General features: G+C 40.1%; 11 protein-coding genes, 1 long non-coding RNA gene and 4 other non-coding genes across 33 annotated transcripts; 9 read left to right on the top strand and 7 right to left on the bottom strand.

The window, feature by feature from the left end:
* Positions 1–10,102: 10,102 nt before the first annotated feature.
* st3gal5 (ST3 beta-galactoside alpha-2,3-sialyltransferase 5) lies at positions 10,103–38,326 on the bottom strand. 2 transcript variants are annotated; one of them, XM_088630858.1, is made up of 7 exons: positions 38,070–38,326; positions 20,173–20,292; positions 18,415–18,541; positions 17,299–17,633; positions 16,884–17,070; positions 13,513–13,671; positions 10,103–11,382 (listed from the first exon to the last, which is right to left on the bottom strand). In XM_088630858.1, the coding sequence occupies exons 2-7, from the start codon at positions 20,274–20,276 to the stop codon at positions 11,116–11,118; spliced, it is 1,179 nt and encodes a 392-aa protein (XP_088486984.1). In that variant the 5' UTR covers positions 20,277–20,292; positions 38,070–38,326; the 3' UTR covers positions 10,103–11,115. The 2 variants fall into 2 exon arrangements, with proteins under 2 accessions (XP_088486984.1, XP_088486985.1); XM_088630859.1 differs by lacking the exon at positions 38,070–38,326 and adding an exon at positions 34,813–34,939.
* Positions 38,327–45,364: 7,038 nt separating this feature from the next.
* On the top strand, positions 45,365–52,551 carry LOC148678042 (uncharacterized). The gene is made up of 3 exons (XR_015936273.1): positions 45,365–45,804; positions 49,933–51,353; positions 51,402–52,551. It is a non-coding gene; the product is annotated as an uncharacterized LOC148678042 (long non-coding RNA).
* A 9,893-nt stretch (positions 52,552–62,444) lies between these two features.
* polr1a (RNA polymerase I subunit A) lies at positions 62,445–109,253 on the bottom strand. The gene is made up of 34 exons (XM_088630857.1): positions 109,092–109,253; positions 108,084–108,288; positions 106,499–106,648; positions 105,984–106,085; positions 105,122–105,207; positions 104,283–104,395; positions 102,963–103,049; positions 102,446–102,554; positions 100,914–101,076; positions 99,543–99,716; positions 99,136–99,258; positions 98,202–98,429; positions 95,252–95,506; positions 94,670–94,861; positions 94,024–94,173; positions 93,493–93,676; positions 92,229–92,311; positions 90,033–90,191; positions 89,094–89,192; positions 87,184–87,336; positions 85,966–86,048; positions 84,933–85,098; positions 82,538–82,759; positions 81,515–81,729; positions 80,813–80,980; positions 79,394–79,529; positions 77,176–77,333; positions 72,312–72,429; positions 70,797–70,913; positions 70,005–70,280; positions 68,732–68,932; positions 67,144–67,261; positions 66,345–66,509; positions 62,445–63,283 (listed from the first exon to the last, which is right to left on the bottom strand). Exons 1-34 carry the CDS (start codon positions 109,166–109,168, stop codon positions 63,183–63,185), a joined length of 5,136 nt encoding a protein of 1,711 aa, XP_088486983.1. The 5' UTR covers positions 109,169–109,253; the 3' UTR covers positions 62,445–63,182.
* Positions 109,254–109,488: 235 nt separating this feature from the next.
* On the top strand, positions 109,489–123,223 carry ptcd3 (pentatricopeptide repeat domain 3). Its single transcript, XM_088630856.1, has 24 exons — positions 109,489–109,588; positions 109,960–110,012; positions 110,557–110,596; positions 110,721–110,766; positions 110,951–111,019; positions 111,232–111,336; positions 112,339–112,462; positions 113,012–113,124; positions 114,884–114,960; positions 115,315–115,402; positions 115,498–115,558; positions 116,572–116,654; positions 117,363–117,507; positions 118,691–118,741; positions 119,149–119,238; positions 119,540–119,568; positions 119,661–119,767; positions 119,882–119,960; positions 120,119–120,209; positions 120,658–120,743; positions 121,019–121,167; positions 122,300–122,341; positions 122,489–122,647; positions 122,927–123,223. The coding sequence occupies exons 1-24, from the start codon at positions 109,509–109,511 to the stop codon at positions 122,985–122,987; spliced, it is 2,028 nt and encodes a 675-aa protein (XP_088486982.1). The 5' UTR covers positions 109,489–109,508; the 3' UTR covers positions 122,988–123,223.
* Positions 115,936–116,074, top strand: LOC148678040 (small nucleolar RNA SNORD94). Its single transcript, XR_015940303.1, has one exon. It is a non-coding gene; the product is annotated as a small nucleolar RNA SNORD94 (small nucleolar RNA).
* On the top strand, positions 117,779–117,917 carry LOC148678039 (small nucleolar RNA SNORD94). Its single transcript, XR_015940302.1, has one exon. It is a non-coding gene; the product is annotated as a small nucleolar RNA SNORD94 (small nucleolar RNA).
* On the top strand, positions 120,398–120,536 carry LOC148678038 (small nucleolar RNA SNORD94). The gene has a single exon (XR_015940306.1). It is a non-coding gene; the product is annotated as a small nucleolar RNA SNORD94 (small nucleolar RNA).
* On the top strand, positions 121,838–121,976 carry LOC148678037 (small nucleolar RNA SNORD94). The gene has a single exon (XR_015940305.1). It is a non-coding gene; the product is annotated as a small nucleolar RNA SNORD94 (small nucleolar RNA).
* A 2,814-nt stretch (positions 123,224–126,037) lies between the features above and the next one.
* Positions 126,038–142,796, bottom strand: immt (inner membrane protein, mitochondrial (mitofilin)). 4 transcript variants are annotated; one of them, XM_088630852.1, is made up of 16 exons: positions 142,588–142,796; positions 140,012–140,085; positions 139,319–139,508; positions 137,977–138,121; positions 136,553–136,669; positions 135,984–136,100; positions 135,402–135,538; positions 134,741–134,844; positions 133,963–134,098; positions 133,459–133,588; positions 132,413–132,427; positions 130,595–130,818; positions 129,984–130,022; positions 128,404–128,535; positions 127,382–127,511; positions 126,038–127,257 (listed from the first exon to the last, which is right to left on the bottom strand). In XM_088630852.1, the coding sequence occupies exons 1-16, from the start codon at positions 142,627–142,629 to the stop codon at positions 126,650–126,652; spliced, it is 2,340 nt and encodes a 779-aa protein (XP_088486978.1). In that variant the 5' UTR covers positions 142,630–142,796; the 3' UTR covers positions 126,038–126,649. The 4 variants fall into 4 exon arrangements, with proteins under 4 accessions (XP_088486978.1, XP_088486979.1, XP_088486980.1 ...); XM_088630853.1 differs by lacking the exon at positions 132,413–132,427; XM_088630854.1 differs by lacking the exon at positions 129,984–130,022 and having other exon boundaries at positions 142,588–142,795.
* Positions 142,797–144,841: 2,045 nt separating this feature from the next.
* mrpl35 (mitochondrial ribosomal protein L35) lies at positions 144,842–149,737 on the top strand. 3 transcript variants are annotated; one of them, XM_088630849.1, is made up of 4 exons: positions 144,842–144,945; positions 146,245–146,440; positions 148,507–148,651; positions 148,962–149,737. In XM_088630849.1, the coding sequence occupies exons 1-4, from the start codon at positions 144,918–144,920 to the stop codon at positions 149,148–149,150; spliced, it is 558 nt and encodes a 185-aa protein (XP_088486975.1). In that variant the 5' UTR covers positions 144,842–144,917; the 3' UTR covers positions 149,151–149,737. The 3 variants fall into 3 exon arrangements, with proteins under 3 accessions (XP_088486975.1, XP_088486976.1, XP_088486977.1); XM_088630850.1 differs by having other exon boundaries at positions 144,896–144,942; XM_088630851.1 differs by lacking the exon at positions 144,842–144,945 and adding an exon at positions 145,825–145,843.
* Positions 149,738–150,070: 333 nt separating this feature from the next.
* Positions 150,071–193,965, bottom strand: reep1 (receptor accessory protein 1). Of its 7 annotated transcripts, none has more exons than XM_088630829.1 (10): positions 193,801–193,965; positions 178,328–178,400; positions 176,215–176,291; positions 173,851–173,971; positions 172,022–172,135; positions 168,890–168,940; positions 163,561–163,726; positions 161,886–161,921; positions 157,236–157,411; positions 150,071–156,139 (listed from the first exon to the last, which is right to left on the bottom strand). In XM_088630829.1, the coding sequence occupies exons 1-10, from the start codon at positions 193,830–193,832 to the stop codon at positions 156,068–156,070; spliced, it is 918 nt and encodes a 305-aa protein (XP_088486955.1). In that variant the 5' UTR covers positions 193,833–193,965; the 3' UTR covers positions 150,071–156,067. The 7 variants fall into 7 exon arrangements, with proteins under 7 accessions (XP_088486955.1, XP_088486960.1, XP_088486964.1 ...); XM_088630834.1 differs by having other exon boundaries at positions 157,236–157,390; XM_088630838.1 differs by lacking the exon at positions 161,886–161,921.
* A 9,364-nt stretch (positions 193,966–203,329) lies between these two features.
* LOC148678032 (lysine-specific demethylase 3A-like) lies at positions 203,330–224,600 on the top strand. Of its 3 annotated transcripts, none has more exons than XM_088630816.1 (25): positions 203,330–203,874; positions 205,824–205,976; positions 207,507–207,614; positions 208,057–208,159; positions 209,104–209,228; positions 209,505–209,577; positions 209,957–210,222; positions 210,399–210,529; positions 211,544–211,791; positions 212,593–212,794; positions 214,114–214,328; positions 214,666–214,809; positions 215,514–215,612; positions 215,772–215,902; positions 216,245–216,443; positions 217,073–217,248; positions 217,561–217,824; positions 218,429–218,600; positions 219,594–219,684; positions 220,967–221,097; positions 221,192–221,311; positions 222,225–222,364; positions 222,814–222,990; positions 223,104–223,238; positions 223,844–224,600. In XM_088630816.1, the coding sequence occupies exons 1-25, from the start codon at positions 203,719–203,721 to the stop codon at positions 223,922–223,924; spliced, it is 3,840 nt and encodes a 1,279-aa protein (XP_088486942.1). In that variant the 5' UTR covers positions 203,330–203,718; the 3' UTR covers positions 223,925–224,600. The 3 variants fall into 3 exon arrangements, with proteins under 3 accessions (XP_088486942.1, XP_088486938.1, XP_088486934.1); XM_088630812.1 differs by having other exon boundaries at positions 211,439–211,791; positions 215,517–215,612; XM_088630808.1 differs by having other exon boundaries at positions 211,439–211,791.
* A 151-nt stretch (positions 224,601–224,751) lies between these two features.
* Positions 224,752–234,198, bottom strand: chmp3 (charged multivesicular body protein 3). Its single transcript, XM_088630821.1, has 6 exons — positions 234,050–234,198; positions 232,472–232,532; positions 231,419–231,598; positions 229,902–230,023; positions 228,734–228,848; positions 224,752–228,171 (listed from the first exon to the last, which is right to left on the bottom strand). Exons 1-6 carry the CDS (start codon positions 234,092–234,094, stop codon positions 228,032–228,034), a joined length of 663 nt encoding a protein of 220 aa, XP_088486947.1. The 5' UTR covers positions 234,095–234,198; the 3' UTR covers positions 224,752–228,031.
* A 3,142-nt stretch (positions 234,199–237,340) lies between these two features.
* rnf103 (ring finger protein 103) lies at positions 237,341–253,452 on the bottom strand. 2 transcript variants are annotated; one of them, XM_088630773.1, is made up of 5 exons: positions 252,939–253,452; positions 252,632–252,749; positions 251,216–251,358; positions 245,185–245,300; positions 237,341–241,272 (listed from the first exon to the last, which is right to left on the bottom strand). In XM_088630773.1, exons 3-5 carry the CDS (start codon positions 251,348–251,350, stop codon positions 239,730–239,732), a joined length of 1,794 nt encoding a protein of 597 aa, XP_088486899.1. In that variant the 5' UTR covers positions 251,351–251,358; positions 252,632–252,749; positions 252,939–253,452; the 3' UTR covers positions 237,341–239,729. The 2 variants fall into 2 exon arrangements, with proteins under 2 accessions (XP_088486899.1, XP_088486890.1); XM_088630764.1 differs by having other exon boundaries at positions 252,632–253,452.
* Positions 253,453–255,225: 1,773 nt separating this feature from the next.
* Positions 255,226–267,730, top strand: LOC148678029 (E3 ubiquitin-protein ligase RMND5A). 3 transcript variants are annotated; one of them, XM_088630786.1, is made up of 10 exons: positions 255,226–255,374; positions 255,670–255,828; positions 259,158–259,300; positions 260,962–261,096; positions 262,384–262,484; positions 263,308–263,474; positions 263,704–263,869; positions 265,232–265,334; positions 265,693–265,847; positions 266,970–267,730. In XM_088630786.1, the coding sequence occupies exons 1-10, from the start codon at positions 255,260–255,262 to the stop codon at positions 267,031–267,033; spliced, it is 1,308 nt and encodes a 435-aa protein (XP_088486912.1). In that variant the 5' UTR covers positions 255,226–255,259; the 3' UTR covers positions 267,034–267,730. The 3 variants fall into 3 exon arrangements, with proteins under 3 accessions (XP_088486912.1, XP_088486929.1, XP_088486920.1); XM_088630803.1 differs by lacking the exon at positions 255,226–255,374 and adding an exon at positions 255,432–255,580 and having other exon boundaries at positions 255,675–255,828; XM_088630794.1 differs by lacking the exon at positions 255,226–255,374 and adding an exon at positions 255,454–255,580.
* Positions 267,731–268,763: 1,033 nt separating this feature from the next.
* On the bottom strand, positions 268,764–273,620 carry LOC148678028 (G protein-coupled receptor 4-like). Its single transcript, XM_088630752.1, has 2 exons — positions 273,553–273,620; positions 268,764–270,847 (listed from the first exon to the last, which is right to left on the bottom strand). The coding sequence occupies exon 2, from the start codon at positions 270,735–270,737 to the stop codon at positions 269,733–269,735; it is 1,005 nt and encodes a 334-aa protein (XP_088486878.1). The 5' UTR covers positions 270,738–270,847; positions 273,553–273,620; the 3' UTR covers positions 268,764–269,732.
* Positions 273,621–288,358: the final 14,738 nt, after the last annotated feature.

Raw genomic sequence — 288,358 nt, 5'->3', positions numbered from 1 at the left:
TAGGGCAGGTGTGTAATTAGCGCGGGTGCGTTTCCGTGTGAGAATGTGGTAGGAAGAGGGTGTGACACTGATGGGGAAAGAAAACAAAATGATGAAAAATTTCTTTTTTAAAAAAAAAACTTTTCAGTTGCCCCAATGTGGCTGCTGTATCTTAACTGGAAGAATCTGGTATGGACAGCACTATTCTATCTTAAAATGTTTGGTTGTCAAAGAAATGTACGGAGTCCCACCAAAAGAAAATTGCTTAAGGAAAAAGAATGACAAAACACTGACCATTTATTTCCTTCATCCCTTCAACATGCGCCTAACGTTGCTTTGTCCAACTAGTGGAGTCACTGTGTGTTTTTAACAAACCTTAAAGATCAAATTGAAAACGTGTAGAAATACAAGACCAGCAGCTGTTGTCCAAGACATAAGCAAAATCTACCCACAACACCGGCCCAGACATTCAGAGCAAAAACATTGCACATCATTAAGGACAGATTATGTGCATCACAATCGGCAAGAGGTGTACAGGAGTGTAGCTAAAAATCTTGATGACAAACTATAACAGCATGACCCTCACAGAGTTTCATTCAGCAGAAACAGCACTAGTTTCAAAATGCCCATTCGATTTCTCCAGATAAGCCTGAATGGTTGTTGTTTAAAAAAATAAGAAAGCAAATGTGCAATGAACTTCTTTCAGCAACTGAACGTTCGCCAACCGAACTTTCTCAAACTTGAACATCCTGCTACAGCATCATTTTAGCTGACTTTGCATAGCATATTTAAATATGGAAGCACAGCAGTTATTCTCCAAAATAAAGTGAAAGTAGAATGAAAAATACAACCACTAGCAGAGAGACACCACAGGAGAATGATCATGTTTGTGAATTACAGCCCTGACCTATAGCGGTGTTGGAACAGATCAAAGTAGCTCACTGGTAACATGCGTTGTTAAAGGGTGTCTTGTACCTGATAATGTTTGCTTGTCTCTTTCAACTTAGTCTTCACTTTTACACTGGGCTAGAGACAATGCTTCCTGTGTTTCGATGCCAAGGGAAAGTCTTTGTGCGGTAGTATCTACAGCATATTTGGATTCCAATTTAATTAATAAGGTTACAATGATATACACCATCACAGCAGCAATAGTCTTATCAGGCAACAGCTGGTCATCTTAGTCTGGTACAGACACTCCTTCTAGATGTTCAACTTTTCCTCCGTTACTTTAATCACGTTTTTAAACAGCTTGACACTGACTTGAACATTTCCCAGTTTTCTTAAGGTTCTGGTCTCCATGAAAACAAAAAAGTGTTTACTTGCTTGATTTCTCTTACCCCCCTTTTAGACCACTAGGAAAGGTAGCGTGGTGAATGTCTAAATTGATGTGGAAAGGGAAGTGAACATATATTAGTGTCACCACTCAGGGGAGCGCTGCAGGTGGCTTAACTCTGCCAAAGTTTACATTGTATTTCTGCTGCTTTGTTTTTCACTGCTTTGGTTTAATCTGGACATTCCTGTATTCCTGACATCCACTTGAAGGAAGTCTGCTTTTTCCATTTAAACTTGAAACTACAATTTATATCTGTATTCCCCTTAGATGTTGTAGTTTGTATTTTGGAGCTGTAATTACACATTTATTAAAAAGATTTACAGAGTTTCAGACGACATGACATGTTGATTCTTCTGTTTGCCATGATCATAAAACCCTTACAAGTAACTTTCCATTCCCTTTCCCACTTTGGTTCCAAAAAATGTTAATCAATCAAAATGATCTACTTAAACTTTAGCACAGTGAACCCTTTTCCTCTTAGGCATGATCATATGAAGCTTTTCCTAGTTCCTCCAGTGCACTCTGACTAAGCAGTACTACAGCAACACTTTTTGGGATTGTCTAGATAAGACTACATTTTCAAGTCAGTTTGTCTTCTCTGTCAACAATTCTAAATGAGGATCTGCGTTGCTCTCAGTTGTGTGATAACTCCAGTCTTGTCCTCTCAGCTTCATGTCGATTGTATTTTGCAGGAGAAGTGATCACATATAAAATGATATTGCCTGAGTGCCAGCTCTGATAATTTGGGAAGCCAAGGGCAGATGAGGTCTACTCATTCATGAGAATGCGTTACTGTTGGACAGTAGTGTAGAAGACATGATCCCCAAGCTATAGTGTTGAAAAATGCAATATATGCAGAGGTGAAAAAAAAAAGGAAACAGTAAACGTTTATTCCATGCTGAAAAGAGAAGAAAGGAAGCAACATAACAGCTATGGAGCCTTCTTTGGGTGAAAAAAAAAATCGAATCATAAAACGTTATGTTGCTTAGACTGCCCAATCGAGGAATAAACCAACCCAGTTAAAATATCTCAATGCTATTAAAATGGTCATAGAGAAATTAAATACAGCTTTCCCTTTTCATCTTTCAGGATCAGGGTGGTCTGAAATCATTTGGGTGCTGCACTTTATCTCACTTTTATTGGAAAAGACAGGACTGTTATCAAAATGAGGAAATGCTGAAGAGAGCAAATACTTAACATTTCACTTCAAACTGAAGCAAAGCCAAACACCATAGAAGCATCTGTTCTTCATTTCACAGTAATTCCCTAACAGGAAGGGGTTTAATTCATATTAACATTAGCTTTTTTCTTGAATCAAACTCTCAAACCATTTCAAAACTAAAAAAATCTGTCTAAAAGATTGACGAGTTCTCAAAAAGTTCATGTGGCATAAACTCAAGCACCAGGAAGAGCCATGAAAAAGAAAGACCTACTGGACAGCGATTCCATCTACAGGTTCCTCTATGTATCCTTTAAGGATTGTTTTCTCTAGGTCAGTAAACAATTACAGGAGGGGGTCACCCTCAGATATTTATATTACAGATTTGCATTAAAAATTTACATTACATATATTTGCATTACAAATCTACATGACATATAACACATTTGCATTACAAATGTAAAAGAAAGAAACCACATTTGACATTCTGTGAGGCCCCAGAAATGCACATAACCACGTGCTATCAGAAAATGAGCTCTGATAGATACTGTAAGATACTTGGCACTGGAGAGTACCATAATGTTACTAACACTATTACTATTCCTTTACAGCAATACTAGTCTCTATTTTAATATTTAAAAATGAGATAATATTCATGATTACTTCTAGTTGATCATTTATTTATTTCAAATCAATTGTTACCAATTTGTTCAATTTGTTCCTAAAATCAATTTTTGTTACCGATTGGCAATTGAGCAATTTCATCTATTTACACACTTAGTCAAAAATAACCATAAATGTCAACTATGGTTAACATAAAAACATTTTTTACAAACCATTAACGTGATTAGCACCACTTGTTTAATTTACCGGCACTATACATATCAAAGTCACCATGTGAAAACTTTCACATTACACTTGATCAATCTGACAATGAGTACACACACAAGAGACAGCATGTCAACAAATCTTTGTGGTTGCCGCCATAGCGGCCTCTAGTGGCAGGCCCAATTTTATTACAGCCTTCACGTGGGGCAGCTTCTACAACACACAATTCCATGAATGCCTTTGCTGTGTGCTTCAACGAACCTGGCAAACCAGACATTCCTGATGTTATCTTTCCTCCGTTTTATTTTCTGCAGCTGGTTCAAACTTGAAATACACACATTTTCTAGAAAGATTCTTACCGCCACTGCTGCCAAGTCACATGGGCAGCTCAAGTAAACCACACCATGTCTTGTTACAGTATGTCACAGTGATCATTTGAAAACCATACGACCTCAAGCAATGCTCTTCTGCTTTGGTGTTTTAGTATTGAAAAAGTACTATATAACAACACTCAAAACAAACCGGAGTCTCTGATATTTTTACTCATTAGATAGTATATTTGCTTATAGAGTTATCAGGATACAAGGTAAGCCATCTGTAGCAGGCACTGACTTGGCTCTGTTCAAGGTGGTCAGAAAACATTGAGCACAGCTTTAGCATGTTTATGCAGACTCAGCCTGCCTTAGAAGCACTTAAGATCAGTGCTTCTATTTGGCAGCCCTTCAAGTGTTTCTGTCTGCTGTGGAACTTCAGGCTCTCTGGTATCAAATTTAGCGAAGCTCCGCTGCCTTGTTGAAGAAAGAAACTTTATCAGATGTTTCGATTAAAGTGACACCTAACACAAGTAAATAATGATGTGGTAAAAATAACACATTCAACTTGAAAACACTGGCTTGGAAAGGCTACGCAGGGACAAGACACTTTTTTTTGTTTTGTTTTGAGCAGATGTGAATGGAAAATTGTATTTGGCAACAAATGCAACCTCTGTGACACCAGGATTTCTAACTTGTCAGCTATGGCTGAAGAATATACTTTGGTACAGTATGTGATCCTACCCTAAAGTATAGACACTGATCTAAACACTGTTACATTGACATTATACATTATACAGGATGTGATAACCCTGAGTGTTAACAAAACTATCCTGTAAAAAACATGTAGTGCTAGCCATTGTCACCGTTCAGTGCTGTTCCTCATCCTTCAAATGATATTTACTTCAAATATCCTCAAAGTAGTGTATTTTGTTAAGCATTGCAGCTCTCAGTTTTTGTGTTAATTTAGTTATATTTATGCATATAGTACAATGCACTATGCATTCAGAAAAAAGGTCCAATTTTGTCATGTCTCACTACATCATCTTTTGCCACATGCTTGATTAGACTCATACCAGCCCCCATTTTGGAGTGACTGGGATATTGTTTACCCATACTGTACATACCCATACCCAACATTTTCTCCTGTCTCTGTCACTGTAACTCTTTCGAAGCTGCCAAAGTCCTCACAGTTTAAAGTTTCCTCCATGCCCAGCTGCTCAGTTTGCAGGGAAAACCTCACCTAGGAAAAGGAGCGTCCAGGTGTCTGTGACATCACTATGTTCAAAAAGATATTAAGGGTCTTTGAATTTTTTTTTATTATCCCTCAAGTGTCTTTCAGCTGCTCCTTCAATGGTTTTCATGGCTACATCTCTGATCACACTTCACTAACTGACTGAGGGATCATACAGAGATATGTGAATGCATTCTCAAATCATTTGAGCCACTATTATTGCACACGAAGGCTACTCAATTAATTGTAACTCATTAAGGTAATGTTGTGCACTTAAGTTTAGTTCTGACACAGCAAAGGGCTTGAATACTGATGCAGTCGTGAATTTTCCGTTTTCCCTTCATACCTTCTGTATTTGCTCATTACCTTTTGTTTTTTATGCTTTGAATTTGTAAAGTTATGGACAGAAAAACAGTAGTTGCTACATCAAAGTGTCATAACTACAAACTTTAAAGTTACAAAATGTGAAAACTCAGCAAGGGTGGGAATATTTTTACATTACATCTTACATTTATAGAGAGTAGTTAAGGCAACAGTTTATTTCATGCACTAATTCAGGTAACTTACATCACTGAGGTGTTACTCTATAAGTGTGCATCCAGCATAACAGGTGTTGCACTTACATGATACTCTTCCCCTCTGCACTTTTCATATGATACTCAGTATATTCAATTCTCTGGTGATCAAGTGTCAGCAATGTTCTGCAAGTTAACAGTTTGTGAGATGTTAAATATATGGAATCGTGCATTATAGGAAATATTTTGCACAGGAGGAAAAACTCACATGTTCCATATACAAATCTTACATTTTCAAAGCAAAATCAGTACATTTCAAAACTATTTCTTCTTTGTTTGCCAAATTTGTCGAATTACAAGTAATTAAATTGGGCTTCACTGTGAGAGACCATGTCAGCAACCGGCTCACTCCATACATTATAAGCATATGATAAGCATGTGACTCCCAGAACAGAAGAACAGGCAAAGAGAAGAGGAAAACCTGTATCTGCAGACAGCCATGTGACCACAGTGATGACAGAAACTTTCTTTCGGTTGACTTCCTGCTGTTCAGTGCAATGCACTAGTGCTTTTTATTATACTAATCTGTGTGTTTGTGTCTCAGACAACCAAATGACATTGTGCTAGAAAGATTATTATTTAGAATGGCACTGCATAAGACTATAATGTTATTTTTTTTTACTAATGTTATTGCGTCCAATGATAATTTTTTGTGTTTTTAATGCCTCTTAGCATATATTAATATCTAATATAAGATTAGAAAAACTAGAGGCTGGAACAGGAATATTTTTATGTCATACCACAAATTTAATAACAGATATTTACAAAAAGGTGGCGCTATTATGCAAAATTTTAAGATCCGTACAAGAATACTGTACGCACTCCACCCAAATAACACTTCTTAGAAAGATTAGAGTAAAACCGAAGAAAAAGAAACATTCACACTTACTGTAACTTGGTACTGGGTCTCACAAGTCTCAGTTCTGGGAAGTGGAGATGATATCAAACCAACACATCCAGGGCTACATTCACTGAGCCACATCCCATTTCTCATGAAGATCTCTTTTGACATGGCAGGCAAGTAACTCTACTGAAAGTGCTGCTAACATTTAGACTGTTTGGAGCTGCTCAAGTAAAAGTACTTTTTTAAAACTTTTATAACTTTCATGTCACACACGTGTCACACACTGCAAGAGCCTCATCTTCACAAGATCACCTAACAGAAGCGTGGAGTTCAGGAACGTTTTATTTGCAAAGCAATTATTTTCTACAATTTTAACTTATCACTAAAATTCACAGATGTAGCTAAGCCCAGTTATATATATGCTGTAGCAGTACAAAGTAGTTTAAACTCTTACACCTGCAACAAATTTGAATGTTTCACACATATTTTGTGGTGTAATTGTTACTATCCTAACATATAAGGATTACATCATCGTGCAAGTTTAAATAAGGGGAGGGGAAGACATTAGGTTACGAACCTCTCCTCTACCTTGAGGAGAAAGCCTGACTGAACTTAAGACTCCAACAAAGTCTTCATCTAATTAGAAATACATTTTTAAACCATCTGCCAGTACTATGTATTGTCATAGACAAATGGAACAAAAGGTAGCAAGCTTTTTATTAATAACAAAGTACTTATCTAATTCAACATTTTCTTTTTCCCAAAGCTGTACTAATATAGTTTAAATCCACAAGTTAAGAGACTCATGGTTAACACACTTTATTGTATGACTGGTGTCCAGTTGCTACCGTCAGTCACCCTATACTAGTACTTTTCAAATAGTTGAAGGTTTATCAGGCATCAAACCACCTTGAAGGCTCACTGCCAAAGTGACTGTAGGTTTGCTGTATTCTGTGATCTTCTAGAACATGTCTATGTGACTTTGTCAGTGAAATCCCTCTGTAATTGCAATTACCAATTTCACTAGTCCATTACCAGAAAGCAGCTTATTCCTGCTGAGGGTCATGACAACCTAGAGCCTATCCTGGAAGCACAGTTAAGTTGGAGAGGAAACCAGTCCATTAACTACTACAAGCCCAATTAAGGTGTTTACTAATTCCAAAAAAAATAAAGTACCTTGGACTCAGACCATGGACTTCATGGCAAAGTGCTGGGTTTATAATTTTTAGATGCGGGTCAAATTATTCCTTTAAGATGAAGCAAGGCAAAAAATTAGGTGCTATAATGTTCACAGTCTCTCCACAGCATACAATATGTTCTTAAGAGCCTTATTGCCAGAAATACTATCTCTTTTTTTTGTCAAAAAAGAACAGTGGATAGTGATGGTCTCACACTAAACTTCCTAAATAAAATATTTGACAGCTAAACCAACACTGGTTTGCAGGATGACTTATGTTTTGATTAAAACTAGAAAATTAAACATCAAGACACAAAACACTCGTAACCTACCAACTTTCAGCCGAAGTGAATGCACTCTTGTGGCCAGAACAAACAAAATCCCCTAATGACACTCATCAAATACACATTTTAAAATGTGACTGAAAGAAATATACAGGTTAATTGAAAGGAGAAGGGGTCATCACACTGAAAATTGAAAAAAATCTCAGAACATACCCATAACAAACCCATTTCCAGTTGTGACAGCTAAGTTTAAACACAAATACAATCACAATTCACTTTCAAAAACGAAACTATCAGATTAAAGAAAACTAAGGATATACAAAAATAAAGAAAATAATAATATTCCAACTCCCAGGAACTGCAACATTGCCCTGTTAACCAAAGAGCTGTGGATGACTTTTATTCCACATTTCAGGTATTTCAGCATCCAGCAAAGCAGCAGGATTTAACTCCCAAAATGACATCCTAGCTAATATACCCTGCTTGAAAGAAGTCACTCTTCGTTAAGCTGACAAAAGTTACTAATGATTCCAAATACATTGGCCCAGAGTAAATTAACCAAGTTTACTTGATCTCAGTTTCACTGAAGAAAAATATTCAGATCATGCATGACTGTAGATTGTTTCTAGCATGCGGCTCTGTTTAAATGTATTGATTTCCTAAAGCCAAAATGGTTTTCTGTTGAGCCGTCTTAAGTACACATAAGACCACATTGCTTTATAGCAATATATTGGCCAAAGACCTTTTAGCTCACATGCAAAATAAAATTAATTTCAAACATCCTAAAATACTGTGATGCATTAAACAGTAAAATTGGTGGAAGAATGCAAGTATAAAATAATGACAGAAATGCAGTCTTACATAGCTGGAACAAAGCAATCAAAAAAGACCAAAGAAAGTAATTCTCCAGTTTAATTGCACTTCCACTTGTGCTCTCCAGCTCGTGTTTAAAGCAAGTGCAAACTAAGTGGAATTTAAAACTGAGAAAAGGAGACTTCTCTTTACCCAAAGGGAGTCTAGAACAAACTACCAAGGCATGTAGTTGAAGCCGAAATCCTGGCTTCTTTCAAGAAGCAGCTAGATGAGATACTTTTATCAAGTAAGGAATAAAACAGGCTACATCGGCATCCTCACATTTGTAACCATTTTTAGGTTTTAAATTAAGAATTTAAGCAACTGCTTTTTATGGAAAAAAACAATACAAAAAAAACAAGCTGTATCACAAGTATCACAGAATTTCTTAAAAGTACTGTATGCCAATCTTATTTCCATTAAAATCAAGCTGGTTTCAGTTACTTTACAAACTTGTCAATTATTTTGATTTCTTAAAGTTGTTCAATTTGTTGTCAATAGTGTAATAAGACACATCATCAGACTCACGGAGTAAGCACCTGCCTGCCTAATGCCTTTCATCACCCTTCGTCACATTGAAACATTTCTGTGATGAAATGTCTCCTGCACACTATGTACTTATTCGCTTGTACATCACATTACATCAGTCATTACAGTGACTAGTGAGCAGGAAGGGCCACTTCACATCACAATTTGTGCAAACATTTGCCCTTGCGTGTGGCAAGACTAGGGGTTTGCAACAAAATGGCAACTATACAGTACTTTCACAAAGTTCACAGTTTTGTGCTATGTTGGAATTTGTAAAATTTTGCAATACCATCAATTTGTTACTGTGCTTTAATAACCAGTCTGAGAAATTGGAACAGAAGCTCCTCTTTAAATGGATGTTTTTCACTACAACAGATAGGTAGGGTGCCATCATGGACTTGAATTGACGCAGCTCATTGCTTCACTGCACTGTACCTTTTCAAACCTGGCAAGATAAACTATTTTTAACAGCGATGGTTCTTGTAACTTAAATGTGCCTTAGATTAATCTCTAAAGTATATTGAGGGTCTGTAATATGACGTATTAAGATTATGCACACAGTGTTACTGAAGAATACAGTTCAAAGTGGCTTAATTGTATACATATTCATGCAAGTTGGATATACAAGGTCTTGTTTTATTGCACTATGTAAATCAAAGTAATATACAGGTATCTACAAGTATTTGTTCCTTTACGATTCTCTAACAGTTGAGTATAGACTAGAGTAGGAAGCTAATGTGCCACACTGTAGGAAAAAAAAAACAAATACCCCTCTCTTTTTACTATACATACAGAAGTCAAGGTACTACTAAGATTTTACCTGAATGACTGGATGACATCCATTGTTACAGATGGATCACCACTCAGTCTGATCAGATTTGCTTTGATCAGATTTATGCAAACTTGCACGCAAAGCACACAGACGTTTCTTAGAATTATTCCGTAAACTGCAATCATGCTATAAAAAGCAACTAGAAAATTACACAATCACACAGCAGTTTTACAAAAAGAACACTGTAATGGTTTTCAGTAATATACACAAAACAAAAAAGGCTCTACATTTATTCACAGACAATAATGCAGACATTCTCTGGGAAGTCAGAAATGCTGGAGTCCATTGCACCATATTAGATCGTCAACATACAAACACCCTATTCACGTTTGAGGCGATATTAAAAGCACATATGAACAGCCAACATGAGAAAACAAACAGAATATTTTTGATCTGCAAGACTGATGACGATATGAGGTAAAAAACAAATTAGTCCCGTTCAAGCAGCCTCATCCTGTGACAGCTATGGAGCCGAGTATTCTAGTTCAGTGCCTCATATGTTTTACCTTAGTTTAATTATTACAACCGATAGCTTTTTATTGAACAATTTATCTTTGGGCAAAAGAATGACAAACACTGATATGGTATTTAACAGAAATTCGGAATCTAATAAGGTACAGAAGTCCAATACTGTATAAAATTACGGAAAAAATGATTTACAAATTAAAAGGATGAATGATTTCAACAGAGGGCGGATATTGCAAGAATTTTCAAATAAAAATCTATAAAGTACATGCTTCTTTTACATTTGCTGTCAAAAATAAAATCTGAAGACTCAATTCATTGATAATACTGAAAATACACATATGGTCCTAATGCAAAAGACTATGTGAAAAGTCAACATGAAAAACAAATAAATACAAATTGAAACAAATTAATAAAGCACCTTGAAAAAGTTCATAACTGTTCTTGAAATATGTACAAGTAAAAAGAAAAATCTTTAACAAAAAGATGGGTTTCTGAGGTGCAACTCATTTACAGGACTCCACAGTAGCATGTAACACCTCTACATAAATAAAGTTAATGTCCAAGAATGAGCAGTAAGCAGGCCTGTATTCTTTGTATTTGAATTCTCAATGAGAAATATTCTATTAATATTGAATAAATAATCATCATCACTGTCAGTTCTAAGGTTGAAAGACACTTGAAAAATCAAGTAGAGCGAGAAATCCTTCAGCGTTAGCTTTCATCGTTCCCGCAGAAGCTGCAGTGAACTCCTCCGGTAAGGTCCGACATGATGCCAGCTCGCACCAGGCTGCCGATGAGCGTCCTCTCGGTATCCACGTCGTGCATGTGCTGCACCAGCATGGCGTCCATGGAAACATCTTCATAATAGTGTAGCGGAGCCCTTGGCTGGCTGAGGTTGTACCCAAAGCCCGCTAAGCTGACCTCGTCGCACAGGTACGTGGCCAGGTTGAGAGCGCTGATTCCCAGGGTCGGCACGTTCTAGACACAAGAGTGCAGGGTCAGTCAGAATTGTGCTGTGGAGTCCTTTCTTCTAGGCCAGCCCCTTCCTAGCTTTTCACTCTCATTCAGTTAGCAGTCCCGCCATTTTGTTACAGCATCACCTTTCCATTTCGATCCCTATTTTTTGGCGCTTTTTTTTGCCATTATTTTTCCATGTGGCTCTGCCATTTTGAGTTGCCTTTGGAATTGGGATGTCTATCAAAAACACTTTCTGAAGATGACTCAAAGCCTACAGCCTGGAAGAACAGCAATAACCTGTTGCCCCACCCTTCTCCCCTATAGTAAGGCACTGTGGCATAAAAACTGTTTTCATCTTTAAACCAACCGTTAATGACCTCCTCAGAGACTGCACGTCATTGTTCTTTTGACAGCAAAATTAACTTACATTGACAATGAATACTTTTTCTGTTTTATCTGACTCACAAAAAGTCCTAAAAGTTATCTGTGTCATCAGCTCATATTTAAATGGAGTAATGCCAAATGCCCAACTAAAACTGGAAAACCATAGCTTCATTCCAGTTGTCATCATGGTTCATCCAATGGGCTAAATTCAACAAAGATAAAAATAATTCTTAATGCAAAAAATTCCATATGTTGAATATCATTTCCATGCATTTAAACTGAAGTCAAACATCAGACAATCTGTATGGGACAGACAGATCAATAGAGCGAGTAAATAATTCGAACTATTATATTCTATATATTAAGTCTAGTCCAGCCACCTTTGGCATACGCATGCATCAGACCTCAAAGATGGTCAGTTTCCACCTTTAATTTATGGTCATGTGCCAATGCACACCTGCAATTATAAAACAAGGTTGACTGCTCTCAACTTCACATCATGATCGTTTTACCTAATAACCTCGAACCTGGTATTAACACTGACTGGTGATCAGGCCTGCCAAACCTGTTTCAGTTCTTACTCTCCTGTTACTTATCACACCTTTGTTAATCCGCATTCGTTATTATTCAAAGCCACCAGCTGAAGGAAATATTCCTGGCAAATACTAATCTAACATAAAACAGCAAATTACATGTGCAATTTAAATTTGTAAGGATTTGTAGAAAGAAATATTAGTTTGAAGGGAGGTATGAAGCTGAGTAAATGTAAAAAAAGTAAATGAATATACTATAAGACTATGGAAGATTCAGTTGTATGCAGGTGAATTACAAAGATTGATTCACCTCCAAATCATAAGTATACACCTGTTTTATCAATGATTTTGGGAAAAGGGTCTCAATATTTTGTTTTTATTATTCATGAATTTAAGATTCATCCCGTATTCAAAGTTATTGCAAAGATTATTAATAATAACAATAATGTGTCTTGTACTGTATACAAAGATATTTATGTAGCTGGCATCAGACTATCATTTTAAAGTCAATTACAGTATAAAACCATATCCTGTAGCAAGTCCTAAATTTGTCAGTAAATTTAACCATAAAACAAGTCAAATCCGATCCAGATTTATTTTTTTTTCTCTGTATTAGTTGCCAATTCAGAGTCTGATTTAACTTATGAACACCACTGTCTTTTGGTGTCAATACTGGGCCTAAGGAAAATACTGGGTCTAACTTGGTGTAAATACTGGGTCTAATATGTGTACATCAGGAATACCAAGAAATACTACATACCTGTGGAAAATGTAGACGTTACAATAAAAATAATTTACACTTTTATGTATTTTACTAGCAAACGTATAATCTTTTTGTTGTGTTACATTTCTGTACAGATACACTAGGGTGCAAAACTAACGAGTAACATGTTTAAATGCAGTTAATAAAGCATGTCCATTGTAACATCTGCATTTTATTTACATATATACAGTATTATTGACATTGATATGAGCCTATGCCTTGCCCATCCAAGAGCACGGTCACATTCACAGACCTGAAATAACTTAGGCTGTTGACTTTTCACAATGTTATCTGATCGCACTGTGTTTTGAAATGACTGTAGCTCCACAATAGTAGTTCAACTAGTTCACACAGGGTGACAACTGTGTAAACTGGAAGTGTTAGAAGAAAACCAAGCCACAGTTTATAATGGGTTTATGCAATCATACCTCCTCCCTATGTACTTCTGTACTAATTAAAAGAAATAGTTACCTGGTCCCACCCCCAGATTTTCGGCTTTGGAGCAGGGAAGTGGAGCAGGTCCAGTGCCGTCTGTCGAATGATTTCAGGGTTCAAGATTCGAAACTGTGAGATCCCTATGGGGATTTCTTCAGGCACCCTCTGCCAGAAAAACAGCCAGTCCCAGAACGACTAAGAAGAAGGATTATTCATATTAACTTTGGTACTTTTTTATTTACGTATTCCTTAGACAAATACATTCAGTCACAATGCTTTTGCTTCATTCCAAGTCAAACATTTATGAATGCCTCTTAATGAGATCATTATCCCAATTTCACTTACTTTTAGAGATCTTAATCTGTTCTCACTTGTTAAATCTAAAATACTGAAAATACCTTGTGGTCAAGTGGGGCTCCAGCTGCGCTTTAGTAAATGGTAGCAACCTTGGTGCCCCTGCAACACGCTAACTACACAAATCAAACCTACCAGACAGGAGTCTCCAAAATGATGGTCACACATCATCACCTGCATTTGTACTCCGATAAGCTGTCCTGTCTCACCACCTTCATATTTCCGTCTATATTTGTGACATGAGACAGCACTGATGGACACTCACATGATAAGCATTGACACAAAACCAAGAGTTCAGCCCTGGTTTGTATCCTCCACTGTATCAGGTGGATAACCAGGACATGGAAATCGTCTTACTCATGTACAAATGCAGCTTCTCTTTCCCTTTAAGTTACAGTGACAAGCTGTTGATTTGACAGGGTTACCCTAAATTCTCGAAGTCCACACCGCGGTGTCGAAAGGAGACCATGGGGTCTGATTTGGCCAACAATGGTGTTAATCCAAATCACCCCGTTTTATTAAAGAGAACCAGGCCCGCTTTTGTGTGGGGCAGACCAGGACTGCCTGTGGTGATTTGACCTTTCTGGAAGGAATCACTTCTGGAGCCTGATTGAAGATAAAAATCAAACAGGCTTCACTCCAGGCAAATGATCTAGACTGAAAAGGGGTTATTAATTTACATAATGCTGATGCCACTGTAGTTGTACAATTTGGAATTCAGTAATGTGATCCTTCCTGATGTTTTTCTCTTTAAGTGTTCTATACTACATCATTTGTTTTCCTGTTATGGACAGTTTAATTCATTTTAAGTTCGGAACGGTTTCAGCTTCTTATTGATATATTTCACAATATACCAGGAATGTTTAACTGCTGCCATAACTGGGGCGGAGCGGTGGCTCTGTGGCTAAGAATCTGCGCCTGTGACTGGAAGGTTGCTGGTTCGAATCCTGAATAAATGGCTGACCCTGCGCTCTGACCCCAAGCTTCTCTCCCTGTCTGTGTGTCTCGTGGAGAGCAAGTTGGGGTATGCGAAACGACAAATTCCTAATACAAGAAATTGTATATGGCCAATAAAGCGATCTTATCATTTAAGCATTGACTAACAGCAGCGGTAGCTCTATTGTATTGCTATTGTTTTCCTAATGAATGGAACCTAAAACTTCTACCGCTGTCAGTTAAACAGTAACTTGATTGTTTTCTTTTGTCTAGGTCAGGGGTCGGCACCTTTTTACAAGGAGTGTGTGAAGTTAGCTCATGCACTTGGTTTTTACTGATTTGTGTGCCACTGACATTTTCCAATATAAAAAACAGCCCTACTTATATTTTAATTAATAAAAGTTATTATTTACTATTATTAATAACATCACTTTATTAACCCTTTACAATTTCTTGCATACCCCAGCTTGCTCTCCATGAGACACACAGACACAGATAGGGAGAGAGTCTGCCATTGTACGGCGCCCCTGGAGCAGTTGGGGTTAAGGGCCTTGCTCAGGAGCCCAATGGAGTAGGATTCCTCTGCCAGCTGCAGGATTTGAACCGGCAACCTTCCAGCCACAGGCGCAGATCCTTAGCCACAGAGCCACCGCTCCGCCCTAAATTTATTAGATCAATTAAGGCTTCAATTATCTGATTAAGGTGGATGGAATATAGGATGGCCCCTATATTACAATATATTATATAAAATGATTAGATTGATAAATGCCAATTAGTGTGATTCTTGTCCTTGTTTTTCCTTGCCGAGGTCTTCAAGCTCGGGTTCACAGCAGAGTTTGAAACTGCCTGTGCATCAAGGTAACAAGAAAATGTCACCAATGTAGTCCCATAGTCATCACATTAAGATTACAAAAACCCCAGCACAAAGGTGTTCCTGATGAAATAATACAATGTAAATTTACCATGGGGTGGCCAATGTACTTTGCAATGATCTTAAAAATCCCCTGTTTTCCAATGATGGCATCATCAGCCATCACAGAAAATATTTTCTTGAGGTCAATTCCTTTCCCCTCACAACAATTAATATATGCCTTAGCTACATCTTCCCCAGACCTCCATCTGAATCACAGTAACTCACAAGAATTGCTCATCACAGTACGTAATTTATATCCATGCACTCAGAGCACAAACAGCACAGTCTTTATGTTAACAAATCCATATTCATCTCTCCAAAAGGGCTGGAATGAGCAAACCTCCAATTTTGCCATCTCAGCCAACTGCCATTTTGTCCAAATTCTTTGACTTAACATTTTTCACAGTTAACTTTAATCAGCAGCACAGATTACAGGTTTTCCTGTGAAAACAATAGGTTATCCCCACTAAAAATAATGCAGTAAATAAAGCAAGTAAATATATTTTTTTCCTATGCTAAAGAGCTTTCATTGAATAGCATGTTGTAGAGAATTACAGAAGAGTCAAGCATAGTTTAACATTTTTTTTAACTTAATTTGTGGCTTATTGGACTTGTATTGCATGTGCTGCTTTCCTTGGACAAACATCGCTTTGAGTGTCAATAATCTGCAGGTGGGCCATAGGTTGCAAAACAGAGCCCTGGCGAATGTTGGTATATTGGAGACCACAATGCATGTACTCTGAGCTATTTACACACATATCATAAACTCACCTTAACTCAAACATTTTCTAATAGGACCCACAGGTGGTTCTAAGGTAAAATCAAATTTACAGAAGCTGAGTCTTGTGCAACCCATGTAGAGGAAGGACTGCATTTTAAAGGTAGCATTTGTACATTTCCACAACCTCTTGCCCTTCCTTAACTTTGAGGATAAGGGAATGAATACAGTCTCCATTACAAGAGGCACAATAAATGTTTTTATCAGATTTTCAGCAGACCACGTAGTCAGCAGCATTATTCTGCATTTTTTATTTGGCTAAATGAACAATATCACTCTTCATCAGAGCAGGGCAGGGATTAGATCAGCAGGAGGAAGGCAAAAATAAAACAAAGGGGCTCTCTGTGCCTTTTTATGAACTGTCAGCTGGTAAAGATTCCAGCTGGAGGGGGGAAAAAACAAAACTGAAAAGCAGCTGGAACTCACCACCCTCTCCTTCTTCATCATCGCCTTCACCCAGCTGAAATCCACCGATTTATAGACCACGGCCACGAACTGCACCTCAGGGTCAACGTCCTCCCACACCACCGGGCTGCCCTCAGGATAACTCATCCTGATCGTCGTTTTATTGCCAACATCTTTACTGAACTCGCGCAAAGGGCCACTGTTTAACCTGGAATCAGAGGAGGAGCAGAAATAATGCAGTAGTGCAGCAATTTCTGATTTGTGGTATTATAACTATTATAGGCATTATAAAAATGTATCCTAAAGGAGGAAATATGATTCATTACGATTATATGTTAATTTCCATCATAAATCAAAGCTACCAAAACAATCCAGTCGAGATATAAAGGTTTTTTTTTGTCCCCAACGTCTACAGCCTCATACTTGGAAAGCTTACCTGATAACCACATCAAACTGGTCGATCAGGTTTCCCAGCTCCAGGCCCCGTAGTATTCCTCCGTTTCCAATTACAACACAACGCCGGCAGGACTTGGCAGCCTCTTCCTTGGCAGGGCTAGGAAAAAGGCTCAGGACTTCCAGCAGTTTCCCGCCTAAGTCCTTAAACCCAAATGGCGGTGGGTACTGAAATATCGTCTCTGTGAACTGGGAGTTCTTGGAAAGGAAATGATCCTGAACTTGGATGGAAGTGCTGAATCTCGCTTCCATCTCCTTCCTGGCGAAAGAGGGCTTGCATTCCCGCTGCAGGACTTGTTTAACAAAGGAGTGTACCAGCTGCAGACATGAAAACATCATTAGAGCTCCATAATGATGGAACATACAGTACTACCACTAAACTGCAAAAATAATAGTGTCTAATTGTAAAATGTCATTTGACAGTTCGAGATGATCAGGAAATCACAAAACATTTTGAACACTTTCATTGGGAAGAAAAGGGAGAATGGCTAAATTACAACCTTATTGTCTTTATGGAATAGAAAAAGAAGAAAGTTGAAATAAAGGAGCTACCAAAGCAGCAGAGTGAGGCTTAGGTTTAGGTTTTACTAAAAAAAAAATTAACTCAGTTTATATGGAAACTAGATTTGTGTACATACAATACACTATTGTAGTCACAAAGTTAAGCTGTAGCCTAAACCTTTTTATTCCTAAAACTGAAAGACAATTACACAACAGGCTAAGGAGAATTCTTAAACTTTGAAAGACTTTGTGTCTTTACTGTAGCGTGTGAGAAACTGACGATCCTGAAGGTATTATATGCTGCTCAATGCCTACAATACATGTAAAGGCGTGCAACAAATTTGCTCATCTATCCTGCCATGGCTTTAACACCAGTTTAAAGGGATTACATCCAACTCAAAATCCAGGAGGTTGTTAAGAATAGTAGAATACACCGAAAGCAGAAAGAGATAAGAAATAATAAAACTATAGTCTCAGTTCAAATGAAGCACCTCAGAAATGAAAATAATACTCATTTTGTTTCTTATCTACAGCTGTGGTGTAGAAGTTGTTGGGGAAAGTACTTTTACATTTCCAAATTCGAAACAAGTGTTCCAACCTTGACATGATTGGGATCCACGGTGTACGTGTTCCAGATGGTGTGACTCCCGTTGGTCCTGGAGGTTTCCAACATGAAGGCGACTAGAGACGCTAAGGTGATCACCACCAGAATCCCCACCCCACACCTCACATGAAGAGAGAGCAGAACAGTACATAAGGCCATTTCATATTGTCACAAGCCAATAGTGCACTTCAGTACAGTGCGATTTGATGAACAATTCCCTTCCATTTAATCCAATTCCATTAGGCACCGTTGCATCAAACCACTGGACTCTCCTAGCAAGTGTGAAAGAAAATCACATCTTTGCATAATATGATTTTCATAAATATGAAATCCACCTCGGTAACAAGAGAGATTTTGAAATAAAGCAGAGCCAGTCCTTTCCTAAGAAGTGCATATCTTGGCTTTAACGATTGTTTTGTTAAAATATAACAAAACTTATAAAATTATTACTTTTTGTATGAACTATATTTTCATAAAATGCCTGCAGCTGTGCAGTTCAAATGAAAATCCACAACACAATGCAAACTGAATTCAAGATAGGCTGAGAATGTTTTATACTTTGAAAATATCAGGATACGGTTCACTTTCAACAGCAGCATCTTGGTAACTTCCTTAACATCTTAGTTCTGTCCAGAAAAGAATCACAAAATGAAGAACAACTAAATACAAAACTCAAGAGATTCACAAAACCATCCAACTATTTAACTGCCCCCTGTCCTAAACACAGTTTAAATTTCTTTGCATTTATCAGTCATCTCTAGCTCCACTTATCACAGACATTTATTCTGGATGTGTTAAACTAAAGAGAAAAATTGTGGACAATGAGACAAATTATATCATGAATGTTGAACATAAGGCTGGTGTACTACATTTTTGGAATTGTGTACCCATTATAGAATACCCAGCTCTGAAACATTGTGTCTATACATACTGTAAAATGCTGTCATTGTCTGTCACTATACATATGAATCTGTTATTTTCTGTTCATTTTAACAATGACCAGGAAACAACAAACATTTGGACTGCCTTACTAGGATTTTATGACGAAAGTCAAGGGGAAATAGGCACACATCTGCTTTCTTATGTTTTGCATTTTTCTGATCTTAAAACATTAATTCCATTTTTTTTCCTTCAAAATGGGTATGATTTTATTATATAAGAATACTTCATTTTAAGTACACAATTCACTTTGAACAACTGTATCACTAAGGTACGGTACACAAAGTGTTAATTTAGTTGTTAGGGTAGCTCTCCATTAAAGGTTTGCTTCTGCTCAAGTGCCTCTTGTTAGTGAAGAATCAAAAGCCTAAAAAGGTACAAAAGGTTTCTAAATACACTAGGGAGCACACCATCAAGGGTCACAACCCTGACAACATGGTTCACCTTTGCTAGGGGCTCATCAAGTGAAAACTAGCAAACTTCAACTGGAGACACAGGTTAACTGATTTACTTTTGATAGAGACCTTACTTCACTGTAAAGGTATTCTGAACATAAAGGGAAAAGTGTAGAGAAAAACATGCAGGTCTTTTATTAGATTGAAAACCAGTTCAACATGTGTTCTTTTTGGAACTTAATCATTATTTTGGAAGCAGATTTCCACATTATAAAAAATGACAAAATAATATCACCCTCCTAATTGATCACATTCTGTCATCCCACAACTAAAGAAAATTCAGGCACATAAGACGCACTTAACAGTTCCTTCGTCCTATTCAGTTTTAGTCATTTCCTATACGATTATAAACACAAACCTAAGAGAACCACTGCAGACACCCTTGGTTCTCCTCATAGTGCTGAGTGGTGAGTGGGGTTTCTCCATGAGTGGAGACGAACTGGACGGCTCTCTGTGTCTCATACATCAGACTCCTTCCCTGCATGCAAACAAAATACATAAATTATGACATTGTACAACAACACAAGGCTTGTTCTTGTTTTTAAAGATGCAAGAATATGACGAAAGGGAGAGTGAACACAAAAAGTCATTTTCTGTTTTCCTCTTTAATTTTACTATTGTATTAGGTTTTCCATAGTTAACTATTTACATTATTCCAGCTTAGATGGGAGGTTACATATGCAAATAATTCACACAAAAGACTGCTTCCCCTTCTTTTTTCCCAGACTTGCCAGTATTTGCTAAAGCTCTCCACCTGTAACCTAAGAGAATTTAATATTTTCCATTTATATAAATCTTCACAACATTGATCTGTTGTTGGGGGTTCTTTAGTAAACCATTTTCTTGTGATTGTTTTCTTACTGGCAGCTAGAAGAAGTATCTATACTTTACTTCCAAATAATCAAAAGGAAAGTAATCCAGATACATAATGGAGAATTCAAATGGTATTTCTAGGTAAACATGCCTTAATCTTAAGTGAAGAATACCCCGCAGTTTAATGGGTATTGCAGAGTATAACATGATATATTAGTTCTTTGCAACTTTCTTCAGCAGTTCTTTTAACTTCTTAATGTTAGAAGAAGAAACATTTTTACCTCTTGGTTAAATAAATCATTCCGACTGTGAAATACAAATCATAAATCCACAATTTAAATTTAGGCAAATAAATGTTCTGACAATCTGGCCTTGAGGTAGAGCTTTACAGTACTTTTCAGTACAAACAGATGTCAACATACTACACACAAACTATTAATCACAATCTTAAAAATGTGTTGCACCAGGAGAATTCGCATAAGAATGATATACTTCAAAATGACAGGACTGTATTTTCTGAATAAAAAATAGTGTTTATAGCAATAACATCATTCTTCCATCTCAGAAATATCACCCGACTACATTCTATGTTGTCTCTGTAGCAGGAAAGCCGGTCAACACATTCATCTTTTTAAGAATTTATTAGAGCAATGCCCTTTTCGCTGGTGTATCTAAATCCACAATGACAATCTTCAGTATATCCAATATTCGATATACTGAGTCCTTGCACTGGTTTCCTATGGGATCATGTCAACTTCAAAATCCTCATGGAAGCATATTTCCTATAAGGCCTCCTATAAGCACCTATAAGGCTTTACATGGCTTGGCACCTCAGTACCTGTCTGACTTATTATCTTCCTACTCCCAACCCAGCATCCTTCATGTATCCGATTCTGGTCTCCTTTTGTCCCCCAAGCTCATTTACAAACTATAGCTGACAAGGCCTTCTCTTGTTATGCCCCAAAGCTGTGGAATTCTATCCCCAAGAATATCAAAACTTTCAAATATAGACTTCCAACCTTATTCAGAAGGCTTTTAAATTTTTGTCCATTTGCTTATTTCATAGGCTAGTCGAGAGGTGTGGCAGGGTCTCCAGATTTATACATATTCGTATTCATTTATTATAGCTATTTTAATTCAAAGCACATACCAAACACTACCCACACATTGTATAGTTTTTCGAAAATCACATGAGCAGAGCTCACATCCCTCGGGAGGAGGATCAGAATACCTCCTGGGTATCCCTGCCTGTCGTAAGAGGCGACTAAAAGGGTTGTGGCAGGAAGGGCATCCGACGTAAAACCATCTTGCCAAAACCATGGTTGCAAAGAACACAAAGCACATACCGGATCGGTTGGGGCCCGGGTTAACAACGGCCGCCATTAGTGCTGTGTCCCAACAGGGTACTAATAGAAATTATGCTACTGTGGGGAAAACTGTAGAGTGGGGGCTACAGAAAAGAAACAAGGTGAAGGGGCCTGGAAGGAATGTTAAGTCAATGAGAGTGGGGAGTTGGAATGTTGGTACCATGACAGGGAGAGGGAGAGAATTGGTTGAAACTATGGCAAGGAGAAAAGTGGAGATCTTGTGTGTGCAAGGAACCAAGTGGAAAGGAAACGGCTCAAGACACCTAGGAGAGGGATACAAGATTCTATACGCTGGAAAGAGTACAAAAATGAATGGAGTGGGTGTGATAGTGTGCAAAGACCTAACAGACAAGATAGTGAGTGTGGTTAAACACTCAGACAGGAGTATCAATGTACAGGTGGCTTTTAAGAGCGGGTTGTGGAATATCATCTCTGTATATGCACCACAGGTAGGAAGACCACAGGAGGAAAAGGATAGCTTCTTGGAAGATCTCGAAAAAGTGGTTAGCAGAATCCCAGGAAATGAAATGGTGGTAATTGGAGGAGACTTCAGTAAACATTTAGGAGAGAAATGCCCAGATTATCCAGATGAACATGGTCAGAGAGGGCTAGGAGAGAGAAATTAAGAAGGAGCAAGGCTACTAGAAACACTCCAAGCTCCTGAATTGTTTGCAGTGAACACAGGGTTCACGAAGAATTATGAGCAAAAGGTGACATACAGGAGTGGAGGCCATGATACCCAAATAGACTACATATTAGTGAGAAGAATAGATAGAGCGAAAGTCCAAGATGCTAAAGTCCTGCCCTATGAGGATGTTACCAGACAACACAAGCTACTGGTGATGGACATCACAATATTGAAGGAGCGAAGAATAAAGCAGAGAAAACACCCAGCACGAACAAAAGTGTGGAAACTGAGAGAAAACAAAGTAGATTTCAACAGGCTGGTGAGAGAAATGAAAAACAACACAGAGGAAACAGAGGAGCCTTCAGTTGAAGAAGAGTGGACTGAGATGAGCCACATCCTAGAAGAGGCTGCTACCAGGGTTTGTGGAAAGACAAGAGGAGGCAGACCGAGGGAAAATGAAGAGTGGTGGTGGGATATGGAAGTTCAGGAAACACTGAAGGAAAAGAAAAAAGCATACAAGGCACTGAAAGATGGCACTGGAGAATTACAAGAATATAAGAGACTAAAGAAGGTAGCAAAAAGAAGTGCAGCAAGAGCAAAGGAAATAGCCTGGAAAGAATGGTATGAGAAACTTGAAACAAAGGAAGGAGAGGACCAAATCTACAAGATTGCTAAACAAAGAGCGAGACAGAAAAAAGATATTATCCGGGTGGCAGTACTCAAGGATGGAGAAGGCAGAGGCTTGATTAAAGAAGAACAGATCAAGCAAAGATGGCTGGAGTACTTAAAAAATCTGTTAAATGTAGAAAATGAGAGGGAGAACCTAGTGGAGGCAGTAGTAGTGTGTGGACCAATCCAATAAATTTCAGTAAAGGAAGTGACAGAAGCTACCAAAGAGATGAAAGTGGGCAAAGCAACTGGACCATCAGGAATAGCAGCAGAACACTTTAAGAACCTCGATGAAGAGGGGATTCATTGGCTGACGAGATTGCTAAACAATATTGCAAAGGAAGAGAGAATTCCAGAAGAATGGACAAAAAGCAGTATGGTTACCATCTACAAGGAGAAAGGAGACCCAATGGAGTGTAAAAACTATAGAGGAATAAAACTTCTGGAACATGGATTGAAAATCCTGGAAAACATTCTGGACAAGAGACTCAGGAAGATAGTCAGGATCCACAACTCACAATGTGGATTCTCAGTGGGGAAAAGCACAACATATGCCATTTTTCTGATGAGACAGTTACAGGAGAAGACACTAGAGAAAGGGAAAAAGCTGTATGTGGCCTTTCTGGACTTGGAGAGGGCATATGACCGTGTGCCAGAGAGGTGGTGTATTGGTGCTTGAGGAAGAAAGGAGTACCAGAAAGCATGGTGAAGTTAGTTCAAGCAACCTATAGAGATGCAACTACGAAGGTGGTCACACAACGGGGAGAGACAAAAGAGTTTGAAATTTTGGGTATCGGCTGCGACAACACAGCTGGGTAGCTTGTTCCAGATTTCTTTGGGTTAAGAAATGCCTCTTTTTTCAGTTTTCAATGCACTTCCACACATTTTCTACACGTGCTTATCAGAGACTGTGCAACGCAAGGCAATTTCCTGTCAAGGTTTATCTGCAGGCTGTAGGCTGGAAAAACATACAGCACTTGGGTTTTCTATACAATAGAAAATGGCAACCAGCAAAAGGCCTAAAAGGCTTCAAATATTCTGACCCAAAACTCGGGACACATCTCTACCTTTGCTGCAGAATCTGCAGCGACAGCATTTTTTTTAAAAACACGACGCCACTGTACTGCGAAGTATACTAACTAAGCACATGCAGTTTTAAAAACAAAAATAAAAGCAATATTTGAGTGAAACACATGCAGGAAGAAATATCAAATGCTGCTTTGTTAACTAGCCAATAGTTTAGAGGATATACGGTCAGAGGAGTCTGTCTCAGAAGTTAAAAGACGTTTTTATTTCATGAGCATGGGAGCGAAAAATAGACGCTCAGTGAACTTCTCAAATTAACTTAGAACAGTTCTTAAATATTTTTCTGTTATCTATCACGCTTTCCTGTGCTCACAAGATTACCAGCGTTCGTAGCACGCATTTCTATCACACCCATTCTCCTGCCTCCCAATTTGCTGGAGATAACTTTTTTTTAAATACAATTGGTCACTTACATTCATAGCAAATATTCCTATAGAGTGGTGTAGAATTACATAGTATCTCTTGTGTCCACTCAAGTATTAGCGCGCGCAGTATCGTAGTACGTAGGCTGCGTATTCGACATGTATTAAAATAGAAAATATGAAAATCCGTCCCGATTTTTCAGCGCACACAACAAAGTTCCAGGGTCATATGGCGTACCAGCTGGTGGCGTTCTGCGTACCACAGTTTGAGAATAATACCACTGTATTAGAATAACCTCACACTCTACATTTTAAATTTGATGTACACTTATTTTTAGAACCAAGCTGTGTAACCAAAACTAAATGATGTTCAAATTACTTTTTTTAATATACATAATTTGTTGACCTAGTTGATACTACCCTAGTTTTGTTCGCACAAAAACATTTTAATGGTAACTGAAAACATTTGTTTATTGGACAGAACTCAGCAATAAATCTTTGTAGTTATAGGAATGCGAACCCTGTTCAATTTTTATTTGAAATAAAACAAGTATTTTATGAAAGAATGGAAAAGGATAACAGAATTAGATAGACCAACTTTCTTGAAATATGTAACGACAATTAGTCAAATCTCTAAAGAATCTCAAAGCTTAGGATTACGAAACAAAAACCCATTTTTGCTTTTGACACACTGTTATCGACACGTGACAGTCTGCAGTCAGTAGAGCACAGGTAAAAGCTCTTGCGCAATCAGACAGCCTTTACTAGGCCTAAATAACACTCATATTCCAACACTGGATACAAAACCCACAGAAATCAAAGGTTTTCACCATCGCTTAAAATAGAGATAAGCAGGATTTTCTTAAATCCCAACTCTCACCACTATGAACATGGGTGTCTCATTTTTGATTTTTACTTCACTTCTTTGATGAAAACAGCTTTCTAAATTTACATCCATGTAGCACTGCTACAGCTGGAAGTTCAGATGGCAGGATTAATGCAAGGGACCTTAAAGCACACCCTGTGACTTCTCACCATCATTACACTCCCCTAAATATGCATTAGCTGCTAAAAATAACCTCAATGGGATCCAGTTCTAAAGAATGTTGCAGCTACAGTATATTGCTTACTCATGTCACTCAGAACATACAGTAGTTGTGAAAGAACAATTGTGTAATTGTTCTTTCACAACTATCAGATACTTTTTAAAATGTTAGCAACTTGAAAGTCCTATAGGCCTTTCTGATGTTACATTGCTCAGTCTGTTGCCAATCAACCTTTAATATCTAAAAGTGCAGCTTTGCATGTTGCTCAAAAGCATGACTTCACCTGCTATGCTCGCTGCCTGAACATTTCACTCACAATTAGCGCCCAGTTTTTGCAGAAACAACAGGTCTTCTATCTTCTAAGTAGTGCTGGGCAATAATTCGATAACGATAATTATCGTGATATAATTTTCCTCGATATAATTTTAACAAAAGTTCGATAAATGTTCGATATATATGTTTATGCTCTGCGCATGCACACAAAATACTGTGCAACTGCGCGTGCATGTTGCAGACCGGGCAGCTAACGTGGTGTTGTTTACCCACACGGTGGTGGCTGACAGGATTGTAGTTAGAGTGGAGAAATGAGCGACACTGAAGCAAACGTAGTGCTGCCAACAACCAGCTCGAAGGACGATGACATCGTCGACAGAAAAGGTCATTCAACTTCGGTAATTTTGAGATATTTTGGCTTTTTACGATCAGACATAAAACACTTTAAACTTTGCAGTCTGTCTGCACCATCTTCTACGTGTTTTATCACACTGCAGTATTTAATTTCTCTATTAAGATATTAATTTTGTAAATTTTACCCATGCATATTTTGACATAAAAAAGACTTGAATACTCTCTACCTCAGATTTGTTTAATGTTTCTGCTGTTTGGCAAGTGTTTATTGTGTTCTTAAAATAAAGAGTTGTTTAATTTACCAATTAACTGTCTGGTTTCTTTAACTTTCACTCAGGAGAAAAAATCTGCCTTTAAACTTGAAAGAAATAATGATTTGACATTTATCGTGATAATTATCAATATCGACTGATATGAAAATTTTATCGTGATAATGTTTTTGGCCATATCGCCCAGCCCTACTTCTAAGCTCAATAAGCTAACCTTGGGTTTACCAGCTTCAATTCAAGTCCTCACCCAGGCCTCTACCTCCTGTATTTTCCAAGATAATTCAAGATGTTTGAGGACACATTTTTCCAGGTAGAAATAGCCTCTGGAGGGCTGGGTTAAAGCGTATTATTTTTCCCAGCGAGTTTAATACTGTACAGTGCATTTTGATTGCCTCAGCACAAACCAAATCACACAATTAAGAATGGCGCCACATTGTGTAAATCTACTGAATTTACTAATAAAAGCATTATAGCTTTAGTGTGAAAAACGTTTTAACTTTCCATTTAACACTTAATGTTAAAGACTTCAGCAATAATTCAGTTTGAAAATCACTAATGAATTTCTACATTCCTAATGTATTTCTACATTCATCACCAATTTTGAAGACTTATGAATCACAGAATTGAAACTATACAGATATTTGCAACAGAATAATTTGACCATTTTCACCATAAGTTAAGGATAGTACGAGTCCTGTTCCATTTTGTCATGGTGGCTGAAGTCTTATATTTCCTTAATGAAAAAAAATAGCCTGGGAATTCAAATTATAATTTTATCTACAATGACAAAATCATGAAGAAACTATTTAACAACTAGTCGAAAAGCATCTACAGTATTACAGTCTTTTACACCTGCATATTGTGTGGTGGCTCTGCGGCTAAGGATCTGTGCCTGTGGCTGAAAGGTTGCCAGTTCCTAACGCCCCAGTATAGTGACGGGGACACTATACTGTAAACAGGCACCGTCCTTTGGATGAGATGTAAAACCGAGTTCCTGACTCTCTGTGGTCATTAAAAATCCCAGGGCATTTCTCAAAAAGAGTAGGGGTGTAACCCCGGCGTCCTGGCCAAATTTCCCATTTCCCAAATTTCTCATGGCCTCCTAAAAATCCCCATCTATGAATTGGCTTCATTACTCTGCTCTCCCCCCCACCGATAGCTGGTGTGTGGTGAGCGTTCTGGCGCACTATGGCTGCCGTCACATCATCCAGGTGGATGCTACACATTGATGGTGGTGGAGGGGAGTCCCCATTACCTGTAAAGCGCTTTGAGTGGAGTGTCCAGAAAAGCGCTATATAAGTGCAAGCAATTATTATTACAGTTCATATCCTGTGGCCGGCAGAGGAATCCTACTCGGTTGGGCCCCTGAGCAAGGCCCTTAACCCCACCTGCTCCAGGGGCACCGTATAAATGGCTGACCCTGCGCTCTGACCCCAAGCTTCTCTCCCTGTCTGTGTCTCATGGAGAGCAAGTTAGGGTATGCGAAATGACAAATTCCAAATACAAAAAAATTGTATTTAAATAAAGTGATCTTATCTTATCTATTACTTGACTGGCCCAAGCAATTTAAAAGGTGTTATTTTTTTTACACCTAGGGGTGACAGCAAAAACAATGGTGCATGTCTGACTTCAGCCACAAGAGGGCATCAAACTTGTTTTTCACCTAAAGGTAAAAGGTACATTTTTCACCTTCAGTAGTTCCAGGTGAGAGAGACGCAATAGGAGAAATTTAAACAAAGCTGTCAGATGTCTTTCAGGTATAAAAGCTGCTTAATGACAGCGCCAGCCTAGAAAAAGAAAATCAGAGTAAGGCTAACTATTTTAAGATCTAAAAAAAGTGGAGGAAAATGACATAAAAGCAAAGGGTTTTCCAAATTAGGGAAGGTACTACAAAAGAGAATTAATTGTCTTAAATTCTTCCTGTACTAGAGCAGTACTAACGTTTCCAACAGCCATCCTTTGATTATAAGTCTAGACACAGACAGTTGAGCCAAGATATAGAGACCTAAAACACAGCCCTGACAGCCAGTTAATACACAGGGATACACCTGGTTACACATAATGAAGACACAGGAACTTGTCCTTGACAGCAGCGGAATTTGAGAAGATTTCCCAAAGGATTGTGGAGCAGCACTGGCAATATGAGCAACACAATATGAGCCCGAATAAGTTATAATCCATGAACAATGTGTATGATTTTCAGCAGTGCTGAAAATATACAAGAGAAAACGCTTTTTGCCCTCGGCTGCCCCTAACAGATAAAATAAAAACAGAAAAAAGTACCTTGCAAAATGTATAACAAAGAAATGGAGACCTAATGTAGTTCCAGATGAGTTTATTTTTCATCTCGGTTCACCTAACAGGATGAAGTCAGTGCAAAACAGAGCAAAAACTATTCATCCAATTTTTAAGTGGTTATACCCAAATGTAGCACAAGTGAGCACACTTCCAGGCTGCCTGTTCTGAAATGGATGCCATGCAAAGATAAACAGTTTCACGGGCTTTGAAAATATTTGCAGAAACCAAATTTCCTTGTAATATTACAGTCAAGTAATGTGAAATGCAAACTCAATCTACCAAAAGAATAACTTGTCCCACCCTGAACTTTGATAGGAGTTCATTTTCTGTATTATTTAGATTTGGTTTCAAGGAAATAAAGATTGACACCAGTTTTCAGTTACTAGATCTGAAGTTAAAGTACAAAGCATACTTTTTTTTAAGCCGCTTGAGAAGTTAATACACATGATTTAATGAGTCACACCTACAATTAACACTTAAGGTACCAGTCATCAGCTAGAAAGATCTAATACAAAACTGCTGAAGTGGAGAAAACTACTCTTCCTACTCGTATTATATTCTCTACCAAAGTGCCCACAGCAACAGCAAAATAATAGAATACCTGAAAAGCAGAAGCAAAGTAATGAGAACTAAATTACTATCAAATAGCACCTCATCAGCCTGACGTCAATTAAATGAAATTTCAAATTTAATACCCTAATAAACTACATGTGACAATTCAACAATTGACAGAATACATACCTTTACATACTAGAACATGAAAATTATTATGTTTAAATTCTAATATCCCCCCCCAGTGTTTTATCCATTCCTGTTTAACAGGCTATCATTCCTCAGTTTAATTTCTAAAAGTTTAATTTCCAGGTGCTGAGACATTTCCTTTAACTAAAGGCCCATCTGCAAGAGTGATGAGACAAATACTTTTGTGCCAAGACAAAAAATGTCTTGCATGGTGGGGGACACATTAATCGGGTAGTGACAAATCACCTGTCTACATCAATAGACAAGATTTGAAGCAGACAAAACCTAAATGAGAAACTGCATGTTTAAAAGGCACAAGATGAACACAAGCACTTCCTAACAGCATGAAAACATGTGAATGTTCAAAACATTCAGCTCCTCATCTTCCAAAAGAAAAACACCAATAAACTAATGCTTTCTTTGCAAACATAAACCATTTTTAAATTGGAGCTCCTTTCGCAAGACCCGATGTGTAAATAAGACATTCATCCACCTATCACCAGAAAGTCTGTTTATTATTCAGAATCACAGAAGCACAAGGCAAGACAGGGCAACTACAAGTTAAAAATGAACAATCAAAGAGTTTAAAATAATAGCAGTGGTAACAGCCTGACTGACCTTGTGAAAGATATTGAGCATTTACCGGGACACATCTTCCATTTTTACTGGAATACTGCAGCTGCAGTAGATTTAACACAGTTTGGGATAACAATATTTTACATCCCAGCAGGAAAATGCAAACGCCTGTGTATTTGCAATTTCTGAAAATTGCCTGTGCAGAATAAAACCTGAATAATGTGACCTCGACGAGCCCAAACCAAGATCTAAATCCAATACATTTGCTACTGATCTTTAATTAAATGTTGTTAATCCTACAATAACTCTTTGGTGCTAATTGGGTTGTTCTTTCCAATCCAGAGGAGATGACTGGTAAGGAGACTGTTGCAGGGAGGTTACAGGATATTTAGTAGGGGTCTTGTAAAAGAACATGTGCCATGGAATTTACACTTCCTTACAAGGGTGGTTTAGAGATACTTGCCATTGCTTGTTTGTGCAGACAGAATGTTGAGCGTGGCACATTTCTAAGTTATAAAGGAAGGAAGCAGCTATGGTACACAGATTAAGGCATGGACAGAAATCCTCAAAACAACACTTTCTTTTTTTTGTGGGAGGGTCTTGTTAAGGGTGATTGAAATCTGTTGACTTCCCTAAAGTCAACAACAGTAATGATCAGTTATGTTCAAGGCAAAGCAAACAGCTTTCCAGTTACGTGAGGATTAGTTAAGAAAGGCAGAAACCTGTCAGTTTGAAAGCTGCTTAGCGAGACTAAACGCGGTCTTCCGCCAGGGCTACAACTCTACAGCCCTTAAAGAGCTGTTTTTACTCAATATCCTGCAATTAAAACTCAGCTGACACCTTATTGCATCTTCCATTTGCGCAGCCACATTTTTTTACTAGAGCCCAGAAGAAATCAGAGCAAACTGTTAGTAAACTAACGCACGATACAGGGATTTTTTTTTCCACAGAATGGCTGAGAAGCCAAAGAAAATCTCAAAGAAGCAGAGACAAAAAATAACCCAAGGGAAAAACATCACACCTAACCTCGGGACGTTAGAAATAATGAAATGAGTGGACTTTCTGTTCTACAGCTAAGCACTAGGTTCAAAACTATGTACATCAAAAGAGGTTTGCCACAATGGCCAGGAAAGGTTCAATCACCTGCAACACTTTTGCAAAACTGCTGTGTGTAGTTTATAATTACCTGCAGAAACACAATTGTCACAAGTGACGCACAGAGGATTCTTTCAAGAGACAAAACAAACATTCAGATTGCACGGGGGGGGATACACAGAGCAAGTTTCTCCTGTAAGGCAAGATTCAGAACTCAAGAGTGAAATCAAAGATCTGAAACTCACAGAATAATCATCAACTGATCTGATCTAAAAAACTGTACCTATCAAGATTGAGCTTTGAGGTTAACAGGTCAGCAAAAGGAAAAAGAGTTTAAATCTAAACACGGTGAAGCAAAAAGATGTTTTAGAGATGCTTAAAATAGTTTTGGAAATGATGTGAATCTGTTGCAAAGGATCTACTGTTTATGATGCACTAATAGGCACTTAGTTTAGAAATCTGTCAGTTCCATACAACTGGTTTTGGGGTGAGCAGAAAAAACTTAGTATTATAGTATATAATGAAAAACATAGTATTATGGGTTATGGAAATACTTTAGAGGGGAGTGAAATTATGGAATCACCCTCCCTCCCACTCCTTTAGCTGAAAAAGGGAGAGGAATCCCCCCTCCCCCATCCCCCAAAAATTGAAACTCAAGCCCTAAGTATTTAAATCAGAATCAGGGTTTTAGAGTTCATCATTGTAAATGGGTGTGTCCCCAATTGCCTTATCTGGGTAAATAAACCACTATAAAAAAAAAAGTCTAGGTGAAAGTAAGAAAAAAAATAGTTCCATGAATTCAACACTCCATGGATTAAATGTTACAGTCATTTCAGTTATTACTTTTTACAACTGCCGTGTTTTTCAGCATTAATATAAAGCATGTTATCGAAACACAAACAGAAAAGCAAGGTTTCTGGTCCAATTCAGACAGATCTCGGCCTCCCCCACAAAAAGCTCTGTTCCTTCCAACAACCTGCAGACAGACCACTGAAGACTCATTTGTTCTGACAGCCCTTGGCCTCATCTCACTACAGGTGCACTTTATTTGTCATGTACAATAACCCCTCTGGTCTTGCACTGTAATTACAGCACCGTGGATGCTGGCTCCCGGTGAAGCAGACATGGACGCCCACTAGCAGTCGTCCAGACGTCACCTCAGAGAGACCCAGTACAGAGTGCGAGTCGAGCACAACCTGCCTGATCAAGTATTTGTTCATAACTGTTCTCTCATGCGCTGGCGGGGGTGGGGGAATTCCACCAAGAAACGCACATGGGATGACACGAGGCCACAGCACGAGCGGCACCGGAACACTTCACTCTTACAAACACCCCACACCGATCGCCAGCTCCCTCCAGCAAACGGGTGAGCCACCAGATGTCAAGACACAATCGTTTCTAAATGTAAAAATACCTGGCCGGAAATATTTATTCTAAAAATTTTTAATTCGACAGAAAAACACTGACAGAACGCGACAGTGGCATCAAGCCCTGCTTTCACCTTTACCACTTCTACTAATAGTTACAGTACCTGGTTTGGCCTACCTCAGAGTTTTTCACTACACAGCCTGTGAAGCAGAAACCCTACAGAACAAACCTGTTGAAAAATCTGTTTAGAGATAATCATATCTAGGTATAATATGGTCAAAAGTATCATATTGTGGTTAAAGGATTTCATTACACCATGATGTTGATAACTCAGCACTTCTAGACAAACCTGACTGGAAATCAACAGCTAATGAGCTACACTGAAATAGTTAATCAGTAACTCAAGACTAGAGAGGGCAGTAGACGTTTAAGGACATTTTAAGCACTAATATTTCCATAGAAATATTTTCATAATGGTTTCCATAAATTACAAATTGTAGTCTTTATACATACTAAACCTTCAGAGAGACAACATTAAAGTACACAATTGCAGCTCCAGCTACACTTTCACAACGCTAATTAAACCAGAAATCTCACAGGCTAATCATTTTCCTACCAAAACCTATAAAAGAAAATGTGAACTTCAAACTCAAAGACCACTTTAAAACCAACACAAACTGCTTTAAACTGCTTTAAAGGGGAACTGCAATCCCAATTTCTCAGACCGGTTATTAAATCTTAGTAACAAAATTAATTAATTGACCGTATCACAACATTACAAATACAAATTAAGCATAAAATTGTGAACTTTGTGAAAGTACTCTATGGCCTCCATTGTTGTCTAAACCATTGGTCTCACCATGGACTAGAACAATAGTTTTCACAAATTGTGATGTGGAGCGGCCCTTCCTGCTCACTAGTCACTGTAGTGTAATGTAATTATATTTACGAGTAAATAAAAACAGGTTGTGCAGCAAACATTTGACTGCAGAAATGTTCCAACGTGATCTGCATGCAAAGTTAACAAGTATGTTGTATTGATCAGCAAAACCATCTCGCAGTCGAGAGCAATATTTCAATTGGATTAAGAGATGTATTCACAAGTCTGTTTGTTTACAATGTTATAGGGATGCTTCACCTCCCCAGAAGTGTGGATACCTCGTTTTGAATTACAGAATATATTGCCGCACATACATGGAAATTCTGTCTATTTTGTGATGCAAATTGGAGGTTTTACACGTTACTGTGTACATTTAACTTTCACTGCGGTTTGAAATGCACTCAACAATGCCGATTTTCTCTAACCCTGAAATGTAAAAATACATTTCCCCTTTAAATGAACAAATAAAGAAGTGAAAATATACTGTGGACTAAAAATATACAACTTGTTTTATCAAAATGTAAAATTCTCAATTTAAATCCAATTTACTTGGCTTACTTCAACAATCTCATCAACATGCAGTATGAGGTGTGTAAGATTTCTAATAATCTTCATATGCATACAAAGATAAATGCATTAATGAAATAGAACTAAGCAGTTTTATACTGTTTAAAATATACACTTTAAAAACAGGACTTATGACTTTTTATGTGGGAAGGAAGCACAGCAACTGATACAGATATTGTCACTGTCTAGCTCCAACACTGGAATATACTTTCTCATCGTGAGTAGATGTCTCACTCCAGAAGGTAAAATGGAGCATTTGCTAAATTAAAGGAGATATGCAACTAAGGCATAGGAGCAAACACTACTGCGCTTATTAGCGGACAGTGGGACACCCGTGTTCAATTGTCATTAATTATATGGCCACTGCAAAAATGCAGTGCAGGACAATGCCCACAGCATTACAGATTATGACCGACATTTTCCAGGACTGGCAGGAAAACTATTAATCAGCTGCCTACAGCCCAGAATCTACAAACATACAAAACGTTCCCAAAATCCCACTGGTAAACTTCAGGTCTGTGGCCTGTAAACTCCACAACACATAAAAACAACAACTCAAAGGCATAAAATGAGGAGCTGTCTTAGCATTTCCGAGTACTTACATACCCTGGTGGCTTAAATGGAGTCCATCCAACTTCATTCTACATTACGAAAGAAGGTAGTCCATACCCTGGACACAACGAACACATTCTCACCTCAGACTTACAGAAGAGCACAAGGGGAAATGGCACAGTCACATGCTTTCGGTGGGAATACAGCATGGTATGAGTAACCCTGAACTTTCTATAGCTGTGCACTCTTAACTTTCCTGCTAAAATGTTCTTGAAGGGGGATTACGATGTTATGCAATGTGTTTCAAAACACAGATGTTTCAAAATTGTTCACCTCTGTAGACAAGACTAAGAAGGCCAGTTCCTCACGTAGAGCAATTCCACTGCAGACTGTTAAAAGATACAAACCACAGGAGACATGACACCACTCTTTTACCTGTCATGTCTGAAATAAATTTGGCAGCTATGTAGTGATACAACTGATAATTTCACACCACCTGTATATTTAATGCCTGTTCAGGTGAACTGCTTTCAGATCAAAGCTTTTAATCAGATAGCCTTGACTGCTGCTACTACTGCTGCTATTAACGTGTCCGATAATCACTTATGAACCCAACACATGGACACAGTGAAATGTTCTAATAAAGTTTTGCTTTATTCTATATACTCCATACATACAGTTATAGACAGTCGAGGCATCTGTCCTTAATAAAAAAAAATCATCACAATCATTAAATATTTCTAAATAAGTTACTGTGGTTTCTGACACCGTCATAAATTTGAAAGTTGTGAATGTATTAAAGTTTGCTCACCACTTTGAACACTGTTTCTGGAGTGGTTTTAAAACAAATGGTTGACTATATTGTTTAAAACAGGTGTGTGAACCCTTGACCATAGCTCAACAGCGTCTTTCATTTGTGGCTAATGCAGGAATCTAGGTCTACTGGTAGATCTCAGGTAAATATACACAGGGACTATCATATATAGCAGTTTACATATACATCTGATCGGATTCAAAGATGCCCACTTTAGGACTAAGACATGTAAACAGTTATTTCCCCACAAGACAGGGCAGACATATACTATGCTTCGAAGAGGCAGGTCATTATGCTCTCATTTGCATTGAGGTAAACAAAGAACTGTACGACATGACTCTTCCAATGTGGTAGTATTAATGGATTACTTTGTGGTACAAGTTTCAAGAGGCAGCGAGAGCCGTCTTTCCTATCCACAGCTTCGCAGTATAAATAGTCTGAGAGTTTCACAGAAAGTAAAGCTGGGGCCAAACCTCAAAAGCAATGAAAGAAATCAAGCAATCGAATTGAGATGGTTACTGCACAATAGATCACGGGATTGGGATTTGTTTGTAATATAGCATTTCGGCTAAAAGGATCACAAATAAGCATGTCAACCTGGCTAAAGGACTTGGGTTTACAGTAATGAGGTTCCCCGTTTCCTTTACATACTGTACTGTATATTGAAATATCTGAATTGTACATTTAAATTATTTTAGGCTATATTGTTTGCACAGACAGGAAAGCATCTTCTAACTGTCTGAAGGCATCATCTCTCCATGTAATTTGGGCTAATTACTCTGATGATCAGGACTTGTAACTTGTGGTAACATTAAGAAAATATCAAATAGCATTAATATTTTCCTATATTTAGATGTCAATTGTGGTTTCACTTAATATAAGTGTGCATTCATAATACTATAAAATTCTGGGAAGTAAACCCGTCTTTAGAAATGTTTGCTACTGTCATTACACCGTGTTAATTGTAGTAAAGCCGAGTTATTATTGGTAAAAAAAAGGATCAGAGGCCAAGATCTTGCGGAGCCGGCCGTAACAGTTGCGTTTGAATTAAATGAGATTTGGACTAAATTATCTCCTTTACATTTGTAAAAGCCTTTGCTTAAAATTCTCAAATAACTTTTTTATACGCTTGGAGATGGACAATATAATTATTTTTTCCCCGTGAACCGTGGAACATCTCTAAGTAGAATATAACCAAAGAAAATACATTCTTTGGCCAAGTTTTAAACGAGTTTAGCTTAATGAGAAATACTACATGCTACACGAGCTAAACAAGAATAAAATAATAACATATCTTCCCAGTTTTCAAGTTTCCTCATTAGCGAGTTGGAAAGCAAATACAATAAAATAGCACTATTAAAACAAGTCGTGAGTGTAGATGTTATCTTTGCAAGTTAAGACATTTATACAGCACCATTAAATGCCACCGCAATCCATGTGAATGTTTTTTTACAAGACGTTTAAAAACACGCCTTTTAGTAACAAAGACAGCGAGCTATACAGTATGTATAATTTATTCTCAATTTGTAATTACAATTTAAATGCCACAGCAAGCATAAAAAGGCATGTAACCATTCAAAAAGAAAAGCTTCTCTTGGATAGTTTTGTAGTTTTATCACTTTGCTACAGTCTGAATATCCAAATCCCAGCGGAATTACTCAAGGGTACATAAATTCAAGTGGTATTACAGAGCGCTACCAAAACATCTTAACCCGCTGTGCTTCATGACTAATTATGTTCCTCGCTGTGTTTATTAATACCAGCCAATAAATAAGCACTAGCATCTTAACTGATCTGTCGGTTTAGAAGTTCACCGACTTATCATTCGACTTTATTTGCTTTTCACAAAACCAAAAGAAAATCCTTTGAAAAGCGGTCTATGGCCTAAGTGCTCGCACCAGGGGGAAATAAAACGAAGTAATTTTTCGCCGATTTCAGCTGTGTAACAGCCTCCGCTGCCATAAAAAGGCAAAAGAAAACAGCTTTTTACGGTCCATAATACCAATACACTAATCGGAGTTTGTGAGGTGTTTTTTTATTTTTTTCTGTGTGGGGGGAGTACAACGTGAAGTCCCAAAAAACCTTTAGTAAGCTGGTAAATTCAAAACGTCAATGTAGACGTTGCTATAGGAGACAGGGGATTCCGCAATTAAAAAATAATCCTCGTTTTAAAATAAAACAGGACGAACATTCTTCTGTGACGCCTCTTGCGTCTAGAAGACTGCACTGAGTAAAATTCCAAAGACCTCAATCTTAATCCAAAACGTAAACAGCAGTACTGTACGTCCCTTAAAACCGAGATGTTTTCCATTTTGCCTTTAATATATGCCGGTTTTCTTTTGCGATAAAATGCATAGCTAAGTGCTGTTTCTTTGTGAACCACAGAACCAATATTCAATTTTCTACGTGTTTTTTACGCAACCTTCATGTTCAAAACATTTAAATATGTGCTTTTGAGGTAGCGTTTTGTAAAAATGCATGAAAACGGAGGACATACCTTCCCGTCCTTGCAGAAAATGATCTTCTAGTATAATCCGGAAAATAAATCCATCTCAAAATGAAGAGTTACATAATTTTCTCAACGTTATGACATCGAGAAATGCGAATTTTTTCAACAGCACAAGGGAGACGCCAGATACAATTGTTTCACTCAGCAAAACGCTGTTGCTGATAATCGGCCGGCGCTGCTCCTTAACCTCCCCAGAACTGAGCGCAGCGGCGTTTTTCTGATTGGCAGATCTGCGAGCCAAAGAAGGGACTGGTGGAGCTCCTTAGCGGCGATTCCAGGACAAGCTGGATCGCTGTTCTGCGTCGCGCTGGGAAGGTGGAGCTAAATGTATCAAAAAAATCCATCTTTACGTTATTACCCCTAGGGAAAGGTAGCTCGCTAAAATCTGAATTGCGTTTAGAAATGAAGAATTCGAAATGTTACATATTGATTACTCACAAGAGATCATTGTGCGTATTTCTGAGGGCTAGCCGTTTTTAAACGTCATTCCTATAAGTAACAACCTTAAGGTTTCTGTAAAAATATCCAAATTCTTTGTAAATAACTGAGGCGTTTCTACAGAACCTAAATAGACTTTTATTTACGTAATGGAGGACAGACTTTAAATAGGAATTTTAAAGAAGAAGGAATTCTCTAGTACAGCAGTTCCCAACCGTGGTCTTGAAGACCCACATACTTAAAAGCGATCATTTCAGCCAAACCTTTTACCTACTGAATCTTTAATTCAGGCAACAATTCGCTTGACTAAAAACTTTGCAAGTTCTACTCAAAAGTTGGAGATTTTAAAGGTTCGTGAGAAAAAGAATATTTAAAAGGCAAATAACAACATAGTAAGAAACAGAAAATTCAAATTACACGTGACCTTAACATTACACGGCCAATTAATCTTTGTTCTGAGCTCAACTGCTCATTTGTGAGTGACAGTTGTATGATAGTGTGCAAGCTTTTATGCGAAAGTAAAAAAATCTAAATGTCTCATTGCAGTGCTGAGTCCTAGAAGTGTTTCAGGTAATTTATCAAATTGCGAGGAAGGTTTCTAATACTACTGCATGGGTGGTCAGTGAGTGTATCTAACAAGAAGCAGGGAACTGGTGTTTCTGCAATCGTCTGCAATAGTAATAATAAAAATAATAATAAGTGCGCTTATATATAATATATAAAATAATACATATATATAATAAATATATAAAATAATATAGTATTATCTCACTGTCACTAGTGTTGAGACAAAAAGATATTTGCCACCCCTTAATTTTTTGTCATGTCATGAAAGACAAAATGCGAGAGTTGCTTTCTTGTAAGAGCCAAATTCTTGGAGGAGATTAATGCCAGACTGCCTCGGCTAGGGACACAGCCTTTATTTCCTAAAAAAAGGGGCCCCTGTGGTGAACTTGTCCAGATCACACTCCTTAAAATTTCCACAGGCTCTGAGTGTTCCCTGGTTTCTGGCCTGGGCACATGGCTCAATTCGATGGAGACTTTTGTGGGTAATTGTTTTCATCTAACTTTTTAACTTTATTGACTGTGAAACTTATTTCTTGAGGTGACTCAAGCGATGGGGGATGCCAATACATGTGTTGGTGAACTACCGCTGCACTATCGAGAGTGTCCTCACCAATGGGATCACCGTGTGGTATGGCAACACCTCTTCGCGAGAAAGAAAGGCACTGCAGAGAATGGTCAATATGGCCCAGAAGATCATCGGCTGCGGTCTCACCGAGATTAAACAGCTCTATGAGGACCGCTGCCGTGGTAGAATTCTGGCCATCACAGAGGACAGTCACCACCCAGGGCATGAGCTCTTCACCCCACTGCCCTCAGGCAAGAGATATAAGAGCATACGGACACTTACCACTAGATTCTTCAATAGCTTCTACCCACAAGCAGTGAGACTGGCGAACACATTTAGCCATCCCCCTCGGACCACACCTACACCATCACCATCTACCTCATTGTAATTTATTTATTGTACGTCTCCAGTCATTGTTTACACGTCTGTATTGTTTACATTCAAACTGTCTGCATGTTTACTTGCACATTGTCTATTGTTTGTTTGTACATTGTCTTGATGCACTGTTTGCACTTTGTTTTGTTTTTTACACTTGTTTTACAATCGAGAGACTTTCTGTAAGTAAGAATTCCATTGTACCAGGACCGGTTACATATGGCAATAAAGTTCAAGTTCAAGTTCAACTGAAAACTGTGAGGGGAAATCCCATGTGCACACAGGAAACATATGCACCCTCTAATTAGAGAGCACCCGAGGTCCCCAGGGCCCAAGGTCAATTTGATAAAGAAATAATACCCGTTATCTTTCAATATGCCCTGCCTTATTTCACATTCGTAACAAAGGAGATGGATAATCAAGTTTAATTAGATTAAAGTTTATACAGTACATTTCTTCTGCCTTATGGAACTGAAATAAATGTAGTTCAGGTGGGTAGCTGGGTCAGCATGCATAGACTGCAAAGGAACAAGTAATAGGTTTATTCCATGCTGAAAAAAAGAAGAAAGAAAACACAACATTTCGGCCGTGGAGCCTTCCTCACACCTGATATGACATACTTTGTCTTCAAAGAGAAGATGGCAAAAAAACATAAACATCCTTAAATGTTTCATTCTTTATTAATTTAATAACAATTTTATCTAATGTATAAAGTAATTGACAATGAAATGCCAACTGCAATAGACAGCCTAGATACTACTAATACTGATACTAAATAACAGTATTTTAACCTGGAACAGAACGGAACTGGAATGCAAGAATTTTTGTGTCAGAGTAGGGATCTTGAGCTCCATTTCCATTTCCATTTCAGTTCAGTATGCAGTGAAGCTTGAATGTTCAGTTTTGTGGATTCAGTCTTTCAGTAGACCTTTGACGTCCAGCTTCAAAGTGAGTCATGTGTGATCAGCTGAAAGAAGCCTTTTGATTTGCATTTGGGAGTGTTTCATGTGTGAAGGACAATGAGCCACACTCCTACAGCTAAAGGATCTACACAGTGTATTACTGTTCAAAGGAATTGATCATCTTGTGGTGCAGTGGTTAGCATTGCTGCCTTGAAGTGCTGGGGCCCTGTGTTAAATTCTGAACATAGAGTGCTGTTTGTGTGCTCATATGAGTTTCCTCCCAGAGTCCTATAATGTACTGAGAGGTTAATTAGCTTCTTGGAAATTTTGGCCCTGGTGTGAGTGTATGTGTCTGCTCTGCAGTGGACTGGCGTCCTGTTCAGGATGGTATCCTGTCTTCCAGCTCTTGCTTGCCAGAAGAGGATCATGTGATTATTAGAAAATGGATGGATGCTTAATTTATCGGCAGTATTTCTAAGCAAAGATTTATTTTTATTTTTGTTGCTCGTTTTGCATTACAAAGTACAATGCTATACTGTCCTTTCTGGCACACAGACTGATTAACTACCATATGCACATGGGGTATTTTGGAATGTAGAACTTGCCTTGTATTTCACCTTGACTTAGTATTTCAGTAAAGACTGGCACACACTTCTGAATGTACAATATACAGTACATAATTTAGTGTCCCCAGGTAAATTAACAACATCTGTAAGAATTTTGAGAAAATGTATTTTCTAGACAGGATCAAAGATTTCTGAAACTTACTGTAAATACTAGGAGTATGTTATAAATTATATTTTATATTGTGGATAACATTGTAAAAATATGTTTTTATCTTTTAGGTAGCTGCTATGCTCATTACTCCACTACATCAAAGTGCCAGGTAACTAAGAAAACACATGGCAGGGTTACTCTTTGGTATTTCCTGACAAAGAGGGGTGTGTAATTATTAACTTTTGTCATTTTCTTGCAAGGCAGGATGGCACCAGATTCTGACCATATTTTTATAACATTAAGCTCCTTTATTTAATTTGTTTACACCCCACCCCCTATCTTTAGAGAATATCAATAACTAAATCAATATGTTTAAATTATAAAAATATTATTCCGTGTATTATTGATTAAAAAGAAAAAGAGAGGGCAGTGAAAGAGACGAGGAAGCAGACCTGCTACAGAATTCTGAACTACGCAGTCAGACTTTCTCCAGAATTTACTGTCCATGATTTATTTTCCAAAATGAGAATGTAGATGTTCACCTGTGTTTTCTGAACATGCCTCCCAGGATTCTCTTACTCTCCAAATTAAAATCTGTCTAAAGAAAAAAAAACAGAAACAAAAAAAAAACCTTCGCTAAGTCCAGTTTTTGCCAGTAGAATTATCTGTGGTCTGAAATGAGAATTAACAGTGTGATCCAAATTCATTCCACGTATATTCCATGATTTAGGCAACAAACCACTTCTATTCTCTCTGTACATTTACTGTATGCCTACAAAAAGACCATAAAGTTACCTATAGGTCATGTTACCTATCTCTGTCTCTTCTTTCTTTCTCATATGTAAACTAATTGCTGTATAACACTGTGATATAGGAAGGCATTGTCCTTTGTAAGAGACTTTAAGACAAGGTTCTGTCCACTTGGTAACTGAAGATCACATTACACTTTTTCACAGCATAGGGGTGGTAACCTTAGTGTCCTGGCTAAATGTCTCTCTGGCCCTGTATGATCTGGCCTTCTTAATGTTCATCCTTAAATCAGAAATACAGAAGTAATGGGTGTGCAGCAGAGTAATGATTGCTTTGTGTCTGCCGCTTCTCAGGTAGGTGGAAGACGTTCTTCCCCTCTTATAAGCAAATAATAATAATTGCTTACACTTATATAGCGCTTTTCTGGACACTCCACTCAAAGCACTTTACAGGTAATGGGGACTCCCCACCCCACCACTGTGCAGCATCCACCTGGATGATGCAATGGCAGCCATAGTGCACCAGAACGCTCACCACACACCAGCTATCAGTGGGGAGGAGAGCAGAGTAATGTAGCCAATTCATAGAGGGGGATTATTAGGAGGCCATGATTGGTAAGGGCCAATTGGAAATTTGGCCAGGACACCGGGGTTACACCCCCTACTCTTTTCAAGAGGTACTCTTTTCTCTGTGGTCATTTTTAATGACCACAGAGAGTCAGGACCTCGGTTTTACATCTCATCCGAAGGACGGCACCTGTTTACAGTATAGTGTCCCCATCACTATACTGGGGCATTAGGACCCACATGGAGCGCAGGGTGAGCCCCCCCTGCTGGCCCCACTAACACCTCTTCCAGCTGCAACCTTAGTTTTTCCCAGGAGGTCTCCCATCCAGACCTCCCTTCCTCCCTTCCAGCTGCAACCTTAGTTTTTCCCAGGAGGTCTCCCATCCAGGTACTGACCAGGCTCACACCTGCTGAGCTTCAGTGGGTTGCCAGTTGTGAGTTGCAGGGTGATATGGCTGCTGGCCGATAGAGTTTAGTTCCATTGGGATGAAATATAAATGCAAGGAATTGTTATAATTACTTTTTCTACAGGTAAAACAACAGTACTTTGACTAAATACAGCAAAGTAGTAAGAGAAAAAGGTACAGATGCTGAAGGTTTATTCCATGCTGAAAGGAAAGAAAAGAGACACAACATTTCGGCTGTGGAGGCCTCTTCTTCTCCTGTTCCTTTGCAGCCTGGGCATGCTGATGCAGATACCTATTTGAAGATAAAATGTCTAAACAACATATAAAAGGTTAAAAATCAAAGGAGGCCAAAACATAGGACTGTTCTCATAATGTTGATTCAATTAAAAAGGAATGCAGTTATTAACTCATGGGACAAACACCTAGAAGTTATTCTTCTGCAGGGTACATACTGTACAGTATATCAGAATCCTAGTTTATTAAGACCCTATCACCCAGACTAGTTTTCCTTTCCTAATCTTTCAGCCGAACCAGCTGAAACAGGACTGATAACTCACAGTGCAAAAAACATTTAGCCATATTTACTACAGCTGCTCTCCAGGGGAAACTGAACCGGCTTTCAACCAGCAAGCTTAACCTGGAGTGATAACTAACCAGCAAAAAAACACCAAACCTGAAAGCATTCCACCATGTTTGAGTACTGCAGCTTGACATCTATAGAACACTGTGCAGCTTCCTGCAGCTACATTCTGCAGCTTATATTTCTTGTTTTCCTGTATTCCTGGACTGTATTTCTTAAGTTGGATAAGGATTTAGAGGCCCATATCTGGCAATCTTTCACCACCTCTGGCCAGCGTTCCGACACTCCAGAAAAACTTGATTCTGTTACCTGTACATGTACATCATTCTCAGTACGTCATTCTTTCTCTTTTTGGCAATTCATAAATATTTGGCACATAGTTGAATTTAACCCTATATCTTCTCTACAACCTGACTAGCATCCCTGCAAGACCAACAGTGAGTGACTGCATTCCTTTGGGAGAACCAAGGTTCCCTTTCAAGCTTACTCACAGCCTAATGGGTTAGATCAGTCAGATGGCCTCCATGTGTTTGAAAACCTTCTTGGGTGGAATGCAGTCATTACCTCACGGGGAAACAGTGGATGAAAGCCATCACAAACTGCACACCCCACAGTAAGCCCTAGGGAGATTTGCATTGTATTATGGTTGAGAGTGAAAGTCGATGTTGCCATCAAGCAAGTCCTCCACTGATTCGCTGTTATAGAGGTTCAGGAAGCGAGCATAGTCATGGCTAAATATGCCCCTAGGCCAAGAGGCAGGTGTAGGCTGGAGGCTGCCAGCTGGCTGATCTCAACAGTTCTGCAAGTCAGTTACTGTTTACACAGCAACGGCACTAGAATACTTCCCTATCACTGTAAAATAATTTGCCATCACACACAGTATAAGCATTTATATTAGTATAAATATATAAAAAACCTAAATCTGACTCATACAAGATAAGTATAATAAGATAAAATACAGCAGCTCATAGACGTCTTTGCTGATTTGTGTATGTATTTGCATTTTAACTATCGAAAACAAATAAAACAGCATATGGTCAGAGATTACTGGCTCAAAAACTTGAGGAACAGAGAACATGTTTTCTTGTGTTGACTGACACTTAGCAAAGAATATTTAATGTATTTCTATTCTTTCTTAGATATTCCAGGCCAAATTAAGCTTAATAATCGCATATAAAGCACCTTAAATACACTTAAATGTGCATAAGTATTTACTCCGGCTAATCATTCGACGAACACTACTTCTACAGGCATTGCATGCTGAAAAAGTGGACTTTTCCAAATATTTTTTAAAAGTGAGCTAATTGTTTGTTGATTTACAATTATTTGTACATTTTCATGAGTTCACTAATATGTTAAAAAATCTATAGAAATTTATAGAACCTAAAGGGTTGTGCTGGTGTGAACAATATACTGTATTGCAGATCCCACCCTTCAGACAGATTCTGTGAGCACAGAAGCTTGATTCAGTATGACAAGCAGGTTATATAAAAGTGGGCAGACAGTGTATGTTTAAAGTGGGAGGTACATCCCTTCACATTCTGTCACTTTAATAATCCTGTTCTTCTATTCCTGTGTGCACTACAAAAACATTCTAGACAAAAATAATCTGTGCTTTCTATTGAACTACACTGCCACACCCCTTAGATTTGTACTTCTGCTAATTTGGAGCCATCAAGTGAAAATTATACCCAAATCACCAAATCAGCTTTTCTTGAGAGCTAACAGGAGAGGAATACAACCACACATTTTTTTAAAAAATTAACAGCTTCTTAAATAGCCTGACACAACACTTGATTCCTCCAAGAATTCTGAACTTATTTTTCTTCAGTGAGTAACCAAAAGACTCCTCTGAGGTAAGATTGCAAGTTCTGTTAGGAATGACAAATGATTAGTATGATTAGTATGTGAACCCAAAGTTAAATAGCTACAGTATTTCCACCGTATTGCTTTTAAATTGAGAACGTGACTTGGACCTAAATATTTGTGGGTAAAATGCAGAGTCCCTAAAATAAGACATTTCCTAATCCAGTCTCATTATATAAAGTTAAGAGAAGAGCCAGCAAGAGCTTTATGCAGCATACTGAAACTAAAAGACTTATCAATCTTTTTACGTATGTTTTTACAAAAAATAAACTATACAGAACTTGGATATTAAGTAAATGTTTCTGGGTGGGATTCATTGTTCATTAATTCCATTTCAGTGACTTTTGCATGAGCATTTAACCACCTCGTTAGTAAAAAAATGTTGAATGGGCCAAGGCGATTAACCTGTTGAATGACAGCGTGCAGTCAGGTGCCCTTTAGTAATGAATTAAGGTTTTGCGTAGAAGTAATCAGATTTATAGAATGATACACTAATAGTTACATACTGTACAGCAGACCAGTGGATGTGATGGACTGGGAAAGTGTGTCTTGTCACTACAAACCTCAAGTCCTAGCATTTCACTTGCAGCTCTTCCTGCAATCTCATCCTGGTATAGCAACACTCCTTGTGTAATAATGGCTTTCTTGCAAGATGAGAAGGTGACAGGTACAGTATGTCGTTCGATGCCTTACGAGCCAGACGTGAGGCCCACTGAATGTTTGTGGGATGAGCTGGGACAACATGTGGGAACTAGGGCTCCAAGAGTAGTGAATAGGTACATGCATCCCTAGAGGGATGGGACAATATCCCACAGCACAGCATCTGCAAACTGGAGCGACTCATGCATTGAGGTGTACAGCTTATACTGCTTCCACAGCTGAGGTGCCCACAGTGGACAACTGTTGTTCGACCCTGTTGATGACACATTGTACCAGTATAATGCATTTATGTAGGCCTTGCCTTTGCATAATTTTCCTAATAATAAAGGTATAAGTATCTTTTGCTGAATGTACAGTATATGTATTGTGATGCCTGAGTATATACTGTACAAGCCAAACTGGTTTTCCTCACGCAAGAGTCTCCATCTGTTCTTAGATACCTGCCCATACAAAACCTGAGCAATTTCATTACTTTGATGAGAGGGGAAAAAGAACAATAGGATTTTAAAGCTAGATCATATTAATTAACAGTACAAGGGCTGTTGGAAAAGCTGCGTAGGTGTGGGTGAGACAGAGAGAGAGTCTGGTGTAAATGACAAGAGCAGGGTCAGTCATATCTGATTTACCTAATTCATGCCGTTATTGAATTACAGAAGCTCATTGTATTTAATCCTTTACAGCCTGGAGCCCACAAGTCTTGGCTTTACAGAAAGATAATGATTGTGTTTGTGACTCAGCAGTGCATGTCTCTCTGTTTCTTATCCTTTAAACACTTCATGCTTAAGCCTGGCAGCTGTGGAAGGTTGTCTTTTCTCTGCCAGGCTCCACATAGAAATGATTGTCAGCTTTCAAACCTCAGAAAGACTATATCACCAGCTCCAGGTGTAGGTATGGTTTCAGACTGGATGTTTAACAGTGAATTATTGTATTTTTGAAATGTAAATAAATTTGGAAATCCCAGCAACCTCCCTTAACAATAGTAGTTTTCAAAGCATGCCTGTTTACAGTATAGTGTCCCCGTCATTAGGCATTAGGTCCCACACAGACTGCAGGGTGAGCACCCCCTACTGGGCCCACTAACATCTCTTCCAGCAGCAACCTTAGTTTTTCCCAGGAGGTCTCCCATCCAGGTACTGACCAGGCTCACAACTGTTTAGCTTCAGTGGGCTGCCAATTGTGAGTTGCAGGGTGATATGGCTGCTGGCGATATTTCTTCTGCAAGGAAGAAATATGGGTCTTGCTTGAGGTTAGAAGCTCAGCTAAAGTCTAATAAAAGTTCAGGTTTTATGTTGCTCAGGTGTTTAGTTTAGGTTTTGCACAGGTTGAGAGTAGCATCTTCAGTTTCTCCACCATAAAAGAACTTCAGAAGATCTAGATTTTCGGCAACATATAATTATGTAATCAATGTAAAATTATTAACAAGAATTCTCTCCATGCATTTTGTGAAAACAATGGTGAAGGCCACAAGTCTAAAATCATTCAACCTTTCACTTACCAATTTGAAATACATTCCCTTTAAATCACAGCAGAATGCAGAACAACAGAGCATCAACTTAGGGCAAAATTCAGATTTTCTTAAAACATTTGTGTGTTTTGTAAAAAAGCATTGCCATTCAGTAGCATAAAATACATTAGTTAGAAATCAGAATACATTTGTGACCTTTGCAACTTTGTTATCTGGCTTATTTCCATAAAGATAATAACACTGTGGTAATAAAATCATGTTGTGACCTCTTATAATATATTGTTTACTTCACCAGAGTTACATGAAGTTCAGAGGGTACAGAAACTTAATCATGAGCGTTTAAAAACGAGATAACATGGAAAGGTCTTAGAGATTTTCTGGGAAATTCTTGCAAGACTTTAACCCCTCCAATTCTAATGTAACCATATAAACATGAGATTAATAGATTACATAAACATATACAGTAAAATGTAAGTTAACCTGCTGTTTACCTACATTTTCATTTGTCTATAAACAGCACAGCACGTCTGTTATAGACTCGGTAGCAGTTTTGGAGAAAAATGGGCTGCACTCCCACAAAATTAGACTTTTTTTTGCTTTGAAGTTACTGTTTGTGGTAGTATTTTATAATTTTTCCACTTTTTGGTTAATCTCTTGCATAAACCATTATGAGGGTAATTTGTATATCTGTGAAATGTGAGAAACCACTGTATTAAAATTGGCTGGCATGTCGTTAAGAAATGGTTTATAATTTCTTGCCAGTCATCTGCTGTATCCAGGCGTCCATAAGCAAAGTTGAAATAAAGGAGAGACTCGGAAAAATAGAACAAAAACATAAATACATACAGGAACATGTCATCATACTGTATAACAAACTAAATGACACACAGTACTTCTTTCTGGTATATTATAGAATACATTTTGTTTTTAACCCAGTTTCTACTTAAAAGAGGATACAGTAAAACATTAATCAATCATTAATTGTATCCCTGTCTGAGATGGCTGTTAAAAACGTTTCTTACAAAAAATATGTTTTTAAAAAACTACTTGATCCCTGATGGGAGAACCCAAGTCTTCACAAGTTCTCGGTTTGCACACAGGAAACATAAAAGGCAGTTACATCCCACTCAATGTTTTTCATTGGAAGTGATGAAAACATCCATCATTTTCCTTACTAATATCACCTCTTTCTGAGAAACATTCACTGTTCCAGATATCAGCTACAGTTGTTTTCAGTTTTGAATATTATTTCTGTTTTAAATATTACGTGCCCTCTTTGTTTTTTTAATTCAAATGATAACATCCTTAAATAACCTGTGGTTCAGCAGAGAGATAATAAAACAGGAATGGGTCATAAAAAGGTAGAATACAGTCCAGGTCTGTTAGGATTGAACATTAATTTATCATTTTCTTTTTACTAAAAATAGCAATGTGGGGGGGGGGGGGGGTATTTAAAGGGTATTTAAAGTTGTCACATTACTCTAAGCTTTTGGCATCAAAATGTTGTGTTTATTCTACAACCAGCTAATCAAAATCATTATCACACTTGGTATGCATGCCAAAACAATCATACTATTTCAACATCTGTTGGCTTCAATTATTAGGTGACTTATTTTGTTTTTTGTTTTACAGTGTGTCATGTTATCAGAGCTTTCCAAGTCCTTAAAGACATTTGGTCATTAAAAAAGCTACCGATTCCCTCAAGAACATGTTATTAATTATATTTTGCTTGGCTTTCTTGGAAAGACACTGTTATGCCTGTCCCTTTCATAGTGTGAGTCCTACTTTTCAGTGGGCCCTTGACAACAAGCAATCCACAGAATTAGAAGGTGAAGAAAGAGTCAGGTAACAGCTGCTCATCTAGTGTTATACTAACCAAACTCCAGCTGCATTTAAGGTATGAAATATTGCTCAATCACACAACTAGTCATTTCTAAAAAAAGGTGTATTTATATAATAATTAATCCATACATTTTCTAACTGCTTTATCCAGTACAGGGCTGCAGAAGAGCCAGAACCTATCCTGGCAAGCAATGCGCCCAAGGCAGGAACACCCTGAATGGGATGCCAGTCTATTGTAGGGCACACAGAGACACGTACACACTCACACCAGGGCCAATTTTCCCAATTTTCCCAGAAGCCAATTAACCAGTTAACACTCTCATCCAGCACAACTCAGAGTGCGAAACAAGGGAGCTGGAGGAGAGGGTCCTTCCGAATCTCAGAGTAAGGATGAAGGGTGACGTCTCCAGATGGGGCTTCTCCACAGAGAAGGAGCACTGGAAGGGACTTTGGGCCCTCTACTGGGACTAAAGCAGAAATCCCTGTTTCCTGAGCTCCTGCAGAGGACTGGATGACCGCAGTTTCAGAGCCGGGACAGGGAAATGGTATGGACAACAGCAAGGGGTAGGGCTTGGAGGGACTTTTTCATTGTGCAAATCCAGTCAGCTTTTTTTTGTTTTTGTGAAATAAAGTTTATTTTGATAGAACAAAAATGTCAGAACTGTGGCTAAGGAGAGCAGGAAAGGACTGTGGGCCCTGCACAGGGACTAAGGAGAAAAACCCAGTTCCTTTGAGCCTGGACATGGAAAAAGGCATGGACAACAGCAAGCAGTAGGGCTTGGAGGAACCTTTTTATTGTGCAAATCAAGCCCCAGCATCCACTAGACATTGCAGGACTAGATTGTATACTCACTGTAAGATGTCTATTGTGAAATAAAGTTTATTTTGTTAGAGAAAAAAAAATTTCTGGACTGTGGGAGGAAATAGGGGCACCTGGAAGAAACCCACATGAACAGCCACTAAAATCCAATGAGATGCCCAGTGAAATATGAGAAAGGATTGAATCTAAAGAGCTGGACAAAAAAGAGGAAAGACCGCCACTCGTGGAAAGTTCTTTCATGAACTGAACATTTTATTAATGTAGTCTATGTTTTTCATAGGCTGATACAGCATATTTTATATCTGTTGAGCTGTTTAATCTGTTCTTAAAAAGTTATTTCAGTTTTACATTTGGTCACTGATATTTAAATATGGTTTATAATGATTTTGGTAATTTAATGTCTGCTCCACTGACTCAACCTCTCTTTAAAACCAATTAAAATCCCAGCAGATTGGAAATCCGCCCTTATTTAAACTTTTGTTAGTGTCTAGTCCTAATGGCTATAGACCTAAGTAAAAAAAAAGTTAAACTCTTAGTATACACCAATAATCTGATCTGTGGTCTGGTTTTCATTTTGGTGTGGATATAATGTATTACAGCAGCCATAAAAGTGCACAATAATATTGTGATAGCTACTGACAAAGATCACACACATGCATACATTCTGCTAAATGTTTCTAAATTTATGCTATTCAAACAAAGCATTTTAGACTGCCCCCTTTCAAACACTGGTCTATGCTATCCTAGTGTAAGTAACATCCTTTTTTGAGAAAGCAAAATACACAGTCCTCTCTAGAAAGGTGATATGATTTGCGCAGTCCTGAATAGTATATTGTAGCGCTCTTGGGTTCACGTGGGTATCCGTCACTCAACAGAGACCCAGCCAGCTGAGCTAAAGGGAAATCTCCCGTCAGCCTGACGGCTGCAGTCCCTGCTATTCACAGGGAAGGGTGGTGACATCACTGCGCTGGTAAGCCGGCTCCCACAACCTGCAATGGTGGCCGTATGCATTACAGTATAATTTTCTTTTGCTTCCTTTGCTCTTTCTGCAGTGTTCAGTAAACCTTCTATTTTGAAATGAAGTGTTAATGCAAGAAAAGCATAGTAACTATAATAGAATCTAGATTACCCATGCTAGCATGCAGGTCGTCAGCTCTAACATGAGAACATTAACAGCCACAGCTTCTTCAAAAGGAAACATTAAGAGAATGAAAGTAAAGACTATAATTGTAGTCCACCATATTATTTTATGCATGCATGTATGATTTTATAAAATAGAGAATGAAGGATTTTGGAAATGAATTACACATTTTGTTGTTATTTTAATATGATTAAAATGAGGAGTTAAAGTGATATAACCTGATGAATGTTACGCATGATGGAAATCAAGAAAGTCAAACACTTCTAGAGAAATGTCATCAGAATGTTGGAGGCCGTACTAAGCCAGGGCACTTTTGTGGACCATTCGGAAAGTTTACAGCCAGTATATTTTTAACCTGGCAGGATGTTACAACCAAACAGTCTGTCAATGACTGGCAATGATCTGGAAGATTACAAGTCAGTGCATTTCTCAGCATTGATACATCATCATCCAAGTGTGATGGTCTGAGCAGTTCCCCATTTGTAGTATCGGATGGCTACGCTGATCTGGTCCTTCCTGCTGGCTCATCCAGAGGTTCCAGCTGGACAATGCACACCCTCATGATGCTCCTGCGACAATGACTCTCTTTATTGCAAGAAGAGAATAGGACAGTTGTATGAGAGCAGTGGGACATAATACTAGACCTCTGCTATCTGGTGCAGATCATGTGTCACAGATGTACAACATGTACTACACAGGCCACCAGCCTACAACAATAGAGCTCTTGTGACCAAATCTGTTGATGACAACTCTTAATCAGTATTAGGAATTTATCTGTTTTTATGTATGTTTAACAAATTGTCAGAGCACCTGGAACAAAAAGTATTAACATTTGTCTGATAATATTGCTGTACAATAAAGTTGTGTTGTGCAAAAAATTCATATTTTGCTGGATTTTTCAAAAACTAGCATATGGTGCTTACATTTGTTAATGTTAAACATTGGCACTTAAATTTCTTATCTCTCTTTTATTGCTTTTAGAGCTAACCCAGCTGAACATGGTAAACTCATCCTATGTGGTCTGTCTGGCACTCTGTTCAATATTTACGCTAGGGTGAAGAAGCTAAAGAAGCTATTTCACCACCCCAGTGCTGAATTACATTGCCTCACCCTATCGTTTTCTGCTCCAAACCCTCAAGCCATAAATACCTCTTACATAAAAAGTTTCATGTTTAATCATCCCAGAAGCCGTGATCTTTCTTCTGTCATGTGCTTTGATTATTTTGTTATTTTTGCTTTCTAAACAGATGCTCTATGACCTTTTCACAGCAGTGTTTAATGCAAACCTAAACAAAATTCTAAATGGTCTTCTTCTCTTTCCCTGAATTTGTTGATAGTGGACTGAAAATGGCTTTAGAATCAGATTCTAGTAGGTCACCATTGTCAGACTGCAGAATGTTGTAAAAAAAGGTACTTAAATACAGCTCACAGAAAATCCAAGGGCACTCAGCCATTTCCCATCTGTGTACAAACTCAAACGTTCTGTATAATGTTGACTGTGACACGAGTGCTGAAACCAAGCATTGGTCGGGTGTTTTCCTCATAAAAGGCCCTTTCAGCCTCCACAAGCACAGGAAACGTTATCTTGTGTGTTCTGCTAGGACACAGGAAGAATTATACAATGGAATGGACTGAAGAAATGAGTCAACACTTTCTGGAGCAACCTAAAACTCACTGGCAGCTGATAAGGGATAACAGGAAGTAGTGTAAAAGGATCTCTAAATATTAGCCCTCCCTAACTGGAACGCCCACCCTGCAGTCTGTGTGGGTCCTAATACCCTGGTATAGTGGCGGGGACACCATACTGTTGTGGGTGCCGTCTTTCGAATGAGACGTTAAACCGAGGTCCTGACTCTCAGTCATCATTAAAGGTCCCCGGGCACGTCTCGATAAGAGTAGGGAGTTATATGGTGTCAGGGCCAAATTTTCGCCCTCTGCCTTTACCGTGGCCTCCAAATAGTGCCCATGTATGATTGGCTTGCACTAGCCCTGCGATGGACTGGCACCCCGTCCAGGGTGTATCCTACCTTGCGCTCGTTGCTTGCCGGCTAGGCTCCGGCTTCCCGCGACACTGTATGGTATAAAGTGGTTTGGCAAATGACATGACATGACTCCCCCGTATTAAATATATTGTAGATACAAGACATTTTGATTTTTGGGGGGAGGAACTTGTTGAAAAATGTTAGCTGCAGGAATCCCTGTTTTCAGGAATATGTCAGGTAAAAGGAAAAGCCTATTCTGACAATATGAAACTTAGAACTTCTTTGGTGCTTGTTTGAGCCATTTAACTACAGATGCCATTAATCAAGCTACTGTCCTGTGTATGATCAATTAAATACCAGTATTACTGCCTCACCTAAATGCATTAGTCTTGAAGTGTTTTGAAAAGTGTAATGTTTCACATAAATGCAGTACGTTATCATCTACAAATTCCTGCAGTGGAGTTTACATCAGATGAACAATAATAACCCAATTTTATAAGACCCAAAAACCTACAGCATTCAGTATTTCTCACTATAATTATATAAGGTGTCGTAATGTGTTCCGCTTTTATATGCTATTAGCTTTGTAAATTGTTAGTATACTTTAATCACATACTGCCGATAAATGGTATGAGGAAGTGAAGCATCAATTACATAACTTAACAATGGAGATTAAATTAACCACACAGCTTGATTCTTATAATCGGTGGAGGGATTTTTCCATTTCAATATTAAAGCAAGGGTTAGATTTAAAATGAATGTAAAAGTGGGGATGCTTACCCTGTAATTAACAGAGTTCTAATAAAGTACCACTCGATTTTAAGGCACATTGACAATTTGGAGAACTTTTAAGGAGTTTAACAAGGGAACATTCAGAAATCTTTCCCTTATCACTCTTTGCTACTAAATGTGAATTATTGAATTCAAATTCAAGATCTAAACATATAAAATAATACGAATACATTTTTATACAGTTATAGCGATCACTGATTTATCACCCTTCATCTAATTATATTTACAAAATTATATTGCCTTGTACCACACAAAGGAGCTATTGATATAAAGAAATGTTATCCTTAGTTGCAGTAATACTACCTGCTTTTAGAGGAAATCAGAGGGTATTTAAACTGTAGGTGTATTCATGTCACTTAACACTGAGACCACTAATCACACATGCACTCAGTAGAAAATAAGATGTAGTGAGAAAAGGAGAAATGTGCAATAATCTGTGAAAGAAAACACAGCAGTTAAGCAATATCACACCATACCTTAAGAAAATTCAATAAATAAATTGGATTTGTAAATATACAGAGACCTGAGGGCACGCAGCAGCAGCCTCAGCACCCCATATTCCCACAGCACCTCCCGAAAAAATAGCCCAGGGAACATGACTGTAAGCCATCTCCAAGCCCACAAAACGAGTATAGAAAGGACCTGCAAACTCCCTAATACATTCCACAGCCAGGACAGAATACACATTGTTCATCCTGTATCTCGGGCTTGACTATCGGGTGGAGTCTCCTTTCCAGCACTTTCTGTCACGGGGACCACTATCCCAGCCTGCCACTCCAGAGGTACAGAAGTAGAGTGGTAGGGATGCAGGGGTGGATGAGATCTGGCCAGAAATTCTGAAGATGCTGGACATTTTTAGGGTGTTATGGTTAATGTGCCTCTTTGATGAGGCACGGAAGGCATATCTACCACAACACCCCAAGATCACTATTTCCAATGGATCTCATGTACCCCACAGGATCCTCAACCACAGTAATGGACACTGTCCCATTAAAAAGGGATCCTGTGCTGGCTCCTGAAGGGAGAGTGTGTCCAGATTCAGGAGTTTCTCAATGTGCTCCTTCACATCTCAATGACATCCCCTGTCCAGGTCATGATTTCCCTACACTTGCTGAGAACAGCCTGTGTGATGTCCCTCCTTCCCCTCCTGACTTGTCAAATGGTTTGCCAGAATATCTTTGAGGCTGCTCCAGAGTCATTCTCATGTGACTCTTCGAACTACTCCTGTACGACGGCTTGTGCAGCGGGGACTGCCACATCTGCTGCCTTCTTGGCCTGCCAGAAGTAATAATACTTCATGTATAAATTAGATGTAGAAATTATCAAAAAAGAAATGTAATAAGATAAGATCACTTTATTGGCCATATACAATTTCTTGCATTAGGAATTTGTCTTTTCACATACCCCAACACACAGACAGGGAGAGAAGCTCAGGGTCAGCCATATATATGGCACCCCTGGAGCTGTTGGGGTTAAGGGTCTTGCTCAGGGGCCCAACAGAGTAGGGTTCCTTTGCCGGCCATGGGATACAAACCAGCAACCCTCCAGCCACAGGCACAGAGCCTTAGCCACAGAGCCTTAGCCACAGAGCTACCGCACTACCCATTTTTTTAAAGTATAATAATAATTAATTATAAAAGTAGTCAGGGTCTATGAAGGTAATTAAAGTAAGGAAAGAAGACAAGTCTTTTTCAGTTGTACAGAAACCTCAGCGATTGCTTGATTATTCAGGAGATTGTCTCATTTTCCATTCCATTTCCATTATTTATTCCTAAAAATAAAACCAACAAAAAGTGGGAACTGTATTTATTGTGACTCATCCTGGAGAGCTACTCTGCCTGCTGTATGCTCAGAACTGTTATCCAGTGGGGGGTAATCTTTCGCAATGATTACACAGCTGAGTTTATCTGGTCAGCAGCCCTTGGAGATCAGATAACTCAATAGCTTGTGAAGCTGGAATTTCCATTCAGCAGTTTGTGTGATCATGTGTTATACTTTAAAAGTGGAGATTAAAAGTTAAAAAGATAGCAGAAGAGACAGATGAATAAAGACGCCTGAGAGTTTTTCAGCAGCATGGACATCTTCACCACCAGATTCCTCCTTGACAAACTTTAACCTATCAGATACTTAAGGGACTTGGGCTAAATTTAGGGAAATGAGCTGCACTTCTGAAACAAAGTTGGTTGCATCTATATTCGGACACATTTCTTGACAAGGCCCAATGCTTGTCTTATTTTAGCATCAGTTTAGAGGACAGGCTCGCTGATGAAGGATTTTTTATTTTGTGAGTGCAATCTTATTTCCCCTTATAAGATGCATGTCTATTTTTAAGAGCAGTAGAGATGTGCTAGGAATGCAATGCATAAAGGTTAAATGTGATGATTTGGGTTCTGGTACTTAGTCCGACTAAATAAGACTTATAAATATTAGTTTGAGTCCTGTTAGTTTATCTAATAAATAGTTCCTTCTCCACCATGGAACTGTTCACAGATTCAGCTATGTTATGACCAGTGGACAGGACAGTATGATAATATACAATAGTGTTACTAAACTTCTGTTATCTGCTAAATACCACTTAAGTTAACATAGCCCAATAATAAATGTGTCAGTTATTATTAAAAGCAACAATACCTTGAGTCAATATTTGTCTTTTGTGTCCCAGTTCATATACCGGCTATCCTACAGCAAGAGCTAAAATAATTTGGACTTTGTTGTGTCCCGGTTTCCTCCAAGAAAGGCAAACAGGGTGATTGCACAGTTTGGGAACCTGATCCCAAATTGATCCTAAACTACCTCATATTTTAAAACTGTTGTGCAGAAAGCAGGTCTAAGGTTTGTCTTCAAGTTTTAGTTCTATTTATAAAATTAAATGTGTTCTTTTTCTTTAAGGATTGTTGCTTAAACTGAAAGCCAGTAACCCAAGGGAGGAGAAAATTTAACATAAAAGCAATCTTGATTGACCACATGATGCTTATTGCAGCTGATATAGAAGGCTTCCTATAAGTCTTGCTGCAGTGAAGATTTGTGTTGATATGCCCAAACATGTCTTGATGTTTCAAGCATTTACTGTCTCTGATAATGCTGAAAATATTACTTTAATTAATTTGCTCAACTGTCTCTGTTAACTAGGGTGGGAAACAACATTGCTGTTCAAAGTTTAAGTAAATCACTTTGTCTCTCTCAATGGGTACAGGTCTGAAATTGGTCTTGTCAAGTCTGGTGTCCCTCAGGCCTCAATACTGGGCCCCTTGCTCTTCAGCATTTACATGTTCCCACTTGGTCAGCTTTTAAGATCACATGGCCTCAGCTTTCATTTTTACGCTGACGATACTCAAATATACATCCATACCAAACCCGACACTGATGTGGCTGTCTCTATTCTATCTAATTGCATCTCTGACATAAAAATTTGGATGACTCAAAACTTCCTTCATCTTAACTGTGACAAGACTGAAGTCATGCTTATTGGTACCCCCCATCAACTTCGTAAAGCCAGTCCTGTAACCCTGTCTGTAGATGGCTCTGTACTTGAGCTCCAATCAAAATTGAAAAACCTTGGGGTTATATTCGATTCTGGCTTAACATTCGACCCACATGTACAGCATACTGTCAAAACATCTTTTTTTCACCTTAGAAATATCGCAAGACTACGCCCTATGCTATCATTAACTGTGGCTGAAAAGCTGATCAACATATTTGTATTCTCTCGAATTGACTACTGCAATGCTCTGCTCCCTGGGGTATCTAAATCTACTCTGAACAAGCTGCAGTATGTCCAAAATTCAGCAGCCAGAATCCTGACCATGTCTAGTGCAAGTGTTCACATTACTCCTATCCTGGAGTCCTTGCACTGGCTTCCGGTCAAATTCCGCGTAGACTTTAAAATCCTCATGCTCACCTACAAGGCTTTACATGGCTTGGCACCTCAATACCTGTCTGAACTTTTATCGCCCTACTCCCCACCTCGCAACCTCCGCTCTTCAAATTCTGCCCTCCTTACTGTCCCCCAAGCTCGTCTACATTGTATGGGCGACAGGGCCTTCTCCTGCTATGCCCCCAAGCTCTGGAACTCTTTGCCCAAGGATATTAGAGAGTCGCCTTCTCTAAACTCCTTCAAATCCAGACTCAAAACCCTCCTTTTCAGAAAAGCCTTTACTTAACTGGTTCCATTCTTCACCCCTCTGCTCTTCTTAATAACATCTTCCACGGTCTCCTCTATTGTTATTGTTGTATTGTTGTAATTATAATTGTGTCCTGTCTTGTGAAATTTTCTTATTTATTGTTGTAGTCTTCTTATTTATTGTTATTGTCATCCTGTAAAGCGCTTTGAGAAGCCACCTTTAAAGGCGCTATATAAAATAAAGTTTATTATTATTATTATTATTATTATTATTATTATTATTATTATTAAATCAAATGTTCAACTCAATGCACTACATGTTGACAACATCTGTATACAATGAACAGTAAAATCTTCTCCATTTCTCCACCTTCTCCAATTAATAAGATAATTATATGTGAAAACATCAATAGGAATAAATATCTGATAAATGTGACATGTGGTCATACACAGTCCATCAAAAGTGCTATCCATGGTAACATGGACTCTAAAATCTTTGATTAATATCTACATCTACATTTGGGGTGGTGCTCTGTGGCTAAGGCTCTGCGCCTGTGGCTAGAAGATTGCCAGTTCGAATCCTGCGGCTGGTAGAGGAATCCTACTCTGTTGGGCCCCTGAACAAGGCCCTTAACCCCAACTGCTCCAGGGGTGCTGTATAGTGACCCTGTGCTCTGACCCCAAGCTTCTCTCCCTGTCTGTGTGTCTCATGGAGAGCAAATTGAGGATATGCGAAAAGACAAATTCCTAATACAAGAAATCGTATACGGCCAATAAAGTGATCTTATTGTTACATCACTCCTGCACCACCACATAGCCTGCTCTCTCAGTCTTTCATGTGCTGTTACTGCAGAAAGCTCAGTAAAGTTGTGATTGTTCTTTATTGATGTTTGTACTAGTAACCAAACTGATATGCCACATAATTTAAATCAAACTACTACACATCTAAATGGATTGCAGCCACACTGTCATCAAGTTGTAAAAAAATATATATAAGCTCAACAATTAAATAAAGAATCCTTCATGGGAACAAGTTAGAGACAAGTACTTTGGCTCATATTGGAGGACTGAGTGTATAACTAACTGAGACTGTGTATAACTGTATTAGGAGCCAGGGTGCTGTAAAATCTAATAACATTTGCAGTTTACATCTCAGTTGCACTACTCAAGGCCTTTTACAGAAAGCCTAAAACAAATGGGTATGAACACAGATTACCAAAACTTGTTTTTGATGACTGATTCTGGTAAATTAATCTCATGGTAAATTATTAGAATGGCAATAAAGGATAAACGCTCTTCATCCACAGAACACAGAATACAGATGCAAAAAGCGGAAGGAAGACAGGGAGGGAGAAACAGGAACAGACCAAGAGAGGCAAGAGAGAGCTAAAATAAACAACATGAATCCCTCCTCTGCTAAGGCCTGTGCTTCCTCTCTTTGCCTGTCTGATTAGCACACCCCACTGTAATTAAATAGGCAATAAAACCGTCAGTGAGCCTGTAAAGTCACCTCCAGTCTGTCATTTGCCACGTTGTCACAAGGAGTCCTTGTTACAGTACAAAACCATGTCGAGATGCGGATGCTGGGTAGTGTTTGTTTAGGGGACAGGGAGAGTCTCACTCCCTAGATAGGTTTAATCTCACATCCTAGGCTTCTGCGCAGCGAATTTGAAAGCTAACAACCTTTGACCGGTTTCATCTCACTTTGCTCCTCTTTCAACCAAAACCCCTTCAGCCAGTCAGAATCGTGAACTTGCAAATGTTAAATTCACAGATGTCAAGACTCCACTGTGTTAATTGGCATTTCATAAACATTTCAGTAAAGGCAGGGACATTCACATGTGTGTAAAAAAATACATGTGAAGTACACAGTCATTAATGCACATGGCTGCATTTATGTGTCACTACGTATTACAAAAGTTAAATTTTTCTCCAATGCAGACTTGCCAAAAAAGCAGCTTTAGAGGAATGTAACCCCTGGGATTAACACGGGTCAGCCGTACTCCTTATCGCGCACAGTATGTTAGGGTCAACAAAACCCTTTCCGAGTCACGATCCATTAGCCTCTGTTCACATTTTATACAAATGATTGTACAAGCAGTAGTCAAAGCAACTTCATTTTCAAATTCCCAGATTATACAGGTGTTCTCGGCTTAATGCAGAGGTAGCAGCTCATCTGTAGACATGTCAGAAATCCAAAGGTTTGTGTAATGGTGTGACAACAATAGCCTAATTTTGAATGCTAAAAAAAAAACAAAAGAAAGTTAGTGATCACTCACAGGTAGTAATCCACAGTGAACTCATCACTGTTCACTGTGCAGTAGATTCACACAAGTACTTAGGTGTACACAAGACAGTAACCTGTGCTGGTCTACTCATGTTGAGAGTGTTTGCTCAGCATGTTGAGGGTTCAGCAGTGCTTATATTTCCTGCGAAGTTGCGGGTTCGACGGGAAGTAATGCTACTCTTTTACCGTGCTATAATCGAGAGCATTATCAGATATGGTATTTCAGTGTGGTTTGGTAATCTATCAGTTCATTTTAAATCGCAAATTACCCACCTCATCCAGATAGATTTGAAGGTCATAGGAGTAAAATGGCACCCCTCCCTGCAGACAATCTTTAAAAAATCCATAATCAAACAGACAGTAAAAATTATATCAGATCCTTCCCAAATCGTCAACTATGAATATCAACTTCTTCCTTCTGGCAAACGTTTTAGGGTTCTCGAATGAAAGTCAAACAGATACAAACATTCCTTTGTTCCATTATCCATTAAAGCTGTCAATGCAAATCTCAAGGATAAACACAATTCTGACTCTTACAACCCACTTGAGTGCAATATGTTTTGTGATGTGTTATAAATGTTACATGTTGTTATGTGTTATACTTTACATGTGCAATAGAATGATGTGCAATGTTTTTATTATTTTTTGTAACAGTATAATGTGCAATGTTTTTTTCTTCCTTTTTTTGCATTTTATTTAAATGTACAGGAGTGCCGGGGATCCATAAAAAATTCCCTAAGGGGACAATGAAAATTTTATCTTATCTTATGCCTCACATGGAAGCGACAAAATTTAAAATCTTTCTGTTATAGATCTCACATTTATTTGAAAATTCAGAATTTTCCATTACATTCTTTGGATGTTCAAATAGAAAACAGCATAAATATGAAGTCAAACATTTAATGATGATAACAACAACCATAAAAATTCCTTACCTTATAGAGCGCTTTTCTGGACACTCTCATAGAGCTTTACAGGTAATGGGGACTCTCCTCTACCACCACCAATCTGCAGCCCCACCTGGATGATGCGACAGCAGCCATAGTGTGCTCTTCAGCTCATCACACATCAGCTATCAGTGGTGATGAGAACAGAGCGATAAAGCCAATTCATAGATGGGGATTATTAGGAGGCTGTGATTGGTAAGGGCCACTGAGAAATTCAGCCAGGGTTACACCCCTACTCTTTTCTTTTTAATGACCACAGACAGTCAGGACCTTGGTTTTACATCTCATCCTAAGGACAGTATAGCGTCCCTGTCACTATACTGGGGCATTAGGACCCACATAGACCACATGATGAGTGCCCCCTGTTGGCCCCACTAACACCTCTTCCAGCAGCAACCATAGTTTTTCCTAGGAGGTCTCCCATCCAGGTACTGACCTGCTGAGCTTCAGTTGGCTGCAAGTTGTGAGTAGCAAGGTGATATGGCTGCTGGCTATTTAGTAAGTAGAAGGTTCACTATGAGCACTCATAAAGCAAAAAGGAGTATAAGGGTTAACAGCACTGAGGTGAGGACACTTCTTGAGATTCAAAATAAAAATATTTTAATCTGAAATTAGAAAGAGTGAAAGAAGGAGAGCTCTAATATTGAAAAGTCTACGTGTGAGGAAGTTTGCAGTCTGTGATGTGAATGGTAAATTACAACTACCAGTAAATACTGTTTTAGCCATACAGTATGTCATATACTGTACCAGAACAGAAACATGAGAAAAGAGAAGTACAACAAAAAGGAAACACAGCAAAAATGTCCGTGCCACTTAATAAATCTCATTACAACTAAATACAGTGAACAACACAAGCAAGATATCTTGTGTCTCATCAAATGGATGTGAACCCTATATCACCGGCCAAATATTTTCATATTATTTTGGATTTCCCCTTGCTTAACAACTGCAATAAGATTACCAAACAAAAATAAAGAGAAATGTGTTATTCCTTCTTTTTCTTTTTTGGACTTCAAGTTTACTTAAACACAGAAAAAAACAAATTAAACACAATAGCTTTTTTGGGCCTTCTGGGTCAGGCAGCTCTGGAGAACAGCAAAGTGAGAAACAGTCGGATCCTGATGGAACAAATTCCTTCAGTCTTGTGCTGAAATCAAGTTTCGTTTCGCCATCTGCCGTGCGACCTGGGGAGCATTTGGAGACTTCCAGCTCAGCTCAGCATTCCTTTCCCCCGCAGCCAACACCAGTCTGCGTATTCAAATTATAAAGGCTTCCCTCTCCCTCCACAGAGCACTGTTGCTTCCACAAAGACCTACTGGAGTGGCTGCTTCAGGTCAAAGAGTCCTGTTCCTCCTTTAACTACCTTACCAACCACTAGACATGCTGATGGTGACTTCAGCTCATCATAGGCACCTGACACAAGAGATGAAAGAAACATCAGAATCAGTGTGAAATTCGACAATTACGTGAATGTAATTGCATTAATACTGTATAGACGTTTTACTACATTTTATACTAATGTGCCTATGTTCTAGGATGGGTGTACAGACTCTAACTGAAAAGGTGCTGTATAGAAATGATGGCAATTAAAAAAAAAAAACAACATCCAACAATGAGTTGCTCCTCTACTATTTTGCAGTTAAATTCTTCATTTACAGCACGTACTGTTCTCAAGACTACAGAGCCTTTTGGTTTCAATTCCACCTGAGCTTATAATTATGTCTCTGAACTGATGATTAATTTAAATGAACCAATTTAACCCTTCTCCCGGGTTTAAAGCAGGTAATCACTTAGGATCTGCAAACCCTAATGAATTATGGTCCTCAAGGAGGAGAGCTGATGAGCTGTAATTTACATCACAAGAGCTGAGTGATATCCCTAGAAACAAAGGCTTTTATCAGTAAAATACAGCATTACACTGAGGCATACGTGTTTGCATCACACTTAAATAAAGTCTGTCTTTTTTAAAGTAGCAGCAACATAAGCATAGACAAAGAACCTAAATGTACTGTACATGGACACACTTATCTGTACAGCAACCAACACCAACTACGTCTTAGTTACTATATGTCTTCTGAAAGGATGTGAAGCAAATTGATTTAAAATACAGGAAATCTGTTTTTAAGAACCAAGGCTAGATGTTTGAAGTTCTTTTTCACAGTACTGAAAGCTTCATACTGAGAGCTTAGAAGTAATTAGGAAGTGATGTGGCATGTCTAAAAAAAACAAATTATCAGCAACAAGCAAAAATTCAAAAGAACCACAGACAAAACAGCATTTTTCCTAAGCAAGTGTCTCAAAAGGTATTCATTTTCTTAATAAAATAATATAATAAAATGATGAATACTTGTACACCAGTTATTAATATAACCACACTTAAAACATAGTTGACTGTGCAAATTAAATAAATATATAACATCTGAATTCGATTAACATCTGAGGATTAAAACAATCGATTATATGTTGAAACTCACATACAGTGCCTTGCAAAAGTATTCACTCTCTTCCAATGATGTCCTATATTACTGAATAAAATGATGTGCACACTTTCAAAGGACATATTTTTAATTAATCCATGAATGCTGCAGAAAGGCACAGACCAAAAAAAATCAACGACACTGAAGGCTGAAGATCTTTGAGGGGCATCTTAATATATAGTCATGTGAAAAAGAAAGTACACTCTCTTTCAATTCTATGGTTTAGATATCAGGACATAAAAAATCATCTGGTCATTACCAGGTCCTAAAATTAGGTAATTCTAACCTTGGGTGACAAACAACACTACAGATTCCACTATGTCATTATTTAACAAAAAATAACCCAACATGCAGAAGCCATGTGTGAAAAAGTATGTACACCTCATGATTCAGTAGCTTGTAGAACCACCTTTAGCAGCAATGACTTGAAGTGATCGTTTTCTGTATGAGTTTATCAGTCTCTCACATCGTTTTGGATGAATTTTGGCCCACTCTTCTTTACAACATTGCTTCAGTTCATTGATGTTTGAGGACATTCGTTTATGCACAGCTCGGCTGCCACAGCATCTCAATGGGGTTGAGGTCTGGACTTTGACTTGGCCATTCCAAGACCTTGATTTTTTTTTTCTCTTTCAGCCATTCAGTTGTAGATTTCCTGGTGTGTTTGGGCTCATTGTCCTGTCGCATGACCCAGTTTTGGCCCAGCTTTAGCTGTCGGACACATGGCCTCACATTTGTCTCTAGAATACTTTGGTATAAAGAGGAGTTCATGTTCGACTCGATGACTGCAAGGTGCCCAGGTCCTGTAGCTACAAAACAAGCCCAAATCATCACCCCTCCACCATCGTGCTTGACGGTTGGTATGAGGTGTTTGTGGTGATACGCAGTGCTTGGTTTTTGCCAAACATGGCGTTGTGCATAATGACCAAACATCTCCACTTTTGTTCCAGAAATCTTGTGGTTTGCAAACCTAAGCTGTGCAGCCATGTTCTTTTTGGAGAGAAGGGGCTTTCTCCTGGCTACCCTTCCATGAAAGCCATACTTGTTCAGTCTTTTTCTGATCAAACTGTCATGAACTTGAACATTTAACATGTTAACCGAGGCCTGGAGATCCCTAGATGAAGCTCTTGGGTTCTTGGCAATTTCTCTGAGCATTATATGGTCTGACCTTGGGAAGAATTTGCTGGGATGCCCACTCCTGGGAAGATTGGCAACTGTCTTGAATGTTCTCCATTTGTAAATAATCCTTCTCACTGTAGAATGATGGATTTCAAATTGTTTGGAAATGCCCTTATAACCCTTCCCAGATTGATGAGCAGCAACAATTGCTTCTCTGATGTCACTACTGATGTCTTTTCTGAACACACACCTGAATGCTCCAGCCCACCAAACTGCCTAAAGTTCTGCTTTTATAGAGGTGGTCACACTTCCTGATGATCAACTACTCAAGTGCATTTGATTAGCAGCACCTGTCTGCTAATTACCTTCTTAATTCCTATGGAAGCAGTAAGGGTGTACTTAATTTTTCCTACATGGTTTCTGCATTTTGGCTTACATTTTGTTGAATAAATGATGACATAGTGAAATCTGTTATGTGTTTTTTGTTATGTGTAATCTGAGACTATATTTGTCTAATTATAGAAGTTGGAGAGGACCAGACAATTGTTATTTATGCCCTGATATGTAAAACCATTGAATTGAAAGTCTTTTTCACATTACTGTATGTGTGTTTGTATTGTCCCACAGCTTTCTGAACTATCACCTACCCACAATTGTTTTTACATGGCAGCAACCTGAAAAGTGACCAAATTCTGAGGATTTTCTTTTAGAATTCACTGAGGAGACACCTACATCCCCTACTTACCATGAACAACATAGATGGGTCCAAGATGGAAGTTTATGTTTTTTAATCCCTGACCTTATGTCTTGTATATAACTCCATCTACTGGCAAACCAGTAGAATCGTTGGATCCGCCAGATTTATTTAATTTTCTTACCCAACATAGTCGCATCTTTAAGAAATTTGAAGCTGGTCTCGAAGGTCATCTGCTGCAGTGGGGAAGAGTTCGACTTTATTCCAAAACGATTGAGAGGCTTGTAAACACCTTCGAAACACATGTAGTCAGCAACCAGTGACAAATGACGAGGGTCCACCTCAATGCCTGCGGAGAACACAAGGCCAGGTCAGAGTGTCATGGCAACAGCGACATGACAGGTACCTTTGTGTTAAGAAAATAAAATATTTAATGCAAAAACATTAGACTTAGTAGGTGTGAGATTCAGAAAAAATCTGAGGATTTGCTCATTCTATTCTGACAGAGGAATTAATTTAAAATGCTTAGAACACAGAAACGGATGTTTATTGCTAAATTTTAATAAAGAAATTTGATGGAGTTATCGACACTGTGAAAACAGTCATACACCAAGTGGCTCAGGTAAAGAAAAGGAAGAACAGACATACAGTACTTGCCAGACGCAGCTGAAGAACTCATCAGTAAAAGACAGTAACTGAATGACTTCAGGCGTCACAAAGGGCTGGATTAACAACTCTTCTGAAGACAGACGCTCATAATGACACTCATGACCACAATTAGAAAGGACGCCTACTTTTTATAGATTTAATAGTACGGTGCTGCTCAAATCTCTTGCAAATTGTTAGTCATTGTTAAGTTGCTGAGCTGACGAACTCTTGAATGAAACAAGGTAAAACTGAAAATGTAGTGAGGAAACTGCTCTGTTTACCCACGTTTGAGAGACTTGAAATGTTACAACATCTGAGAATACAAACATACACACCATAGACGGCAAACACGTCTTTGATCTCCTTCTCAATGACCCGCAGAGCCACCTCGATACCGTACGTGTTGGCCATGGCGTGCACATCGTTACAATACAGCCTCTTCAAATCCAGGATCTTCAGAAAGAGAAGGAAAAGTCAGCCTGTTAGTTCGGCATCTGACCCGCAAAAAGAAACAGCACAGGCTTGGTTGTGTCAAATAAATAATTTGTTAAATTATATATCTAGGTATTCAAATAAGTAGTCCACGATGAACATGTATGCCAAAATGGAAAAACAGACTTTTAACTAGAAATGTTCATGGGGTTTCCAATGGTTCAACCAGTAAAGGTACTGGCCTGAGCCCAGGCTGAGTTCTATGATCATGGGTTCAAGCCTGGGTTGTGTCACTAGATGACTGTGATTGGGATTCCCTAAGCGGGAGAGCACAGCTTAGCCAGCAGAGGGTATGGAAGGATTTGTAATTCAAGATAGAAATCGCAGATCGATGGAAGCTAACGGTCATGAAGACAAGGCAAATAACGGAGGAGAAAGAGTGTATCTGAAGACCGGTCAGTGAAAGAACTGCACAGCATGAGGCAGTGTCTACAGCCATGTGTATAATGTGAAAGAAGAGGAGAATGGTATCAGATTCTTTCTCTGGAAGAAAGTTTATACTATGATACTTTGAAGGCTGCAATCCTACATGCATATGAACTGGTTCCTGAAGCTTATAGACAACGCTTCCGAAATCATCGTAAAGTGTCAGGCCAAACATTTGTTGAATTCGCCAGAGAAAAGGGAATTCTCTTTGATAAATGGTGTGTAGCCAGTAAAGTGAGTGAGTTTAACTCATTGTGTGAGTAAATGCTATTAGAGGAATTTAAGTACTGTTTGCCTGAACGCGTTGCTGTGTATTTAAATTAACAAAAAGTAACTTCCTTATCGCAAGCAGCTGTTTTGGCAGATGAGTTTGAAACTGTATCTACTCCCAGTTCCCAGTCTCAGTCTAACCCAGTAAAAACTAGTCCCCCACCTCCTAAAGAGGAGCGTAAATGTTTTTACTGTCACAAGAAGAGTCATATAATTGCTAAATGTATGACGCTAAAACGTAAGCAGCAGCAAGCTAAGAGTGTAGGGTTTAGGAATGCTGTATCCCATGTTCCCATTCCTTTGACTATTGAAATACTCCTGACCCTAGTTATGAACCTTTCATAATGAAAGGGTCAGTTTCGTTAACGGGTGAACCAGGGGATCAGAAGCCGATTCAGATATTGAGGGGTCGTAACACATACCAAGCACAAAATAGATTGAAGTACAGTACTTAAACGTACCTAAAGGCACAGAGGCACTCCAACAGCTCCACTGTGAAGAGGTGGCAGCACTCGTTTTATTTAGGTACAGCTCTGTATTACAGTAAATAAGTAGAAATCTAATGTGAAGGGGTGATTTGGCCAAAAATTACTTTTGCTGCTGCTCTTTAAAATTCTAAATCTGATAAACTGTCCTTTTGTCATTCCAGTATTGACTAAACTGTTACAACCTTGTGAAAGTGAAGCCCTGTGTCCTAGAAATAAGGCGGTGTGTTTGGACCAGGTTTGGACTCACATCGCTGTACTTGCAGACCTCGGTCAGGTTAATTCCCTCCGTGTTGAGCACAAGCTCCTTCTCTCCCCTGCTGTTGGTGGACTCGTTCAGCAGGCAGCGGGTGATGCCTTTGGTCTCGTGCACCACTGCACTTTGCGCCTGAGATGCTATCAGAGAAGTGAGGTCAAAGTACACCTTGGTAACGGGGAGGTTCAGAGTAACCTGAAACATCAAAGAACACAAGAATGCATCCAAGTCACATCTGCATCGCGTAACGGAGACATAAGGAAACCAGAATTAAAACAGAGCTTCACAGTATGATGAAGAACATTTGATTCTGTAGTTTTTCCAATATGGTGCTCCTCAATCTAGGAGTTGGTACTGTGCAATAACTAGGCATGAAATATGATAAGAAGGAAAATAAAAAAACAGATTGATAAAATTAGTACAGGTAAAAGAAGTCCAGCCATCCACCCATTTTCTAAACCGCTTCACCCAGTACAGGGTTGGCAGGGCACACCAGTCCACTGCACAGCACACAAGCACACACAGACACAAACATCTGCACACTCACACCAGGGCCAATTTTCCCAGAAGCCAAATAAGCCACCAGTATGTCTCTCCAAGTGAACATGGGGAAAACATACAAACTCCATACAGATTTTACTCTGTAAATCGAACCCAGGGCCCCAGCACTGTAATGCAGCAATGCTAAGCACTGCACTACCATGCCATACTGAATAAAAGTCACTAATATTAATTTAATAAAAGTGCATCTATACCAGATGTTGAAATGTAAAGATACTAAAAAAATAAGAATGAACAGAAACTGTATACATCCTAGACTACATACATGTGTTACATCCACATAAACTCAAAACTGATTAATTTCTCAGTATACCTTTAAGAAGTGATTATGTTTGTCAAGAATTGCCGAACACTTTTCGGCAAGCCTTTAAATATCAACAACAGTATCCTGTTGGGGAGGGGCACATTTTGTTCCTAATGACCAATGTGAGGCTCTTCACACAGGTCTTCAGATCAGTAACTAATAGCAACAGAATATAAGTAAATAAGTAAGAAACAGGAGGAACTTCAAAGTTCTGATAATATGCATTGGTAAAGATTGCCAACAAACTCCAGGTGTCACTGTGAAAGACCTCAAGAGTACAATCCAGCGATTTTAATTAAAAAAAGCAAAATCACTCCTATAATTCATTTTACCCTACTTAAATGCACTAACACATGCACCAAGTGACAGACTATAAGGCCAAAACAAGCACACTGTACTGACCTCACACCACAGTCCCTGCTCTGTGTCATATCTATAGCTCTCAATGGAGGAGCTGGTTCCCAGAACGGTGTTGATCCGGACCTCATCCAGCTCTGTGTCTGCAAAGGGCTTCACTGCCTTCCTCCTCGCAGCAGGAAGAGCAGCAGTGCTTTGAGGAGGCACCTGACCAGTTTCCATTTCCTCCTCGTTCTCCTGCCGGCCCTCAGGTCCTTCCTCCTCCTCTTGCAGCTCATTGGCTTCGTCATTGTCTCCCTCTTCCTCACTGTCATAATCAACCTTCAAAACAACACACGCGGGCTGAGCAGAGAGGCCGCCAAGTGAAGGTCTAACACAGAATGCATGTGGCACCTGCAGCCCAGGGAGCAAATACACAAAACTTTTTTTTCCCCTCAGAGAGAAGCAGGAACTTTAATAATAGCCAAACACTAGCAGAAAGTCGGCTTACTCCTGGTATAAGACACAGCAACCCAGAGCCAGTCTCAGATGCCAAGGATATACAGTGTGATTACACCTTGGACAGGACACTTTTTCTTCTGAGGACTAACACACAGGGGAGATAAAAGCGTAACACAGCTTCCGGGTTCCTGTATTATCTCAGCTTGAAAGACTTCCTTTTTGGCATCATAACGTACTGTACATCATCAATGGCAGTTGTCCACTTGCGGATTCTTGAATCATTCTTTGAGTCATAATGTTGGCATTTACTTACTATTTATTTCTAAAGGTTTTCAGTTGGGGAAAAACTACAAGCCCTCTAATCCAACAGTCCCCTGTGTCCTGTTTCCTCTGTACCTCCTCCTCCTGTTTTTGTCTCCTCCTGGTGTCTGTGGCGTCTGCGTCTCCCTCGTCTGCCTCTGCATCCACAATCCTGGCGTCCTCCTCACCCTCACCCTCACGATCATCCTCTGCCTGAAGAGAAGATCAAGATCAAGACAGTCAGAGGTGACAGGACATCAGAGACCATATCACATACTGGACGCACCACCACTGTACTTTCTACCCTTATTTACACTGTACTAGACAATATGCTAGCAGTGTGTGGGTTCTCAATGTTACAAGGCATTTGGAACAGGTCTCCTACTGTTGGAGAGCCGTCACACTCCCTGAACCAGAGGATTCCTCTTTCCACAAACTGTGGAGCCAAAATTTTTCTGGACAGTGTCATATGTGTAAACAAGAAAGCGCTTTTTGTAACTTGAAATATTGGTAAAAGTGGGGAAAATAGAATTTAACTGAACATTACAAGTTTGTCAGGAAAGACCAGTTAACCTTCTATCAACCAACACCTATCACATCTGTATTACATGTCAATAACAATAAAAATATTTACAACAACATATCTATAACTGTCTTGATGTTACCTTTTACTGACTTTACTTTTTTTAGGATGCAGATTTCTCTATATTTCTCTATATTTTTGAGGAGTAAAAATTCCTCCATATATATCTCAAAATAGTGACATCACATGACCAGCCTACATGACTATTAATACACAAAGGAGAATATAAACAATAGAAACTACAGAAATCTGACTCTGGCCTGGGGTCATTATACTTACCTGTCTTAAATGCATTCTAAAAAGTAAAAATAACTGCTGTGCGTGACACCCAGGAGTAACTGAAAGGCTGAATTAACATTATGAGGTATAGCCACTGTGCCGTAAGTGGTATTTTCTATGTTTCCAATACAATTGGTACTGTATTGGTATAAACACCCATCCACAGTAATAACAAAGGGTGCCCATGGCTAAACTCGAACTATAAACCCTCTGTAACACTGCTGGATTTCAGGACACAGTGGTGGATACACTTTTTGTATCTTTTCCCAGTGATCTCTGGAAAAAGCCATTTTTACCACAAATTAAACTGATCTCAATCCATCAATGAACTGTGCTGTGACTCCTGGCATTTCTACACAGCTGACAGTGACGCATCCACCACATACAAAAATTAATTTGTATTCACCTGAACTATAATCTAATAACTTCGCAAAAATAACTGCTAATCCCAAGAAATTGGAATCAGATGTTCCTGCAAAGTCCAGAACATGGCTAAATGCAGACAAAATGGGAGCTGTCTAGATTAGTATTACTCTATCATCTCCAAATCTTCAACAAATGGTCATCAATGTATCCCACGATACATATTCTTTTACTCATCTAGTTAAAATGCTCCAACAACTCGTTAAACTCCAGTTACCAATGAACTGTCTTTTCACTTACAGGAAAAGAAATAAGTACTTAATCTAAAAAGCTAAATAGATTAAAAAGGGCTAAAGAAGGAAGGGGTTTTCTGTCTTAGCCCTTACTTGTGGTTCTTCTGAGTCATGGAGATCCCTTTGTGTTGCTTTGGATGTATTTACAGAGTTCAGAGATGCCAGCTTCAAGCTCCGTTTTCTTATAGCTTCCAAGAGAATCCTGAAGAATCTGCCATTTGTGAAGAAGAACAAATGAAAGCCCATCACAGGATATCAAAACATGCATGCACAACTAGATCCCAAAATTCCCCAGAATTATGTTCTGTCTCAGGGTACAGAACAGATGACACAAGCAGAGCATGTGCTTTTAATTCTGAAAGGCGGGATCCTAAACAAAAGACCTGATGTCAATTACTGTAGCTGCTGAGGTTGGTCTTATCCCACTCAAAAGGGCACCTGCCTCAAAGTGGTAAACAACAGTGACTTCTCTCATGACTAGCACACACAGTGAGTCATCACCACTGCACACGTGTAAGACACTCCATTCCACATTCTTCACCGACGAAGGCGACCTATTCTTTTAAGACTTCAGCCTTAGAAATATTTTGTGGGCGTGTCTAGGATTTAATTACAGGCTAGATGGTAATTAACAGTCATAATTAATTTTTCTTTACTCTGATTTGCTTATATTGACATCACTTTTTCTGAAAGGAAGACCTATAAAGAAAATTGAGCTTTGCACTTGTTGCTTGTCACTTGCCCTGATAGACTCCAGCTCCTACGTGAACCTATATTAAATAAAGTGGTTAGAAAGTGGATGGATTTCTTATTATTTTATATATAATTATATTTTTAATTGTGTCAGTACAGAAACCCAGAGAGAGAGATTTGCCTAGTGTTCACAGCTGACCAACTGCCTTATACATCATACATTAAACAAGTACTACACTCCATAGATAAACTATGAGGTTACAGAACAGTAGTCCTTATGGCAGCCAAACACTATAGGAAAAAGAGAAGGTGTTGTAATTAATCTGTGAAGATTTACAGTTGACGTAACTGGTTGTTTCTATTCTTTACACAAAATTACAATTACACAGTACCTGTCTACAAAATCCTTTAGCATTATGTTCTCTAAGTTCAACAGCTTGAACAAAACTATGAAGGTACACTAATGGCAACAAAGTCAGATTTAACAGAACTCCTGGACTGGAATATGGTCTAGTAGTATAATAAACCCAGTTTATTACATTTTAGTTCATACAATATCTATTAATTAAGCAATAACCAATACCATTGTCAGTGACTGTATTTCCATACAGTATATAATTAAGGACATAAAGGTTACAAATCTGAAACTATTTTTTGAAGGGAAACAACTTTAACAAAATGGTTTGGCAATTTGTTCCAGACACCCACCACCTATTTGTAAAAGAAAGCTTCTTATTCTCAATCCTTGATGCACATTCTCTGAGTTTCCCCATTGCCCTTGGGTTCTTTCAGGACAAGGGAAAGGCAGCAAGTGATTGCACATAGTGGAAAAAAAATCAATTTCTAAAACAAGTTACAAAGGGTAAATGATATTGGAATAATGAGACAATTGTTCACAGGATTATAACTGGGTGTTTTTCTAAGAAAGTTAGAAGAAACAGCTGCAAAGTATCTGTTCCCAAAAATGAGATCATGTTTGTAAAAACATTTCTCTTTTACTAAATCCTTTGTTGATGGGAACATCTCAAATTCTAAAACAGGGCATGATATGGCATGATAGCTGGAGAATGGAATTCTGAACAAACACGAAGCATTCAATTCTAATCTCTGCTCTTTCCCCACAATACTATTGCAATATACATCTGTGGATTAAGCCCACAGGTTTGATACAGTCCACCTAGAACATGAAAAAAAAACAGCATTTTAAGCAAGTTCTTTAAAAATGGTCTTCGCTTTCATACTTGTGACAAATGACAATTTAAATGGACCATTTTATAAGAAATCACATTCTTAGATAATTACATAATTGAATGTTTTTTTCAAATCGAAAATCACTGTGAATGTGTTGCATTTAAATTTTGTAAACTTTTTTTACAAACTAATTTTACATATGCATTTTATTTTTTAATTAAACAAATGTCTGTTATTTAAAAAAATGTTTTATATCTTTATGGCATCAAAAAATAAATAAAAAGGAATCACACAAAGTGAGGTTGGACTGTAATCTTTGATAAAATGTAACCTTTAACTCTAAAAACCTTCTAAAAATCTAAACATACAACATCATATTATATACCCTGTGTGCATCCACATTTTGCAAGTTTAAAGAACTTGTAACAAGTTAGTTAAGCAAGATAAACCCTTTTCTAAATCCATGTTAACCAACCCCTAAAATCCAACAGCCGCACAGATGATCCTATACTTTATCTATAATTAATGCTTCTACAACCTTACATACAATAGAAGACCGTAATTACTTGTTCAGTACCCTAAGATCAGCACTACCATAGCAATTTTCCAGTCAATAAGCATTACTCCTGTCTCAAGAGGTGGAGTTCTGTTAATGGCCTATGAAGAACATCTCTTGTTTCCTTAAGTACAACTGACAGAATACCAACAGACCCTGGAGACTGGTTTATCTCAAGCACTGCTTAGTATCAGTAACAGCTTCTACCTCTAATATTCTAATTTTATTTAAAATAAAACTGTATCCTTCTTCAATCTTGGGGTACACTGTTTTATTTTTTGTCAAACATCTCAGTGAAGTACTCATTTATACATGAGCCGTTTCTCTTGGATTACCTAAACATTTCCCATCATTATCTCTGAGACACTTCATCCTTTGCTGTTCTTTTGGTGTTGCTAATAGCTTATTTGAGTTTTTATTGCTTTTCTTTGCTCTGCCTCTTGGCTGTTCCAATATCCTTCTTTATGCTCTAGCAATTCATCATACTGCTTTCCTGTAATGGGATTGTGTGTGTTTTTTTGTCATTTTCGTTTATATGAGGAGAAATAATTGTCTTAAAAGGTATTTGATGTATTTAAACCACTTGGCCTTTATCTTCTTAGATTTTTCTATCGTTTCCATAGAGACCAATCTCACATCAACTCATTCCAGTTAGTTTTTGCCACTACACTGTCTAAACTGGCATTAAGTACTCTTTGTCCGCTACCACTGTGTGATCAAATTCTTTAAAAAGAAATCACTTTCGAGACTAAAAAATCACTGAATCTATCCAGACAAAAAAGACAATCATCACTCTTATTACAACAGAATACAAAATTCTCAAAAGAAAGATAGTCACTATTTCTAGAGGCACTGCTCTTGGAAATAATTTGAAATCTGCTGACAACAGGTTCTTTGATGCAGATTGTGGCTGAAATCTGGTTTGAAGGAGTTCACGCTAAAGAATGAAAGGTACTTCTCCTCCTAAAACACTGTTCAAACATTACATACTTAAAGGGGAATCAAGCATGCTTTCACTTTTCTTGTTTACTTCGTTAAGTGTCACGAGTGAATGGGAACAACTGAACAACTGAAATTTTGTATTTTGAATACATGTGGAATGCAAATTTAACAGGCAGCTTTTATTTTTTAGATTTTAAATCTCATTTTTAGAATAGGGTGGCATGGCGGCACAGTGGTTATCATTCCTGCCTCGCAGTGCTGGGACCCTGGCTTTACTTCCAGACCTGGGGTGTTATCTGCGTGGCGTACATTATGTGTATTCTTCCTGTGTTTGAGAGGGTTTCCTCTGTGTGCGCTGTTTTCTCCCACAGTCCACAGACTGTAGATTAACTGGCTTCTGTGTGAGTGTGTGCGTGTAATAGTCTGTGTCTGTCCTATAATGGACTAGCAACCCGTTCAGGGAGCATCCTGCCTTAAGCCTGGTGCCCCTGCTCCTCCGCAACTCTGAATTAGAAGAAGCACTTAGAAATGGATGGATGGATCTTTACAATATTTTTTTTCATTGTATACATTTTGTGAAAAAGGCTCCACAGCCAAAATGTTGTGTCTCTTCTCTGTTTCTTTCACCACGGAATAAACCTTCACCCGTTCCATATGGGAATCTACTTTTCTAATTTAAAAAATTGTTACAAATCTAAGCAAGGTTCCATGCATGTCATATTAGATGAAAAACTTTACAATTTTGAAGATGGCTGATCCTGTTTTGGGTTTTTTCAGAAAGGCAAAATTGTTGACTAGTGGCAGGAACTTTACTTCAATCTGTGCCTCTTTGTTCCCCTCAAAATATGTTCTCACACCCCTTTTTAAAAATTATTGAAGTATTTTGTGTTTTCGATGAATCACCTTCTAAAAATTCTGGCATGTCTCAAACCCCCAAAAAGGGCATGTTTGGTAAAGAACCAGTGCTGTAAGATAACAGACTAAAGATAAACGTGGATTCACAACATATACTGTATAATAAGGTTTTAGTCCTATACTTATCGTTAATGTCTCTGGTGCAAGATGTTTTTAAAAAGTGCAAAGTGTATCTAGCAAAGCTATTCTTTTTTGTCTAATTATAATGTATATACAGTATATCCCAATTCTAAGTGTAGTATTTAAGGGTAGTTACATTATCCTTAATTACAAGAATCCAAACAAGATAGGTGAACTGACTGGCCTCTTCCCAATGTATAACTAAGCATTTATAGCTAAAATCATTAAAATAAAATGTAAATGACACGCTCTGTGCATTATTTGCGTTGCTTTTGTTTTTTCTTAAATTACAGTACTTGTTCCATTTTCCAAACACTCGTCAAAGAACCTAATGATACACATGGCTTCAGGCTCATATTTTCGTAACAGCAGTGACCTTTACAGACATAAGGCATGTGTAAAAAATAAACACGCACTGAGAAATAGCTAATGTAGCTCTGCACATGGTGTGCAGTGCAAGTTGCAGACTGCTGAAGCCAGGGTTTGTCTTCTCCAGTGAAGACTCGCACTGTGCGGTGTGGTGGCAGCAGCTATGTGTACCTGGTCTCCATGAAGTGCAGGATCTGATTCGGGGACAGAGGCTTGTCATGCTGGTAGCGCTCAGGAGGCAGGAAGTGGAAGGTGACCTGATAGACACGGCTTTTCTTCAGCTTCCCCTGCACACTTAGAGACTCCTTCACATCCACTCTTTGCAGGACCTTCACAACAAAGAGGAGACATCAACTTAAAATACACCTGAGTGCTCCATTTTTACAAGACCTATGGCTATGCACCACACCGATATGTCCATTTAGTGATTTTATATATGTATGTCCCACACTATTCTTTAATTAATGTTATTAAATATTACACTATGTTTAATTACTTATTAAATATATATTTTCAATAGAAATAGTAGAGCCCAAATAGTAAATCGTAGAGACTAGGGGTGACTATAATTGTGTGAGTGTAGATATTATACATATCATATGTACGCATTACAAACTAATATTTAACAGGGCATTACAAATTAATCAGATACATGTTTTTGCAGCTTCTCGAACCTTAACCCTATACATTTATTAAACAGATCTTGCAAAAACTATTTTTGTACAATCACTAGCAAGCCACTTACAATTTGGGCAACGTTTTACTTCAAATGATCTCAGAGCTCTAGCTAAAAGGTATTAAACACATCCTGAGGGCTAAACTATGCTTGTAGTAAAACATAATTAAATTGTGTTTAAATAAAGGATGAGGCAAAATAGGCATCATCAAACTAATCTGCAGAAGAAAGCATTGTGCTTCTTCCCCTGCTCCAGAATTCACCGCAACAACTATTACTTATTATTGGCCAATAGTGCCGGAAATTTAAAAATTCGAAAACAAAGATTCACACAAGTTAATTTATTCAAAATATACTTACCTTGAATAAAAACTAAGCTCAGTTCATGAGTGCATTTCTCAAATTAAAAATGACCAAAAGCATCTTTAAACTAAACTCATTAACACTAACATGTTTAGACATGTCCGTTCAAATTAACTCTCTTTTCATCTCTTTACCATAAGGCAGACTACAGTCAGGCACACTGCCAGAAGTTATTGTCACAGCTTCCTGTCTTTGCTGTCATAATATGCTAATGGCATTATCTGAAGACTTATTTCTAGCACTGGGTGAAACAGGAACAACTGAGCAAGTGTCTGCTGCGCTCAGTATACTTGATTCATTCTTGATCTGAGTGAGGACAACCAACAGTAGAAAAACAATGGAAGTAAATCCCAACCTGAGTGAGGAGCTGCAGTCTTTGAGTTAGCGTTGTGTGCTATCTCTTTACAGGGATAACAAGAATATTTCCGTAATTCTTTAACAAAACTTGTTAAAGAAATACGAAAGCCTTTTGTAACAAAATTAAACTTTAAAAAGACATTAAGAAAAAAGCTAGGTTTTCTGCATAAGTTGACAATATATTTCTGTAAGCTTCAAAATTCATTCTGTTGCAGCCAGCATTGATAAAGATAAGTGAGCCAGGCCCAGAAATGGCCATATGCTCCCAGGTCATGACAAGAGTTCCACCATAGTTCAGAACTTACTCTGAAGTACAAAGGTGAACAGAATTTTATGAAGAGATAAGCCCAAGATAAACCTTTACTAAAGAAACGGAAAGGTCAAAGTGTGAAGAAAGAAACAACAGTTCCAAAACACGACCTTCAGAGTTCTGAATGAATTCTGATGATACATTTTGTCAGCTTATGTAGAATGTGTCCATACTTATTGGATGGAACTTCACTGTGCAGTATGACAATCGTCAAAGACACAAGCTAACACAACCACAAAGTTCATTAGCAAAAAAAATCGGAAAGTCTATCTCCCCTTTTAAATCCAACTGAGCATGAATATATATAAGATATAAGATACAAAAAATCAAAGTCAGAACTCCCCGAGGACAGGCAAGAACTTACACTGACTATAACAAAACATCAAAAGTTACAACACAGAGTTTAGAGAGTTTAGAGAGGGTGATATTTATAATATGGAGAAAAGTGAATGTGTCCCAGTACTCATAGTAGATTGAAATCACTGGGTTGAACATATTTACAAATTTCCCCAAAATGAAACATATGTTATATTTATCATTCATTTGTTTAGCTCAGTTATGTTGTCTCATGTTAAGACTGAGACATTTTTAAACTTTGCTAAATCAGCCTGCCCATCGTTTGTTTGGCACTAAGCAGGTAATGCCACTGGGATGCCCAACAGGAGACACATGCTGATACACACCTCTGACAGACACACACGAGTCAGCTTCTTTCTGAGCTTCTTCACTTTCTTCAAGGCCTTCTTTGTGTTGAGCACAGGGATGCTCATCATTGGGGTTTTGATGGAAGAACTGGCAACCATGAGGATTTCACGCAACCTTGAACACAGAGAGAGCCAGAGCTCAAAAGTCTGCTCAGAAATGAGTGGAACTTCCTATTTAACAAACTTGGAAAATTAAATGAAGTCTCTTAAGAAAAAACAGTTAAGAACATGAAAAACATCAGCTTCATGCTTTCCTCTGCAGCTTTTCTCCACTTTCAACATTATTATCTGTCTCACACAGCAGCCAGTGGCATCTACTTCAAGCTCCAGGTGACTGCAATTGGTATGTTTATCAATAAATTATTTCTAACAAAGCTTTATCTTCTTACATGTTTAACTAATTATTTTTGTAATTTGTAAGATTTATAGAAACACAAGAACTCCAAAAGAAACTCGATACTGAATTTATAAAGAAAGCCCTCTTTTCCATTGCAGCCCATTTCTTTTCTATTATTTGTATGGATTACAAAGTAATATGCTTATGTTCAGTCCTCAAAGACTGCAGCTCTAATGGTTTTTAATGCAGTCAAAAGCTACTTAAGCCCTAAAACGCTATAATGGACAATTATAGCAAATAATTTAGAAACACCCTTCTTTTCCATAATGGCAGTAATGATTAATGGTGATTACTCCTCTGGACTGGAATGTGGTAGGTTCAAATCCTAGTACTTAAGCAGAGTTCTTTATCTAGAACATTGCAGCAAACATTAATTGTACAACTCAGTCCTCAAGGTGCAAACAATTGAGATAAGAACACCTGAGCACAGAAAAAGCATAAAAGCTGATTCCCAAAAGACATCATACGAGGACACGATAAAGAAACAACAAATTTCATGCTGCTCGTTCACTAGAACCATGGCTCAGTGCTCCTGGGTATAGTGACGCTCTCATTCAGTGCCAATTTATGTTTAAATCCCAACTTTCTCTCTCTGGTTTTGTGGTTATTTAGAATGTTAATAGTTCTTATTAATGGCTCAGAAAAAGAAAAGTGACAAAGATGCATCAAGTCCTAGAAAAAAGAGAATAATATTTTTAATGAAATTGGACAAAATACATTTATGGCATGGCATGAAATTGATTTGACTTAAGACTTACTCAGGTTGAGTGGGGCTTTGGAACATAACCTGTTTTTAATCTTAAGACAAAGTGTATATTAAAAAAAATTAGTAAACGTAGCCTTTCTTAGTGACCTTCAGAAAAGCATAAGCCAGATAAGATGATAAATAGTGCTTCTGTCCGATTAAAAAAGAATGATTTGGTTTGTACCTCAGCATATCAAAACAGCCCTAACCCGAAGTCTGGAGAACGATACTCCAAGAGAGCAGGCTGAGTCAGTACCTGGGGATCCCAAGGGTGACGTTCATCTCTCCTCTGCCAGCAAAGTGAAAGGTGTTGAGTGTCATCTGAGTGGACGGCTCGCCGATACTCTGGGCCGCCAGGAGCCCCACAGCCTCCCCAGGGTCACAAAGCGCCCGCTGCCACTTCAAGTGCAGCAAGGACTTCAGGCTGATGACAGAAGGGGGTAATAGACACCTTCTAAATCAGTACCTTCCTTCTGCTTTTCAGTTATGTATGCTGGCAAACAACAATCAGGCTCTGTATAATGAAAACCTACTTGCTACTACCAACATAAAGTGGGACTCTAGCATGAAAATAGTGGACGAGATCAAAACACTGCAGGTCCAGTGCCTGAGAACAGGTACAACGTGCCCTCTGTTCAGGGGACATCAAAGACAACAGAAGGACATGGTGACTTAAATAAGAGCCAGGAAAGCAATCCAGTCTGCTGCTGATAGCGTGGGAAGAGAGACAACTGCAAAAACCAACTTTCAACCGAAAATTTGCTCTTCTTGGGTTCCTCATTTCTACATTAGTGCCCTCTTGAATTGCAGAAGTATCACTATAAATTTTGTCCTTAAAAGCTTTTGGTTTTGAGTGCAATGCCCACATTACAAACTTTAACAATGAGTATGACCAGAAGAAAGCAATGTGGCGAGTGTGGTAAACTGCGGTGGTTAGTGTGTTGGGGGGAGTGCTCACCTCTCCACAGACAGAGACTTCTCGCAGTCAGCACTGCTCTGCTGGGCCTGGTAGTCAGACAGGTAGGAGTCCACGATGCTCTCGAAGGTTTCAGACACAGAGCCGAAGGAAATGTCCGGCCGGTGCACGGCCAGGCAAGGATCTGGACAGCGTTCCGTCTTCCTGGCATACTTCCTGTGGCCCTCCTTGTCCAGGGAATACCACCTCTCCATCAGCTGTAGGGTAACAGGGAGAAGGACACAAATGAACTTTCTTTCTGGAGTGGCAGCTTGATTCATTAGTATTTGGATTCTGTACTGTTTACTGGAGTTAGCACAAGCATGCTGACAAAGGAATTTCACTTTAATGCAATGAAAAAAAGTGTACTTATGATGATATGCTTATTAGAGCTTTACTGCAGTCCAGAGAGGCCTCCATAAACAGTGTTATGTGAAGAAAACAGGACTTCGTGTCAGCTTGAGCAGAAATCATTGCTAAAGATTACTGCTAAATCAAACCTTCTGTCGTGCAGTTAGTGTACTGCTAAATGAACCTGGAAATGGTACTTCGCTTCTTGTCTTTTACAATTTTTCAACAACCAAGAAAAAAGAAAAATCCGCACCCACAATGTGGTTATAAAATTAAACTTTTCCTGCAACATTATGTTACATGTTTTGGAACTTGTATTTCTTAATTCCCTTTTAAATTCTTTATGCCCTGAATTTGTGCTTTTGTGTGAAAAAAGAAACAAGTGCTCCTATATTGTAGGCCACTGTTCACATCTATCTCTTTAGGAGATGAACTCTAGTCACCTCCATTTTGTAGTCTAATATCAATGCTCACTGAAAATGAGCATTCTCCTTCCTTTCCTCCTCTTTGAAGGCCAGATTTTGAGTTCACAGTCTTTTACTGAGGGCACTTTCCAGTCTCGACAGGCCATAAAGGGTTAATATAGAGGAAAGCTGTTTTTGTTTTGCACAGGAGAAAGAATTTAGATGGTCGCGTCACCTGCAGGGCAATGTGCCCCAGTGCTGGTGGCCGTACCTGCTGTGTGGCGAGAGTCCTGCTGTTAACCAGTGACCCCTGCTCGCAGTGGGCCTGCAGCTTGGCCAGCTTCTTCTGAGAGAAGAGCAGAAAGGCTCCCTGGCGGGGAGAGCTGTTCTCGTGCTTGGTTTTCCACTTCTGGATGGCTCTGAAATGCTTGGATGAAGCCTCGGAGTCCATCTTGGATAAAGCCTCATCTAAGCACTTGGACTTTTTGACAACCTTCAAAAACAAAAACACATGATCCACTGGAACAGCAACCTTGACAAAGAGTTCTCAAGCTCTGTCTGCTAACACCACCAACAGCTCACACCTGAATGAAACGATATGGAGATTCTAAAAAGCAAAGCCATCGACATTCAAAATTCTCAATACCGTTTACACAGCTGGTCTACAAGCTTGTACTATAGAGTACTATTTAGTACCTTCAGCGACCAAACCTTAGTATAAACTCATGACTTTCTCTGCCTAATTTCTATTGCCTCTAAACTTCTTAGGAGTATTTCAGTGAGGAAAAATGTACTTTAAATACAGTGCCTTGCGAAAGTATTCGGCCCCCTTGAACTTTTCAACCTTTTGCCACATTTCAGGCTTCAAACATAAAGATATAAATTTTTTATTTTATGTGAAGAATCACCAACAAGTGGGACACAATTGTGAAGTGGAACGAAATCTATTGGATTTTTGAAACTTTTTTAACTAATAAAAAAATGAAAAGTGGGGCGTGCAAAATTATTCGGCCCCTGTACTTTCAGTGCAGCAAACTCACTCCAGAAGTTCAGCGAGGATCTGTGAATGATCCAATGTTGTCCTAAATGACTGATGGTGATAAATAGAATCCACCTGTGTGTAATCAAGTCTCTGTATAAATGCACCTGCTCTGTGATAGTCTCAAGGTTCTGTTGAAAGCGCAGAGAGCATCATGAAGACCAAGGAACACACCAGGCAGGTCCGTAATACTGTTGTGGAGAAGTTTAAAGCCGGATTTGGATACAAAAAGATTTCCCAAGCTTCAAACATCCCAAGGAGCACTGTGCAAGCGATCATCTTGAAATGGAAGGAGTATCAGACCACTGCAAATCTACCAAGACCTGGCCGTCCCTCTAAACTTTCAGCTCAGACAAGGAGAAGACTGATCAGAGATGCAGCCAAGAGGCCCATGATCACTCTGGATGAACTGCAGAGAACTACAGCTGAGGTGGGAGAGTCTGTCCATAGGACAACAATCAGTCTTACACTGCACAAATCTGGCCTTTATGGAAGAGTGGCAAGAAGAAAGCCATTTCTCAAAGATATCCATAAAAAGTCTCGTCTAAAGTTTGCCACAAGCCACCTGGGAGACACCCCAAACATGTGGAAGAAGGTGCTCTGGTCAGATGAAACCAAAATCGAACTTTTTGGCCACAATGCAAAACGATATGTTTGGCGTAAAAGCAACACAGCTCATCACCCTCAACACACCATCCCCACTGTCAAACATGGTGGGGGCAGCATCATGGTTTGGGCCTGCTTTTCTTCAGCAGGGACAGGGAAGATGGTTAAAATTGAGGGGAAGATGGATGCAGCCAAATACAGGACCATTCTGGATGAAAACCTGTTGGAGTCTGCAAAAGACCTGAAACTGGGACGGAGATTTATCTTCCAACAAGACAATGATCCCAAACATACAGCAAAATCTACAAAGGAATGGTTCACAAATAAACGTATCCAGGTGTTTGAATGGCCAAGTCAAAGTCCAGACCTGAATCCAATCGAGAATCTGTGGAAAGAGCTGAAAACTGCTGTTCACAAGCGCTCTCCATCCAACCTCACTGAGCTCGAGCTGTTTTGCAAGGAAGAATGGGCAAGAATTTCAGTCTCTCGATGTGCAACACTGATAGAGACATACCCCAAGCGACTTGCAGCTGTAATCGCAGCAAAAGGTGGCTCTACAAAGTATTAACGCAAGGGGGCCGAATAATTTTGCACGCCCCACTTTTCATTTTTTTATTAGTTAAAAAAGTTTCAAAAATCCAATAGATTTCGTTCCACTTCACAATTGTGTCCCACTTGTTGGTGATTCTTCACATAAAATAAAAAAATTATATCTTTATGTTTGAAGCCTGAAATGTGGCAAAAGGTTGAAAAGTTCAAGGGGGCCGAATACTTTCGCAAGGCACTGTATGTTGAGATTATGATATGAGATTTTATTCATGTCATTGATGCCAAATACTATTTCTTTGCAGTAATGGACATGTATTCCTAGGCTCTTGATCAATAAACAATAAGCACAATTCATTCACAAAATGACCTTGGTTTTTCAGTAATCGAGCTTCTGCTTAATTATTTAATAAAAAATAAGAACTGCTATACAAAGCAGCCAAAGATGTGAATACGTTCCAAAGACACGTCGTACCTCATAGTTGTCCCTGATGAAGGGGAACTGCCGAGGCTGTAAGAACTGTGTTTTGGGGATGTCCAGGCCGTCCTCTCCGTACAGAAACTGAACTACACTCCCATCGCTGTCCCGCACAGTCAGGTCATACTGCACCACCAGTCCCTCCAGGTGCTTGATGATGCACCTGCAATGACACATGGGAAAGCGGATGTAAAAAACACATCGAACACTGCAAGCTCATTTTTACTGACTGAAAAAAAAAACACATTTGGCTTAAAAAGCCAAAAAATAACAAAATAAAGACTAATTCAAGGTCAGCTCAGGTATCATAAGATAAGGTTTGTGGATTTAACAAATAATGGAAAAAAACTCTAAAGCTCCAGACAGAAACTGTTATGGGGGTTTTTATTTTTCTTAAACTGATCAAACTCTGTCTCTGACAGCATATTTTGAATAATGTGAAGATACTATTATTTTAACAAAGTGACTTTCAAAATACTTAAGTGACACTTAGACAAAAGGGCAGTCACTTTAGTTTATGAACAAGAGAACAATAAATCTAAGCAAAAGAATACAACAGTGGTAAACAGGCTGGTGACCATGGGAAAAAACAACTGCAGAAACACAATGGGGTGACCAGCACAAAGTCTGCAATTATGTGAAAGACAAAGGTTTTGTTGAAGAAATAAAGCAAAATCTGGACCCTTCTAGAAATGCAGCAGTCACAATTTCTGCTGTTTGCAGAAACCTTGGACAATAAGCTCATAATTTTTATAATTTTTTATTATAAAATTAAATAAGTATCATACTTCATTTCTAAGCAGTGATTTATTTATAAGCAAAGACTGGGGGGTCATCCCTCCGATGGGCTTGTGTCCCAGGGGGGAAGGTGTCATGTTCACTCGTCCACTTGACATCATGGAAACCAGGATAAGTTCTGGCCCCATGGGCCGCTGTGGTTCTGTGGTTCAGTCTGGGAAATTACCCGTCAAGCCAGAGTACTCAGTTTAAATTTGTTTAACACGCTTTAAGTAAGATGCAGTCTCCTCACCTCTGAAGGTAACCAGACCGACTGGTTTTTACAGCTGTGTCTACCAGACCTTCACGACCAGCCATACAATGGAAGAAGAACTCCTGAAAGGAAAAAGAAAGAACAGAAACACAAACATAAACAAATCTAAAACCCTCTAGAAGACTGTGTGAAGGTCATAAGCGACCCCCTTTTCTAGTCACGCTAAAACAAAACCTTACTGGTGTGCACCATGTAGCCCAGGACACTGAAACTGATCTACAAATAATAAACAAATAATTCTCAATTATAATTTTAGAATTTGCCATCTAGAGTATAAGCACAATGATAAAAGAGTAACTTCACATACAACGCTAATGCAACATCTTTATGAAGAAGGAAGAGTTACAACCTCCTTTAAAAAGAGTAATCATGAAAACTATGGAGAAGAGTTTTAGATTATGTTCTGTCTTCTATAAAACAGGCACATGTGAATTGAAAAAACTTCACAAAGGAACTCCAAATCGCTTTCAACAGTACAGTATTTGTAATGAAGCGGTGCGTTACAGTGGCGGTAATTAATTCTTGTACGGACAATATTTGAATATAAATACCTTCTAAATACAATTCTTCCTAAAATGTTCCAGGGGATAGTAGAATTCCAGGTGCTTCTTTTAAAAGAACAGACTACTTTACATGTCTATTTTGACCTTCATTGGACTGGCACGATACTTCATCCTCTTATTTAAGCCCTCTATGCATTGTACGATTTATGTGAAGATTCCCATCTTGCAACCTTCCAACGTGCTTTACATACAGCAAGAGACCCTCTTTCTCCTCCCAGCTCAGTGGTGCAGCAGTTGTGTGGCAGCAGGGAGTTAAGAGAGAACTGCTTCATCAGTTGAATTATGGGAGAACATGTGGAAGATCCAGTGAGGGATTTGGTCACAACACATGGAATAATAACCATACTCTTATAAACAGTGCCAGGCGATCTTTAATGACCAGGCAATCATGACCCTGGTTTAACATCTCATCTCAAAGATAGCACTTCATATAGCAGAGTGTGCCTGGTCAGCACATTGGTCTACCAATAACAACCTGGTTTTCTTGAGATGTCTCCCATCCTACTACTTATAAAAACAGGCTACAAGCCGCTGTTGAGAATTACAGCTCTCCTCGTCAGACATCAAGATCCAAAAAACAATCTGAAGCAACATGCTTCCAGAGAACATGAAGGAGGAAAACGGAGTTGCTTACAGGGGGTTTAATCCCAGTGAGAAATCTGCCGGACACAAAGCCCCCCGCTCGAGGGGACACGTCGTAAGGCTGAAAACAGGGCAGAGATTTCCCAGAAGGCATCAGTGGGGGGCGGCGTCCTTCCAGCTCGATCTGTCCCAGCAAGCAGGAAATCTGCACAACATCAACCGTTGACACATCAGTCTGAGTCTGAGGAACTGGGCCCAGACATTGCACGTTTCAGTTCATATGTGTCGCTATGTGTCACTATTCGATCCTCACTTTAACAAAGAAAAGCTAGCAAATAGCATTTCAAAAGCATGCCTAAAAACCCTTACATAATTATGCAAAGCCCTTTTTTTCCCAAACTTTAAACTCTTTTTCAATCTTTAAAAATCTTGACCAGATTTAACATGGACCTATTCACCATGTAGCCATTTCTTGGGTATGTGTGAAACGTGTTTACATTTTATTGCAACATACAGTGATGCTTGAAAGTTTGTGAACCCTTCAAGGTGGTCATTATTTTAGATATTATAGAGATATATGAACCTGAACTCTCAATGAATATATAGAATGAATATCCTAAAAAATGACTTCCCACACATAAAAAGGGATTTGAAGTCAGATTATTAGACTGTGATATTTAACAAATCACCAGATATACTTGTGTGCAAAAGTAAATGAACCCTTTTCAGTCAATAATTTGTGGCACCTCCTTTAGCAGCAATAACTTCACAGTTGCCTTCTATAACCAATTTATCAGTTTCTGACATCTTGCTGGAGGGATTTTTTCCCATTCCTCTTTACAAACCTCCTCCAGCTCTGTGAGGTTTGAAGGATGTCTTGCATGAACAGCCCTCTTCAGTTTCTGCCACAGCATTTCAATGGGATTCAGGTCAGGACTTGTTGAAGCATCCACTTTTGAGCCCAGTTTGAGTTTTCGAACTGATGGCCTGACATTCTTCTCAAGAATTCCTTGATATTTCTCAGAATTCGTGATTCCCTCAATGATGTCAAGTTGCCCAGGGCCAGAGTAAGAAAAACAGCCCCATACAAGGACACTCCCACCACCATGCTTGACAGTAGGGATAAGGTTTTGTTGGTGGTAGGCTGTGTAGGCTCTTTGCCAAACATGGGCCCTCTTGTTGTGCCCAAATAGTTCAATTTTGGACTCATCTGTCCAGAGAACAGACTTTCAGAACTCTTCAGGCTTGCCCAGGTGGTCTCTGGCAAACTTCGGGTGGGCAGCTTTGTTCTTTTTTGACAGAAAAGGCTTCTTCCTGGGGACCCTTGCATAGATGGCATTTCTGTTCAGGATTCTTCTTATTGTTGTTCTATGCACCACTACTCCAGAGGTAGCTAGGGAGGCTTGTAGATCTCTGGATGTTATTATAGGATTACCTTTTACCTCTTTTATCATTCTCCTTGTGACCCTGGGATAAACTTCAGGAAGACGACCACTTCTTGGCAGTGCTGCCACTGTTTTAAATGCCCTCCCCTTGTATACTATTTGCCTAACAGTTGATTTATGGAGTCCATTTTGAAATGGCTTGTCCAGATTGATGAGCATCCACTATGTTTTTCCTCAGTTCTGCTAGACTCGCAGGAAGAGTAACTAACCTGCTTTCTTGCAATCATTAATGTTAGCTCCTCCTTAAAACATCATTTCAGATCTTTGGTTGCCTCGGTTAATTGGTTGACCCACCTGATCCTGCTTTACCTTGATTCTGATTAAATATACATTTTGTGGTTAAAAAAACAAGAAATCTCAAATTATGCAATGGGTTCACAAACTTTCAAGCATGACTGTATTGTAATAGCGCAGTAATCATTTGGTTTTGTAGTCTGGATCACTATAGGAATCTCACATTATTACACAGACCTCAGCAGGGCCTTGCTGATGTCTGCACTCAGCACTGTGGCTTTACCTGCATAGTGTTGACAGTGGAGCCCTTGGCCCCAGACTGCACCATCAGCTGGAGGTTGTTCTCTGGGAAACGTCTGTGAAGACCCAGGGGCATGCACACCTGAGAAGACACAGATTGCAGCATGAGCCAACAGAACACACTGGGGACATGGACAGAAAACTGGCTAATACATGAACATACAAATAACCTTTAAGGTTCTTATAAAATTATCATCACAAAATCTCTGCAAACGTTAATATTGGAGAATCGCCACTGAGAAGAAATATTCAGTGCACTTACATAACTAAAACAAGCATTGCAAAATTCTCCCTAAAACCACAAGAAAAATCAAATTATCTATAGATAGATACTTTATTGATCCCGTGAGGGAAACTGCAGTGCAATTGCTACTCATGATAAAATTACAGATAAAGGGCTTCCTAAAATCTGACTATTCTGAGGTTAACTCTAATTAATTTTTGCTGATTCAATTATCAACAGAAATCATTGTCAAAAGAAAGAAATGGAAATACAATCATTAGAGCTCATACAATATACCTGAAGGGTATTTCTCTCTCATAAAAAACAAAAAGTGTTTTGAGGTAAGCAACTGCATATTGTGACTCTGGTTAAGCAGAGGACACGATTTATAGAACACACAAATACTTTGGGGAGATACGTGCACTTCTGGGACCAATTACTCAATGATTAATAATGGGATGCACTTGAGATGGTACAGGAGTTAAACTGAATTAAGTGGAACAAACCTATGACTTGCCAGAGCGAGCGCCTAGGAGCTCTGTACAGAGCTGGGTGTTGCAGGAGCATTAGCAGGCCTCGCATTGCCACATTTAACAATCGCAGCAGAAAGAGCACCCGAAGAGAAAGTGTATCAAGAACTGAAAGAAGATATAAAGTCAAGAGACAGAAACTGCTCATAAAGTGGTGAGACGCACCAACCTTATTGATGCCATTGCTGACAAGGTTGGCCTGCTCCTTGAACTTGAGGTCCACCATGTTGAAGTCTCGCTGGTCGGGGCTGAGGTGGGCATCATGCCACTTGTCCCTGGCCTCACTTTCCGGAACAGTCTCGGGGAGGTTGAAAGCAGCTCGCACAGCCTGCAGCAGGACAGGGGTAACTTCACTTACACAGCCAACACACAGCACAAAGGGGGTGTATTATATACAGATAACGACAACTGTTTTCTATATACTATCATATCATCTGGATCGGTGGACAACTTGAAAAACTGTTGCTTAGACAAGTGTTTCGGACCAGTTGCACACCTTTTAGAATATCTAGGTACTCTACTAACATAGGACAAATTTTAAACAGTTGTTAATTCTCTTTGGTAAAGGCAAAGAAAAAAAATCTTGATAAAACCCAATACAGACAATGTCTGAACACATAGGGTACATTCTATAATAACATAATAGTGCAACTGACAAACGTAAAGATATTCTAACTTTAATCAAACTTTACCTTAACTTGTGCGAAGGAAAGGCAGAAATCAATATAGACTATTTAGACTTGGTATAAAGTGCAGTGATGTTTTTTTTTTCTAGCAGTTCAAGTTTGACCTTGTATAATTTTTAAAATAAAGCATTATCATTTAAACGAAACTGAAAAATGAAGAAATTATGTCTGCTGTATATATTTAACAGGATGAATCCTAAGTCATAACCTGGTATTTCTGCTATGTACTAGAAATAGAGGTATTTTGTGACATTTCTGGCTTCAGTCTTACTGTAAAAACAGAAAATGTGAAAACACAGCTGCACTGGCTAAATCAAGGACAACCCACAGCTGTGAGGGCTCTTTACAGGCACACTCCTGTACTTTGGCATCTATTTGAAGAAAGTCTAATCTTGTCATAAAGACTTCAAAATCTGATTCACACTGAGGTGTCTCTAGCATATTTCAGTCTGTGTTTTGGGCCCATGAGACCACAATTAAGACTTGGAGGTTAGTAGACTCACAAAATCACAAAAGACACTTGAGCACAAACCACAATTTTACATCTTAATAAATTTCTTAAGTTAACTTTTCTGTATCTTTTCCCCTTTTGAGCAACAAAGGAATTCACATTCTCAGATATTTTCAATGATGGCTTTTGCACGTTACAGAACTTGCAATTAACTCACAAACAGGCTAGATGGGCCCAAAGACCTCCGCTCGCTTGCAGCTTTTCTTAAGTTCTAATCATAATGAGGGCTTCTAGGCTCTTCTTTGCTTCTATGCTGAATGGAGATGCAAGTAAAGTGAGCCTGTGGCATAACCTGGGGGTTGAGGGTTTCTATTCACCCAATGCTATCTTGGCATGGCAATCTGCTTCATATCAGGGGTAAAACAGCACGCATGGCTTTCTCTCTTTATGTATTTTTATAACAGGCTTCATATACAGTAGTACAGTACAGTATCTGCTGAGCAGTACTTATTTGGTGCAGGAACTTGACCGTTGCAGATGAGGCCATTTCGTGGGACAATATTTGGGATAATACAGCCTCCAAAAATCCTAAATATTGAATGATACACTTAAATTCCCTTCACTCAGAGGATCTGAGCCCTGACACTAGGAGACACTGTCTCCTGAAGATTGTTTAGAACACTCTGTCCATGGAGCATGTGGACACATTTTTACAAGTTCTAGGAGTGTCAAGATGTTGCATTCTGGGAATGTTTTGTCCATTATTATTAAACAGGGATATTACTCTTGCTGGATGATGACTGCAATCAGAGCAGCAGAAAGTGAACTGGCTGACTGTAGCTACAAAGTTGTCTGCGCTGAACTGAGAGTCTCTGCATCCCCCCTCCTGGCCTCAGAGGGTCCGAGCCTGTCCTGACAGTATCTCAGTGGAGCTCTCTGTGCCACTAGGGAGAAAGTGGAGGCTTGATGTCGTGCTGTCGCCAACACAGTCAAGGCCTTATCCCACAGGAGTTCCTTTGAGGTCGTATTTATGAGGTACATAGGTAGAAAGGTGGAGGGGGGAATACTATTGAGTGCTGAATTATTATTTTAGTTTTTGGATTGTATTTAGGAAATTTGCTAAAATAATTTGTTCACAAAATAATTAAAAACCTCACAGGCAAGGAGGCTGCCACTGACTGATTGTTGAAAAACATAATCTTGCACAGACAGAGCAACAATACTCTACCTTTGCCCCACATTCGGTAGACTCTACAATGATCTTCTTTCTCTTTTTATTAGCTCCAGGCTTCACCAATATATCTTCCACACCTGCAGCAAAAAAGATTTTACTGTTAGAGCCTGTATTCATTACAAGAATGGAAATTGCTATTATTCCCTCACAGGTTTGTTTGTAATTTGATCCCTTCAGTAGTAGACAACCAGAAATATTAAAGTTCTTAACCTTATTTGTTTGTTCAGTATGTGTATAGTTTTTTAACAGTGGTCCAATGCATTTTTCAGTGAATTAAAAATTATCTTCTCAAGGTCAAATAAGCATTTCTTAAAGAAGAACTGCAGTCCCAATACCTCAGACTTGTTATTAAGTCTCAAATACAAATACAAATACAAATTAATTGACAATATCTCAAAATCTTACAAATTTCAAATTAAGCACATAGTTTTGAACTCTGTGAAAGTACTGTGTGGTCTCCATTTTGTGGCAAAACACCAGTCTTACCACACACGAGAGCGAGAGTTTGTATGAATTGTGAAGCTTCCCACTGTAATGACTAATGTAATCTTATGGACAAGCGAATAAGTATAGGTTCTAACGTGATCTGCATGCAGAGTTAACAAGTAATTTGTATTTGTTGGCAAAAACATGTAAAAGTCGAGAGCAGTATTTCTATTGGATTAAAAGAGATGTATCAACTAGCCTGCTCTTTTACAATGTCACAGGGCTGCTTCATGTCACCGCAAGTTTGTTGCCCTGCTCCGAATAATAGAATATGCTGCATATCCTGTAAATGTCTGTTTTTTATGTCAAGTGGAGGATTTATGCATTACTGTGTAGATTTTTTACTTTCATTGTGGTTTGAAATGCACTCATCGATGATGATTCTTTTTTTAACCCCGAAATATAAAATTGGTGTTGCAGCTCCCCTTTTAAAGATAACGTACAACATACATACAATGGTAGTAAAATGAATTGCAGTCCACACCAAGTATTTAGTTGGCCTTATTCAAGTCATAATCACTATGAAAGTTAAAGGGGGACCAGCAAACCTGATGAATTGGGTTTTACAGATGTCCCCACAGCGGAATACAATTTCTGTCTGAAGAAATAAAAACTGGTTCAATTATACCTAGAGAGCTGAAAAGAAAACCATATAGCTCCACGAGACCCCTGCTCTGAAGGAAATGACGGGGACACATGGGTCACACGCACACAGCCCTGCTGAAGAATGCAGCAGGCTCCCACTCTGTTCTGCACAGCCTGAGCTCCTTACCCATGGTGAAGCCCCTGTACAACTGGAGGTAGGCTGTGAAGAGCCGGGCCAGGCAGCTCAGCAGTTTGCCACTGGTCTCCCCTCCGTACAGCTCGTAGCAACAGTGAACCAGCCCGTAGGCCGAGCTGCCATAGTGGGCCTTGTCCAGAACTCCACACAGCAGCTCTCCATCCTGGATTATGACCTGCAAGAAAAGGGCACCACTGGAGTGGATACTGGGGAACTGATCTTTTATGGGTATGGAATTTCTTCACATGTTAAAGGAAGCATCACATATGTTTTTCCATCATTAGTGCCCACAGAGAAATGTTACAATAAAAGGTCTGACAAATACAATGCTTAAGAAACCTTAAGACAAAGACTATTAGTAAATAATGGCACAAAGAAAATAAGATGGCACACACAGTGCATATCCCACAGTTATAGTGAGTTCCATTTCTCCTTGAAGAGATGAGACAGCTGAAGCTCTAGCATGTTTATTACAAAATGTCTCACTCTGCGAGTGCTTCACGAGACAAAGGGATGCCCTACCTGGGACTCACACATGGAGTCTGGGTTGTAGCCTGGGACAGGTCGCGGTGGCTCTTTGATCCAGGCCTTACTGGGAATCTTGGCTTTCCCTATGAGGTTCAAGGGTAGGTGTTTTTCTGGAATTACGTTGATCAGCAAGGTAGAAACAACCTAGACAACCAGACAAACAAGCAAGTTAAACGAGATTAAATTAATTCTTTCAGAATTCAACTAGCAGTTACGGTGAAAATAAAATATTAAAGAACTATCAATTTCTAAAAAAAGTTCAATTTCTTATTTGCCATTTAATGAGTTTGAAGTTATCAAAGTGCTTCACTAAGCAAATTTTGCATCATCATACATAATAATCTTATTATTAGGGAATAAACACTGAAGGCTAATGAGATCCTTAATGTACTGAAAATGGTTCTGAAGTGTTTACAAGTATTACCTGAGACATGCTAGCAATCATCCCACCCATAAACGAGTGTAAAGAAAATTTTTACACTAAGAATAACAGTTTGGGTTATATTTAGTTTTTTTAAGAAAAATGGTAGAGGTTTTAACACGTCAGCTGACACAAGGTGTGCAATTCTTACAACAGCTTTACATTTCAACCATTTTCAGTGAGCCCTGTGAGTACGGACAAGCTTTAGACTAGAGAGACCTGTTTCCCTGTCCACAGGGCACATGGCTTCAGCACTGCGGGGGGCAGCACGCGGACCCTGCCCCTCTTGTCCGTCAGGCCTCGGTAAACCAGCTCCATGTACTGGTCTCGTGTGAAGAAGCAGCCGCGTATTGTCATGCTGGTGCCCGACACCATGTGATCCTGAATCAGTCCTGCCAAGGGCTTCCCGTCCTGAAACACAGGAAGCAAGTGAACCAGGCAGACCTGTCACTGCAGGCGCGATATAACGGCAGTTATAGTTTAAAAATAAATATAGTTTAAATATGTGTTAGTCTTTGTGCCTGCATTTCAAAAGGACCACTGAAGGATAAAGTTTTATTCATTTCTGCAAACGAAGATGGCATGTTATCAAATTACAGAATCCAAACACTTCATTCAAAAGTATTTTTGTGTTCATTGTGTCCTTTTTTTGTGGAATAATGAACAGGAAAAAATAACTTCTCTTAAAATTTAATCTCAGTCTTATAAGTGGTGTAAACTATTCAATCCTATTAAAAACTGTTTTAGAGATACATTATCTTAAGTAATTTGATATGATACTGCCACTATGTTTCTTGTTACCTTGGGAACCAGATACTGTTGGTCAGTGCTGACAAGATTATAGGCCTCAGCCCTGCCCAGCTCACTCTGGGGGAAGTGTGCGTTCATCTCATCGCCGTCAAAGTCAGCGTTATAGGCTTTGCAGTTGGCATAATGCAACCGCAGAACCTTCTCTCCAGGCAGGATGCGGGCGCAGTGAGCCTGGATGGAGGGCCTGTGCAGTGTGGGCTGTCGGTTTAGCAGCAGGACATCACCGTTCTTAATGTGCCGGTTGACCTACCAGAGAGAAACACTTTTTTTCACTTTCATTTCAATGTACAAGCTGCATTAAGGGCCATGTTAGAGTAATTATTACCCACCAAACAATTGCAAATGACAGATTCAGTGGGATTTACTAACTTCGTAGTGAACTTTTTTTATAAGCGATTTTATCAAAATCGACAAATCCCATCAGTGAAGGACAGGTGCTTGTGGAACTCCAAAACCATATCAGATTATCTTATTTTGATATTTTAAATGTTTTTAAAGTAAGGATATGTGGCAGGTCCTCCAACTGGTAGCATGGCAATGAGGGACTAATACACATTAACACCAGTTATAGGGTCCCTGCACCTTATTTTCTGTAACCTAAATAAAGCTGTCTCCAAGGAGGAGAAAACTGTCCAGACCAGACCAGCCTTGGTGAAAATACCCACTCCACCCTGACTTCGTCCAAAGCCTGTTTTTCCCCATCAGATTCCCCTGTAAACCAAACTGTAATGGAACTCAAAATTTTTTTCACTTTCAAGCCTTAACCATAAGGGAAAGGATGCCTGCTTTTCCCTTATAACCTACAGGGGTGCCTGCTTCTAACCTTTTCCCCTTACTGCAATACTGACACTAGCCTTACGCCATGTCTAGCTGAATAGACAACTTCTACAGTGCTCATAACCTTTCAACATAGAAGTCTCAATTAAATGGACCTCAGGAGATCTTTCTCTCACTGCAAAATGCCTGGACTTATTTCTGTCTGGTCTCTAAGCTGCGCAACATTGGCTCAAAGCAACAGATGGCTGAAAGACACAGCTGCTCCATTACAGGATATCATTAAACTGCGTATACCTAGAGCATCAGCAATTCTACTGTGACACCAAAAATACTGTCTTACAAGAGAAAACATCCATAAATTATTTTGCACTACAGCTGTAATCAAGGAAGGAGCTAAGATTCATAGTTAATAAAGGATACAGACAACAAAAGGGTAGATACACTATAAAGATGCACATATTAGGAAAAGGTACTTAAAATCACTTTAATGCATTAAATTCTGCATTTATTTCAATTAAATATCTTCAAGTACCACAACGATATCGCACAGCCAGCAATCCCAGGTAGAGCGTCATTTTTTTTCCAGTGTGTAATTTGCACTAAAATACCACACCCTAAACAAACAGATGCAATATGGAAAGGTTTCATTAATGTGTCCTGAAATATAGTACAAAATAAATACTAGCCTTGGGTCTCAGAATCTTCAATAAAGAGAATAGACCAATGATAAATAATTAAAATTGCTTGGAATGTTGACTTAGATAGTATTGACCACTACCATCAGATTTAGTTCAGTCAAGTACACTTGTGGGTTAACTAGGGAAGCCCCAAGTAATAACTCACGTTATACGCTTAATAACCCCGCCATAGCAGAAAATGAATACATTTGGGCTATTCTGTGCTTTTAATGTTCTTTGTGAAGAATGTTTCAAACACTAATGAAAGATGCTTTTAGTGTGACAACATTTTAATAACAAATGTGAATTACAATACCTGACCTGTCCATTCATATTCAATTTAGAATTATGCTAAACTTCCTTCATAAACATTGTCGTTCACTAATCCCTGATAACAACTGAAGCCAGGATCGACAGACTCAGACACTCAGACAGCCATTTCTTCCAACCTCACTTCTCTGGCCAATCTGGTGGACCTAAACACATTCAGAAACAAGGTTTGATGCCAACTATCCTACTAGCCCAACAGTTTACCACTCTGCTATCTCATACGGTAAAAGCTGTTAGCCCCTTGATGAAGTTTCTTTCAATTGAAAGAGGTTGAAGATAATCCTTAGCCAAATAGTTAAGGAAATCCCAAGAGACTAGAGGTTCCAAACAGACTCTCTCATTTATAAAGTTTCTTAAATTATTATGATCAATGCAGCACTGCCTTTAATCAGTGCAAGAGCAATTTTGAAATGACTACACACTCCTGGCCAGGCCATCACACTTTGATATCTCCATCAATCCTTTTTTGTTCATGATCTTCCAGACTATGACCTATTAATTGGATGGTGTTTAGCTGTAATATCTTGCAAGATTACAAATTGCTGCCTGTGAAAACCCCAGGCAGTGAAGGTTCCGTGTGCTGGCTCAGTCCAGCCTCCAAAATACAAATGTGTCACAGAGATGTTGTGTTGTGTTGGGGCACACTGGTTCCCTTTAATGTATTTCTCTATTTTGACCAGGATTCACATTCAGCAGGTTAATGTGAACCCAATCAACTCTAAATTCATAAATGGACTTGATCAGTAAATGATCAATTAATTTGAAGTGAAATTAAAGATATTCAACATCCAAAATCCATATAATTCTTTAAGAACTGTTTAAAATATCAGTTTGTGCACAAGATCACTGAAATATGCCAAACCAAAGGTACACACAGCGTGTGCTGCACACAGATCTGTGGGTGCCTTTGACTCACGAGGAATAACTAGGTCAGGACGAGTCTGCACTCAGGTATTCACCTCTGTCCGTTTTTTCAAGTTCCATAAAAACAGCAAACAACGTTTCAACTAATTTTTGTTAAAGCAAGTCTGAAAGGACCCCTCTAACTGAGCACAGACCTTTCTGGAACTAGCGATCACTCGTAATGCTAGAAAAAAGTCCAAATAAACCCTCGGTCCCTCCTGGTCTCCTGAAGAGAGCGACAGGGCAGGACTTACAATTTTCATAGACATCCTCTGCGGGCCGGTGCAGGGCGTGAGCAGCTGCTTGGCGATGGCCTCTCTCTGCGTGCGGTTGGTGGAGCTGAGGACCGTGCGGGAGCCGTCCTCGCTGATCACCATGGAGGCGCCAGGGTGCACGTCGGGCCCGTTGATGACCGCCTGCCGCAGCTCCTTCACGTTCCAGGGCGTGACCGGCTGCGGGTACGTCAGTTTGGTGGCAAACACCTGGTGGTACATTTGACACCATTTCTGGCCCCGGCACTTTTAACACGGCTTTGGCGTTTCAAAAAGGGGGAAAAACACTTGAAATTTAAAAGCTAAACAAACGTTTTACCACTGAATACATGGTATATGGTTTAAAACAAAAATCACCCCCTGCCAAGTTATACAGCTGTGTAAAGGACAACTGTAACTACTATAACAAACTGTTTTGTTTTAAAAAAACTGTTAAGGTCCTTTTTGAATTCAGAAACATTTTGCATAATGTACGTGTAGTGTAACCATATTCATGTTCACACTTATCTGATACTTTTCATTTGTAATGTAATTATAACTAGAATTACTGCAGCATTCCTTCAACTGACTTTGTGATTTGAGTCTTATGTTTTTGCGTTCATATCTTTAAAGAATAATGTCACAGCGTTGTGTTTTAACTGCGCAGGTTTTCTCAGGGGTTCTCTGGTTTTCTCCCATCCCAAAGACATACTGGTAGGCTAACTGGCTTCTAAGAAAACTGGCCCTGGTGTATGTGCGTGCATGTTTGTGTTTTGTTTTCCAAGTGTGTTTTGCTTGCCAGGATAGCCTCCGGCTCCTCCATGACTCTTTACTGGATAAAGCAGGTTAGAAAACGGGTGGATGGATGATGGATTAACTGGCACCTGGTGGGCTTGATGGGACTCACACAGGCACATGGATGGCTGAACATGCTTACCATGGGTATTCCAATTTCATTTGTGCCAATGTACATGTCTGGACAAATGACAGAACGAGCTGCGTAGTCCACACGCTTCCCCATCATGTGTTTCCGGAAGAGACCCTCTTTCTTCTCCAGCATCTGAGGAAGAAAACCGGCATGTCTGCTGGGCACCTTTCTCATCGAAGCTTATCACAATCAATGCAAAATGTTTTAAACAGCAAAACGTTTCATGTAAGATGGGGAAAAGAAGACCCAGGAGGTTGATGTGTGTCTTATAAAAACACAGTCATACCACTCTCTTCCCCGCCTGACATTTTGTAGGCAGAAAACAATGCAACCCGAGGTTCTAGGCAAGTTGTGTTAACAGGACAGTTTCTTTCACAATCACTGAAAAGGCAACAGGTCATGAAACCAACACCCACCTGCCGAATTCCTGGGAATTTATCACCCATGAGCTTGTCCATATCACTGTCAAACACAATGTTGACATGGCTCTGCAGATGGATCCAGACATTGTACAGCTTATCTGTGAGCGTCTGTCCTGGGATAGTGCTTAGGAAGGCCCTATCAGTTTGACTGGATTCCACCTCCAGCGCCTACAGTGACAGAAAACCAGAATATGTGAGTGTAGGTATGGAGACAGCCGGACAAAACATGACAGAGAAAGTGCAGAAATAAAAATTCAATATACAAAAAATATTTCTATATATTACCCCCCCTACGGAAGACACTAAGAATACATAAAAACCTCAGAAAGGTTACAAACAAGAGGCAATACTAGCTCATCTGATTCTAGTGACTAATTCATCTGGGGATTCTATCCATTCTTTTTATCCTGTGCATCAAGCACTATTTCTGAGCATTTGCATTATTATTTTCTCACAGTAGTTTTTTTTTCATTTGTACATGGTTATTAAATTATACCACTATCTTCTATGATGCCACTCCAAATATTAGAAGCTTAAGAAAAAACTGATTCTTTACATTGTTCATTTGCATTTGAACCAGGCTACTTAAGATATTTTAGTATTTTAATGCGGCAGTGTATGGTAGTGGGTAAGTCTCTGATCTCATGACTGCAGGGTTGTGAGTTCATTTTCCTGATGCCAACACTGCTGTTATACCTTGGGGTACAGCTGTTCTAGTCAAGTCTAGTTTATGGCTGTATAAACAGGGACCAGCATTGCTGGGAAGTAAATCCTGCAATGGGCCAACATCCTGTTCAGGGGTGAGGGGTCTTGATGCTGTCCTGTTTGCCTAACACTACGGATACTAGGATAAGCTCAGGTCCAATGAGCTGCCATGGGTTGGCCATGGATATTACCCACCAATGGAGGACCATTACATTCAGGGTTCTTCAGGACACGCAACTGTCTTTTCACATCTATATAGCCCAGCATTTTAAGACAAAGATAAGCTTTTGCTGCACTGGCTAGAGGGCTTGCCTTGTACTTACACTGGCAAAATCAAATTTAATATTACGAATCATTCAACTACTTTTACATGTCAATTGTCATTCCAAAGGTTCCCAAAGTGCTTGGGACCAGGTTCAGCTCAGGTCCAGCACCAGCTATCTGTGTGATGAATGGCAGCCATTTTGTACCAGCAGCCCCACTTCATCCGGGTCAGGTAGAAATGTGGAAAAGTCCCCAGTCACCATACTGGAGAGTCTGCTCCAAAGAGAAGAGTGCCACCTACTTGTTCACCAACACCATTTAAAGCAACTTATCTTTTCTTGGAAGCTTCCCAGCCCTGTACTGGCCAGGCCCCACGCAGACTGGTACTACGCTCACCTCTGCTGTCTCAGTCTCTGTGTGCTCAAGTGCCTTCTCCTTCTCCTGTGCCATCAGGGCCAGCAGCTTCCGGATCACCGTGTTGTCCTTCATCACTGCCTGCAGGTTCACCGTCTGCCCATTTGTGAACATCTGATCCCCCAGACGGTTGATGGGGCGATACCTGGGGGAACAGCGACATGTAGCTGCAAGATAGCTTAACAGCTGAAGGACCCATCACAAAGCTCCTGCACTGATGACTGACAGGCAAATCTCCGGTTAACTCTTTTGGGCCATCTACACAAAAATTCAATTTAAGACAAACTAAAATAAAAGGCCTTTACTGATAATTCAGTCCTTGCAAACTGATTAATAAAAATGTAATGTATGCTATACAGCCTATTTTTAATTTAAAGTAGAACTACATTATCAACTTTTCTTGGATAATGATTTCAATCCATCCATCCATCCATCTTCTAACAGCTTTATCCAATACAGGGTCTAGGGGGAACCCAGAGCCTGTCCCAGCAAGTAACGGGCACAAGGCAAAAGGTCCAATTTTCCCCGAAAAAAAACAATGAACCTGCCAGTACGTTGCTGGGCTAAAAGATAAAACACATAATTAACCCAGAACAGAACTGGGAGGCACTGTGACAAAAGTCATCCTTCAATACACAAAGATACATTTTTAAAACCCTTTGTGATTCTGAATTTCTATCTTATGTTATGACCCCAAATCTTCAAGTCAACACCACGTCACTATTCATCAGTGGATCATCACAGGCAGCCTGCATGACACATCTGGCCCACACTGATTGGTCAATAAAGGCACACCATCGTCTCGCTGTCAGGATTTTTGTGTGTTTTTTCCTTATTGGAAAAATAAAATGTAAAAAGATTTCGACTCTCACCAGGAATACTTATGTTGACTTACTGCAGATAAACAGAAGTAAAGAGATTGAGGTTGAACAAGACGAGTACAATGCTTGGACAGAAGAGCAGACATTTAGCCAGACCACGACAAGAAATACACAAACATACAATTTCCCACTAAACCTGACACTACTGCAGTTGGGTACGGCATACAAGTACACCATATTGACAGAACAGCTAATTAAGTCACTAGTCTCCAAGTCCTAGATGCCAAACATCATCCCGGGTCATCCCAAAGACGATCAGTAGGGCTTAGGCCTGGAGAGTATGGTAGCCACATCATGAATGTGGCATTCATGTGTTGTGAGGAAGCTTTTATTACACAAGAGATTATAATATTTCACATAGATTTATTTTACCAAACAGACACTTCTGTGTCTGTTTCTGTGTTGAACAGGAGGCATTCAAAGTAGGGTAAAGTAGACCTGTCACATCATTAGTTGAAGTGTTGTGATTGGTCAGAAGAAAAAGAGAGAAGAGATCATAACTACAAAGGTAATTTTTTTTGAAGACCCCAACCATATCCATCCTGGCACTTAACTTCACACTGACTGTCTGAAGAGGCCAACTGTGTAAAATAAAAGACAATTTAGAATATAGAACAATATAGAAAGTCTAACCTGGACGGAGGGACAACCAGAATTTCCAGAAAGAACACATCTGGGTTGAAACAGCTCTTGGAGTTCTCATAGACCTCCAAACCTGAAAACAGGTACTTCAGGAAAAACCCTGAAAAACAAAGAGATTCAGTACTGAACTGTCCTTGAAATATTTAGATGTTAGCCGACCATCTAACCAGACATGTGAGAAGATCTAGGAAACTACCAATGGTGCGAAGCTACCATCTGTGCAATTATGAATAAATGCCTTTAAGTCAGAATCCCCCCTAAACCACTTATTGCCATAAAACACAGATCTTGAAAGTTTTTTTTTTAAATAGCCACACTACCTTGACAGAAACTCTCCTAAAAACAAAACACAAAGTCTAGTTTCTAGCTTCTAAATTTGACAATAGAACATTGAAATAGGAATATTGTCTCCTACCATTTTATTCTTAAGCCCAACGCTACAGAAAAACTACTACCGCTTAAAACTGTCTTATTACTTCTGTGTCTGTTTCTAAGAATTCAGTCTTACCTTCATTTTCCCAAAGTCGCAGGACATGTTCTTTGGTGGTGCTGGGCGTCAGATATCCACGCTTCCCCAGTTGGGCTTCATTAATTACTACAAGCAGCAGAGATACATATTTTAGAAGCTTATACAGTACTAACAAAATGTTGTTTTCAAAATCACCTGTAAGAACATTTTAAACATAGGTGTTAGTAAAATGAACTCCAAAACACTAATATTTGAAGAAGGAATAACTGATAATAATTGCTTAGACTTATATAGCACTTTTCTGGACACTACACTCAAAGCACTTTACAGGTAATGTAAACCACCACCACCACCACCAATGTGCAGCATCCACCTGGATGATATGACAGCAGCCATAGTATGCCAGAACGCTCACCACACACCAGCTATCATTGGAGAGGAGAACAGAGTAATGAAGTCAATTCGTAGATGGGGATTATTAGGAGGCTATGATTGTAAGGGCCAATGGGAAATTTGTCCAGGATGCCAGGATTACAACCCTATTCTTTTCGAGAAACACCCTGGGATTTTTAATGACCACAGAGAGTCAGGACCTCAATTTTACGTCCCATCCGAAGGACGGCGCCTTTTTACAGTATAGTATCCCCGTCACTATACTGGGGCATTATGACACACGTAGACCACAGGGTGAGCGTCCCCTGCTGGCCCCATGAACATCTCTTCGAGCAGCAACCTCAGTTTTTCCCAGGAGGTCTCCTATCCAGGTTCTGACCAGGCTCACACCTGCTTAGCTTCAGTGGGTTCCCAGTTGTGAGTTGCAGAGTGATATGGCTGTTGGCCATATCATAAGAAGGTTCTGAACTTGGCGATGTACACATGTGTACACAATTTACCTTGTGGGAAACTGTAAGCTAAACAAAATTAGAGGACTTGAGAGGACTGGGTTGCACCTGCTAATTTAAATACTGCAGTACTTTTCTTCAAGTTACTAAGAACATACAAAAGCTTACAAATGCCATTTCTTGAAATAAGTCAGGGTATCAGTTTCTACAACATGGCTCAGTAGCTTGTTTGTGTAAACAGTGCCTCCTATTTTCATTTTTAAATGCATTTTCCCATGTTAAACATGAAATTGAGAACTTTGTCAAAAATACAGCTCAATGACCCTCAATCATGTGAAAAAGTATCCCCTTTCATTGGACACTACAGATGTTGTCCATCACCCCCTAGTAGGCAAACAATTACTTCATCTATCTGATCAATACATGTATATGGGGCCAAAGCAAAACTGCTATGTGATGCCTACAGAATAATTTAGGGAACTAGAAAAAATGTCAACTTTCCAAATGTCAACTTTACCTTCAGTTTCTTTCTGATTTGCTTCACCTGTCTTGCTTGCCTTATGCACAGATGAGGGCAAGGTCACTATAAGCTTGCTGTTGTGCTCCTTCCGGACAACTGATCGACCAGTTCTGTGGAAGAAGTTTAAAGAAAAATCAGCTCTTAAGAAAAGTGCATTAAACCATTTGCTGCACATTACCAGAAATAGACCACAGGTTTCCTCAGCCTGTTGCACAATGGCCACCCTGGTGATTTGCTAGAACCCATGACCTTGTGGCGATATTGGTGAAACCTGCTTTTGGCCTTTCTAAAACGGCTTAGCTGTAAATTTTAAAGAGGTGTGAAGTAGAAGGAGCTTTATAACTCCCCTTTTCTCAAAAACATGGGGCAAAACAATTAATCTCGATGTAAGACAAAGCTCAGGTTACGCAAAACTTCTTTAACACAACAGCATCACCTAACTGTGACCATGAAGGCTCGACCCTGTTTAATATGAACACACCCAGCTGCTCATGACTGTGCAGGTAGTTATTGACAAAGACAAGCGAGGACAGAGACACTGTCAGCATACTGTTTAGTCAGGTTTCACTGGAAAGCCAATGGAGCTGCCACAATGTAAAGCAAGCTGCAACACACATAAGTCTAATGCCTCTTCAATTTATCCAGTTCTGAAAGACAATGATACAACTACAGTGTATCTACAGTGTCAAGGAAAACAATGAAAGTGACAATGGATGTAACACTTGTGTGGATTTAATTTATTCCAGTGTGAAGTGACCTTTAAAATGGACTTACTTGCACCAAAAAGAACAAAGTTATATGAGTTGGCCTCTAGCCAGGGCTTTCATAGCACTTACTTGCAGTTTGGACATTTTCTAGATTTCACGTGAAGTTTCCAGAAATTGCTGATAAGGTTGTTCTTAATTTCACAAACGTTCTTTACCTGGAAAAGGAACAGCATAACTCTTTTGTCTAAATGTAAATACAGATCGGTTTATTTATGTAGGAGTTCTAACTGAATTAAAGTTTGTGAAATCTAAGATTAAGTTGTAATGATTGTTTTAAAACCTTTACAAGGCAAAGAAAAAGTTCCCATTCTGCAGCTTTTGTCATTTGGTTTTCTGACTGTAAAAACTAAAACTTTAGATTTCTCACAAGAAGAATTCTCAACAGTTTTAAAAAAGCTTCACTAAGTTCCATCTCAAATGCACCATACCCCTGTGATAAAATAGGACCAGTACATTAAATTTCCCATCTAAACATTACCTACTGAATGGACATCATTATTTACAGAAATCTGTTGTTTTTAATATCAATATTTTTACAATGAACAGAAAAAAATTAAATCATAATTCCAAAGTATGTCAATTATTGTGTGTGCTTATGAGAGTAAAACCCAGATGTTACAAATTCTCCTTCCTTAGTCCCAGTCAGACCTCCATCCCTAATGGCACAGACCTTAGGGCTTCTTAACTAAGCCTCCCTGGTTGGTACAGGCAAGCTGGTGTTGTGTGTTGCACAACCACACAACCACACTGTGTCCTGTCACTCCAGGCACTTGCTCCTTTTCCCCTTGAACATATCTTCCCACAGCTTCAGAAACCATTAGTTTACATCCTTATAATTTCCATAAAAAACTGGGACTACAGTAGGAATCTTCTGGCTCGGTATTTCCCTGTGAGGCTGTGCTGGTGAGCAGGAAGGGCCAGTGTGACTCACCGGGGAACTGCAGCCTATGGCGGTCCTCAGGATTTTCTTAGTATAGTCCTCCAACACCTCCTGTATCTCCACACCGCTGGCCGACACATTGCCCTCCAGGTACTGCAACAAACGTCACGTCAAGCTCAAGTTCATGGTTTTATCCCCCCTCCAGAGGATGGATGTGATTCCTATACATTTATAAATGTCAATTAACCACTTCCAATTGGAGTGTCTGGCTAATACAACTCTTCAGTTCAGAAATATTGTAATAAGAGAATTGTGGACGAGACAAAAAATGAAAACGGTAAAGAATTGAGCCAAACCGGTTTGTTAACGTGACGTAGATTATTTTTAACTCTGTTTGTGGATTTCAAGTGGTTTGATAAAAATAGCTTTATACAAATAGCCATATTAACCTGGTTCAATATTTGTATGCTAAATGGTATGGTACATTTCTTCCTTCCTGTTCCAATTCCAGCTGGTAGCACTGAGAACTGACTAAGTCTGTGAATGGAAGTCTGGAAAGCACGTACCCTGTTCAGCTCAGCCTCCAGGTCGTACACTGCATTAAGGGCTCCTGCCTCTAGCACCCTCAGCTGGTTGAGGAGCAGGTGGACAGCAGCACGAGAACACGTCAGCATGTGACAGCTCAGGCAGGAGCCTCGGACCAGCAGGTACAGTTTCTGAGAAGAACACAGAGTGGAACTCAGTCCACAGCACTTTCTTGTCCAGTAATGCTCTCTGATCCTGCAGGGCCATTGTCCAACAAGTTGAAAAGGCAACTTAAAATGACCTATAGCTTAAGATGCATAAAACACTAATAATAACACAACTGAATCAATAATTCACTTCAGTCATCCACAGATCAGAGGTAATTAAAATAATTATATGACAAGATTCTCTGGGACCAGGAGTGACTATCACTACTCTAACGCAAACATGCTATACAAGACCTGGAACTGGTCGAGACACAGCTCCTCACAAGATGTCAAACCACAACAGTCTCCAGCACTTTCCACTTACAAACGCAAGGTTAAATTATTTCACTAAAAAAAAGGACAAAACAGTATGGTCCCCAGGCGTCTGTTTAAACTTATTATCCTTACCTCATTACACATTTACAGAATTCTTTATGGAGTTTCCTTCATGTTTCTTCTTGGAGCTGAGAAATACTGATTCATGATCGCAATAATCTAAACATTTTTTATAAAGCAGATCCAGTCTTAAACCTCTCTGGTACAGATAAAGCAACTGTGCTGACAAAACCTGCTTTGCTTTACTGAAGGAGGAACCTAAACAAAGCTACAACTAAAATAGGAACAAGTAAAGACTGATTTCATGCTGACAAGAAAAGCCACACATCTTGGCTGTGGAGCCTTCTTCAGGTGTGAGGGAGAGGAAAAAAGGCAGTAATTTCCTGTTGTGTCGCTTTTCAGCATGGAATAAACCTTTACTTATTCCTTTGAGCCTATGCATGCTGACGCTGCTACCTAATTGATCTTCTACCACTAAAATAACCGTACCAAAGTGCTTTTCAAGAAAAATACCCTGTGTTGCTTTTATTTCAGAACTTATTGATTTAATTGTCTAAATTGTGTCACACAAGGAACTTTGGTATTTACAGACTACAACTGGTCAGCCAAAAAGCACACGGCACTCACTCATTCCTAACAACTAGCGAGTTTTGTCACTAAACATTAACATTCATCCCTTCATTTTCCAACTGCTTCATCCAATTCAAGGTCACAAGGGAGCCGAAGCCTATCCCAGCAAGAAAGAGGTGCAAGTCAGGGTACACCCTGGATGGGATGCCAGTCCATCACAGGGCACACACAGACACAAACACACACACTCACACCAGGGCCAATTTTCCCAGAAGCTTACCTACCAGTATATCTGTGGACAGAGGGAAGAAACCAGAGTACCCAAAGAAAACCAAAGCAAACGTGATCAGAACACACAAGCTCCATGCAGACAGAATCCCAGCTGCAGGTTTGAGCCCAGGGCCCCAGTGCTGCGAGGCAACAATGCTAACCCCTGCACCACCACGCCACCCTAAACACTGACATTTGGAACCTTATTATTTTCAAGGGTAATGTAAGCTCAGTGAGCACTTACATCGAAGAACATTGGGTTGTACACAGGCAAAGGCAGTTCTATGTGACCCATGTGGCCGGGACATTTGTTGAAGTCTTGCATGCAGGTGGTGCAGACTTCCTTAGAGTCGGCAGGGCCCAATGCCAAGTCATACAAACCATTGGTCGCTGGGTTCCCCACATTATCCAGAAAACGGGGATTAGTGATTGTCTTTACACTAAGCTTCCTAGGAAAGAAGAGAAGAATACCTTTTATTCAGGATTCCAAGTGTATTTGTTAGCTGACAGGACATCCCAGCTGGACAGCCGAGTTCATCTGATTTGTTAGCAGGAGAATATTACAAAATAACTTTATAATAAGAGTATACAAATTTGTCACACGCTAAGCTGTTCCCATACTACACTGTGCTGCAAATTCCATTAATTCCTTCAGTTCCTGAAAAGTAAAAAGACTTTTGGGAAGTTGCATGTCTGATATTTCAAATAAATGTAAGTCCATACCTAAACAACAATACTGCATACACATCTGAAAGTTGGAGTCTTTAAATATTTAGTTAATACATGATTTAGTTCAACTGCTAGTAAACTACTTGTGTCATGAACAAAACATTACCCTTTACTGAAAAAAGAAATGTTCTCGGGCTCATCTGGAGTTAGGGTACAAAGTTTCTTTAAAATTGTTCAAACTAATATTACAAATACAAAGGTATAAGGAAATAAGGAAAGGTTCGGGAGCTGGAGCTCAAATCTTCCCCCTTCAATTAAGGTAATGGCAAAATGTAAATCAATCAATTAATAAAAACCTAAATATTGTAAGATACAGTAAATGTCCCTAAATTACAAGCAGAAAAGTTTTTAAACTTTTTTATATGATAGACTAGGTGTAAAGCAATATACTGCACAGTTAACTTTGGCTAAATGTGATTCTGGGAGAAGGATTTTGTATTCCAAGAGCGCAGAATATTTTTTTAATTGAAGTTACTGTACTTGTCATATCCTGAGTAGTTAAAACCGCTGTTAAACTGCTTACCTGATTTCATCTGTGGAGTACATTCCAAAGGACATGCCTTCGAGGCGCCGCCATGGTGCATCTTTAGCAAACAGCATTTTTATATGTACAGTATTTAACGTCAATACATCTATTTATTTTCAGACGAACAACACACATGGAAAAGGCACCACGAACTCCCAACACGTGGTACTGAGTATGGACAGTTCCATTATTACAAAACGTTAGGGGGGATACTAATAATCTTTTTTAAAGTAATGATTTAATTAAATAAATGTGTAGTTTTTAATAAAATATAACATATATTATTTAGTTTTCACTTAAAGTCAAACAGAAAAAATAACAGAAGATAAATGTTTGAACTATAAAACATTTTGATTCCACCCTTCCTTAGAGATAGTACAACCGTTTCCCAGCAGGCTGTTGGTGTCCTTAAAAATGGCGGCGCCCTCTACGCAAGCGGGTTTAAATGTTTGCAGGACCACAAAAAGAATATTTGGTAAATATTGGCGTATGAGGTGAGACTTCTAAAGGATTAAGTATTATAAAAAAAAATATTTTATTTAAATTTTAACTTTTTAGCATGAAATGATTATGCAACCCTACTCTAGAGTTTGACCTGTAATTGAGCGGTAGGTCTGATTTAGACCATGTTCAATAAAGGGTATCTTTGTAGTTTTCAAATGATCCAGGGTTTGTGCAACAATTTAAATTATTTTTGAAAATTTACTTAGTCAAGACCCGATCCAGAAAAAGGTTTCGCGATGGACGTGAGCACGGTTATGATTGCTTTTGTAGATAAACGATATGCCTACTGCTTTCACCAACTTTGAATCTGTATGATTCGTATGAATTTAAAATGCGTGCTTCACGAAATTTTTTTTTCAAGGGATTTCTCTGGACGTTCTGCGTTGTGTCTACAGGCATCGGCTCAAAAAACAGGTATGTTTTAGTATATGATTTAAGAATATTTAGGGGCTCTTTTATTCTGGGGAGCTCGATCTGTTAAAAAGGGGTCCATGATGTCCTGAAAAGGAAATGCGAATACATCGACGGTAACTGTATAACGAGCATGTGACGGAGGTGTATTGTAGAATTCTTTTTACTGACGGACAGTGAAGGGTGGTGATACTGAGGTACAATTACATTAACGGTGGCTCTGTGGCTGGAACGTTGCCGGTTGGCAGAGGAATCCTACTCCGTTGGGCCCCTGAGCAAGGCCCTTAATCCCAGCTGCTCCAGGGCCGCCGTATAAATGGCTGACCCTGCGCTCCAACCCCAAGCTTCTCTCCCTGTCTGTGTGTCTCATGGAGAGCAAGCTGGGGTATGCAAAAAGACAAATTCCTAATGCAAGAAATTGTAAAGCGTTAATAGTGATGTTGTTGTTATTAAGTTACAGTACAACAGAGTGGTTGTTTTTGAGGATTCGTGTCAAGGGTGTGTTTTTGTGCAAAATGATCAATGTGATTATGGGAATTTTCCACAGGGGATCCTCAAGAGATTTTAATTCCGAAAAAGAAAACATGGTAAGTCATCTGTATTTGTTATTAATGTAGGAATATCTCAGTTAATTTTAAGTTCTGAGAAATATTTTTTCAGTGAAGCATATTATTGTGTTTTCTTCAATTCAATTCAAAATTTATTTTTTAGGGATAAACTGGCAGTACTACAGGCACTTTCCTCCACAGTTAACAGGGTAAGTTTTTCATTTTATTTGGGGGAAAAAAGTTTTTAAAAGCTCATATAACATCAAGGCCCTCTTTTACCCTTTAACCACATGGATTGTAAATTTTTTATATATACCACATATAACTATTTGTAATTTAACTATATAAATTCAGTTTTAACACAATAAGCAAACAAATGCAATCTCCCCACAGGACCCCACAGCAGCACATTATGCATTTCAAGATGACCCCTATCTTACCCCCCGGACATCATCCGAGTTTGTGAGTAATGGGGTTTGTGAGGGAAGGGTGTCTCCTTTCTTTGGATGAAAGGAGTAACATTATGATTTCAAATTAAAATAATTGGAATAAAATGGCTTTTGTTGTAACATTTGGATTGTGGGTTCTTTGTAAGTTTCTTTTAGCACTATTACTATCTTAAGTTTGAGTCCCGTTATCCATTAACCAACTAGCTTGTGTCTTTGTTCCTTCAGAAGCTATATTCCCTGTCCCAGGAGTCTGGAAGAAATGCAGCCAAATATATTATCAATACGTTTCCAAGGTTTTTCAAGAAAGACTTTGCTGAACCACATATTCCAGTAAGTTTGTACCTGAAGTATACTTGTTTTGAAAATGTGTTAAATGACTGAGGAAAGACCTGTACTTTTACAACTGTTATTAATTTTTCTTTATACATCTTGCTATTGTATCAATGATGATACCATCATACTAAACAAAACTAATCCCTGGCTGATTGCTTGAAAGTTGTGGTGGTTTGCCAGACTAGTTTAAATTTCCTGTGGCCCGGAGAATATAGAAAAGCAGAGTGTGGGTGTAAGGTAATGTTTGTGTAATAGGTAAAGTTAACTGCCTAACGTTTAGTTGTCAGCCCTATCACATGTCAGTATGTGGTAAATGTACATTGAAAACAAAGAAGGTGAATCAGACAGTGAATGTCGATACAACAACACCTGGAGATTGAATGTGAAAATTGTAAGACTTAAAGAAATGAGAAAGATGGCTTGTCTATTGCTGGTGCTAACTTTCTACTTAAAAACTTGAAGCAGATGTGGGGTTTGAACACTTAACTTTCCAAGTACAGCAAAAGCAGTGAACAGACCAATTTAAATCAAGGAACAAGTAAAGGTTTATTCCATGCTGAGAAGAGAAGAAAAGAAACGCAACATATCGGTTGTGGAGCCTTCTTCGAGTGTGAAAAGAATTTTTTCTTTTACATTTTTCGGAGTAGACCTCCTAAATACCTCAGTTCACTGTCTCCCCTTAAAATAAGACAAGCCTTCCACGTCTGTTGGATATGTTCAGTCCCGGTCCAGGATGGTCTCTTTAAAGTACAAGCACTCGACGAGATAGGACATGCTGTTAAATTGGTCCATTTAAGTCAATAACAGGCTTAAGAGCTGAGGTGGAAAGAGAATCTGCAGCCACACCAGGGTTAGATACCTCTGTTTTAAATATTTCTTTAAAGCAAGAGGATTGTAGTTTTCAGCTGGCCATAATTTTAAGGTTAATTTGTTTCTACCCTGTGTTTTAGTGAAGCTGTTTTCAGCCACCATGGTACATTTTCTCTTCCCCATCTGCAGTGTCTGATGCCCGAGACGTTTGAGCCTCAGATCACAGAGGTGAGTGAAGCTGCCCTCCAGGAGCGCATCAGCTTGCGGAAGGTGAAGGCGGCGGTGCAGGTCTACGACCAGCTCCTGCAGACAGGTAAGTGGAGGTTCAGCCCTCTACGCCTCCACGCTGCCCTCTGGGCCTCTGTGAGAGGACAGCAGCTGCAGCTGGTCTTATTTTGTTGGAGAGGTTTAAATCCAGCTTTGGAAGTAAAAGAAATGTAATTTTGTGTGAACTGTTTGAATCTGTAGGGGAACAAAAATGAAAGCCTCGGTTATATAGTGATCTCTGATTATTCCATAAATGATTGATTGTGCATCCCTTGTCTTAAAATGGAAATCCTATTAGTATTTGCTATTTTAAAATTCAGATATCAGAGAAGCCTTGTATTTATTTTCTTATTGTTTCATCTAGGAGTATCTCGGCGTTAACAGTCACTTACATCTTCTGTTTCTTAGAGATTTATAGGTGTCTTTGACTGTAGTCACTTAAAAAAAATTCTCATTCCTTAAAAATCAGCTCCTCCTTTATGGGCCATGTCCCGGCTCTGACCTTTAGGTTCAGGTTTTACCGGGGTAACGGCTGTTTTAAGGATAATCATTTTTTGGGTTTCTCTAGTGATGTCTTTTTGGATCCTTGATGCAGGAACTGCAGTCTCTCTCGAAGCCACGAACGACCTTCTGGATCTGATCTCTTTTTATGGAGACAGGGACCCTGTTCGAGAAGACATGCCTGAGCAAAGGGAATCTGAAGAAGTGGTACAGTATCTTCATTGACATCAGGGCTGATGTAACATTAAACTTGACTGGCTTGCAAAGTGCTGATTGGATAAACCCAAGACCTGTGTTTCTAGTGAAACAACTTTCCATTGGCTGATTTAAATAAGATGCAGCCTTAGTACCGTTGAAGACAGACGGATGGGAACCCTTCATAAGAAACAGTTGGCGAATAACTTTAAGATTTTTACTTAAATAATATACTGACCACCAAAATAAACGTGTTACTCCCAAAATTTCACAAAGCTGGCCACTGACAGTTTTTCGTGTAGCAGGTGCCATGCCAATCTATTTGTGTGATAGTGACGTAAATAAATTTACTATGCTGATTAACATATGCCCACAGGAAGGGCAGAGAGTGAGCTTCAAACCCTTGACCAGTGTTAATCGGTGTGCTCAGATTGCCCTGTCACTGTGAGTGTCACCATAGTGACTTTCCACCCTTTCACAAGTCCTCATAGCTGGATCTCCCCATGAACTGGTCTTTTGTACACAGTGCAGTTAGCATATCGTTGTGAACCTTCATTAATCAGTAGTGTACCTGGCTCCACTGCTGGATGTCTGCCTGAATGTAATGTTCCGCCATGTCGATGGTAGACCTTTTGACAGAGGAAAATATTTCTGCCTTTCCGTGTCACTTGTGCCCAAAGAGCCCTCCCTCGCGTGGTGATTTTAGGATTTCTGCAACGTTGTCATCCAAGTATATTATGAAGTAGTTCAAGTAGGGAGCTGCGTCAGCATGCGTAGGCTGCAAGGGAACAAGTAAAGGTTTATTCTATGCTGAAAAGAGAAGAAAGAAAACGCAATGTTTCGGCTGTGGAGCCTTCTTCAGGTGTCCAAGGCAGAAGCGTTGTTTTATTTCTTGTGTTTTCAGCATGGAATAAACCTTTTACAAGTATATTATAGTTGGTCAGGATTGATCAAATTACATTGATTGCTGCAAACGTTATACCCACATCCATTTCAAAATGCAGACATGCACAAAATTCTGAATTCTTTTTATGCTCTTTACACCTTGTGTATTTATAAGGGTTACTGAATATTGAGTTACTAAAGAGTACCGATAAACATTTCAGTTAAATTTAATCAGACTTGTGACCAATACATCTGTCTTATGTTATAGAGAGTCTATCATGCACTATAAATTATTACGGATATTGTTCATTTTTTTTATTTAGCCATTGCACATATTTCCTTGTTGACTTCTTGACTCTAGGGCTTCCCTGCTTAATTCTGTTACACCCTTCCATCAATTTATAAATAAATCTTTCCTTGAAAACTTCTTGTAAGATGGAACTTCATGTACCGGATTCCTGTTGTTTCACGTGTAAAACCTGATGGTTTATTCTTGGGGTGTAGCAAATCATCTCATTTATTCAAGGAGGTCTGAATCATCGATGTAAGAACACTCTTGCTTGTTTAAGATAATTACAAGATCCTGCAGAGCTACATTGCGGGAGGAAGTAGTTAGGGGTCATACTGTGATTTGACTTTTGTTGTAACAAAATCGCTTTGTTACAATACAAAAATGTACACTTTATTATAGAGATAATACCATGTTGAGGTGGGAGAATGGTATTAATATATAGAGTCATATGACACTCTTTACCTACCTACACTAAATACAATCCATTGTCTAACAGATTGTGCTGTAGATTTAGGAGTTTATTATAGAGTTTTATAAACCTTATTTCTCAGTCAAGATCTCAGATTGTTCACAAAGTATTGTATTCCCCTCCAGGAAGAAATCCAAGAAGTTATGGCAAGTAATAAAGGAAGACTGCGCAGAGCTTCGGATTTGCTTGGCATTGTTTGGAGGCAAGTCCATCTTCTGCCTCTGCTGTCGAAATCGCTAGCTTTTCCGTTGTTCGGAAAAGAGAAACATTGGAAAAAACAGATTAGAACCAGAGTTTGTGGTGTGGCTTAAAAGAAATGTCTCTTGCATGAGTGTTCAGAGCTTTTATATAACATTGACTTGCATATAGCTATGACATGTACATCTTATGCTGTATGTATGCAGGTCTGTTTAACTGTAATCTTCTGCATTATTGACCTGTTGAAAGGTATTAAGACAAAGGATTTATTTTTTGTGCATAGAGGATTCTGCAGGGATTTTTCTTTTTGTAGTTTGCGTAGTTCTCCGTGAAAAGAGTCATTTTCTTTTCTGTTCAGAGAAAACAATAATGCTGAAAGAATATTTAACTTGATGCCAGAGAGAAATGAACGATCTTACTGTGCATTGATCAGAGGAATGGTAAAGGTACAGTATTCTTTTTGTAGACTTTTTCTTTTACAAATGTGAGGTCATTGGATTCTAGAGTGTCTACTCATGTATACCATTTTCTTAATTCACAGTGTGGTGCTTATACAAAGGCATTCAACACGTATACTGATTTGCTGAACAACCGCCTGACTGGTAAGTAACTTGAGCAGAGCTGCTTTTCGAATGTAAATCGGCTTTATGGTCACGGTAGGTCACACATTTTCTTTTTCTGCCTGTTAAGGCAATTTTCTAGTAACAATTAAAATCTAAAAAGTAGTTTTAGTTGGGTTTAATGTGGCAAATGAGTCCATATTCACAAGTAAATGCAGTTGTGCGATTCACGTATAGACTTTGCTGTCTGCAACTTGGATTCACCTGTCTGCCCAAGGAGGTTTTGTGACTGACACAGCTCCAAGTCTTTTTATTTAATTGTACAAAATAAATCCTACTTTTAGAAACCTTTTGAGCCCAAACTCGGATTCTTTACACAATGCTCTTAGATGTTACCTGTAATTACCACGTGCAGGCTGCTGGCGGTGATGATTGGCGCAGGGGTACGGACCTCAGCTGATGATGGGAGCTGAGTGGAAGTGTTGCTCTCTGTCAGCAGGCGAGTGGCCGGCTGTCAGAGAGGCACTGACACGACACAACCGCCTAAATCTGAGCCGGCTCATTGTAGTTCCTGGTTCCAGGTAGAACCGGGCACTGCTGGACCTGTCCAGTTCTAATTTCTCGATCTGCTTGGCTCATATGATCGGGGGCTGATATGTTTTTGCTAATTAAAATGACTAGTACCCCGCTCTGTAATTGCCAGAGACATGTTTCTCTAAATTGGCTTTAGATCATTCAGTATTAATAGTGATTTGGGTCTGTGAAAGTATTTGAGTTAATTCTAACAGGGACAGTTTATTAGTGTTTAATTTAAAAATAAAAAGTTGTGGCTATGTCTTGGATAAAGTGTAGAATATAAGTGTTTTACTAAGTCAATAATTGGATCAGTTATGTATCCAGGAGCTAGAATTGGTACAAATTGGAAGACCCCGACCCTCAGCTCACACACGTTAATTGTACAGCACACTTATAGAAAATTTTAGATGTATTTAATCCCTTCAGTGTCCCGCTATGTGTGTGTGTGTGTTAAAAGTTGTGGCTTTTCTTTCTTGCAGCTGATGTCCACACTTTCAATGCCCTGCTTGCAACAGCACCTGAAATCAAGGAGAAATACAATGAAAAACTGGAACTTGTTTTCGTAAGGCTTTTCTAAAACCAAATTTACAGCAGTTGTTTTGTGCGTTTTTATATTTAATAGCAGTTTTTTTAAATATATCCACTAGTCTTAACTCCAGCTGTGAGCAAATCATTTTCCATCTCAAGTGGAAAACTGAGTAACTGGTTTTATCGACAGCCTAGAGAACGATGGTTGTTGTTAAAGGTGGAGAAGGTTTAATTTCCATTTCCTCCCCTTTGGTTAATTTCTAGGTACAGGAATTTTTTGATTTTGTAGCAGCCCATTGACCGCTGCTGGAACCTCCAGTTATTATATGCCCAGCAACCGTCGGGGGGGGGGGCATAAAATAAGCCTTATGTATTAACCGGACTGGGTACCATGGTGCCAGCAGCTCCTGGGTCCTGGGTTTGATGCCAGATAGGTTGTGGAGTTTGCCTGTTCTGCACATGTCCGGATGGGTTTTCTGGCAGCTTTGATTTCCTCCCACAGTTCAAAGTCGTGCTCCCCAGGTAATTTTTGTCTCTCTAAATCCCCCTCCTCCCTCAGGGACACGTGTGAGTGTCCAGTGACAGACTGTCCAAGTGTAGTCTCTTCTTGCACCTTCTGCCTGCTGATTTAAAAAAAAAAAGAAACCCTAAGATCAAAACAATGACTGAAAAGGCAAGGATGTTACTTTTTTTTTGTCTTTGTACAAAGGATTTAACTTCTATTCTGAACTGTCTCCTGCAGGACCTTTTAAACCAGATGGGTGAGCAGAAGGTGCAGCCCAACCTGCTGACTTTCAATGCTGTGCTGAAGAGCCTGCGCAAGTGTGGGCCCCTGGCCAGAGTCCAGGCCTTTCACACCCTCAACGAGATGAAGGCCCTGGGCATTGGTGAGTAACGGCGAAGGACGCGCAAGCAGGCGACACCCAGACATATCTGCCGCTTGTATAAAGCTTCACCTGAGATAGAACAGGAAGAAATGACCATGAGGTGTGGAACTTGCACGCTTTCAGTACCAAGCGTTTCATGTTTTTTGGACGTTTGATAGCAGAAAGCCCCTACATGCCACCATTTGTCTGTGCAGGTAGTTAACACCTTTGGGTGAACAAGACATGAGTGGCTGCAAGATTGGTGCAAGGTACCTGTAATTACCATAGGCTGCCGGCGATGATGATTGGCGCAGGGGTACGGACCTCAGCTGATGATGGGAGCTGAGTGGAAGTGTTGCTCTCTGTCAGCAGGCGAGTGGCCGGCTGTTGGAGAGGCACTGACACGACACAACCGCCTAAATCTGAGCCGGCTTGAAAATTTACGCACGTTAGAGCCATTCTTTGGCAAGTACAGAAATGTATTGCATTAAAAATATAAGGACAAAAATGTCCTTTTCATTTTTTTTTTTACCAGCCCTTTGCACAAAATCCTATGTGGGTCTACTGCTTGAGTAATGATTTCAGGATGTTTATATCGCAAGATTGTGCTATTTTAATTCCTGCAAAGGTTTTTTTATGTATTAGTCATCTGTTAAGCATTATTTTAATTGTTGATTGTTGTCCTTTGAAAAGGATAGTGAAATATACATGTATCAAGGAATGGTTCTGTGTAGTGAGTTCATTTTTTTTTTTGTATTGATGAAAAAGAAAAGAGAAAAATCCCTTACCTTTTTAAAATGTACTTTATTTTCTTCAATACTTTTTTTAATGCATTGGTTTCGAAAAGCCTAGGCCTGATTACCTGCCTTTTTGTAATTCATACCGACTCATTTGCTGTGATCAAATTGCACTTCCTATCATTTCTATGGTAACCTGCCAGAGGGGTGCAAAAAGATGTCATCAAAAGTCTTGTTTCAGGCAGGCAGGATGCAGATCTCCAAAGGAGTATTACAGAAGTTTAAGTAGTTCTGAAAATAGGTATATAGTGTTGTCTCAATTTGTGTTACTGATATTAAGGTTCACAAGCTCCATCCAAGTAGTCTTTAGGGAATAGTATTCTTGCAAGAGAAATTGAAAACCCAGTACAAACCCTTAAGCATTTTTGTTTTTATCTCAACAAACGTTATTTCATTTTGCTTCACAGAGCCAAGTTTGGCTACATTTCACCATCTCCTTGGTCTTTTCTACAAAACTGGTAAAGTATACTTTTAAAATCTATCTCTAGTTTTGGGGATCCTTGGGGTTATTTACTTTTTCCAACTTTTCTTGTTCCCTAAGTTTGGACCTTTGTTGTAATCAGTTCTTGGCATTTTTTTTTTCAGAATAGCAGTGCCGGATGAAATAAGATCTAAATGACAGTTCATGAATCCTTTGTTTGTTTCTATATAAGTGCAGTAAACAATCTGTAGTCCCTGCCCCCTTCTTAGAAGCAGGAACCACCAAAGCCTTATGAAGTTATCAGGTGCGACCAGCTGTGATTACTTGCTTACTGTCTCTTCAGCAGCTGACTGCTGTACATAGAGCAACAAGAGCTTTGGCCATTGGGGCACACTTGTGGATATACTTGGGTCTTATGGTTTTTGAACACTCTTTCCTGTGCAGCCTCTTCTGGCAGAGGCCCTACTGAAATCCTCCATGAAGTGATGGATGAAGTTGAAGGAAAGAGCTTCGTTGCTCAGGATCCTGATGATGGTACGAGTGCTCTTATGACATAGGCAAACTCTTTACCCACTCTAATTTAGCGCTTTGATTTGCAGGGTTTTTGAGTTTAGAGTGAAAAAGGAAACTTGAATTCATGTAATAAAACTCCACATTCTCTCCCTCTTTTCCCAAGTCTGAAGGTTTTCAAACATTAGTAAGGATTTAAAAATAAGTTTTTAAATGCTGCTCAGGTCAAGATCTACTTGGATGTCTTGAGTTTGTTAAAATGTAATACTTGGATGGTCTCGCCCTCTTTTTAGTTTTATTTCATTGTTATTTTCTTCCTTTGCAGTGTATTTCTTTTCTGGTGCCATGAAAATTGTAAGTACCCTTTTAGTTCTCTTGGATTCACCATGGTGGCTTTTTGTTTGAACTATCTGATGGCTTCAGTCTTATTTCTCTTTTTTTTGTAGTGTTTGGATCTTAAAGACATCGAGCTAGCCTACAGACTGCACAGATTCCTTGGGGAGGGAGACAACTGGCAGTTGTTGGGTGACTCTTACCTGCGAAGTGTTTATTAGTAAGTGTCCTTTCTAAGATCAAATATGCCGAAACATGTGTTTAATGAATTGGTTTAGAGGAACCTAAGACCCCCATCAGTGAAGTCAGAAACTATTGCAATTTGTTTTTCAAGTGGAAGATTCTTCAGCTTGCTGTGTATGATGGAGAACATCGATGAGATTTTGAAGTGGTACAGAGACCTGATACCTTCTGTGAGTGATTATAAGAAAAGCTTTTTTTCCTCAATTTGTATGTAACTGCTTTATTGATTTCCAGTTCTGTACATTTTACGGGACTCTAAAATTACGATTTAGTAATGTTTGTAGACTAGAGTGGATTTTTACCTGAAATGTGCTTTTTTTTGTCCTAGTTGTACTATCCCAATTCTCAAGGCTTAAAGGATTTGCTCCAAGCACTGGACACTGATAATAGACTGGACCTCATCCCAATGATATGGAAAGGTTAGTTTTTGTTTGTTGATAACATTTTAATTTAAATAAAACATTAAGGGGTTTATTTAAGTAAGGAAAGATTAAACGTATAAGTACATTGAGGTTAACCTGGTTAATTAAAAAAAAGCCTGACTTCTTTCAATCCCTAAAGAGTTATTTTGTTTTAATTTTAAACATGAGGAGATAATGCATGGTGAGTGGCAGTGATGATTGGCGCAGGGGTACGGACCTCAGCTGATGATGGGAGCTGAGTGGAAGTGTTGCTCTCTGTCAGCAGGCGAGTGGCCGGCTGTCGGAGACGCACTGACACGATACAACCGCCTAAATCTGAGCTGACTTGCACGACTGGGTTTTAATTTTGATGAGCTGTTTTTGGTTCATTTGAGTTGGAGCAATCTGCATGCTGTCAGATTTAGTAATGTTCCTGATGTCTTGCACTGTTTGTGAATACCCACAGATATTAAGCAAATGGGTCATGCAAACAAGGCTGATCTGGTAGAGGAGGTATTGGCATTGATGGCTCGAGACCAGCACAGCTCAGAGGTAAGTGCTTCTAAAACCTCTGCAACTGCAGGTACCATATATTAACATGGAATTTGTTTGCATTTCTGTCTATAGAAAAGGCAGTCTTCTGTTTCCCGTTAATACAATATCCATAAAAATAGCTTGGCGCGGGGTATATTGCAAACGGCAATTATTTTCCTTAGTGTGTATCCTTTGGGACAGCGATCTCTCATGGTTTCGAAAATCGGTGAAATTCTAGCCTGGTTCAGGAGTGTATCGCAGTGGGGTTCTTCAGCGCTATGTCGTGCCTGCAGGTCCAGCAGGCTTTCGCAGAGTGTGCCCTGGCAGTAAAAGCTGAATATGAGCACGGGGATCGGGGCCGCAGATCTCTGGAGTGGACAGCCAGCGCCCTGGGGAACGTCACCACCCTCCTGCTGAGAGCTGGCAGGACACAGGAGGCCTGGTGAGTGCCCAAGCAGAACCCGAGCCTCGAGAACCGCTCCCAGAGCCTTGTAGATTGTATAGTTACAATGCATGAGTCCATTTTAGCCTTGGATTTAAGCTGTGTTTTTTTTTTTTAAAGTCACCGACTGCTAATCATACATCGGGAAAGTGTCACTTGCTAGTTGTTAAATTGGACACCCTGCCTCCTGCAACTGTAGCTGTATCATTTCAGTTAGTGTAGAGTAAAACCTGTCAGGGGAAAAGCAGACATGGCTGAGTGTGAGCTTTGTTGTTCATAAGCCGCCTTTTAATGTTTGTGACCATCAGTTAAAGATGGGTTCGTGACATGGAGGTGAATACGATTTCTGAAGAAGAGCTGTAAATGCCTGGCATCACCCTGATGTTGGGCTCATCTGTACGATCGAGTGGGGGGGAAAATAGCAACACTCCTGTAAAGCTGCCCCCTTGTGATTTTTAAAATGCATAGACAACCATTCTACTAAAAAGTGATTTGTGCAATTTGGTCACCGGTTTGAAGAGATGTCACATGATTACAGATAAATGCCCAAAACTGGAACCTTAGTGCTAGTTACTTCAAGAAGTTGAATGAATACCTGATTACTTTGAAATGTTCATGGCTTTTAAAATTCTAAGCTTAGAGATACGTCTATGGAGGAAAATTAATGTACCTGGCAGTGATGATTGGCGCAGGGGTACGGACCTCAGCTGATGATGGGGGCTGAGTGGAAGTGTTGCTCTCTGTCAGCAGGCGAGTGGCCGGCTGTCGGAGAGGCACTGACACGATACAACCGCCTAAATCTGAGCCATTTACATAACATGATCCTTTTCTAAATGATCCCTATAAATGAATTCAGACATTATGGATTTGACCTTGGGCTCTGTCCGTTCATCACGCTGGGTATTCGACGAGAAAAGATGCTGTTTGGGGGTTAAACCATGGTGTCATTAGCGGAGTTGCTGTAAAGAGGACACTTTTTACTCAGCCAGGCAGTGTAGCTTGTAGTACACGAGATTCTCCATGCAGAGACAATGCTTGGACTGATTTAGCTCAATTTAACTTTTGTATCTCCAACTGAGAATAAATTAAGTTCTCCAACAGTATTTTTCTTTTCTTTTTGTTTCTCAAAAAGGGGAATGCTCCAGTTGTTCAAGTCAAGCAACAGAGTGCCAGAGTAAGTGTTTTTGTTTTTAAGTATGATCTGCACTTGTGACTTATCACTGCTACTCTGTATACTTTGTGAAATAGACTTTTATCCTGCACCTTGATGTCTTTTAATGTTCCCCGGGAAGCTGATCAGAGTATTCCTTAATCTTTCCAGCGTGGCGCTGTTTGCCGAGTTTGTGAATTTTGCAAAAGCAAACAACAACAGCAACCAAGCTGTGGAGCTGGTCAGGCTGTCGGCTGGATTCAGCTTGCCCATCACTGCAGAGCTCGCCAGCAGAGTGAAGGAAGAGTTCGAGCTGACTGACCAACAGAAGTAAGACCTAATCTCTTGACACTATTCTAGAGCTAAAGCAAAGCCATTCATTGACGAGTTGCGTCGCTTATACAAGAGTAGAAATGTTATTAAAAATACTGAAGCAGAAGAGGGTTAAGGTCCATACTTAAAGGAGCTGTTTTAGTCAGTTCAGTCAAACCACAATTTTGTCTACTATATGACGTGAAATGTCAGGAATTTGATTTTATTTCTAGCATAGTTAGGCTCTTTGAGTGACAGATCTTTGTTTAAATATTAATTTGGACTTTTTCATATTAGGGATTCCTTGGGTGAACTGGAGACCTTGACGAGTGACAGCAGTGACAGTGATGAAGAATGAGCAGTCTATTCGAGCTGAAAGGATCCCCTTTAAGTCAGTAAGAACTGCACTTGTATCACATGACTAAAAACCTTGTGATGACTTTCTACAGCGAACTTTCCAACAACTGCTATACTGTACATGCTCTCTGTACTAAAGTAAATCAAGATCCTTGTTCTAATAAAGCTTGGATCACACCCAAGTGTTTTGATTTGTCCTGGATCATGATGTAATATAATAAAGGTGAGTGTCTTGTCCTTTGTATTTTTTTTTCAAGGGCTGAAGACCATCTTACTGAAATAGACAAAACTTACACTGTAAGTTAAGCTGCCATATTGATTACTGAAATACAAGTTATTGGTAAACACTGCATGTGATTGCCAATTTACAGTATTTTGTTTAAAACCTGATACAGTACCATTAAGAAACCAAATACCAAGCACTTTGTTATACTGCTCCCTGGGTTTTTTGCCCAGTTAGCTTCTTCAGAGAAGGTCTCAAAATTCTCATTTTAGTGATGGGATCTGATGAAAATTCTGATTTTTACTTACCCGCATAGTTTGTCATGACATGTCAAAAGGTAGTTGTGGGTATTTAAGAGTTAGTGTTAAGTGAGATGAATTTAGCTCCGAAACAATCTGCTGTAGTTCTGAAGAACAAATATGAAGCTAATGTCTCTTAACACTACTCCATTAAAAAAAAATATACTCTTCCTCTTCAGTATTACTTTGATGCTTACTAATCTTAGCCTGATTAGTATAAAAAATGAATCGGGACAAAGTATTCCAGTAATATTTGACAGAACAGCTTGAACCAACAGCAAGCTCTGGTTATAAGTCAGCAGTAACATGGATGGGTGTTTTGCCTGTGAGGACAAATTGCAAATCCTTGTGTTCATAATGAAATAATCAGTTCATTAGATCCTAATAAATGTGAGTGAGACAAGATAGTCTGGGTTAGGGAATGGCTGCTTCCCAACCTTGGAGTAAGGGTGCCCAGGCCATACTACCCCTGATAAATTCAGTGTCTGGATACAAATCATTGAACAGGTGATAGTACTCGCGGTTAGTAGCAGTAGCAGGACTGTAGCTTGGATTAGATCTGTGAAGGGCACAGCTGAAGACCCAGCAGAATAGCCTGGTGCGAAAGAGCACAAAAAAAATGAACGCTTGCTGAATTTACCCAAGTTTTGAAGTGAATTCTTGAAAAGATGGAGCTAGAAGCATCCACCACTGAGCAGTTGGATGACAGCTGAAAATGGGGGGCAGGAGGTAAAAAGATGAGGAATCCATTACTGCAAGTTGCCTAGCCCTGAGTGCTAGGGACTGAGGATGAATGCGGAAGCCCACGTATCCCCCATGGTGCAGTGGGAGCCGGAGACCAGAGTATCCTGCAGTGGACAGCAAAAAAAGAGAGGGGAGAGACAAAACAATTTCCTCTATATAGAACATGGATGTGGGTGCAGTGAGTTGGATGTTCAACCAGAAATGGAGGAGAATATGGCAGTTGAGAGTAGAAGGGGAAGACAAATGCTGCAGAAGCTCGGATGTACTGGTAGACTTTCTGACATTAGGAGAGCAGGCAGAAAAATGCAGATGGTATGGTGGGTGCCTAGATGCTTGTTTTGAGAGGAGTGTTGATGCTGAAGAGGTGAGAGCAACTCCGGTCATGGATGAACAAGATGAAGGTAAGGTACCGGCGCCACTAAATACAAGACATGTCAGTCTGTGAAGAAGCGAGATGAGAGAGGTGTGCAACAGGAGGTCCTGGGTGGGAGACTTGCTATTTATCATAGAAGTGTGGATCTCACCTTCCTACTGAATTTCTATTAGAATTCGATTTTGCAGTTAGAATTAAAACAAATTCAGAGAAGACCTGGTCATATACAGTATCTTGATCTTGCGCAATATTCTGCCAAAGATGGTGGTTTTCACATCTCTTAAGGTCCCTTCCCATATTTATTCTTAACCTTCTTTGGTGTCTAAACCATACCAAAGGCCTTTGTAAACACCAATTGACATCATACTGGGATCTAGGGCTCTTCCGAGTTAATAGAAAGTAATAGAAAGGAGCCACATACACCCCAGATCTGGACTCCATCCACCCATTTTCTGACCACGTCTTCCACATCAGCGTTGTGGGGTAGCCAGAGTCTATCCCAGCAAGAAATAGGTGCAAGGCAGAGTACACTCTGAATGGGATGTCAATCCATTGTAGGCCACACTCGGACACACCAGGGAGAAGTTTCCCAGAAATTAATTTACCAGTATGTCTTTGAGCTGTTTAAGTTCTCCCTGCGTTTACATAGGCTTCCTCCCAGTCGTCATGTGGGTAGCCCAGACCCGAACCCAAGGCAGGCATGTTAACCACTGTGCCACCGTGCTAGCCAGATCTGGATATATTTTCATCAAAAGTAACTGCAGGGGTGAGTGATGCTGAAAGCCAAGAGTCCTTGCCAAATAATCCCACCCTTCTCAATACAGTGCTTGGCCAATTTTGATCAGTTAGCTAGAACCACCCAAGGCCCCAGAGCGATCAGTCAATTTTAAATGCAAAGTTTTGAATATGATCAGTGAATGGTGAGAGAGATGCCAAGAAGATGTACAACAATGATTCCATCAAAAATAGATTGCAAAACTTATGTGCAGTGAGAACTGAAGCACTTTCTAAAGGACTTAGCCGGAATGTGACCAAGGTATTTTAAAAAGAAAGATAACTTATAGACAAAATCTAGAAATAATTGTTGATTCTGCTCTACTATAAAATGGCTAATTCACAAAAGAATAAAATACAGATAAGGGCACCAGTCTGACATTTTTCAAGTTTCTTAATACTTGTAAAACAGAGGACCTAGAAATAAAACATGAGTTTAAAATAGATTTGCACAGCACTAAATTTGACCAATGTTTACTGACATTCTCACACTACTTTTATTATTGGTTTTAGTTTTTTGAACTGGCTTTAACATTGCTTGAGATCATTAAACCTTCATTAAAAAAACCGAGCCGACAATAGGAACTTTTTATATTCTTCACCCTGGTCGTCAAAGAAAGCACATTACAAATGAAAACCATGTTTTCCTGTGTTTTATTGATATGCACCAGAATTGGGGAAAATAAATCAACAGCATAATGCCAAAATGAGTAATTAAATCACAAAGCCTGATCAGGGAATACCAGGAACTGAGCACACCGATTTCAACAAAGCATTCCTGTAATATTTGTGAGAACAGCATGAGCCAACAACAGACACTGCGAACAGAGTCAGGCAGTGAGGGCACTGACAAGAGTGCCCTACGTGCGGGAGATAATTCCTGACAAATCCCGAGCCCCCATGTTCACAAAAACCGCAGGCTCTGTCCGACAGCACAGCACGGTTGCAAGCAACTCCTAAACATGCGATTCCCTGCAATCTGTTACAAAGAACGTCGCAGAGAGACTCACACGGAAACACAAGCAACAGACATGTTTTTGCATCTACAACAGCACAACCACAAAGGGCCTGTTTTTCCCCCCCGTTTTGACAGTATGTTAATAGTGATAGTTTACAATGCGCCTTCTGAATGATATTTTAAGGGACATAATCCAAGCAACCAGTTCTCTGTACAGTGCTTTATGCATCATTTAAATTCAGGCTGAATCTGCTACTTATGAACATGAGGGCTCTCCGGTCGGGTATTTAAATTATTCTAGCTGGGTGGTGCCAAGACCCACCGCATTGGCGTACGCAGACAGGAGGCTGACTATCTGCTTGGTCTCCAAGGTGAGCCGAGCCTCTTTCAGCCAGTCCTGAGCCACTCTCCGGGGCTCCCCCTTCAGCTGGTTGAGAAACTTGGCAGCCAGCTCCAGGTCCCCGTGTTCGATGCAGAAGGAGGCGTAGGAGAGCAGTTTGAAAGTATCCAGGTCTTCGGCAGAGAGCTGGGCGGGGGGTTTGAGCTGCTCCTGTTCGAAAAGGAGCAGGGACTGCAGGTAGGAGAGAAAGTACTGGTACAGGCTGTTCCTGGTCTCGTCGATCATGGCCACGCGCCGGGCCAGCTTCCTGATGTGGCTGAAGCGAGCACGCAGGGAGGCCTCGCTGTACACGCCCCGGCTCAGGGCCTCCTGGGGCAGGGCCGTGGTCAGGGTCTGGGTGAACTCGTTGTCCCCGCAGCTGGCCCTGATGGTCTGCACTGCGCTCTCCAGGGGCTCCGTCGGGCTGTCCCCTTCCACAGCCTTCAGGGCGTAGCTCAGCGCCTCCACCGACAGCCACAGCTGGTGGGCCTTCCTGGCCTCCTCCTCGGCGACGGTGTGGCCTGAAACAGCGGGCATGCGGTTATTCTCGACGTCGGTGGGATTCTTGCGGATCTTTTCCGATTTTGGAACATAATGAAAAGAGGGGAAACTGCACCAGAGCACAGCTCGCCCAGTGGCACTCACTCTCGATGGCCTGTTCCAGGCCCTTCAGCCTGGCGTAGGCTGCATTCATATCCAGAGTGAAGTTATCCAGCTGCTCCTGCGTCATGCGCCGGTAGTGGGTGTCGTGCTCAGACATCTTACGAGCCAGTTCCTTCGCACAAAAAAAAAAAAGATAATTCATCATAAGTGAGCTCTGCCTTACTTTTTAAAAACCCAATTCCCACTATCAATGGAGAGGATCATAATGGTTAAGTTGGTTCCTTTGGTTCACTCAAATCTAACACAATGTGTAAATAAAACTGAGCTCATGAGAACAAATTCCAAGAGGCAGTCCGAGCCAACCACAGTTTAAACGATTAGCTGCGATTGAGCTTGCAATCAGAGAAACAATGTCCTGCACTGACAATTGGTACCCAATTCCTTTAAGCATTAAAGCTCTTATTGGCATTCTTAGATAATTAATGGAAGTATAACAGAACGCTGCACAACCACATCAGGACTGATCTTAGTGGGATTACGGGAACACGTATTTGATCAGTAACCCTACAAATAATGTCAATGCAATTGTCATCTCCTTTATATTATCGGTTTACAATATTTCAACAAAGTAGACCTGAACCGCATTGACATTTTAACAAATTCTCTTACTCTGCAGCTGTAGTCAATAATCTATGTGTTCCACAACAAGAAATGAGAAAAACAGATGCAGAAATTAAGGTTCACTCCTCTACACAGAAGTCCTGATCTTTGCTTGTTTCGGCTTTCTGTAGGCCATTTATTGATTCAGGCCTTTTAAATTGTGATATCCACAATCCCAGAGAGTCACAGGGTCTTCTGATACTCAATGCTCTTTAACTCGTAATTTAATCAATTCTTGATTTTGTTTAGATTACCACTGTTCTGGTTCAGGGTTCTTTAGGGTTTTAGGTTACAATTCTTAGAAGAACAGAGCATCTCTGGCAGCATGACAGCGCATAGTTTCAATCAAAAACAGTCAATTCCTGCTCTGCTGGGGTTGGGTTTATTGAAGTTGCTCTACTTGCCTCCTGTGCCTCGGCCTTGAGCTCCTGCTCCTGCACCTTGAGCACGTCTCGCAGGTGATCCGTGTGAGCCGCCGCCTGCCTGCGCAGCTGTGTCCTCATCTCGCCTTCCATGGCCTCCCGCACCTCCTCCACCTGCCAGCAGGGTGACAACACAACACACTCGCCATCTCCTTCTCACACCACAGCGCGCTGGCTGCAGGGCGACAACATAGCGCGCTCGCCATCATCTCCTCACACCGCAGCGCGCTCGCCATCATCTCCTCACACCGCAGCCCGCTCGCCATCTGCTCCTCACACCGCAGCCCGCTCGCCATCTGCTCCTCACACCGCAGCCCGCTCGCCATCTGCTCCTCACACCGCAGCGCGCTCGCCATCATCTCCTCACACCGCAGCGCGCTCGCCATCATCTCCTCACACCGCAGCGCGCTCGCCATCATCTCCTCACACCGCAGCGCGCTCGCCATCATCTCCTCACACCGCAGCGCGCTCGCCATCTGCTCCTCACACCGCAGCGCGCTCGCCATCTGCTCCTCACACCGCAGCGCGCTCGCCATCATCTCCTCACACCGCAGCGCGCTCGCCATCTCTTTCTCACACCACAGCCCACTCGCCATCTGCTCCTCACACCGCAGCGCACTGGCCATGTCCTCCTCACACCGCAGCGCACTGGCCATCTCCTCCAAAACGCAGCGCGCTCGCCATCATCTCCTCACACCACAGCCCACTCGCCATGTCCTCCTCACACCGCAGCGCACTGGCCATCTCCTCCACACCGCAGCGCGCTCGCCATCATCTCCTCACACCACAGCCCACTCGCCATCTCCTCCTCACACCACAGCCCACTCGCCATCTCCTCCTCACACCACAGCCCACTCGCCATCTCCTCCTCACTCCTCACACTGCGCTGGCTGCAGGGCAACAACACAACACACTTGCCATCCTCTTCTCACACTGTTCCACACTGACAGCAGGGGGTTTAAGGTAAAACTAAAGAATGTAATTAGCTCTTCAACTAAAACTGCCTAATAGGGGAACAAACCACCATCATCTTCAGATCTCATCCTGCCTATGCACTTACGAGACTTTGAAAAACATCCAGCAGATTAAGGAAAGTAATTTTAGACATTGTTAGCCAATGTTACATTAGTAGCAAAGTTACTTAAAACACTGTAACATAACCAATGTGTAATACACCAGTAGCAGCACACTCACAAAACCTAATATTATTTTATAGGTTAATGATTAGAACTGAATATGAACTAGATTCCAGGTAGCATGCCTGAGTAGCTTTTTTCCTAAGTGTACTGTATAAGTATTAAAGGAAGGCATTTTTGAAATGCAGCAAACTTCAGAGCAAGAAAGAAAGGGCTGGATGAGATCCTTGGAACAATGAACTATTAACTACTTAGATAGCTCCTAGATGGGCCATATAGTCTCCCCTTGTTCGTAACCTTTCTCATGTTCTTACACACACATTCTTCACCTACAGTCTAAAAAAACACATCGGGAAGGAAAGAAAATTAAAATCTTATAATTAAGGGTGGTAATGTCACGATGCTATATTACCGTAGATTACTCACAGACAGAAGGAGATTTAACCGATGAGGTAAGACTATGGACTTCGATGTTATGGGCAAAAAAAGGAAATAAAATGTCAAATAAAGACACATTTGCAGTCTTCCCTGTAGCAAAACGTCACAAATAAATGTTACTTCTAACATGTACGTACACAGATCTATATAGGGCATAAAATAAAGTAGCAAAAGGAAAAATTTCTGTCACCTACAGTTACAAATTTTACGATAATGATACGACATTAGATCTTAGAAATATATTTCACATGTAGGGGCACATAATACTACTGAAGTAAATGCTGCAATGAAGTAAGTTTGAGGAATCACTACTCTTGTGATTGTGGAAAAGTGCAGAAAGGTTTTTGAATTCATTCGTCCTCTGCATACAACAGTACACAATCTGACCAGCAGACACTGCAGCGTGCCGAGATCTCACTCCCAGCCGAGCTCCAGGATGCAAGTAAGCGCACGCTCTCTTTCCCGAGAGACTGAGCAAAGGAAGAGGCTGAACATGGCTTTGTTTTTCTATGAGCTATAAGGTAGCGAAAAGTCCGTGTCACGCGCCAGCCCGCACACCTCCCTGTGCTTCTCCCACAGGCAGCAGAGCGGGGCCTCACCTTCCTCTGCTGGTCCAGTTTGATCTCGGTGCGGTAGTGCTCCAGCGCTTTGGCCACAGCCGCCTCGAGCGCCTTCTTATCCTCCAGCTTCTGCTGCTCCAGGGCGGCCTCGATGTGCAGCTGCTCCCTCACCCGCTGCTCCGCCAGCTCCCTGTTGAGCTGGTCTATGCGCCGGTGGGCGTGAGCGATCAGAGAGTTCAGGTCGTCCGGGGTCAGCTGGCCAGCTGGAAAGCACAAGCGTGGTTGAAGAACCCAGGGAAGGGGCGCAGATCAAAGCCAGCACGACGGCGCCGCTTGTATGCGCAGACGTGCGCCTACGTGGACTGCTGTCTGCGTTGCGCACGCTTCAAAAGGCACTGAGAAAAAGACGTTCTGGTGTTTTTCAGAACACAATACGCGCATTAGCACCCCAAATGCCATCCAAGAAGTGAAAAAGTATCCAAAATGATCAAGGTGCTTGATTAAAACACATTTCGTTTTAGCAACGGATTTTAGATTTCTCCAAAGCCATTTTGGGGGGGGAGGGAGTGTTACCCATCTTTCATTTGTAAAGATGCCCCCTCGTCTGGTTATGTTCATCAACACTTTTCTTTCTTAACCACCATTGTCCGCAGTTCTTTACCGGACATTGGAGGCTTCCCAAAGAAAGTTTTCCATGGGGTACTAACACAGACGTTCTTTTAGATCAGAAGATATCTTGGTAGCATAAATACAAAATCACGTAGTATGAGCTAGTAACAAAGCCCTGGTGACTCAGGGTTAGGAACAGAAAACAGGTTAAAAAAATTACATGAACGTAAGCAACGTACTTTACAATCACTACAATGAAAATCACAGAAGACTATATATAAAGTCAAATAAAAGTGCACAGGCAAAAAAGGCATGTTCAATATTGCGTCTGAGTGCTCCTTAAAAGGAATATTCCTAAGGAAATGGAATAATCCTCCTAGGAAGAAAAAGGATGAATTAGGGGGAAAAAGGTCTTGTTTTACAGGGAAGCATGATGAAGTAAACAGTTATGATCTCTTCTCAGAGGCCTGTTAGTGCCATGAAAAAATCTGTGAGGAGAAACAAAGGCCAAAGAACTCTAAAATGCGACAGAATGCTATGAAAGAAGTCTGTCAGGGCCAGTACAGTAACAGGTACAGTAAAAGGTGTCAGAAAATGATAAGGGGGCTTTACTTTCTTTTATCATTGCAGTGTTACAAAGCTACATTTTGTTAGCACCTACAAACAAGCGTCTACAAATTGATCAAATAAGTAGGAAATGTGTGCTAGCAATCCATCATAGGATCATAGGTGTTAATCTGCTCTTTATGTGTAAGATGCAAACTTTCTGACAATATGTGGCTCAAAAGGAAGATGGGGCAGCTTATGTTAAACACATTACTTATTAAACAATTCTGCTGCTTTAATACCGATAACCTGCAATTACACTGTATAATCTGTATAAAGTCAAGCCCTTAGCTTTTGCAAAGCAGCTAATATCATAAAAGGTACTCATTTTACATCTTTGTTCAGATTATTTAAAATGTTTCATCGTTTTTAAAAACCTAGTTCACCTTTTATGAATTAGACACCATTTTTAGATTGTGGTACATTTTTAAACACTTCCAACAGAATCGTTCAATCCAAGAGATCTATTGAAATTCATAAAAGAGCCTTCTGTCGTAGGGCAATGCATATTAGCCACTTGAAAACAAAGCTCTTTGGGTTGACAATCAAAGCAATGGATTTTGTCTATGAAAGTGAACTACAAACAAAATAGCTAGTGAATCAAGACAGTAATGAAACGCATCAAAACCACAAAGCACTCACCTAAGTCAGACACCTCTGTAACAGAAAAGGAAGGCGTAGAAAGGTTAATTCACATCCACCACAGCACAACTACAATTAGTCACAAACCCAAAGCCATGCAGTAAAAGATTAAAAGTAAATGAACACTGCAAAGTAAATGAACAAAGCTTTGCCTTTTTGAATGTCACATAAAACAGCAAAAAGTTCCCATTCATCCATATGCAGGATTTCAATGCCTGCATCCTGTTCGTAACAACTTTTTTCATTAATGAACATGAAAAAATTCACCATCTGCAACTTTTTTTCCCTCAACAGCCAAGAAATAAATACTATACGCATTTTTCTGCGTTGTGTTTGCCAGTTAATTACATCTTGTACTTTGAAGTACTAGACTTTTAAGTTTCATAGTAACATTATACTGTCATGTCCCATCACTGTACACACTGATGTTGGGGTGTTAATACATTTAAAACTGAATTTGACTACAAGCATGAACACCAAGAGCAAGCCATAAGTTGCTTCAGATAAAAACAACTTAGAATCCATGCCAGACGTAAGGCTACACCAAAATAAAACAAAATTCTGACCTTTGTTTTATTATGGTAACAAAACACTAGGAAAAGGCATTCTTGTGACAAAGCCAGAAGAGACATGCATGTGCTATAATTAATGTTGGGAATAGCGCAGCTATTGTCCTTGTGATGTCGATCTCCATCAGAAATGAAAAGATCAAACATTCCTGTCACACCCTCAAGTCCCTCTTCCTCCATGTTTAATTTTCATTTACAATTTCCCGAAGTAGGATTTCCACCTACTGCACCGGTTTTTAATATTGTCTGAATCCAGCTAATTGGCCTTCCATGATGTAAACTAAAAATCTGAAAACCAAATTTATTTGCTACTCAATTTACGGTACAGTTCTTTGCTTTGAAAATGATAAAAAATAGTTAATGGAAAACTTCCAATGTAACCATGTTAATATGCAAGAATAGGAAAACACTCCGATATTAACAATTCTGTAAAAACCAGTATAATACAATCCGTCAACTGTGTTGGTATGGACTTACTGAGTCCCTTCCAGCCAGGATGGATCTCAGGAGTGATGCTGTCCAGCTCTTTAAGAAACTGCTCTCTGGCCTGAGTCACCAGTTCGCTGTACTGAGCTTCAATCTTTGCTTCTGTCTGGGCTGCCTGGACCTGCAACACAGAATATCCAGTAACAGGGAATCAGGCCTCTCAAAACAGCATGTTAATGGCAGGGGCACAAAGGCTCTTCCCAGTTTCAAGTTCATTGTCATTATACTCATACACAGCTATATGGTATAATGAAATGCTATGTACTGTAGCTAGCTCTCAGGTGGTGAGTAGTACAAAAACCAACAATACAATTGTGTAAGAAACGAAAGACAGGGACAACAGGCAATGTGCAAAACAGCAACAGTTGTGCAAAATCATACATCAACAGAATGAAACAAAGGATACAAAATTATGGGGAGTGAACGTCTTGACGTGAGGTAGAGGTAGATTGAATGTGCTTTTGAGTTTTGATAAAGTTTTCGCACACTTCTTACCTTTTTAACAACATTATCTAGGTCGACTAGCATGTTGTGCAAGTTCTTCTCTGCCGCCAGGATCTGCGGCTTCGCTCCGGTGACCTTGGTCTGCTTGGCCTCCTCAATCACCCCTCGCAGCTTCTCCAGCTCATTCCTACAGGGGAGTCATGGGACAACTCGCTCTGTGTGCTCTAGTTCGATTTCAGGTTTTCAATTACCTGTACAACATACATTATATCCTAATGGAAAGACCATTAAAAAAAAAAAAACTTTGTGTCCCAGCAAGCAACAGGCACAAGGCGGGGTACACCATCACAGGACACACATTCAAACCAGGTCAGGGCCTGAAGCCAAATAACCCACCTATTTCTGTATGTTTTTTGGATTGTGGGAGGAAACCCATGCCAACATGGGGAGAACATACAAACTCCACACAGACAGCAGCCTGGAATTTAACCCAGTACCCCAGAGTTGCGAGGCAGCCACTGTCACCTCTTTTAAATATTTAACAATCTAATTTTCCTGATGGTGGAAGAAACAACAATCCTTGTATTTAAAGAAGAGAGGCATCCTGACAGAGTTCTATTTGATTAAGAAAACTACTCTACCTTAAAACACGACTCATTTAAACATGAGCTGCTGTTTTAATCCCAAAAACAGATATCACAGTAAAGCAGGTGATTTGAAAAGTAAAACTGAGTGAGAAAATGACGGAAAACCTGCAGTATGCAATGTGAAAGATTTCCAACACTGTAGTTCTCTAGTCAAAAGATGTCAGCGAACTTGACATTCTTACTTGGCTTTTGAGAGAGCATCTGTGGCTTCATCCACAGTCCTGCTGCGCTCCTTTAACGCATCCTCCAGGAAACGCCACTGAGCACTCTTCTGTTCTGATGAAGTCTTTCGAGATTGAAAACAAAATAAACTCTTCATAGAAAACAGCCTGGATCACATACATGCTGTACTACACCAGTTAACCTAATCCCTCATTAAGAATCTGCCACTGAGTGCATTTTGTTTTCAGTCAAACAATAAATCTTCAGGACGCTGGTAAAGCAAACTCTAAGAACTTCAGGCCTGGAACACAGACTAGGTAATGAACACATTCCTTGACTTGTCTTTACATGAACGTCGTATTTAGTACTAAAGACAGGAGGCACTTCTTCACACTGGAACTAAATTAGATACTGCAACATACTAAATTATATAGTGCTAAATTATCAAATTATGTTCTCTAAGGTATGGTTGAGACTTTGATAAAAAGGCTTGTAAACCTAGCTGTCTGGACCTATCAATTATCGTGAACACCTGAACTGTGGTTTTAAGCACCTAAATAGGACTAATTAAATATGATGTCTTTATTAAAAAAAGGGCAGGCTCTCTCCTCCATCTTCACTTCATTAATTAAGTAAAGGTCCTTCTTGATTTTGCTGTGGGCAGCAGATGACTCTGTGTACCTCGGAGTTCTCCATGGCCTCTTTCAGTCTCTGGGTATGGCTATTAATGGCGTGGACAGCAGCATCCTGGGCACCGATAGCCTGAAGGGTCACTTGGGCTGTTCTGCTCAGGGCTTCCTCCAGCATCGTGGACACCGCTACAGACAACAAACAACCACCCTCAGAAAATGTCAATGTGCCATCGCTGTTTTCCACAGACACGCCTGACCTACAGTTCCTCCTGCATCACCATCACGAGCAGCCAGAAATACCTCAGTCTCACATTCTCGTACCGGCTTACCGGCTACTTTTGTGTGGTCACATTTTTCCACAGGCTCTGTACAAATTATAACACACTCCCCTATCTGCATTGTTATTTTCCTTTTATACAACTTTAAGCTTATACAGAAACACTGTCTGACTTCAATCTGACAAGACGAAGAAAAGCAAAGAAAGTCTAACAATCTAAAAAAAAAAAACTAGCAATACCCAAAAGCACTGAGGACCTCTGAAGAATATCTAAATAAATGACTCCTACTTCCGTTAATATTAATCCCTGAAAGTGTGTAATTAATACAGCACACGCTGATACAGGCCCCTTACAGGCGATCTTCTCCTGCTCCTCTTTGTCCTGCTGTGCCAGGTGGGCAGCCACTTCTTCTGGCGGGCGTTCTTTCCCTGCAGGGGGGTCTTCATGGGCACACTCCTTACAGTGCCCTCCTGCAGAGAGGCAAGGATACAGGGATCACAGCTCCGAGGCGCCAAAGCGCGCAGCTAGCGAGAGCATGATGGATCAGCACTCTCCTGTCACCACACAGAACTTAGTTTCAGAACGGATGCAACACTTGAAACAAAGAATAAATACAAGTAAGTGTAACAGGGCCCATGCACTGAGCCAGTTACAGAAGCGATGTCACCCTCTCTGAAATCTAGACAGTGTAGACCCAGTCTTTTGGCTCGGTGAAGTGATCTTCCCCATGAGCGACTGAGATCCAATCCCGGGAGGGAAGACTGCAGACGTCACTCAAGCACACGGTGATGTGTGTAGAACAGCAGCCTGATCCAGATGACAAGCACGAGCGGGCTTCACGCACCCACACACGCCCGGGAAATGGATGGAGCTGGAAGAGAGGCCCCCCACCTCACACACACAGCACCTGCGTCCCACTGACCTGACTCCCCCTGGGGTTTGTCCTCGCCCGGCCGCGGCCCCTCGTGGGTGCCAGGGGCTGGCATAGACGGCACCTCGCTGATCGCAGAAATGATGTGGGCTGCCTCCGTGGAGGCCTCTGCAAGACAGTCATCACACATCAGGGCTCTCAATGTGCGCCTGAGACGCAAACTCATATCCAATTCCTCCTATTTAAACCTGACAGGTATCATTTCGTCTAACGCTATCGTTATTCTTAATGTTATAATGGGCTCTGATTTTACAAAGCCCTAAATATACTACACCTGGAGCAGCCATCAACATACCCTCTACAAACTATCCACTTATTCCAGTACTATTTATTACATTATTTAGCATGAGAAACTTTACTTAAAACTTTATTGCAATTACAGTACAACTCTTTAAGGATAATGGAGATTTTGCCATGCCCAGAGAAAATGCTTGTGCACAACAGTTCCAGGTTATGCATTTTGACACATTTTTGTCACAAATTGTTTAATTTTGTCAGGGTTCTTGTGCAGATTTTTCAAAACCCCCTGGAACTACTCTCAGAGACTCGACATCATATCTCCCACATGGCACTACAGTCCAATACAACTGAAACACAAGAGTAAACACAAAAAAGTTTTATTTTTTTGCAAGAAATGGACAATTCTAAAAGAGAAAACAAGTTTCCTTCAGCTATTCCAGAATGACAGAATCTGAAAACCCTGGAGTGACGATCTTTATTGGCGATTCCATGTCGTGGCTATATCTAACATAACGTGCTGCACAGGGAGAGTCTGGTAAGGAAGAAAACCCCTCGAAATGAAAGCCGGTGAACCATACTTACAGATTAATAATAATTCCTTACACTTCTATAGCACTTTTCCTCACACTCAACTCAAAGCGCTTTACAGGTAATGTAATGGGGACTCCCTTCCACCACAAATGTGCAGCCCCCACCCGGATGATGCAACAGCAGCCATAGTGCGCCAATATCACTCACCACACACCAGCTATCAGTGGGGAGGAGAACAGAGTGATGAAGCCAGTTCATAGATGGGGATTATTAAGAGGCTGTGGTTGGGAACTATTGCGGTTGGGAACTATTGCCAGGACCGGGGTTGGGTTACACTCCTACTCTTTTCGAGAAACGCCCTGGGATTTTTAATAACCACAGAGAGTCAGGACTTCGGTTTTACGTCTCAACCTTTTTACAGTATTGTGTCCCCCTCACTATACCGGGGTATTAGGACCCACACAGACTGCAGGGTGAGCGCCCCCTTCTGGCTTGCATTACATCAACACCTCAGTCACCAATCGTTTTCAGATTACAGATCTACCACTTGAGCACAGCAAAAAGTGTCATGCTCCACAAACCTTCCCCATGGAGCAGACCGTCACTAGATTTCTATGAAAGCCCACCTGTCGGCCACCACTCACCTTCCAGGCTCTGGTCCTTTGGAGATGTCTCCGGAGTCGGGGGCTTTTCAGCAGGGGTCACCTTGTCTTTTCCCTTTGGTTTGGGCTGCTTCGATTCCTTCATAGCCTCGGACACCGAAGAGATCTGGAGCGGACCTGGCTTTGTCTTCCAAAGGCAAGAAACCAGAAATGGGCTCATTATAACACATTTATATCCCCCCTGATCCCCTCCCTCAACACACCGACTTTTTATATAACTTCTTAACACTGGACTCTCCAAATGAATTCTGTGTTGATAACTCTTCGTATCAACAGCTAAAAGGTGTCACACCCAACATTTGTCAAGAGGATTTAATTCAGAACCCATCTAAGCACAAAACTGTTACCATCTCTTACTATGAACAATAATACAATTTATTATTTGACATTATACTATATAAATGTACGTTATTAGTATTCTATGATTATAAGAGCTCCAGAGATATTTATGCATTAAAAAATATGAAGAACTGAATTTTTTGTGGTCACCAACTCTAGGAAAACACACATGAATGGTCTTTTTCCAGTGCAGTTTCAGCCCTGTTCCAATACAGAGCCTATTGCTCCAATACGGAGATTTATAGTTTAATTGTGGGTGACGTCAAAATCTCTGACCAGGATTCCATCAACCTATCTAATGTATCTCACACACTAATGATTCAGTTTGTTTCCTACATTGTGAAGACACTTAAGCTGCTCAATTGTTTTCCCCTCTTATGCATGTCTGTTTCTTCTTTGGTAATGGGTTCAATTGTGTTAAATGTATTGTGTTACGTCTAATTTCCCATCTGGGGGAATAAAGGAAGTAAATAAAAGCACTGCTCTGGTCAGACAAGGCTAGGTGACAGGGGCCATTATGTCTTGTCAGGTATTATACAGTAAAACACATCACTTCTCCACTCTACACTAAGTCTGCTGTAGGTGTAGCCTGACAAAAGGATAACTCTGACAAGAGCACATTTCACATTTCAAATGCACAGTCTGCACCCTCTTTCAAGATTATAGTACTGGCCCAAGTGGATTAACCATATCTGAATCGGAGATAATTGGTACAAAAACAAGTCACAGGAAAGAGAAAAATAAAATCACAGCAACAAAGTTCACAAAAGACGAATTCTTAAAAAGACCAGAAACAACGGTTATCTTTAATATGAAATTCTCTCATTTCAGCGATAACCTAACAATTGTCAACTGAGGTCATTAATAAGTATTTTCACCACAAAGATGAAAAAAGGCACCTATCTGTTTAATTTTAGCTTGACAAACAAAAACAAACTAAAAGAGCATTTATATCTGAGCAGAAAACAGCGTTCAAGCCACTTACCGGTTTCTTTGGCAACGGCAGTGCATAAGGGGCAGGACCAAGGGTCATTTCAAACACCGTTTCAGAGTAGGGGACGGACTTTTCTACATTCTCTCTGAATTTAGGGTCCCATTTCGCATACAGAATCGTGCCTCCCAGTCCTCCCCCCACAAAGAGGAGACCTGCTCCAACTATTTTGCCTGCAGAAGCCCTGTGTAGTGAAACAACAAATTTACCACAAAAGTACGATAAATTACACACACCCTTACAAGCAAGTAAAGACGCTGTTAGTGTTCCTAATTTAGCGACAATGGGAGTGTTTAGCACATCATTCAATCTTAGTAAAAAAAAACATCAGCAAGACTAGGATGTGTAAATGGTATTGGGGAGAATGAAAATGTAAATATTACAGAACAGTGCCTGTAACTTAAAATTTAATTCTCCTTTTCTTTCTTACGCTATGTTAGTTAAAGGTCCAAAGAGAAGTACTCATGCAAACATTAATTACACTGTATCTCAAGGCTAGACAGGGCCTGAGAGAAACCTAACTACTGTACTATACCAACAACGTGTGTGCTGTCTGAAAAACTGCACATCACAGATCAGTCCGTCTCAAAGGCCCAACCAGCTATTTTTCTGTACACGAGATCGAGGAGGTGCAGGAAACTGAACTCCCATTCTTCCTCCATGACACCCGGGAGTGAGAGTACGTACCCAGACCTTCCTGATGTCGTGTAGCGCCGGCAAGGCAGCAGCGGACGGACCGACACTTTACCGCACAGGCAGGTCTGCAGAGAGCAAAGGAAAATACCGGCGCGGTCACGTCATCTGCTCACTTAACTTCCTCGGCTCCTTCCGTACATTTGAGGTTCAAATACTTCACAAGTGCATTTTATAAAACAATCTTCCTGATTCAGCATACAGTCTAAGCTATTTAGGGGGAAAAAAGTAAAGTGTGATGGATAGAACAGAATGAGCACCGGTGACCTACTGTATATACAGTAATTGTACAAAGAGGCACTAACACCACAACAAATGAGCACTGTAATCAACAGCATTTGTTGCCATTCTAATGCCTCGTGGCTCTGTGGCTAAGGATCTGCGCCTGTGGCTGGAAGGTTGCCGGTTCGTATCCCGCGGCCGGCAGAGGAATCCTACTCTGTTGAGCCCCTGAGCAAAGCCCTTAACCCAACCTGCTCCAGGGGCGCCGTATAAATGGCTGACCCTGCGCTCCAACCCCAAGCTTCTCACCCTGTCTGTGTGTCTCATGGAAAGCAAGTTGGGGTATGCGAAAAGACAAATTCCTAATACAAGAAATTGTATATGGCCAATAAAGTGATCTTATCTTATATACAGTGCCTTATAAAAAATTAACTAAACTACAGATGTTTTTTTAAAGCCAATACAAACTTGAATGCTCAACCTGACACTTTTATGGGCGAAAGACATACAGAAGACATCATATTCCTGTAACAGTTCAAGTAGGGAGCTGCGTCAGCATGCGCAGGCTGCAAAGGAACAAGTTAAAGGTTTATTCCATGCTGAAAAGAGAAGAAATGAAACACAACGTTTCTGCTGTGAAGCCCTCTTCAGGTGTGTCAAAGGAAAGTGTCAAATTTCAGAGGAAATCCTTTAGGAATTATATTATAATGATGACATCTGTAAAGGAATAAGAGGTGGTTAGAAAGCTTGGTCTTGGAACAGATTGCTGTGAAGAGACGGAATGCTAGTTTAGTGAGAAAAGGGGGCAGGCAGCCCAGGGAGGAGGAGAAGGAATGACGAAGATACAGTATCTAGAAAAAGATATTCCTGTAATTAACATTTTCGTTTTTGAATTTCTTTGCCGTTTTTGCTCACATGTACATGTAACTTATTCACTCATAAATGTTTTCACTTACAATCAAGAATTGATTAGCAGTGTTAAAAAAAATCTTCATACACAATTCATTCTCAGCAAAATTAGGCATTACTGGAAGGGATGTGAATACTTCTGCAAGGCACCGTATATGGGGCACCTAGACTGCTGAGCTCACTAAATCTATCAGCTATCGAGTTTCATAATACACTACATATTTAGTGAGCAAGGTGTATATTAAAATATGCCAGAGGGATAGAGTGGGCAATGACAACATGACCACTGGTCACACAATACTTGGCAATTTATGATGGCAGCACTTGTGTTTATCTCTTTTATACGAAATAAAGGGAAAATCAGATGCAACACTCTCATAAAACATTTTAAAGTGGGTAAAGCAGAATAAAGCTGAATCACAACTAGTTTATCGTCCTATCCCAGTTTATTTTACTTTTAGGGAATATGTTTGATGTGTTATGCAAACCTAATTTTACACCGATCGAGGTCGACAGCTTTCATGAGCATCAACCTTGTCTGAAAAGCAAAACAGAGTATTTCAAAATCTCCAATAACAAAAAGACATTTGGAGTTGCAATTTAAAATCATTTAGTTTTACAAAACAGTATTAAGAGACCTACTCACTAGGGGTAAAACAATGCATTATAGGAGTAGCACGATCATTTCAAGTTACGCTATGAAATCCTGTCTCCCTAAATCAGAACTTGGTAATGTAAATACATTTCCCCTGTCTCTTACACCCAGGTATAGCCAATGTCGAAACCCCGATTCATATACATGTTCCGCTGGCTAATGAAAAAAAGTTTTAACAAGGTCATGTCCTTCTGTCATCCAAAACGTTCAGAGCCTTTCATGCAACTGCGGTTCTTATTACGATTAACTGTGCACTTAATTAACGCCAAACATCATTACGCTGTTTGTACTACATACTAGCAGCATTTTCTTAAAACAAAAATCGTATCAGCACGAAGAAATTACAGTTTGACATTGATGAAGCCACTCCTCGCAAATTTAATTCCCACTTTACTTTCCAAACTACTTCTAAGCCGGGCGCCTGATCCCACCTTATTCATTTTTGAAGACACTTATTGGATAACGTCTGTGTCGATCCTGGAATATTCTGCGCTAATTCGCTCATCGCTGCCGTCAATCATGTAAAAATGACACCGTGCCCAGCCTAATAACGTGCTGTGCGTCATTTTACATGCACCATAGAAATTAAACCACTTTCGAAAATGCAAAAGAACGGTAGCTCGGAAAGCATTTTTACTTCAATCTTACAGTTTTTAGAATTTCTGTCACACATTGAGGCAAAAAAACTCCCCTATTGTATCAATAAATGCACGTCTAACAGGCCTCTTAAGAGTCGGATCAGTGAATGACAGGACCGACTTTCGTTTGTAAGAAACGCACTTACTTGAGCTGCAGCACTGGCTGCTTTTCCACAGACGCGCAGCATTGTTGTTGATATACTTTTAGAGTCGTTGTGAGCTGTAACGGATTACGATCCCTCTTTAGTTAAACATGATAGGGACGTTCAGCCTCGAAAGCGCTTTTCCCGGACAACGCACACCGCCTCTCCAGCCCCCTTTGCCCTTTGACAGAGAACGATGGCACATGCGCAGTTCTCCTGAACCGAGGGGCCCGCAAAGAGCAACTCCTTGGGGGCGGGTCTACGACGGCCGAGTGACTTGTGGGAAAGCCAATGAGAGAGCCGAGATCTGGGACCGGGCCCTTTCCCGAGCACATGGTGAGTCAGAGCTGTGTGCATGGGGCCAGTCGCCACAAGGTTGTTACTGAGACAAAATTTAATTGAAGCAGTTTTTTCCGCCCAAGGTTATACATCTGTTTTACATATTGTAAAAGGAAAATCCGTGTTAAGAATACAAAAATAATTCCATTTACAGTGTTCATTGGCGTTATTTAGTGTTTTCAAAATCCAGGTCTTTTGTGCAGGGTGATTAAATTTACATTAGAATAGTCAACTTTTTTTAGACATTTAGCAGCATGTTCCAGCACAAGAACACCAGAGTGATGGTGTTCAATTTTGTCAAGGCTAGCATAACACCTTGTACAATATGTTACTGTGTGCCAGTCTGTTATGTGTTAACAATTACTTTAGACTAAGGTGTCTTAGTTCTGTGCTGTTGGGTTATTTAAGATTAGCCTGTAGGGTTTAGAAATAACTGAGTTTAAGTTTACTTAATATTGTTAAACTAGCGATGACACATTTGATTGAGTTGATGTTTCCTTACACCGCCTTATAGAGCACGTTTTCATGCAGATCACGGTCTCAAGAGAGAGACTTTTCAGCAGGTCACAAAAAAGTAAAAATAACACTACAGAGAGAAAGTTATAAACTATTCAGAAATGGCCAGCAATCAATGTGTTTCAAAAATACTTTATGCATGGTAACAACCATAGATAAAAAATCTCAATACAAAGCATTTTAAAGTTCAAGCATTTACAGAATTTTTAAACACAAATATAAAAATATGTGCAGTATATAGAATATATAAGAATTTGTAAGCAATCCTTATATTTGCAAAGGTGCAATACATAAAGGAAGCCACTCTGAATTAAGACATAACACTGAGCTAAAAGAGGCTGCTACATGAGAACAAATAATAATAGCATTTTATTCAAAAGTGCTTTTAAAAAACTCAAAGTGGTATGCAAAAGTACCATGGTTATAATAGAAAATAGCTGGCATATGATAGGAAAGAACAAGACTAGGCTTCTGGTTTTAGACCTGACCTCAAGACAGACACTTCTGAACAGTGAGCGGCCTGGACATAACTTTGAAAACAAGTGGAGAAAGAAAAGGAATAGAAACTCTGGGCAGAAGACAACACACTCATGTGGGAATGTTTGTAACTTCTGTGGAGACCAGAGGATACATGAGGGACTATAGGATCCACTTTAGGAATCACATTCATAAGAATGCCTCTTGATGTCTTTTTTTTCTGTTTTTATTTCTGTTTCTTCTGACTCCACCTCCCTCTCCCTCTCCCTCTCCCTCTCCTCCTCGTCTGCCAAGAAGCTCTGTGTCATTCTTGCCTCTTCTACCTACTGTTTAAAGCACATTTCTCCTCTCTGGTGCCTTCATCTTGAGCAACATTCCCAGAATTCATCCTTTCCTTACCAGCTATTCCACACAACCTCCACTCCAAGCCCTGGTACTGTCCCATAGACTACTGTCATTCCCTCTTGGATGTCCTCCAAGCTAAAACTGCAGCTCAACCAGAATTCCTCCCTTTTCTCATGCTCTTTCCTTACTCCAGTCCCAACACAAATCAAAACCATAGTCCACATTGTCCACTACTGTTTCAACCATGCTGGGATTTTCAATCTTCTTTCTCTCCCTAAACTCCCACCCCCTGTCTCTACTCCTTATTAGCCATGTGAATATTATTGTGAAAAGTAAAATTAAAATTCACCAGTATATCTTCAAAGATCCAGTCACTTATTCTTGAGTTACAATTACCGAAACAGCCCATTCCTTATTAATTCCTCGCAGACTATTGCATTTCTCTGCTTGCCTCAGTGCCAATACTATACACTGCCTCTCATCCGGAATAGTCTGTTTTTCTCATGCTTTAAACTTTAAAACCATATGAATTCGCCCATTATTGATAATAGCACCAAAATAATGATATTTTTTTCCACATCACGGCCCTCTTGCCTACCCGCACTATTTGTTCTAACTGATGTGCCGTAGTTTGGAGGTCGTGGTGGGGATTAAAGATGGCGGCCACCTTGAGAAGATGTTGTGGTGTGTAAATTTTCGATTTATATTTCCTAAAACTTTATTTGTTGATGATTGTAACTGTGGTTATCATCAAATCAAATATTTTTCTAATTTATACTGACGTATAACATTCTTCGGGGGGACAGAGCTATGAATTCATTTGTGATTGTAATTTACTGTAGGCTTTAGATTCTTATATGTTTTGCATTTCCTGATTAAGATCACTAGAATACTGCACTTGCAGACTCATCTGGAGTATGTTATTTTGTATGTGTTTGTATGTGCATGTTACTACTGTTTTGACACGGAAGCTGGTCCAAGAAATTAAAGCGGCTTACTATAATTAAGTTTATAAGTGAATATTGCGTTATTTAGGGTGAAACGTGTACAACCTACACAACAAAATTATGTCAATAGCTATGACTTAGGACCCGTTTAGTTATAAATGCGTTTTGATAGCTGGAAGGTTGCTGCTGGAAGAGGTGTTAGTGGGGCCAGCAGGGGGCGCTCACCCTGTGGTCTATGTGGGTCCTAATGCCCCAGTATAGTGACGGGGACACTATACTGTAAAAAAAACAGGTTCCGTCCTTCGGATGAGACGTAAAACCGAGGTCCTGACTCTCTGTGGTCATTAAAGATCCCAGGGTGTTTCTCGAAAAGAGTAGGGGTGTAACCCTGGCGTCCTGGCAAAATTTCCCATTGGCCCTTACCAATCATGGCCTCCTAATAATCCCCATTTATGAATTGGCTACATTACTCTGCTCTCCTCCCCACTGATAGCTGGTGTGTGGTGAGCGTTCTGGCGCACTATGGCTGCCGTCGCATCATCCAGGTGGATGCTGCACATTGGTGGTGGTGGAGGGGAGTCCCCATTACCTGTAAAGCGCTTTGAGTGGAGTGTCCAGAAAAGCGCTATATAAATGTAAGCAATTATTATTATTAATTATAGCTGAGATTGGGCAATCCATTGAATATTAGAATAGGTGCCACCTCTTTTTACTGCACTAGTTTCTGAAAAAATATACATGATTTAAAAACCAGTGGAGTAATGGCTGTATTTAGAAGAATGTAATAGATGCAGGGTTATGAAGTCCTCCAATTATTGTGAACATTAGCTTTGCAAGAAAAATGAGTGCAACGAGACTTGTTTGACAAGATTTTCCTTATATGCAACTTTTTTTAATTTATTTTGAAGCAAAGATTAAGACTTGTCTGGGTTAATTATAAATTTAGTAAGTTTTTTTCTTATGCTGCTATCATCTAAGTTAATAGCATTCCTTGGTCACTGGATGCAGTGTTTCTAATATATGTCCTTGTACACAGGTTTGCTGAGGCCCCTGGTTCCACTTGTAGCTCAGGGCTACGCTCGGGGGGCACCTGGCCTTGCTGCACAGATGTCCAGCAAGTTCTCAACTCTCCACCTGAGTCGCCCCCTCCCAAGACCCACACTCAGCTCCTCTGGCTGGGTCTCAGGAGTTGGCCAGAATCATATCCTGCCTTCACATGGCATTATCCAGAGGTAAGTAGGGATGTGTGTGGGGGGTATCTCAGCTCAGTTATCTGTTTCTCTCGGACAAACATGTATTGACACGAGTTGCAGTTCTGATCACTGCTTCAATGCTGTTGTTTGATGAAGAGTGCCAGAAGCTAGATCTATATACCATATTTCTTCAATTTCATTAGCTATAGAAGATAGGACTAACAGTCTTTTCCCATTCGCCTCTGTCCTGTCCCAAAGGGAGTAGATATTTGAGCAAAAAGGAAGTATTTCATTTTTTGAAAGCATGTTAGTGCCTGTTTTTTACAGCAAATGTATTTTAAGTGCTGATGAGACTTCTGGTAAATACTTGAGCATACACGCAAGAAATGTCTATGCCAGGACATAAATCAGCAAGGAAAGGATCTCAGCATTACTGTGCACAAATGCTGATGGCTCACAGATTTACATCTATAGGTGTCGGCAAGTCATGGTGATCAAGGGTCCTCAAAGATCAATTGAATGTGCTTTCAGTAGTCTATTACCATTCCAAAAAAGCCTGGTTTATTTCTGATATATGTATTTCTACAAGTGTTTTTTTTAAGCTTGAAATATTTCATTGGTAATTTAATGGAGAGCTGGCAACACCAGACACCCCCTTTCCCCAGAAATAGTCTGGAAAAGCAAGAGTGTGCTGTACTGTGATACGATGCCATGTATATAAGCAATACAGTGCACTAATATATTAAAGCACAGTGCAGTTATGTATTTACATATTCAGAAAGCATATATACTGTTGGAAAGAAGAAACACAACATTTTCTGGTATGAGAATACTATAGTTATAGCTTATGTAGCTCTGCTCTCCTCCCCACTGATAGCTGATGTGTGGTGAGCATTCTGGGACACTATGGCTGCAGTCCTATCATCCAGGTGGGTGCTGCACATTGGTGGTGGTGGAGGAGAGTCCCCATTACCTGTAAAGCGCTTTGATTGGAGTGTCCAGAAAACGCAATATGAGTGTAAAGATTATTATTATTATTTTTATTGTTGTTGTTGTACTTGTTGTTGTTAACACACGAGTAACTCAAACAGATGAAACAAGTAAACCAGAGTTTTTTTTTGTCTGGGAATAGGATTTTATGAGTTATTATTAATTATTATTATTATTATTATTATTATTATGTACTTTCACAAAAAGTTGTCAATTTGTTTTATAGCCCTCTGACCAGCAATACAGCTTGTGCAGTGAGGCATTCCCAATCACACGAAAGCTCGTTAGGTGCACTTTTACTCGAGGTCCAGATGGAACAATGTCTGATTAGGACACCTTTAAAAAGGCCTTAATTGAAAGCTTAGGTCACTGCAAGAAAAAAGCCACACTTAAGTCAGTTTTCTGTGCATTCAATAATGCCTCAAATGTCACCAGAAGCAAGGGAGAGGGCCATTGGCATGCTGCAGGCAGGCATGTCACGTGCCAGCGTTGCCAGACACTATGGAGTAAGCCGCTCCACTGTGCCCCGACTGCAGAGAAAGTTTCAACAGACTGAAAGGACAGGTGACCATCCAAACTCCGGTCGCCCTCCAGTGACCACACCAGAGCTGGACCGACACATCAGACTGGTCCATCTGAGAGATTGTTTCAGATCTGCCACCCATACTGCTGCTGAAACTGCCAGCAGACACAATGCCCACATCAGTGACAGGACAGTGAGGCTGCATGCTGTTGGCCTTAGAGCAAGGTGACCCGTCAGAGGCCCCCTGCTCACACCTCCTAGACGTCACACCCAACTGGCTTGGGCCAGACAGAGGTTGCGATGGGCTCATCAACAGTGGCATCAGGTCCTCTTCACGGAGGGGTCACTCTTCAGCCTGTTCCATGCGGACGGGAGGGCCAGAGTGTGGAGGAGGAGGTGTTGTGTTTCTTTTTTCCATCAGTATATATTTTTCTCATATGGTAGTCTGTTCTAGAGCCAAAACAATCTCATTTGTGCGTTAACAGATGTTCGGCAATAATGGACACCCCCTTCTTGTCCATTAAACTGATGGTTTGTTGTACTTTGGGAGAAATGCGTGTGAGCCAGTGTTTTTGTTTTTTTTGTGTGACAGAATCACACCCCTGCTACCTGGTCTCACCCACCAGCCAGCTAGGAGCCTGACATATGTTAGCCTGAGGAAGGGGAAGAGGAAGTCGGTGAAGGCTGTGGTCAAGAGGTTCCTGCGGCTTCACTGCGGACTGTGGTTAAGACGGAAGGTAATGGCAGCCTTGTGTTTGTTTATTCAGTGCTCACTTGCAAGTGAATGAAGTCTGGTAGCTTTCAGAGCACAACACTGAGTAAAACTCAAATCAAGTGAAACATTTACCAGAAGCAAACTGTGGAAAATGCAGCTGCAAACATGCCTTCCCAAATGCAGAGCAACAGCATATGTAGTGCTACAGTCATTCCGGAACCATCCGGGAGAGAACGTGGGGATCCCTGAGGTGTGTTCTGTCTGTACTTGTTAAAGTGATCCAGGCTCTTTGCTGTCGAATGGCGGCTGACTCTGTATTCTCTTGTGTCCAGGCCGGATACAAGAAGAAGCTGTGGAAGAAAAAGCCGGCCAGAAAGCGCAGGTTAAGGCAGCATGTGTTTTGTAACCGCACCCAGTCCAAGCTCCTGGACAAAATGACCACGTCTTTCTGGAAAAGAAGAAACTGGTACGCCAATGACCCCTACCAGAAATATCATGATCGCACCAACCTCAAAGTGTAGGAAACTGCAGCTGCTGCTGTGTATGTAACAATGAAAGACTGTCCAGTATTGTTGTCAAGTCAAATCAAACTTACGGGAGAGTTGAAAAGCCAAAGTAAAAGTCATTTTGTTTCATTTCAAACTCTCTACCTGAAAAAACTCAACTACTCACCTTTACCTTTGAAGGTCAGTGATCAGCATTATGCTGCCTCCCTGCCTGTATCATCATTTAAAAGCCGGAGGATTTTGTGGCTGTCTACTGAAATTGTGTCAGATTAAAATTCAGGTTCTCTGAGGTGTGGAATTCCATTTTCAGTGTGGAAGTTACTCAATTAAATTTAATGTCTGGTTGCATATATTCTAAATTGCCCCGGTAGAAAATTAAACAACATAAGTAAAAAAGTGCAGTATAATTGCTTACGGAAAATGGCAGACTGAAGATATTCTATTACGGTTTCATTTGGAAAGCCCGTTCATTAATTTATATCATAAAAGGAATGGCAATGCTGTGATTTTATTGTTGCATGTGTCTGGTATTCTCTATTATTCGTATTCTTAAAATGTTTATCGATTTCATATTCATATTAAAAGAAAGCACCCAATTCCAACAGATGAGTTTTGTTTGCATAGCTGGAGTTTCTCATCACCTTATATTCATTTTTATTTTAATTTCATGGTCACTCTATATATTAATCTTGAATTCACTCAGTAATGTAAGTTATCATTATCTGATCAAAATAATTTCTGAAAAAGAAAATCTTCAAAAATCAGACAAAGAGCCTGAGATATTCATGTCTTATTCCTATAAATTTCAGTCTTATCAGTCTAAATTTCAGGGCTATTATTTCAAAAGGTTACCAATACCATGATATGCTACATTTTAGTATTTATCTCAAGTCAGTCTTTGCACCAGTTGAGTATGAAAACCACTAACACTTGCATCAGTTGTTACGTTCAGTTTTTAATTCAATGGCTGTGGTTGATTCAGACAGTATACAGATGGAAACGTGTGAAACACATAAAAGCACTTTGTGAAATCCATACCAGAACAGTTCATCCATCCTTTTCAGTTTACAGATGCTGTATTTCTTATTTTATTTTAGTGAAACTGGAGAAAAGTCAAGATACAGTACATGTAAAGTTCAGGTATAATTCTGGCCTGCCAGACAAAGGAGAAATCTGGTGCAAAACAGAAATAGATCAAAGCCAGAAAGAAAAGAAAAACAAAATACAATCAGAAATCAATACTTTCACCGCTTCAAAAAGAAGGTTAAATCTTCGGTCTCAACTTACCTATCAGATTTAAAAATAGAAACCTTAAGACAATTGTCAAGATGTACTTTTAAAGAATACAATGTTCCTAACTACAATCCATGATAATACAGTTTTTAAAATCAAAGATCTGCCTAAGAAGAAAATCATGCTTTCTATGCAAAAATCAACAGAATTTACAAATAACTGATACACATATATTAGAAAACACTAGCTAAATTCATACAACATTGCCATGCTATTGAATGCACTAGTGGGTGAGGCTTCATTGTGTTTACTGACATTGTATGGCTTCGTGAATTCAGTTCTACCGAAATACATCTACTGTTTCTTTTGTTTTAAAGATAGCTTTTAATGTTTGATGACTTTTTTGCCGGGTGTTTAGATGGTTCTATTTAAAGTACAACAACATAACCTACTGGTCTGTAGCAACGGTGCAGCTTTCCAAATGCAGCAACAACACAAAACCTGAAAAAAATTACAAAACCATTTTACGCAGTACACGGTTTAATTTCAATATGTACATCATATCACAAGCAGTGAACACGAAAATGTGTGTTTCGCTTGTCTATAAAAATTCACTAAATTGCTCAACTTAAAAGCATTCTTCAGGGAGACAGTGAGCAACTAACACAGTGTTCATATTTTCACTTGACCTTTATTTCTACGTTCAAGAGAGAAGGCAATTCAATCCCACTTTTACTCCAAACAGTGAAACGATACTACATCTACGCCAACTAAGCTTCACGAGAGCGCTACTTAACCTATGTTTTAAATCTATAATTACAGATCAAAATGACAGGTAGGCCAACTTTCATTTTCCTCAGTCGGCCTTGGTGAGGTTTCTAAAGTGAAGCACAAGCCTGAGCGTTAACCATTCTGATGAGCTTTGCTCCCACGTGGACTCACTTCCCTTAAACAGCTTGTGTGTGTCCCTGTGTGTGAATTCACAGCTTTTGACATGGGTCCGGGGCCTGTAAACTAGAGTCTGAGCTAAAATGTACTGTAACTTGCTGTGACTTGTGAGACGTAACCTGTTTAGGATGGTTATTTACATGGTGGAATTTTTGGTAGAGGGGCTTATTATCTGCAGGTGTCACCTGGAGAGCAGTAAAGTTTTCCTATCTCTGCAGCTCTGCCAGCACTACTTAACCAGGATTGTGAAGTCCACAACAACCAAAATAGTTATTCTTTACAGCTGTTGCTCTGTATTCACATCAAGTAGCTGGGATCCCAATATACTTTTGCTGCATTTTGGCTCTGCCTCTGCAAACATTTAGGATGCTGCACAAATGACAATATTCTCAAGAAAAACAACTGCTCAAGAAGAAGGGAACTCATTATGGGCCCACACTAGTCTATTCCAGAGGCATAATGCATAGAACTCCACAAGAATTTGCTGTGATGACTTCCCCTTATTTACGATACTGAGTATCACTTAAACACTTAAGAGGAAATATAACTTAAGCTGTTTCATGCAAGTGATAAGATAAGATCACTTCTTTAGTCATATACAATTTCTTAGGAATTAGAAATTAGAATTAGGAATTTGTTTTTTCACATACCCCAGCATGCTCTCCATGAGACACAGACAGGGAGAGAAGCTTGGGGTCAGAGCGCAGGGTCAGCCATTTATACAGCGCCCCTGGAGCAGTTGGGGTTAAGGGCCTTGCTCAGGGATTCCACTGCCAGCCATGGGATTTTAACCAGCAACCTTCCAGCCACAGGCGCAGATCCTTAGCCACAGAGCCAAAACTCTGCCCCAGGGACCACAGGGCTTAGCTACTGTCACCTTCCTATTTTGAAGTCACAGAGTTACAGTCCACTAAATAAGGAGCAGTTTACATTAATGTCCTCCTACAGCATTTGTTAGGAATTTTAAGGAAGGTTACAGACAAGAGGGGGCTATTTGGCCTATGAGGCCCATCTGGTAGATTGTAGTTACATGATTAAAGGATCTCATCTACCCATTTCTTGAAGGAAGTTAGAGTATCAGCTTCAACAACATGGCTGGGCAACGTGTTCCATATCCCTACGTTTTGTGGATCAGTATAACTTTTATGCATTAAAAATTATTGTTTATATGAGTTAGTTCATAGAGACCATGATCAGCAGTAATCTTGGCTAACCAACGTGCGTGTTAATTTAATGAGTCCATGACTAGTGCTGATCACAAAGACCAGTGACCTTGACCAGTTCATAAAATTTGCCATTTTTTTTACATTTTTTGCCAATCAATAAAACAATGAGCTATGGATTTACCTATTAATCGCATAAGGTATCAAATAAAATAGTCACTACAACTGATTTTGCAAACGGGACTCTAACCTTTTTACAACACAGACTGTTTTGCTTTGAGATGTAAAGTGTGCAGCAGGACCTAACATAGATCTTTTCTTTAAAAACAAAGTGCAGAACACAGAAGAGATGTGAAGCATGGCAGATACATAGTCAGGGCCCAGGATTCTACAAATCGTAGAAAAATCTTACTGTTTAAGGGAGATTCAGCTCTGTTTCCCCTTATCCTCTGTGCAGTACATGTTGCGCTAGTGTACGTGCACTCGAAGGACACCTCAACTCCACATAGGTGATTACTAGGAAGCACAATGGACACACAATGGACACACATTAGCATTGCACAGACCTGGCTCTCCAGCTGTCCCAGCAGTAGCAGCCTCAACAATGTAATGCTAATGTATCTACCTGTATAATGAAGGTGGAATTTTTGCTGGAACAGTCGTAGTTTTCAAAACAAGTACAACAATACATAGAATGCTACAATACTTTTCAGAAACAATGAAAAACAATGTCAAATCCAGACACGTTAACAAACCTTAAGACGAGGAAACAATATAAAAGTTAAGATCTTACCGCCTCCTAATAAACCAAACAATTTCTATCTCTGTTCCTTTTTTTATGTTAACAAACTAGGAGTCACCTTCACTCTTCTACATGATTTGGAGCTCTATTTTAAAAGTTTGATGCAATGGACAATGCAAATGTGTCTCTACAGGCACACTGAGTAGATGGAAGTCAATAAGACAGCTCACATGTGAAGCATCACTACATCTTGTGGATGATGTTTCACTTCTTCATAGTTCGGAAATGGATTTGAGACCCAGACAGACCTAAGGAGCTTTGTTAGCTGGACAGAAGCCTTACATACTGTCTACATTTAGTTGTCATTGAGACCTATAGGAAAGAATCAGAGGATCAGCAGGGGGGTTTAGAACACTCTTGAGATGGATAGCTGAACATGGCCTGTACTTCAGTGTGCAGCACAGTTTTTGCTGCCCGGTGAGCTCAGCCAGCTCAGCTCAATTAAAAAAAAACAACTATCTGCCACAGCAAATCAAAATCTGTAAAATATAAACAGATAAATAAAGCTCAAAAGCTCACATCAAGAGACTCAGACATTTACAATCAAAAAGGTAGATACATAGGCTTTCCTTTCGCTCTTAGCACATGTAATATACTAGCCAAGCCTGCACAGTGAAGCCTGGATAACATTTCGGATAAAATGCTGCGTTGCTCGGTTTCTTACTATTTTTACATTTGTTTTTCTGCTGAACTATATCTTTCCATTCACATATTCTTTCAGCTTTGCATGAACAATGTACATTTAACTCTGCTGTCAATATAAGGCTCACATTCTACATTATGTTCTTTCTATCTGACCAAACCTTGAGCTTTTCTGAAGCAAGACAGTATGAAACTGCAGATGCATTTCATATCCTAACACAGGTATACTGCTAGTCTAAATCGTCCTAGTCCAAGTCATGCTTGACAGCAGTATACTGTATATACAATTACCTCACCACAAGCACAGCACACACAGCACAAGCAAAGGTAGATGCATTTATCTTTAAAAGGACAGTAAACCTTTACTGCTGTAGAATTTTCTAATCACTTGAAGGAAGACTTGATAAAATAGCATTTCTAGACTCATTTCTATCTTATTCAGGTCTTTCACATTGCTATTGAATGCTACATTGCACATATTTCCTTATTAGTGAAATGCTTCCTTTCAATTAAAAAAATTCCAATTATGTTATGCATAACTACTAAATATTGATTGAGGGCATATTCATTTCAGGTAAGACAGAACTAGTACTTACATTTCTTTCATATTGCCTATAAATATTTTGTAGTTGTGCACTTTTGTCACAATATTTTAAAATGCAGCCTGTTTTTTAAAGGACGGATTGTTTCCTACAGTTCCCATGGGAAAGTGACTTAAAATACGTTACATTCCCAGGGGTTTCTGTGAGTAGAAGCTAGAGGCCACTGAAAAACAAGAGTTTTTGAAGAGCCAAGGTTGCGATTTATTTCAAGCATAGGGTTTGCTGTGCTCTACATGTCCAGTGGTAACCAAACTTCACCGTCTCACTATACCTGAAATCCATTTAAAGTCACTGACAGCATTCTGTAATGGGAGACGCAGCTGTAAGAAAGGTGTGCTCTATCATTATCATCTTTTCATGCTCCATTTATTTGATGATCTATGGTGCTTTAGTGATTTTCTGTATAGCTAGAAATGATTTAAATGATTCAGTGAAGGTGTAATTATTGTCTTTTCCCACACCTAGCAGTTCAATTTCACTACTGTCACTCAATAGTCCTTCAATGATCACACTAGTTTCCTGATTACACATTTAATCTATTTAAAATGCTTTTTAAAAACAATCAGATTCCTGCTGAAGGACCCATTAAAGCAAGTGACATTTCATACAGAATGTGGTGCTGATTCTGATTGTTTTTTTTAATTAAGCTTTTTTTTTATTAACAGCTTGCAATTACTAACCACTGTAGCAAGATTTTGGCGTAGTCAGATAGGTTTTCACAGGCATTTTACCTTTTAACAGTTCCAACAGATGCTCCAAAACCCAGCTCTATAATAAAGTCTTAGTTTATGTGGATTACTAAAGTGTAGCATTACTAGGAAAACGGAGCTAAAAGGAAATGGAAATGTACCCAATATAACATTTTACTCTAAAACCTATACATCATTCTGTCTGACCTACATCAGCTCTTAATGTCAGCTGCTGTAGTCCTGCACCACTGCCCATCCAGCTCCCACTTCATCCTCCGGGGGTGCTTTAAATGCAGGCCACCCAGAACTCCCTTTCAACGGTTCGGCTGCAGGAAAGACTGAGGCCCCAGGAGGCCCTGTCTCCCCCGTCACCTCTCTCAGCGTTGCCTAAGATACAATTACGCAACCAAAAAGCAGGCATCAAGCAAGTATGTCAAGTGTATACAGTATGTGTGTGTGTGGAAGATTGTTTCCAGGAAACGAGGCCTGACGAACGTGGAGAGGGACGTGCACAATGGCGCAGGACATCGGTTTTTCGAAAACAAATTCGAAGACCGGCACCCTCAGAACCCTCTGACAAGAAAAACACACAAAAAAACAGAAAATAACTTGAACGCACAGACACAGAAACCCGATAAAGGGAGAGATGCCTTGTCAACTCTGCTGCACGCTGTCCTTGATATCCCAGCTGCCTGGTCTTCAGTGGCTCTGCTCCTTCTTGAGTGTGGCTGCTTTGTGTGTGGGTGGGTGTTTTAGCATGGCTTCCCCTTCTTTCTTCGTCTGTTCTCTCCAGTTAAGGCAGCTAAGCGAACTGAGGATGTCTTAATCGGCAGCATCCCATGGCCTCGTGCTGTCACATGGTATCACTGTGTGAAGACGAGGTACTCTTTGTTCTGGGATGGGGCCTCGGAGCTCTAGGAGGAGGCTGAGGGAAAGGCAGGCAGAGAAGGACACTGTTAAACTCTGAAGAGGCTACGTTCTACACCCAGAAACTCCCACATACTGTACGTCAAGGAAGGGGGAGTTACTTCTTCCCAATGATCCAGCAGAAAAAGTCTTACAAATACACATTTTTCCTATGTTGTGCAGGGCCTGGGAAGTAACAATGATCACCACATCTAAATTGCTCCAACACAAGACAGTTAACTGGAAATGTATTTGTAGAGCATGGTGTTGTTTCGCAGTGATGTGGCACCTCAGTAACAGTGAGAGGAGCACAGGCTCTCCAAACCAGTAAGCATCCCGGAAAAGCATTCGTGCACTTTCACACTTTGGTCAGCAGAGAGAAACGAGGCTCTTTCTGCGCATTCGACAAAGCATATCCCATTCCATTTTTTCACGTTCCATTTTTTTTACCATTCCAGTTCATTTTAGAACTTCACATATATTTTTTAATAGACAGGTGTTTAAGATAATTTCATTTAAACACATGGAGAATTTAATGTCAGAGGCACAGGAAATCAGATGTGATCAGAAAACCCTCAACTGCACATTCAACACAGCTCTCAAATGAATGAGTAAGCATCGCCATGCTGGTCACCAAATAAACCCACACACAGATATGGGATTACAGAAAGCAGATTCAGTTGCTACCATTTCTTGTACTGTTTTTCTGCTTTCCAGGTATGTGGCATAAAAAATGTCAACCCAGGCATTTCACATTTTTATCTTATAATCCCCCTCAAAATGCCATTATTTCAAATGGGTGAATGCAGTACAACTAACTGGTGTTTTCCCTCCTGTACATTAATTTGTGGAGCAGAAATACAGGTATAATTTTCAGTATTTTTTAAATGTAAGATTATTTACAAGTATCTCTGCTCTGGAGTTTGATGGGTAACAAACTCCTTTATTTCTCAAATGCGGTACATTGTTATGTTAAATTCACTGAGGTGACCAACGAACCAAAGCTGAGTGTCAGTGCCAGGCTTGATTAAGAGAGACTGAGCAGACCGAAGCAGTCGATTAGTCAGTACAATCAGGCTTCCGTTAAGGAACCATCAAGCTGCCAACAGAAGTACCTCGGGAGCCCTCCTCTTTACTGTCCTGGGCTTAGCTCTGATTTCCAATACATCCTCACTCTCCTGCTCCACCTCAGAGGGCGCGAGCTGCTGTTCCTTTGAGTCGCACTGCTCCGAGCTCAAGACCTCATACTCAGTAATGTCAATCTCATCACCTGAGTCCCCAGTGTCACATGCTACACATTGAAGAAAGGAAGAGCAAAAATCATACAGCGCCAGTTTCACAAAGTCTTTCGGCTGGAACCTGTCTCAGCCTAGCGCATGTTAGGTTAATGACGAATGTTAATTCAGGACTGGGAAAGCAGTATTTGGTGTGTTGGGTACAAAACAACACAGGGCTGAGCAGCTATTTCGTTATACGGCCAGCAGGTGTCACTCCTGCCCTCAAACAAAGCACTGCCCTCATTGTTCCCCAGAGCGGAGAAGGTGCTGATCAAGACCAGAGCTATTCGCATCTTAAATCCCATTGCAAACACAGGCCGGACACTCAAAGACTGCATACTTACAATACATTCACAAGGTGAAAAACTACACACTTAATTGTGCTAATTTTGAGTGTCAATTATTTTATTATTTAAAAACTGTATTTTCAATAACAGTTTGATTTGGCAGGGATATATACTTCTGGATAGGTAAGGTTACAATGGTCTTACAAGTTGTCCATGTACGTGTTGTTTCAAAAATACAAAAATATCTATAGAGTACCTTTGTAGAGACTGTACTTGATCTTAGCCAAAAGGCCAAGGCATACAGACTATTTAAGTGGGTTATTTACTTCAATTTACCACTAGTGTTTTTGACTATTATAACAACTTTGACGGTTTGGGTGGGACTAAATCAAGTTTGTAATTTAGAGACATTTCACTTATATTGATGAAAAAAGTTTTAGAAATTGATGTAATTGACTCATTGTCAGGTATTTCTTGTCATTCATGTCACTAGCACCTGTCTACACCCCAGCCAAGCCCAAACGCTACTTTTCTTACTACAAAAATGATTTATTCTGATTAATTATTAAACAGTTCACAAAATGGTTAAAGTAAAAGATTGTCAGAGAATGGTATCTACATAAAAAATGAAAAACAAGAAATGAAAGGAGTATAAATGATGTAGTTACTCTAAATATTTTCCACAGCAGTTACTGCTAACCCCTGACTGGGATTAGTCGGTTCTCACCAGTGAGGTTTGTAGGCTAGCAGTGAGCGAGTCTGCAAGCGGGGAGCTCTGCTCCTTGCGTTAAACAAGGAATCGCTCTCCCTTGTGGGCATAGTGGCTCATTGCATGTTCTCTAGCAGTCCTACTCAACCCACAACAGCACTCACTAGATCATCCTTAGGCCTTGTTTACTTACAAAATATCTGATAAATTATAAGTAACACTCTTTAAAATGAATGATGTCAATAATTCTACAAATTTAAATTTCTAATTAAGGATAGTTTGAACACTAATTCAGTAACTTTGGGCATAAACTTTGGCCTTTTTGTTCACAAAGAACAATATCGTAGTTTCTTTTGACTTTCTGTTGTCTGGTGTCTCATTTATTCTTTAAATGTAAGTAAATTAGCTCGATGTGTTTACCTGTGTTTCAGCCCACTCCACATTGTTCCAGCCAAACAACAGCACTCTTTATAAACAAGATCCTGAGACACTGGTCAATAACATGCAGAAACGCAAACAAAACACAAGCATAAAGTCACTCAACTATCATCACCAAGAAAGAACAGGATTCTTAGGGGACAGATGGCCATTGGACATTTACTTACAAATGACACTTTTTTAACTTAAAAGTAAAACAGAATATTTAAAGGCAAGCACGTAACGACACACACTGAATTTCAACTCATGTAAATCGGAATCAAATTCCCTGCCACAAAACTTTAAATGAGCAATTGTGCATCCATATCATTTGGAAAATACAAGAAAAAAATAGATGAGAGATAATAAATAAATTAACGAGAAGAAAATGGGACTGGATTCCATGAGGAGCAAGTAAACTACTGCCCACACATCCTGTCCCAGAATCCCCAGAAAGGGAAGTGAAGAGCTGTGTTTATTTATTGTGTGCTCAGATCTTGCACTCGTTGAGATTCTGAGGTGTGTAATCAGGAATGGTGTTTGATTTTTTTAAAGTATTCAGTCTGAAAACTAACGTTATTTATAAATTATATTCCTAATACTGAAAAGCCTCTTAGAAGCTGAGGTGTCACTGTAGAAGTCCAAGAAATAAAGAAACAGAATCCCTGATTTCTCCCCAAAACAGTACATACAGTATGGTGGCGGAAAACACGGCATACTCCAGCAGTTAGTCAGGGCTTACCATGGGCATTATCACCAGGGGTGATAATTCTATATTTCACAGCACTCCTAGCGATACAGTGTTATTAGTAATGACTGGTAATGTTAAACAGATCTGTATTTGTTTGCCACAGTGAGTTTTGAAATGAGGTTGCAGGGAAGACGTCTGCTATATTAACTGCAAGATGTCACAACATTCACACACTCTTGTAACACTTACGCAGTTGGCCCAGGTGATTTCCACAGAGCATGGGAAGGAAATACAAGCAATTAGGAAAATGTCACACAGTGATTTATCTTTGCATATTTAGACTGCACAGCCCATTTTTTTAAATCACAAGAGCTTTATGTCATTTCTTTTGTTTCAATTTCTCAACTCCATTAAAGAAGCGTTACTGCAGATTTGTAACCAAAACGTAAAGGGCTTTTTCACTGAAAATCTCCAGAAATAAAAACCAGCTTTTAAAGTCCACTGGGCAGGACACAGCTGAGAGTAGAAAACACTGCAAACAGGAAAAGTGATGGTCGGGAGGTGAGGCCTCAGGAAAACAATGAGATGGAACATTTAATAAGAGAACAATACCCGTGACCAGAACAGGATGACACTTACATTTTACTATAAAGCAAGGGCGACAAATCTATTCCCCTGCATGTGCATCACTGTTGGGGGCTGAGAAAGCATCCTGAAACAACCACGCTTATCTTATCTCACACAGCTGTGGTGCAGCAGCTATAATAAGCACAGCTATTATAGCTCCAAACTAGTCAAACAAGTCCAAGCCAGACAAAAACAAACCACACAGCACCTTCAACACTGTCTTTTGGGAAATTAACACTCCCATAGCAAATAATGTGAGAGATATTTTGAAATCCTTTTTTATTTACGTGACGATTAATTAAATTCAATCCAGTGTTGGGGTACCTTCTATGTCTTTAATGGACCGCTCTCTTTTGACCATTATGACGCAGTTTTTCACCTTTAAAAAAACACACGCACACAAAAACTTCATGCCTGCACCTCAAGTGCCAGTTTTGGGATTCGACTGAGAGAAGATCCTGACAATTGCCATTTTCCAAATTTGCTTTTATCGAAGGATCTCTATATTTTGAATGTTTCCAATCCAAGCAGTTGCGCATCTCAGGAAATATTTTCAAGGAAACGCCAACTGCATGCATCTGGAATTTTAGACTCTTGCTGAGAATCCAGAGCTATCTCCTTAACCCGACTACATCCGTCCTCTCCTGGAGGAAACGTGACCAGAAACATCTCCAGTCACTCATGCTGAATTGATGTCACCCTTCCCCTCTCCTTACACAGGGAAAACCCAGTCACCCTGCAGGTGGTCTCCTGCTGTAATGGTGTTCAGGAGCCAATCAAAGCCAACATGATTCTGCAGAGGGCTGATGGGCCAAAGAGAAATCAGTTTTCTAATTCACACCAGTGCAGGCGGTCTGGATCCATGCAGGCAGTAAGGTCCCGTGTTATAGGACGGTTTGACCCACCAAAGAAAACACTCGTCATGAAAACTGTACCAGCCAGCCGGGTGAAACCTGACAGATGATGCAGTGTACAAATGCTCTGTTCACATACCAAGTCAGACAACTGGAACTAATACAGTGATGATCAGTGAAACAATTTGTGAAAGTAATCCTGTAGACAAGCCTGGCGTGGTCCTGTTTTTCAATAATTTACAACATCCTCCTGATTCATCTTTTCGCCCCTTTCCCATAGTATACAGTATATATAAACCACCTGTGGCACGCCAGCCGTAATTAGGTTAGTAGTTTCAGCTGACCTGCCATGAGTCGTAGCTTAGGCCTCTACTGTGTGTCAATGGTGAATTAGTTAAATAATGAGAGAACTGGAGGAGGGCTGAGAGTCACATCCTCGCATGGTTTTAATCTAGAAGAGTTTGGTATTTAAAGGGATTCACGTGTGAGCTGGTTGGATTATTTGAACAGGTGTACCTTTTGTATGTAAATAAAAAAACTTCAAGTAGGGAGCTGCGTCAGCGTGCGTAGGCCGCAAAGGGACAGTAAAGGTTTATTCCGTGCTGAAAAGAGAAGAGACACCTGATGAAGGCTCCACAGCCGAAACATTGTGTCTATTCAGCATGGAATAAACCTTTTCCTGTGCCTATCAAAAACCTGTACTAAAATAAATGCTCCTTGCTGAGTTTTCTCCTTTCCATTCTGGTTTGTCCATGTGCTCGGGCCTCACAAGCCCCCTGAGGAGAGGCAGGCCTGTCACACCAGCACCGGGCCTCCTGCCCACACTGCCCGTTCCACTCAGGTTTCACCCCCTGCTCAGTCTCCATGCAGCGTTCAGCCAGCTCTGCTGTGTGGTTCACTCACCGGACACAGCACTGCAGTGCGCACAGTGAACACAAGCTGGAAGAAGGGAGTTAGAAGGAAACGGTCACTCTGACACAAACGGCTCTGTTTCTGTTCAGCCTTGGCTCCTTGTTTGAAAAGGTCAGTTCAGTTTAGGATCTACTGACTCACAGAGCAGCCTTGTTCCTAGCTGTCTTAAATCCAGAGCCCTGATAAAACACCATCAACAACTGATAACAATACATTTGAACTATTACACACTAATGCGTTGCTATTAAAATAGCCTAAGCAGCCTGTACAGTAACTCAAGTTGCCATAGATGTTATAGTATTAAATACATAGAGATGTAGATGCATAATGAAATAATAAATTAAATAATATAATGGAATATACAGTATACTACTATTTGCATTGTGAATTAATGCAGATTAGATTAATGAATCTAAATGCATATCTATTGACTTAAGTTGCATGGTACAGAATTTTAGTTTTAAGAGTTATGAAAATCCTTTCTTGCATCATACAAAATAAAACACTGGAGACATTTTATACAGACAAACTAAGCCCTAGAGTTTCTACCATATATGTGCTTATTACACCTCTCATAACCACTGTTAAGAGTCTATCCTCTGTTGAATATTATAATTCATCATACCCCTTGTAAAACATAAGGGTCACAACTTAACAAATAACACCATGAGCCTGGCAGCCAAGAACACTTCACTTTGATTTGTAAATATAAAAATACTTCTGAAAACACTAGACATAAATACAGATGGCAGATAAACTCTAAGCAATGGGCTTTTTGTTTTACAACATTGCAACATCCACCCATGACTCCAGTGCCTTTTATGGACGAGATGATTAACAGTCACTTATGTCTGGAGAATACCGAGATGTCAAGCTGGAACTGCAGTCTCAAATGTTTTTCCACTGCCTGCCAGCTGTGAGTTTCCAACAGATAAAGAATTTAAAGGCACTGCATTGTGAAGAGAATGGATTATTTTTAAAACCCCATATTTACTGCACATTGAACAGCTCAGCCCTTAGAATTAATTTACCCAAGACAAATACTAGATACCAAAAGACAATACTTTGTTGCTAAGCAGGCTTCATGTCAAACATAACTACTATAAATAACAATTTGTTTTCCCAATCTCCTTTACTTTCAACTGGTTTGTGAAATAATGAGCAAAATTCTGTTTTGTCAAATTAAAACCTAAAGGTCTGCCTTTTTTATAATACTCTATTCCACTTAAGCAATTTATATAATCAGAATCCTATTAAGACTGGTGAGCACTGGTGATCTTTTTTTCTCTTTTCAAAAGGAACGTTGTTTAACACCAGTTTTCAAAAGTTTTACACTAGAAAACAACATCCGAAAGTGAGACAAAAAAGCAAAAAGAGAGGAGGGATTGACTTAACCAAGCAGGCTTTAACAAAATATTTCAGTATTCCTATAGAAACAACCTTATTTATGTATTCTGCAATATTTATTCTGTGTGTTTTTATGTCAGGCCCGGTAAATTTCTTACTTTCTCTAGAACCACTCTTGGAGATAGCTGTGTTTGCTTAGGATTCATCCTCTTTTGCACCTCTGACTTGTATAGACTTGAGATGAGAGTAGCTGCAGCCCCTCTGACAGTGAGGCCCCCCCGTCTGTGCCAGCCGTACAGTATGTGCCGTGGGAACTCACCCTTGCTGGAGGCAGATTCGGAGTTGCTGCGTGTGGTGGTCCTGGCCCTGGGGTTTGTGCTTGAGGACCGAGAGGGCATGGGGCCGGACACGGGCCCTTCTCTCTGGATGCTGGACAGGTCCTGCATGCTGAAGCTCCGCAGTCTCTCAGAGAGCGCCCCTTGCCCCTGCCAACGGAAACAACAATTCATCGTTAACTCCCCCTCAGGACATTCACTTCTGGCCACAAATAGCCCATCTTTGCGATGCCTTTCACAGACGTCTACCTTCACGTTACTTCTAAATGAACTTTCCTGTGATGAACAACCTTGTACAGGCTAGAGAAGAAGGCTAGTCACCTGAACTCGAAATCTCGCTTTAGGCAGCTGGTGTAGATCAGTATCTAAACAAATCTTATCATTTGCACTTTACCTAGTTTGTACTTACTCAGAAGCTAATCAATATTCTGAAATTCTGCAACACAAATCTGAAATATATTTTCCTGAGCCTGTGCACCTTGGAATTATAATGGCAGCTGCACACCCACACCAGAAAACCTTCAGAATTAACGTTGTCCCCTCCTTTTTTTTTACCATCATATGCTGTAAGAGTAACTGCTTGCAACGCAACCACACTTTACTGTCCAGCAGAAGGGCTCATTCTTATGGCATGCAACTCAGTGCTGTCAAAGGTATCACGGCATAGTCCGTCAGTACCTTTCTCCTTAGGGAACTTGCATTACAAACCTGTTTTATAACACAAGAGGCTTCCGTACTTTAGATTTTAAAAGAATCATGCTTTTTCAACACAACTCAGAAAGGATTCATAAGACACCCACCATGCTCTGCAGTGGCTACAGTGTCTTAGCTGGCAGTTGATTGAAAGGAAGCTGCAGAAGTTGTGGACAACTTGTGAAAGACATGAGGCTTTTTTTGACTCACTGTAATTTTACATGACAAAACATTACACATTACGTATCAGCTTGCAGAGTGAGCGCTACAGAGACTGCCTATGACTTTGTACGCAACTGTAGGAGGACTGAATCTTTTTGAATAGATACACTGTCAGCTTTATTCACTGAAAAATGCTACACTGTGTTTTCTTTTGTTGCTGGTTGGACAATGTACTTTATCGACTTACAAAGAAACCTTTTTTCAGATACTTTGCATGAGAAACTTTATTGACCGTCAATACCTTTCAAGCTTATTCAACATCGGTTTCCAAAGTTAAATGTAATATCCTATTGTTTTACTTCATAGTAGTATTTAGTAGTTTAACATCCTGTTGTGTATCACAATCATCATGTCTTTCATTAAATTAACAATAATACAGGCTCCTTCATACAGTAGGTGGTGCTGGCTATGATCTAAAAGAGAAATCATCTGCATCAGTGGACAAAACAGTGCCCGTCGATAGGAGTTATCCCACCTCTTCATACCAAAGTCAGCTCAGGTGAAGCAACATCTAATGCAAATAAGGCTTCACTTGAAGGACTCTTCACTGACAAACACGGTTGAATTTGTGTAGTCTTTTCTGAGACTGTCAAATCATGCATCCCATCTTCTACACTTCTCCTCCACTGTGCATTGGAAACCTTAGCTGTCTGAGAACCATAAATGATAAACAAAAACCTAGACAGAGACTATAAAAGTAGAGAGAAAGAGCTGCTTTTGTGGGTTTTTAGAATTGAAAAAGAACAATGTCTGAAAATGTGAAAAGCATTCTGGCACTTTCCTTTACATGAAGCCACATTACAAAACATAGATTTAAAAGATCTCACCTTCCCGATGAGGCTTGGTAATTGGATTCAAATTTGGATTAATTAATTCAATGTGTTTCAAAAGTATCGTAGTCCTATCTATGGTCTCTGAGCTTCACGCAGCACCTTTTTGTAAACTGGACAGTATATTTGACTACATTAGTGTATTGTTACACAGCGCATTGCAAAGCACTATGACCTACAGTACTATGATGTATGTGTGGTGAAAAGCTCATGCTGTACAATAAATCTGAAAGGACGCATTGACTCAGCTGTTATGATCATCTTGAAACAGTCCCTCTTCTCCCTGTGCACATTTAGAGGCTGTTTTCAGTTTGAATGATCGTTGCTATGGTTCTTTGTTTCTTCCTTTTGCTAATATGGTGCACGTATATTTGTTTTTTTACGGTGCTTTTCAAGGCATGGGTATCAGTCTTTGTGTTCAGCATAACAACAAGTGTTAGGTGGCATCCATAAAACAGTGCCAGCACATTGCACAACAAAACACCAATTCACACTAACTGTGAAACATGAGAGTCTCACATAGTAGCCAGCTAGTGTATTCTCAAACTGAATAGAAAAACTTTCTCAAATTCCTAACCCAATTCCACATTTTCAATGAATCCACAAAGCATTTTACCACACTAAACAAGCTTCTGCAAACAATACTTAAGAAGAAAAGTTATATTACACAAGACTGGTGAATTTCCAGAAACAGAGAATATTTTTGCCTGAACACAAACTATATAGGTGTCAACTTCATCCTCCTAACAATTGACTTGCTTTATGGGATGATTGCTTAAAAAACAAAGAGATTTACACAGATATTGAGTGTTTCTTTATCTTCAACCTTTAGAAGCACCCATGTGTTACGTACGGATACATTATAATTGGCATCCTGAGATCTCAGTCTTCATGTGCACAACTATTTACTTTCTGCTTTCTGCTGGGGAAAACACTATTGTGGCATTCCTGTCCTCTGCCTTCCCATGAGCTTAACGTTCGGCTTCAGGTTGTCAGAAATAGGCTGATTAACAGAAATTAAAGGGCCATGACTCAGGGTTTAGAAGCCTTTTCTTGCTTTACCTTCTCAATAACAGTAGAGCAATACTGTCTAGATCTTTTGATTACCTGTACATTTTGTCTTATGACATATATCATCACTATATCGTATCAATTATATCATCGCTATAATTTACTGAGCCTATATCGAGAGGTATATTTCTTGTGGCCTGTAGCATCCTTTCCTGGATAAGACCAGTTGTAACTTCCTGAGTATCTTATGATGTTAGATAAAGGATGTGTTTGAGCCTGGTAGTCTTAATAGTTATCCTGTTCCACGTGGTAGAATAATGCAATAGCTATGAAGTTAAATCAAATAACCACAAGCGTCTAGCAAGGAACAGCAGCTTTCCTTAAAATCATGGGAAGTTAATGGTAATCTCTGCCACATAATGAAAAACACGCTAAAATGATCGCCTTTGCTATATTCAAGGCTGAATTCTAGAGATTCTATCAGGCAAACAGATAGAGCCGAATTTAGACAAACAATGCAGGACAGTGTGGTCTGAGAGAACATTGGGGTGCAGTGACCCCTGTTGCTCGTCCACTAACCCAGCCTTCATTCTCTGCCTTTGTCCATCTTTGGAAATCACATAAATCAGGACTATCCAGCCCCTGACCAACGTCCAGTTCCTGTGCTCCTTATTCTGCTTATTGAAAAGGCTAGGAATAAATCTAATGTTTCCTTTGTACAGTACTTCTGCGTAATGAGAACTTTGTGTATGCTGTAAGTTAGTATTACTCCTACTTTATTCAGATGACACTTTTATCCAAAGCGACTGACATTTGCCCTCACATATACAGCTGGACATTTTACTGGAACAATTCAGGTGACTTGTTCAAGAATTCGACAGAGGTTCTCACCTAGGATGTGAACCTACAGCCTTCTATTCATGAGTCCAGAACCCTAACCACTTCTCCACACAGTCCAAGTTGTGCTGGATACATGTGTCTGCTAAGCAGGCTAATAATTTATGCATTTCCCTTACATATTTCCTTCCAATCAGCTTGTAGATGTGTCATTATCACTCGCATAGCAAGCAGTGTCTCGCCCCGTCTGAAGATCAGGGATAACAGCACAGTGAGGTAGCTCCTCCCCTGCAGACAGGGCAGTGCTACAGCTGACTGATTAAGATGCTTTCTTTTTTGAGGTTTTGGGATTCTAGGTTTGCATTTTTTTTCATCAATTTTATTACCTCAGGAGTGGGGTGAATATGGCCCCAGAGATCTTGCTTGGACTGTTTTCTCATTCCCAGACAATTCCCTTCTTGAGTACCATAGCTAAATTTTATGTGTCCCACAAGCACAACATTTAAGAAGTCAGGTAGCTGACAGTTCCTTCACTTCAGTCCAGGCCGTTAGACTAGGTACAATTGCTAATGTGACTGCTGTTCTATTTAATTAAACAATGTTTCAATACATTCTTTTTAAATATACCTGAACGAGAATTTTAATAATTTTTACAACTTAAAGTGATGCATTCTTATACTTAGACCATTACTGTTTTTGCAAAAAATATGTTTTTTGCAAAAAAATCTGACTTGTTAAGGAATTTTGTACCATGAAACACAGAATGTGAAGCATAAAGAGATGGAGACATGGAAAGATAGAGTTCATGTACTCAAACTCTGGAAATAATAAATGTATCATATTATATTATATAAAATATATAATTTATAATATGGAAAGGAACACGTAATAGGTTTATTCCATGCTGAAAAGAGAAGAGAGAATGCACAATATTACAGCTGTGAAGCATTCTTCAGGTGTAACGTTGTGTTTTCTTTCTTCTCTTTTCAGCATGGAATAAACCTTTACTTGTTCCTTTGCAGACTATGCATGCTGACGCAGCTACTCACCTGAACTAATTTATCATATATTTGGGAAGTGCAAAGTGAAATTGATTCATGCTACGAGCGTGTTACAAAACACTTCTTCTAAGAAAATGACTCCTAACATTTTCAACCCTATCATTTGTTTTGTGAAGCCAACATAATTTTATTGATTTGCTAAACCTTGGCACAATACAACGGATAAATGTAGCATGTCAAGAGAAAATATCCTATTCTTACAGATATGATTTTTTACAATCCAACTGTAATTGTTTCTTTAAGTTAGCATGTAAAATTCCTTTTCAAAATTAATGGCACTAAAAAGGACAGATATTAAAATGGATTTATTGTTTTCATTGAGCACCATTCATTCATGGGGTCAGAAGTAATATGAGGCTGGTTTACAATGAATCCTCATTGTGTCAAATGTAGCTCAGCAGCAGCAGCCAATGACCAACCAATCTGATCCCATATCAAACAGCCCAATTTTTGTTGGTCGCCTTGTCGGCCATTATAAATTACGCCATTCTTTTAGTCCTTCCTGTCACAGCATAACCCTTCTGTGACGAACGTTTGAATTTCACTGGGGGGAAATCATTCTGTGCTTCATGTTCAACAACTGACAGTCTACAAAACAAGTCTTGTTAAAAAACCACAAGGTCATTAGTGTGCAGTTAGTCGTTCATGCTAATGGTTACCTTCCCATCTGTAAACTCCCAATATGTGATTATTTTGAGCAGGTGAGAAACCTGGTGGAGAAGAGATGGTTGTTATGGTAACAGAACATTTGGAGCAGAAGACTAGTTAATGGGGCACTTCACCTTTCTCCCTAATTGGTTCGGAGAATTGGAAATCTGAACACATCAGGGCCTTTTGAAAGGATCATAACCATTTACCCTAAACACTGTAAAACCACTCTAAGCAACCACAATGTGCCAATGGATACATATGTTACAATAGTTATCTTTTCAAAGTCCCCTAATTAGATTGTATATTTCTTTGTGGCTAGAATGAAACTCAGGAAGGTAATAATCAGCAAGAAAACCTTGAAGAATGGAGCTCAATTTAGGCTGTCTGTTCCTGGCCCTTTACAAAGATATAGGTGCTGTTTCAATGTCATTTTGCTCCTACCACTTAATCATGTCTGAATCTAAAAGTGTGTTTCCAAATCAATGCAACCAATACCTCACCTTCCTACTGGCTGTGTACAGGCTGTTTTTTTCTTTTCCGAGGTCTCACTCTGTTTTCCAGGAAATTTTGTAATGGACACTTAAACCTGCTTGATCAATGAGGTCCTCTTTTCCTGTGAAACACGAGGTCAAGCTCAGTGTGTCGAATTTCAGGAGTGAGGCTTTCATTAAACAAAAAAAAACTTCTGTCTCTCCTGTTCCCTTTACATGTTTACCACACCTTTTTTAACTTCACTAAAATAACTTTCTCAATTTTTGCCTTGAGATGCCACTTGTTGTCTCACTGTCCTAAGTTTTTTTTGTTCTCTAAATGCATCAGAGATTTTTGTTTAATGTAAAACCACATAAAAAGTAAAACAAATTGGGTCAAGATGATTTTGACCTTACTGGAACATAGTAATCTGTATTTCCCAATTTGTAAGCAGTCCAGCTTATGCATTTTGAGATCTTCACATATAAATGTCACAATAAATGTCACTGACCAGACCTTGGGTAGTGGAAACCATGACAACATCAAGTTATATAACCATTTTTTCTGCACATATGTAACCTTAAGATATCTTCAAATGTTTTAATAAAATTACAATGCCGCACTCCACTGTTAACAAGATAAAACAGGCACCACACTGTCCACCGCTCAGCTCACCATTAGAAAGTAAAAATTTACTGCATCAGATTCAGACATGTTCAGAAATGTTTCTTTTGAACACTAAAAAGGCCACAGATTAGTGGAGTCCAAACAGCCCCTCAAGCTCGGTTTCTCTGTAGTCCCACAGGCAGTGCTGGTGGTGCTAGAACACCCCCCCCCCTCCACCGCCAAGTATGAATTATCTGGAAGTAAATGGGAAAACATGCAGACTCCACACAGACAGAACTCTGCCAGAAATCCAAACCAGGACCCTGAAGCTGTGAAGCAGTAGTGCTAACTGCCACACCATCATCTATGGACAAATCTATGTCAAAAGCAGAAACAAAACACACACTGACTCGTAACGGAAAATAGTGTCTTTGTTCTGGATTTTAGACATGTCAGAATGTAATAAATAGGCCCTAGTCTACTGGCCTTCCCTCAGGTCTGAAAGCCCTTTGCAACACAAAGGGGCTCCACCTACATGCATAAAAAGCCTCAAAAAGACAAAAACAGAATCACAAAAGAGCTCCTCCACAGTCATTTGAACCCTGCGTACAGCGGTATAGCAGCAACACACCAGAGTCAGCAGGACATTAATCACACACACCAAAGTTTTCCCCAGCATAAAATACAAGTTGGCTCATAAAGATTCTTTTCATTGCAACCAGCCTCAGTGGCTACAAGAGAGGAGTCAAGGGTTTGTGTACGCACTTGCTGCCTGCAGTGTGCTGTAGGTGTCCCTAGCTCGCAAAAAAACAACAACTGAGTTCAGTTCACAGCTTAACTTGCAGCCTGGTTTGATCCCATGAGCAACCACACCTTGTTTGAATGAATACACTCAGAATGTAACCTGGAGGCTTCTTATACAGTGGACTTGAAGGACATTTCTCCATTAATTTCAAAGGTTTTCATTCGTTTTATCCTCTGCAGATGCAATAAGCTAGGGATGCATACTATAAGCTTTATACATAAGCAATAAGCTCTGTGAATTCAGATGTCCCAGGCAGGGCTTTAGCCACTGTACCTTGCTGCTTGAACCTACAACTAAATCTAGTATCTGCAGTGTGTCTCTGTTTTAAAGTGCTGAGAGTGAGGTGTCTGAGAGTGTGCATGCGTTAACTGTGCACGTGACTAGGGGCTGCAGAAATTCATTGTTAAAAAGGAGCATATAGAGAAATCATACTTTATCCTAAACCCTCAGAACATAGAATTCTTAGATAATCTACAGTTCATGGGGGGAAAAGGAAATTCTGATATGTATATCATGCCAGCCCTTCCACAAAATGCATAAGAAACTAAATTCCAGCATATGTGATTAATAATAACGTATCCAGGGATGGTGCTGAGGTTCTGTTTGCATTAGTGATTTCATTGTCTTCCAGACTGCACCCCAAAGATGCAGTAGCTATGAGAGAGTCAGTAATTGTACACGGCACACACAAGTTTGTTCCGCCAATATCTAAATCAGTTAGCAGGATCTGAATAATTAAAATAGGAAGAATTTCATGTCTCAGGGAAATTCTTATTGATAAAATCTCTGAATGTGAGATTTTGAGAGTTCAAAAAGACAGTAATTAATTTTATTTATAAGTGCATAAAGGAGACTTGAAATTGACTCTAGATGGAAACATGATTCTGATTTCCAGGAGCCAACTGTCACATTTTAAAAGCACAAGTCTTATTCTGTTGAGTGAATAAGAGGCCAATATTGTTTGAATTCAACATATCTTAAGAGTGGTGATAAACTGCTGTTATTTACACTGTTTTTAACAGATAAACATAGAAAATGAACCTGTCAGACTGAGTTCAAATAACCAAATAATTAAAATAATAAATTGCTCCTGCGTGAATCATATTTATGCTGCTGTAAGTATGAGACAGCAGTTTTTAAAGGTCCCCCTTAAAAGAATCAACCCGGTCTATCACCAGAACGCACAGCACATTAACGATTTCCCTCCCCTGCAGGATGAGTCGGCAGAATGGCTGACGAGCCAGAGTGTCGGCGTTACCTTGGCAGCAGCCGTTACCGCAGCTGTGGCTGCCACGTTCAGCCCTTTCCTCCCAAAATGCACCAGGGCATCGTAGCTCTTGTCCTTTGCCTGGCAGAGATAATCATCAATTTCCTGGAAGAAGAGACAATTAAGATGCAGAGGCATTAGGACCACTGATTATACTTTATTTTTCTGTTTTTCAGAGCTTTGACCTTTGTGGGAAAGGCAGAACATGAATGCATCCTCACAGCTTGCAGCCAGTGTCCAGTAATACTTGCACAGTATATACTGTAGAACATCTCTAAAATTTTGTGATCTAGCTTGGTCCACATTACTGATTTAGCTGGTTTATTGTCAATGGTATACAGCACTTTATTCTGTCACAGTCATTATATGAATAACATTCCAAGGTATAGCACAGTGTTTACAGTTTTCCATTATTCATTCACGACTCGGATAACCAGGAGCTGGAAGAACCTCAAGACTGAATTTATTTTACCCAGAGCTCAAAGGAATGTTCTACACTGATGCACTGAAGAAAATGAACATTTTTTTTTGCCTTAAACAAAGACTGTGAATGGATATTCCATGAACTGTGCTATGAAGTACTAAACAGTCTAGATGAGTCAAGTGGCCTCCTCCCATCTGTCAATTATCTTAAGTTCTTATAAAAAAGTTAAATGAAACACAGTACACAGCCAGTCTGGCTTTTCTCGGGGGCTGAGTCCTGACAAAGAGATCTTTACTTTGTTTTTAAATCAGACACAAGCTGAGCACAGGAGGGCCACAGCCTACAAACATCTCTTCCAGACCTGAGGAATTGTGTAAAACGACTCTATTATTATTTACAGTTTGCTGACACCTTCTTCCAGGGCAGCTCAGAGGGGTTGCCATTCTTCCATTAGCTCAAGAGTTTTAGATGGCAGCTGAAAATTTGGCCGCAGGATATCACTGGCCTGAGGAGTGATAGCCGGTCTTCCCTTTCTGCTTTACCTCAATCCCTCAATGAGAAAGCAAGTGCCATGCTGCACTAGCTCGTTAACTGCTCTGTAATGGGTCCAATATTACTAATTAATTACATCTCCGGCACTTATTTCCTCCTGATTCCTTTCATCTGCCATTTTCCTCACTCCTTAAGAATTTTCATTGAATCTGTTGAATTCAGAACAACACAAACAAAAAAAGAAGAGCTGGAATAACATTGGATCTTTTTCTCCATGATTAACAATTACACTGCCTGCGACCTGCATCACGTGAATGAATTAATAATGTGAATTAAAATTTCAAAGGCAGGCGGACTTGAGAAAACACCAAAGCCTGCTAACCAAAGCCCCAGATGCTGTGAACGAAATTCAAGGAGGCATAACTGGTTTCTACTTTATCTTCCACAAACTGGCCACTGTGGCCAAAAGTGATTACACGAGTTTTTTGTATGCCATTCTGCACCCTCAATGTATTTTCACGGGATATTTTCATAATAACTCAACTATAATAACTATATTATTTCAATTTCCATCTATTCACAAAGCCTACTGAGTGAAGCTCACACGTACCTCCCCAGTATGTGTAAAGAGACACAGACAAAGAGAGGAGGAGAGAAGAGAAAAGAAGTCATCTAGTGCCTTGCACAGAGAGCAATTCCAAGATGCTTTAAAGTCTCCAGTTGTAACCATTTTCAATGCCTTCTGAAGAGGTTCTTAGGAAGGAAAGTCAGAACAGAAAAAAGGCCTGCTTTCACTCATTCAGGTGTGTGTTGCCACTTGAATACACTCTCAAGGTGTGCTGCACAACAGTGGCTCCTCACAACTAAACCTGAAATGCTAATAGGCCAGTCAGACTGCTCTTACCTTTTCTTTAGAAGACAGGGTAGGGTGGACAAACTTCCTGTAGAGCACACTGGAGCCCTTTGTGTACGGAGACAGCAGCCACACTACGAAGGCAATCTTCAGCTCATAGTAAAAGGGGAGCCTGCAGAGGAGAAGCAGAAGTTATACGAAGTCCACTCGCTTGATAAAAAGAGCCGTGATGTACAGCAGTCCCAGCAGACATTTACACTCCTATATAAGGAACTCAAGAATGAGAACATGTATTTCTAAAGATTTAATAGGCAAATAGAAAAAACAGCTCTGTAAATAGAATTTGTACATGTGTAGTACCTCGCCAGGAGTTCAGTGAAAGCCCTCTAATACAGTAGTATTAAAACACGTTCTCATCATTTACATATTTCAATCATATGTTTAAAACACCTATTATGCTTTCCAGTTCATTCATTTTAAATATATAATTTATATTCCATATCCCTGAATCAAAGTCATTAATATTATGGAACAGTATAATTTGTTTTGAACTGAGGATGCTTATTACAGATTGTAAAGGTCTTTTTTTAGCCACAAAAAACAGAAATACAGGTGACATTTTCTGTGTCATTTTCTCTAGAAATATCCGCATGGACGAGTATTTCTATTGTCTTAAATTAGGTTAAGTTCTCTTAGAAATCAGATTACGGAGATGTGTGTCACAAAGACCCAAAACTGAGTCACATGTCTTCCATTAAACTGTCTGTTATCTGAATAGGCCCAGGCAACAAAGACAAGTTATGAAAGAATTGTTGCCAGATTTTTTCACTCTGTGAGAAAACTGCAGACAAATATATCATCCTGTCGTAACAAAAATGCAAAAAGATGATGCAGTTGGAGACATCGAAACTAAAGCCCTAAAGAGGAGGGAGGGCAAAACTCTAAAATAAAATAGTGAATTTACATAAGGATCAAAGAAACCAACGTACATTGTAATACAGTCTGTGTATCTCTATTCAAATGAGTTCAGAAGAAAAGAAAGAATAAAGCACACACCAGCAAAATCAGTGTACTACTCTATTATTACCACAAATAGTATACAGTATGTATCAGGGTACAATATCATGCATATAACTAGAGACTTCAAATGCTGTACAACATAAGAAACAACATAGTGTTTTTATAATGGCAATAAAGGCTTGTGCAGCACTGGTTCTGCAGACAAGCCTGTAGTCCAGAACTGTACTGTACAGTAAATCCACAGCAGAATAGGGTCTCCAGATCTGTGTTTCTTGAAGTCACCACTGCAGACAGACTGCACAGTTTCAGCCAGAGGCAACCTGCTCCTTAAGAGTAAACATAGCACAGATAGCTTTCACAGGCTGCTGGGACTGAGATTCTGACAATCCTATTTACACACACAGAAAGGCATTTACATTTACCTCAGAGCACGGCGATGAGACAGAGCAGTGACCAGCCCCATGGATACATTAGGTATGAAATTGTATACATTATCTGGTCTTTTACTAGAGCATGTATCTAAAATTAGGCATGGCTATGTTCTTTGCGTGGAGCAATTTATTTGTGTAAGCGTGTTTTCCTGCAAAAAAAAATATATAATTTGATGGCTGGTCAGTGCAACTATTTCCACCGTCAGAGACAAAATGTTTTCTAGCCACATCAACCTGCTTCCCATAGTTTGGGATTTGCTAAGACAACCTTCTGATTTCCTATTATATTCCTATTATATTATCCTGAAGCAAAATGTGTACTCTAATGCTGAACAACACTAAATTTAATGTTCTGCACTGTCCAAACAAGACAATAAAATTGGATTGTCGTCAACTATCAGCACACGTACTATATATACGCAAAGAGACATTATTCTTGTCTGATTACTTTATTCCCCTCTGCACAGCCTCATTTCAGGCTAAACTCATATAAAACTTCACTGCTGTCACTGTGCAGCATAACAGATTACCTGCTGCTGTTGGGATTCTAAAGATGTCATGAAGAGCTGAAGTCAAACGGCAGTTTTTCCCTCTCTTGTCATACAGTACATTCACTTTATTTGTCAAATACTATCAGCTAAAATCAGTTAAATATAATATAACACAACATTTAGACACAATGTGAAAAAAGTCCAACATGTTTGTTATCTTGTTCATTATTTATTTCACAAGGTTTTCAAGTGCTTTAACCCAAGTATGTGCACATTCATAGTTCATGATTTTCTAATTGCTCAAATTTAAATGCCAAAGTACACTAAGGCACTTTTCTCCTTCAGCACTCTACTACTGAAAACAGCATCAAGAGGTGCATTTCCACACAATTTCGCTCCGTAAGTTCTGAAAGTAAAAGCAAAAATCAAGCTCAATTATCGATGCAAAAAAGATGTGTATTGTCTTCACTCACCAGCAAAGAAATATATCCGTCATAGTTTCTGCTGTGGTGAAAAGTGCAAATATTATCCAGTACATCATCCATTTTACCTGTCAAAAACATAAAAAATTAAAACTGCATCTAGGAAAGAAGACAAGCAATAGCTCTCATTGTCCACAAATAACAACATTTAACAGTCACATTGCACAAGGTAGGATCTCATTCCACTTGGCAATCTTTGGACAGGTAATCCTAAGGTGGAAGATTCGGTAGAAACCCACTCCTTCTCCTTGATTACAATGTAGTGTAATTTATATGTTAGATAAATGTTTTTCTTTACAAATTTAGAAGCTGAAGACTATTTTCCCTCCAATTCTTCTTTCTCTTCTGTTCGTATACTTGCTTATTAGCTGCCCTTATGAAGGGCAATTTAGAATGTACTGTATATACACATTTAAAACTATCAGAGAAAATGAATAAAATGAGACAAGCACAATAAAGATTAAATTAAACAGGCACTATTTTGTTTTTAAGTGTTTGGTTTCCATTAAACGAAGAAGCACAAAGAGCAAGAGAGATCTCATGAGATTGTTGAAATCTGTATACAGTATATGCCTGAACTCACAGATGGACGAATTGAGACCTCGCACTAATAAAGAGTATTAAATGCTTGAGCCCCTGTAACACAGAGCTGTCAGGACAGCACAGAACCATCTCCTAGGCTGGAGAGTGTGCTGTGTGACTTGCCTATATTGGTACAGTGTTTTTTCATGGCACTGTAGCTACCTCACAAGGTGGTTTAGGCCTCTTACAGAGCTGCCTGTGTCATAGGCAGTGCTGGTTGTTTAGTGGTACAGAAGGGTATGGTTAGACGAGCACCAGGATGGTGGATGACATCACACAAGCTAAACATAAGTAAGAACAGTAGAATGGTGACAGTATGCTGCAGTAAGCATGAATTGAGTTAGTTTGTGGGCTGGAAGAGAAATCAATTTGTACTGTACATGATTATGTGTTTCATGAGAAGATTGATCACAAGATTGCTTACGTGTAGTTATTGTTATGAAAAAAGATCATTCACAACTTGATGCTTAAAATGGCGTTTTGTAAAGTAAAAGATCAAAATTCTTGATGTGTGAAAGCTCTGGAATCAATATGAAAGCAATGTGGATACCTCTCTGTGTGTGAAAGGTATACGACCGCTCATATACACTGCACGAGCTGTATACCATACAGAACAACTGCAACACACTATATGACTAGAGAATTTGCAAGTCACCTCTGAAACGGTTCACTACCGGCAAAGCCATGTGAAAAGGGCTCTGTAGCCTCAAATCAAGACTGTTAGTATAATTAGACTGCTAGTGTGAAAATATGTGCTTCCCTGCAAGCAGACTTAGAAGAGGGAGTCAAAATAAGCCAAGCAGTCTTTTTACAGAGAACTAATTAATCCAAGAAGCTCCAGGATTCTCTCAATTTTGTGCTGGCACACCATGTTCTCATGTTAATCTGGCAGTTCTCCAAGACAATGATCTTTGAAGGCGGTTGGATGATGCTGCATTCACTGACTGCTGCTCTGAGCAGTCTGTTGGGTGTGCAAAGGGCTCTCTGAGCTCGTCTGAAAGCTACTGCAACAGTTTTTATTGATTCCTGGTGTCTTTCAACAGTCTGACCAAACTGGCAGGCATCTCGAAACACCAGAGAGAGTTTACAGTTTGGGTGTGTGATCATAGTTTTCAATTCATGGAAAGAGGTCATTAATCTCTACCTTCTGTTTTATTGTCTAGTTTTATCCCATACATTCTCCCTGTTTCTCAGTATTTACTTCAGTTGAATATGTTCTTCTGGCTATCCTTCACAAAAAACGCTTTTCACAAATTCTGTGGGCCAGATGTGTGGAAAACATGTTTTCCTGATATCTTATCCCAGGAGAAACAGCTGCATGGACACTATTAGACGAATGGGGATTCGTTGGGTGAACGTCATGATTCTCAGACTATCAACACGAACTCCCTATTTTGGGATCTGTGGCAATTTTGCTACATTTTGAACTGCAATATAAAAAGATATTCTGTATTTGTATGCAATGTTAAAGCCCATCTCATATTCACTTCATTCACAAAATAAAAGATGACACCATACTTACGTATTCTTTAACGTCTTTGGATTTCACAGCTTTGTATGAAGAGTATGCAGGGTAAAGTGTGCCAAAAATAAGCCTGAAAAAGCACATAGTTACACACATTAGTTTTTTGATTAACAATAATTTGCAGAGCTGAAAACATTGTGGTGGTGAAACTTTCAGCTCATAGGCAGCTAGTCCCAGATTTTGGAATAGACAGTATGGTTTCTAGTAATAATATGTATTGCTTTCCACTGGCAGGAAAATGGCACAGGTTTGATCAAAAATACTTATTTGTGTAATTCAACAAAAAAGGACATCTTTGGAAGGCCAGGAATCCTTTATCAGGAATCCTTTTTCAAAGTACTATACCTTTTCACAATCTTGTCTTGCCTGCTTTTGCAATTGTGCACTAATATCTGACAACGTTGATATTAATGCTGTAATATCCAAAGTGTGTCAAGCCAAGACTACTAGACAAAGTGAGTAAAAAAATGCCCACTGTAGACTAGTCTTCAACACCTCCTGCTGGCAGTGGTGAAAATCTGAGTAGCTTCAAGAGTAACCTAAATCATCCAAATTCCTGAACAGCCAGGACAGTGGGAGAAAGAAAAGTCTCACAGTAGGCAGAATACACAGTGAAAATGAGGAATCAAAAGCTCTAAATAGCAGATGGAAATGAGATTTGACAATATAATACCATTAGAGAGAATTGCATTAATCTGTCAAGCAAAAAAAGCAAAGCTGTAAAGCCATTAAGCTGGGCGACATAGGTTTCTTTACATTTAAAGATGGAGAAAATGATGTTGCCCGCGTGCGATCTAAGTGATGAATTCGGCTCTGAAAACATATTAAGCTTTCATGTTAAAATTAATACTGACAGGTAGGCAAGTAAATGTATTATTGTCATATGAGCCATAAGGAGTCCCAGATTTTAAAACTGTCATTTTTATTTGGGAATGATGGTCAGATAAATCATGCAATCCTGATCGATTGCTGTTATTAGCACAGTCATACCATTGAAGCCAGTTGTTTTTTTTAAAAAGATTAGCAAATGTATTTTATAATTGGAACAGAGAGAATATGAGAACACAGGAACCAGTGTAAATGAGAGGATTCAGCCCATGTAGTAGTTAGCAATCCAAGGATTGCATCCCGGCTTTTCCACAGTGTATAACCCAGGGTATACATTTCCATGGTATGACTGTACAGCTTATTCTATTTTCCCCACAAAGCTTTATATAATCGTCTCCTTTTTTCAGTTTTAAAAAGCACTTCCCCTTAATATCAATTTTTGTCCTCTGGTTCAGATTTCACTGTTGATTCCAAAGAAGTCCCTTGGGTTGGCTTTGGCAAAGCCTTTGAGAATTTCGCACTTACTTTAAATATTTTAAATCTGGTCCCTGCACTTCTATATAAGATAATCTCAATGGATTTGCTGTAGCTGTCTTACAACTTATAAAACTTACAAACAAAACGTACTAATAGATAGTGGGGCCATGACTATCAACATTTAGTTTTCTCAAGTCTTTGATCTGTCCTTCTAACCACAAAAGCAGTTCGGTGGCACAACACAGGTCACAGACAGACAAGCATGTTTTCTATTATATGAAGCAATGCATTGCTGGATAGCCCTTTTTTAAAGGTGTATCCAGTAACAGTTCAAAAACTGCTACATGAGCAGAGTTTCACACTGTAGGCTTTCTTATGCTCCTTATGTACTTTATAAAAGCAATTTAGCAAACACATTTTATAGAAAGTCCTCTTTTATTATTCATATTCTAAAACTAAACATTTGTATACTGTTCCCAAGTCAACAACAGATTACTAGCATTACATATTTTTGTAATTTGTCATAGATATACAAAATAGAATATATATATAGATCTACCAGAAACAAACCAGTACAAATATGTTTTATTCAAGCAAGGCTTAATTAATATGTAACTTGAGAAAGAAATACAGGTAAAAATATAAGGTTAAAGAATAATCGAACTTAATTGCAGTTCTGTTTGTAAGAGGAATAACTGTCAGATGTACGTTTTGGCACTCAAAGAGTGCTCTGATTTAGGAATAGAAGTCACTTAACCTGGAGTTCAGCTTTTCGGTTTAAAATTTTCTTGTAAGCTCCTTCATGCATAAGTAAATTATACAGAAGGAAACAAATGTTAAAAATCAAACTGTCTGGACATACATCCCTAAAGTGTTTCGGGGCAGGGGAAAGGCAGCCGAATACAACAGAAGGGGAGGCTAAAAGATTTATCAGGGATTGATGGCAAGCCCAGCTGCTGTCACATTATACAAAGCTAACCGGAGACGTACAGATACAGCCTCCACCTGCATCCACGAAGAAAGGTGCTGTGCCAAGGATCCCACACTGAGCTCTCCGTCAACGTGTTGTACAAGCTATTAGATATTTTCTGCTTGTAAGGAATCAAACTATTAATTTAAAAGAACAAAATAATTTACCAAATGTAGCATTTGAAATATGTGTATCACTGATAAAAATAAATATATAATATGCAAAATAATACAATTTATAAGGTTACAAGAAGCGGCAAAATACTTAAAATGGCACAAAAAATGCAGCTTCCAATATGATCATTATTGATGCAGCATTAACACAACAGTATTAACTACATTTTAAGCACACAAAGTAAATAAATACTGTAATATACTGTATTGTATGTATACAAACAAATACAACTTGCAGACCTTTTAATACTCTATATACAACTCCAACTGTCAATGATCAGAAAGTGTATGCTTTTTCTTTCCTTCTGAACCCTTTATTAATATACCTAATTGATTACATTATTCGCTTAATATATTAAGGTGAAGCTGTGGCCTTTCCTTGTTTTTAAGAAGCTGGGGGTTCCTGTGAAACCCACTGGACAGTGGCCGTTGATGACCAGAATTGGGCTCCTCTATTGCTCCAAAGGTACAATAATAGTACATTTCAACATAATGTAACTGAATGGGATTAGATTCGTCCAAGACCAGGATATCTCTTGAGATAGTGTCAGCTGAGAGGGAGATGAGGACCAGAGGCAGGGTACACGATGGGGTAGACAGAGGGTAGAGAACCTGAATGAGTGCCTATGACACAGTGTGGGAATGGCAGGAAGGGAGCTGTTAAAAGACTATGAACGTAGAGGCCTGAAAATGTATTTACTAGATTATTGGCCGCAGGGCCACAACTAGTTCCCCTAAAAACATATTTTTGGCTTCAGCTCCTGTGGGGTCCATTGCTGGCTCAGCCCTGCCACTCATTTCCAAAGGTCTGGGATGACAAAAGCATCTTCAGGCCCAGTACCGTTCTTCAGATTTACACAAGGGAGTGGGCAGAGTCTCCCCATTTTATGTGGGTCAGGACAAGAAAAGGATTGAAAGAGAAAAACATACTGACTCATACATAATTCACTCATTATGTATCCCTGCTAATTGCAGGAATACATGTACATAGAAAAGAATTATTCATCCTCCACAATTAATTCCTCTTACCGCCAAAGTCCTATATATTTTAAAATAGCATTATCTTTAAAAAAGCATACTCAATCTTCACCTCATATCCCATCAATCTAATGCACTTGATCAGCTTCCTAATTAATTATACATGCCACTTGTTTGAATTTTTCCTCACAGTTATTTTTAGAAAATCACCCAATGAATGAATCATTGTCTGTTCAAAACTAACTTGCATGTGAAAAATTATTTTTGTGTACTTTAGACAGGAGCAAGCGTCTCTCGAAACACCTCCCGTGTTTTCAAACAAAGGGTGGTATTTCTTTATGGAAATTTAACTGGGCACAGAAAAGGACTGAGATGGATTAGGGTCAAGTGGAAGACATTTCAGGGGGAAAAAAAGAGAACACCGCATCACTTCTACAGAATTTGTCAAATTATTTTGTGTTTCCTTTGGTATGCACTCACTTACTGTCACTTTTGTTATGACCAGTGAGGGCAGCAATAGAGAACAGAAGCAGTTTGTGCTTGAAAAAAGAAGGATAACAAGGGGCTCAATATAACTTTTCTAAATCTTAAGTAGGGTAAATAAAGCACATGCCTATCATTATAAGACACTGGTTTTAGATAGCAGGGCATAAAGTTTATGGATGGCATAGGAAGAGTAAGAACAAGGACTGTTGGCACATTAAGAGCATAAAATAAAATCCTGGAGAATAAGCAGACATAGACATGCCAGACAACAGACTGGAGTTGCCTTCTGTCACTAGGATCTTTTGCTTTACTTACCTTCTCATCAAGTGAGCTACTCAAGACCTCCAACTAACAGGTTTTTAGTATTTGGTACACAAAACTGCTGATCTCACAGCTCTAGTTATAGTTTCTCAGCTTCCTACCCTGCAGTTAGCTTTCCGATCTTATCACCAGAGCTAGAGCTTGGAAAGTCTCCAACAGGACTTGTTTTTGTACAATCAAATTTTGTGAACTGTCTGGGGACAGACAGTCCCCAGACAGGAGCTGAAGAACTAGGTGACAGCAGCATCATCACCTTGTAGCCTGATCTTAGGTTCTCAGAAGCTAAACAAAGCTGGGCCAGGTCTGTACTGGGATAGGAGTCCTCTAAGGAAAAAGCAGCTTGTTGCAGGAGGTGGTGCTGAGGGACCAGTAGAGTCAAAAAACACAATGCATCATGGGATGACACAATGGTGCAGTGGTTAGCATTGCTGCCTCACAGCACTGGGGTCCTGGGTTCAATTCTGCATGGAGTTTGTGTGGGTTCGTGTGGGTTTCCTCCCACAGTCCAAAGACATACTGGTAGGTTAATTGGCTTCTGAGGAAATTGGGCCTGGTGTGAGTGTGTGCGTGTCTGTGGGTGCCCTGCAATGGACTGGGATCCTCTCCATAATGCCTTGCACCCGTTACTTGCAGGGATAGGCTCCAGCTTCTCTGAGATTCTTTATTGGATAAGGCAATTAGAAAATGGATGGATGAACAAGGCCCCATTATGGTGACCGGGAACACTGCTCTATAGTCAGCACAATCCTTCAGATGAGGTGTTAAACCAAGGTCTTGACAATGTAGCCATGAAAGATCCCATATTACATTGTGAAAGCGAAGATATGTTAAATCTGATGTCAGTTCTTGTAACCTACTTCAACTGTTGGAGCAATTTCTCCCTTCTCTACTTGAAATGCTGCTGCCCGTGGGCGAATAATGGCCGCCCTGACCCCCTAGCGGAGGCTATACTTCCGTTGTTGAAAATGGGAATCCCCTCCTATATGTAAAGTGCTTTTAAACCCTCAGGGATGAAAAGCACTATATAAATGTAAGAAATTATTAATTACTTTGTTATTTGCTTTGTCCTTTCTAATGCACAGTTAATTAATAATTTGTTGCATTTATATACACACTTCAATGCTCCCCTATTATTGAACTCAGTATCTGTAAACTGAAATCAGTTTTGAGGACAACCTAGCAGAGCTTTATTTTATGAGCACAGCTAACACAATAACATTAGGGACAATCTGTCTGCCACAGGTGGCAAGACAAAGACCTATCGCCATTAGCAGAGATAAATCAGGGACTTACATTTGCAATGGTGGTCAAGAAAGCATGCTGCTTCAAGACAACAGAGCAAAACGAAAAAACTGCAAGTTTGGAATTACTTTGCACAAAGCACTGGTTGTTAATCCCACTGCTTACGTTTTTCTCTCAACCAGCATAGGAAACGTTAATGTCTGAACACACTGTAGAACACAGGATATTTATGTGAAGAGCACTATACAACAATTGCATTGTATTCCAGCAACTGACTGTCTTCATGGAGGTCATTTAACAGGGCTGGGGATCAATAGAGTTGTACCACATACAGCAGAATAGGCAATTTTGTTTCCAACAGGAAAAACACTGGTATATATTAGAACTTTAACCTCATTTAAAAGAACCTCTTTGCATCTCATGTTACTGCTGGTGACGAAGACAAACAACATTAAGGTATTTTTTTTCCTTAAGTGTTGACATCATCTAGTCTACTTAGTGCTCATCATTCATAACTCTTACAGGAAGCACTTGGTCACAAACTATTTCTGTTTAGTATAAGGTAATGTTCATGTTTATACACAGACACATTAATATAACCAAGAGCGTATGTGTCAATGTACTGACAATTGAAGACATGCTGCCTGTCTCACCAATAACAGGTTCCTAAATACTTTCAAATTCTATTGCTCAACCCCTTTGTGAGCCTAAACTAGCTTAACATTTGTATTTTGCACTAAGTTGTGTTTAAATGAAACACAACGGGCATAAACAGAAGACTGACATTACCCATCTGAAAAACCTCTATGCTGCTTCATGTGCATGAAAAACAAACCGTTACTTTGTTTACCAAACAAAGCAGACTATGTAACATGACTAGCTAGAATTACTAACACGCAGGAAATCTTTCAGTTTCATTTTATTTAGATGCTGCATTCATATCATTGGTTAAAGCCAAGATCTTGCATCTATTTTTATTAATAGGTATATTACATTTGCAAAGGGTTTTGTCTTTGATCTTATTTACTGTGCATTTTGTAAAGAGCTATGTCCGAAATGTATAAAAAATTAAATTCACTGTTCTACACATCCTGTAATAGGACCAAGATTACAATCAGTTTCTCCCTATTCTCCCTATCTTAATTCCTAGACACCCACTATCAGACTCGAAATCAAAAGCTAGGTACAGCATACGGCTGTCTTCTCCACCTATGAACAGCAATTATGGGTTTTTCACAAAGTTTTGTAAAACTTGTGGTATTATTTGAGAATATGTAATAAAACTCCATGAGTAATTCATGCTCTCAGTACTGCAGGTGTACACCAAACAATAATTATAACTTTTCTAAATATGTTTACAAGCAAATTAACATTTATACTGTATCTGAAGGTACTATGCTTTCATTTGTTTTTAGGGAAACTATTTCCAAAGTAATGAAGAGATAATTTGATAGATTAGCAGGGACTAGTCAAATGCCTCAATTCTGTTCTATCACTTCTGTTTTACCAGCAAAAACAGAAAAAACCTTCATCCTGAAACAAAGTGATAAAATGACAGGAGGCCTTCCTCTCCCTGGAGATGCCAGCTGTCTATCACATGACCACTCACAAAGCATCATGGTCTCAAAACGGCAGGTCAGCAACCCTGCTAGAGCTGTGATTAGTCTGAAACCCTGGCCATCTACAAAACTAGAGATGAAACTCTTCTGACGTCTTTACAAACTCAGCAGAAGACAAAATAATTTTGCTGGCATTCAACAGATGTAAACGGCTATTCTGTGCCACTTTGCTTCTCTGGAAGAGGATTAATGGATGATGTGAACAGAAGTAGATTCACACAAACATCTGCTCTCACGTTCGCCTGCTTCAGAAACATCAGAAAAGCTACGAAGGACAGGAGGCTAGATGGCCCATTGTGTTTGATGTGCTTTGATTTCTCTATAGCCACATACTGTAGTTACTGCTGGCTGTGCTGGGACAAAAACTCCTTAAGTGAGAAATGCTCATGAAGCCCCCCTTGAAAGGGAAAATTTAGAGTCACCCTTGACCTGTGAGGCAGTTGTGCTAAACAGCTTGTCACCCTGTACATGTGTAAGGTTCTTCTCTGTGCCCTTACGTACCGTATAAAACACAGAATATAGTCAGAGAAAGGATTCACATATAAATGAATATAGCACCTCACCCTGTGTCTTCAGACATACATGAAACCTAACTCCTATGATGAACATAGTATCATTCTGCTGTGTTTTATTGATTATGTATTTTGTTTGGGGAAAAAAAAAGTAATAAAAACGTAGGCCAAATTTCAAACCCACAATTTTTAAGTGGCATTAGGAAACTAGTCTAGTGACAGAGCAAATTTAAGGAGATGAATCCTCAAATCTTAGTACTCACTTAGTACTTTAATGCAAAGCACACACACTGTATGGTCAGGATTGACTGTGGATGTGAAAATGACACAATGAGAAATGACTGTTCAAAAGACAATACAATTTTAACATTCATTAGCTTTCATTTCGGTAAATGTGAATACCTTCCTAACACCAGAAAAGCAAGCTGTCTATTTGAAATTAAATTCCCTTCTCCTTTAGACTAATCTAATTTTCTGAACTCCTTGTTATTAGATTTGACACTGCCTTGACAGAAATATACTTGCTTATTTGTATTCCTTGCAAAAAATACTTAAAGAAATCTGTGTTTAATGGTGATATAAGGCATGGGACAACAGTCAAGCAGGAATAGTTTAACTCTGACGGAGGAAAAAGTTCATTTGTATGCCTTCAATTATTCTAAAGAAAATTGCATTAACGGGAAACATCAGAGGTAAGAAAATGTGATTTAAATCTAAGACACGGGGAAAACCAGTCTGGAATTAGAAATTCCTTGAGGCCACGTTAACTAGCAGCATGTTGTGAACTTAGATTGCCCTTTCCTATTAGTTTAATCAACATTTAAAGCTACCAAAGAAGCTACCATCCTCTGTGGTTTCCACATGCCCCTGGCAAGAAACACAAGCTCTGAGCTCATCACGGTTTATACACTTCATTCAGGGTTTCTAACTTTCTGGCTTTTAGAAACAAATCCCTCTCACCAGGTATCCCTCAAGTTATACAGAAACTCAAGAAGTCTTCTCAAGAATGCTAAGATTAATTTATATTATATGAGGAAATAAACAACCTCCATCAGCACTATCAAAGCAGTTCCAGTGTGTGAGGGTGTGGCTGTTACCCCCCAAACCCATGAAAATTTCTCCTTGAAGTGACTCCTGCACAAGCTGCCATTGTATGGGAGATGCTAATAGTAAATCTATTTGGGTGACTACTGCCTGCATTTGATTAATGGCAGAGAAAGGCAGAAATGGTTCACAGCTGCCTGCCAGGTTTTACACATATTTCTGGGAATGTAACATATTTTTGTGCCTTAACACTGTTGTTAAACAGTGGGCTAAATACCCCTAGTTATTATGGTGACACTGAACAACCGTTGCTTGACAGGGTCGGCCTAAAGTCACTGAGTTAATTAATCTCTTAATACAACTCTTGAGAATATTCTGGATAGTGGTTCAACAGTTGCTGTCTGTAGCCCATTCCTAAGGTTGCCCTCATTTTACAGTAGATCTTCAGCCTGGTGCTAGAGAGCCCCAATCTGTCAGGTTGAATACATATCCAATAAATCTTCAGGATCTAGTGATTGCGAACAAGTTAGCTGTGATCTATCAGATTGCATAACCAAAAAAATCTTACATTTCTAGAGATCTGGAACAAGTTAACTGTGATCTTAAATAGGTGATTTGTAAGATTATGTCATTTAATACTAATTAGGAATAATCTCAGAATTCTTTCAGCCCAGAAGGACTGAATTGTTCCCTTAACTGAACAAATTGCTAGTTAAATGAGTATTGATATGATTGATATGCCATTACATTCTTGTTAACACTTTGGGTGAAGAAGTATAAATAATATACTGTAATATATTATTATGTAATATATAATATATATAATGTTATGTAATATATTAACAGGCCTGCAGCCTGTTCAGTGCAAAACAAAACTTGTGGTAAATCTAGGTTTTCATTTTAACGTCCAATTGCTTCTTGTTAGGTTTGAGCAGTCTGTTGAAATGACAGTCGCTGACCAGATGAAGTGTTTAAGGACACGTACAGTACAACCCAGTGAAATTTAGTGTGCGCCCTAAAACCCATCAGCTGATTTGCCACATTTGCCACATTGAACAACAAATGTAACCTATTGCTTGGTCAGGAAAATACACTGCATTCCTGTCACCCACCACCACCGATAACCCACCACGAACACAAAGATCTCACTTATGCGTCAGAGCATGACAGGACAGTCCTGTGTGACCTAAACTGTTAGCATCAAATCAAAATCATTAAATGGACATCACTCTTACTTGACAGTATTTATTGAGCAGGAGGAAATGTGCGTTGTGGTGACACATCTTCCAGGAAACCAAGCTATATATGAAGCTTGTTGACAAAGAACAAAATAAACAAAACAGCTCTGGCCCTACCATATAGTGCAACATGTTGTCACCCAGCCAATAACACTGCATCAAGTTTTCTAAGATTGCACCACTGAAGGCAAGGTGCCAGGGAGTTTAATTTAAGTCAATGCACTAATCCCACAACTGTTCCTCCACAGGGACGCATGACCCCCTGTTATAAATCAGATCTGTCTCCTGCTCCACCTGTGATATTTTAAAAGACTCTGTGCCATGTAGAAAAAAAAAAGAAACTTGTACAAAACATTCAGTTTGTACAGTAGGTAAAGGAAAAAGAAAGAACGAAACAAGAGAGGGAGGCACAGAAGTTAAACGTTGAAGAGTCATTCTGGGTGACTCATGTAAATAAGCCCCAAGTTTTTAGAAACATAAAATAAGGTCAAAATTTATACTACAGCAACTGTGCAATTGTCTGTATGTTTACAATTGGAGTAAATGAAACACCTGAATTAAAGCATCTGTCAAGCATTTAACTGTCTCTTAAGGAAACAAAATTGACAGACAAAAATGTCTACTGACACCTCAATTTTCTATGCAAAATAACTCAAAGAAAATGTCTCAACTGCCTGGTTGACCACACACATAAAGTTTAAAATGCAATTAAACGTGATTGTCAGGACAATATTAACATTTCATATATTGGAACACATATGAAAAGAACTTCAATTGTATGTGACAGGGGAGAATTTGGCCTAACTTGTACATCTGGTTGCTTGTTGGGGTTTATCATCTTTGTAAAGTATATAAGAACAAAGCTACTGCATTTTCTGAGACCTATAACAAATACAGTTTGTCCTTGAGATAAGGGGTCTTTTAGGTTATGATCTGAGAACCTTTAATTCTTAAATTCCCTTCAATTTATTAACCAACCACTGCAATCCAATTACCTAAAGAATCATGGCACTCCAAGCATCATGTTATTTTCCCAAATCCTTTGATGCACACTCTTCTGTTTTCTCACTTTTGTGTTCTTTTTTAAGAAGGTTCCCAAAGCTAAGATAACTATTAACATCACCTGTCCCCTTGCCAACTGAAGCCAAGCACTGACAAGTGCTTTAATAACTGCATGAGCAGGCGAGTGAAGTTAGTGATTCTGAACAATGGTTGTTAAGCAGTGATAACACCCAGAAGCTGATAGTAAGGCATTTATTGGAGGAAACAAAACATACAGTTTTAAACTATTTACAAAGGGAAGTGTGTTGTTCAAAGGGGGCGTTTTTGTTTTCTGTAATTCACCTAAGGACTCATCTTTTGAATATTTGCCAATTCTGTTTAAGAATAATGGGATACTAACATTATGAAATCTAAAAAGGGAAACAATGTGACAGTTCTAGGAATCACTATTAAAAGTAGGTAACAGATCTGTGTTTTTTAACTGTAAATACTTCACATGACAACTCAATAATAAACTGCTTTGAACAGCTGTTAAACCTGACCTAATCAAATACCAGCGATCGGCCAACATTTTAGTGTTGTGGAATGAAAACTCATCCCAACACAGTGTAGTCTGTGGAGCTCATAATACTAAAACTACATGGAACTCTGGGCTCTTTCTACTAACAACATTGCAACCTATGGTGGAAACAGAATATGTGTACATATTCCTTCTTCTTGGAAACATCTGAAGAAAAACATAAGTACATACAATTCATCATTCCAGTGATTTTTGTTGCTTTTCAGACATGTGTAACTTTTTTGTAGTATTCCAGTTTACCCAGAATTGATCACTGCAGAAATACAGCACATTCCCAGAGAAATCTCAGAAAGGGTCCTGAAGAATCCGCACTGGACCTGAAGAAGGCTCAACAGTTGAAATGCTGTGTTTTTTTCGTCCTATTTTTCAGCAAGGGATTAACTTTTCCTTGTTCCTTTGCAGCCAACACACGCTGACTCAGCTCCCCACTTAAACAACTTGTGTAAGCTACTTGTCAAAGCCTATAGCAGGAAAATGTGAAAGTTCTTTATTACTGTGCTATGATGTCAGGGACGTTGGCTACAAAACACACAAAGGGATAACAAGAATCAGTAGCCACACAGGTTAACAGTTGTATCCTCTGATACATATACATATATTCTTACCCTGAGCTGTGACCATTTCTCTTTGCAAAAATAATTTAAAGGTGGAATACTATTATTTTGCAAGTACTGAATTCAAAATGACACCACAGAAAGCAGTGAGAAGCAGGTGGGGTTCCTTACCATTAAAATTAAATACACCTGCTCCCCACTGTAAGTTTCCCTGCCATGGTTCATTTCAGATGAATGTCTATAAAATGGCAACAGCCCACCGAGACTTAGAGGACACTATGGGGACACTTGCCTTCTTCCCCTTCAGCACAGGCTAGAGTTCCAGCTCCAGCAACCAGCCCGTCTGTCACATCAGCATTTGTGCGTGATCCACTGAAGTTGATTGGACAGCACTACATCTTCAACTGAAAGCAAGCTGAACAGGAACAGGTGGTGGACTTGAGCAGATTGCATCTGGTCAACAAAGCCACTCAGCTCCTAAAAACGCTGCAGCATCCAGCTCAGCAGATCTTTCTGGACTTAATCAGAGATTCAATTCCCACTTTAGAGAGGCCTTGCTCAGTGGCGCCCTGCTTGGACAACACCAGACATCCAATTCACTGCCAGCAAAGAGTGGCTGGGAGAAAGCGGCTCACCAGTGAAATGGGTCATTCCAAAGAATGTGCAAGTGCATAACCCAGCACAGCCATCCCAACAGGTCAGGACAAGCAAGGCAAGAGTGCACTTCTCAGGGCCCTCACACAGTTGTACTTGAGGCACCTGTCAACCTGGACCAAGCAGTGGAACTGCAGAGGGTATTGTCCCTGGGGTTCTGACCCCGGCGTCTGCTCACAGGAGCAGAGAAACACTCCCCAGTAGAAGGTGATGATTGTAACACTGCGCGTTGTAGAAAGAGTGAAGAACCCTTTGAGGAGTTGTAGAGCTGAGTGAGGAGAGGTCTAGAGTTATCCAAAACGTAAGGCGAAGACGTAGTCAAGGGCGAGTTCCGGGTTCGATACCAGGGAGAATCCAGAAGGAGAAGGCAGACAAATCCAAAACGCTAGACGAGGTCGACGTCAAAAGGTAAGATCCGGGTTCGAGTATCCAAAAAGGCAAGAGGAAGTTAATAATGTGAGGCAAGGAGTTCTGAAGAAGCTAACAGTACCGAGCAGTGTTCAGTGAAACGGAGAAGGCTTAAGTACGTCTGGAAGTGGAGGGTGTGTTAACAAGTGAGGTGCTCTGATTGGATGAAGGGATAGATTGGCGGCGTTTGCGGAGATTGCCTCCAGCTGGTGCTTGATCGGGACGAGACCATTTTTAGAGGAGGATTCCGATTAGCAGCGGACGTGACAATGATAAGATCACAAAATGGGGCACACGATCAATTAAACCCCAGGCCCACCCACACTCACTGGACTAACCAAGACCAGGGTGGGGTGGCTGTCATTGGAATATGAGGATATTGTGTTGTACTGAAAGGCCCCTCTGCAACACTGCACCAGAAGGGGGCATGAACGAAGTACAAAAGGGTGGGTGTTGCTCTTCCAGACTGAGATGGGCAAAAAAGAACTTCGTCATCCTCGTGCCCGTGGACTGTTTCCCTAAATGGCCCGAAACGTACTGGGTCGCTGATAGGGGAGGATGTGTGCTGATATTTCCCAGGAGCTTTGCGCTCAAGAAACCTGCCATTCGAAAGGCGACCCAGATCAAACCAGCAGATAAGATCCAGTATAGAGTTCTTGGTCAATCTGAAGGTGTAACTGGACCACGCTCATCAGTGAGCTAGCGAGCAGGCGATGTAAGTGGGGTGCTGGAACAACTGTCAGAAGTAATTTGCAGGGTCCAAATGACGGCCTGTCCATAACATGTGGTGTTAATAAATCAACCACATCGATTAATGTGGTTCGCTCACCAGCAATGGAGAGCCAAATGGACAGCATGAATGGACTGAGGGCTTCAGTTCTGCACTCATAGGAATTGTTCTGTTTGCACATATGCAGCTTGGGTATGGGCAGGGCCAAGGACTTAAGACTCTGGATGTCAGAGAGAGGCAAAGATTGTGTGGGACTTTTTGTTGTGGGAGAAGCTGGGCAGAATCTCAGGCTGATGGGGGTTCCCATGACTACCCCAGCGGGGAATGGAGCACCACTTTTTTGTTGGCTTTACAGCCCCAGAACGGAAAAATAGGGAGCATTCTTCCCGTACTAGCGAGTCCGGTCTTAGCAGGTGTAAGGCACATGTTGTTGTGTACTACCATGATACGGTTACACTGTAAAAATAGTGCACGCAATGTGTTTTTAGTATTCGAGGTTAGGGTCTTCAAAACGTCAGCTTTTGTGAGATTAGCGTTGTAATATAAGCGCAACCGCCAATTGAAGTATTCAGCACCGGTATTCAGTGATTAAACAGTGAAAAGCTAAGTGAATGTAACAGCAGGCTTACAGTAAAATTACTAAAGAGAGTCTAACCAGTCTCATCAATTTTTTTACCAGGTTTAAATGGAAAGCTTGTGATTACCTACTCTGAGGTGACTGTATTTAGTGTAAAAAGCATATTATAATGCTTTTTATATTTTATGCAAAATACTTGACGTTTCTGTGAGGTGATACAATCATCTCGCAGATATTTCATTTTGAAAATTATAATAGCGATTTTATTACGATTTTCCGAGGAAGATTGCCAAAGATGAAAAGGCAAAGAGAATAAAAGCCCATGGTTAATACATTCAGGCTGCTAGCAGGACAGCGCCTAGTTACGTCAGTCTAAAATGCAATGTAATCGATATATACAAAAATGACTTTCAGTTTCTACACCAGCGACAATCCTGCGCTTTTATATTATTAAACCCATCGGCTGTACATCTCCATGCGAATTTATACATCCATGGATTCACAAATCCCTTCCCTCTCTCACCCGTATTCAAAAGAATTTCTGAATCAAAGGCACTATACAGATAACAAAAGCATTAACATACAGTAGACAACGGTATCACGTGTAACATGTTTATATATGCAACTAATTATATTATAGACAGATGAATGTGAAAGAATAATTTTCACACAGAAAATATGTCAATCTTAAAATAAATTACACAAAAATAAAAGATTAATGTGTGCTGTATAGTGTTTTTTTTATTTAAAGCGAGGGCTACAGTTTTCTCAAAATCACACAAAATCATATTTACATCAATACGTATATAAACGAATGCCTTTATTCGCGCATATAAAAACTGCATTTCAGTCTCAAGTCTATTCCCAAAATTAAACTGTGTCCCAGGCAGCTTACACGAATAACATCTGCTGCTGCCTAAATTTAGGTGACAAGTCCGGACCGCGGCGTCTGAGAGCTCTTTTGACATGCACCTTGAGCGTGCGCTACATGGCTATTTTGTAGTTGCACAAGCAAAAAAACTAAACAAAACCTAAAACCACCCTTTTCAGTGGAAATGAATAATACAAATAACTTACACAACCAATCTAGAGATGATCCATGAGACCATGGCGCTGTGAAGGCTCTGTGTGATATCGGCAGGGAGGAGTTTCCTATGCCTCAGCACTAACAACGGAACAAGCGGCCCCTCGCCTCAGCCATTTGTTAGTCCGTTCGGCGCAGGCGTCAGGACCAGCACGCAGCCAAAGAGCGCAAGAGTGTGACAGGCAAATGCTTACTGGACAGAATATATTCTTGGGTATTGGGGAAAATCGAGTGGTGTGACGACCAAAAAGAAAAGACTTAATCACGTAAATGGTCAGATTAACAAGCCCCTCTCATTATACAGTATGTTGCTGTTTGTGTTATATCTTAGAAATTCACACTCATATTATAATTAGCCTGAACATTATGTTGAGACGATCATAATATGGCCTGTCGAGGAGAGACCATTCTCATAAGACAGCGCAAGGAAGGTCAGCATTCATCTCCCTCTGTCCTTGCTGTCTCTCACGCATACCTCTACAATTTTCCTTTGTGCCCAATAATGAATGAGCTGCTGCAGACAGACCGAGGTCTGCTGGCATCAAACCACAGAATGTCTTCTTGTATGACCTGCTTCTGAAACCAGAGGAGAGGATTTAAAGGGGTTCCTCAGCTTTTAAAAAATGTTTGAGTTCCTCTGCTTGTACGCACATGCAATGTCTTTACTATGCTAGGTATGCAACTGTGGTAAAGAGTCAGTGGGATAAGAGACTCGCCCAGCAGAGGATTTCTGGTTCAGGATTCCTAAGAGGAACAGATGTTCTCCTAACACTCTTTTGTGGTGTGACAGATCAGCTCCAATGCCCAGTGCCAGACTTCCCATTAGTCACTGTCACGCCCTCTGCAGCCAGAGGGCGCTCTTACTCTGTCCTGTCCCTAGTTTCCTGTGGTTTGCTCTCCTTCCGGTGTCTGTCTCTCTCTGGGGCTATATATTTCTGGGTCACTTATTCTCCTGCGCTCAGCATTGACATTCGGATGTCCTGAGACCCGCCTAGTACCAGGTCGCCCCACGTCCACTGCCTGAGGGCATTGGTTTCTATACGACTCCTTAACTGCTGAGCCCAGGCTAATCCCCCGTTCCACTGCTACGCATATGGGTCTTTTTCCACTCTCCTGCCTCTCCACGGTTTGCCCTTCCAACATCCGTGACAGTCACTGTAGGCACAGTGCCTAGGCGGGCCTACAAAATTTTTAGGGCCTACGAAGGAGGTAAACACTAGTGACTTACGAAAAACAAGCTGAAACAACATGTTTGCGATCGACTCTAGGTGCCTCAATTTAATAATCAAACGCTATCTAGCAGTTGTTCTAGAAACTAGAAGTATCAAAGTGATGGTCGCTCGACTCTCTCCATCAAGCACGTGGTTTACCATTAGAATAGTTTAAAGTGCCTCATGTCAATCGATGTAATTCAATTGACGTTTACCCCTCTTTTTGCACATTTCGGCAAGTGAAAGTGCCTAGGGCCTACGAACACCAAAACCTGGCCCTGCCGGTGCCTGCTGCATCACTTTGAGGCCACTAGTCTGCATTAATGGAAACATGCAAATATGAATTAAAAAAGAAGTGAAACTTCTGGAATGGCATTCAACAAGTCTGGATGTGAATAAAACTCATATATAAACTAGTCATGAACTGAACACATTAGCAGACGCACGAGTATTGTGCATTTGTTTGATGCAGACGAAAATGATTGCTGTTTTTGAAGGAGACCTGAAGTTTTTATCATGACCTTGATATCTTGATATCATTTATCAAGACCATCAATTATCATGATGAATGCTGTTTTTCATTTTGACGAAGAATGTAATGGCTCACACAAGATCCTTCGGAGATCCGACCTCATCACAAACAAACCCTGCCTAACTGCAGTGTAGGGGTGGGGTTGGAAGACTGTTGTGAATAACAGACTTAAAAAAACATTTCTGCTCCATTGTTTTTGATGCAGAGGCTGAAGGATTCACCCGGACAATTATTGTCCCAGCACTAAATTGGCTCCAGTCACTCAATTAATTCTGTTTGCTCTGTTTCTGAAAGCCTTGTGGGTCAGATTATGTCATTTTGGCTCAGGAAGTTGTGTTGAGAATCATACTGCAAAACCTTCAGAGCCCTCTCTGCTTTTCAAGGTAAGTTTAATTCACAGAGCCATATTTTACAATAACATTTTGTGTCACATGGTTAGCAGTGCTGCCTCTCATCACGGTAGCCTGTGTTTAATTGTGGACCACTGTGAAGTCTCTATGTTCTTCCATGTGTTAGCATGGGTTTCCTCTGGGTGCTCCAGTCTCCTTCCACAGTCCGAAGACATACTGGTAGGGTAATTGGCTGTGATGTAAGTGTGCATGTCTGCGTTGTTGTCTGTGTCTGCCCTCCTGTTATGTATGGACTTGCGTCCCTCCCAGAGTATACCTTGCCTTGCACTCCTTGTTTGCCAGGATAGACCCTGGCTCCCATCAAACCCTAAAGTGGTTATAGAGGCTAACAAATGGGATGGATGGATTTTCGGTCCCTTTGAAGTAAGGTTAGTGACCAAAGCCAAGGGTCAGAACAAAGAGGAAATGTTTGCCTAGCTGGTGAGATGATGAAGACGTGTAGGCTGTAGCCGATGACAGGATGGACCTTTCTCTGCAAGGTGCTTTCTCTAACCTTGCTCCTGCTGTCATACTGTGAGCCACTTGCTTCTGGGACAACAGCTGAGAAAACACTATCTGTGTTTGTGTCTCTAGAGTAGAATGATAAATTGCAAGTAGGATGGAACGAGAATCATCTAGTTCAAAGTAACAAGATTTTTTACACCGACTGTAAAGGGCTTTGAGATGTCACTTTTAAAGATAAAAATATATTATTATTATTATTATTATTATTATTATTATTATTATTACTAAGAATATTAACAGATTGTTGTGCACTTTTGTGGAAAGTCAAATTACAAAAAATAATCTGTTATATTTACAGCCCACTATATTAGCTATTAAATTAATATGAAATTGGGAGAAATTGCTTTTACTAAACCCTAAATAGTAATTAAACACATGCTACACAAATCATCGTAATTTTGTAATTTTTTATATTACTTTTTTACATAACTCTTCCCAGCACAGATTATCTGTATACTTAAAAAACAGACCCTGCAAAGTAAAACACAAATATCTGTGTGATTGACTGTTAGATTAAAAATAATCATCATCATAAAGTAAAGACAATAATAATGACATTTTATCAATGAGCACTTGGCTACGAGCTCAAACCACCGCTTATATCAAGGAAGATGTTTTAGTGCTTTTTGTCATTTACAGTAATTTATAAGTAATGTATATAATGTAATGTGTAGTAGTTCAGGTGGGTAGCTGCATCAGCATGCATAGACTGCAAAGGAACAAGTAATAGGTTTATTCCATGCTGAAAAGAGAAGAAAGAAAACACAACGTTTCGCCCATGGAGCCTTCTTCAGGTGTGAGCATGTAATGTGTATCTGTAAGTTATGTTGTTTCCTAAATAACTGTCTGGAGTTAAAACAGTACAGAACTTGTGGTGTTCTTAATTATTAGAAAATTGGGCCCAATTTCCCAGAGGAAAAGGTTTTGTTCACAGGGCTTACTGTGTTGGTCAGTATGAAACTAGAGTCCACCTAGCTGACCCAGACAGCTGACACTCCTTCAAATGGTGGCATATCTCAAGTTACTTCCTTTATACTTAGAGATTGGCATGGAAAACACACTCTGCCTTCATCAACTTTAACACAGCCTTTGGGCTGTGTACCTTACACTTGCTGCTGAAGGCTCTAAACCCGCCATTTTAACTTCACAACAGCTCTCCAGATCGTTAGTTCAGTGTTGTCTGAACAAGCCCGTCGTCAACTGCCCTAACGAAACAAGTCATTTCGGTCTGTGGGGTGAAACTGGGTCATTGACATTAATTTAAGTTTGTCAAGGGTGCATCGCTCAGTGTCACCTCTGTGACAGAGCATCTGAGGCCACTCTTGACCTCTGACTGCTCTCAAGGGAGTGAGGTACAGCAGGTATAAGAGCTTCATCATATACCATGAGCCCTTTTGCATAAGAAATAGAAAAACTAAAGTATTCCGGCATTGTATTAAATAAGTACTTAATGTTAAGACTGGATGACTCCAAATCACATTAAAAGAGATTACCAGATCAAACATAAATATCTGTTTTATTATTTACATAATACTACAGACATGTTTCAGTATCACAAGCTTAGAATGACCAAACATGCTACTGTGCTACTGTATATATCAAGGTCTTTGAAATATTTTCATGAGCATCTGAAAACAAAATACTGATACAGCTCCGACGCTATTCATTGTACTTTTCTTTTCAAATGTGACGGAATAACATTCCCCCGGATGCTACACGGCAGCTGGCTTACTGATGCTTTAAACTTTCAACTGCAGGTTCGAAGACAATGAAACCTGAAACAAATAAGATGAAAACTGCACTGACAGCGAAGAACATGCTTGTTTAGTGTAACCATGGGAACAGACTCGCCAGAGGTCAGTTACAACATCCACAGGGAGTGCTGATGTAAAGTAGGTCACCCCCGGCAGCGGAAGAACCTGCCGACAATAACAGGGTGGGCTGTCGTGGAGGGTAACAGCGAGTGGTTTAACACAGGGGAACAAAAAAAAAAACAGGAAAAAGAGCAGCCAGGCACTACGTCAGTTACCCCAGAGGTTACGATTGTGCTATTTTCCAATAATATGTTCTTATTCGTAAAATCACATTTTGTGAAGATGCTTAGCATATCTTTTTATTGTTTTTTTTTAATTGTATGGTATGGATGATTTCAAACTAGCAGCATGGTTTATTTTAACTCTGGATCTCACCACTAGTGTTCCTGAAATGCAAGGGAAAAATATATATAATTTTAACAGATATTATTATTATTATTATCTGTAATATATTATTATATTAACTCACAACTGGCAACCCACTGAAGCTAAGCAGGTGTGAGCCTGGTCAGTACCTGGATGGGAGACCTCCTGGGAAAAACTAAGGTTGCTGCTGGAAGAGGTGTTAGTGGGGCCAGCAGGGGGCGCTCACCCTGTGGTCCATGTGGGTCCTAATGCCCCAGTATAGTGATGGGGACACTATACTGTAAACAGGTGCCGTCCTTCGGATGAGACGTAAAACCGAGGTCCTGACTCTCTGTGGTCATTAAAAATCCCAGGGCGCTTCTCGAAAAGAGTAGGGGTGTAACCCCGGTGTCCTGGCCAAATTTCCAATTGGCCCTTACCAATCATGGCCTCCTAATACTTCCCCTCTATGAATTGGCTACATTACTCTGCTCTCCTCCCCACTGATAGCTGATGTGTGGTGAGCGTTCTGGCGCACTATGGCTGCCGTCGCATCATCCAGGTGGATGCTACACATTGGTGGTGGTGGAGGGGAGTCCCCATTACCTGTAAAGCGCTTTGAGTGGAGTGTCCAGAAAAGCGCTATATAAGTGTAAGCAATTATTATTATTATTATTATTATTATTATTATTATTATTATTATTATTTGAGGATTTCAAAATAAGAGCAGAAGAAAACACCTGGCGTACATTTTCCAAAACAAAGAAACACAATCAGCCATATTAGGATATGTGAACGGTATTCGTCGACTAATTTAAAACAGGTACAACTCAGATTATCCCGTACTCCCAAATGAAGTAATTAACGTTTCCTCACCAAGGTCTGTCTTCCTCTAGTGGTGGAGAGGGAGAATTGCTCAGTAAAAATTCGGCTTTAAATCTTTTGTATTATTTTTTAAATAATATATACGTGTCCTTCTTCGTATACATTCTTAAGATGTAGTTGCTGATTTGATCAGAGATTTCTGTAAAACTGTAATGTTAACATACTACTATTTATATTTATATCCTTATATTCAGCTACCCACCTGAACTACTATTTATATTTACCCAATACGGGGACATAACTTGGAATTATGGATTATCTTCAAGAAATAACTAAACGGTATGAAACAGGTTTAGAAAATACTGAATTGTTAACTTATAATTATTGTTGAACTGTGGAGCCATTACATTCTTTGGTGTATGATTTTCCACTAGCAATATGAGCGGCGAAATAACTAAGAGAGCAGATAATTGATTAATAGTCTTTCTGCTTCTAGAAATCATTTTTGTTAAGACTGTGTTTACATAAGAACATAAGGAGATAAGGAAAGGTACCTCTACCGTTTACACCTTGACTGGGATAGTTTGTTTCAGTCACACACAATACTATGTGTAGAAAAAGATCTTCCTTTTCTCAGTATATTAATCTCTGGAGTCCCTCTTACACTTCTGAAGAAATTCAGTGGATTGGTTTGTCAGTGCCTTTGTGGATTTGGAATACAAGGTCTTGAAGAATTCTTTTTTCAGGATTAAACAGATTTCGTTTTTTGGGGGGTCTGTCAGGTTAGGACATTCCTTTAAGTCCAGGAATGGATAGGAATGAACAACCAAGTATCTGGTTTTTCATTTGCTGCATCGGTACCAGTATAGCAATCATTGTTGCAACACTGTAACCAAAACAGGTGGAATGGTGGCACACTAGTTAACATTGTTGCCTTGTAGCACTGACACCCTGGGTTCAGTTCCTGGGGTGCCATCTGTGTGGGGTTTATATGACTCCCTGTGTTCACACCTCCCAGTGATCCAGATTCCTCCCACAGGAAGTCCACAGGAAGGATACTTGCAGTTTAAATGCCTTCTAGGATAATTGGCTCTGATGTCTGTGTTTGTCTGTGTGTACCCTGTGATGGACAGGCATCCTACTCAGGGTGTATCTTGCCTTGCACTCATTGCTCGCTGTGAAAGACTCCAGTTTTCCCACAACCCTATACTGAACCCTGTACTGGTTGGAAAATAGATGCATGTAACCAAAATTGTACATAACATTGTAACAGAGCTCTTACTAGTGCATTGTAAATTTTAATATATCACTTGGTTTTCAATCCAGAAAAGTCTTTGGTTTTTTTATACACAAAAGTGGTGTGTCAGCAGAGATATCTTCGTGTTTTTCATTGACAGCTTCTTGAAGCTCAGTGCCTCTGATTTTTATATCTGTACTTTATTGTTTTTTACTGCCTGCGGCTGCCAGGTGTTTGCTCTGTTTTGAGTTTTCCCCAATCCTTTTGAATTTTCTATGCAGTGTCTACAGTGCTTGTTAATCCTCTTCCTCCTATATAATCTACAGGTGGAACAGCTGTACTATTCCAGAGGTCATTGACAGAAATTAAGAAAAGCCATGATCCTACTAATAATAATAATAATTGCTTTTCTGGACACTCCACTCAAAGCGCTTTACAGGTAATGGGGACTCCCCTCCACCACCACCAATGTGCAGCCCCACCTGGATGATGCAACGGAAGCCATAGTGCGCCAGAACGCTCACCACACATCAGGAGAGCAGAGTAATGAAGCCAATTCATAGATGGGGATTATTAGGAGGCCATGATTGGTAAGGGTAAGGAGTAAGGACACCAGAGTTACACCCCTACTCTTTTCAGGAAACGCCCTGGGATTTTTAATGACAACAGAGAGTCAGGACCTCAGTTTTACGTCTCATCCAAAGGACGGCACCTTTTTACAGTATAGTGTCCCCGTCACTATACTGGGGCATTAGTACCCACATGGACCAGAGGGTGAGCCTCTGGTCCATGTGCTAGCCACACTAACACCACACTAGCCACACTAACACCTCTTCCAGCAGCAACCTTAATTTTTCCCAGGAGGTCTCCCATCCAGGTACTGACCAGGCTCACACCTACTTCAGTGGGTTGCCACTTGTGAGTTTCAGAGTGATATAGCTGGTGGCATACTATGGTACTCTACTAATGATGTCAACATTACTTAGGGACAAGTGCATTTACTCCTCTTTGTTTTCTATTTAATGGTTTAGTTTTCTATTCTAATAATGAGGTGATTTAATTGTCCTGATGATCACAACCTTTAAATCTAGACTTAATATCTCTTGCTTTAGTCTCTGTTTTCCTTAGTCTATAATCTGTAATCAGATCCTTTAAGGCTAGACTCTAAATGACAGTGCCAGTAAACTTCAGTTATTTCACACGTATAATCCTGACGACGGACTCGGGAGAGCATAATACCAAGCCTGGAATTTGTAGAAACTTCATTTCATGATTTATTCTCTTTAGTATACCACAAACACCGCCAGGGGTCAGTATTCCACGACGGGGAATTGCTATTTTCCACTCCTCCGTGCCCACACGGGAAGCTGCTGTGAGATTAACTGCTGTTCTAGTCCGTCAATCGCAACATAACAAAATAACCTAAAACAGCGTTATAGCTAGCATCACCTAAAGATTTTGACTGTAACAAAGATTTAACCCTCTTAACAAATAAACGGTAATAATTGCTTATTCCCAACAAAAGAAGCGTTCTAACATTTTGTAACACAATTACATTGTGTTACATATTATATTTTACAATACTTACATTTCAAAAGTTAAATATTCTCAAAAACCGAAACCTACCAACACCTTCATGCCATTTTTGCAATACAAGCATTCTAAATATTTTATATTTGATATGTCCTCTTAAGAAAGGCATTTTAATGCTTTAATACATAAAGAGCACCTTGCATTTTGAACTGTTAAATAATCCTAAATAGAGGGTTTATTTATGGTCACTGGTCATGCAGGGTTTCTACTACGTTGTTTGAATGGCTTTGGAGATGCTCCTGATTCCAAAGAGCACGTTTGATGGGATTTAAGGCAGAAATTATCCTTTTTGATATGAGTCTTAACAGTTCTCCCTCTTTGTTTCTCCTTTTTATTTAAAATCTTTAGAATGATCAGGTTCAATAAACAGCTTTCACTGGAAATGTACAATGTCCTTTTAACAACTTCACCTGTTGTTTAAATCACATTTTCTGAAATACAGTTAGTTTTCTAACTGCTAGTTTCAAACATTTTAAACATCCTTCAGCAAATTGCAAGAGCTCGGCGCGTAACCCTGGAAATGCTGCCTTCTTTCATTGATGACCGGCGATCAAAAACGGGAGGGTGAGCAGTCCCAGCCCAATGCTTCTGCAGCGTGCCCTCCCGCCTCGCCACTCCCCGCGCCCTTCCTCCCTCGCCTTATCTGGAGTACGCTGCAAAACGCACGTATCTTCACCGGCTCACCGCTCACACCACAACAATGGATTCTTCCGCTTGCTGGGGGGTCTAAACAGTTTGGCGCAACACAGATGTGTCTGTAGTGGAATGACGGAAATTAAAAGCAGTGATATTGTAGATAACACGGTTTTCTTTTATCTTTCAGCTACAGATTTTGCGACAGGCACGTCTTTCCACTTTTTGCCCTATATGGTCTGTCACGACATCGCGCATTGATTTAGCCGCTTGTGATAATGGTCTACGGCTCCTCGGGGAGCCCTGAGTGGGCGTGGAAGGTCTTTTTTCTTCTGCCAATACAGTAGCCAATAATCTTCCAGATCAGGCATAAGGGACCCGCCCCCATACGGAAAAGATAACCAATAAGGACACGTTTAATTGATGTGTGGGTGGTGCCTGTAAAGAGCAGACAGCTGGCGAGAAGTGCTTGCATGAAAATTGAAGTCAAATAGCTACGATAATCAGAATCTGTTTAGATTGTTTTTGTGTGGGAAAAAATATTACATTCTTATCATATATTTGAGTTTATCCTAATATTAAGAAATTGGTTAATTTGAGAGGAGCGGGGAGAAAGTACTTATGAATTTGCAAGCCGTTTGATTCAAGTGAGACCTATCCATTGTGTACTTCTTTCGTCGAATGCTACCCGTTTAATTTCAGTCACCAGCTTAAGAACTCAAGTGGAAATGCGATTTTTATAAAGCGCTTTTCGCGTTCGGCGGACAGAGTGGGATTTCTTGAGCTGGGGGGTCGGAACCGGTACAAATGTGCAACAAAGCCCGGCAGATCCTCGTAGGAAGGGGGTTTCTCTGTGTGACCGGAGAGCTCCCCCTGAAAGTCGAGGAGATCGCGAAATGGGATTGGAAATCCGGGAAAATCAGAGCCGTGTCGCACAGGGATGTTTCAGACCAGAACCTGAAGGTATGTCGGACCCAGTTCTTTGAAACACAGTTCCTATTCTCCGTCTGAATGGCGATAGCTACAGTTTCAGAGATGTGGGTGCAGGCTGTCATGTTAGGAAGACAGAAGCGCACGTACAACTTCGTCCGAACAAGGAGCGTGTCGGCGTAACTAATTCGTGAGTCTGTTAACGTGGGATTTACACGTTTTGTTTTGCACAGAAAACCAGTGATGAAGTAACTTCAATTCACACCTCTTTTGTGCGACGTTTTTCAGGTCGCGCGGTGATAATCTCCGTATCCTCACAAGAATTTGAACATTAAAATATATTCCTTCCACCCGACAAATAATTATCAATTAGTAACAGTAATTGTTAGCAGTTTCGTTTTGTGTTTCGGTATTCCAAAATAGTACTGTTTATGAACCCGTGGTCATACGCGTTATCGATAGTAACCGTTAGAAAGGCTAGTTTGTGTTCTGTGTCATTTTTACTGTATGTTCTCACAAGGACAAATCTAGACCTACCGTGCCTATAGGTGAAGTCTAGTTGACGTTTGTTACAAATTCTTTGGGAACTTATTTACCAAAGCTGCTTTTATCTCGTTTCCTCTGATGAAATCGTATCTTTCACCTGTGAAGTAGTAACTGGGAGAGTCGGGGATAACTCGATGTTTGTACACTTCAACCATAACATTGCCATTTCTTCCTATAAAAAAAACACGCGATCCATACCTCTCTGCCAGGTCGTGGTTCAGGGATACAGCATCGGAAATGTCCATCATATGGAGAACTGAATGCTTCTTCTGGACAAACGTTACTGAACTGACCGAATTTACTGAATTTTAACGTCTCTGGGAACTTGAGTTTTAATGGAAAACTGGTATTGAATTTCCATTGGGGTGCTTAACGCCTTGGTATATTATCTTCTGTACTCACAGTTTGGAATTAATTACCGATAAATTTTCTTTTCTCTTAGAGTGTCTTGGAAACTTGAATTGTTTGTCCAGATTTCTTCCATTCTTATATAATACCTCCGTAGTCGCCTTCATTGTAATTTAGGACTAACCCCAGTTAAAGAATCTGGTTTTGAATCGCAAACATTTTTTTTGTAAGTCAAAATGTTTATTGATTAAATGTATCTTTTATTCGTTTCCATGTTACTGAACAATACCCAATTTATCTTGAAGAACGGTAAAGTAAGAACTGATTTCAGTGTGAGGAGGGGAGGGGGCTGTTTGCATCTTGATACTGCCTAATGGGATCTGAGGGTAACATTGTTTCCGATGAAGGGTGCAGCGTTTTACAGTATGTACTGCTGCAAATAAAAACAAAAATGCACACTTAAGTGCCAGCATTTTGCAAGCTCTTTTGATCATTTTTGATCAAGCCCACAAAGTCCAAAGTATTGAGCCCATAAAGATGCGGCACCTCAGTTCTAATTTGTTGCAATCAGGTAGTTTTGTTTGCAGTCATGCTCTTCTGTTCTAAGACAGGCCTCTTAACTTGCCTGTAGCTTCTCAACTGCTGTTCATGTGGGAGACGAGGAAAGCCAACCAAGAATCCTAACTCGGTTTCTCCCAAACTATCCCTTTTGCGTACCTTATTGGAAAACAATACATTGAACAAAGCACTTCATAGGTTTTTCTCCATTTGCATTGGTTAGGGAATTTACTTGACCCTTCCCATCCATTCAATCAATATCTTTTTGAAATGTCTTCTGATCACAAGCACCCCCCACCAAACCATAACACTCTGGACGGCAGAATTTGAAAGGTAGGTTGGTGTGAGCTCAGGAAACTCGCATACTCTCCTCTTCGCCCCGAAGCACGAGACGATGAGCTGCGCCAAGCTCCTGTGAAGCAGACAGCACCTAGGCTGGACAGAAAGGTGCTGAGACGCGGGCAGGGGGAGGAGACGAGGTGACAAGGCCAGGGGGAGGTGTCCTGATCTCTCGCGGATTCTCGCTGCAGGTGTTTGTGGAGTTCGACGAGCAGCAGCCGGAGAACCGGAGGTGGATCAAGGTGTACGAGCCCCTGATGAAGGTCTTCCTGGTGGAGCACACCCTGGGGCTGCATCGCCGGCAGCTTCCTGGCGAGACCACCAGTGTCCAGTGGCCGGCTGTGGTACGTTCACCGTTCACCGCTGCCTGGGGCTCGCGACCTGCGGTTCGCAAGAAAAAGGGTCTTGTAGCGACTCTCTTCTGTGGGTACAGTCCCAGCGGAGGCAAGTGAATTCGTGCAGTTTCAGACGATTTGTAGCTTGGCTAAATTTTGGAGGCTGAGTGGAGTATGGAGCTCTCCCTGTCTTCTTGTGGGGTTACCTCCAGGTGCTCTGGTTTCCTTCCACTATCCGGAGACACGCCTGTAAGTTCGTTAGGGAAAATTGGCCCTGGTAATGGTTTGTGCGTGTGTTTGTGTCTGAGCGATGCAGTTTCAGACGATTTGTAGCTTGGCTAAATTGTGGAGGCTGAGTGGAGTATGGAGCTCTCCCTGTCTTCTTGTGGGGTTACCTCCAGGTGCTCTGGTTTCCTTCCACTATCCGGAGACACGCCTGTAAGTTCGTTAGGGAAAATTGGCCCTGGTAACGGTTTGTGCGTGTGTTTGTGTCTGAGTGATGCAGTTTCAGACGATTTGTAGCTTGGCTAAATTGTGGAGGCTGAGTGGAGTATGGAGCTCTCCCTGTCTTCTTGTGGGGTTACCTCCAGGTGCTCTGGTTTCCTTCCACTATCCGGAGACACACCTGTAAGTTCGTTAGGGAAAATTGGCCCTGGTAACGGTTTGTGCGTGTGTTTGTGTCTGAGCGATGGACTGGCGTCCCGTCCAAGATATATCCTGCTTTGCACCTGTTGCTGGCTGGGATGGGCTTGGCTTCCCTGCAACCCTGAGTTAGTTAAAGTGGTTAGAAAGTAGATGAATGGATATGTTGTGTAGAGTTCCGACGTACTGTAATAGAAGCTTGGAAAGCTCTGTCAGCTGCTTCAGGCTTCCTTTCTGCTTCCCTCTCTTAATCCCTCTCTTAATCAGTCAGTCTTGAAATGAAGGAGCCACTTTTTCATAGAGATCCGTTTTAGAAAATATTGTTCTTCTTCATCTAAAATTGTGTGTATGTGTTTTGATCATTCTGTTACCCGTTTAGTCGTTGAATGTTTTAACTTCTGTCAACTAGGCCATTGGGTGAGTTATTTTTTCAAAAGGGGATTCCTAGTTCCTGCCCTGCGATGGACTGGCGTCCTGTCTAGGATGTACCATGCCTTGTGCTGGTTGCTTTCTGCGGTGGGCTCTGGCTCCCCTGCGAATTAGATAAAGCAGCCAGAAAATGGATGGATATTTTGCACAAATAAATTTGAACTGTGTTGCTTGGTAGGTGACAGTGGTTAGTTGCTGTGTGCTACATTCCTGAAAGTGAATACTACATTAGTAGGAAGAAGAGTAAACTATTCTGTTATACTTAATGTTTGTTTTCAGCCATTCAATGTAGTTAAAGTTAATATTACTTAAAATCTGACAGATTTTAAACCTGGTAATTTAAGTTAATTTAAAAATTGATCTTGTAAGAGATTTCTCACTCAAATATCTCCTTACAAAGACAAATACTGTATATTAAGAGGAGGGAGTGTTTATCTGCTAATATCGGATGTGTTTTATTTTTTGCAGGTTTTTAAGCCTCTAGTGGACATGATTGGACTAGTGCTTATTCCTGTGGAGTATCTCCTGATAAACAAGAGAACTTTCATTCCTGTAGGAACTGTCCAGCCTCTTGAGGTATGCTTACAGCTATAGCTGGGGCAGAAACTGCACATTACTAACTCTGCCAGTGTTGTACCGTTCCCATATTGAGCATCAGAAACTGTTGTTCCAGTGAAGGAAGGAGATCAAGAATTCAATTTTTATATACGAATATATCAATATTTTTTGCACAGAGAGCATGACCAAAAAGTCAAAATTGGTAATTAAGTAGGGCTATATTATCTGTAGATTAGGCATCATAACCTTTTGTACAACCAGTAGTGGATAAACTGGCATCATGGATGTTCACAAAATTACGTCAAACATGATGGTCCAAATGCTGTCTGCTTCTTTGCTAGCCTTATTAACTGTTTTTCAGCTTTTCTTGAGTTTATGATTAAGAATGCTTAATAATAAGTTCAATTGTTAAAGTGTTCAATGACAGATGAAATGCAGCAGTTATTTTTTCCCTTCCCAGAGATTAAGCTGCTTAGGGTTTTCTCTGAGGGACTTCCAAGAACTTCAGAAGGGGGTGAAAGCCTGGATTAAAAAGCACGCAGCCGTACAGCTCCTGATACGAGGTACTGTACATCCTCTTTGTTTCTTACCTGGAAGCACTGTGGTCATGCATAGTTTTCTGGTTTTGCATTGCGAAACTTCTGAAATGCATCTCCTGTGTTTGGAGCGTACTTCCAAATCTCATATCGCAGTTTATTTTTGCATTTTGAAGTGTGTGGGGATTTATTTATTCTTTCAAATGTAGTACCAATGTTACCATGTTTAAGGGCTGTGCTATTATAATCACTAGAAGGCCATTAGATACCTCACTTCAGTAAAACGTATTTCTATTCTGTTATCAGGCTGTCAGGCTGTCACGTTTTTATTTCAAAATCCCATTACAATCCTGTGTTACAGTAGAATTAATAAGCATATGCAACCAAATAATGACTTTTACACTCTCAAATTTACTCGAGTTTCCCAATACTTCTGGTCCCTTGAAATCACTGGGTCCAACGTTAACTATGTTTTGTTTAATATGATCAAATCTGGAATGGAATTTAACCCAAAATTAACATGTATTTTATTTTACACTTGGTATTCATATTAATGTGGTCCCGGCTAGCTCTGTTGGTAGAGCACGAGACTCATAATCTCAGGGTAGTGGGTTCATGTCCCTCGTCGGGCGCCAGGTCCTCCATGTTGGAGGTTGGGCACAAGGCAAGCAACCCTGTCCTGCAAAAAACAAAATGTTACAGAAACAGCTACAGGATGTTGCTGCCCCTACATGCCGGAAGGCATAACAGGCAAACATTTGTCCATCCATCCATATTAATGCCATGGTCAAATATACAAAATTGCTTGAATGTAAAGTTTTGACTTTGCGGTCTCAATAGTTTCGGAGGGCGCTGTAGCAGTTGGAACTACAGCAGGAGTAATCGAAGGGTTTTCACATGGGAATAAACTGGGGCGCATGTTGTGAAACTGTTGTCTTTTTTTAATTTGCCACATTTTTCCATGTTTGCAGGCAACAGAAGCCTGATTGGTTCCAAGATGAAACTGTATTGCGTGGACTCAGCCTGCCTGTGGTCTGTTGCTACTGTTGTCCAGCAAAATCAGGAGACGCAGACCCTGCAGGTTCAACACGAGCAGGTGACCCTGAAACTGAACTCCCAGTCAAATGTTTTACCATTCCCCCCCATCTGCAAGAAAGAAGTCCCTGCCTTAAAGAATATAATGTCATAATATTTGCATATTGCAGAGCACTATCATAAGTCAAGTGAACATTTTTCAGGTGTGAAAAAATCTTAACGATTTCTTCATTTTAGCTCTTTTGGTCAGATTAATAGTTTCGCATGTTTTCTTTTCGTTTTAACCGGGTTTTTTTTGTCCATAAATTAATGTCATGCCTGTCTTTTCTGTTTTCAGTCAGGAAGTATAGAGTGTGTAGACCCAGCTTTACTGGAAATGGAGCTCCTGGTTCATGTGTTGGACAGCTCAGGTACGAGTTTTCATGATCTTAAAATCTGTATGTTGGAAAGGGTTGAAATAAGAGGCTTTTTACGTTAGAAAAATATAATCCCGTGGACACAATTGCCCTCTTTCTGGAAACCTTTGAGAACAATAATAACGTAAGAGTCTGAGGCCTGTTCTGGGTTCTACCATGATAGACAAGCAGTGGAAAAGGAATGAATTGCAACTAAATTTGTAACTTCTAGAAGTGTCTTGTGCTTCATTTGTTTTTGGCAAAGAACACATTTTGAGTTCTTTATAACTGTTTTGGAGAATTGGGTGGTTTGCGGGGGGTTTTGCAAACTAGTAGTGCTAAGGAGGTTTGCGCCTCTGCCCTCGCAGTAACGATGGGATTATTTTGCACGCAGGAACCACAAACCTGAAGAGGAAACCCGACGAGGAGGCAGAAGGCCTTGATGCTAAAAAGAGGAAATCGAGCTGCGATTCTTCTCCGGGCAGCGAAATGCCAGGACCTCGCAAAGAGCCCCCCGCGCCTCCGAATCCTGACCCGGCAGATGCACGGGGAGAAGCCGCGGCTGACCCGGACTCGGCGTGCGAAGAGCGCCGGCCCGTTGCCAGGGAGCCCTGCGCTGCTGGCCCTGCCAAGACGGATGCAGAGCCCTGCAGCCTCAAGGTGTGTTGCGGTGCCGTGTGTGCCAGTGTGAGCACCGTCTCCAGGGAGCAGACTGAAGCGATTGGTGGGCTGGTGAGAACGGACCGCGTTTCATTGCTGTTCGGTGCGGAGGTGTCTTATTCCCTGGCTCGCCCTGTCGCAGCGGCTGGCTCACTGCGCGTGTGCTCTTGCTGCAGACGGTGCAGTCCATCCCCTCGCTGTCCTCGGAGGTGCTGGTGGGCAGCACGGCCTCCTCCCCCGCGAGCAGACAGCCTGGACCGAGCTTTGCCGATTCCCCGCCCAGTTTCCAGGCCCAGACACCGTGGGGGTAAGACTGCTTGTCCATCCTTTCTGTTTTTAATCCATCCTGCTTTATCCAGTACAGGGCCTCATAGGGTCTGAATAGGGAGTCCTATCCCAGCAAGCAGTGGCCGTGGCGGGTTACATCCTGGCCAAGATGCCAGTCCATCGCAGAGCAGGCACAAACACACACACGCTAACATCAGGGCCGATTTTCCATGAAGCCAGTTCACTTTAGAGCATGTCTCTGGACTGTGGGAGGAAAACCAAGCTCCCCAAGGAGACCCATATGAGCACAGGTGGAACATACAAACTCTACGCAGATAGCCTCCCAGGTCTGGAATTGAACCCAGGGCCCCAGTGTGGCGAGGCAGCAGTGCTAAGTGCTGTACCACTGTGCTATTGTGCTGCCCCCTTTTGTAATCCATTGTTCTTCAAAACATTTCAAACCACACGTTGCAATACACATTTCATTTATACAGGGACAAGTGTTACCTGAAGCTACTCTTGCAAATAAGAACATGAAACCTCAAAAATATTATGTGATAGAATTACATGTCATGCTTGACACTTTTGGACATAGTATTGATATACTGAGTTTGTCTTCTAGATGTTTTCAGGATATACATGGCTTCTTCTGTGGTAGCAATCATTTGTGAAATTGCTACCATGTCATTTTTAAATTGCAATTGTAGCTGCCTTTGAGGCTTTTTAAATTCACCTATTGAATGTATTCGCTACATATAAAGATATTAAGATTCTGTATTTATCTCTTCTGGATGTGACACCGTAGAGCTATTTAGTAAAAGTAGTTAAGTTGTTTGTTCCAGAGTTAAAGTAAAAATATAAAAAGGAAGTTGATTTTTTTTCCACCCTCAATTTTTTTATAAAATTTACAGCCCCTTCCTGTTCTTTCTCTTATAATTTGACATTCCAGGAATGAAACTACCGATGGAAACCTGCTACAGAGCAGAATGACGCAGAGTGTTGCCCATAATCCATTTGAAGAAGCCTTCAGCTCCTTTTTTGCCCCCAAATCCAGCTCTGCCTCTGCCGTGAAGGGCAGCCCTCCCTTTCAGGAGCTCCGAAACCTGCTCACGGCCGATTGTCCTAAAACAGCTGGACACCCCGCGGTCCTCCAGAGCCTGTCCTCTCCCACCGCTCAGCCCTGCCTTCCCAAAGCAGAACCGGGAAGGACGAGCCCGGACAGGGTTGATGCGGACCAGGGACCGAGCCCGAGGGACGACCTGAAGTCCTTGCACGCCAGCGGCAGTCCGGTTAATACGAATGGTATGTTCTGTATGCCCACCCTTTCCCTAATATGAGCTTTTTGTTGTTAGTCCATTTCAAACATTGTGTGTGCAGCAGGACTGCTGTGTTTTCTAGGTATTGTATACCTGTAGTGTAGTATAATACTTCCCACTTCCTCTTACACGCCCGTCGCCAACCCAAGAACTTTACTACTAATATCTCACGCAAGCTTATTTTGATTTTTAATTTGAATTTGCCTCAAAAGTGCAGTTGCCTTTTCCTGGCAGGAATTGATGATCGTGAAACATGGAGCTCTTTCTTCTCTGCTTTTAGTTTTGTGTCTGAAACGCTCATGAGGACAGTCTAAATGTGTGACTTCCATCTCTTGTGTACACGCAACATGCAACACGACACTTCGGTTGCACCACAGAACCAATATGTAAACTTGTATTTTTCTTGTGCAGCATTTCTAAACCTGTGCATCCTGCCCATTTCAAATCTGATGGCATGCTGGTGTAGTGCATGCTTGAACACCGGTTCAGTTTGTTTGTCATATGCACAAGTGCGATGAAATGCTTATTTGCATGTATTGTATGCTCCAATACAAAGACATTAAGGAATCACCAAAACCTAAACACAGAACGGCAGCAGCACCAGCAGCAAGTTAAATAACATACAGCTTTAGAAAAGCAAGAGTAGGAGAGAGACGCAAAAGACAAGCAGTGTGAGAAGAGAAAAAACACATGAGTGTGAGTGTGAGCAGGACCGTGGTATTACTGGGCTGTAGACAGTGCAGCGTGGCCGCTCCTAATCGAACGGGCGATCTGTCTTTCCCGGCAGCGCTGCCACCGAATTCCATTCTGAACGATGCCGCCGCGGTGGAGAGGCTGCAGCACACGGGCGAGTCCTTCCTCCAGGACGGCTCCTGCAACAGCATCGCGCCGCACCTCCACAAGTGTCGGGAGTGCCGGCTGGCCAGCTACCGCCGCAGGAGCAGCCAGTCGGACACCACCGTCTTCTGCCGCTTCTTCCTCTTCAGGAGGTGAGCGCTCCCCTTCCCTCTTCCCGGACCCGCCGGGGACGCAGGCGCTGGTCGGGAGTGGATCCCGAAAAGAGAGGCTTTGATTTCTTCTGTGAGGCGAGATGTTCTGGCACAGGGTTCAGGAGTTGAATGGGACTTGTTGTCAGGGGTGAGCAGTAGAGTTGAGGTGTTTTTTGTTATAGATTGCTGCCAGTGCGGAATCTATTGACCCTCTGATGTGGACAGGGTGCATCTCTACAGCACAGTGTCCCTGGCCAGCATACTGTGGTATAGGTTTGGGAATTTTGGTCCAAGGGGAGGAGTGTGCCATACTGGGGCACCATCACCATGTACAACAGCAATATGGTTTTCCTTAGAGGTCTCAAATCTCAGCACGGCTGAGATGCATTGCTAAGGTTTTGAGATATAATAAGATCATGCTACAAGGTGGTTATACTACCATCAGGAAATCTGTCACAATGTTTTGAGGGCAAGAAGTGTAATCTTCTTGGTATTTTGATAAATCAGTTGATTTACAGGTGTAGTGACAGACGTTTGGTTTTGTATTACCAAGGCAGTGTTTTTCTTTGTCTTTTTGGGATTGTGGTTCAGATGTACTAGAATTTATAATGGAGTATTACTTTCTTGAGGCAAACTACTTTCATAAACTGAGTACTTCGGGGTTTCTGGGCTTTGAAAGGTTATTGGATATTATGGTTTTGTTATTAGATAGTAAACCTGTGATACACGGGCCGGGGTTATGATCATGTAGGATATAATTAGGCTGTTACTATACATCTACTGTAAGTAGCAGTAGCAAATGTATTAATGTTTAGATATCATGAACTCCAGTGTATATGCATCAACACATTAGCCAAATAATAACATCTCCAGTGTGAATCTAGAAGTCACGCGAAACACCAGATATTGAGATTGTTTTAAAACCCAACTTTATCAGGCTTTCATTGTAGTCCAGTTTTAGAAGTATTGCATTTGAGCCTGAAGTTGTAATGTCAGTATATAGTATTCTTTTTAAGGGATCTTTGTATAAAAATGCTTTGGCACGAACACGTCTTTGATAACAACTTCTTTATATAAACTCATACAAAGCATTTTCCTTGAATTCACAGACTTTTCTTGCATTAAAGACGTAATTGATACAAACCGAATTTCAGTGTCAATTTTCACTTGACAAAATATAATTTTCCTATTTAGTCTGTGTTTAAGGCCACAGAAATCAAGAGTATAATTTAGAGTATTCCTAAGAAAGGAGAAGTGGTCTTGAGTTCACGCTGTGTGCTGGGTACTGATGACGTTCACAATCTCCCCTGTGTCTGCAGGCTTCAGTTCACAAAACATGGTCTTCTGCGAGAGGGAGGTTTCCTGACCCCCAGTAACTATGGCCCCGACGCCCTCAGCCTCTGGATGCCAGCCAGGAGCCGCGTGAAGGGCCTGGACCTGGACACTGCCAAATACATCCTGGCCAACATTGGGGATCAGTTCTGCCAGCTGGTCATGCAGGAGAAGGAGGTCATCTCTTCCATACAGCCGGATGGTAAGTGTAAAGTGACATAGTGTGAGCAGATGCAGCTCCGTAGACGCACAGGGCAATTGTCAGCTGCAGTGTGGGAGTAAAGGAGATGTTGAAAGTGAACCACAGTTAAACAGGACTATAAGACTTATGATTTCATGATGTGTTAGACTTCTACCTTGTAGCAGCTTGAATAAGGCATAACTGTAACATTGCTTACATAGTGGAAAAGCTTAGTGCGTGACAGATGTTAAAAATGAAACTGATGTTATTAGTTCCAGTACTCGCTCAACTGAGCCTTCATTTCACTGATCGTTTATCTGTTTTCCTTATGTGTGATTTGATGTGTTTGTTTTCCCAGTGGCGATAGTATGGAAGCGCGCGGTCTGTGGAGTGCGGGACATGTGCGATGTGTGTGACACCACTCTGTTTAACATCCACTGGGTCTGTCCTAAGTGTGGCTTTGGGGTCTGTCTGGACTGCTTCAGGAACAAGAGCAACAGTGGTAAAATTCCACTTCTATACATCTTCACACACAAAGGAGTTTACGGATTTGAGCACAGGACATAGATCAGGATAAGTCTTTCTCCGGCAAAACAGTACTTGAGTGCCATAGAATCTGCTCAGCAAGGTTTCAGAAAAAAAGTAATTATTCTAGATCCAATTCTGACGTCCATGAAGTGTCCGTTTCAATGTATTTTTAAAATGTAGCAGATTGAATAGCAGATTATTTATAGGCAACAATTTGAACTTTAAATTTTAAAATGTGCTATATAAATCCTGAGAATTATTAGGGAAGCAGAAAAACCTAGCAGGAACTGTTGTGAACCATGGATTTCTTGCATAAGCAGGACACGCTGTCTGAAGGTGGATGGTGTATAAACAGATGTGTGGAGGGTTTACTTTGTCTTCAATCAGTAATTGTGGGGGAGATCCTAAAAACATTTTACTGATATTTTTGGATAATTGTTGCTTGAATTTGTAAAATAATAGTTTTCAATGTCATGGTTCACAAAACTGACCTTCCCCCAGTGCTTTCCAAAATGTATTAAATAATTTCTTAAAGTTAGCTTTTTTTAAATTGCTATTCTTCATCCCATGCACATTATCTACATTACATGGGAGATAAAAATGTTTTTTGTGCATTCTCACGAGTGGAACAATACATCCTTTGCTTTCTAAATCATGTGTGACTTTGGTTCCTCCTAGCAGAGGGAAGAAGTTCTCTGTTCTCCTGGATGAAGTGTGTGAGAGGACAGCCACACGAACTGGACCACTTGATGCCAACACAGATCATTCCTGGAACAAGTAAGAAAAAAATATTGTTAATTTTTTTTTTTTTGACAATCCTTACCATGAATCAGAAATGTGTCTTGTAATTGCTGTAAAGACACATTTCTTATGCAACTGGGTGTAACGTAAGCCTGCATCTGTCAGGCCAACTCATTTGGATTTTTTTTTTTGCAGCTCTCTATGATTTTTGTGACATAGTTCATTCTGTGAGAGGGAAATGGGGGATTAAGGCAAACTGTCCGTGTTCCAGCCGCCACACGAGAGCGACTTCGAAGCCACTGCTGAAAGAGGAAAGGAAGCCCCAGGTACTGGATATACTGGAAAATTAAGGAAAGGAGCACAATGTGAAGTATTTAGAAGTGGTCTTAAGAATGGACTGTGTAGGGGATGCCAAGTGGCTAAGGTGGTAAAGGCAGTCACCAGTACCCTGTGATTCGGCATGGGCCATGCCACCAGCTGTCTGTCTGGGACAGCTGAGTGAGGCCAGGAACACCCCAATCGGCAAGATCGGGTGGGATTTAAAATAAGTTATAATTATTGTGGACAAATAGCATAACGCAAGTAGATGAGACTTGACAGGTGCTTAACAGATTTATGTAACTAATTCACAAAAATATTATATTAAAGTTGTATTATTTTCTCCTTAGAATATAGCCCTATTAGCAAATCCCTTGCTGGACTCCTCACTGCGTAACAAGTCCACAGATGCAGTTCCTTCCACTTCAACCAGTGCTGCTGTTGTGACAACTTCTGATCCGGTGGGCAGACCCCCAGCATCCCTCAACCACACGCCCCTCAGCTGGTTATCTGCACTGAGCAGCCACAGTGTGAATAAGGAGAACAAGGGTAAGGTTTCGGAAAGGTCACACGATGAGCAGACTCAACTCGGAACAAGCCACAAACACACAAGTTTTTGTCTGTGTTCTCTGGAGCACTGTATTTCAGTCCTGGACTTGAAGTACTCCTGCGCCTGCAGGTTTTTGCTCCAGCCAAGTTCTTAATTACATACTAATTTCTTTCAGTTTTCCTTTTGAGACATTAGGTGCATTTGCTTTCAGTTCTTGAAAAGCAGAATCTGCAGGACTTCAGTAGAAGGGCAAACACTGATTCACTGCAGTAAGTAGTTGTCTGACACAACATCATTCCCACTTGTGTTGATATCATCATCCTCAGTTGATCGCCTTTTAAGAACTGCTTAGTCCAAAATAAGTGAGTAAATTCTTAATTATTGAGGATGGACTAGGCAAAGTACTGTAGACCGAAGTTGTCGGAAACACTACAGGATGTTTTTGAAATCAAGAACAGAGTACAGAAAAAAATCTACAGATCCGTTACAGGAACTAATTAACACAAGTGATTAAGCGGCTCAGATGGAACAAAAACCAGCAGGCACTAGGGTGTTCCAGGAAAAGGACTAAATATCCGATATTTAGAGGAAGCCAGTTCTACACTTATTTGCATTGATTCTCTCACAGGGAGTAATCTCATCACTCCTTCAACTAATGAGCCCAAACGCCACAACTCCTCATCACCGCTCAGCTCGCTGTTCATCAAACCTTCCCACAGCCTGCAGACATTCAACGGTTCGGTTTTAACATCGGTGACCAACAAGAACACGGGGAGCCTCCGCAGCCTGCTCAACGGAGAACAGGTACCTGCCCGGAGCCAAGCGCAGGGAAGAGAAGAATGGCACTGACAAATGTCCAGTTCGAATCCTAAAATTTCAAGGAGACACTCTTGGCACGATTACGCACCAAACAGAATCAAAGATGGTTTGAGTTTTTTTTCAAAACATAGGAAGCAGTCTTCTATATTTCAACGTTTCATTAATGGATCAAATGACTTGTTAGAACAATAAATCCATTTTAAAGTTGAGGCGGAAGCCCCGCACGGAGAACTTTGTTTTAACAGTTTTGGTATTGTTTGTTATATGTCCTACTAACGGGTTTCAATTTTTTTCCAGAACGAGACAGGAACGAAAAGCACACCAAAAATCCTTGACGACATCTTTGCCTCAATCGTGCAAAGCAAAGTCCCAGGCGAGTCTCCGTCCAGACGGACCGATCCCAGAGACGCGGTGTGTAAGCCGAGGTCCGTGCTGAACCCCAGTGTGGTGAGCACAGACGTGCCTCACTGCTGGCTCTGTGATGGCCGCCTGCTCTGCCTGCAGGACCCCACGCACAGGAACAACTGGAACATTTTCAGGGAGTGCTGGAAACAGGGACAGGTGGGCTGATGTTTTCTTTTTTGGGGATTTTGTTTGGGGTGGTTTCTATTTTGAATATCCCAGTTAGTTTTCATTGCAAAACTTTCGACCCTGTTTTTTGTTACACAACTCACAAAATGTGAAGAGAATCAACGTACAAATCCATTTTTGGTGCTCAAATTCTTTGGTTAATTCAACATGTACCACGCAACAAAGGTTGAGCTGAAAGACTTATCATCCCACTTTTGCAAAGTGAGGATGTTATTAAAGGAGTCATGGCAGGGCAGTGGTCAGCATTGCTGCCTCATACCGCTGTGGCCCAGGGTTCAGTTCTGGACGAGGGGTGCTATCTGTGTATGGAGTTTGTATGTTCTTCTTGTGTTCACATGCTTTTCCTCCCACAATCCAAAGACATGCTGGTAGGGAATTTGCCTTCTGAGAAAACTGTCCCTGTTGTGAGTGTGTGTGTTTTTGTGTCTGCTCTACAGTTGACAGGCGTCCTGTCCAGGGTGTACCCTGCCTTGTGCTCTTTGCTTGTTGGGATAGGCTCCGGCCCCCCTGTGACCTTAAATTGGAAGAAACCGTTGTCTTACCCATTCTGGTCTTTGTCTCTCTTGCGGCTCAGCCTGTGATAGTGTCAGGGATGCACTCAGTGCTGAACTCAGAGCTGTGGAGGCCCGAGACGTTCAGTGAGGAGTTTGGGGATCAGGAAGCAGACTTGGTCAACTGCCGCACGAACGCCATCCTGTCTTCCACCACGGTGGGCGACTTCTGGGACGGCTTTGAGAACATATCACGTACGTTCCTGGCATTCAGCTTTTAAAATCGTTATTGGCAGCCATTCTTTATATGTAGAACCTTCACTTTCAGTGATTCAGAAAATACAGATTGTCTTGAGCTATGAGATGTTGCAATACAAAAAATAGAACTTGACCTACAGCTCAACTGTTGATCTGTCAGTACATATTTTAAGTTTGGAATACCCCATTGGTTTTTGTTTTTACTAACCTACTTTGGGATTTCCAAAATTCAATCAGTTTGGCTTGCTGGTGCAACCCGCATTCCAGCACAGGACGAGTGGGCATCATGCTTGCTCTCTTTGGAAGTGTTTCTTGCAGTCTGAGCCCCTCAGAACCTGCAGCAGAGTAAGCATCAGCTGGAGCAATGAAGTCACAGGGGATACTATAGTGCGGAGCAGTAGCGCTGTGGCTAAAGATCTGCGCTTGTGGCTGGAAGATTGTCAGTTCAAATCCCGTGGCCAGCAGAGGAATCCTACTCCGTTGAGCCCCTGAGCAAGGCCCTTAACCCAAACTGCTCCAGGGGCACCGTATAAATGGCAGACCCTGCACTCTGACCCCAAGCTTCTCTCCCTGTCTGTGTGTCATAGAGAGGAAGTTGGGGTATGCGAAAAGACTGATTCCTAATGCAGGAAATTGTATATGGCTCATAAAGTGATCTTATCTTACACTGTTGTGTGGCTATATAGCCAGACTACAGGGCTCATCCTGCACACAAAAGCTATACAGGAGACCTTGTTTCTTCACCCCCCGCCCCCCACCCCCGAGAGAATTTTATTCTATGAAAATGTGCTGTTTTATTGGTGGTATTGTTAGATCAGCATCAGAAAATAACATTGAAGGTGTTTGTAAGTGTAGCGCCTCATCTCCGGACTGAAAACCGTCTACACTCCTCCTTTCCCAATGAGCCCCTGCTCTGCAGGCGTAATGTGCAATGCTTTGCTGTGGGTGGCTCGTGTGGGTGACCGGTGTGGGGTTTCGGGGGTCTTGCAGGGCGCCTGAAGAATGAGGAAGGGGAGCCCATGGTGCTGAAACTGAAGGACTGGCCCCCCGGGGAGGACTTCAGGGACATGATGCCGTCTCGGTGAGCAGGCTTTTCTTTACGCTTCATTCAGCACAGAGCGCAGAACGATCTGCAGACTGCATGTGCTAATACTGCCGTCGCAACAGAAATCAAGACATGCAATAGATCACTTATATTATTTTCGTCAACTTTTCCTGTAGGAATTTCTATCTCATATTGGTTTTTGTGCCCCATTGTAAGCAGGAGACTGGGGAATTCAGGGCTATTTTTCATTTCATTTTACACCCTTTTAAAAATGGTAAAGCCTCAGTGTTTGTTTTTGAACAAAGTGAAGATGGATGGCTGTTAATCATAAACTAGGTCTAGGTTTCTGGTATAATGTTACATTTTTATTACACATTGTTCCTGAATTAAACATGTCAGGTGACATTAGCAGGACTAGATTTATCAATTAGAAAGGTTGTGAAGGAGAGGTAGACATTCAGTCCATCCATGCTGTTTTACGTTACAAGAATTTATTTAATGTCATACATTACTATACAGTATAGCACTCATTTTACTGTTGTGTAAGGCAGGACCTGTCAGTACAGGTTTAAGGCAAATTATTAGTTCACCTGAAAACTAGCCAAGTGGCTGGGACAAGGGTCTCAAAAGTGTTTATCTAGGGTTATTTAAGGTATTTGTATTTTATCATTTTTAATACTTTTAATTAACCTAAGGAAAGTGTAACCCAGCTGCCAGATCTGGAGTGTCAAAATTGGGTTAGGCCACCAGAGGGTGGTGTAGAGACCCTCTTGAAGTGGAGAGAAAAGAAATTGTCCCCGAAAAAGCATACTGGCTTCACTGTTTGGAAGGCAGTTCATCTATATAACTTGAAACTTTCCTTATATGGTTCATTCAGATTTAAGAAAGATCTCAAGGGTAGACAAGCACTGAGTAAAAGTTTAGCAAGAACAGGAGAAGGGTCTTTACGAGTAGGAGCCTTGGTCATTGCTGTGTCTGCCATCCAGTGAGGCAAGGAAGTTGGTAGAGCAAGTCCATCCAATTGGGATTGACTGAGTCGAGTTACTTCTATTCACTAAAGACCGCGAAGGGGGCAGGCGTGTAAGAGGCAGACCAGATTCAGGTGGGAAGATCGTATTTACATCAGTGTTGGTCCATCCTCTGCTTAATTCCCCTAGAAGGTTTTTTTATGTGCAGATCCTCCACTCTGTGCTATCAAACAAGGGAGTGTTTTTCTCACAGTCCGCTAACACTGAAAGCTCTCGTTTCTGAGATACTTTTGTTTTTAAAGTTTTTGTTTTGCACTCTCGAGTGAAGCCAAGCTCTCTTTGTCCTTCAGGTTTGACGACCTCATGAACAACATTCCTCTCCCAGAATACACCAGGCGAGATGGCAAGTTGAACCTGGCGTCCAGGCTCCCAGAGTTCTTCGTCCGGCCTGATCTGGGTCCGAAGATGTACAACGCCTATGGTGAGTTCTGAAGCTTTAAAATATCCCCTTCCTTCTGAACTGGATAGAATTTCACAACATAACTTACAGAAAAAATGACGTTCTTGCTTTTCAGGTCTTATAACGGATGAAGACCGCAAGTATGGCACCACCAACCTCCATCTGGACGTGTCTGATGCTGCCAATGTCATGGTGTATGTGGGGATCCCTGAGGGAGAAAAAGAGCACGAACAAGGTAGAAGCACTGACAGCGACACTGAGTCTTTTCTAGAATTTTCCGAGTGAAGAGCCTTTTTTGATTGTTTGGTGATTTCATCCACTTGGCATAAAGATGTTTCCTGTTCAACATCTTAAATTTCATTTTAGCTTCAATGTATCCTTGTTTCCGTACTGAGCCAGAAGCTGTCCCAAACTATACCACTTGTATCGCATTTCCTTTCCTTCTCCTCAGTTCTGGTTTTAGTAGATTTATTTCCCTTACCCTGTCTTTGAAAGGCAATCCCCTGAAAATCAGGAACCATTCTTGAAGCTCTTATTTGAACTCTTTCCAAGGCTACAATATCATTTTAGTGGAATGGTGACAAAAGGGTGAGCATGATATTCCTGACCTAAACAACCTAGAACAATCTGTATAAACCCCCAGATACTTCTCATTCATAGCCTTCAGCAGTGCAGAATTACCCACGTGATGTGTGTAGTATGTTTGGGTCACTTTGTACTTGTCTACTCAATCCATGATCTTTCCAAGTCTGCTGGAGCCTCTTCTGTCACCCACTCACCTGTTTTTGTACCTTCAAAATGAACTGGCTTGCTATGTGTATCAGAGCCTGAATAGTTGATGTTGGTCGAAGCTGGAAGAAGAATGTTTTATAGCAGTCCAAAGGGCTACATGCACCCGGAAATGTGCCCTTTAGCTTCCTGTTCCATCCTGCAGCTATTCACTTGTTTTCCTCAGCCATTGAATAGCAGGAACTAGTTTTCGTAAAGCGGCACAAACGTAATGGAGAATCTATTATATGAATTTAAATCCAGACTTGTAAATTAAGTTTTATTTATATTCATTCCTACATTACATTGTGAATTTAAGTAAATAGCCGCATTTTAGCGATTTTTTTTTAAATAGCATTTCAATGATCTTCCCCACCCAGCTGTGCTGCAGACGATAGAGGATGGAGACGTAGATGCACTGACCATAAAACGGATGGTTGAACTGGGGGAAAAGCCCGGAGCTCTGTGGCACATTTATGCAGCCAAGGATACGGATAAGATTCGGCAGCTGCTTTTAAAGGTAAAAGGCTGGTTTATCATGGGATTTGATTTTGGTTGGCGTGAAAAACTTTCATGATTGAAGTCTGGCATGACTGTATGTTCACAGATCGAGTTGTATTGCATGCAGTTGGTTCAATTTTCATGGCTGAGTAACTAAACACCAGCGATAGAAACATGTAACTGCAGATTATTGCGGGTGTCATGAAATGTCCAGTAGTAAAGTATATCGTCATCTGCGAAGTGTTTTTGCTGTAGCTCAGTGATGAAACTTCGGTGGTGACTTCTGAGCCCTGAAACCATGTTTTTCCCAGCCTGGTCCCAGGCCTCGTTTCACCAGAAAAGTAAAGATAGGGTTTAGCTGTGAAGGGGCCAAACCACCAAACCGTTTCAGGGATAACCAGCGAGGTCACTGGATCTTTCAAGTCCAAGATGTCCAGAGGTTTGAAGTGGCGGGTGGTGTGTCTCCAGGTGGCCGAGGAGCAGGGAGAGGAGAACCCGCCAGACCACGACCCCATCCACGACCAGAGCTGGTACCTGGACCGGGTGCTGCGCCGCCGCCTGCTGCAGGAGTATGGGGTGCAGGGCTGGGCCATTGTCCAATTCCTGGGGGATGTCGTCTTCATTCCTGCCGGGGCGCCGCACCAAGTAAGAGCCGGGCTGGCACTACCTCTAGACGAGTGAGCGCATCGCTGCACTGCACTCTGGATTTTAATGGCAGGCACACTTGTTTTTAATAACTTTCTGCTTCTTCCCCCAAGGTGCACAACCTCTACAGCTGCATCAAAGTTGCAGAAGACTTTGTTTCGCCAGAACACGTGAAGCACTGCTTCCGCCTTACTCAGGAATTCAGATACCTCTCGAGCACTCACACCAACCACGAAGACAAACTGCAGGTAATTCTGCGCTCGCCACAGCCTTACCCACTGCTCTTTACTGTTTTACCTGCTGGTTATTATAGCCACTTGTGTATTGACATGTTATTTTCCATAAACGTTATTTTGTAAAGAATCTTTTTTGAGGGTGGCCCAGTGGTTAGTATCACTGCCTCACAGTTCTGGGGCCCTGGGTTAGATTCCAGACCTGGGTGCATGACAAGAAGAAAATAAAAGCTAAGTGAAGTGTTAGTATAAATAGAAACACTACAGGTTATATAAGTTGCTATTAATTCTGTCCACTTTGTATACTTCAATATGTATATTATGCACATATAATACAGTATGTACAGCAGAGGATGCAGCACAGTCATTCCACATTCCAGACCTTGGCTGCCATCTGTAAAACCCCATTAACTACTGTATTCCAGAGGCAACGAAAAGCTTCAGAAGGTCTATGTAAAAAGCTTAACACCAAGTTTGTGAGTTTGTTCAGTTGTGCTTCATGTGATTTTTAATTTCTTTAGAGAATTATGTTGCTTGCTTGAAAATAAAGGAAAACTCAAATGAGAAAAAAACTGAAATCAGTCATAACCATCTCCAATCGACTATTTTTTCCCTTGCAGGTGAAGAACGTGATCTACCATGCAGTGAAAGATGCAGTCTCCATGCTTAAAGCCCATGATGTTATTAAGCCTTCTGATTAAACCTCCAGTATGGACTGTTGCACTGTGCTTATGGCAGCTATGGTTGAGAAATTCCTAAAGCATCATTAAATTGGAAGAGTGGTTGTTTCTGCATGGTTGTAATATACTTTATTTAAATTGCTGATATACATTCAGAGTACAGATCTGTGTGTCCTACGTTAAATATAAACTGAATATTTCAGAAGTGATGTTCGAGTACAGTTGCTTTTTATTCTGCTTAAACGTGGCGATGCAATATGCAGTGATTCAGAATATGCTTACATGTAAATGGATGGACTTGTATCATAACTATACACTCTTCTAGCAAAAACTACAGTATTTAAATGTAAGGGGATTTTCCGCTTTAAGTCTTGGTATATATATATAAATCTTTTGGAGGAAAATAATTTATTTTTAAAAGGAAATGTCTGGGTTCTTAAACTGATGTAGTGAAACAAAGTGGCTTAATAGTCCCAGAAATCTGCTACAGTATTTGAATTTAAAAAAAAAACACTGAAACATGGCAGTTCAAAGTCCTAGCACTTTATAAGTTTAAATAAATTTTCATTGTGATGACTTTTCAATGAGGTTATTGTGCCAATGTGTGTTTTTTTAACTGTTCAGTATTAAATACACATATTTTGAGAGCAGTACAGAAAGTATTCTGAATGTTCTGAATAAATGTTTTTAATCTGTTCTTTTTGTTTTTCAAAAAGACATTTACAGCTACAGTGCCTTCAGAAAGTATTCACCCCCTTGAATTTATTTTCATTTTGTTCCTGTTACATCTCCAAATTTTAACACATTGAAATACATTTTTCTCAGTTCAATAACACAAATTCAACACATTAATGAAAGTTTTTTTTATTATTCAAAAGCATTCATTTCTCTAGAATGAAAGACTTACATTACTCATTTACAAAAGTATTCCCCCTTCCACCAAGTCAATACGTTGTACATAGTCCTTTATCAGCAATTATAGCTGTGAGTCTTCTTGGGTATGTCTGTATGAGCTTTGCACATTTAGATTGTGGAATTTTTGCCCATTCTTCAATGCAAATTTGCTCCAACTCTTGCCAAACTACATGGAGAGCGTTGGTGGACAGCAGTTGTCAGGTCATACCACAGATTTTCAATTGGATTCAAGTCTGGGCTCTGGCTGGGGCATTCCAGAAAACTCTCCTTTTTTCAAGCCATTCCTTGATAGTTTTTGCCATGTGCTTTGGGTCATTGTCTTGCTGGAAAATGAATCTTCGCCCTAAATGCAGATCTCTGGCTAACTGAAACAGGTTCTCAAGGATTTGACTGTATTTGGCTCCATCCATGTTGGATCCAGTTCCTCCTGCTGAAAAGCAACCCCAGAGCATGATGCTGCAACCACCATGTTTGACAGTAGGGATGGTGTTACCTGGGTGTTGGGCTGTATTTGGTTTGTGCCAAACATGGCACATTGCTTTCAGGCCAAAGAGCTCAACTTTAGTCTCATCAGACCACAGAATTTTCTTCCAAAAGATTTCGGGTTTTATCACATGGCTTCTAGCAAACTCCAGGCGTGACTTAATGTTGGCCTTTCTCAGAAGTGGCTTCCTTCAATCCACTCTCCCAAAGATGCCGATTCTGTGAAGTGCTGAAGTGATAGTTGATGTCTGGACAGTTTCTCCCATTTCAACCAAAGAGCTCTGCAACTCTGTCAGTGTTGTATCTGGCCTCTTGGTCACTTCTCCGGCAATTGCCCTTCTTGCCCAGTACTCAATTTGGTAGGACAGCCTGATCTTAGTAGTGTCTGGGAAAAATGTTTTTTCCATTTGTTTTTACAATGGACTTCACGGTGCTCCTAGGAAGGTTTAAAGCTTTGCCAATCTTTTAATAACCTTGTCCGGCTTTTATCCTATCCTTTATCCTTCATCTCGAAGTTCCACGGGCAGCTCCGTGGTCTTCATGACAACAGAACTGATCTGATCTGCTGTTTGTTGTGAGACCTCACTAAGTTGATATTTATTGTGCAATCAAGCAATTGAACACAGGTGTACCTTGTTAATGTATTTAGTGTGATCTCTCAAGACAATTGAATACTTCACCCAATTTAGGTTGTTAAAACAAAGGGGGTGAATACTTATCAATTAAGTCATTTTCAGATTTTTATTTTTAATATAATTCTGAAGACATCAAAATACTTTTTCATTTTAACATTATAGAGAATTACTTCTACAGGAGTGAAAAAAAAAGATTTTTTTGCCCTCGTTATGATTCCAAAAATGCAAAATAAACTGAATACAAAATAAAGCAGTTTTGTTAGTTGTACAGGAGTGAACAATTTGTATGTTTGAAAGAAAATGAGCAGACTAATGCTAAATGTTTCATATACCACCACCATAGTACCTGACCCCCTGTATCTCAAATGAATTGAGACAGAGAACATGTTGGTTATCATTGAGGAATAAGCATAACCGTATCGGTGTATAATCTTGTTTCATAGATGGTTTTCAAAGCCCAAATCTGCAACTGGTGCAGTTTAATGCAGTAACAAAATGCTGCCATTCTAATTATTTTGAATGTAGAAATCTTGTTAAATGTGGAAAATTGAATTTTCCAAGGTAACTTTGTACAATATTACCTGTTACAAAATGTGTAGTCTATTTTTTTTTAAAGTTAAAACTGAACCAACAAAGTGTAACAAATTAACAGCAGCTTTGGATCCTGAATGCCTTTAAGGTTCTTACCCTATCATTGATATAGAGCAAGGAAACCTTTGTCGGAAAAGGGAAATTTCTTGTGAGATGATGAGATTATAATTGTCTCCTAAAATTCAGGCAAAGCATTTCATTCTTTAACAAATTTAATTTAAAACTATTTGGTTCTTCTGTTGGAATTTCGAATCATACGTTCACATACAAATCTGAGAGGACACAAAGAAAACTTCTGGAGTGCAGTAATCTTGGTATACAGAGCGTAAGGGTGCAGTGTAACTCATCACTGATGACTTTTCAGCAAGAACATGAGAACAATATGGAGTATCCAGTTCTTAACTTTTGAACTCTTGTTGTATTAGTTCCTTTCTCCAACACCTAAAGTCAACCATAAAAATGTGAAAGCATTCTACCACCATGTCCCTCACTGAATACTCAAACTTAGAATACTTAGTACTTTGTGTAGATTGAGTTCTAACTGCATTTGATTCAAAGTTAGCTTTTAATGTGTTTGTGAAACCGTTTCATGAAAGGCTGGCAACTCAATGGAAACGATCCTGGTTTGAGGCAAACTAGAAGGAAAACTAGAGGCAGCAACCTCCTTTTTCTCAAAGTCACCTATAGCTTGACACTTCTTCTTGTGTAAAGAGTGTAATCTTGTAGAATGACCATCTGCTGAAAATTACTTTAAAAACTGCAAAAATGCACAATAAATGTATACAAGAGATGTGCATACTATTGTTGAAGCAGTTACATCTTTTTGTATTTTATCATTTTTACAAGGAAGACGCAATGTTTTGCAAACATTCCATTTGTCAAAAGAATGATATGTGGATGAACAATTATTAATAAACAAAAGTCTTTTCCCTTGAACCTGAAAATTAAATAACTTTAGAAGGTGGCCGTTTCAAATCAAGATTACTGTATTTCAAAACGCGAACTTGCAGGAGCATTTCTTCATCCCAAACCTCACTTTTTTTTTAAATGGAAATTCAAACCAATGGAAAATCAAAATAAAATCTCTGCAGTTACACTTACAACTTTCAAGATGAAGATGCCCAATAATATTGAAACTTTAGAAATGTATAAGAATGTATAAATTTGTGAATTAGAGTTCAAAACATCCATCAGTCTTCCGATTCAATTTGTGGAAAAAATACTACCAAGAACTCTGCATGCATCCTTTTCCACAACACCTTTCACAAGAAAGGATATAATATATATATATAGTGCCACAATGGCAAGTATTTTTTTACATTTAAATTCTAGTGTTTTTAGAACCAAATCGTCTACCATAAAACTCAGACAAGAACGATATTCATCGAGCAGAAACGGGTAAAGTGCAGGATCTGAGAAAGGAGAGGACGAGGCAGAAAGGCTGAGACGCTAGCAGGAGCTCCCTCACACTGAAAAGGTCTCCGCACATGGAGCCGCCAGGCTCTCAGCTGCGCAGGGCTGCCAGCCGGGACTGCATCTCCTCGATGTCCTCCTCCGGTTCGTCCTCCGAGACGGGGGCAGGCCCCGCAGGCTCCATCTCGGGCAGCTCGTCTGTCACTTTACTGGGAGCCTTACCCAGAGCGCCTGGAACGCAACAACGCATGCAAATGTCACAGTTTGCTCCCTCTTTTATCTCAGGTTCTGTCATTCTTCTCTTACTCTCCTGGATTGTTTCCCTACAAAAGCCCCTCACAATAAGAACGGGAATAACTGAATGTCTAGGAATATGTACTCCGTGGATTTATCGGACGTGGAAGTCAGACTGTCATTCTAGATCCCACAGTCCACTTTGTGCTCTATACATCCTTCCTATTGCACCACCCTCCCCCACAAAGACTCTGCTCACTGACTGCAGAAGCCCTGAAGCCCTAATGACAAGACAGGAAATCATTTGGGATCTAACCTTTATGGAAATGATAATCAAGGATTTTGAAAAGGATCACAAGTGTGCTGAACAAGGTTCTCTGAGCCAGTGTATTTAATATGTAAAAGAAGTATTAGATCTTGATGTTACTTCCCAACTTTTTCAAAGCTACATAGATGTAGACAACTCTAAATTCCTTTCCATCTCTGAAAACGAAGGCTGGTACTATCTTAAAAGGCTGTACAACTCTCTCAAAAAATCTATGGACAAGAAGATGGTTACCTGCTGTGATCTCAAAGAGGATCCTGTCCACCTCCGCCTCTGCTGCCTCCTCCATCTCTTCCTCATCCTCCATGCCTTCAAAAGTGTCCTCCAGCATCTCTTCGATGATCCCAGCCTGGGGGCAGGAGCATTCACAGCATCACACACATGGACTGCGCCATACACGATCAACAGCTCTCCAATACTGGAAGTGCATGCAGAGAGCCCCTTCATTACTTCATTGGAACATTTCACACTGTCTGTCATTAAAGCTGTTTAAATGTAGAAAGGGATTCACATTTCCTTTTTTTCTCTTGTAGCTTCATGGTGTTTTTCAATGTTTTAATTTAACATTTTAAAATAATTTCTTCACAGAGAAATACCACTGGTAATGTTTCAGGAGTGATGGCAATACTGTATATAAAAACCTTACACATAAACAAGAGTGTGAGAGTGTTCATTCGCAAAATCACTCAGAGGGCAGAACAGCAGACTTTGGCAAACATTAAGGCTGTAAACAAGAGGCCACAAGGTCCACCTAGCTTTTGTGTGAATACCTAATTCATCCAAGGATCTTATCCAGCCATTTCTTCAAAGAAACCAGAGAATCAACAAGGTGTCTCATTCCAAAAAAAGATTGCAAGCCTTCGTCAAAGTCAGAACTGCATTCTGATTATTAAATATGTAAGTATAAAGAGTCCATAATGCACTGCACACAAGAACAAACACAGTGTAAACTGAAATTATCACAATATGGTGGGTTGCCCACTCCTGGTGATAAGAACTAATGGGAGAGAAGAAAGTGTAAAAATCTAAACAAGGCAAGGCGAACATTTTCAAGGAAAACAAACACGCCTGGGAAGCCTCTCTTTCGTTTGTGAAAACGTAATTGACCAAAAAACAAATACTAAAGATGTCCACACGTCTGAAAACAAGGGAGAATCTTCCTTTTGTAGGGCGGAAAGGTCCTGACTCATGTCTTCAGCAAACAAACTCATATCTGTGGTGGCAAACAATGATTAGAACTGACCCTACCTGAGTAAATAAATTAAACAGCCAGCTTTCCCTCAGCCTCGCCCTCTCTAATCTTCTCTCCTTACTAAACTCGCCATTCAGCTCATGTACTGGGGGGTGGGTCTCGCTTTCTCTGTGGAGGATTTGCAGGGTTGAGTGTCTGACCTGCCCTCACCTTCATCATTTCCTTGGAGAGCTCCCTCATGGTGGCCTGGATCTCGGGGACCTTCACCAGGCTCTGCATGGCCTTCATCACGTCCGTGCTCTTCTGCAGGGCCCCCGCCACGCGCAGCACCGCTGGCAGACATGACACAGCCATACGTCAAGACTCGGCCAGCACTCGCAGCTCCAGCCTCCCACACACCTCCATTTTCTGTCAGGACTTTCTCCTTTATCATCTCCAGATCCGTCTCCCACCTCTGTTTTTTGAACTACAGGTCTTCAACTTTTTAAAGCTTTTTAATACTTGTTAGCTGTATTCCTGTACCATGTAAAACTCAGATGGTCCTTCTGCTAATGGACCTCTCCCATTGATCTGTCAGTTTCCTGTCCCCAGTCTATGGGTAACTCAATATACTGTAACACAACAGAGAAGGATGTAAGTTGAACTTGTAAAAGATTTAAATACTTAATATCAGCTATATTATTAAAATCTTACTCAAATACTTTGTAAAGAAACATTCTACATAACCTTTACATCTTTGTACAATATTTACTAAATTCTATGACTGCTTGATGTAATATTGCAATGTCCCCGCAGACAGAAATGACTATTCAACTAAACTTGTCACTCACAACTACTCCACTTTCAAACAGTAATGAAAGAAACCTAACTAGGATTGATCTCCATCCTGTTTTGTAAACATTCAGCATTCAAGGTAAAGGACAGGGTAAGCCAGCACAAACATGGCTTTCCTGATTTTCCAGTTATTTGTTCTTTTATGTTTTCAATCACTACTGCACACTCTAAACACCATCTACAAAAAGGTTTTGAGGCAAGGCCACAAATAATCACAGCACATCAAAACCTGCATTATATCGGTCTTTATAATACCTTTCATTTAACCCCTTAAATAACCAGAACAGTCAATATATAATCAACTGAGGAGCTGCAGAACAGCCATTAGACAGCAGGGCATTTACTAGAGTAATATTAATGAAATACCCTGTCCCACATGGGACCTGAACTTGTGACTCTGGTACAGAGTACTGACTATTGCTCCACACTGCTGCCAAATATACAAATTTCCCCCAAGTGGAACTCTAAAAGTCTCCACCAAATGACACTGGTGTAGTGTGATAAGACAAGCACTACAAACATATCAATTGGAAAAGGTATTCATGGATTTCCAGGATTTCTCATATGAGACATCCCTCAGTGCCCTGTAGAAAATATGCCCATGGTCGTGATGCTGAACCAGTTTCCTAGTGGAGGTGCAGAACTATATTCAGTAACTCAGGCGGACTTAAGACTTTTTTAATAAGGGAAATACTCCCATCTTTAAAAAAAGAGGAGGATCCGTGAAGCGAATAAAGAACGTTGGTGAGCAAATTACCAAGCATTTATTGAAATGACTTCTTCAACACAGGGACAAATAACCAATATGTTCACAATTGTTTTATAATTTTATCTCGTAAGAGTCATTATCGAGGTGCAGAAGTACAGTGGTGTGATGTGTGTGGCGTACTCACAGAGCTGGTTCTTCATGCTGAGCAGCACAGAGTTCATCTGGGCTTTGGAGGAGTACAGTTTGTTAACGGCTCTCTTGGACTGGATCATCTCCTTGGCCAGGATCACACACACATCCTTCTGGCCCTTCTTGGCAGCGTCTTTAACGGAGCGTTTTACTTTTTCCTGTTCCCTCTGGATGTCTAACACAAAGCGAGGTGTCTGAGTATTGTTGACAGAATGAATAAAAGTCACTAACTTCTTGTGCGACATGAATGATATTCTTTCTCATAAGAAATTAGTACAGACTCCACATAGATAGCACACCAGGTTCAGAATTGAACCCAGGGACCTAGTGCTGCAAAGCAGCAATTCTAGCCATTGAGCCACAATGCGCCCATATCACACATGATTAAACCATTAACTATATAATAATACCAAGATTATTATTGTCAGGATCCTCATTTGTAATGACATACAGTCATTCTGTAACAAATCAAGGATTTTACAACCAACTTATTTAGATTTCAATTAAAACTGTTATCTTTAATTATGTTAGTTCCAAATTTCAAGAGCGCTGGACTAGAAACTAAGAAGTTGTAGCTGTCAGTGGATTTGCAGCTTTTCTAGGCTACGTCTCAGGGTCCACTAGAGCTACAGACAAGCTTGTAACATTCTGCTGGAAGTGACGTGGTCAGTTCAGTTATGAATCACCTTGGTTTTAATGGAGTATTCATTTTTTTTCAAGGTAAATGTGACATTTTCAATGAAGTTGTTCTCATTAATAATTTTACAATATGTATCAGTGCACAAGGACAAAGCAATGATTACCTAACGAGGGACCCATAAAGCAAGTGTGTTTTCCTTAAGAGCTCTACAGTCACTACATGAGTTATTAAAATAGCTCGCTTTTGTCAAACACTTTCATAGTGGGGAATTCATAAAGAAGGTGAGATCTCACCATAAAAAGCTGTAAATTCCTAATCAGCAATACAGAGAGATAATGTTTTAATTCACGTCTGTTTAGCGAATTCCACTGTGAGTACCAAGTGCAGTGTTTGTAAACCAACACTTACCTCTGATCTGCCTATCAATGACACGCATCTCTTTTCGGATTTTGAGAGACCATTCATTCACCTAAAGAAAACAGACAAATACAGTTAATTGGTTAATTATAAATCCAATCCTTACCAATAACTGCAGCCACAAGGTCCCTATGTGTGCTGTGGGGAGGAAGGACATAAACGAGCAAGTGCAGACCCAGGCAATTCAGATGATAGTCACTTGACACTACATAGAGGTAATGGATACAAAAAGAGAACACTACTACAAAGTCACTTAATAGGGAGCTGGGCCATCACTTGCCACCAGCTAGTGGCACAGAGTCTACCAGTGTGTGGAATTCTGCAGGAGGGGTGTGGCACCATTCTCCCATGAGAAAGTCAATCAACTCAGGCCTGGCTGAAGAAGTTGGATGGAGGCATTGTTGCAGAATAACTTGTAAATGCTCGACTGGGTTCAGATCTGGTGACTGAGAAGTCTGTGATGTGTGGACATGTTCATCAAACCCCCGAATGACCACACATGTTTGCTATTGTCATCCTGGAAGATCTTTCTTCCCAGCTTCTCAGCACTATTCAGTAACGATTAGCGTCAACCTTGCTGTCTAAGGGAATGAGTATACCCAATCCATGCCAGGAGAATGTGTCCCACAACATTACAGAAGCACCAGAACTCTTCCCTGTTGGAACCAAGCTCTCGGAGCTGTGGAGATCTTGAGGTCGGTTCCACATGTTGAGAACGTGGTGAAGGATGAAATGCAGGCTGTCAGGGCTGTTCAATACATCTCCTTCACTAGGATGTTTGTTGCTTGTCAATCCAAAATCCCTCTCTACTCATTTCTAGAGGAGCATCACTGACCTTATTCCAGGTGTAAGCTTGGTTTGCTCCATAAACCCAAATGCTTCCAATAAAGAAGTATTTCTTCTATCCTATTCCTCCTATTCTTAGCCCTAAAACCACCTGTTATCAAAATCCATTTATAGCCTCTGTTCCAAGTTTGTGTTGGGGTTAGGGTAGAAGCCTGGGATGGTGTTGCTCGACATCATTTAGAAAGTAACATGAAAAACACAAAGTCTGTGTCTTTGCTAAAGGGCCTTGCATCTTAACTTAGGCAGAAACAGCTGTTCTCTTTGCCAAATTCAAGATGCACTGTACCAAACCTGTAGGTGTGTTATTGATACCAAAATGCAGCAGTGATTTTTAACGTGCAATAGTTACGTTTTGCATGTTTAATTAACGCGCGATGCAAAAATGCTTCTAAACTCGACAGACAACGCTCGTGGTTTAAATGGTAAACAAAATGGCCTCAAACAAGTACTCGGTCAAAGCGTAAATAGCAAAAATGGTATTAAAACACGGTTACACAGGTGTACTACAATGTTACTGGATTATTAGAAAGAAAACACAAATGTGACAGTGCCACACACACACGGCTTGGCTGCCGAGCGATTCCCCCTACTGACAGAGAAGCCACTGCTTACACCGGAATACGCACAGCAGGGGAAAGATGTTTCTGCCTGAAAGGGAGACACGGCCATCTATTGGGAACCGAAAGCAATGCCACAAAAACTCACAGAATGCCCCTCACTTACCAAGTCCTTTGGCGGTCTCTCTTGTGTTTTACCGAACAGCCCCATTTTCTAAAGGTAACCCAGACCAAACCCGTGAAGTTAGTAAACGCACAATACGCTCCCACTTCCTACTTCCTGCGTGACGTCACCGAAAGGGGAGTCGGGTGGGGGAGCTGTTTCCAAAGGCGCAGTGGGTGTGTGTCGGAAAACGTGCTTTACAGCACTTGGCGTTTATTTTTTTCACTGTCCCGACATTTTTTTTTTTATTTAAAGCCCCTGGGTTTGCTGCGTGGTAAACATACTTAGCAGTACATGTGATACATTATGTTTTTATTTTTACTACAACAATAACAAATGTCATGCATTATAAATAATAAATAAACAATCCTTACACTTATATAGCGCTTTTCTGGACACTCCACTCAACGTGCTATACTGGTAATGCGGACTACCCTCCACCACCACCAATGTGTAGCCCCTTCCTGGATGATGCGATGGCTGACAAAGTGCCTCAGTCCGCTCACCACATATTTCCACACCTATCAGTGGAGAGGACTACAGAGTGATGAAACCAGTTCATAGATGGAGACTCTTAGGAAGCCATGATTGGTAAAGCCCAGGGGGAAATTAGGGCACTGGGGTAACAACCATACTCCTTTCAAGAAACACCCTGGAATTGTTAATGACAACAGAGAGTTAGGACCTCGGTTTTATGTCTCTTACAAAGGACAGCACCTTTTTTACAGTATAGTGTCCCTATTGCTATACCTACTGGCCCCACTAACACCTCTTCCAGTACCTTAATAAATACCTTAATTTTGTCTCATGAGGTCTCCCATCCTCCCATCCAGATACTGTCCAGGCTCACACCTGCTGAGCTTCAGTGGGCTGCCGGTTGTGAGTTTTAGGGTGATATGGTTGCTGAACTTAATATTTTTTCTAGATTTTTCCAAATAGACTTTTATATTAAAAAGGGCACAGATTATGACAAACTGGAACAACTAATACAAATTTCAGAGTCGAAGTTTAGTCCACTTATCCTTTCAAAGGTGTAGAGGAGAACATTATTTAAATAGATACATTCCTTGAAGGGTGTTGAGTGCTCCTGAGAAAAAGTTCAGCTTTATCGGTTTCTGTTTTCTAGACTACACACTTGAACTTTTATTAAATAAGGCATCCCACCAGAAATTCTCAAAGTATTGTTCTGATAGCAGCAACATTTTCAAAGAAAAGATTCAGAGTTAATAGGAAGCCACAAGTAAGAATAGCATGTTAATCTAAAACTTCTATATTTTACAAACATTCTGAATGATAGCAATCATGTTTTAAGGTAAGCGTATAATCATTATTTTTTTATATATTTTTTTTATATGTTGGCCTCGAAATGCGTTTATCTGTCCACTGGGTTCAGGCTGTATTTACTCCACTCCTCCCCATGAATTCACTGCTCCTGTCAAGTCATGCCAGAGGAGTAATTAGCTGGCCAGAGACCTAACTCAGTGGGTAAGATTTAATATCTGTCGCTACTTAAATCCTTCTTTTCATCATTCAGTCTCATGTCTCTTTAAAATACTGGAGCTCAGTTACAAACCAGCCTACAGAAATGTACTAGCTGAAGACCAAATGTATAGCAAGCTTGGTCATTTCTTCAAGAAAACATTAAACCAGAAGACTAGAATGAGAGTGGGTATGTTGTCAGTCAGGGATCTTACTTCAGGCTCCAGTAGAAAACCACCATCCTTCAGAGTTTTTAAGATGTTTTCTATAGGTGTGAATTCCTGTCTCCTAAACAGCACGTTTTGATTTCACATCCTAAAACCAAAATATAGTTATGCGTGAATACAATAAGAGCTCACTATGTGGAGTTAAAAATGTATGAAATATGATGCTTAGACAGTCTAAGTAACAGCTGTACTGCAGTTTTGATTATGAAAACATCAGCTCTTGATTGATGACCTGTTTCCAAGCAGTATTTTCTCTTTAGAAAAGCTGTACAACCAGGCTAAAGAAAATGGAAACTTTAAATTTAGTGTCATACAGCCATGTGTGAATCTTCTGAGAGAAAATAAGGTGTTAAAAAAAGAAACTAGGGTAGGTGATAAAATCAGAGAATGCCCAAAGCATCTCACATATACATGTGTCATCTGAGGATCTGAAGAATATTTGATCTGGATGTTCTCTCTGAAAATAAACCATGTATTGAAAAGGAAACCTTGTAACCAAGAAAACAAAAAGGTGTAAGATGTGGATGACTCATGTAATATGCTTAGGACATGTAATTGAACAGTCAAACAGGATAGTGTATAATCAGATCTTTGACTTGGATACAAATCATGGAAACACCCTATTAATTTGTGATGTATCACAAAAAATATTCATAGTGTTCAGTGATAAGATTTGTCTTGGGAGAGAGCATAGTACTGTTCTTTTAATTAATAATTCCTACACTTACATAGCGCTTTTCTGGACACGCCACTCAAACTGTTTTACAGGTAATGGGGACTCTCCTCCACCACCACCAATGTGCAGCCCCACCTGGATGATGTGACAGCAGCCAAAGTGTACCAGTACACATCAGATATCAGTGGGGAGGAGAAATGTTACTGTTATTTACAACTTTAACACTTCTCCCTTGACCACAGGGATCTACCCTTTAAATACATTTTAAGAATATCTTGTTTATTGTGATCAACTGTTTTTCAGTAGTTGCTATAATATTAGGTTTTAAAAAGTGGTTCAGGTAAAACATACATGAAGAGAATAAGTAACAATAGAAAACAAGTGGCTTCACTTACTTCTACACTAACCTCTGCAGCAGGTAAGTGTGAAACATAGCTTAGCAAAGTCTTCACCACTGAACCACCATGTTAACTGCAACTTCTGTGTGTTAGCAAAACTCCATCAAATCAAGAGAAAATGTGATACCCAAACGGACAAAAAAGAAAAAGTTTAAAATGGGAGGCACTTCAAAAGATACAAAATCAGATAAAATGGTGAGCAGTACAATTACTTTTCAAAACCTTTAGGATAGAACTGTGCCATAATAGAATTATATTATAAAAAAAACAGCAAAATACTCAGAAGATTCCCTGAGGTCTGTGTTAGGTCGTACTACAGAATTCTTCCACAGCTCAGTGTGTTCTAAAGCACAGACATAAAAACAATAAGTTGGCACGGAGAACCAGACAAAGAGAAAAGTATATTAAGCACTCCTCCCACAGCTTTTTGTATGAAATGATTGTATTGGTACTCGATTTGGAGAGAAAACAATCTGTTCACATTCTAATCACTTGGACACAAACACAAGCAATATGCTATACACATAGTTTTATTGAACATTCATGAGTAGCTTTTCACGTTTCACTCCATGAAGCTTTAACAAAAAAAAGGATTTTACAGTTTGTGAACTGCACTTTAGCACTTTTATACTAATTATTTGGCTGGCTCTTAATACAGCCCCCCACATACACACACACTTCCCCTCAGCAAACACGTCTAAACACAACTGTTTGACATTGACTTCTTCTTGGGTAAACCTGTAAACTAGGACCACAGCGGAATAAACAATCACCTTCATTTTCAAAACGTCTGCCTGCAAAAACCCTGTGAACAAAGAATCTCTGACATTAACCAACACCTTAAATTTAGGCGAATCAGCTATACAAATGAAAGGAACTGCAGTGGGCCAGCAAACAGTTTGCTTTAGATTTTCAAGCACCAACAGTCACATGACGTCTTCAGAAAGCTGGTATAAATCAGATTCTGATGACAAATAATAAAGCATGGGGTGAAAAAAGATGTAATATTAGATGTAAAACAGTAGAATGGAACATTCTGTCCAGCTATGTTTGTTGTTGAAGCCAACACCCAGGATTTTTAAAGAGAGATCTGGATGAGATACTTAGATCAATTAGCTACTAACTACTAAAGGGGCTATACAGGTCAAACTACCTCCTCCTGTTTGTGTTCTTATGTTCTTTGTAAAATACTAAGCAAATGAAAAGGTTACAAGTCCAATAGCGTTTGGATGCTTTAAGAAAAGGCTAGTGAAAAATGTAGTGTTTTAGATCACCAAAAACGTGCAAAATACTCTCACTCAATGTATTCCCCTTCAGTACAGTGGTTCATTCATTGGCTTTTCTACATATTTAGCAGGTATTTTCTACAATGGACACTACAGCACAAATAAGGAAAGTTTTAGGCTCCCACTAATTGATTCTCCATTCTTCTACATAATTACAGCCATTAAAATCCACCTTATTCATAGTTCAGTAAGAAATGTATTGTACACGTGGTATAAGATACCATGATGTTATACATTTTCTGACCTGACACACTCTTACTGGTAGTTTTCCAAAAGTTCTCAGCATTTTAATTCTTCCAGTCTAGACAAAAAATTGTGCCAGGAAATATCTCAAAAGTCTTTAGAAATTTCTATAGCTATGACTCTTATACTCATTTTATTAGGAGCTCACGTTATAATCCGATTCAAAATGTGCTTCAAGCTCGAATGTTTTCCAGCTGTACAATGATCCCCTAGAAAACTGTTGTTGATACTCGTGATCACTTTTGCATTTTATGAGTTAAAAATGTAGATGCATTTTAAAGAAAATTAAAGATCACAGCAGTCGGAAAACATATTAAAGAGGTTTTAAATATCTCTTCCAGGATGGTGCTTTATCTAATAAAATGTGTATTGAGAGCATAGCTGGGGCCATTTGGGTTAATTTGTAAAAAGGCATTGAACTTCTGACCCCTGATGTCTATTTTAAACAGGCAGCTGAAGTTCAAGGACATATTCACCTGCACTAGCAGACTATTTCAAGGAGTTTTATCGTTCAGAGCAGAACTGTAGATCTGGAAGACTCTGAGTTAAAGAATCTGAAAGGCAAATTTCAGTGGCTTATCCCATCTATACAACCAGGACAAACCCACTCTGCTTCAGCTAGGCAACCCCATACACTCTTTCACAATATTTTGTTAACAGCTGTGACGCACCTGTGTCATCCTTTCTAGATAAAACAACCTTTGTGCCTTATTTACTGTAGGTAGTAGTTTGAATGGAGTACTGTACTGTACTGAGCGTGCACACATGTTCTCTCCTGCGATCTCAGCCATCTACCCAGCCCCCCCGAAAAGAGTTTGAGAGGATTAGAATAGCACTTCATGTGTTGTACTGCGAGTCAAGATGTTTACCTATTGGAAACTCCCCCAAAGAAAGAACCTTTTGAAACAGCATAGGATCCTATCACCCATCAGGGTACAAGATAATTACCCACATGAAGGGAAACAAAACAGGACAAACTGGCTAAAATAGAGACTACTGTCCATTTCACTGCTTTTATAAACAAAGAAGTTTTGAGTGTCTCGGATTACCTTTGTGACAATTTTACCCTTTTCATACACTGCATTTTTTACTACAGTCGAAATGCATCCATTTAATTTATTTGTTATTTTTTTAAAGTACAAGGCAACCAAAATAAAAACAAATTAAATTAGTGCTACAATACAACAGATCAGCTTGATTTATTTTTCATTACTCTGCCCTACACTTTTAAACTAAAGTTCAAACCACAAAAAAACAACATAGTTCTAATGACTAACATTAACACATCAAGTATTAAGATATTAAGTGCAGGAGGCAGATTCCCAGCCAGTGTTAAGAAGCAGTTTCACTTAATGACCAAGAGTGCGGAATCTGCTACTGCTGTTGCGGTTGTGCTTCCTGGTCCTGTCTGCGGTGTTTCTTTTTGTAGGATGGCCACCTGCACACTGGACAGCAGTGCCGCCCGCCTGCCAGCCAGACCACAATGCACTGCTGGTGGAAAACATGGCCACATGGGAGTCCCATTACAAGACAACCATTCTCAAAATTCTCCAAACAAACGACACATTCTGTGCAATGCAGCATGTGATTGGGCCATTTCGACCAGTCAGGTTCCAGATCTTCTTTAGCGTTAAGATTTCCAGGGCAGTCGCTTTCATTTTTACAAGAGCCATTTTCCACGTTTTTGCAAACACACGCACGTGGGGGAGTACGTTCTTTTTCAGGCCCACACCACTCGTCGTCCGATGGCTCCAGCTCGCTCCTGAGTTCACTTTCCAATTCACAGTCACTCTCCCTCCAGGAGCCCGCGTTCGGCTCCCGATCGCAGCTCTGAGCTCGGGTGCACTTGAAATTCCAGGTGGGCAGGCTCTTAATGTAGTCAGTGGGGATCAGTGGATGAAGCCACAGATCTGGAAATGCCAGCCTCTCCAGCAGCAGGTTGGGGTCGTCGTCCCAGTCTGATTCATTGGGGAAGTTTTGGAAGGAGGCAATGGGGTGGAAGAGGTAGCTGGTGTACCAGTCCCACAGGCTGGAGAGCCACTCCAAGTTGTTGGCGTTGATCTCGTCGTCGTTGTTGTTGCGTCTCCTCTTCTTCTCAAAGTAGTCGATCAGGAGGCCGTGGCCCAAGTAAGTGCTGAGGAAGAGCGCAGGATGGGAGGAGTAGAACGACCAGTCTGCTCTCACCCAGGAGGCGATGGTGGTTGTGTCAGCATACCTCAGTAATTTTAGGCTGTATTCATAAAAACTATCTAGGTATGGCAACTGCAGAAATCCCAGTATAGGGAGCCAGGAAATTATTAACAAAGAGTTGTAGGTCCCCAGTGTGCTAATGAGAACGACAAAGCGTTTTATAGTGGCCCCTTGCGTTATGAACAAATCCATCCAAGCCATGAGGTTGACCATGACGAGACTTAAGACAAACAGGTCGTTGACCTCTGGCTGCACCGAGCGCAGGAAAGTGTCCATCGCGCTGAGGGAAATGAACTCGCCTGTGCTGTTTCCATACCTGTAGGTGCCCTCGGGCATTTTGAGGATGTAGGACGGTATCTGCTGTACGCCAATTTCCTTCATGTAGCTCTCGTTGCTCCAGTTCTGTACGTCGACAAAGATGAATTCGATCCGGCCGGTAAATTTGACACTCAGGGCGGAGAAGAAGGCCGGCGGCTGGTCCAGCTTGGCGAACAGGTACATCTTCACTTGGTCCCGGTCGCTCCTGTTCCACTCGGCCACCAGCTGCTCGGCCAAGCGCACGGTCTTGATCCGTGAGGCCACGTGCGCCGTCATCCACTTGAAGATGTGCTCCGTCTCGATCCGGTTGCCATTGTACTCCTTCAACATCACCTTCCCCTTGGAGGTGTTGGTCTGGGGGACCGACATAATGAGCGTGGACTTCAGCCATCCCCGTTTTCGACAATACCTGAAAACGAAGAGAGGGAAGAGAGACAACTGCTTAGGTCTGAAGATCGAAATATTTTAGTCAGGTTATCGTGCCATAGAGCTTAAAGGTCCAGAATTCTGTACTTTACGGTGATTGTTGAAAACAGGTTGCATGACAGATTCTCTGTAAAAATGTTAATATATGTATCTCAAAGTTAAAGGGGTACTGCAGTCCCAGTTTCTCAGACTGGTTACTAAATCTCAGTAGCAACATAAATTAATTGACGTTACAGAAATAAAAGGCAAATATCAAATTAAGCACAAAATCGGGAACTTTATAAAAGTACTCTAAGCCGCCATGTTGTCACAAAAAAAAAGTTCCCACAAATTGCAACCTGAAGTGGCCCTTCCTGCTCACTCGTCACTGTAAAGACTGATGTAATGTGATGTACAAGCAAATTACAGGTTGTGCAGCAGACATTTCCCCTCAGAAATGTTCCAACTTGATCTGTATGTAGAGTTAACAAGTAGTATTTGTTGGCAAAACCATCTCAAAATCAAAAACAATAGTTCTGTTGGATGAAAACAGATGTATTCATAAGTCTGCTCGTGTACAATGTAATAAGACTGCTTCATGTAGAACATGGTGCTACATATATGTGTGCTATTTACAATTTACTGTGTACATTTTACTTTCATTGTGGTTTGTAAGGCACTCATCAATGATGGTTCTTTCTTGAAATACTCAAATCAGCTACCCAAATAATAATTACTTACACTTACAGTATATAGCACTTTTCTGGACACTCCACTCAAAATGCTTTACAGGTAATGGGGACTCCCCTCCACCACCACCAATGCGCAGCATCCACCAAGCCAGAACGCTTACCACACATCAGCTATCAGTGGGGAGACCAGAGTAATGAAGCCAATTTATATATGGGGATTATTAGGAGGCCATGATTGGTAAGGGCCGATGGGAAATTTGGCCTACTCCTTTTAAGAAACGCCCCAAGATTTTTAATGACCACAGAGAGTCAGGACCTCGGTTTTACATCCTCGTCACTATACTGGGGCATTAGGACCCACATGGACCGCAGGGTGAGCGCCCCCTGCTGGCCCCACTAACACCTCTACCAGCAGCAACCTTAGTTTTTCCCAGGAAGTCTCCCATCCAGGTACTGACCAGGCTCACACCTGCTGAGCTTCAGTGGGTTGCCAGTTGTGAGTTACAGAGTGATATGGCTGCTGACCGTGAAATAAACATTTCAGCTCCCGTACTGGCTCAGGAAATTTTCTCTCTCTCCACTACTAACCTCTTCTCTAACCACCTAATTCAGGCACAAACATAGAAATCAAGCTTAAAGCAGTCACCGCAGTGATGGTCTCTAGGGGAACGACAGGGAGGCATTGCTTCCAAGGAATTCCAAAATACTGCCCATCAGTCATTCAAGCCATAAGTCTTCTTGTTACAAATCAGGCTTTGCCTTATATCAGAGGTGTAAACCACAAAAACAGAGAGGACTCCCCCTGCACAGCGTTTTCATTAATGTCATGTTTTATGAATTGCACTCTTACAAAAGGCAACACCAGATGCTCAATATTTCAAGCCTATTACCTTATTTTGAGTACATTTTCATATTCAAAGGTGGTGTGTTCCAGTAAAATTGTAATATTTTATACTGAAACTTTGTATAAAAGTATTATAGCTCATAAAACCAGAAGTGTGTCCCAAAAAATGGTATTAAAAACGGCTTTTATTGAAAAAATGTATTAATCCTCAGACAGCAATTGAAAAGGAAGAAAGGGGGAAAATGTCTAGTTCATGTCCAAATACTGTTATGTAAGTGTATTAAAAATGGCATTTAATTTAATTAAAGGGCTTGGGAGGACAGATTAAGCTACCTACCCATGTTCTTGAAAGCGATACCCTGGCACCTTTCAAAAAACGGATGGATGAGCTCTTTAGATCAATTAGCTATTAACAACTAAACAAGCTAGAAAGGCTTAATTGCCTCCTTTCATTTGTAACTTTCTTATGTTCTTGTGTCATTACTCAAACTATTTCAGAGCAAAAATCCAGTCCTGTACAAAACGGAAAAAATGGAATTGCTAGATGCTAGATCAAAACAATGGCAATGAACTTTTTTTTCCACATCCGCCGCTGGATGAATAACAGATGATGGAAAACTCGCCCTACAATTACTTCTAGCACAAAACGTCACCTACAAGCCAAACAACACAGGAGAAGTTTGTTTATTTCCCTAGTCTACTGTGGCTACACAGAGAAGTTAACAGTCATGCCAATGTCAGTGGTCATGCACTGAAGTGATTTCCGTATAACCGCTTAGACATGGGAATGTTTATGGAACTGTCTTACTCCCTCAGACCAACATGAGCAATTGCCAAGAATTATAAAGATATAACATACTGTTTTTTTATTAAATTACAATTACTTTTCATTATACACCCACTCAGTTTGGATCTGTCAAATGGCTTTTTCTGCCACAGCAACTACCCCTGTACCCACACAGGGACAACAAGAAAGCATCGAAAAGGCTCCTCAAACCCACCCACTCTCCAAGCTGTCCATCTCCTGACAACCGACAGGAGTTTCACAGCTGAATGGAGGAGTGGAACATCCTGCACTGTCCTTCCTAAGGAGCCTAGAAAGTTGCATGCTACTGTTTTGTTGAGGATCGACGTGTTGGGATCATGACCCAGGCTTGCTACGGTGCATTTAGACAGCAGCTTTTACCAATTGAACCACTTATGGGCCCATAATCTGGTATTTTGACAAATGCTTAGCCAAATGAAGCATCCAGAGTCCCACTTTTACACAGACCCATTTTAAAGCAGTTTGTGCAAGGGGTAAATATAACACTCTCCTGCTGTCTGCACACTTTCACAGAGTATAACTGGCAGATATTTTACAATCCTGTACCTTGTGCACATTTTTAAGGTTGAGGCAACTCAACACAGCAAGCTGTTTACTGCTGGTTTGCACATGATGAGTCACCACAGTCTCTATGGCAGCGGAGGCTTGAAGTTTTTAGCTGTACTCAGCCTCCCACCTGTGCACCTGTTCACAATCAGACACTGTTTGAAACTGAAGCTCTCACAAGCCGATTCCTTTAAAATTGCAGAAAATATACACCAGAATCCATAAAAACAAAAGTGCACAAAGAAAACAGAAGATGGGATTAGGTGAAAGCTGGTTTTATCAGCCTTTTTCAACCGATTTAAAATCCAGTCACGTTCATTTTGTTTTGATAAGGTACTAGGTTCATGAGCTGGCAGGGGAACATGCAGTCTGAAATCCAAGACTGACACAGAATTGAACATGCACATAGACAAGCTATTAAGCTACAAAAGGTCTTGTGTTTTGTTCTTTCAGTGAAAATGGACGATAATGGACGTCTATTTTAGTCTGATTTCTCATATCTGATAGGGTCCACAATAAACAGTCTCCAATGAAGGACACCACAAACTGTAAAAAAAGTAAACTGACTGGGATGTTGTCAAGATTTCAGGTTCTAAGGGCTTGTCTGCCCCATTCCTTTTCCCATTTCTTTCCCATTAACTCACAGCTGAAGGGGTGTGTTGCCTCTTGCTTTCCTTGTCTCGACCTCTCATCTGAGCACATTCCAGTGTCCGACTGCAGCGGCTCTACAGATGAGACGATCCTTTACGGAGGACAAACCCCAGAGACAGCGCTCACCTGCAGTTCTTATTTTAGCATTAACTTGGCTATTACCCAAAGCTACAGATCACCGTTGGAAAAATAAACTGGACTGCATGAGCCAATCAAGTGAATCTGACTTATCGCGGATCTATAATTCGAAGAAAATGAGGTAATACAAATACGAGACATATCTCCATGGAGCGAAGCGATGCGTTAGCAGTGAGAGGTGGAAGCAGTCCGCAGGTCCGAAGTTTTGGGAACTCTTACCTGGAGTCATTGGAGCAGTTGAATGTGCCAGTGCGGATCCCAAAATGCGACACCTTCTTCACCATTTTCCCCCAGTTTGTTTTACTCACCAGCGGGTCTCGGTCTTTGGCGATGACCTGCAAGAAAGCAGACACCTTCAGCAACTTCACACTGTGGAAGGACCATGCTCTGGGGTTCTCAGCTATGTCCCAATTTGTGTTTAAACTATGGAGGAAAAGAGGGAAAAACAAAAAGAAAGGGGCCACCAATTTCAAAAGCCTGCCAAACAAAACCACATGAGATGTCAAGTCAGTAGACCGGCAAGTTCTTTCCTTCTGGACAGCAAAGACGCTCAATGTTCCGAGGGAAGAGTTTAACAGCTGCACACCACAGTGCAGTTTTCACATACGTGTTTCTTACACACTGCTAAAACAATCAGCCACTGAATCATGAAAATATCATCATATAATATTTTGTTTGTTCTCTTAGCTTTTCTTTCATTTCTTAGGCATCACACATGGCATCAGTACTTCATCAAACTGACATGTTTTTAACCTTCTTGTTAAACCTAGCCTTTTGCCTCCAGGAACCAAGGGCTTGCACAAAATGAGATCACTTTAGGATAAAGTGCTGTAAAAACCCTTAACTAGCAGGTAATGCCTTTAGCTGTCAGTAACTCACTTATAGTGGACCCCACTCTAAGTCTCCAAGTACTGCATGCAGCTGATCCACACCATTGACACGTTTGACTATTGAGCACGCAGAAACTCATTTTGCATTATTTACCTATTTTGCAACATCCTAACCAAAATATAAGAAAACATTTAAGAGCGGGGTCATGCTCCCGAGCAATGTGTGAAAGCAGTAATTTCAGTAATGGCACATGTATAGATTTCTGTCACATCTGATACTCTTCCAAAACTAAAAAGCTTGCAAAGTAGCATTTTTAAAATGGGACATGCACGCCAACACATTCATCATTGCCTCACTGAAGGGAATGACAGCTGTATACTAGACCTCTCCTTCTGTTACAATTCCACACAAGAAAACTGCCGATTTGAATGCAGTCCATGGTCCTGACCTGCGGTTTTTCCATGTTTAATAAAGACTTCTTATTTAAGCTAATGCCTTGACTACAGCCCTCTCAGCACCTTCACACTAATGAAGACTGCTCCTACGAAGCCTTTGTCCTTGAGGCATTATTTTCATGCTTGTCTGAAAACTAAGTGATGCAGACAAACAGGCCCAGCTTTGGATCCAGTGACAAAAGATTATTTGCAAATGGACCGAATAAAATATATATAGCAAATACTGCTCTTAAATTGCAAGAGGTGTACAGGCTTTTGTTGGGGTTAGGTGCTCGATGAACACCAAATCCAAATAATCTAGGAATCGTTTTCTGGAGAGATGTAAAAGCAAATTACTTCGGATATCTTTAACCAGCTTAAAAAGTGGTAATATTTTAACAATAAGAAAACGTATTTTATAAAGCACCATTAAAAGTGGCTCCACAAAGTGCGGAAGTGTCAGATAAAAAGCACAAGCACACAATGAGAAGCGGCAGCAAAATTACATAAAACTATCGGCTTAAGAGCTGGGCAAAAGGTTTCTGGGCAAACGAGCTGAAGGAAGCTACACAACGCAGGGCTGCAGTTTAGGCTGGTCAGGCCAGGAACCATTATTTCTTTTCCGTAGCAACAGAGCTTGGGAACGAGTCAGGACTGCTCAGCCCACTGAGGCGTGTGCTATTTTTAATTCACTCCGCTCTCAGAAAGGCATCTAATTGCCCCATGGATGTTCCCAAAGGCAAAGTCAAGAACACTTTCACCTTAAATACCTCACCCAGCAGAAATGTACGCCACACACGGCCTTCCCCCACTGACAGGGGTTTAATGTCAGTCTTTGACTCAAATTCATTTTTTATTGTTTTTTCCTATCCCACTGCTTTATGTCTGGGTTGGAGTGAAGTAAGTTCTGCTGACTTAATTACAACAACCGTTCCCAAAGGACTGGCAGTAGAAGTGTTTCAGAAGTTTTCTTTTAAGAACTACTGTACCACTAAAAACAGACCTCATAAACAAAGTACCACAACACAACAAGTCCAGTGGCATTGCAGCATTAGTGTTTTAAATAATACAGTCCTGTGACTTTTGCAATACCCTCATTCCTATAGCAAAAGAAATGTTCATGTCCCACAGTGTCATTCAGAATTATTCCTACAAGGCACCGTAAACGAAAGAAACAAATCAATACGAAAGAATAAAAAAACTGAGGCCTCTTAGAAAACAACACATTGACTACCTTTAACCGGGAATGGGCTGCTTATCGCACAGACTGATTTCAAGTGCTGGAACTGGAAGTATGAAATGTTTGTCCAACACCCAACCTCTGCCCCCTAAGTCCACAGAGTGATCAGTTTTCAAATGAGAACCTAGAACTTGCTTACGTGGTCATCTGGAGCACTGCCTGGTTTCCGATTTTACAGAGCATATCATCTGCAGCAATTTAACTTATTAAAAAAGTGCTGAGAGCAGGTGGAACTCTATACAGTATGCCCTTGCATGTCCATGCAAATTACATTTTTTTCATGGGTTCATTTCTCAGAACTGTCAAGGCTACACAAGAGAAAAAGACTTCCAGTATAACACCAGCAATACAGGAACACACAGAAACTGTCACTCGGTTATTGTAAGCACATTCCCCTCATGAAATACCATGTCCTGGGTACTATAGCATGTTTATCACTTGGCCTAAATATTAATAGGTAACCAGCTATTGCTAAAATGGGCTACTATTTTATCATTACTTAAATTATAAAGATTTTTTGTTCTCGTTTCTTTCTTTAAAAATAAAATACACATCTGAATTTACATGTGGTTTCCATATTCCAAAAGAATAGTAGTGCTAAAATCAGATCGGGCCCTTCTGATCCCTGTGGCTAAGCACAGAAACGCTCTGCAACAAGATTTCCATGCTGCTGAACCTGGGAAAACACAGCTCTTATTTTTCAGTGTCCGAGTCCCTGACCAGTTCCCTTCCCAGCAGTGAGGTAAAGCCCACTTTCTTCATAGCAGTAATTCCAGGACAAAACAGCTGTGAATTCACATGGAGAAATCCTCTGATTTTTCTTCTTTCAGCAGTTGTTTTGCCAATATCCACCACTTTACTCCTTTATATTAACTGCCAGTGCATTTCCCAGCAATTACTTAAATGAAAACAAAAGGATTAATAAGCAGGATTATCATTACACGGTGATTTATGTCTGATCCAAATTCTCTGGCTGGAACAAAGCTTCATTGTTTTGGCGCATTCTGCTCATGTACTGTATTTCACATCTCGCGGACCCAGCTCTCAAATGTATTTCACACGGGCATGCTGGCAGTGTCTTCTGCTCAATGGCTTGAAAATGAAAAACTGTGATATTTAATTTGGATGTGCCTTTTCTCACTCCAATGTGTATTTAAAATAACAAATCAGAGTGGGGGAGTATTAAGTGAGCTGCAAAGAAACAGGCAGAGGTTTATTTTGAGCTACAAAGTAATTAAAACTAAAAAATAATAATACTTTTTGTCTGTAGAGCTTTTCCACACACTGGAAGAAGATAACACATCGTGTGGAATTAACCTCTGCCCTTTATCAGAATAGACTCATAACATAAGAAGACTGTTTTATAAAACTGAGAAGGAGAGACGGACAACGCATAAAAGTAATATCTCAATGAATTAGTACATTTATAAAGCAATTTTTGTACTTGTGGACTTTTTAAATTTAGAGAGTTAGGCGACAGGAAACTGGGGGTTTGTATTAGTTTATGAAGTTTTGGCTTAAGCATACTTTTGGCCTGCTTTAAACCAGGGTTGATATATTTGTATCAGCTAGATTTGAATTGAGATATAAAATGTTTTTAAGCAAATCATTGGTTTAGATCATTTAACCATTATATTATTTCTGAAGGAAACCTCCCTGAAAAGATTCTTTAAACTTTTACTCTGAATCCCTTCACTTTGGATTTAATACCAAGAAAGGGAGCAAGGCTCCAAAGGATTGTAATTTGCTCAGCTTGTGTACTTACTGGGGTAAGTGCCATAACAAAATACTCAAGTGTTTTGTGCTTCATTTGAGTTTGACACAGCACTTGAGATACAGTATGGTCAAAAACTGGGCAACACTCCTTTATGCGTGACTAGAAAAAACTTTGTGAGGTTGACCAGTTTTAGACATTATTTCCTCAGCCCAGTATGACCTGAGACAATTATCAGTGTAACTCCGCACACATTAAGTCAACAAAGCTTTCAATTGGTCTTTTCATTACACTTCTGTTTGTACTATTATGATCGTTGCTGGGAACTGGTTGTACCCGTCTGAAGAGATGTTTGCAGAAAGGGTTTATAAAATTCAGTGCTAGGATTCGGTTACACAAGCTTCACTTTCTCTGCAAGCAACAGGCTCTTTCTAATAATGTACCACAGTTATAGCTGTATATGCACACAGCACTCCAAATTAGTTTTGAGTTGTAGAATTGACACAATTAATTAAATGTTAATTGCTTCAAAGTTTATTTCTTCCACTTTTTATTATATTCCATATATGCATAAACACTGTGTTACATACTGTAGTATCTGACGTTACATCATTCACATAACTTGTTTTTGACACAGCAAAGCAACCGATAAGATTGAGTTACTCGGTTTGATATGTATCTAAAAGATATGGCAAGTGGTAGTTGGTGAATAGTGTTAAATTTCTCACTTCTGAAGGGAGACCTATGGCTGAAAAATTCCATCATTTAAAAAACAGTAAAAAATAATGCTGAAAACCCAGAAGTGCAGACAATGGACAGAGGGGAGGTGTGGTTGTACAGTACTGTATGTCCCTGAAATCACCGGGTTTGTGGAGACTGAGGTCTGAGTGAGAGCTGAAAACCCAGCCTGCATAGGACAAGTGAAGTCAGGTATCCAGAAATTACAACAGGACAGTAGTATGAACAGCTCTTTTCAAGCAGGATCTACAATCAGCTGGATACTAAAACAGAATCGATAAAAACGCACCGCTCCATTAGCTTTTAAATTCTGTATCTTCTATTTTAACTAAAAAGTTAGTCAAGGCCAGAGAACAGAAAGCAGACAGACCAAGAACAAACAGAGTGATGTCTTTTGTGACGATCTCCAGCCATGACTTCCTTTTTAGTTAAAATAAAAGATAAATAATATGTTGCAGTTAAATAAATAAAGGAATTAAGGAGGAGAATGCCAGAAGAATTCAGTTCCAGAATTACACAAAACTGGCTTTCCAGGATTGTGCCACAGCTGCATTCGAGTAAATAAACCCACTTGACCATTCTTTCCTCCTATTCGTTTAAAAGGGGAACAGCAACACTATTTTTATATTTCGGGATTAGAAACAATCAGCACTGAAGAGTGCATTTCAAACCACAATGAAAGTAAAATGTACACAGAAAATGTGTAAAACCTCCAATTTGCATCACAAAATACACTGCATTTCCAGGTATGTGCAAAGCCATATTCTGAGATTCAGAATGAGGCAACAAAACTTCCGGTGATGTGTTGCGGCCTTATTACATTGTAAACAAGCAGGTTTGTGAATACATCTCTTTTTCCCCGACAGAACTCTGTCTGCAGATAATGTTGGGACACTTCAGCCGTGAAATACCTGCTGCACAACCTGTATTTAATCGCTCATACATCGCATTATAGCAGTCATTTCAGTGACTAGTGAGCAGGAAGGGCCACATTGCTATTCGTGGGAACTCAAATGTGAGTTTGTGACAACATGGCAACTTACAGTACTTTCACAAAGTTGATTATTTTGTACTTAATTCGAAATGTGTAAAATTTTTCTTTAATGTCAATTAATTCATTTTGTTACCGAGATTTAATTACCGGACTGAGAAATTGGGACTGCAGTACGCCTGTAAAACAAGCTTCAGGGGTTTCACAGGGTTCACTGTTCATTCCCAAAAGTGGTATGATTTTAAGCAACTCCCATTAAAAAAAAAGGACACAGCTAGAACACTTCAGTCTCGCATTCTTACCTGAACCAACCAGATGCCATCTTTGGTGTCCTCTACAAGCTCATAGAAATGCATCTCTCCACTAAAAGAGGTGCTGGAGACTGGATCAGAGGCCTCCTCCTCACTCTTCAGAGCTGAATACAGCTCGCCCTCCATGAGATCACCTGCAGGCAGAAATAGTAGTGCTGAATGAAGAAAAACAGACATGTACATCTGACTAGGCAATAAAACAGACCTGTTGTGGGACATACATGGATATTTGATGTTACTTACTAAATATATGTCAGTACTGGGGTATAATGGGAATTTTTCTGTTAAGTTCAGCATTTTTCCTTGCTTTCTCAAGAACAAAAAAAAATGTCTGTTGGCAGAGTTTAGTTTAAACACCAACCTAATGAATGAGCTCTTTGAACCCAGAAGTTTAAAGTTAAAAACATATGCGAATGGATGGATTCAAAACCTTCATTTTAGGAGAGGGTCAGCATAAACCAATTGTTGTAATGCATTTTCAAGTTTTTTTTAAAAGGGATTCCTGGTAGTTGTGAGAGGGTTATAAAACATCACTTTTAGGGCACAGAATGTATATTGTTTGATTCAGTGAAAACGAATTCACCACCGTTCCTTATCGGTACTTTGGAAACGTTTAATATAGATGGAAAAGAAAATGAAAACTATCGAGGGGGGGAAAATTACAGCAATTTGAAATGTGTTCAGGAATTTCTGGATGAAAAATCACGGACTTGACCACTGCTGTCCAGTCTTTAAAAGATCAAAAGGGGTTAATGAAGCGGTGGTCAATAAGCCATTCAACTCCCGCAGATACAACGTGTAGCGTAAATACCAATATATTCTGTTCTGTTTTAGATTCTAGGCGTTAGTCGCATTATACCAAAAGTTTCCTTTATTTCTGCGTAGCTGAATTAAACTGAAGACTCGCCCCTGTATTTTCTAGCTTCTTAGGTCGTGCGACAGATAACAAGCTTTAAAGCGTTCTCTTTTTCACTTGTCCGCAGAAAAAAAGTAGAGACCCTTTCCTGACCTCTAAGTATTAGAAATACCATAGGTTTGTGAACCCCCGTAAAAATAATATGTGTGCACGAAAAAAATTTGGACATGAGACAACCTTTGATTTGTAAACTTAGTGCTAAATAGTGGAACACCTCAAATACCTTAGAAAAATAATCATATAACCTAGTTCGTTCTATTAAGACTAAATTAATTCAAACGATATCTTTGAGAGAATGTTTGCAGCATGGGCTACAAAGGAAATAATTCCCATAGCTTTTTTAACCATGCAGTTAATTTTTAAAAACAAATATTACACAAATTAGCTCTTCTTGCCATTCTTTAGGTGTAAAAATAAACACAATAGAGACGTGTCGAATGAAGAGGACCCTTTGTGACGTTCTGGTTCCAACACAATGCTTTAGAACTTACCTGATTTCTCGACCAGCTCCCGGACATCCTTCTTCTCCGGGAGCCCGGAGTACCCCAGCCCTCTGCATTCCAGTATCGTCTTCAGCTTCTTAAAGCTCAGAGTCACAGGGTCCACCAGCTGAGTTGCAAAAATACCAGTTTCATACCACACGACAGCTTCGAAAAACCGTGCCAGAACGAATAAGACCAAAAAATACAACAGCAGAAAAAACAGCTTCAGCCACATTTTCCACCTCCTTGCTGCAACGGGAATATTTTTAAAACGCTGGCGCTACGATTTCCGGGTAGGAATAGGCGAGTAACCTACGTTGCATTTGGGGCTCGTCTACTTCTTCCTAAGACTTGCTTTCATTTGCAGGCTTCCCCTTTAGCGCTGTTTGAACTTGAAACTTTTAAAAAACAAAGAAGCAATCCACTCTCCACGATCAGCGAGCTAACAAGGCCCGTTAAGGCCAACTGTACAGTCTCTGGATGTCCACCATTTTCAGAAGTTGTCTTGTGTGGGAAAAAAAATAAAATACAGTGCGAAAGCTTAATTTACGCTCTCCCTAAAACAATAAGACGGTCAGCTTTTGCTGCTTATTCCAACCCTCCCAGCGTGCCAATTGTGAGCAAATTCATGACATGTAATGACGAGTTCAGATCACGGCATTTTTAGATAGGCGATAGTTGCCGTTGTCCCTACAGTTGCTGATGTTGGAGCGCCTTGCCTGCCAGATCAGCTGGCATGCATAACAACATGACGTCACCGACAGGAAGGACCGACGAGACTTGTTTCATTTTCTTCCAATGGAAAAGAAGCGAAGCTTTTGGATTCGTAATAAAATAAACCTTGTTTATATCTCGCATTTGGGTTCCAGCATACTGTAAGAGTATAAACCGATTACACGGGCTGTGGTAATTTAAAACCGTTTTTAAACTTACAAAACTAAGAACCATGACCAAAATGTCTGGATACAATACATTTAATTGACTTTAGAAGATGTGTTTATTCTTTAAATATGGTTAGTAGAGTTGTGATGTAAACTGTAAGAATCCTGGAACAGAATTACTTTAATGTTAGCATATAAATTGAAAAGATCGCAAAACGTGGGTTTAGCAGCATTAAGAAGGTTTGTTTTAAAATGCACTGACATTTTTCAAGAATGGTATTTTAGAAAATATCTTCACAAAACAGCAGATCTGGTCTCACAGTAGAACAAACGCTTCTGTGTTGTGTAGCAGTGTCCATGTCAAACCCTCAGAACACCCACATGCTCAAACATACATGGCAGAGACACTGCAGCTTTCTATCCTGCCAATATACAGAATGTGAAATAGGCAAAATGAAGCAGGAATAGAAGCTGCAGTTGCTACATCAGCTTCTTACAATAGAGTAGGTATTAAAAGTGGCAATTAAACATGCTTTGTTTTTAGTCAAATAAATTTTGTGTACAACTAAGTGTTGAATAACTGATATCTTTTTGGAGCAAAGAATGTGAGTTTTCAATGAGCACTTTAAAAATATTGTTTATATTTCCAGATGCTATACATGTTATTAAGACAGCTATTAAGTACCAAATGCTCTCGGAGGTAACTGCAGTTGAAATTGTGTGAGTCATTTGCACTAAGAATGTGATTTCCCTCTCCTTCTCTTTCAACTGTATAGAATTTTAATTTAAATTTCTTTCCAAACAGCATGTAGTTTGATAGGCCAAACCTCTCTGAAATGTAAAGCTCAGTTTTCTTATTGTATTCAATTATTTAATAGTCATATATGCAATGAGTTAATACACCACATCCGTTGCAGAGACACAACAGTCATCATCAGTCAGGCACATACTTTTTATTGGGCTCTGCAGTAAGTAGTGCCTAGATAAATTAGTAATTGTCTTTTTTTTTAAATGTTGTAACTGAAATACTGGTGGTGGTGGAGGGGAGTCCCCATTACCTGTAAAGCACTTTGAGTGGAGTGTCCAGAAAAATGCTATATAAGTGTAATTATTATTATTATTATTAACATACATTGTAACCTGTCAGCATCTGAAACGTCAAAGACTTTTGCAAAGTATTGTATATAACACATTACTTCAAGTTTTCATTTACAAAATATTTAAGATTCTTGACTTAGACGTGTATCACTGCACTTGTTAATTATTCAATAAATCTTGCTAAATCTAAGGTGTATATTTTTCACAAACTATAAATATAAAAAGCTTCACATCTTCTCTTCAATTTTCGTCCCCTTTCTCCAAAATAAGTACTAATTTGAAATATAATTGGCTAGTCAAACGTAAAATAATCATCAAAATATAACTTTAAACCAATGTGATCAAAATTAATATCAGTATGCACAAAGTGCAGAGCGCTAAATGCATTCGGTGGCAGTTCTGGTGTAACCACATTCTCAGCGCAACTCTTCGCTGCGTCACTGATTTCAGAGTAACGTTCGATAATATTACTGCCAAACAGTCAATAAAATGTGCGTGTAGGTAATTAATAAATGGATAAAAAAATCTATATGACTACACGCTGAATTGATGAAGGGAGCTATATTCAAAATGTGACACAAACTTCGATTTGTAAACATTATTACGAAGTTTCGTAAATTGGTAAACAAACACAAGTCACGGACCGAGCGGACTCGGGATGTCAAACGGAAGTTCCGCTACGCTCAGTCACGCGATTCGCTCGGTCCTGTCACGTGGTACAGCAGGGGACGTGATAACTAATAAAAATGTGCTGTGTTGCTTAAGAACAGCGGGTAACTAAAGCTTCTACAAATTCTACCTTATTCCTGTAGAAATATTTTTGCATTTAGGTATATGCTGAAAAATTGGTTATGTTTCGCGTGGTCCTAATATTTTCTGCACCCCCCCTGTGTGCCAGCCTGTTGGTGTCGCCCTTGGAAATCGGGTCAATGTTCAGGTCCATTAAAAACAAAAACATTCTGCTTACGCCAAAGTTGAGGTGAAGGTGTTTTGGTTTTGATTTTTTTCGTGTGCGTGTTTGGCGCTGCGTGTCTTTCCCTTTCTTAAATTCTGATTGTACTTCTGTAGCGCAGACGAGCAGCGTCATGGATCAGTGTGTTAATGTGGAGCGGGAGCTGGAGAAAGTGCTGCAGAAATTCTCGAGCTACGGGCAGCACTGCGATAGGACACTGGAAGAGCTGATCGAGTACACCAGTGGCCTGAAACACGAGATAATACAGACTGGCGGTGAGTTTATATTTTGATGAGGGAAACGTGGAACGTCATCTTTGTGTTTATCGAGCTGTCGTGAGTTCATCTTCCAGACCCATGAAAAAAGGTCAACCCGTTTTAGTTGTATGGGCGAAGGCCTACAGCCAGGTTAGGTGTGTAGAAAACTTCGATGTCCGATTGCTTTGTAAACGTGCCAGTTCCGCAGGATTGCGATTTCGCACAGTTTCGTTTAGGCCTGTTTGTTTCTCGCCTCCGTGAGTAGTCACGTGTTTTCTGCGTTCACGATTTTGTCTCGTCTCAGTGCAGCAAAACACACGGTACAGTAACTACAGTGTAGTACTGGTACTGTACATTGTGGCGGATATGATCCACTAGTTAACATTTTGAAAAGAAACCACGAAGCGCTGACAACCCGATAGAAGTCAAAAGCGTGCTTATCATTTAAGTGTTTTTAAAACATGCCGTCTTTGTGTTTTGTATTGGTAGGTCCTGTGTACTGATGGTTGTATGTGGCTTTACTTAACTGTACTGATCGTTTCTATTCCTTCTGGTACAGGGGAAATAGTAGTGGCTCAATACTCGGTACAGACCTTAGGCTTCTTAATAAAGACGTTTAGTGCAAATTATCTTTTAGCGACACCCTTTTCATTTAACATGTGTTCGTGTGAGTTTGAAGAAAACGTTTTTTGCGCAGGAGTCTACTGTAACATATCACATGGTCGTGTTTTTAGAGCACGAAGAGCAAAGGTTTAGTACAGGAGCGTACAAGCGCCACGTGGGAAAATACTTATTTCCCCAGACCTGTTGCTTTATTGCGTATCATTAGGTGTTGTTTCCATAATGAATTGAAGAACGACGTTTTAATATGCTACGTAATGGATCGCTATGCTACAGTTATACCTGGACTGCTATACGCCCATTTTTCATGGACATGCCGTGACATGTCATCCTTTTTGGTCCTTAAATCTCCGAGGAATTTTCAAATATCGTAAAACGTCCGGGATTTTTCCTTGTTCTTTTTCCCCAAAGGTTTTCGAAGCATAATAGTTCTTGGGATGAAGAGAGGGTGTTTATTATATATAGAGTTGTGGACGTGTCTATCTTGGTACCCCGTTCAGTTTTAGTTCTGAACAGGAATTATTTTTTCGCAGCCCCTCAGCAACAATGTCTGTCTTATCTGACCCAGTACTGTACAGCACTTTTTAAATTATATCTTTGATATTTTGTTTTGCTGTCCCTAAACACAAAACGAAGGTGTCCATTCCCTGCAGAGCTAAAGACAAAATTCCCGAGTTTTCAAAGTGATGGAGAAGAATTATTTGAATAATTAAAGTTACCCGTTGATTTGTGAGGCCGTATAACTTTTTTTATAATTTGAAGATATCAATATAGAAACGTAGACGAATTGTGGTACTAACATATACAACACGTTATATAGCATTAATATAATTCCATTCAATAGATACAGGTACAGATAACTATCTCTCCCTCCAAACGGAGTGTCCTCTTTGAATTTGAATCTTCAAATTTCAAAACGCCATCTTTAAATAAAATAAGCTAGGGCCAGGCAGTGGGTAATAGAGTCTCCTTTGCAGTACTGCGCCCAAAAGCAAGTGTGCCTTCTCTTTGTCAAAAGGTCCAGACCTGCAGGGAAGGTCGACACATGGTTCCTTAAGTGAGTACACCTCTAGGCAGCATGAAAATCAGAATACCATCCATCCATTTTCTAACCCCTTCTTCCAGTTCAGGGTCATGGGGGAGCTAGAGCCTATCCCAGCAAGCAAGAGGCGCAACAGTCTCATCACAGGGCAGACACACACACACACACACACCCACACCAGGGCCAGTTTTCTCAGAAGCCGTTTAACCCACCAGTATGTCATTGGACTGTGGGAGGATTCCAGAATTTCCCCACACGAAAAAGCTTACAACAATGGAAAGGTCAAAACATAATTCTGGAGTTATCCTTTGCTACTGTTTTAAAATGACTTTTTAATTACTTTCTTTAAAATATAAATAATATTTATGTAGAAGAAGAAAAAGGCTCCATGGCCGAAACGATGTGTTTTCTTTCTTCTTTTTTCCAGCATGGAATAAACCTGTTGCTTGTTCCTTTGCATATTTCTGTAGTGTATACCTTATTGCCATTGCAAATGCTTTTTGTTTTGTGAAATAGTAGCATTTTCCATGTTGTGCATGCACATGTAGCAATCACGCATGCCTCTTTCTGGGGGATGGGAGGCACTGTATGAACCGCTCTGTCTGTTCCTAGAGCCACCCAGGGTTGGTTGCTTTAGGAACAGACAGAGATCAACAAAGGCAGCATGCCAGTGCTAATGGATGTCAACAGTATTTGTGCAAGAAACCTACTAATGTATTGTGTTTAAAGAAAATTGAGTGGGGAGCTCATCAGCGTGTGTTGTCTGCAGAGGAAGAGTTAAAAGGTTAATCCCACGTTGAAAAGCAGAAAGAAGGAGCAACGTTTTGGCCTTGGAGCCATCTTGAAGTGTGAGGATACATGAAGAAGGCTCAGCAGCTGAGATGGTTTTTAATTTTTTCCACGTTTCTGTAGAAGTTAATCTTTACTCAGCCACGTTTTGAGAGACACTGGTTCAGTTTGTTCAGAATAAAAAGCGTTTAGTAGAAAGGTGCAAAGGGAGAAAATAATTTGACACACTACTACTATTTTGTTTTGATTTCCAATCCCACGGCACACATTTCAGATTCTTACAAAAGACATTACTGTGACACAATGGTGCACATCCTTTCAGATCAGATATCCTGCAGGTTCTGCATGATCTGCGTTTTTTATAATGTTTTATTTAGATTAAAACATTACAATTGTTGTGCACGTTTCTATTTTTTGTGGTCTGAAAAAAACCTTGATGTTTGCTTAATATTAAAAGCCGTGCTTTTCAGGTATGTTTTGAGAGATTACATTCTGTTGTAGGCAATGGCCTTAATGTATTGGCCTTAATGAGATTGATCTGTCTTTTCATTACCATCTGTAATTAGAAAAGCATAATATAAAATCTTTATGTGGTTTAGACCGTCATAGTATATAATGACAATAGCAAATCAGGCCTACTAACGCAATGTGTTTCTTTGCAATATCCTAATTCCTGTTGTTTAATGTAATATGGTCCCTTCATCTACTTTTCTGAACCCACGATATAACACAACTGTTGTTTGGTAAGTTAAAAAATGTTAAAAGTGAAAATGCAAGAAAAAACCATGCAGTTTTAAAGGCTGTGCAATGAGTAGTTTCTTACCTGTGGACTTGATAGGTGTATACAAAGGTTAGCCTGCCACTCATCTCACTGTGTTTGTTTTGTTCTCCTCAGATCAAGAATTGGAGTTATCCGGGACCCTGTCCCTGGTCCTGTCCCAGTGCTGTAAAAGGATAAAAGACACTGTTCAAAAGTTGGCCTCAGACCACAAGGACATTCACAGTAGTGTTTCCCGAGTAGGAAAGGCTATTGATAAGGTGAGTGGTTTTTTTTTCACATTTTGAAGTCCCCTCCTAGTTTGGAACTGTTAACATACTCAAACTACCATAGGAGTGACGAGGCCCTTGTATGCTTCTTTTTGAAATGTACAATTAAAGCTTCTAATTTTCAGTGCTTCACTGCTTTCTTGGAATCCCGGTCACAGTCGACTAAAGGCAGTAATCTAGATTGGAGTAGTGGTGCCTGGACTGCAGAACTGCCTTTACTGGTTGGGCCGTTCCAGAATCTCCAGTCTCTGTTTTAAACTGCTGTTTTTTTCACTTTGTTTTGATAACTGCAGTAGTTGTCCTCCTGTTTTGTTTATATTCAACAAAAATGATACACGTCGCCTTGTTATGTCTTCTCGATCAGTTTGTGGAAGCCTCTTTCAAAAGCTGTTTTATCGAGAGACCTGGGAAACAGGGAAGGGTGCAACACAAGTCATTTTTTCTGCATGGAATACGAAACCTGACACATTTAAATTTAGATTGAACAATATGCCCTGACAGTCGTAGATCGCGTGTGTCGTTAACGCTTATTGTGTAGTTTGTGGTAGGTGTTTTTTATCTAATTTGTGGTTCTCTAATCTTTTGAATTAAAGGAAATCAGAGTAATAGTAATAAACTATCGAGCTCTGGGCACAGAGTGAAGTTGCACTAGTAAAAGAATAACCACTAGATGGCGCTGTCTGTCATTAGCCTTCATGGGTGTTGTGCATGTCCAGCTCTTATGGATTTAATGTGTAGCCAATGTGCTTTTATATTTCTAAAATATTGGTTAAGTGCTTTGCATCCCTATAGCAGGACAGAGTTAGATACTTGATCAATCTTCCCCTTTTTTGCCAGACGTCGGCACTACTCTGCATAAGCATGCCATGAAAAGACACTCCCAGTACAAATAGAAGGATATATATGCATGGCTGCCTGAGCTTGGGAGTATTGATTCCTTGCTGATTTTAACTATCCAAAACTGTCTAAAAAGCAAAGTGTGGAGGTGACAGGGAGCTAACAACAAGGCTGGAAATTTAGGCTGGAGGAAAGCAGTGATTGTTACAGAGGTAGTAGGCGTAGTAGGTGGGTAGGCCTCCAGGCGCTCGACACTTTGAATTCATTTTGAACCAACTACACCTGAAATTCTGGGCTGGTTATTTGCCAGGATCCAAATAATGCCTGTCAGCTCATTTTCAATGTTTTTTTTCCTACTTTGGAGTATTGATTTTTCTTTTCCGCAGTTTCTCCCACTTTATTTCCGTAGAGATCTGACGCTCTTCCTTAAAGTACTTTAGAAAAGATTAACACTAAGTCATCATTGTACTGTGCCCTTTTTAAACCAAGCTGAAAAGACATCTGTCGGCGTTTTTGTCATTTTAACAACTGAAGAAATCTAAACGCTCTTGAAAAATTTGGGTTTGTGATTTCATCCAAGCTGCTGAACTATGTCCGAATTAGTGGATGTAAGGTTCTGTGGTGACTGGAAGTGAGAAATTTGGCTTTTAACATCATTATAATAGTTTTATTCCACATAGATTCGTTTGTGTTCATATAGAGATTTCTAAAGATTATAACTGTGCTGCGCTCAGAGAGCTTTTGTACGTTTACTGGTATTTTGAGAAATCGTCTGGGGAAGACTGAGTGTGTTCGTGTCCTCCTCTTGGCGTCAGAATCTGGACTCGGATATCAGCAGCGTGGGCATCGAGGGCTGCTGGCAGTCGGAGAGCCAGAGGATCCTCAGCGAGGTCCTGGTGGAGCACTTCTTCAGGCAAGGCATGCTGGATGTGGCCGAGGAGCTGTGTCAGGTAGAAAAGGCCGTTGTTTTTGTCTCTTTCGCCCAGCGTGCTCGCACGCTATCGCGCTTATGTTGGCACGCCAGCCTTTTTTTTCCCCCCCAATCCTTGCAGGCCTACATTATGCAACCTCAAACCCATTTTCGTACACTCAGGATATTCGTTTCCAGCAACCAATAACAAGGCGAAGTTGACAAAATAAAAAGAGCACCGGTTGAACTCCAGTGGTATTGAACTGGCTGCTGTACTAGACCAGGTACAGTGCATTGGAGGAGCATTGCGTAGTGGCTTTTTAGTGGTTCTGTTCCATGGACTTCAGAACTGGCTCGGCCCATTCGGGCAGCAAGTCTGCCTCTCCGCAGTCTAGTGGAGAGCTGTCCTGCTCAGTGCTTTTGGTATTGCCATCCCTGGAGACCGTACTGACATGCTTTGCGAAACCACCCCAGTGCCTGATGTCTAGGGGGAGCCGCCATGCTGCCCATAAATTGCTGCATTGATACCCAGGAACCAAGAAGGAAAGCTAAGTTGGCTCTGTTGTTTCTGTAGGTAAGGAATGGTTCACCTCAGCTGAGAAACAGCAGTCCCTCCTGAGCAGGGGTAAGGGATGTGAAGTAGAGCTTGCAAAGCTTGAGCCATAATTGCCTAGTTTGGTAGTTCTTAAATGTAGCTTCATCAGACGACATGATCACTCAAGAGGGTGAGATCTTGTGACACATTCATTTCTTTATTAATACTATCATTTGTCCTCGCTTTATCTACCAAGCAGATAGTAACATGGAACGAGGGTGGTTGACAAGTTGAGTATCCGGTTGTTTTGCTTTAACTTGCTTCCCTTTTTTAATCTCAAAGGTATGCAGTAGGCGTGCATCACAATTGTTCCTGCCATTGTTTCCGTAACTGTAAAATTCTTTTAGGACTGTAGTGTAAAAGCAGGGATGTTTTTTTTTCTGCAAAACTCTGTGAGGAATGCCCTCTGTTTCAGTGCTTTGACGCAGTCAATTGAAACTAACGCACAATTAAGCCTTAATATAATCCATAGTCTCTCTCCTTCAGTTCTGAAAATCCACCAGCTGTGAAAATGAACATACATAAACAGTTAAATAATAAAGTAAAGTGGGGTTGTTTATCAGAGACTGTTGAAAGGTTTATGGGTTTAAGGTTTTAGTGATAAGTGCCTTGAGATGATAGCCCATTAATTTCTGAATATGCAGTCTTTTTTATAGATTTGTTTCCTTGTTAATTTGTGGAGATTTAAAAAAAATGAAGATTGTAATCCTATGCCTATCTCTTCATTTTCAGGAAGCTGGACTTTGCATTGACCCAAGTCAAAAGGAACCTTTTGTAGAATTAAACAGAATCCTAGAAGCACTTAAACTCAGAGATTTAAGACCTGCATTAGAGTAAGCTTTACTGTTACTTATGCTCAATCCTTGTTCTATCCACTGTCAGATTAAATACACCATCATGTAAGGATTAAAAACTACTCGAGTATCATTCTGAGCATGTGTAAAATTAAATTTAATAACAAAGCAGTGTTACTCCTTTGTAACCAGGTGTCAGAAGCTAAGTTAAGTTTAAGCTCAGTTAGTACTGGAATGCAAGGTTTCTAAAGAAAATCAGGTTGCCGTAAGTGGTGTTGATAGATCAGAAGGTTTCACTCTTCCTTCTGGACCAGAATTTCCTAACCAGTTCCCCGATATAGAGGCTGGGAACACATTACTGTAGAAGGTAATGTCCTTTGGGTGAGTAGTCTGGACCTTGGTTTCACGACTTGGTCATTGACAATCCTGTAGCACAGTTCAAAAGAGCAGAGGTATTAAATCAGGTCTCCTGGCTAAATTTTTCTTTGGGCTTCCAGGATCTAGCTCCTTAAATTCCCCCTTTAATCCATTAGGGGAAGCAATTACTTCTCTTCCTGACTGGGTGTTGGGTGGGGCTGCTACCTTATACTGGCTGCTGGGGAGTCTGCTGCGCTACTTAAGTGGATAAAGGGGGTCTCCATCTGTATGTGAACATGAACCACTTTGGGATCCTATGGGATGAAAAGCACAATGCAGATGCAAGTAACTATTAATCCATAGGAACTGATTCCAAGTATTGATTTGAGCACCACAGATGAAGTTCCAGAGAGTCATTAAATACTGTGGCCGCAGACACATTTGTGTGGGGTTTTAGCACTGCCAGAAGTGATAGGCACCTCTAACCGATCTCATTCTCTTCCAGGTGGGCGGTGGATAACAGGGAAATGCTCATGGCACAGAACAGCTCGTTAGAATTCAAACTGCACAGGTTGTACTTCATCAGCCTTTTAATGGGGGGCACAGTCAATCAGAAGGAGGCTCTGCAGTATGCAAAAAACTTCCAGCCCTTCGCTGTCAACCATCAGAAAGGTGTTCTTTTGTTTTTGGGCTGTTATATTATCTGGGTCTGACTGGGATTCCTTGTGTAGTGGGACACGATTTACCTCCTTAACTAGTATATTGTAAAGGTAGGCTGGGTTGATTTAAGATTCAGCCATTTTAAAATTGGGTGGAGGAGTCGAGAAAAGCAAATGGGACATTTCAAAAGGAATTAAAAAGCAAGCCACCAGTGTTCTAATTTTTCCTTCCCTTTGCGCAGACATCCAGGTGTTGATGGGCAGTTTAGTGTACTTGCGGCAGGGGATAGAGAACTCTCCTTACGTTCACTTGCTGGACTCCAATCAGTGGGCTGATATCTGTGACATTTTCACCAGAGACGCCTGCTCGCTGCTCGGCCTCTCAGTGGATTCCCCTCTCAGTGTCAGGTAGGAGAAGTCGAGAGAAAATGTATAGACTGCTGTTTATAGATGCATGCTCCTTGTTTAACTGGATGTTAGTTCTGTCAGTGGCACTGGTGAAGGTGTACCACAGCTTGTACTGCTTGCTGCTAACAGTTCAGCCATGATAAGCAGTAGTGTCATTGCCACAGTATCACAGGTAAATAGCCTCTTGTGGTAAATTTGGTCAGGAGTATATGATCAGTCCTACCTTTCTGCAGCCTGGTATTGAATATGATACTATCTAACTGTTTAGAGTTGGTTATAGTTCTGTCTCAACTTGACTGCCAGGCACTTCAAGGGGTCCTGGAAGTCCCAAAAAAATTCTTGCAGCTTGAATTACTTTGAGCACAAAGTACTCACTAAATCTCATAATTACCTGCTCAATTGTAATCTTCTATAATCTAGAATTATCTGCTGAGGCTCTTCAGAAAGGGGAAGTATAATTTCATACTTATTGTGTAACGTTGTTGAGCTGGCTGAATGTAATACTGAGAGACTCGTTTTCTCCTGACTATGAAATGACGAGAAGTGTGACAAGTCACACATGGTAAGAAACGTGTGCTGCGAGTACATTTAAGGCACAGAGTTCTGGCAGTTAAAATTGTCAGACCTCCGTGAAAGAAGGAGAGAGAGTGCGCATCAATGAAGAACAACAGTTCAGAGAAACGCTGCATATTGAAGGTACAAGGCCATGTTGGGGTTTTTCCATTCAGCATTGCTGCCTGTTGAAGTGTGATCAGTCAAGCGCTTACGCCAGCCCTGTGGCAGGATCGACAGCTGTCTGAGTTGATTACAGGTGCTTATAATCAATGGAGGGAGCGGCTGGTGTTTAATTTTGATTGGGTGGAACCTGAGGGTCCTAGTAACCTCTTGTTGCCAGATTGTGCCATGCTGGCTACACCTGTGTGTTTGAATGTGTATCTGGGATATACCTAAATACACAGTGTCACCCCATACCCAGTAATGACATACCATCACTGTCAAATCTTTCATCTCGTAAAAGTCTTTGCAACTGATGTCATAGTTGAAGAATAGATTTACCCTTCTAACATCTAGCTTGAATATGGAGATGCTTTCAAATATGTGTATCTCTCTCACTCGATATATACATACACCCTAAAACCCAGCTTTACAGATGATGAAAGAAGACTGAAAGGATGGATTATTTTTGGCTCAACGGCTCTTGGTTGAGAAACAAACGCGTAATACAACATGATGAAGATAACCGTGCACCCCTGCCAGCCAGAGGAAAACAAAGCAAGAGAAATTCTAGTAGTATTTTGCCCCTTACTTGAGACTCTGCAGTGATTGCTGGGGCTGACCGGGTTGTACCCTTTTATGCTTTAGTTTTTCAGCAGGTTGTGTGGCTCTGCCAGCTCTCATTAACATCAAAGCTGTCATAGAACAGAGGCAGTGCACAGGAGTGTGGAACCAGAAGGATGAGTTGCCTGTAAGTAACCGTTTTGTCCTCCTCTCTCGGTCGTCTTGAAAGTACATTTGACACCATTACATTTGTGAAGGAAGGTTTTTAAAAAAAACAGAAGAAAGGTTAATAATAAAATAATTTATGGCTACTCATAATTTAGTGGTTAACCTAAAATAAATTTCACAGTGGAGGTTGAAAAAGTATATTTGCAGTGTGTAATGTATAGGATGGGTAGAAAAAGCCTGCCAAGCACTCTACTGCGAAAGTCTTGATTGGGAATTGAGACGTTCAGTATGTAGCTGTAGAAATGCAATATTAGCTCTCCCTTAACAATAAGATGTTGATTTCATCCTAAAGATTTTTTTTTCTCTTACATAAACAGATTGAAGTTGACCTGGGTAAAAAATGCTGGTATCACTCGGTCTTTGCCTGCCCTATTCTTCGACAGCAGACAACAGATAGTAATCCCCCTATGAAGCTGGTGTGTGGCCACATCATTTCCAGAGATGCTTTAAATAAAATGATCAATGGAAGCAAGTAAGTTCCTTTTCTGTAACAATTCCTATAACAAGAGTGCTGTGAAACTGCAGTACTTTCAGCATAAATGCGTAGGAACTATACTATACATAACATGAACCATCCAGTACATATACATTCAATTAGCTCATTGTTATTAGAAAAGATGAAAGCCCACGTCAACAAATATAAAAGAAATTCAAAGTAAATAAGTAGTTTCTTTTCGAGCTTTGTTAGTGCTCTGTCAAAGTGATTATTTTATTATACTTTACTCAAACTGCATGCAGTTGTTTGACTCTCCATTGTATTGTGAATCTTTTAGTGTATTCAGAAAAGAAAACTGTTGTGTGTCATTGGCAGCTTGATTATTGAATGTAAACAGGTGTTCGGTTTTAGCAAATGCACAATCTAAATATTTCTTTTTTAGGAATCGTTCTGACATAGATCTGTGTGCATCATTTTTGAGGCGTAATATAGACCTGGTATTGCAACTAACACCAGGATTGTAAAAATGTGTTATTTTTATTGTGAATGGGTTTCTGTTTTTGCAGCTTGCTGCATTTCAATATGTGGTTTCGTTAAAGACTCCACCCTGCTCTGCTGAAATGCACAGCATGTGCAACCATAAACCTCAAAACCGTAACAGGTGATAACTTTGGTATTCTTTTGGTGCTGCCTCAGAGTTATTGTTCATTGTTTGCACAATCTGTGGACAGACTACAGTGTTCAGATTAAGTTCAGTCCGTAAGAGCAGTACAATCTTTGGCAATACGGACACGTTGACATTATCCTTTGTCTGACACTCTGACTTGGTCAGATTTTCAGGACACTGTGTTGTATATTGCATGGTCCAGACATTCTGACTATGCAATATACAACATTTTCTGACTCCTGTAAACGATCTTAATGACAAATGTGTCTACTACACATAGTACCTGATGTCATAAAATGTAAAAGACTGTAACAGTGTGGTTATTACAACAATAGTGAGTTTTTCCTTCTGACAGGTGAAAAAGAAGTGAACCAATGATTGCCACGACTGTATGTGATGTAAAACTGGCAAACAGCTAATGTGTACGGCACCTATATTATGACAGTAAATGCAGTCATAAAATCTTTTTTTGTTTTTTTTTATCATTCTAGGTTGAAATGTCCTTACTGCCCCATGGAACAAGTGCCAGGAGACGCAAAGCAAATCTACTTCTGAAATGTGGTCTCAATCAATGCCTACCTGAGGAATCAATGCCTACCTTTTGCTCTCTCGGCCATTAACTTGAGTGAGACAAATAGCACTGCTATGGAGAGGCTGAAGGCATGTGCAGAAATAAATGTAGCTGTCTGGGAAGGGTGCCAATACCGTATATAGAAACACTGACACAGTGCAAAAGCTAGAAAGAAACTTAGAGACAATATAGGGCTTTTTCTTGGTCTCAAGTAACCTGATAAACCTAATACACCAGCACTCACTATTGACAGCAGTTATTTCTATGTTAAATCTTTTTTAAGTAACATAGCCAACCAACTTTTTTATCATCATATTGATAAGTTTGTATGTCATCTTTTGAGGATGTTGGTGTGGAACTTTTTGTTTTTGATTTTTTTTTCTTTTATCCAAAATGTATATAATATCTAGAAGATAACAGAGGTGTACGCAGCTGCTGCTGCCAAAGTTTGCATTACTGTTTTCTAGTGATGGCGAGCTGTGAAATACTTCTTTAAAACCTGTACAGAACCAAGTGAATAATGGAGCCCCCTGGGCTTTAGATATTTAAACGTATTGCTAATTTATATGATTGTATGCAGTTTATAATATTGGAGAAGAGTGGCACGTAATGTTTCTTTGCTTTGATAATTGTTTTTTTTTTCTGTAATGCCATCTCTATTAAAGCTCTAATTTTGAAAAATGTCACGAGTGAACTTCAGTTTTCTTCTCGTAATGGCGGTTCTAAATCTCACAAAGAAAAAATACTTTATTTTGATGTTTTTTAGCTGATCATTTTGTGCACAGCAACTCATCGTCGGTGTCCTGCGAAAAATTATGTTGTGTGTCTTTATGATCGACTTAATTCTAACATTACCATAGCCGAAGAAGGCTCCACAGCCAAAACGTTGTTTCTTTTCTTCTTAGCATGGAATAAACCTTTACTTGTTCCTTCATTCAAATATTACTAGTCCAAAAAATATATTAGAAATATTAATCTGTCTAGTTTATTTCTACTAGAATATATCCATTTGTTTTCTAATCAGTATATCCAGTACAGGTTTGGATGGGGGCTAATTTTATCCTGGCAAGCAATAGGCTCAAGGCAGATTACACCCTGAATGGGACACCAGTATATCTCGGGGCACACACTCACACCAAGGCCAGTTTTCCCAGAAGCCAATTAACCTACCGGTATGTCTTTGGACTATGGGAGGTATCCAGAGCACCTGGAGGAAACCCATGTGAAAATGGGGAGAACATATAAACTCCAAACAGAGCGCACCCCTGGAATTGCACCCAGGGCCTCAGTGCTACAAGGCAGCAATGCTTAACACAGTGCCACCGTGCCACCCTCAGTAATATGTGTAATGTACCATACATATGTATTGTAACGTGAGTGACTGAGGTTGGCACCGTGATGTACAAAGAAATGACTTTTGATGTACAGAAAGCGCTACTCCCAAACCAAAGAGGTAATAAGAAAATAGGAAGTCTTCCTAGCTGCTGCTCCATTCTGGCACGAACACACACAGTTGACTGTGTTTCCTTCGGAGTTTTTTCGTTTCCTAGGCAACCGCATGGTCTCCTGCCTCTCCTGAAGATACGACCGCTGTAAACCCGGGTTGTCTCTGCCAAACGTTAACCTGCTACAGTATGGTTTATATTTTAATGTACAAAGGCTAAAGTAGTTTCACGAGGAACCTACTGAGCACATCCTTAGTGCAATTTGTTTTCACAGCTCTCCCACATCCATTGGACTGTACAGTAAGTTATATCTTCGCTTTTAAAGGAGTGGTACCGTTGGGATTTTCTAAGACTAACCTTCACACTAAGCTTAGTCATAACCTTATAACAGGTGATAACTTCAGGAATCACTCAAAAGCAATTAAGTGAAACTATATTGGAATAGACAACAATAGACTCACCAAACAGCTGGCCTTTGCTCTTGTCATACACAGACTTCACCAACAAAAAGACGATGACATTGAATCCAATGTGATTTGAAGTAATTTGTAGTAGTTGTTTTTGCAGGATACCAAAGTTTGATGTATTAAGATTGTCATTTCCTGCTTGCAGTGTACCTAAAAAATGACACCTCTCAAGCCTAGTAGACCACAACACATTCTGCAAACCATATTCTCAGAAAGTACAATGGTGCAAACAGAATTGTATACTATGTTTACTATAAAAACGTACTCTGTAACAAACATTCATGCTTCTGCTTCCTAAAATGAGTTTATCTTTTTCACAACCCAAGTGTTTATCTCAGAATGACTCAGGGAGTGCACAACTTGCCTGTTATTAAAACCGTGGTATTAAAAAACTCTCCAAGGTAGTGTATTACAAAGTATCATAACACTAAAAAACATTTGAAAATAAAATACGTATTCGCTTTTTTTGTCTGCTTAAGCGCATTTTATGAACATTTCAAATAAAAAAATGAAAACCCACAAACAGAAAACCATATTAGGACAGGAAACCTCAAAGCAGTTTCAATCTATACACAAAGAAAGCCATCACATTTTACCATGGAGATGAATGTCATTTTTTGATGCACAGAAGACACAGTCCCACTTTGTAAAAAGTTCCCATGAAACCCAACTCTTTACTTGAGCCAATGATTGAAAAAAAGCTTTTCCTTGGAAAACACTTTAGCCAGATGAAAGCTCTCAGCGGGGCTGTAAAGACCCAGATTCTTCTCATCAGACATGAGAGCTGGCCACCTGGTGCTGTGTTCCTCCAGGTCTGAGTGAGATAGACGTGGCCCCAGCTGTTGCATTCTGGGCTTCTTTCTTTTGCAAAAAGGAGAAAATGGTGATTAACTTTTTCCTCAGGTCCTTCCGTACAAATATATACATTACTGGGTCTAGCACACTGTTTAGGCTGAGTAATCCCATAGCCACCTGGAAATAAATGAAGATTCTGGATTCGTAATCACAACTGTCCTGGAGTGTGAGTATCCCAATGTAGGCTACATAGCACATGAAATGGAAGGGCCCAAACACCAGCACAAACATAACTATGATGAGAGTTAGCATGAGCAGGATTTTTCTCTTCTCCTTGTCCCGTATGGATGTCACATTAACAATATTCTTCTGAATGCCCCGGTAGATAGACAAAAGAAAACACAATGGCAGGACAAAGGTGATAGTCATGGCAATAAGCTGGAACTGTGCAAAGTCTTTCTCGGTTGGGTAGGTTTCCATGCAGTGATCAAGAGGTGCACTTTCAAAGCCGAGGCCAATGCCTACAGAGCTGCAGATAGTGACAAACACCCACAGGAAAGCACAGAAGATACAAGAGTTCCTGACCCTGATGTGCTTTTGAAACAACAAAGGATGTGTAACTGCCATGTACCTCTCCAGGAAAATGCAGCACATGAAGAAGATGCTGACAAAAAGGCTGATCCAGAAAATGCAGCCAATGACTCTGCAGGCAGCCTCCCCAAAACGCCACTTGTGGTCATTGCTGAAGTAGTCAATCCAAAGAGGTAAGGTTAAAATTTGGAGGAGATCAGAGAGGAGCAGGTTGATGACAAACACAGGGAGGATGTCCCCAGCCTTCAGGAGGCTGTGGAGGCCAAAAAGAGCAAGACAATTAAAGGGAAGCCCAACGCAGAAGACACAGCTGTACAACAAGGAGAGGAAGAGTGTGTCAGAGGAGAAATCGATATTGTCACAGAAGCTGGAGTTATTTCTGTTGCTCATTTTCTTTGAATGCAAGAAGGTGCAGAGTTTGAGACTTCACAGTAAATTCAAAGATGGATACAGTGCTCTATGAAGCGCCTAACAGGTCTTCAGCAGAGTTGAAGAGAAATCTGCAAAGAAAAAAACAGGAAAATACAAATATCAAGATTGTGATCAACCAATAACTGAGCACATAGCATGCGGGGTCTCTTAAAAATATATACTGTAGGTACTAATTTCCACTAGCGATTTTCCTTTTGCCAAGTCATTCAAGGATATCGACCTACGCATGCACAAGTAATGTCGTCTCAGTTCTTTTCTCCTTTTTTAAATTGCTCATTTGTAAATGCTACACCAAAACAAGAAGGGGAAAACCTAAGCTTTATACATTAAACAAGTACATTGTTAAACAACATGAGAGAAACCATGACAAGTCTGCCCACATAACTGAGGAAGAAAGAAAGCAGAAGATGGGGTCAATGAGAGCAAAGAGAGGACTATGTCTATACAAACATAAAGAAGAAAGAGACTGCCACTCCACGAGTAAAGTCAAAGCACAAAAAGGTTACAAATGAAATGGTGCCATTTGGCCCACTTACATCATTTTCTATAGGCTACAGGACACATGTCCTCTGCGCTACATGTGGTTGACATGACATTGTACTCTTTGCAGGCTCAGTACTTCTCAGCAAGAAGGTCCTGTTATAGACAGAGTAGGGAGAGGAAGATTGTCTCTTGTTCTGTCACTGTTCAGTGCTGTTCAGATTGTTGTAACAGGGCCATCCACTGAGATTACTCAAAATGGTGGTCACTGATGCAGAAGGAACTCCAGCCACATCCCGTGTGGCTTACACCATAAGCTCTCTAAAGTGGAAGTGCCTTTGAAACTAACAACAGGGGGCAGTTTTTACACTAAGGGTTGTGGGATCCTGAACACACTACCTAGCCAGATGGATAAAATCCTAAAATCTAGGTACCGAAATAATCTGAGCTAGGCTGTCTCATTGCCTGCTCTCGTCTTTAACTGGTATTGAATTGTACTTGTAATGAAATGCTGGTTCTGAAATATCTCGACCATCTTCTCAATTCTTGTATCAAATGTCTGACAACATCTTAAACAATAGCATCTCTGATCATGCCAGGCAGTTTCTGGAATTCGTTCAGCTCTGCTCTTGCCAGGAGTCAGTCATGGCCTCTCAGAATACTAAACTTTATTTTTCTTAACAAATTTCAAATTAATTGAAGAAGTTCGAATATGTAGCTGCAAAGAAAAAAGGTTTATTCCATGCTGAAAGGGAAAGAAAAGAGATACAGCTTTTCAGCTGTGGAGCCTTCTTCGGGTGTGAGGGAGAGAGGTAAACAGCAGAGAAATTAAGCTTGGAAGAACAAAAGACAGAGTAAGTAAGAAAGGGTGAGGAACAGTGAGGAAATGGGCATACAGTATAACAGATGAGAAGGAGTGTCCAAATTCAGGGAGAACTGGAGAAGTGTGAAGCCAAAATCTGCAAATGAATAGAGAGGATTAAGAAGGAGATGAGTCTGTCATTGAGGAAGGGGAAAGGGGAAAGCTGTGATCCAAGTTTCAGGATAATTGTTTGTTTTTGGATGTCTTTCTGCATAGGAGTTCCAAATAGGAGTTCCAATATCCCTCTGCCAGGATGCAGATATAGAGATCAGCAAGACTGTTGCCATTAGAGGTGAAATGGGGAGCTGTATTGTTTGGAAAGATCTTCGATCTTCACAGCTCTGACATGTTCCCTGACACGGTCTGCCAGTTACCTTCCTGTCTCACCAAAACTAAATAGCTCGGCCTTTCTCTGCATTAGATGCAATAAATGAGGTTGCTGGAAGAAATACACACTTTTAAAATTAACTTCACAAAGCGTTTCACAGGAAAAGTAAAAAAACAACCAGTTAAAATGAAGAATAAAACCCACAGTTAACAGAGATAGGAGATAAAATAAGCAGAAGGAGCCACAAATGGATCAGAAATGCAGTAGAAGATGCAAGGAGCAGACACCAGTTAAATAAAGGGCTTTCTGGAGAAGAGGGTTTTGAGCCTGGATTTGAAAGTGCTCAGTAAAGGTGACTCCTCGGACACCCTTGGGGATTTAATTCCAGAGCTCTGGGGTGTAGCAGCCGAAGGCCCCTTCACCCATAGTACTGTATGTAAACAAACCTGGGAGACAAACCGGAGACAAACCTGAGAGACAATCAAGAATTGTTCTGCTGTTCGTCTGGCAGTATCTCCTTCACCAAATTTAACTTCACAGGTATTTCGAGACTGCTGTCAAACCCAACATTCATTTTTGTTGCTTTCTTCCTGTGCACATTTCACATTTGTGTTTCAGCACTTCAAAATTGTGTACTCATCCATGCCACAGTAACTGTAAACTGCTGACATGATCATTCTCAATAATGTGCAACTAAAGTGACTCATAGAAATGCTGTACATTGATTGATAAAAACATTAGTCAAAGTAAGAAATGTATTTTATGGGCTCAAAATTAAATTGACCATTTACTTTGCTTAATTTACTCTTCCAAAGAAACAAAATGGCCACATTTTTAGACCTATGCAGTTTTGAAATTCCAGTACTACCCCTTTTATCATTGGGAAGACACATTAATGTGCATCTTATTATTTTGCTAAATTAGCACAAAACTGAAACAAACAAAACTACCTAAATCAAAGCTGAAATGATATATAAATAAAAAGACAATAAATAAAAACTCTCTCTGTGTTAGATAGCCTAGTTAAAACCACAGTGCATACTGTATATAGAAATGCTTTTTAAATAGTTTACAATGTAGGTAGTGAAAACAGATATTCTTACCTCTGGACACTAAAATGGTTTAGCTTTATGCGTTGTGTGTGTTTTCTCTCTTCTGACCTGGTGGTAAGGTCTTGGTCAGGAAGTCACTGCTCAATGTATAATGAAACTGAGGCATGTTAAAAAAAGATGCAGGGTATATGTTATAGTGCCACAGTAAGTTTCTGTACACATTTATGTTGGTACACATTATTAGGTGTTGTACAAATAGGATTATTTAGAACACTGTGTTGTTTAAGAGAGGAATTTTACAGAGGGCAGCAGTGGTGAATCCAGTTTCTGCAATACCTGGCTAATGAAAAAAAAACGCTCATTCACACATTTCATTTTTGACTCTACTGGAGGAACTCTACATGGTTTAGTCTGTGTTTGCATGGATGTGGAGTCCTTGGAACGGATGAGCATTGAGAGGAACACGAGGCAAGACTGCTCCCACTACTCTACATCTGCTCCATGTGTGAGTGGTCTGCTCACAAAGGTCTGCTGGGAGCAACCTTTAGCAGCAGGGTGGTGTTGCTTTGTGAGCTAAGAGGCTTGAAGTGTTACTCCTTGCATGGGAAGTAATGCAAAATGAAGCTAACTGGCTAAAACCAAAGTCTAGACAACTGTGATTGCAAATAACTTGATCAAAGCACAGATAGCAGTCAATAAAACTGAACTAGTAACATCCTTCACTTACTGTGGGTACAACCTACACCGTACTTGCAGAAGCGAGACAAGTATCTGCTTGAAACGGATATGTTTCCACAGAGATATGTATCGCAGCAGAATTAAAGATCTATAATGTGGCCATTCCCCTTGCACTTTTTTACAGGTCTGAGATGTTGGAAATCGGGCTCTTTTGATCAATGGCACTCACAATGGATACTTAGTGTTCATGTCATTGAGTGTATTATCAACGCTGAGATCTGCTGTTGAACAGTGTCCACAGCAGTCAAGACTGGGGGGCTGTTGTTATTTGGTCATGTTGCAAGGATGGACATCTTGTTCAATCACTCCAGAGCCCAGGATGGGATCATCAAGGGCCTGTCGCAAAGCTGGAGCCATGGCTGACGAGGGCGTGCACCTCTGAAGCCGGTTGCAGACTTCATAATCTTGACCGGTTCACTGGCCATTATATGCAAACTTACAGTTAATACAGTCTCCCTGATACCGGTTGCAGTACACCCATTTTTGTCACTCTGTGACCCAAACATATATAAGTTTTAAACACATCTTTTTAAAACCCAGCTGGAGTTTCATTTCTGAGTTTATATTTTTTGACGTTGTTATTGTCAGCCATTTTCCCCTGTGTCAGTCATGACCTCTTTCCGGTTGCAAGCACTTCTCTAACATAATTTTTTGCTTGTTGTCCCAAAGAGGACACTAAAGATCCCAACAAAGAAAACAAGGTCTAAGTTTCCTCACGGACTATACATTTGTGTTTCTGCTACATCACTTACGGTGAAAGCTTGCCTTGCTAGACACCTGCCCTTTTTTACTGAATTGTCTATAAAAGGAATCCAGTAACCTACAATTTACAAATAACAGCCATATAACCTAAGTGTAGCACTTAAAATGGTTACTGAAGGCCTTTACTATTGGTTGTTCACAGAAATGAGCAAATAAAGTTCCCTATTGTATTAGTTCCCCTTGGTGGAAACATTTAAAAGAGTAAAATAAAATGCGTAATGACAATAGGTCTGTTTCTGTGCCTAGTGTTCTTTGATTGCTCGGTTTACACATTTTATGCAGATTCATTATAGTTGTTGTAAACCCAGTTTATGAATAAAACAGTTACTCAAAGAAACCTAAATAAACCAAGTACAGCAGGTGTTCTGGGTCTCTATCTAAAGTATCAGTACTTGAACTAGGAGAAGCTCTCAAACTGGTCCAATTAAGCAAATACGGTAACAATCCATTCAGGTCATTGTGAGTCCTACTGGAGTGTGAAGCTGCAAACACGGGACTGGGAATGGGGTCCCCTGTTTTACAGCAAGCGATCAAGTCTTCTAGGATCAGAAAGTAAAAGTTTGTGAACAAAAAAAAAAACTGCATTGTTCACAATATGCATATACACCTGAATCAAAAACTTGAAAGCATGTTGTCCCAAAAAAAGATTTTTCACAAAAGCTATCTGTCATCTGTACAGCAGTCAGGCTACAGCTTCCATTGCCTATATATAAACAACTGTGATGCCTGTTTGGTTTGTCTGCTACAGGCAAAGTTTGTTCCTAAAATTATAGCATCTTAACCCCAGGCAAAGTGAATTCATTCACAGAGACTTACAAAGACTCTGGTACAGATTTGTTCTAAAAAACGTTAACAGCATTCTGGTTTCTTTCACTCTGTGTCTTTATATGGCTATAAACAGAAGATCTCCATTTTTGGTAACTTCGCTCAGGGGACCTTTCCACACTTAACTCCCTAAGAACAGCTGCAATTTTAAGTTCATGTTTCATGACTATTTGAAAAGGTTTTTAATAAAATCAAATTCATTCCATGAAAAGTGCCGTCTACTCATTGTGACCATCGGTTGATTCTGATGAAAATAAACTTCTACTCCCTGTGCTCTGGTTTCTTCCAGGGTTTCTTCTTGCGTTGGCCTGGTGTCCTGTCCAGGGTGTCCCCCACCTTAAGTCCATTTATAGGATAGTATCCAGCTCCCCTGTATAGCATATAACAGCTGGAAAATGGATGAACTTCTGCTCCAAACTCATAAGAGTATTGGAGATGGTAGTTTTACCAAAACCTCTCAACTACTATTATTATTATTACGTCACTGCAACAAACTGTTTACAGAATTCCATATACAGTACCTCCAAACTGTTACTCTTTTCATGAACTACAACTGCACCACACTACTACACGGCTACAGCACAACAATGCTCCCCAATCTCTTTCCTACTGCTCTCCAAACTAGATTTAAAATCTGAGATTCCATTGTAACACCCTTATTTATATAATAAATCCTACTAATTAAACCCATGCAAGAAAGCGCACATTTCAATCAATTGCACAATCGATGACGACAGGTGAGACTATTTTTACATCTTTGGAAACTAATCCCCGCCTTTGAGCGCAGGTTTAGCGCCCTTTAGTGGCAGACCCATGAATATTTCTGTCCCTGAAGAGGAGCCTCAGGAAGAGACAAGACTAAACCTAGATTAAATAAACCTAATTTAATTCTATTCAGCCTATGTTTTACTATTTTTTACTGTGGCATACATGGGGAATTGCGATTTTGCAAAACATTAACTATTCATTAATTATTCAATTCAAATTAACACAAAGATTATCCTTTTTAGGTATTAGAAATTTAGGATGAAACAAGGATTGTGGAGACCGGCAGGAGTTTATAAAAAGCAGAGAATTAGGTTTGTGATTGCTGAAGCAGAACCGCCCCCTCGTGGCCAAGAGTAGGACTGCACATGTCCGGTAATTTCATATTTTATTACTTACAGTTCCTTTTAAAAAACAGTCTCTTAAGAACAAGAAAGGGCTCCGATTTAATCAATTAAGAGAGTAATGAGTTCAATTAGGTAATTAAGCTTATATACTAACATTCCCTTCCCAACAGACTCACTCTCTCTGAAATGTAGTTTCAGTTAAGCAGTAAGCTCGTTTGGCCATGTTGTTCAAGATGTTAATAATAATAATAATAATAATAATAATAATAATAATAATAATAATAATAATAAACTTTATTTTATATAGCGCCTTTAAAGGTGGCTTCTCAAGCGCTTTACAGGATGACAATAACATCATCAGGGATTAACACAGGGATTGCTTCCTTTTCATTGTAGTGGCAATAGTAATGCATTTCTAAAATGACGTTTCCCAAAATGTAAACCTTTATTTCTGCCCTGACAGAGAATTGACCACATTTAGCTCCAGAAGCCTGAAGGTTTGCAGCTTCATCTGTAGCTGTTAAGCTGCTTATTACTTATTGGAATTAAACTGAAGTCTACATCTATGAAAGGTCAATAAATACAATAGTGATGGGTCAAAATATTCCTCATTCCAAGAAAACCTTAAATTACTTCCATTTTCAAAACAGTCCAATCAATTGTTCTTTTATCACAAACCTTACTTGATGAAAAAAGCTGGCAGTTTGTTAGTGACGCTTCAAATTAAGGAATCAAAGCTGTAAAGCTCAAAAATTTAAATATATATATTTTTTTGTTTTCTCTTTGGTGTATATTTGTAAATGTGCTTTCAGCTTTTAAAAGGCTAAATGGGATTTATAATTGGTATCAGCCCAGTAGGAATTTCTGTGTTTTATAACTTAGCCCTTGTCCAGGGAGTGTTGCCTGAAATATAACCAATTAGACCAATGCAGAAGGAAGAAATGCTCATTGTGGGAGTATCACATACTGTGTTACTCCCACCTGTGGCAGTTCAGCTAGTTTAAGAGTCATTTAATCAGAAACACGTTGAGGGGAGGCTGAGGTCATTAGAAATGACCCTTGAAGTAGGGTATTTTTTACACTCAGGACTGACTGAAGAAACACAGTCTAAATGAACAAGCTGATCAATTAAGTCATCAATTATAATTAGAGAATTAGATCTCAGTTGGAATGACAACCTGCAGTGTTCCCCCAGGAATAGGGGTGGGGGACCACTGGTTAAGGAATTTAAAGAAAAAGGCGCATTTCTGCCTGAAGCCCCAGACCTGCCACTCTGTGTTGTCCTGTTGTACTTAACCTTGTTTTTCTCAGTCTTGACAATGGGGCTTAAACCAAAGGCCAATTTACAGCAAATGTTCATGCATACTGTAGTTTACTCCTATTCTCCATGAGCTGTGTTGTAAAACAGCAGCAGTTAAATAATTAAATATCCCTTGTTTAGCAATGTAATATCTGCATAATTTATTTCCATAACAGCCTTTAGCAGATTCCTACAGATTTTTCAACATAATAGCTTGCTGTATCTAGGATTTGTGTCACTTTTTTTACTTAACAAACCTTTTTTGTTAAAGTCACTGTTATGGCGAAAATCAGGAATTGACTGAGTGGTTTAGTCAATAAGTGAAATAATTATTCATAACCCCCGACTAGTATTTTCTAGCAATATACCTGAGTGGCTGGTATAATTGGAGGCACGTAATTTCTTTGTTCTCTGGCACAGCTTTGGTGAGAGGAGTAATAATCCAGGCACACACGGTTCAACAAATATTTATTAATGATCACAAGACAAACTACACTACACACCACAAAATATACAACACACAACTTACTCTATGTATAGTATTTGCAAACAAGGCATTTGAGAGGCCTAACATTCTGGTCATCCAGAAAACCCTAGACTGCTACTAAGCATTAAACTCATAATGTCTACAGAGGCCACGTAAGAGAAGGACTGCCTTCTAACTAAATACAATGTAACCTTCTGTTGAATCTCTCTCTCTGCACCCCGAATGCCACAAAATAAATGGGAGCCTATATCCCTATCCATAAAAATGCAGGAAATATGTTTCTAACTGAGGTATCTTTTACCCCAGAAAACTAAATTCCATAAAAACACAGACAAGCATGTTCTCTCTAGTAAGGTTCAAATGCTTAACTCCTGTCAGGTTTCCATGCCTTTTTAAATGGATGATTTAAGGATGACAAGTGCTGGATTGTGAATTTTCAGGATCTGTGTTGGTCACCCCTGACCCCTGGATATAACACTGCTAACCCTGATCCTATACCCTGGTTTCCCTGTGCCTGCTGATTCTTAACCAGATGCTGATTGATTTATTTGTCTGTATCAGGTCAATTTGTAAATTTGAAAATTTACTTTCAGTCCTTCAGTCAAGTGTGTTTCCTGAACTGTAACCAATGGGACCTCTGCAGTAGGGAAAACGCTCACTGTCTGATACACTCGCCCCTGTGTTTCCATCATAAATTGATATAAAAGAGCTTTGCAAACAAAGCTTTCTCTTTACTCTTAATGGTCGGTCTGAAGAAATCGTGTATAATTATGTATGAAAAACAACACACTCCACACAGAATGTTTTCAAAATTAGGAAATGAGTGCAGAAACAGGAAGATAGAAGTCTACTCACAAGAAAGTAGATTAATTAAATACATTGAGAAGTACTGGAGATTAACTGCTCATTTGGGACAAAAACCAGCGGGGACAGAGGTCCCACAACATCAGGTGACTGATTTATCAAAAGCGCTCTGTATTACAGTAACTGATCTGCTGTAACAGAGCGTCTTCTCGAGAACTAATCTGCGGTCTGCAGTTCCACTATGGACCAGAAGAGAGACCTAAATATCCACAATTTTGGTTTGTCAGTTGTTTCTTAACAGACCAGTAAAGAAGGTGCTGTGAAAACAATAAATCCATGCTACTGTCGTTGTCACTTACGACAACATTGTTGTCTTTATCAGTAGAACTTCCATTATCACATATCAGTGGGGATTATTTCTTACCTTTTAGTTGCTTCCTCACATAGTCTAGAAAGCACAAACGATGTGTCAACGTGTAAACCTAACCATAAATGTTTTCTCTACCTCCATGTAACACTGACTTCTCATTAAACATTATCTTTAGGATTTGCTTTTATGACTTCTACAGAGTTTATTAATCCTCCTTTTTTGGTACAGGAACTTGACCAGTTTACTAACTGCACCAGAATCTAGATCATTGATATAAATTAGGAGGAACAGTGGTCCTAAGTACACTTCCCAGTGGTATTCCATTAATTACATCATCCCAATTTGATCATTCACACCTTAACTCTGCTCTCTGTGTTTTATTAACCAGTTCTCAATCCAAATACGTGCTTATCCTTGAATGCCTCCTGTCTGCAATTTGAGAATTTAATTTTGTCAAAGCCTCCTGAAAATCTAAATATATCATGTCATATGTGCCTTTATATTCATTACTGCTGTTACCTGTTCATATAACTTTACCAGATTAACTAATTAAGATCTACTTTTAGTAGTCCAGTTTAGTCTTCTTCTAAATCCATGTAAAATAACTCATAAACTCCTATTCCCAGACAAAAAAAAACACTCTGGTTTACTTGTTTCATCTGTTTGAGTTACTCGGATGTTAACAACAACAACAACAACAACAACAACAACAACAACAACAACAATAATAATCCTTACACTTACATAGCATTTTCTGGACACTCCACTCAAAGTGCTTTACAGGTAATGGGGACTTCCCTCCACCACCACTAATGTGCAGCATCCACCTGGATGATGCGACGGCAGCCATAGTGCGCCAGAACGCTCACAACACATAAGCTCTCAGTGTGGAGGAGAACAGAGTGATGAAGCCAATTGATAGATGGGGATTATTAGGAGGCCATGATTAGTATGCCGAAGGTTGCTGCAGTAAAAACTACACTACTTTTTCTGGTTTGGACTTTAAATGGGTCTCTTCAATGATTGCTGTTTGGCTGGAATAATTTGTGGGTAAGTACAAACAACGCAACATGTGGACAGTATCTTGTGAATTTTGTGGACAGTGTGAATAATAAATGCAGAACATCCAGTGGTGTGTTAGGCAGTGCCTGTTAGCAGCCTTCAGCAAGAGTGGAACAAGTAAAGATGAATCTAAACCTGTTCTTATAGAAGCTTCTAAGCACTATGTGATGGAAGCTCATAAAATACCCATTATTTGCTTTAAATGGGTAGTCAGGTATTTCCATTGAAGCCACACAGAGTATATCATTGGAGAGCTTGTCCTGGTTTCTAGGAGTGAAATGACTAGAGGGCACATGATGGAGCATTTATACAGCTGAGTGGACTGGAGCAACTGGGGTCCAGTACCTCATTTTAGGTGCAAAGAAAACAGAAAAAGAATACAGAAATCAAGACAAGCATTGTTTTTAAAGAGATCTGAAAAGGTGTGGGGCCTGCTGGGACCTGAAAGAAAGAAGGGTCAGTCTCCTGACAGAAGCAATAATTTAGAATTGACCATTTCTGACAATTCAAAAGCTTTCGAAACTCATTACAAAAAGTTCAAACAGTACAGCATGTTTCCAGGGCGCAGAGACTTTGTGAGCAGTCTAAACTTGAACATCCTTAAAGTAGTTTTGTAAAAGTGAAACCAGCTTAAAACAGACTGGAGGTACCGTGACTCATAAGAAAGACAGGTTAATATATAAAGCCCATAGGATAGAAAAGCTTTGTGCATATTAGAACTGTCACAAGCTCAGACAAGTCACATCCCTTCATCTATAGTGACATCTTGACATATCAGCTGGAAAAGATGTACCATGTACTTAGGTAATTTAAGTTTGATAGACTGAACTAAATTGAGTTTGTATCCTATTTCTGTTAAAGGAGACTATTAAAGCAAAATAAATGAGCTGTAGAAAGTAACACGGTTATAAAGTTTCAATTAAATGAGCTTTCAATGAGGGCAAGCCCTTAGTTTGATGTGTATACAGTATTTCTCAATCCATTTAAAAATGTTCAGAACAATATCAATCTACGCAATTTTTTATTTTACGTAAAATATGTGTTTTAGATTTATGTTTTTGATATTCATACTTAATGGGTCATATAAAAAAACTCCTCTATGTAGAAGCATTTACATATTCCCACACCTAAATAAAAGTGTCTCGGTTAAAAGATATTTGGCAGTAGTCATCCGCATAATATAAATCAGTATATTTGTTTTTTTTTTGCCCTCCACATACAAAACCTTGTCATATATTTGAATATACATACTTATTTTAAAGATTGAATCCAATTGAATCCATAATGAAAGAAAATGAGCTACCCCAGTTCTCTCACAACACATACCCACCTGTGGAGCAGGAGGTCCACCTCTTGCATGAACATCTGAGTCAGGCTTTGTGCGGGCCAAGCTACCAGATCCTGTGGATTACATACATGTATCAGCTCTGTATGTGTGACATATTGTATCAATGACAGGTGCACTTGTTTAAAATGTGTCATGGATCTCTGTAGTTGGAGATTCACTCTATTCAGGGAATAATAGATCAATCTTTGCATTTGAAAGTAATAGGAGCTCCAATTACTTGCTCAGACGGCAAGGGAGTCTCGTTCCTGACCGGAAGGTCCCGGGTTCAATCCCAGGGAGGGGCAAGCGATGTAGCTTGCTCTAATTTCTTCCAGGCGACTCACAGGTCCACAGCCTGCTTTCTAAATGAGTACCGGGGGTAATAGGGCAGCTGGGGAGTGATGCTGACCACACCACCTCAACCTCCAATGTCTGATGGTTGAGAAAAATTGTGGCCCTTGCCACTGATTCCCCATGTGCCTTTATGGCCTGAAAAGGGGACCTTACATACCTACCATTTGAAAATAACATCAGTCAACAATCACAAAGAGTCATTTACTCACAAATCTAAGCCCTGGACTACACTTGGAATTTGGGCTCATGGATCGGTTTGCACGTTTCCACAACGAATAAGACATTCCAATTGTCTAATGATTCTCATGTCTGTTGTCAGACATCTTGGTAATCCCTCTTTGTGAACCCTTAAAAATCTTTCAAGCAAGTAATTTCGTAAACTCAGCTCACTGACTTACTGTAAACACAGACAAATCAATAACAGCATACTGTACTATGATAAACAGTTTAGCATTTCTTAAAGACTCTGTATGATAAAAGAGAAAGTTGCCCCCTGGAAATTGCTCAAGAACAAGTTATACTTATTATAATGTCTAGATACAGTGCTTGAAGCTAAAACTGTGATCCAGCTGTAATGGATACCTTTTAATGAGACATACACTGCTTAGTATACCGTAAGAATGCTGAGCTCCATTGTTCCTACTGTGTTTCTGTTCTTTTAAGATGTCTGAGTCAGCTGACAACAGTAAAGATTAATCTCCTCAGTTTCTGTTCACTCGGCTGGACTTGTTAAAGAGTTGTAAATGTGCAAATAGTTGGGTGGCACATTGGTAATTACTCAACAGTTGACATATATTGAGAAAAAGCAAAAAAAAAATTAAATGACTCAGCAGTTAAGCAGTTATACATAAGATTGCCAGCAGCAAGGCAGTAATCCACATGCTTATAATTTTTAAATGTCAGCATGAAGAGTAGCATATCCAACAACAATATAACATTCATCCAGACCAATAGTGAGTTGAGGTATGGTTCACTTTCCATGCAACTTGAGCCCTAGAAGTGAATGACTGTGTTGGTACTGATGTGGGAAGTGAGTGGTCCCGATATGACTACGACTGAGGCATTTTGAGGATACTGTAAGTAGGTGTGCAAAGGGATGACACGATTCCGTCAGCAAAATCTACTGGGTAGGAAGATAAAATCTTCTCTAACAGGCTGCGTGGAAGAGAGAGGGGACAATGATTAAGATTGTAGTGATCTCGACATTGTAGGAATGCAGGTTTATAACAAAGCTGCCCTTCTGTTAAGCTTCACTACACAGCTCAGGAAGCCTGTGTCTGAACCTCCCTACAGTTTATGGGTACACCCCTCTCCCTCCCCCACCCTTTTCTTTCCTTTACTGAAGTATGTGAACTTCAGTTTGTCTTCCTCTGCCAACTTGTCTTTATCAGGTCTACCTTCCCCCGTGACTTTGGCTTGTCTGCTATTTTCTTTGCGTGCTCTTTGTAGATTAGATATTAAGTCACTTATTTCTCCGTACCCGCCTTCTTCTTGAGCTGTCTTGCACTGTGGTCTCCTAGCAGGCCTTCACATACAGTGTAAGAGCTTTAGGCTCGAACTAGATTTGCTTATCAAGGCTCCCTGAGAACACACTGCACTTTGAATGACTACTGTTTTGGTTAAGTGTATTGTTGCTGTATTTTTGGACAATTCCTGCACAATATACCTTCATGGGTGGTTAGTACTCTGTCTCACTCCAGGCTTTCTAAACCCACTTTGCAAAACTAGTGTTTCACTTTATAGGGGACTCAAATGTTTCTAGAACTTTGGTGCATTAATGTACTTGGTGCTTTTAGTGCTTTGGCACTTCGGTGCCAGGAGTACTCCGAGACTACTGCCTCCATACAACCTGATGCAAGGTTTCCAAACGCCCAACAAGTGGACTTATGCTCAAGGGATCCCTTGCAACATTCTCTATGCATAAACATTAATCCTTAAACTGGTGCAGTCTCCCTTTGATGGCCAGCTCTGGGATGTAGAAGCCCCAACAACACAAACCCTGTCTTGGATCTGGAACCACATAAGAAAACTAAACACTCTCTCCCCCAATCTTAAACCAAACCTGAACCTAACCTTGCTGAGTTATAACCTTAACCCTTAATAACCTTAACCAATTATAACCATGCATCATAGTAGCCCAAGCTTACTTGGAAGATCCTGTTTGGCCTGGGACACTGACCATAGGCCAATCCTATGTCAGCAACCTGACACAGCAACAGTTGGGTCTTCTACTACTTTCCCAGTCTACTTGGTTGCTGATCAGAATCCTTACATCCCACCTAGCAGCTCCTGGCATGGGCTTCACCCTAGAACTACACCTCCATACTAACCGCAGGACAAGACCTGAACTCTGAGCATAGCTAACTGTTGCTCCTCCGCTCTTGAAATTGCCTTTATTACCTATATAGAGCAAACCCACTGCTAAGAGAATGCTCTCTCTGTGGTGGCTAAACATACTGTGCCTCTTCAGAAAGCCAACCGTGCTTTTCCTTCCAACCTCCTCACCTAATGAGCCATGTTTTAACCAAACCTGTTTACCCTTTGCAACCAAGAGACAACCGTTAACCATTTAACAGGGACTGCTAAGCAGAGGCTTATGTTATCAGGCATTTCTCTCTCTGTTTTTCAATGTGTCTCTCCATCAGCCTATTTCAGGAGACCGCTAATGAGCAACAACAGTAGCAGAAAGCTTTGTTTATCATCATGTGCAATTGCTTGCACCTTACCTGTGGGCACATTTGCAATGAGCTCTTTAAAACCAGCAGTCATATCACCCTGTAACTCACAACTGGCAACCCACTGAAGCTAAGCAGGTGTGAGCCTGGTCAGTATCTGGATGGGAGACATCCTGGGAAAAACTAAGGTTGCTGCTGGAAGAGGTGTTAGTGGGGCCAGCAGGGGGCACTCACCCTGTGGTCCATGTGGGTCCTAATGCCCCAGTATAGTGACAGGGACACTATACTGTAAACAGGTGCCGTCCTTCGGATGAGACGTAAAACGACTCTCTGTGGTCATTAAAAATCCGAGGGCATTTCTCGAAAAGAGTAGGGGTGTAACCCCAGAGTCCTGGCCAAATTTCCCAATTTCCCTTACCAATCATGGCCTCCTAATAATCCCCATCTATGAATTGGCTTCATTACTTTGCTCTCCTCCCCACTAATAGCTGATGTGTGGTGAGTGTTCTGGCGCACTATGGCTGCCGTCGCATCATCCAGGTGGATGCTGCACATTGGTGGTGGTGGAGGGGAGTCCCCATTACCTGTAAAGCGCTTTGAGTGGAGTGTCCAGAAAAGCACTATATAAGTGTAAGCAATTATTATTATTATTATTATTATTAAAACCCTTGATAGTAATCAATAAACCTTTATATAGTTCTCCCAATTCCCCAACCAACTAAAACTCCCACACAATGATAACTCACAGTATCTCTGAAAACATTTTATACCCTTCTCGTGATTTGTGCAGTTGAGACTGATGTGCAAAATATTTTTTTAACAAGATACACACAAACGTGCAAAAAATATTCTAAACTGGAAAGCATATGGGCATACCTGGTAAAATCGAAAACTGTTCAATTTTCTTCTGAATCCTAGACTAACACTTACAGACATCATGAAGAGAGGCAATGCTACAATGAACAGCTCATTGTACCTCCTGCCAAGCATGGTTAGCAGTTTCAGCATGGTGTAGGCCTCTTTTATATTTTAGGAACAAAACAACTTTTCATTACTGAAGAAAATTAACGTACTCAGAAACAAAATGAGTACAGATGGAAATGATGCCTGGTCACTGCTTGCTCACTGAACATATGACAGTGTCACACTTCAGCAAAACAATAATCTGAAGCATGCAGCCAAGTCAACAAATGAATTCTATGGAGGGAAAAGCTCATTTTGTGCTGGCCATCACCATCATCTGACCTAAATCCTTTTACATAGTTGCTCCTGGGGACATGGAGTTCAGAGTTTACAACTTTTGATCTGCTTTCCTGATCCTTTTTGCATTTGAGAATGACCTGAATTTTGTTTTATCTCTGTAGTATAGGTGCTGATGATGTAATCTGACTTCTGGTTTGGACTGTGAGTATCTTTTCAAATTGAGTTATCATATTTTCTCAATTTTTTTAAGTGCCCACTCAGTGTCAAAGCCTTTGTAACAGAAATAAGCGTAGGACAATGACAATATGGAAATCACAATAGCATTAATATGGTGGCTCAGGTACATGGCTGTATATAAACTGTCAAGGGTTGTGGTGTCCTATCTTTTTCTGTACTGATGTCTTTTTATATACAGTATGGCTCCGATCCCCACCCAGCACATCACCTCTGCATACCTTATGCATTCCCTTGACTGTGTGCCAATGAACTACCATCTTGCTAAACAGATGTGAACAGTGATCCAATCATGGAGATTTTCTCCTACACTGCTGGTCACACTAGAGTAGCAAGACAATGACAGCCTCTGTTGACCTGAGAGTAAGAATGTTTATTTTTCTTGGTTTTAAAGATTGTTTCATTTTTGCTCTCCACTCTGGAGAGTGCTTTATTGTGATGTGAGTAGGTCAGTCATTCCTTACATTTGGGTTGTTTCATCTATCTGTATCTAGAAGTAATTGTTTGTGTGGTCATATTTGAAATTGATTCTACTTGAATATGGTGATTTGTTTCTTGTAAGTGTAAATGGTATTGTAATACATGTTGCTATTAATAGGGAGATTTTGGTTTGCTTGTGAGGTTTTATTTTATGAAATTTTACCTGTAACACTTTACTGTTGACCTGTTTACCTTGTAGATTTTAATACCTTGTTCTTTTTCTATCCTTTACACTACAGTTGCTAACCCAGTGGATGAATCATGTGCTTTTTGAAACCTCCAGGATATAGAATTGAGAGGTACTAATGCTAGGTGGGGTACTCAGATAAAATTTTTGTTTTTCCCTTTTCTTATTCAAAGCTGAAGCTTAACTTTTACATTTCAAACCTTCCTAGCAAATTTCCTGAATTTGTTCCTGACTCTCTAAAGAAACATCTTATGGTGTTTCTTTATATACTGGATTCAGAAATGAAGCATGGTCCTTTCAATTATATATTATTTTGTTGGACCTGATCCTTTCTATGACTTGGAAGTTGGAGTTTTACTGTTCAATATCTGAGGTGGGTAATCCTGGTATTCAGATAATGAGATTGTGGGGACATTTGGAGGCCACTTTGACATATTTACATTTCAGTTTGATTTCCCTTGTAAACAGCCTGTAAGGGTCACCAGTCCATTGCTGGGCACACAACATATACAGTACACACACTAAGACAATTTGGAGGTGCCATTTAATCTACTCACCATTCCTTTGGAAGACAGGAAAACCTGTTCCCCCAGATAGAACTAATGGCCATTCTCACCATTACCACTCTATTTTAATCTTTTTCAGTGTTACTTCCTGTGTAGCTTCTGATGGTCTGTTTGATCATCTATTGAGGGTAGTTCCCCAGTTCCTTAGGTGAGTTATATCAGTTCAGTGTTTCCTGTCTACAGCATGAAATCATTGTGAAAAGAAGATTGTAGTTATAGCCTTATCATGTCAACAATCAGCTGAGTTTCCATGCATTCAGCACTGTATCATCTACAGTACATGTAGAACATAAATCAGGTCCCTCCAAATGACAATTGATAGCTGCAGTTGAAGATAGCTGCTTTAAAATACCAGCTACTCAGTTTTCAGT

This window comes from Lepisosteus platostomus, chromosome 1, assembly GCF_059453375.1.
Source record: "Lepisosteus platostomus isolate fLepPlt1 chromosome 1, fLepPlt1.hap1, whole genome shotgun sequence".
Classification (NCBI taxonomy): domain Eukaryota; kingdom Metazoa; phylum Chordata; class Actinopteri; order Semionotiformes; family Lepisosteidae; genus Lepisosteus; species Lepisosteus platostomus.
This window is presented reverse-complemented; position numbering and strand designations above follow the sequence as displayed.

Bases quoted from the DNA above. Each gene is read 5' to 3' on its own strand.
- st3gal5 (XM_088630858.1), bottom strand. From the start codon at position 20,276: ATGAGACACAGAGAGCCGTCCAGTTCGTCTCCACTCATGGAGAAACCC. The intron at 18,542-20,172 runs GTTTGTGTTTAT...TCTTCATGTGAG, and splicing joins GTCTGCAGTGGTTCTCTTAG to GTGTGGGGTGGGGATTCTGG. The intron at 17,071-17,298 runs GTAAGCTTTCCA...CTCTGATTCCAG, and splicing joins CAGTTTGATGTGGTTATCAG to GTTAAACAGTGGCCCTTTGC.
- mrpl35 (XM_088630849.1), top strand. From the start codon at position 144,918: ATGGCGGCCACCTTGAGAAGATGTTGTG. The intron at 146,441-148,506 runs GTAAGTAGGGAT...TTTGTGTGACAG, and splicing joins TCACATGGCATTATCCAGAG to AATCACACCCCTGCTACCTG. The intron at 148,652-148,961 runs GTAATGGCAGCC...TCTTGTGTCCAG, and splicing joins GACTGTGGTTAAGACGGAAG to GCCGGATACAAGAAGAAGCT.
- immt (XM_088630852.1), bottom strand. From the start codon at position 142,629: ATGCTGCGCGTCTGTGGAAAAGCAGCCAGTGCTGCAGCTCAA. The intron at 139,509-140,011 runs GTACGTACTCTC...TTCACTACACAG, and splicing joins ACGACATCAGGAAGGTCTGG to GGCTTCTGCAGGCAAAATAG. The intron at 133,589-133,962 runs GTAAGAAGTGTG...TCTGTGTTGCAG, and splicing joins TAGATAATGTTGTTAAAAAG to GTCCAGGCAGCCCAGACAGA.
- LOC148678029 (XM_088630786.1), top strand. From the start codon at position 255,260: ATGTCAAACGGAAGTTCCGCTACGCTCAGTCACGCGATTCGCTCGGTC. The intron at 261,097-262,383 runs GTAGAAAAGGCC...CTTCATTTTCAG, and splicing joins TGGCCGAGGAGCTGTGTCAG to GAAGCTGGACTTTGCATTGA. The intron at 265,848-266,969 runs GTAAGTTCCTTT...TTATCATTCTAG, and splicing joins AAAATGATCAATGGAAGCAA to GTTGAAATGTCCTTACTGCC.
- ptcd3 (XM_088630856.1), top strand. From the start codon at position 109,509: ATGGCGGCGCCCTCTACGCAAGCGGGTTTAAATGTTTGCAGGACCACA. The intron at 113,125-114,883 runs GTACAGTATCTT...ATTCCCCTCCAG, and splicing joins AAAGGGAATCTGAAGAAGTG to GAAGAAATCCAAGAAGTTAT. The intron at 121,168-122,299 runs GTGAGTGCCCAA...TTTCTCAAAAAG, and splicing joins GGCAGGACACAGGAGGCCTG to GGGAATGCTCCAGTTGTTCA.
- chmp3 (XM_088630821.1), bottom strand. From the start codon at position 234,094: ATGGGGCTGTTCGGTAAAACACAAGAGAGACCGCCAAAGGACTTG. The intron at 231,599-232,471 runs GTAAGTGTTGGT...GCTTTGTGTTAG, and splicing joins CATTGATAGGCAGATCAGAG to ACATCCAGAGGGAACAGGAA. The intron at 228,849-229,901 runs GTGAGGGCAGGT...TCCTGCCCCCAG, and splicing joins TCTCCAAGGAAATGATGAAG to GCTGGGATCATCGAAGAGAT.
- polr1a (XM_088630857.1), bottom strand. From the start codon at position 109,168: ATGCTGTTTGCTAAAGATGCACCATGGCGGCGCCTCGAAGGCATGTCC. The intron at 99,259-99,542 runs GTGGGTGTTGGT...TTTCTTCCTCAG, and splicing joins AATTCCCAGGAATTCGGCAG to ATGCTGGAGAAGAAAGAGGG. The intron at 66,510-67,143 runs GTGTGTATGTTT...TGTTCTCCGCAG, and splicing joins AGACGTGTTTGCCGTCTATG to GCATTGAGGTGGACCCTCGT.
- LOC148678032 (XM_088630808.1), top strand. From the start codon at position 203,719: ATGTGCAACAAAGCCCGGCAGATCCTCGTAGGAAGGGGGTTTCTCTGT. The intron at 209,578-209,956 runs GTACGAGTTTTC...TTTTGCACGCAG, and splicing joins TCATGTGTTGGACAGCTCAG to GAACCACAAACCTGAAGAGG. The intron at 215,613-215,771 runs GTAAGAAAAAAA...TTTTTTTTGCAG, and splicing joins ACAGATCATTCCTGGAACAA to CTCTCTATGATTTTTGTGAC.
- rnf103 (XM_088630764.1), bottom strand. From the start codon at position 252,857: ATGTGGCTGAAGCTGTTTTTTCTGCTGTTGTATTTTTTGGTCTTATTC. The intron at 251,359-252,631 runs GTAAGTTCTAAA...TTCTGCCTGCAG, and splicing joins GGAGCTGGTCGAGAAATCAG to GTGATCTCATGGAGGGCGAG. The intron at 241,273-245,184 runs GTAAGAGTTCCC...CTTCGTTTTCAG, and splicing joins AACTGCTCCAATGACTCCAG to GTATTGTCGAAAACGGGGAT.
- LOC148678028 (XM_088630752.1), bottom strand. From the start codon at position 270,737: ATGAGCAACAGAAATAACTCCAGCTTCTGTGACAATATCGATTTCTCC.
- reep1 (XM_088630829.1), bottom strand. From the start codon at position 193,832: ATGGTCTCATGGATCATCTCTAGATTGGTTGT. The intron at 168,941-172,021 runs GTAACGCCGACA...CTTCTCCACCAG, and splicing joins CGGTAACGGCTGCTGCCAAG to GTTTCTCACCTGCTCAAAAT. The intron at 161,922-163,560 runs GTGAGTTCCCAC...CCCTTCTTCCAG, and splicing joins CGAATCTGCCTCCAGCAAGG to CTTGTGTTCACTGTGCGCAC.